General features: G+C 42.2%; 2 protein-coding genes across 2 annotated transcripts; both read right to left on the reverse strand.

The window, feature by feature from the left end:
- Nucleotides 1-105131: 105131 nt before the first annotated feature.
- Nucleotides 105132-220517, reverse strand: LOC134404565 (metallothionein-2-like). Its single transcript, XM_063135301.1, is given in 3 exon segments — nucleotides 105132-105337; nucleotides 105340-105443; nucleotides 220510-220517. Coding segments are annotated over 2 exon segments (192 nt in total). The 5' UTR covers nucleotides 105430-105443; nucleotides 220510-220517; the 3' UTR covers nucleotides 105132-105235.
- LOC134404730 (V-type proton ATPase subunit e 1-like) lies at nucleotides 217869-218130 on the reverse strand. Its single transcript, XM_063135594.1, has one exon. The coding sequence runs from the start codon at nucleotides 218128-218130 to the stop codon at nucleotides 217885-217887; it is 246 nt and encodes an 81-aa protein (XP_062991664.1). The 3' UTR covers nucleotides 217869-217884.
- Nucleotides 220518-288358: the final 67841 nt, after the last annotated feature.

The raw sequence follows: 288358 nt of genomic DNA on the forward strand, positions 1-288358 counted from the left end.
TATATATATATGGAATCTTAGCACATTTTCTAGAATTGTGTACGTCTATCAAGGAGCAGAATGGTTCTGTCATGGGTTTGTCAAAGTAAATAGAGGGATACCATTATTGTATCTGTCTCCCCTCCAGTACATCTCAACTGCCCATCAGGCAAAATGATGTACCTATTTTCTGAGACTTAATATTATTCTTGCATTGTTTTAAAGGTGTTGTCTGGTATTGGATATGTAAATAGAAATAGAGATCTTGTCATATCTTTCAGCTTCCTACAAAATAGAAACACTTCCTACACACGCTGTCCCTGCAGCCTTCTAGGTATCTTGTGGACTGTATAAAAGTCTCCTAAAAACAAAAACTTAACCCCTTCCCTCTTTTTCTAATCAGCAGTATAGAACTCAAACGTTTTCCAAGGAATAACTTGGCAGGTATATTATTTGCAAAGCAACATTCACGCATTACTTCCAGCAGAGGACTCTGCCAGATGTGCCTTTGATGAAATGGGATTAGGATTTTTTTTCTATTTTCAATTGTTTTTAAAGATGACCAGCTAATTGAAAAACAAAGTTATCTGATAATAGTCAGTCTCCCAAACTTTTCTGGTTATGGATCATTGCTTCAATGTCTTTGTTCGTTTTCACAAGCGTTCCACTTTCTAAGGCCTGGAGCCCAATGTTTGGCTGCTTTCTTCAAGCCAATATGGGAACATATTGTCTCAGTAAAATCTCCAATGGAGGGCCTTCTCTGTGGTGGCACCCATCCTCTGGAAAAACCTCCCCCATGCAGTTTGGGAGGCAGAAAATGTGGCATCTTTCAAACACTCCCTAAAAATGCACCTTTTCACCCAGGCCTTCCCTGTAAGTAAATTAATCATGTTGCCCCATTTTGCTGTTCCTTAAGCTGTTTTAACTGCAGCAGTTTTAATGCCATGCTTTTAATGTTGTGTTTGTAATATTATATCTAAATGTATTTTAATATTGTGAACTGCTGAGACATTTTAATACATTCAACATTATATAAATACCACAAATAAATAAATAAGCAAACATCAGCCTCTGTCATCCCTGCAGCTTTTCATTCATTTATCAATTCATTCACTTTTGAATAGGGGTGTGCACGGACCCCCCGCTCCGCTTCACTTGCAGATCCGCCATTTTTCGGATCGGGCCACTCCACCCCGCCCCCGCTCCACCCACTTCCGCTCCGCTCCGCTCGGAGCTCTGGATCCGGATCGGAGCTCCGTTATTTCCCCCCCATAGGCTTGCATTGAAAGCTAAAAAAGTAAACAACTTTTTTTCTGTTCAAGTTAGAAACCTCACGTTTGGCACCATGACACCTCATGGGGGTATACACACGCACGCCAAGTTTCAAATACACACGCACAACCAAGTTTCCCCTGATTTTTGGGGAATTTTTGAAAATCGGGCACCCCATTCACACCCCTTTCCATAGCTCCGTCAATTTGCACGTTAGAAACCTCAAACTTGCCACCATGACAGCTTATCCATGTGTCCACATGGACGCCCAGACTCAAGGCAGTCCCATCATCCCCTGATTTTTGGGGAATTTATGAAAATCCAACACCCCTTTCCATAGCTCCGTCAATTTTGCACGTTAAAAAAAAACCTCAACTCACCACCATGACAGCTTATCCAGGGATACATACGCACGCCAAGACTCAAGGCAGTCCCATCATCCCCTGTTTTTTGGCGGGGCTTAAACCTGCAAAATTTGGAACTTCCAAAACTCCAAGTGAGCGCAGGAAGGACTTCTCCCCTGAGTCAAAGCCACACACACACAACATCCCTGCGAGGTGGGCAGGGGAGGAGGGAGGGAAGGCAGGCAGGCATGCAGCTGGCATTTCTGGGGGCATAAGGAAGTGAGCCAAGGATAAGCCAGTAATGCATATAAAATCGAATAAATCAATAAATAAACAAAGGAGGGGTGGAATTAAAAGCAGCACTGTTGCTCAATAAACAGCAAGAAGAATTTTTTTAAAAAAGGCTATATCTGTCTTTTACCAGCAATAGGGGGACGTGCCCGGGGGAGGGGGAAGTAGCTGCCAGTTCAACTCAAGACAGCCATTGCTTCACCAACAGCTCTGAGCTTGAGAAGTAAACGCTCACTTCAACTCATAATAGGCATCGCTCCACCACTAAGAAGTAAACTCTCACTTCGACTCATGATAGGCATTGCTCCACCGTTTTATTCTCTTTGGAAGGCTCTAATGGCCTTCCAGTGCAGGAGAGAGTGGGGGCACGTCCACGATGAGATGCCCTAGGGGAGGTAATCCCCTTGCACCACATCTTTTCAGTTGTTCCCCAAAGTTAGGGTGGGTAGCAGTGCTGTGTTTCTATCTCTTATTCTTGGCTTAGTATATGATTTCAGGTTGTGTTTGTGCATTTGGTGGGGCTACTGTGTTAAAAAACACTGGGAAAAGTCCGTTCAGATGAAGAAAGAGAAGTTTCCCAGAATCCCAAGTTACCCGTTTTGCCTATGCCCTCCTCTAACTTTGGGATCATGTGATCATGACCGGGAGCTGACTCTGTCCCTCAGCCCTTTGAAAAAGGTATTTTTCCCGCCGATTTTTCCAAAAATTCTAGCGCGCGACCCGCACCACGCAGAGAGGTGAGAGTAGTCTCAAAATGACCCCCATCCACGACTCTCTGTGCACAAGAATTTTCAGAACGATAGCTTAAAAATCAACCCAGTTATCCCCGATTGTTTTCCGCAATGCAATCCTATGGGCGAAAACCTCCGTTTGACCCGCGCTGTCCCTGTTTGTAATGTTTGTTTACCCGATTTTTTAAAAAATATAGCACGCGAACCACATGACACAGAGAGGTGAGAGTAGTCTCAAAATGACCCCCATCCACGACTGTCTAAGCACAAGAATTTTCAGAACGATAGCTTAAACCCCCCCCCCCAGTTATCCCCGATTCTTTCCCGCAATGCAATCCTATGGGCGAAAAGCCGAAAATCGCCGTTTGAGCCGCGCTGTTGACCCGATTTTTTAAAAATTCTAGCGCGCGACCCGCACGACGCAGAGAGGTGAGAGTAGTCTCAAAATGACCCCCATCCACGACTCTCTGTGCAGAAGAATTTCCAGAATGATAGCTTCAAAAACAACGTAGTTATCCGCGATTATTTGCCGCAATGCAATCCTATGGGCGAAATGTTTTCAAGATGGTGACCGGAGTGCTCCGCCTGAACTAGGAGCTCCGAAAAATGGTCGCTTCTCTTCGCCTTGCTTCTAGGGGTCCGCGGTCCGCTCCTACTCCGCCTCTGGGTAAGGCGGAGCAGGCCAATCCGCTACTGCTTCTACGCTCTATGAGCGTAGCACATGCCTACTTTTGAATCCTAAGGATTGTCTTTCTATAGACAAAGTGCTCTGAGATCAGAGCCCTCTGTCTATCTTATTCCTTACCAGGCAGGTCAGGGCAGGTGAAAATGCTTCCCATTCCTCCACTTAGACTCTGAGCCTGTCCATATTGCTGCCTTAACTGGGGTCATGGCTGGAAGTGGAGAGGCTTGTGATTCCTCTGATCCCATGTCCTTTCCATTTCTTCAACCACCTTGCCCCTTTCCTTCCTTTCTTGATTGTCTTTTGAGACTGCAACAGTGATCAGGGAAGAAAAGTCACTGTGGAGCTTGCTATCATGGCTGCAAGTGGTGGGAGGGGTTGGGGCGGGGGAATTCCCACCCACATCCCACCTTCTGAGGTTGTAGCAGTGGGGGGTTATCTCCCAGGGACCATAAAATAACTCTGCACATGTTGCAATAAAATGAATTAATAAAACAGTAGAGTTCAGCTTAGGATGTCCATCACAGGAAAATCTAGTTCTTTATTTGGCTCAAAGGAGTTCTGTAGCATGTACAGCTCATGTTGCATCTGTGAGCTGAGCTGCAAGCTGCTCCCTGAACTCCAGGAATGTTTATGCACATTTTTGGAAGGTTCTGCAATTTCCACAAATTTGGCACAATTTGGCACTAACTTTGGCCATAATTAGTGCAAATTCAGCCAAAATTTGGGCAAATTGCTCAGAAATTTGTGCAAATTCAGAACCAACACCCCCCCCAATGTGCAAAATTCCTGGAAAATCCACAAATTGGCCTTATTCACTGCAGATCAAGTCCTGTGCTGCAGGGGGAATCAAGCTGATGTCCGGTGTGTGTGTGTGTGTGTGTGTGCTGAGCCTAGGAAAACTTGCCAGACTCCACCCACAAATGGATTTCTTTAACATTGCTAAGTTCATCTAAGATCAGCAAATGAACAGATAGCAGCAAAATAGCAGATACTCAAAAGATAGAGGCTAACATCTAGAGATGCTTCAGGAATTTATCTTTTCTCATTTCATTATGAACTGATACCATCTGCATCTCCCGGACTAACGTCCATAATTATTCTTTCTATTTTGCCATTCTCTGAATTTTGCGATGCAGTTCTAGCATTTAAAAGTCACATACTAAATGTAGGGCTGTGCATGGACCCCCTGATCCGCTCTGGATCCCGATCCACAACTTTTGGATTGGGTCTGCTCCACTTTGGGGTGATCCGCCTCTGGTCTGCTCTGCTACATGGCGGAGCTCCAGATCCGGATTGGAGCTCCTCTCCCCTACCCATAGACTTGCACTGAAAATGTCAAACACCTATAACTTTTTTAGTTTTCAAGTTAGAAACATCAAAAAAGGCACCATGAGAGCTTCTAAATGTATCCAGATTCATGCCCATTTTGAAGGAAATATGCCCTGATTTTTTGGGGAATATTTAAAAGATTCCCCCCATTTACAGAAATGCATGTATCTCCGTCATTTTTCCAGATACACACATCTAAGTGGCCACCATGAGAGCTTCCACATAGATCCTTATTCATGCCCAATTTGAAGGAAATCTGATCATGCCCTGATTTTGGGGGAATATTTAAAGATAAACCTAAAGAAGAATCTTCCTCTCAGGTTAAACACTTCAAAAATGAACACAGGGAGAAAAGTGTCTCTGTATGCCTCTGGCTTAGTCCCCCCCCTCCAACATTGGGATTGGAGGATGCTTCACATAGGCTGATCACTTATTACGATTGGGAGATGAACCTGTCAATCAAGGTTAAAAAAGATAGGTTCCCCCTCACTTTACCCATTCAATAAAAATTAATAGCAAGCAAACTGCAAGATGAAAAATTCTGAAAATCGACACAAATGACCCCCAGTCATCAATCTCTAAGCACAGTAAGATTCAGTGATGTAGCTTTAAAAACAAAAAGTTATAAGCGTTTCTTCACCCAATGCAATCCTATGGGGGGGAAAATTCCAAAATGGCGGGCGGAGCCCCAAAAACAAGCGGATTGATCTGCAAATGAGAGAACCGCTTTGCAATGCTCCGTTGGCCACCTGACCTGATTTGAATTCACCTTGGGCGGAGGTGAAGTAGGCCACTCCGTGACTGCTTCTCCGACCCGAAACAGAGCGGAGCACAGCCCTACTAAATGCATATTTAAATATTAACTAAATATGTATTCATACACTTAAAAAAAACCCTACACATTAATGTGAAAAAGGCATGGAATGGATTTATGAATGAACACATGTGAAATTGACACAGATTGGACATTGAAGGATACTAACATCCTGAAGTAGCTTTCTTTGTTTGGAAGGAGCCGAACACCCAGCTCATGCAATGGTGGTTCTAGAGCAGCAATAGAGATGGCCCTGCTTCTTGTGGAAAACCTAAATATACAGAAACACAAAGCAGAGTCACCTCATTTGATATCAAATTTGGGAGTAGTTTTCCTTCACTCTCTACTATTTGTCTGACCTTTCCTTCACCTTATTTCTCTATGGAAATAAGGTCTTGCCAGTTTTTTCTGCCTTGTTCTTGAGTGCCTGTGCAATGGCCTTGGTCTGCTTGATGCTGCTACTGGATTATATCCCGAGAGGACCAGCGGCCACATGATCTCGGCAGATGATGCAGAATATCCACGGGAATATCGGACCCTGGGCAACGGCACGCGCCGGTTCTCCAACGTAGGGCTGGTGCACACCTCAGAACGTCGCCACACTGTCATTGCTGCCCAGAGTCTGGAAGCCCTCACTGGGCTCCAGAAATCTGAGATGGAACGGAAGCGCGACGCCTTCATGGACCACTTGAAGAGCAAATACCCCCAGCATGCCTTGGCAATTCGAGGGCAGCAGGAGAGAATCAGGGACCAGGTAAAGCTGCAGCCGGCCAGAGGCAGCGCCTCGGCGCGCGCCTCGGCGACGCGCAGAGTGCGGCGCCGAGTGCGCACTTGGCGCCGCACTTTGCGTCGCACAGAGGAGCCACCCTGTTTTGAAGAACACCAGCCGACCAGCAACCAACAGCAATTTTTCAAAAAACTTTTAATCAATTTTTAAATAATTTTTAATATGTGCCTGGGGAGCTCTGGGGAATATGGGGGTGCCTGCATAACTGTGGTCACGGGTAGGGGGAGGTATGGTGCTGGGGGAGGAACAGGCCAGATGAGGAGAAGAGGGGACAGATTCCTTACAGCTGTCCCCTCTTCTAGTCCTTCCCCCAACCAGATGGTTCCTGGCGGCCTTATCAGCTTGCTCTCGGGTCTGGTGGTGCTGCTGCTGAATGCCAGGTCAGTCCAAAACAAAATCTCTCTCATCCATGATCTGATTGTGGATGAGGGGGCTGACCTGGTATGCATCACTGAGACCTGGGTGGGGGAACTGGGAGGGGTTGCTCTCACCCAGCTCTGCCCTCCTGGGTACTCGGTGCAGCACCAGCACAGACTCGAGGGCCGGGGAGGGGGGGTTGCCGTGATCTATAGGAATACAATCTCCCTCTCTGGGCTTCCTGTTCAGTCGAGTGCTGATCTTGAGTGTCTGTACTGTGTGTTGGGTACTCGAGACAGATTAGGGATTCTGCTGGTGTACCGTCCACCCCGCTGCCCCACAGTCTCCCTGCCTGAGCTGACGGAGGTTGTCTCGGACCTGGTGTTGAGAACCCCCAGGATGGTGGTTCTGGGGGATCTCAACTTCCATGCCGAGGCTGCTGTCTCTGGAGCGGCTCAGGACTTCATGGCTGCCATGACAACCATGGGGCTGTCTCAACATGTCATCGGCCCAACACACGCAAAGGGACACACGCTTGATCTGGTTTTCTCGACTGGGCAGGAGGATGGTGATCTGGAAGTGGGGGAACTAACATCTACCCCCTTGTCATGGTCAGATCACTTCCTACTGAGGTTTAGACTCTCGGCGGCCTTTCCCCTCTGCAAGGGTGGGGGGCCTATTAAAATGGTCCGCCCCCGGAGGCTAATGGACTCCGATGGATTCCAGAGGGCTCTGGGGGATTTTCCTGCTGGTATCGCCGGTGCTCCTGTCGAAGCCCAGGTCGCTCTGTGGAATGCAGAGATGACTCGGGCGGTTGACACGATCGCGCCCAAGCGTCCTCTCCCTCTGAGCAGAGCCCGGTCAGCTCCTTGGTATACACCTGAGCTGAGGGCGATGAAGCAAGAGGGGAGACGGCTAGAACGCAGGTGGAGGAAGACTCGTGCTGGGTCTGATCGAACACGGGTTAGAGCTCACTATCAAGCCTACTCTGTGGCGGTGAGGGTGGCAAAGAGGCAGTTCTTTTCCACCAGCATTGCGTCTTCTCAGTGTCGTCCGGCGGAGCTTTTCCGGGTGGTTCGCGGCCTGTTACACTCTGGGCCAGGGCGAGAGATGGTGGAACCCTCGGTAGCACGCTGTGACAAATTTGCACGGCACTTTGAAGATAAAGTCGCTCAGATTCGTCATGAATTGGACACCACACTTAATGCAGCTCCACTAGTAGAGGTGTTCGGAGCACCGTCCGGTTCAGTTTTATTGGATGAGTTTCAGTTAGTGAGGCCCGAGGATGTGGACAAGGTGCTTGGCCAAGTCCGGTCGACCACCTGTGTGCTTGACCCTTGCCCCTCATGGCTCATTACATCAAATAAGGAGGGGATCGCCGGCTGGGTCCAGGAGGTTGTAAATGCCTCCTTGAGAGAGGGAGTGGTGCCGGCCTCTTTAAAAGAGGGGGTAATTAGACCACTCCTGAAGAAGCCTAATCTGGACCCGGAGGATGTTAACAACTATAGGCCGGTGGCTAATATCCCTTTCCTGGGCAAGGTGCTTGAGCGGGTGGTTGCAGGACAACTCCAGGCACTCTTGAATGAAACGGATTATCTAGATCCATTTCAATCGGGCTTCAGGCCTGGTTTTGGAACGGAAACTGCCTTGGTCGCCCTGTGGGATGACCTCTGTCGGGAGAGAGACAGGGGGAGTGCGACCCTGTTGGTTCTCCTGGACCTCTCAGCGGCCTTCGATACCATCGACCATGGTATCCTTCTGGATAGGTTGTCTGAGCTGGGAGTTGGAGGTACTGCGTTGCAGTGGTTCCGCTCCTACTTGGATGGCCGATTCCAGAAGGTGGTGCTGGGGGATTATTGCTCTGTGCCGTGGCACCTAAGCCATGGGGTTCCACAGGGCTCTATCTTATCCCCTATGCTGTCTAACATATACATGAAGCCGCTGGGGGAGGTTATCCGGAGATGTGGACTGAGGTGTCATCAATATGCGGATGATACCCAGCTCTACCTTTCCTTTTCATCAAACCCAGGTGAGGCAGTGGCTGTTCTGAACCAGTGTCTGGGCACGGTAATGGACTGGATGAGGGCTAATAAACTGAGACTCAATCCAGACAAGACGGAGGTACTGTTAGCGGGTGGTTCTTCTGTCCGGCGAGGTGATGTTTGCCCTGTCCTGGATGGGGTTGCACTCCCCCTAAAGGATCGGGTCCGTAGTTTGGGGGTGCTCTTGGATCCAGAACTGTCACTTGAGGCACAGGTGAACTCAGTGGCAAAGAGCACCTTTTATCAGCTCAGGCTGATATACCAGCTGCGCCCTTATCTGGACAGAGATAGCTTAGCTACAGTTATCCATGCTCTGATAACCTCTCGTTTGGATTACTGCAATGCGTTATACGTGGGGCTGCCTTTGAAAACGGTCCGGAAACTTCAACTGGTGCAAAACAGGGCAGCAAGGTTATTAACAGGGACTGGCCGGCGAGATCACATTACGCCAGTCCTTTTACAACTTCACTGGCTGCCAGTCCAGGTCCGGGCCCAATTCAAAGTGCTGGTATTAACATTTAAAGCCCTAAACGGTTTGCGGCCAGGTTATCTGAAGGAACGCCTCCTCCCATATGTACCTACCCGGACCTTAAGATCATCTACAGGGGGCCTTCTCCATGAGCCCCTGCCAAAGGAAGTGAGGCAGGTGGCTACTAGGAGGAGGGCTTTCTCCGCTGTGGCACCCCGGTTGTGGAACGAGCTCCCCAGAGAGGTCCGCTTGGCGCCTACACTGTACTGCTTTCGTCGCCAGCTGAAGACCTTTTTATTCACTCAGTATTTTAACACTTAATTTTAACTTAAATTTAAATTTTACTGTTTTAACTCTGTATTTTAATCCTATATCAACTTTGCTGTGTGGTTTTATCCTGGTTGCGCTTTTTATACTGTATTTCGTAATTGTGTTTTAAACTGTTGGGTGTTTTACTGTGGTTTTAATTTTTGTGAACCGCCCAGAGAGCTTCGGCTATTGGGCGGTATAGAAATGTAATAAATAAATAAATAAATAAATAAATAGATCCTTCCATACTTTTCGAGGCTCCTGTGTCTCCTATCCTTCTCCTCCTAAGATCTTCTGCCTGCCCTACCCTTGTCTAGAAGGGAAAAACTCCCATCCCCCATTTCTGATCCACAATGCTTCCCACAGGGAAGAAAGAGGAAGCAAAAAATCACCACATGGCCCATTCAGTGGGCATTTTCCATTGTGCTGCTTTTCCTGCACACAGCAGGAAATTGTAACACATTTCACTCTTGCCCACAAAAAAGGATTTACTGTGGTCTTACTTTGTTGTGTAAAGAAGATCAGAAGAAGCAGGAGATGTGCAGGAGGTGGACAGCGTAGTCAAAAGGACCCGTGAAAAACCATGAGTGGCCAGTAATGAGAGTGTAATAAAATTTGCATCTGATGAGGCTCTTAGGCCTACCGTATTTCTTCGATTCTAAGACGTACATTCCCCCCAATATAAACATCTCAAAAAATGGGCTGCGTCTTAGAATCGATGGCGTCTTAGAATCGCCTGCAAAGTGTGCTGTTATCCCTCCACCCTGCTCATGATGCCCAGGCGCTCAAGGGCTTGTTGAGCACCTAAGTGGCTCTGCACTCACCATGTAGGCTGGGGAATGTGCTTGGCCTGATTGGGGGCCTCAGCGACGATCCGTGGCTGCCCTGGGCCTATTTATGCTCCCCAGAGCCAACTGGGCTCACACACACACCAACGGAGCTCCGAGCCCTAAGCAGGCCCCGCCCACCACACCACGAGCACAGCCGGCCGGGTTGGGCCTAGTGGGTATGGCTATGTGGCTTCGGCCGGGTTGGGCCTGGCACGCGCGTCGCCTTGCGCATGGGGCCAGGGTGGATGGGCGCCGCAGGGCTTGCAGAGGGTTGCGCGAGGTGGGCGGGCTCTGCCAGCTTCTTGCGGCTGCTGGTTCTGTGCGGAGGAGGAGGCGCAGCAGCGCTGGCTGGGAAGACAGACACAACGCCAGGGAGGTGAGTTGCTGGGCCAGGGTGCAGGCGGGACGTGCTCCGGGATTCACAGCTGCGCCTTCTCACGCAATGTGTGTTTGGGGAGGAGCCCAGGGCACCTGTGGGGCAGGGGGGTCTCTCCACCACCGCTAGGCCAGGGGCGGCAGTGCACGTGCTGCCGGCTCCTTTGCGCCTTGGGAAATTTCCACAGCCCATCTAGCCATGCCTGGAAGAGGCCCCTCAACACTGGCAGCTGGAGCTGGCCCAAAGGTGGGCGCCTCGTGAATGACCCCCTCCTGCTCCCCGCAAGAAGTGGTGGCAGCTGGTAAAGCCTCCGGGCCCTTGTACGTGCTCCTTGGTTGGCTCCCACCCCCAGCAGGTACCCTCTGCCCGGCAGGGTCCACCCCACCAGGCAACATGGGCCTGCAACATTAGGGGTAAGTACCTCATTTTTGGCTTACTTGTAACCTGTCCCAGCCCTGTGTTGCCAAAACCGTTGGCCCAATCAGAATTGGCCACATCTCTTCCCTTACCTGCCTGCAATCTGCTCCCCATGCATGGCAGAAAAATTACCGTCCCCCCATATAAACATCTCTAAAATGGGGTGCGTCTTAGAATCGATGGCATCTTAGAATCTAAGAAATACGGTAATCTTCGCCAAGCAGGATATTGCACTATAAAAGTGGTATGAAAGTGGTATAAAAAAGGCAGGAGCCACGCTACTACTTTATAACACTATTGAAGTGCACTGACACCCGTTGGGGCCCATTGACACATACCATATACTGCTTTCATACCACTTTCGTAATCCAATATCCTGCTTGGGGTAGATTAGGCCTTAGAGGGCTTCCACACACAGTCTTTGGGGCGCCCCGAAAGCGCTTCAGGGCGCCCCGAAACTCCTAGTGTAGCTACCTGGTCAGAAGAGACGGAGGAAGAGGCGGCGGCAGCAGCAGCAAAAAGTTCCCAGGGCTTGGCGGCTTCCTTGCCGCCAAGCCCAACTCCCCGCTGGTCTCCTCCTGCTGCCGGTGAAAGAGCCACCCAGGTTGGAGGGCAAGGAAGCCGCCGAGCCCTGGGAACTTTTCGCCGCCGCCTCTTCCTCTGTCTCTTCTGACCAGGTAGCTACACTAGGAGTTTCGGGGTGCCCTGAAGCGCTTTCGGGGCGCCCCGAAGACTGTGTGTGGAAGCCCTCTTAGTCAGAAGAACTCAGCCAATAATTTAATTTATTTATTTTAAACATTTGTATCCCGCCCTATATCATTAAGATCTCAGGGTGGTGTACAGAAATGTACATGATGTTCCCAGTGGTGTTGTGAAGGCAGGACTTTGGGGCAGAGCCCCAGGGGACCCACTCACCAGAATGAGTAGGAGGGCCCACAACCAAACAACAAAAAAAGGACAAGTAGGTGTCTCCTTAGAAGAAAGCCTTTGGGCTGGTATTATTTTACACTTGTCAATTGCTTCTGTTTTTTGAAAAAGGGAAGAACGGAACTGCATAACCTAGGGCAGATTTTATAACATTGGGACAATGACTGGAAAAATAAAAGCCAAATTGGAGAGAGAAGAAATATTTACGGTTTTTGCTTCCTATCACCATGATTACCATTTTGATCTTACCGAAGCAATAATAATTATAGTAATAAATAATATTTCATCCTTACAAGGACATGAAATTAATCAAATCTCCTTTAAATGATGGGAGATAGTGGAGAAGAGCTCTATTTTATATTAAAATAACCCCAATATATGAAATAAATCATGAGGCAAATTAGTTTTATTTACTAAAAAGGAAGGGCTTAACATATTTTAATGGCAATTCCAGATAACTTATTCATTTAGTTACCCATGGGCAAATTCTAATGTTGTTGACATTGAATTATATTCTTATGTTCTTTTAAAAGTAAAATCCAAGCAATCAGATGAGGCTGTAATATGCACATAACTTGAATCAAATATTACTCTGTGCAACTGAAATAAACATGACATTTTATCAAAAACTTGCATTTATCAAAATCTGAACGAGCCTTTGATTAGAGAGGTACAACCTAACAGATATTCTTAGAAAAATTAGCCATCAGTATACAAATTATATTTCAGCTTTCTGCATGCAACATTCTCTCTGTCTTAACATGAGCTAGCTTTGCAACTGTTTAAAATTAACATAGCCTGAATTAAGCCATACTGCTTCCAAACAAAGCCATACAATGATAAGTTGTGGCTGCAATCCCATACACAAAAGGGCTTACTTCTGAGTATTCATGTATAGTGTTGTAGTGCAAATGGCCTACATTTTATTTATACAAAGTCACATTCTCTGAATGTGTTTTGGTACTGAAAATACCTCTTTCTCTATATTCAGTCCCCACAGTGACTACTGTGGTTTCTATTGTACTTTTCTGGCTTGTTCTTTGTATTTTGTATTTCCGTTCTGTTTTAATTTTATGTAACCCATTCTGAAAACATGGTTGAAAACGTTGTTGTTGTTTTAACATGTGGTGTGGATAACAACAACAATGATGATGGCAATTAAACTGATGAGAAATGAAGTAATTTAATTTAGCTTAAAGTATTGTAATGTGTTCTACCTGGGGCAGCCTTTTAGGACAGTGTTTAGACACTTGAACTCATCCAGAAGGCAGCCTGGAGGATATTTGCAGGAGCCAAGCGTACCTATCATATTACCCTGGTACTGTGCCAGCTGCATTGGCTGCAGATCTGTTGCTGAACTCCACTTATAGCACTAGTTTTGAAATTTAAAGGCTTGGAAGGTTTGGGAGCAAGCTACCTGAAAGACTGCTTGCACCCCTATGAAATTCTACTGGCCCTGAGATTAGCTGTGGGCATCCCGCTCTCTCCCTTCTGCTGAGATAACCGGCCAACGCCCAACTATGTTTGGGTGGGAAGGCTGGCAATTGTGTTTGGGGAGGAGCGAAATAGACCCTTTGGTTGGAAGGTCACGTGGGGGCTGGGCTGGGGGCTGCTCTATATAAGCAGCCCTCACCGCCATTTTGGCCTCTTTCGGGTCACTGACCCCACCGTCCCTCCCTCTTCTAGTATGGGATTAGCCAGTCGCTCTCTTTGGAGAGGGGGCTAAGTAGGAATTTTTCCCACTGGGTTTTGCCGACTTCATACTGGAGGTATTACATGGAAGGGTGAATAAATAGGTGAATTTGTGGCATGGATGTGCAGGAATTGGATAAGTTTAGATAGGGATAGTAAGCACACTGGCACCCGTTTGGGTGATTGGTATATCCAGACGGCCTGTTCCGCGGGGCTCCGCGGCTCACATGTCAGGATATGGTGTGCCTTTGGAGACCCTCCTGCTTCACCTACTTGCTGTCATTATGGCAGCGAGCGGGGGTGAAATAGGGCAATCTCCCCACACTTACAAAGTGACAGATAAGTAGGGAGCCAGATTAATGGCCTCTCGCTTGGAGTGTGGCTTGCCCAAAAGACAGGCAAAGTTGCCTGAGTTAAAATTAATTCCCGCACTGTCACATGAATATCCTGGTAGGGATGCAGTTATGTAATTATAAATAAAGAGGCCCAAGTTTAACCCAAGCTCTATGTCTGTGTATTATTTACCACTTCCTCCTACAACACACAACCATCACACTGGCAAATACAAGAGACAGGGCCTTTTCAGTGATAGCTTCACATCTTTGGAACTTTCTCCCCTGGAAAATACACATGGCTCCCTCTAATTGGTGGCTTTTAAGTGGTTTTTTAAAACAACAACAACAACAACACCTTTCACATTCTGCTTAACTTCATGTTTTGGCAGTGGCTGATTTATTTAATTACTGGCTCGTTGTTTTTTTTTAAATATTTTAATGTATTTTGTATCCCTCTTTTCTACCCCCCCCCCAATCACTCAAAGCAGTTATGGTTTTATATACTGTATTTCTCCTCTCACCACAACGATGACATTGGTGAAAAAGCAACCTTACAAGAGGCTACAGGATTTTGGAAATGGCAGCTCTTCCACCATATAAACTCTCCACTGTCCCCTTTTTGGGATTGTTTTGCCTTGTCTGCATTTTGTTCCTTACATTTCTGGCAACTTGAATTAAATAACCTTTTTTGTGAAGTTTTGGGGATGTATTATACCACAGATAAATCATTCAAATGAATTTTTCACTAGATCTAACTCTAATGATGGCTTTGGTGCATCTGTGAAAATTTAGACCAATTTTTAAACGGTTATTCAAACTGGAATGCATCTTTTGTGCCTCTTGTCTTAACGTTAAAAAATAAATATCTCCTTTTTCAGGTATCTTTCTTCAGATTATGTTTTCAAAGGTTTATGCTGATCATACTGTTGTTGTTCTTCATTATTCCATGGTTGTTGTTTTTTCTTCTTCTGTTTTTAGTTCTCAGCTTTTCCCAACATGGTACCCAACTAACAAGTTCCCTTAGCCCCAGGAATAATTGGTATGATGGGAGTTGTCCAGAATGTCTGGACAAGTTACAGGAATATATAATCTGGCTGGACATCAGGAAAAACTTCCTGACTTCTAGAGCAGTATGACAATGGAACCAATTGCCTAGGGAGGTCGTTGGCTCTCCCACACTAGAAGCATTCAAGAGGCAGCTGGACAACCATCTGTCAGGGATGCTTTAAGGTAGATTCCTGCAATGACCAGGGGTTGGACTCGATGGCCTTATAGGCCCCTTCCAACTCTACTATTCTTTATTCTATGACAACATAGATTTTATGGTTTCAACTTTCATTTGTAAACTGCACAGAAAACTTCAGCTATTGGGCGGTAGAAAACTAGAGAAAATACAACTATTTGTACTTCTATTCAATTCTAATAAACAGGTTCTGATTAGCAAGTATGGAAAGATGAAAATTAAAAATCCTTCCAGTGCCAGGATTTTTGAAACATGAACATGAACTTTGATACATGAACTTTGTCATGAGTTTTGAGGGGCCTAGGGTGTTTCAGATTCCTGGACTGCACACTGACTTCAGACCCAGGAACCTGAGCTCCCCGTCCCCTCCCCCTCAAAGCTGATGTGAACAGCAACAGCTGCCTCTCTGAGGAAGTAAAGGAGGCACTTCAGTGGCTGGGAAGAGGAAGGACTGGAGAGGCTGGCTCATGTCACATCCTGATGTCTCTCCAGCCTCCTTCCCTCCCCCTCTGTGACACCTCAGTTAGATGGGCAAAAAAGCCCATCTAGTAAAAAGCAGAGTATGAGGCATAGTGCAGACAAAGATTGGCCCTGCTCTGCACTGGATACTCTTAACCCTTTGGGTTCAGAGGCTTAGGAGTATCAAGGGTGGATCACATAGGATTCCCCCCATAGTCAGTGTAAAGGTTGACCTAATGAGCCTTCAGTCAGCCAAACTGTTATTTAAGGTTCAGTCTTGATCTGCTCCTCGTTGAAACAACAAACTGGCAATCCTGTCTACCTCCAGCAGCACTACGTGGGGCTTTCCATGCTTCCTGCCTTGCTTCCCTGAGAAACTGGAATTAACCTGAGTTCTGCTAAAGATCTGACCCATATAATGGAACCCAGTATATAGGAACCAACTACTTTTGCTCATTTCCCTTCCCAGCACATACACATGAAGGACACCTACTTACATCACTGTCTAACTTTGTGTGTGTGTGTGTGTGTGTGTGTGTGTGTGTGTGTATTATATAACATTTTTGCAGGTATAATGTTTTCTGGTTGAATCTAAACACACAGTATGTGATCACCATTTCTCTTGTTGAAATTCATAGGGATATATACTGTATATCTGTTAAACTTCCTTTCAAATAACTTGACCTCATCTAAGATTTGCCCACCATTCTTTTTTTTTATGCTCTTTATTCTGACAGATGCCAGTCAAAAGGGTGTGATCTTGATGGGATTTGTTTAAGTATTTATAACCACATTTTTCCAATGTCATATGCAGAAGGTCCTTTTATCTTAGTGAGAATGCAAAGGTAAAGATGAGTCAAGTGCTTAAGATGTGATATGCTTTCTTTACTTTTGCAGCAGCCAGAATTCACAGCATCCATGGGCATTCAGTAAATGCTAGGGCTACTGAAAGAATATGACTCTTAACTCCCCTGTCCTTGGTCAGTAAGCGAGTTTATTTTGGCCTTGGGCTGGTTTATTTGAAAGATAGTTTTACTCCAAGGAGACATGCTTATGCAAGTTCTGAGGAGGTTCAGGATTATTGTTTTACGATTGTCAATGGACCCTTGATGGAAAATGGCACATAAGTAGGGTGTGATGATACAGCTATGTCAGTTTATGTCAGCAAACTAACACTATTACCCCTTCCTGATGACCAAGGATAAGATAATGCCTGGGACAAAGGTAGTTGCCTTTGCCCTTATTGCCACAATTTTCTAGCAGCCCCAGTATAGGAAGGGACATCTTTAATTTGGTAAAAAGTTCAATTACACAGCCTAATGGAGGTCTTGCCTACTGCTGCTGAGATGTTAGAGCAGTATCTAATAGTGCAAGTCCACTTACACTAGACATACTGCTAAGCACATGTCTAGCAGTATGCCAATAGTGTAAGTTGGTATAATCAGTTTCCACAGAAAGCCCATTACACTACTGGCGTTCAGCTAGAGGTTGTGTACACTAGTAATATATCAACAGCATAAGCGGACTGGCAGTGTTGAATACTGCCCTTGAAATGTTGAGCTTATAGTGGCCTCAATCCGTTCTATTGCTTGTTAACACTTCATTAAACTTTCTGAATTATACCCATTAATTGAGAAACCATTTTGGAAGTTCCTAGACCAATTCTCATATGCAAAAAATAATTCAATGTTTGTGAATGTCTCTTTAGAAGCCCTTTTTAAACTAAGCTTTCTCCACACAGCCTACATACACAGAAGAAATTACATGAAGAGAAAGGAAGGCACAGTTTGCATGTGTGCCTAGTCTCTCTGTCTCTCAATGATCAAGATTTGGACCAGTGTCCTTTGTTAGGGTCAATAAACTACAGTGGTGGTTAACTGCTACATAGGCAATGCAGTGCACATGACACATCACTCCAAAACAAAACAATCAACCAACAATAGCACATTTACTTTATAAATTTTACCCCTGAAACTTTTCAATGACATTCATATTTTTAAAATCTGTTTATAATTTTTAAAATCTATAAACCTATATACTGGGTGTGCTATTATGGGTTGTTTGTTTTGAATGTTGCTAGAAATCATGGCTGTATTTTTCTCTCTCCATTCAGTTAAAAATATTACTCATACTTCTCTAGATATCTGAATCGTGGATTTTCAATATAAGCAGTTCATCAGGTCTAATGATACACATCTTTGCCTCAGGGCACCAGGAATAAGAGGCTGCCTGCAGAAAACCAGTAACAAAGCACAGCTCTTATTCCTGTAATCAAAATCTGTAATTTGGTAGTGGGAAGGAAGCAAACCTCACCACAGTGTGATAACACATCCTACCAGTTTTGATATTACTATTACTAGGAATCTCTCGATTATGGTATTAGGACTATATATGGCAAGCTTAAAAATGTATTTGTAAAAGGACCTTAAATGTTTAGCAACAAAAGCTCAAATACATTGGCCTGGCTCATGCTATTTCAACAATTGATGGTTGGAAGAATGAGAGATAAAGGCTATTATCCTGCATCCTATGTGCATGTAGAAGGGTACAAGCAGCGCCAAAGATATTTTACTGCCTGAGGCAAATGACAAGAGATCCTTTTCCCATTCAATGTTCAAAAGCCAACTGGGCTGGCAGATGAATCTTTTTTCCAACTTGAATATCCGATAAAGTTAATTTGTGAGAGATCTAGGACAAATAAATGAAAGTACTTCTTCACACGACACATAGTTAAATTATGGAATTCACTTCCACAAGATATAGTGATAGGCACCAATTTGGGTGGCTGTAAAAGGGGATTGGACAAATTCTGCTCCTAGTCCTGATAGCTATATGCTACCTCCAGTGTCAGAGGCAATATGCCTACGTACACTAATTGCTGGGGAACATGGACAGGAGGGTGCTGTTGCACTTATGTCCTGCTTGTGGGTTTCCTGTGGGCAGCTAGTTGGCCACAGAATGCTGGAATATATGGATCCTTAGCCTGATCCAGCATCTACCTAGATTGCAATCCTATACACATTTGTCTGAAAGTATGTTCAATAGGACTTAGGATAGTATGTTCAATAGGATAGACATGCCTAGGAATGCAGCATTAATGATGTGTGAAAGAAAAGCATGCTTTATTCACTTATTTACTGCTCCACATCTAAACGGATTCCAGAGCGGTGAACAGTAAAAGACAGTAAAAGGCAATAAAAGACAAAACAGTACAATGACAAAAAGAATAAATCACTACAGCAAAGGAATTGCATGCTGAAAAGGGGCAGCTCCCCCAAACAGCTGAGCTACTGTAATCTGCACTAGCTAGCGTTAAGGGCAGCCCCATATAGAGTGCATTGCAGTAATCCAGTCTTGAGGTTACTGAAACCTGTAAAACTGAGGCAAAGGCAGCCCTGTCCAAGAGAGGCCAGAGCTGGCATACCAGTCACCATGAACACTTGGGCCTCCAGCAACAAAGATGGATCCAGGAGTATCCCCAGACTATGGACCTGTTCTTCCAGAGGGAGTTCAACTCCACCCAGAACAGGCAATAATCCTGCCTCCTAGGACCTAGATTAAAGTATGGCCATTTCTACACCTGCATTTTCCCCCAGGATTGTCCCGGGATCATCCCTGTGCATGCAAATGACACACAGGGGATCTCGGGAGCAAGAAGGGATGATCCCTCCATTTTCCAGGGATAATCCTTAGGTGCAGAAAGGGCCTATGAAGCATCGAGGCTGGGAAGAATAAAAAAGCATGCACCATCTTGTTCAACACACAGCCCTCAAGTAAATACCTCTGCATAGTCATCCACATGTACACCACATGTACACCCATAACATGCAAACCATAGTGAGGGAACAGGAGTGAACCAACCAAACACCTCTTTCGACCACCAGATACGTGATGTGTGATGAAATAACATTCGGTTAGATGGCTTTATAAATTCATGGACTTTTCCATTTATAACATACAATTACCAAATGCCATAGGTCCAGTTCTAAACTCTGTATCTCACTTGTTGAATAATTCCTGCATAGTTCACAGAATGTTTTGTTATTTTTCTCAGTTTTAGATAACCGAACACTGTAGATTGTGTCGGAGTAGTTTGAACTGAGCATATCCCCCCCACCCCGCCCGCCCCTATTGCTATGTAACATCGTCTATGTGGATCTCATAAAGGTTATAATGGTTTATGGATAGAAAGAAAAATGCTGGCTTTTATTGTTTTTTGGGGGTGGGGGAGGGAATGCAATACATCTGCCAAAGTGAACTCCAAATATAGGCTTTTAAAAAACACACTGATTAGGCTTTGAATGGAAAATATTTGTTGAACCGGCATATTGATGGCTTAAGAAATGTTTCTTTAAACCATGCGGGAAATAAAAATAGCACTCACAGAGATAAGAGCATACCTCATAATGAAAACGTATCTTAATGAAAAGTACCTCAACGTGCTGTGACAGAAAGACAACTTCTTGAAAAACAGTTTTCTTGAAATAATAATAATAATAATAATAATAATAATAATAATAATAATAATAATAATAATAATAATTTCTTACCTGCCTCTCCATTTTGATCGAGGTGGGGAACAACAATACATATAAAATACATAAAACTGAATTAAGAACATAATTTACATTGTTAAAACATCCTAAAAACATTCTAAAAACATCCTAAAATTCCACTGGATAGGCCTGCCGGAAGAGATCAGTCTTTATAGCTTTCTTGAATACCTCTCAAGAGGAATGGAGGTGAGTGATAGCTATACCAGTGTATCAGTTTTGTTTAACAACAACAACAACAGAAGGGACTGAGAAATGAGTCTAACTATCCTGTATAAGTAGGGCTAATGCATGAAGGCAAAGCAGGACTGTGCCTCCTGGCCTGACCCTAAACAGGGAACCCAATCATGTGGAGTGCTTTGCTCATTTGTAGATGCCCCTTTGCAGTCATCTATGCTCAACAAGCACACATGTCTGCTTGTTATCCTATTGAGCTGACTGGTGGGTGATTACAGATAGATAAAAGGAAATACTTCTTCACACAGCAGTTAGTTGAACTATGGAATTTTCTACCATAAGATGTAGTGATGATCACCAATGTGAATGGCTTTATAAGGGGGTTAGACAAATGTATGGAAGAGAAGGCTATCGACTAGTCCTGATGGCTATGTGCTATTTCCAATATCTGAGGTCGTATGCCTATGTACACCAGTTGCTGGGGAACATGGATGGCAGGGTGCTGTTGCACTTATTTCCTGTTTGTGAGTTTCCTGCAGGGAGTGGGTTGGCCATTGTATGGGCAGAATGCTGGGCAAGATGGAGATTTGGTCGGATCCAGTATGGCTCCTCTTATGTTCTTATGCTGGCCAGATCTACACCAAGAAGGAAAAAACACTATGAAAGCAATATGAAAGCAGTATATAAGAGGCAGGTGCCGCACTACTACTTTATAGCAGTATTGAAGTGCACTGACAACTGTTGGAGCCCATTGACACATACCATATAACGCTTTCATACCACTTTCATAGTGTTATATCCTGCTTGGTGTGGCTCCTGCCTCTTATATACTGCTTTCACGCCACTTTCATAGTGCTATATCCTGCTTGGTGTAGATCTGGCCGCTACGTTCAGATAGTGGGAGCAGTGGCAGGATGCGTGATGTCATGGGGCAGGTCTGATAATTCTGATCCTACTCTTATTTGAGCATAGTTCTAGTTTTAGCAAAACAAAAAAAATTGTGAATAAAATGTGAGTAGGCCATACTGGGTTGCACCCAATATTAATCTAACTTAAGTCCCATTCATTTAAATGGGTCTACTTTAAGTAGGACTGAATTGGATTCAATGTGGGGAGGAAACTTATATGGCTTTCCAGTATTCCTAACAGTCAGGAGTTCACAGGGTCCAGGACCTGGGGTGGAAGGATGCTAGTGATACTAAGAGTTTGGAAAAGCAGCAGCTGTAGGTTTCCCAACTGTTATTTGCGGGAAAGTGTAGTGCAGAAATAAAGAGGCGACACATCATAGCTGGGTTTAAACAAGGGCCAACATTTATTTGATGGATCTGCAAAGGGAAACCTAAGCAGGCATCTACCTATCATGGCGTAAGCCATTAATAATCAGGGCGAGAGATTCCGAGCCCCAGAGGCGGCGTGTAACCGTCGCCACTCCTTGGCTCCACCTTTTGGGGTGGTAGGCCTTCCAGTGTCACTCCTCCTCCTGCCGCCAGGCTGTGAGTGGGTGAGAAAGGTTGGCCTCAAGGATAAGCCTTATTTCAGCCGCTGGACCGCAGGGCTTGGAGCTGCTGAACCTCAGGCGTTATCCTTCACTGTTCGGTGCCATGGAATCCTCACCGACCTTAACGAACCGCAGATGCCCGCCTACCCACCGAATCTGAACAAATTAACCTATTTAATACTCACTGGGCTGTCTTACAGTATGAAGTAGGCGAAAAAACTCATAACCAATTCAGATTATGAGCAAAAAATTCCTACTTGGCTCCTGAAATAGGCAACCAGCGAACCCATACTGTCTACAGGGAGGGAGGGAGGGAGCCGCTTTGGGAAAGAGGAGGGGAAGAGGGGGACAAGCCCTTAAATAGGCTCATTTCCCCTTCCCCCTCTCTGAAAGGCACGTGTCGCCAGCCAATCACTGGCATCCGCGCGTCCTCTTTTCTGCCCCCACCTGCAATTAGTTTCCTCGTGCCCAGGCTGTGCCGGGCGCGGCAGATTAGCATTTTTGTCTATTTTTTCCACAGGAACTGACTGGTTTGTAGTCTTTCCTTATGACTGTGTGATAGCTCTATATAAATGTCTGCATTCCATGTTCTGAGACATCCAGGCTGGACTACTGTACTGAGTCCTACATAGGGTTGTCTTTAAAGATGGTTCAGAAACTTCATCTGGCAAGGAATATAGCCACCCAGATATTGGTGGGGTTGAGTGGTCAGCTTAGGTGACATATTGCACAAACTGCACTGGTGGCCAGTGTGTTTCTGAGCTAATTTTAAAACACTGTCTGGTCTTAACCTTTAGCACATTATACAGTTTGTGCCCAAGTTATAGGAAAGACCATCTGCACCCATAACACCCTGCCTACATTCAACAGAGGCCCTTTTTTTACTTATCTATTGCCAAGGGGGGCTTGAATACAAGGGAGAGGGCCTTTTCAGTGGTATCCGCCCTCTAGAATGAGCTTCCATTATGGGGTTGTCAGGCCCCTCGTTTGCAGGCCTTTAGAAAAGAACTGAAGATACACCTTTTCACTGTTTACTTTTTCTTTATTTCTTTTCTTTTCTTAAAACAATCATTGTTTTTATTAAATGCTATTGTTTTCTATTATTTGTCTTGTACACTGCCATGGGAGAGTTCCGCCCTTAATGGTGGCCTAAATAAACAAATGCATGTTCAGGTGTTAGGAATTAGTCTAGCAGCTTGCTGCAGTAATTCAAGACTTATTTGGACTTTTCTGCTCACCAGCTTATCCATTTTCACTTCTGCCTTCCTTTGCTTTTCTCCTCATCATAGGGCAACTGGATTGATGTTTAGCAGGGCAATCCTGTACATGAAGGAAGTCCATTGGGTTTAATGGGGCTGGCATCATGTATCAGATTGCAGCCCAAGGGTGAAACCTAAAGCAAATGTGTTTCCAAGGAAACATGTACAAGACTGTACTATAACCCACTTTCATCCATTTTTTTTTAGTATGGAAAGCTGGTGAAACTCCACCCCAGCCCCCTCCTGAGTAGCTCTGCCCTGTGATGTGTTACCTCCTTTACAACCCTTCCGACCCACCACCCTCTTACTTTAATCCACATAATCCAGATTGTTCCCGCAATGGGTATTCAGGGCTTTCCTCGATTAGTATTGACAGATAATTATTGGTATAAACCATGAGAGCTGCTGATTGAATTGCATTAGCTATGATTAATGCTTTTAGATATCATGAGTTATTAATCATGGTAAAAAGCCCCCAGAGTATGCATGGGTGCTTCTGCTGTTCCAAGAGAAATACACAGAAGTTTTTTTTCTAAAAAAAAAAATCATTCATAATGGGACTAGAACAATTTACCATGATGAAAAACAACAGTCTGAAAATGAAATCGCAAAAGCTGCTCATTGTCCAATACAAGTGTAGTATTAAATCCTTTCAACAAGGTACATTGAGAATGTTTACTTGTTGCAATTTGGGTTTAAAAAAACAACAAAGCAAAAACATAGGCTGAATGTCATCAAAGAACCATTTTTCTCTTTCTTTCTTTTTCTTTTTTTTACTGCCAAGGGATATTGTGTACAAGTTTATGTGGAATCCCATTCCCTTACCATTGAATACCCAGTTTCCAGAAAATATAGGCTATGGGAAATGGGAAAACCTGATAGAGATGTACAAAATAGTGCGTGGTGTGGAGAATGTGGGTAGGGAGACATTTTTCTCCCTCTCCCATTATACTAGAACCCATGGTCATCCCAGTAAGCTGATTGGTGGGAAGTACTTCTTCACACAGTGCATAGTTAAACCATGGAATTCACTACCACGAGATGTAGTGATGGCCACCAATTTGGATGGCTTTAAAAGGGGGTTGGATAAATTCCTGGAGGCTATGTGCTACCTTCAGTATCTGAGGCAGTAAGCCTGTATTCACTAGTTGTTGGAGAACATGGGTAGGAGGATGCTGTTGCACCATGTCATGCTTTGTTGGTCCCTGGTCGACAGCTGGTTGGCCACTGTGTGAACAGAGCGCTGCTCTAGATGGACTCTTGATCTGATCCAGCATGGCTCTTCTTATGTTCTTAAAACAGTTTTCTAACCGAAAATGGATATTATTTATACTGAGAGGAGGGACAAGACTATGCCAAAATCAACTGGCAAAATTTCCCCAAACCTCAAAATTTCCCATGAGCTCCAGTGAGTATGAGCAAAGGTCAGGAATGCTGGTTGTTGTAGTCTAAAACATCTGGAAGGCAGCCTGTTGGAGAAGGCTGACCTACATGAAGTATGTCAGTGGCTGTTAAAAGGTTTTAGCTTCTCAAGCTTAGTATGGATTTCTCAGAAACAAAATGATGATAGTCGATGAGCTTCCCTAAAAGATACTCATTATTACCAATGTTTCCTTATAATATGCAAAGTGAGTATTGAATAGGCGTGTCTACAGCTGAACACAGAGGAGACATTGCTTTTTCACAATTAGCTGGAATCAGTGGAGTAATGGAGCCAGGCCTCACAGGGTCAATGCACACGGACATTTGGATTAGCAGGGATGATGACATCATCTTCCACCCTTCTCTGACTTCCCTATTCCTTCTGAGTTTAGCTGCAATCTTCACTGTTGGGGGGTATAGAATGGAGCCATGCAAAGTACTTTGGAGTGGCTTGGTCTTGAATGAGTAATTAAGGTCCAGTAGCTTTACCAAAGACACACACACACACACACACACACACACACACACACACACACACAGAAAGAGAGAGACAGAGACAGAGGGCGTTACTAGACGAGGCTGAAGCGCACGTTACCTTCCGCAGTCATGTCGAGGCTTCCAGATGACGTTCACGAGGATCCTTCATTATCCTGCGGTGAAGCCTCTTTCTCCCGACTTTAAAAAAGTGAGTTCTAGTGCGCCTTTTCCTGCCGGCCCGTGCTAATTCGGAGTACGTGTGGGAGGATGTGAGGTCACTGCGGTCCGCACAGGTCAGGAAAAGGTGTGCTAAGGGGAGTGGCCAGTGGCTTCGGTCAAGCCGCCTCCGCCATTGGCGCCCACTCCGCCAGCTGGGGCAGCGCAGCTGAGCGGCTTTTTTTTTATTCCCACAGTGGCAGTTTGCACAGGAACGGAGGACCGGAAAAGTGGCTGGTGTGCTGCTGGGGGTGGGTGGGGGATGGGTGGGGGATGTGCACCTGTTTTTCCTATTTCAACCTCTGCGTGGGTCACTTTTTGGAAAGGCGGGCATCCCACAGTCATGGGAAGTTGGTGACTCCTCAGGTGGGCAGCCACAGCGGCCGCATAATGGCAGTGCTGTACGCTGCGCCGAAGATGTAAAGGCTAGCGGGGACTGAGGGGGTCACTCCAGGTATGAAGGGCTGTGTGCCTGTTGGTGTGGGTATGTGGCTGGAAGAGGGCACAGCTGTTTCTGGGCTGCTGCCATGCCTACGCCCAGATGTGGGTTGGCTCTGTGGGATGGGGGGAGGGCACAGAGGCGGTCATCGCCACTTCAGAGGCATGATGGGAGATGTAGGCACAGAGTGCCCATGCAGATGACTGACCTCGGGTCATATTACACCTGCCACGACCCCCATCAGGAAGTGACTGCATCAATGTTCACCCTCAACACCAGCACTCGCTGGTGCCTGAGGGGGCTGGTACGCAGCAACAGCACCAGCAGCAGCAGCAGCACTTCAGCTGGCACTGCCACTGCTGCCGCCGCTGCGCAAGCGATCTACACTGTTTGCGGTCTTTCGGACTTGCGCAAACCATGCGGCGAGTGAAAAAAAACCCTGCGGAAATTAGGCCGGTGTGGCTGCGCAGCTGTGCTCGAGGTGGCAGCAGCACAACCGGCGCAAACTTCTGCCACAAATCTAATGAAGGTGTGGATCATGAGGCGTCATGGCTGAACGGGGAAATCCACTTTCACCGCTCCTCAACGATGGAACACCCGGTAGGTCTAGCAAAGCCCAGAGACAGAAGCCAGATCTACAGCAAGCAGGATTCAACACTATGAAAGCAGTTTGAAAAGGGTATATGGAATGTGTCATGGGCCCCAAGAGTTGTCAGTGGACTTCAGTACCTTTATAAAGCAGTAATGTAGATCCTGCCAGAGAGAGAGAGACAGATCAAAACTCTCATATATAAAGAGAGAGAGAGAGATCAGCGCATGTGTGCGCATGTGCACACATAAACACAGATAAACACAGCTGCAACATCCAGCCATTTGGATTTTCTCTGCCTCTCTTGAACAGCTATAGCCAACACTACAAAATGTCTTGCTACATCATTCATACACAAAGCCTGGCACCAGGGGAGAGATAGTAGCTGCAACATCCAGCCACACATTTGGATTCCCAGTTGTCCTAGGACAGAACCCAATGCAACTGAGGTTGCTTCCCCATTTTTCCCCCTCCAGGAAAGCTTCCCAAGCATTTACCCACATGATCAGTTGTGTCTGTATTCTGGGGCCCTTTCTACCTAAGGATTATACTAATTTTCCTGGGCTAAACCTAAGGATTATCCCAGGAAAATGGAGGGATCATCCCTGCTGCTCCTGAGATCCCCTGTGTGGCATTTGGATGCACAGGAACGATCCTGGGACAATCCGGGGATATAGGGCTGGTGTACTGTGCAGACATGTCTTGGGAAAGACTGAATTTCTATTTGGCTGATGACTCTGAAAAGCACAGATGGCCTTTCTACCCTGATCCACATATAAAAGAGTAGGTAATTTCTAAAGCTGAGAAGAACATTTCCAGAAGATACTTTTCTGACAAAATTTCTGAGATTTTTATTTCCCTAACCTAGGGTGACCACACGAAAAGGAGGACAGGGCTCCTGTATCTTCAACAGTTGCATAGAAAAGGGAATTTCAGCAGGTGTCATTTGTATATACCGTATTTCTTTGATTCTAAGACGCCATCGATTCTAAGGCGCACCCCATTTTTAGAGATGTTTATTTGGGAAAAAAGGGCATCTTAGAATCGAAGAAATACAGTAAGGAGAACCTGGTGAAATTTCCTCTTCATCACAACAGTTAAACCTGCAGGTGCCCTGTCCTCTTTTAAATCTGGTCACTCTAGCTCCTGTACTTTAACTGTTGTGATGAAGAGGGAATTTCCCCAGGTTCTCCATATATACAAATGACACCTGCTGAAATTCCCTTTTCAATACAACTGTTAAAGATACAGGAGCCCTGTCCTCCTTTCCATATGGTCTCCCTACCTAACCTCACTAGAAAAAAAGAAGACAACTTTAAATACCCCCCAAATATTCTCAACCGTGTGTGTGTGTGTGTGTGTGTGTGTGTGTGTGTGGTGGCCACCATTCCCCTCCCATAATGCCTCAGAAGAACACCAGATCTTGTGGTGGATGCAAAATGGTGGCTAGGCTGTCGAAACAGTTGTTGCTGTTTCCACTTGCAACAGCAGAAAATCCACATGCCCACACATGCTCACGCACACACAGGGGGGAACCTGTGCTACTGCCACTGCAAATGGTGAGGCCCACCGCTAAGAAGTAGTGGGAGAATCTCTTCTCCCCATGTAGAAATTTGGTCAAAGGCCCTCCCTCATTTCTCTGCTTACAAATAGGGTAGGGAATTTTAGAAGGCTCACAGCTATAGTAAACTCATCACAGCTACAGAAAACTCATCAGGAAGGCAATGGGGAAAATACTGGGCTATTGTGCTTTCAGTGAGCAAAGGTTTCACCACTGCTTCTTTCCTAGAAAACTACTGTAAGAGATATACCCAGCACAGCACACTCTCTCTGCTCAGCAGCTTGAAAGTTAAGAAAACATACAGTTGTGAAACCAAGAAAGGGAGTTTTGATTTGCCCCTGGTTAAAGGATCTAAGAAGACAGGAATACAAGTCAGAGGGACAAACAGTGTTTCTCACCAGAAAATGGCTTCCTGCTTGTGGAGAGCCATACTTGCTTCATAAAACGCAATCATGGCTTGCAAACACATTACCATGGTACACTGAGTTCAGGATCCAGCTGACATTTCTAATGCTATTTAGACTGATGACAAATCTGATTTATTGGGGCCTCTTTCTCCTGGCGCCAGAGAGGAAGGCCTGATTTGGTGACATATTAGTCATTGCGGCACCTAGAAGAGTGGTTTTCTTCGCTGATAATGGTGACTGTTCACAGGACTGTAAATTATTCTTGGTCCCACAGGTTGATTTTGGTGTATTTTTTTGTTGAATGTCTCTATTAATTTGACTGAACTTCTCAGTTCTTGTCGAGGCCTTTCTAAGCTGTATGTTTCCCTAAGAATGTTTTACTTTTGTTTTTGAAAGTCTTGTCAGACAGCAATTTAGTTAATTGAGGAAAATACCTTACAAAATGCTGATTGAGTGCTTCCAAAGCAACTTGGCCACGAAGCGGCAGATCTTGCTGGTTTTATAATTTAAGCAAAATGGAATCGAAATGTATCATTAAGTATTAGTGTGCCCAATAACGTTTACAACCATTTGCTTTAAAACACAGCAAATATATAACAAATTACAACAATCAGTAGCAATGAAGCCTTCTTGGGTAAACAATTGTTTGGCATGCAAGGTTTTAAAGCCAACTGTTAATCTGAATGAGTTTGTTTGTATTGGAGCCTAAATAAAGCCCATTAAGGAAATGGCAGTATCTCCTGAGATAAAATTGATTGTTGATTAGCTATTGGGCTGCCTGATCCACAGATACTCCAGAAAGAGGAAGCTCTTACATCAGCCCACTTTGCTCAGGAGTGAGGTTGACCTGTATGCAATGCTCATCTTGGATTTGCTCCTGATTTATACACTTACCAGAATGAGGCTTCAAACCACCAGAAGTCCTAAAGGTGAACAAGGTGAACAGTTGGTGAGTAGCATGATGCATTTGGAGCTATGGTATTACTAAAGCTAGAACATCATCATTGGTGATGATGTGAAACAATATAACTAATGGACATGCCATGTTACCATTGGCCTGTGCATAGTGTGGGTTGTATCCAACCCTGGCATGAGTGAACATCTTTTCATGGGATGGGTCTTCCCGGTACTCTCCCCTCTCCTGCACCCTGTGCCCCAAATCTGCTCTGGAGAGTCCCCCAATCCTCTGAAGCAGATTTGAGGCATGCACAGGGGACTGCAGGCGCAAAGGGGAAATCCATGGCACCAGCAGGTCCCTTCCACTAGTGGAACAACACTATTGGATACAACTCACAGTGAGATGAATGAACACCCCCACACACTGATAATTATCCTCACAGTTGTCATGATTAGACAGTGCACTGATGTTGCAATTTGTACATGCAGCTTCATTGGTCATTTCCACAATGGGAGAGCCATGTATCACTGGGAAAGGTTCCTCAGAGAGAGGAATAATAATAATAATAATAATAATAATAATAATAATAATAATAATAATAATTAACAACAACAACAACCTGCCTCTCCCTCTGGATCAAGGCGGGGAACAACACCAAACATAATATAATACATAAAATTTAGGGGTGTGCACGGACCCCCCAATCCGCTTCTCTTCCAGATCCGCAATTTGCGGATCGGGCCGCTCCGCTCTGCCCCGCTCCGCCCCGCTCCGCCCCGCTCCGCCTATAGTCCGCTCCGCTCTGCTGCGGAGCTCCGGATCCGGATCGGAGCTCCGCTTCCCCCCCCCCATAGGCTTGCATTGAAATCCAAAAAAGACTACAACTTTTTTCTGTTAAAGTTAGAAATCTCAAGTTTGGCACCATGACACCACATGGACGTATACACATGCATGCCAAGACTCAAGCAAATCCAAGCATCCCCTAATTTTCAAGGAATTTTTGAAAATCAGACACCCCATTTTCAGACATGGACTGTTCTCCAACATTTTGACAGATGAAAACTTGGAAGCAGGCACCCTCACAGCTGCCATCTAGATCCACATTTATGACAAGTTTCAAGCAAATCCCATCATCCCCTGATTTTTGGCGGGGCTTTAACCTCTAACGCAGCACCCATAACCCCAATTCACACCCCTTTCAATATCTCAGTCAATTTTCACGTTAGAAACCTCAAACCTGGCACCATGATAGCTTATCCATGGATACACATGCATGCCAAGACTCAAGCCAATCCAAGCCTCCCCTGATCTTTGGGGAATTTTTGAAAATCGGACACCCCATTTTCAAACATGGGATTTGCTCTGACATTTTGACAGATACATTTTTTTGAAGTGGGCACCCTCACAGATGCCATCTAGATCCACAATCATGGCAAGTTTCAAGCAAATCCCATCATCCCCTGATTTTTGGCGGGGCTTTACCTTCTAATTCACCCCAAATCAAGTCCCATGCTAGAACTATGTCAATTTTCATGTTAGAAACCTCAAGTTCGGCACCATGACACCTCATGGACGTGTACACATGCATGCCAAGACTCAAGCCAATCCAAGCCTCCCCTGATTTTGGGGAATTTTTGAAAACTGGACACCCCAGTATCTCAAGGATTTAAAGCTGCAGACAGCTCAATGGGACCATTTCAAAGGAAATCCCAACATGCCATGAATTGGGGAGTAGATAAACCTATATGAATCTTCTTCCACACTTGAAAAATTGATTTGGAACTTCAAAAAGTCTAAGTGAGCGCAGGAAGGACTTATCCCCTGTAGTTTTAAACTTTTAAACCTGGCAAGGCATTGGATACCTGAAAGCCTCCGAGATCAAAGGCTTCCTTCTAAAGAAATAAAGTTAATGAAAGTACAGGCCTTGATTATCTTTTTATCATCCCGTTATTATTATTATTATTATTATTTTTGCTTTTGTTATCTCCTCCTCAACCAAATAATCTGTCACACTGGAATGAAGAAGTTTCTATTGTTCTCTCTGTCATACGTATAGATGAATGATTGCAAGAAAATGAGATGTTCAGCATGTCCTTCACAGTACTTGACCCAACCAAGGTCTGATCCTCATTTAGAAGGCATAACAAAATTTCACTTAACAGATGCTCAGAAGATGTATTTTCATGGCTTCCAAGTCTCCATGGTGCTAATTTGCTTATACTGCTGAAACAAGGGGGAATAGCTCCAAAAGGAAGCATAAGGAATGAAATGAAAAGACAAACATGCTCATTTTGAATTAATCAACTAGTAAGCCTATTAATTTCAATAGTCCATGGACACTCAACACTCCTTCGCCAATAATGTGTGCCAGGTGTTGTGAATGTCAAAAGAATATGAGCAAGGCTTACTTGTGCAGACAAATTTGGAGGTTAGGTCTATCAGCTGCTAATAACTATGAGACAGGACAGCTAAATGGATACTCCATGATCATGCTGTATAGAAGAACAGCTTCTGGAGACAAATAATGGGGATGACTGTCACTTTTCATTCTGTGCTTATGGTCTTCCTAGAGGTATCTTTATGAATGACTATTATCAGGCACAGGGTGCTGGGAAGAGGATGATGAACTTGATGCCTCCTTGATCTTATTCATCAGGGATCTTCTTATTTTCTCATGTACAAGAATGGAAAAGTAAGTGCCCTTATTTCTGAGGGAAGATCCAATGGTGTAATGTGGGACCAGGCTCCCTGAAAGACTGCCTTCTCCTATGCAAGCTTGCTTAAGATCATTGGATCTTAAGATAATTGGGAAAGGCCCTGCTTTGGAGACCACCACCATCAGAGGTGATGTGGGAGAGGGCATTTTCAGAGGCCACTGCCAAGCTGTGAAACTCCCTCCCAAAGGAGGCTAGATTTGATGTCTCTATTGTCGTTCCACCAGCAAGCAAAGTCTGCTTTATTCAGGAAGGCCTTTGGCCTGTAAGTGGGTCTGTTGGTTTGGATGCTGCTTTTATTTTGTAATAGATAGGTTTTAATCTATTTTAAATTGTTTTGTAAACTGCCTTGAGTGCCATATTTTGGTAGAAATGTGGGGCATAAATAAAGAAAATACATTAGTAAATATATAAGTGACATATGTAAGCAAGAGACAGAGGTGGATCAAGAGTTGCTTGCCTTTTTGGACTCTCCTTGGGGGCTATCTTGGTGAGTACCTGTCCTTCAAAATGTGCCACTATACCACTGGGTCAAACTGCATGTTACAAGACCAACATGGTCTTTGCAATAGTTTGCTTGTCTCACAATACTAATGTCAAAGCTGAAGGAGCATTTTCAGGAGAGAACTGGCTAGGCGGACTACATATCCCACCCAATGAGTCACCCCTACAACTTTTTTTCAGATTCACATTACTGCAGCTTATGTGATTTTCTGGGTGGGGTGGCAATCCATTTCTCTAATTGGGCAATGGGGGAAAATGTAACTTGGAGACTAATGTTCTCTGGGGTGTATGAGGATCCCACCCCAAAAGGCAAGCTGAAAATTATTTTAAATACCTACCTACATACATACGAAGCTAGAAAGCCAGTAGGCTTATCGTCTTAGACTGAGTACCACTATTTTCCCCGCAGAGCAGAAGTTGTCAGTGTGTGTTAGGTGCAATGAGTTACTGGTTCTTAAGCAACATATTTATTTTCTTGAAGCTTAGGTGGGTGACATGGAGAAGTTGAGAAACACAGAGGTACATTGGAGAAAATGTCAGGGCTTAGAAGGCATTCAAGGAGATTAGATATATGCATGGAAAATAAATATGCTAGTGGCTACTAGTAACAGTTCTGGGCTCCACAATTCAAGAAGGATGCAGACAAGCTGGAGCGTGTTCAGATGAGGGCAACCAGGATGATCAGGGGTCTGGAAACAAAGCCCTATGAAGTGAGACTGAAAGAACTGGGTATGTTTAGCCTGGAGAAGGGAAGGTTGAGGGGAGACATGATAGCACTCTTCAAATACTTAAAAGGTTGTCACACAGAGGAGGGCCAGGATCTCTTCTCGATCCTCCCAGAGTGCAGGACACGGAATAACGGGCTCAAGTTAAAGGAAGCCAGATTCCAGCTGGACATCAGGAAAAACTTCCTGACTGTTAGAGCAGTATGACAATGGAATCAGTTGCCTAGTGAGGTTGTGTAGAGTAGAGGCCTTCAAGAGGCAGCTGGACAACCATCTGTCAGGGATGCTTTAGGGTGGATTCCTGCATTGAGCAGGGGGTTGGACTCGATGGCCTTATAGGCCCCTTCGAACTCTGCTGGAAGAATCATCTTCTATGATTCTATGATTCTATGATAGTTAGGGCCATAAACGTAAATCACAGATCCACTGACTGAGAGGGGTTAGGATGGTGCAGAGATGCCAGGTGTTGGCAGAATAAAGCTGCCTGCAGGGCCCACTTTCACTTGTGCCTCATGCCTATCTAAAATGTATGAGGAATTTGGTTTTGCTCTCAAAACTTGTGGGCCTGCCCACAAGTTCAATGCTCCAAACACAAGTGTAAGCACATGCCTTCCCAAAATATTTGCAAATTGATGAACACATGCTTGCATTCGTCTTGTTCCCGATTACCAGTTCGATTTGCCCAAATTTTCATATTTGTGTAACCCTCCTCTGTAGAATGAATTAGCCCCGCTTTAGTCTATGGATAAAAATTGTGCAAATTACAAAATTTGCACAAAATTGGTGGAGAGTTGCAGAAACCTCCTGTTTGATTGCTGCTCGATTTGCATATGTTTCCCATTCACGGAAAGTAAGCAGCGGTTGCAAACACAACCTGGAGTCAGGCACAAGATGAGCAGCAAGATGATGTCCAGAGAATCCCAGCAATCTCTAACATTGTTTGTTCAGCCATCCCTACTCCATAGCTGCAGGGAGGAAAACTAAGAAAAAATTCAACAAAGTACCACCCTGACTCCTTGAGTTCCAGGCTCTAGACTCTGTGGTGTCTTCATGGTGGATCTTTCCATTTGGGCCAAATCTACACCAAGCAGGATACTGCACTATGAAAGTGGTATGAAAGCAGTATATAAGAGGCAGGAGCCACACCAAGCAGGATATAGTGGTATGAAAGCAGTATATGTTAAGTGTCAGTGCACTTCAATACCACTATAAAGCAGTAGTGTGGCTCCTGCCTTTTATATTCCACTTTCATGCAGCTTTCATAGTGCAATATCCTGCTTGGTGTAGATTAGGCCTTGGTGAACTTAGGATTGATCTGTAAATGGAACTATGTTCAGAAGCAATATTGCTCTCTAAATACCAGTTGCTGTGGAGCAAATAATGCGGTAGAGCTGTTGCCTTCAAGTCTGCTTGCAAGTTTCCTGGGAACATTTGGCTCCCTTGTGTTGAGAGCAATAGTTTGTATTAGAAGGACAATTGGTCTGACCAAGTAGGACACATCTTATATTCTTACATATTTCTGTTGCACCATTAAAATACAGAGCATTCTGTTGAAATGGAAGGAAAGCTTTTTGAAGACCCCCACAAATGTTAAATCGTTGAAATGTTCTTTCACAGCAGCCAAGGAAATCCTTGAAATATTGATTTAGCAGTATGCAAGATGTACCGAAGATTGGCAGTGCTAGTAGTCATTCAACTCCTCTTCCTAATCCTAAAGACATCATCTGAAGGAATTAGAATATATTGACAACCAGAGGACAAGAAATGAATGAGAAAGAAAAAGAGGGAGGATGAAGGAAAGCATTCTGGGATATTCAGTAGAATTTGTGGAGTTGCCTAAATACAGGGCCAAATGGTGGTGTGGTTTGACATCTAGCTGTCTTAGAATTCAAGCAGGCAGAATTGCTTTGGTGTCTCCTTCTGCTCCAAAACCCAGGCTTCAGTTTCTTTCTTTCTTTTATTCCCTGTTTCCCTTGCAGGAAGGAATAACTGTAACTTGTAGTGTCCTGGTTCGTTCCCTCCTTCCTAGGATTTTGTATTCTTTTTCTGTCTGCTTGGCAGATGAAGAAGTGCTTATCCACTAGGTTCCTCAACTTCAGCTGCAGTACTTGAAAAAGTGTATGCTAGCAACCTATTACAGCCACTTATGAATCACTCATTGATGTTAAGGGTTGGAAAAATAAGGGAACCCTCCTATGGGAATGGCTGTAAGCCTCCAGACTTGGAGGCTTATGGCCATTCGATTCAGAGTGAGAATTGTGGCAGAGCCAATATTTGCCTTTGTGCTCCAGCTGCTCTGCATGTCAACTAGATGGGCTTTTTTGCCCATGTAGTTGAGGCATCGGGGAAGATTGGAAGATTTCACATTTTCTGGCATCTCCAGTCCCTCCTCTGCCCAGAGGAACATCCTGTTTACCTTCCCTCTGTGGTTGCCTTTGTGACCTTAGAGATGCAGCCAGAGCAATTCTCTCTGCACTGGCTGTGAAGGGGAGGGGGCAGGATGCTCATACTCCTGGGTTTGAGGTTGGAGTCCTGACTCTGACCTCGAATCCAGGAATATGCATTATCCTCTGGCCTCTCAGATGCTGTCTAGGGGTCATAGGATTGCGCTCTCTCTCTGGGACCTACATGGAAAGAGGTGAAGTAACCTATCTATATTCATTACTTACTGGGCAACATTAGGAACTCTGTTGCTAGATATTCTTTCCATTAAAGGAAACATCCACTAAGGAAATGGAAGGAGGAACACACTTATGTGCTGCCTTCCCCAAGCTGGTGCCCTCCAGATGTTTTGGACTACAACTCCCAGCATTCCTGACAATTTGCCATACTGGCTATGGCTTAAGGGAGCTGAAGGCCAAACACCTGGAGGACATGAGGTTAGAGAAGGCTGCTCATGCAGGAGGACATCACTATAGTCTTGCTTACTACTCTTGCCTGTATAGTAATGTAGATGTCTCTCTCATTAACTGCATTGATACACCCCCACACCCCCACACCCACATCATTTATGACAGGGGAGGGCAATATACCCCTGCAGTGTACCCCCAAATTTGGGGGAGCCCTCAATTTTTTTAAAAAAAATAGTGGGGGGCAAGCAAAAGTGCATCTGAAGGTGCTATGGAGCACTCTAAGGGTCAGAATTAGCTTGCAAACAAAATTAGCTCGCTTTGACCAAACAAGCTAATTTTGACCTTTTGGGTGCTCCATAGCAGCTCCAGACAACATTCTTTCCTTTCCCCCCTCTGTCTTTGGCATGCATTGGCGGCTACAGAGCAGTCCATGGGACAAAAATGGCCTCTGAACCTTCCCAAAGTTGCCCACTCCTGATTTGTGATGGGGTGAAGGACTACCCACAGCAAACACAGATGCTGTGCAAAAAGCAACCTATCGGGTAGATCAGATTGGGTAGATTCCAGAACAGCAGCCATCTTAATGTGCTGCTGTAAAAGCATCAAAAGGTCTGCTATCCCTAGGCCTGCCACCAGGGGTTGGCATGGGCAGGCAGCTGCTGAGGCACAAGGCCCAGCAGTGGGTCCACTGAGTGATCATTTTCCTATAGGAAAGACATCAAGAGGCGGTATGGGGATTTCTATTGTTCCTATTTAGCTGTCTCACCCACCACGAAATGGAGTGGGGGATACCCCAAGGTATCACCCTAGTGGGTTGGGCACTGCAGGGCATCATTTTCTCCCCTGGCAGGAGTATCCTAATTGGTGGTGGTGCTGAGGATGGTGGTGGTGAAAGGATCTATGGGAGGATGCAGAGATTTCATGCTGGTGCATATGAATACCTGGACGTTGCCCTCCATGCAGTCTAACAAATCCATTGTGATATTAAAAAGAGCTGACATCATGCACCTGATGATTTAAGCTTTTGCTGCTTATGAAGGCTCATGTAGTAGTCATTTTGTACATTTTTACAGTATCTGAAGTTCAGCTTACCCCATGTAGGGATGAGTGATGTTCAAGATGGTTTCTCTGAACACCAGGATTCTCTGAACATTGTCTCACTGCTCGTCTCATGCCAGATTCTCATTCGTGATTGTTGCTCCCGCTGTACAAATGGGAAATGTGTGCAAATTGAGCGGCGATCAAACAAGAGATTTGCGCATATCTCCTCTATACAGTATGCATGAATTTTCTAATTTGAACATATTTTCTCCATAGACTGATTGAGTCTATGGAGGAAATGTGCACAAATTAGGAAATTTGCACAAATTGAACTGGGAATTGTGAATGAGATGATCATGAACATGTGTTTGACAATTTGTGGATATTTTTGGCGGACATGTGCTTGAATTTGGGGCTTCGAACAGGGCATGCTTGCATGCTTTGTGACCAAATCGAAATTTTCATGTCTCCCTAACCACTCAAGCAGCTTTAAACTAAAGAATCTGTTACAGAAAGAGGAGGAGAAACCCAAAGAAAGATATCAGAAGAAATGAAGGCTTATTAATGATGCCTTTTATGAAAGGAAAGTTAGAGCATCACTGCCAGTGTTAATTTCTTGCTTTAATGCTCTATAGAGTGTCAGGGTGAACTGCTTTGGATTAAAGTGGTATTACTTCGTATAGTTTTGGAAATTATACATTCAAAATCCAAGGATGGATGCTAATCATACACATGAGTCCACCATTATCTTATGGATGTCACTTTCACTCTTAATTTCTGCCATGTTCTCTGTTCATTTTTATGCTAAAAATATATCCTGTTTCCACAATAGCTCTATTAAAATTAATTTTCAACCCCAATAACTCCAAATTAATTGGCCGCAGATGGCAGGACTAGATCCAATGAGTCGATTACAAGAATTGATTTCAATTGAATATTTGGAGTAGGGGTGAGCAAACTCATGGAGCACTCTCCCCAAGAGAGTTCACCCTGCCACTGTTAACCACCTGCCCCCATGAACTGGGCTGTGCAAGTCCCCACAGAGAATGTGTGAGGCTCACGAACACTCAGCAGGCACTCACAAGGTACATGTCAATGAGGGCCATAAAGGCCCTATTAATGCAATTAAAAGGGCCTTTAAGGCCCCCATCAGAGCAGAGGAGAGGGAGTTGTGTGCTTTCTGGAGCGTCCAGAAAGTATGCATTTCCCCATTAATGCAGTGGGGGGGGGGGGGGAGAGGAAGGAAGGACCAGAATCCGGGGCAGACCCACACCAGAGTGCCCGTATGGGGCTCATGAGCACTAGGGCATGGGTCTACACTAAGGCGAGCATGCCCAACTTGGTCCATGAAGGCCAGAAGCGGTGGGTCTGCTGCCCTTGCAGACTGAGTCAGATGCACACACCAGCCCTAATTAGGAAAAGCATTTTGACTGTAACAGCAGTTTGACAATGGAAACAATGTCCTGGTTTGGAATGGTTGAGCTCACCATTGCTGGAGTTCTACAAATCGAGGCTGGTTAGCCAACTTTTGAGGAAGGTCTGGCTTTGGATTTCCTGCATCTCACCTGGGTTTGGGCTAGATGGCCTACAAGATCTCCACATGTTAGGGGAATGGAGTGTAAGGATATCAGAGGAATCCATCCAGGGTGTGGAGTTCTCTGAGCTTTTCATCAGCTCAGCTCTTGCTTTCCTATGAGCTGGTCTGACTCTATAAGCACTGAGTTGAGCCAGTTCACATATTTTCAAGGGTGGTTATTTGCATAAATAGCAATTTGTGCAAATTGCAGCTACAATGTGCATGATTTGAGCAAATTTTCTCTGTAATTTGCACAAATTTTGACTGAAATCTGAGCAAATTTTACCTTTATTTTGCACGAATTCCCACTGTAATTTGGGTAATTTGCTGAAACCGCAGCTGCAATTTGCACAAGTTACACAAATTACAGACAAATGTAAATGTTGTCCATAAATCAAATGAATTATGGACAACATTTGCACAAATTGCTATTTATGCAAATTAAAACAAAAACAAAAACCTAGATTCCAGCCATTTTTTGTGAAGCAATGTCATTGTCAGCTATACCATGGTAGGAGTATAAAGGATACACATCCTTTCTGGGTGGCAGCCAGAGAATGTTGACATAGTCGGTGATTCCTTCGTATTATATGGTACTCAAAGGTGGATTGATATCCTTGTGTATATTATTGGAAGAAGGAGACAGAAAATCAATAGTGTGCTACAGAAGGTTCAAATGAGAGAAAGAGAACTTGAGATGAAGCATGTGCTAAGAATGGATTGCATCACTTCATCCAAGTTGGTCCAGAAAAGAATAGAACTGATCTCTCTCCTATCTCTTCACCTGAAAAAAAACAAATCTATAACTCAGTGGGAACTTAACTGAAAGAGAGGATTTACCAGAAAGGTGTTAAAAAGAGAGGGTTAAAGCATCTTCTACTATGGGATCTTGGTTATGAGTTTCAGTCTCAGGAGGGAAAACTTTTGTGCAACTACACAAAAAAGCAAGTCTACTTCAGTCTTTGCAATAGTTCACAAAGTACAAGAAACTTTTAAAGTGGGCTATAGTTTTTCAAGGATTGAACAACAAAAAGAAGGTTGCACAGCTGCTATAATGATATGTCTTCTTAACATCCACAAGTTGGATTTATACTTGTGGGTATCATAGATTCAAAGTACAGAAGGAGTGAGAGGCTGAGCTTTGCACTGGAGCAAAAATAGACTTAAAAGTGTCACTATTTTTGTGAATGAGTGAAGAACATGACCCTAAATGTTCCTTATCATGAGACAAAGGAAAATAGAAATGACCCTAGAAAAGTCATGGTTTGTCTTTATGAAAGCATCTGTATATAGCATGAGATCAGGAAAACAGTGTGAATGCTAGTAGATTCTTCTAGGATCTTCCATTGCTAACTGTAGTGATACCCCAGGTGCCTGGGGTATCACTAGATACAGGGGTCCCACAGGGTCTTTAGGCTCAGCAGTGTCAGGGTCTTTGTTATCCTGGCCCAGATCTGTGTCAGGCATTACACCAAAATGTATTTAATTCTCCCATAAAATATCTTGCTACTGCTGGAAAATCCATTTCTGTGACTTCTATTGAAATTTGATAAAAAACATAAATGCCAAGTTTCAGTATTGCATTACTCCAGTTCACATAGATTATCTGAGAAGTTGTTATAGTGTGCAGAAGGGGAGCTTAGGCTGAAAGGAAGTAGTGTCTGTCTAAGACAACCTAATACATTCCAGACTTAAGTAAGATTTTAATTGGGTACTCTCCATCTCTTTACTTGGTCACTATGCTGCTAAGGATAGACAAATGCATGAATTTCACTTTCTTCCATATCATCCTCATCCTCATCTTATTATGTCAAATTCTGTTCATCCCATTTATGAAGAAATGTTCAAATTTGGGTAAATTCTTATAAAAAAACCTATGGAATGCAGTTTTCACCCACAGTATCGCAGCCAATATGGCCATGAGTAACTCAAGGAAGGAAATAATATTTCCAAACATCTGTAACAGTGCCACAGAGAAGCATGCCTTTCATCTGGTTGCACCACAAGACATGATCTCAGCTGTTGAGACATCTATGGTTAGGAATGGATTTCACCTCCATTTTGTTGTGCTTGTACAGAAAGAGGATCTTATTGTATTTATTGTTTCATTTTGCAGAGAGGTTACCTCTGAAATTCCACCCACATGAAATGTCTCCTCTCTCCCTCCCTGCTCCATCCATGCATTTAGACACACTTTAGTTTTGGGGAGGGTATATTGGCTTCAACAGAGTAGTCATTATATGCCCATTTTTGATATTTCTGAAATTATATAGGTGACCAAAAGAAAAGAAAAAGCATGTAATACATTCTGGGTACTTTAAAAGAGAAATAATCATGCATTTTCCTCATCATGGTAAGAGGGTCCAACACACAATTATCTTGGAGCTCAATGGTAATTGCATGCTTGGCAATAATGATACCATTTAAGTAAGTATGTATGCTATTGCAAAAGTTTTCCTCCTTTACTTTTTGATTTCCCCTATTTTTTTAGATATTCATTTAGATACCTTTGTTTAAAAAGTACCCATCACCCACCCACACCACAGTTGCAAGCCATTTTATATGATCCTGATGGTTACTGCTCCTGGCTACAAGATAAATAAGAGGTAATATAAAGCCATCCTACTCAAAATCTGGCACATGCCAGATCCATTGGACTAGAACCAGCAGGACGATCATCTTTGCTGGGTGGGAATAGTGTGGATTGTTGTCTTACCCACCAGGTTGGCGAAGAGTGATATAGGCTGCCTTGTGTTGGTGCCTGCCTGACCTCCAGGGGCAGAGAGTTCCACAGAGAACAGGCTACTACACTAAAGGCTCTTTTCCTGGTGGATTCCAATTGGGCTACAGGGCCACGTGGAACCACCAGGAACATGCCCTCCAATGACCTCAGTGATCAGTCAGGATGGTAAGGGAGAAGGCGCTCTCCTGGTCCCAAGTTGTTTAGGGCTTTGTACACGAGTACCAAAACCTTAAACCTGGGCTGGTAGCCAATTAATTCCCTCAGTAAAGGAGTTATATGCTGAAAAGAAGCAGCTCCTGACAACAGCCAAGCTGCTGCATTCCACACTAGCTCCAGTTTTTGGAGCAGTCTTAAGGGCAGCCCCACATAGATCACATTGCAGTAATCCAGTCTTCAGGTTACTAATGCCCATACCACTGTGGCTAAGCTATCTATGTCCAGAAGAGGTCATAGCTGGCGAGCCAGCTGAAGTTGGTAAAAGGCTCTCCAAGTCGCTGCGGCCACCTGGGCCTCCAGCGACAATGATGGATCTAAGAGTACCCCCAAACTACGAACCTGATCTTTCAGAGGAAATGCAATCCCATCCAGACCAGGCAATGCACCTATCTCCTGGACTCGGGAACCACTCAGCCACAGGGCTTCCATCTTGCCAGGATTCAGCTTCAGTTTATCTAGAGATGAAATACAGAGCACTCACAATTAGGATGTGTGAATCAGCAAATGCAAGCTCACAGAAATTCTCTGAAGTCTACCTTGAAGTGCATTCCTACTTGTAACATATTGCGAGCTGTGTTTTGATCTTTTTGCATGAAAATCCGTGGATACTTTTGTGGTTTCCAAATATACACATCTATTGTGCATAGCTTCTAAATGTATGCATTCTTCTCCCATAAATTAAAACATATTTGAATGCATTTTTTCAAAAGCAGCCTTTTTTATGCACATTTTTCAAATGTGCACATGTTGTTGAATGCATTTTTTAAATTATTTTTGGTCTGCGAATAACATTGCAAGGTTGAAAATGTGTGTACTTCGACCGCTTATTGCATCCGAATCCATGTTAGGTCTGGAAGGTGCGAACCAGGTAAATCCTGAATTTTTAAAAAATGTACAGAAATTAATTCCTCATACAACTCTACTCACAATGACTTACATGAACACGAACATCATTTTTTGGTTATTATTATTATTATTATTATTATTATTAATTTATTTATATAGCACCATCAATGTACATGGTGCTGTGAATGTACAAGAACTGATATGATTGGCACATTTTGTAGATTCCCCATCATGGTCATTACAACAGCTATCCTGTATCAACAGTTCTCAGATCCAAAGCTACAGCATTCCAGATTAAACCAGTTGCATGAGCAAATGAGTGAAAATGGCAAAATGTACCCTGAAAATCTGCCTCACTTTTGTATTCTTATTTAGGCCCACACAAGCAGAAGGATGAGGTGCTAGGATTCTTTTAAAATTGCAGGTGGAAAATCATAACATGAAACATTCCCTGCAATGTAGCATCTGCAATGCAGCCAATCAGGAAGAGGGTTGGGCTAGAATTTGGGGTTTGTTTGTTTGTTGACGTGCAGGGAATTCATCTTTTTTTAAACAAACAAACACCAGGGTGCATTCAAAATGGTATCCCCACATGCAGTTTAGAGTGGTACAATCTGTTTTACCACACCCAAACTCTGTATCACTTCATTCTGCTGCATGAGCAGACCAGATTTGAATCTTAACCTTTCAAGGGAGTAGTATTGTTTGTCAAATTAGAGGGTAAGTCATTCAAATAATCAATATTTTTTATTTTACTTTATATATGTACGTAGCCATGCATGTCTTGGATTTGTATACTGCCTTTCAACACAAATGTTTCCAGCTTGAGGGGAGTCGGTTAACAAAATATAACAATGAACTCATGAGGGAAAAGATGCAATGATTGGAGTGGCGGTGTATCTGTGCTTGCATGTGGGTCTCCAAACTAAATTTGTCTGGTGCTTCTCCTCTCCCAGGCATATAAAGCTTGCCAGGGTTGTGATTGTGAGCCTTTGGCCTATGCCAAAGGGCTCTTCTCCTGTGGCTCTTTGCCTGTGGCAAGAAGAAGCTGATGATGTTACACTTATATCAGCAGGTCTGAAAAGGGAGAGGAACAATAAAATCAAGCAAGTCCAAAGAGACATTCCAGGAGCTTTAGAGTTGCTTCCTCTCAGTGATAATTCTGTATGATTTCTCCTTCACTGAGCAGATGATATCATCTAGACTCTGAAAAGTAAATGATTAAATATATGCTTCACCATAGTGTTGAAAATGACTTTTCAGCATCTTCCTGTGCAATATGTAAGTGGACTGATTTGGAAAGCCAAGAAAGAATCCTGATTCAGCTGAATCTCAATCTCAATCTCAATCTCAATCTCAATCTCAATCTCTCTCTCTCTCTCTGGCCTTCGCTAGACCTACCTTCTATCCCATGATGGAGGAGGGAAGATCTCGCATTGTGATTAACGGGAGATCCCTCCTCCGTTTACACGTAAGGTGCAATGACCTAAGGAAGAGAGGCGTTGCACCCGCCATTTTTTTTAAAAAAGAAGATGGAGCACACGAACGGCTGTGCGCAAAGATAAGAGGTTTTTTTTTTAATTTTAACTTAATTTCCCCGCTTCCCCCACCCTATCCCCAATGAGTAATCGCATGGAGCTGGGTCAAACCGTGGCAATGGGCCACATGTTCCGCGGCAGGTCCAAAGTGGAGAGTGAGATCCTGGGGCAAGGGAGAGATCATCCCTCCCTGATCCTGGGATCCCCTGTGTGTCATGTGGACACACACACACACACACACACACACACACACACACACAGAGATTTGATTTGAAAATGTTACCCACTTGAAGCACAATGCCTAAGCATGTTTATTCAAAAGTATGTCCCATTAGTCCCGATGGCTCTGTGCTACCTCCAGTATCAGAGGCAGGAAGCATATACACACACTAGTTCCTGTGGAATATGAGTGGGAAGGTGCTGTTGCACTGTGTCCTGCTTGTGGGTCCCTGGTCAACAGCTGGTTGGCCACTGGACTAGATGGACCCTTGGTCTGATCCAGCATGGCTTTTCTTACATTCTTATATTCTGAGTTAAATGGGACTTAATCCCTTGTAAGTGTGTTTAGGATTGCATCAGCCTTTGAATTCCACATCATATAGATGTAAAGGCCAGCAATTTAGATTTGGTTTCAATTTTAAAGAACCCGCCCATGAAACCCCACCGCTCCACACACACAGAGGAATCTTGTCTTCCTAAAATGTGTCATGTCTTGAAATATATCATCAGTACCTAAGTGAGCTTTTCTAATGTTCAGTGATATAGTTTTTGAATTAAGATTTGAAAATTTGAAAATGCAGCAGAATTTTGAACTTGTGGGAAATTTAATTTCAGAACAGAACTAATGTTTAGTCATAGCCTAATTTACCATGGATATCACTCTTTTCACAAGTACATGAACTTCCCTTCAATCTGTGGATTGTGTCCAATGTTAGCCCTCCTTAGGAATGCACAAATAGTTCCATTTGGGTTTATCTCAAATTCTCATTTTTGTAAGCTGAAGTTTGGCTTACTCAAAACTGAGAATTTATCCAGTCTTTAGTTTGGTTCATCCCACACTCTAAGCATTATTATTTAAAAATGTTTTCATTAACATTCATAAACATTTTGTGTACATTTCTTAACACATGCACATGCTTCCCCACCCCCTCATATGCACTTTTGGGAAGCAATTTTCCTAATATATTAAGGAGTATTATTTTCTATAGCACACACATTTTGCAAAATTTAGAGAAAGGTGAATTTTAAAGGATAACAAGAGTTTTGATTCGCCTACTAGTTTGAAAGTGTGAAATTAGGTAAATTTGCAATACATTGTGAACTGAATGCATTATTCCCAATCCCTATTCCTACTTAGAGTAGACTCATTTTAATGAGTCTAACACTGAGTGGATCCAATCCTAAAAAAATGCTAAATTATTTGATGTTCAAATTTATACAATTCAGGCTTGGCTCAGCTGTGCTTTTCCCCTCCCTAATTTCTGTATTACCCCTGACAATCTTTAGGTGTTGTAAATCTATTATGAAGCTGATTTTTTTACCATGGAATCATAATGCAGAGTTAGCATTGTACAAATTACCTTCAGTCTTGGGTGAGCTGGCTTTGAAACTGCTATGCCATCAATACTGATATAATTTATTCACTAATTTATTTTTAAATAAGATAAGTGGACAAGTGGTATTGATGGATCACTAACACATCACCTGTTTTCACTATTATCATTAGGAAGTCTAGATGGATTGCTAAAATGATTCAATAATGAGATATGCTATAAAACCAATGCAGGAATAATTTTCTTGCTGCTGTATCTAGAGGTTTCATTAAAATAAGTATCTCAAACAATACTAGACTGCAGCATTTTCTTCTTACCTGGTAGTCCAACCTTCCTGGACTAATGCTAGCCATTGGCACTCATTTTCTAAAGTTCTTCCTTTACCAAAACGTATACAGTAAAACGAAGTTGGGGCAAGTCTTTTTGAGTTTAACACCAATGCTGGAATCACAACGCTCATTGTGTTGACAAGCATTTCCTACACTGTGTATATTTAATAGCATGCTAATAGAGGCTTAGAGCAGAGATTTTGTATAATCTGTAATAAATTGGATGGCTCATTTTCAAGGAATCATTTGCTGAGCTGGGGACCTGGGTGTTTCTTAGATTTCCTGTTTGCATTGCCATCTGCTCTTCAAAGCGTAATATACCTGCCTAGCCTGCAGCTATTTTGCCAGTGGCTCAGGAAATTGGATGTATGATCCAACAGCTTGACACAGAGAGTGCCACTTTCTGCCTTCACCATAAACACAAACTCATGCTTTTAAAATTACAAGGCAGGATGGTTTTCCCTCATGGGAGCCACCTGGTTAAACTGCTGTGGTCCACAGGGAGAGAATCAAGGGATATTGAACATAAGAGTAGCTTATGAGTCTTAGGCTCTTCAATCAAGCATGTCATATATTCAAGTATCGGCGATCTGGCTGGAAAGTCAGTGCAACGTAACTATAATTTATGCAGCGACCAGCAGTATCCTCCCTGTCGTTCAAAGTGAAGGATAGAAAGAACATGGCATTGTAAATCTTGGTGATGTGGAGGTAACCCTCTCCTTTAATTCCACTCAACAGAAACAAACAGCCCTCCCCAACCTGGTGCACTCCAAATGTCTTCAATTCCCATCAGCTCCTGCCAGCATGGTCAGTGGTGGGAAATGCTGCAAGTTGTAGTTCAAAATATCTGGAGGGAATCCAACTGGAGTCGGCTGCCATAACTTATTCCAGTTGTCCTAGTACAAATGTTTTTTTCTCAAAGTAGAGATGTCTGAACAAAGTTTTTTTGCATTCGCCCAGATGCTCCAAACACCAACTTGAAGCTCATTTCACCGTGTTTCCCATATTTGTTTCTGCACTTCTCTCATTATGGTTGAATAGAATGTGTCTCAAACAGAGAAAAATGCACATTTTCAAAAGAGCAGAATAAAACATAACTTGCATATTTAAAAACAACAACTTGTTTTCCTAGCCCAAAAACAATTTGTGAATTTGCAAGCATTTTTGGAGAATTTTCTCTCCTGCTCGCATTCAGGGTTGCAAACATAGCATGTTCACATGATCTGCAATCAGTAATGGAATTCTTTTACATCCCTATCTGAAAGGTGGCAGTCTTTGCATTGCAGTGGAGGCTGTGCATGCAGGACCCCTCTCCGCATTACATGACAGGTAGGTGTCCATGAACGAAAAAGGCCTGATTTGCATTTGTTTTGTTTTGTTGTTTTTGACTTTTAGGGACAAGATTTGCGATTTCAATTGTACAGAGAACCTACATCCAGATTATGTTATATGTGGTGATCAGGACTGAGTTGGGCAGTGGTAACCAACATGGTGCCCATGGGCACCAGTATACTGTCAGACGCCTTTCTTGGCGCCCACCAAAATACAGTGTCCCTCTTACTTATCATTTTTATTTTTTAAAAAAAATATCAAATGTTCTTACTGGCAGCTGGAATCACTTCAAAGTAAAGTATCAATGGGAATGGATTGAGGATGCATGCATGTATGTGTATGAGGAAGAGAGAGAGAAAGAAAGAGAGAGAGAGAGAGAGAGAGAGAGAGAGAGAGGGTTCACATGACCACAGAAGGAAAATAAGCTTTGTTGGTGTTGAGTGCCAAGCCTCCAGGCTTCTTTGTAATCACACATTGAAGACAATTTCTTAGTCAATAGCTTTTATTACAAGGTAGAGCCAGTCCCACAGTGCTTCAGGTTTCAGACATAATCTACATATAGCAACAGAGCCAAGTTTTCTACTCAGCTTTACATAATAATAATTCTACTATGGCCTAATCTAAACCAAGCATGATATTGCACTATGAAAGCAGTATGAAAGCGGTATATAAAAGGCAGGAGCCACACTACTGCTTTACAGCACTATTGAAGTGTACTGACAACTGTTGGGGCCCATTGACACATACCATATACTGCTTTCAGCAGCTATATCCTGCTTTTTATATACTGCTTTCATACTTTCATACCATTTTCATAGTGTAATAACCTACTTGGGCCTAATCTACACCAAGCACTATGAAAGAAGTATATAAAAGGCAGGAGCCACACCAAGCAGGATATAGTACTAGGAAAGCAGTATGAAAGGTATGTGTCAATGGGCTCCAACAATTGTCAGCGCACTTCAATACCACTATAAAGCGGTATTTTGGCTCCTGCTTTTTATATACCATTTTCATACCACTTTCCTAGTGAAATATCCTGCTTGGTGTACATTAGGCCTACGAGAAGCTACCTTTGATGAATATACTATGACGTTACAAAGTTGCAACAAAAACTGGTGCCAGCCGACAGTATGGAAGATGAATAGTTTTTGCTACCCCACCCTCAGGGAGGGACCTCTTTTGAGCAGTCTACCCTTTAGAACACTTCACATTCTGAAGTTGCTTCTCCCTCCTCACTCAACATCTGAGTGAATCTGTCAGTCCCACCTCCTGCTGCACTGTAAAGTCTTGTATTTCCGCACATGGAAAAGTCTATGGCTGGCTTTAGTCCAACTGATTAGCCAGCATCTGTAAAGACTCCATCTACTACCCTGCCCTGTCTCCAGCAACCTTGGTACCTCCACCACCCCTTCTTCTTCCTCCTCCTCCTCCTCCTCTGATCCCACTTGGGATGTTGGAGGAATCTGTTGGGGTGGGGTGGGGGTGGAGCTCAGTGAACTTTGCTGGCTTGACCCTGCATGGTTTCCAGTCCAACATCCAGCAGCAGCCTGGCTCAACTTGGCTCTCACCGACTCAGGCCATTTCGTGGGGTTTTCGACAGCACAACAGCAAAGGCAAGAGCAGCACTCCCCTCTCCTCCATTTTGTGCAAAGTGCAGCTGCTATGTACACAAGTTCTTTGAGTGGAGTTTTCACCCTGCATTGATGAACATGTTGTCTGAACTGAGCCGGAGAGAGGTTGTAATGAGCAATGGAGTGGTATTGGGAACAAACTATACCTCCATTCAATGTACAGGTAACCCCAGGGGACATGCTCTGAACCTATCTCAATAGTGGTACCATTTGTAGCTCCTGTGCTTTGTCCCATTATAATCATTGAAATCAATCCATGTTTAGGGGGAAAGTAAAATAAAAATAATTTTAAAAAATGTTCATTGTGCTGCCAGGCACTTCACTAGTTTCAACAATATTCATAAAATCTCATGAAACTACAGGGTGCTCAGTGTAAATATGGGAGAACAGACTTGTTGGAAAATGATGTTACAAAGTATGCCTTAGGCAAGATCACTGAGCATTCTGTTCTTCTACATGGATGCTGTATGAGGCACAATCACAGGGTGGTAAATGTCCAGGCCTTTCCCCCCATTAACTACAACCTCACCATGGGAAACCAGTCATTCACACTACACAATGCACAAGGGTCCTGTGGTGATCCCCTCCACAGGAATGAAGACAGGAAGCAATTCTTTAGATTAAGTATCAAAACCTTATGAATTAACAATAAGGATCTGCAATGGATAATAAACCTGGGATAAGGAATCCTTTAGCTCCAGGATAATTTGTTAATGTCCCCTAGTCTGGGCGATCTCATCCTGGCTACAGCACCACATGAGGTATGGCTCAACATGGGCTTTTCATCACATGAAAGCAGTCAGAAGTGATCCTGAGCTCTGCAGCCCATCTCCACTTGTCAGTGTTCTATGGATGAGAGGCCTACAGGATCCAAGGACTTCTCCCATCTCCCGTACTCTTGATCTAGCTGGCAATAAGAGGTAGGATGATCCAGTGACCTTTACCTTGTGGGTGCCTGGGCCCTTGGGTGCTTAGCAGGTTAGCTTGTTTCCTATGAAATCTTACTGCACTATTCACCAAAGTGTGACCAAGCAAGCAAGCAAACTAGCTGAAACAAACCATCCCAGGCAGCCAATAATCTGGAGTAGGTAAAAAAAGATGTGTCCCTTGTACACTCCCCTCAGCCCCACCCAAATCCTACTTAACCAGCTAATCCCACACTGCTGCCCCTAGTATGAGTGGGTGGATGGGAACTAGACAGAAAAAGGGCCATGGGGATGGGGCTTATAAAGTGGTGGTGGTGGCGGCATTCTTCATGTCAGCCTTGTAGACCAGTACAGGCCTCACTGTAAGTTGGGCTCTTGACTACAGGAATTCTCCTAAGTTATAGGTATCTATAATAGATAGGTTATATTGCTGCTTCAGCTCAGTCTCCTCCATTGACCATCCCACCGAGCCATTGTGTAATATGCAGCACAGTCCTATGCATCTTTATTCAGGTGTACATTCCACTGTGCTCAATGGAGCTTATTCTCAGGTAACTGCGCATAGGATTGCAGCCTTCTCTATGTAAGAGTATGAAGAGTTGGTATCAGAATTTGCAAATTTCCCCTCTCCTTCACCATTCTTATTTCCTACAATTCGGTTGAAAATCATTATTAAAACATGAAAACTGGCTTGACTGCTTTGGAGGAAAAGGACTATATCTCACACTATTGCCCCGCTCGTGCTCTTCGCTCCTCTGATGCCATGTTTCTCGCCTGCCCTAGGGTCTCTACTTCCCTTGCTCGGCTTCGTCCATTTTCCTCTGCTGCCCCTTACGCCTGGAACGCTCTTCCGGAACATCTGAGATCCACAAGTTCAATCGCAGCTTTTAAAGCTCAGCTAAAAACTTTTCTTTTTCCTAAAGCTTTTAAAACTTGATGTTGCTTGGACTTTATACTGTTAGTTTTACCCTACCCTGTGCCTGTTTATCCTACACAGTGCTTGTTTGCATTATCTTCCCCTCCTTATTGCTTTACTATGATTTTATTAGATTGTAAGCCTATGAGGCAGGGTCTTGCGATTTTCTGTTTTACTCTGTACAGCACCATGTACATTGATGGTGCTATATAAATAAATAAATAATAATAATAATAATAATAAAGTAAATATGGGAAATAAACATTGGAAGTAAATCAATCAATCAAGGGGCCACTTCACAAATTATATTTATTTAGAAGTACATAATGGAGAAAGCCAGGGAGTTCCAGAAAAACATCTATTTCTGTTTTATCGACTATTCTAAAGCCTTTGACTGTGTGGATCATAACAAACTGTGGCAAGTTCTTGGTGGTATGGGGATACCAAGTCATCTTGTCTGCCTCCTGAGGAATCTGTATAACGAACAAGTAGCAACGGTAAGAACAGGCCACGGAACAACAGACTGGTTTAAGATTGGGAAAGGAGTACGGCAGGGTTGTATACTCTCACCTTATCTATTTAACTTGTATGCAGAACACATCATGCGACGTGCTGGGCTTGACGAATCCAAGGCTGGAGTTAAAATTGCAGGAAGAAACATTAACAACCTCAGATATGCAGATGACACCGCTTTGATGGCTGAAAGCGAGGAGGAGCTGAGGAGCCTTATGACGAAGGTGAAAGAAGAAAGTGCAAAAGCCGGGTTGCAGTTAAACCTCAAAAAAACCAAGATTATGGCAACTAGCTTGATTGATAACTGGCAAATAGAGAGAGAAAACGTGGAGGCAGTGACAGACTTTGTATTTCTGGGTGCAAAGATTACTGCAGACGCTGACTGCAGCCAGGAAATCAGAAGACGTTTACTTCTTGGGAGGACAGCAATGACAAATCTTGATAAAATAGTTAAGAGCAGAGACACCACACTGACAACAAAGGTTCGCATAGCTAAAGCAATGGTATTCCCCGTAGTAACCTATGGCTGCCAGAGCTGGACCATAAGGAAGGCTGAGCGAAGGAAGATAGATGCTTTTGAACTGTGGTGTTGGAGGGAAATTCTGAGAGTGCCTTGGACTGCAAGAAGATCAAACCAGTCCATACTCCAGGAAATAAAGCCAGACTGCTCACTTGAGGGAATGGTAGTAAAGGCAAAACTGAAGTACTTTGGCCACATAATGAGAAGACAGGATACCCTGGAGAAGAGGCTGATGCTAGGGAAAGTGGAAGGCAAAAGGAAGAGGGGCCGACCGAGGGCAAGATGGATGGATGATATTCTGGAGGTGACGGACTTGACCTTGGGGGAGCTAGGAATGGCGACGGTCGACAGAAAGCTCTGGCGTGGGCTGGTCCATGAAGTCACAAAGAGTCGGAAGCGACTGAATAAACAACAAAAACAGTTAAAATATAACATGCAATTGCAAATATGTATATCTGCAATCATGGAGATTATAGAGATTCAGTCATCAGAGTTGACTTCTGCATATGGGTTGGTGGGTTTTCCCTTCCACAAAATATGTGAAAGAATCCTGGATGAACCATATCTCCAAAAAAGGTTCAGTGCCTTGGATAGCTCCTTTAGAGTACTAGGTGGTTCTGACTGCAGCCCCACCGAAAATGAAGCCACTATCCTCCACTGCCCTGGATGTATCTGGTTCTGGGTATATTTGTATGCAAGAGATGTAAGTGCCTAGTCATAGTTCTTCAACAGTGCAGCCTTTTGATTTCAAACGACTGAACTAGCAAAGCGGGCTTGCCTTTGCAAGCTTTCCAGTATAAACATTGCAGCAGAAAATATTGCATTTCCATCCTCTCTACCCCATCTCCCCTCCATTTCCTTTAGATAAATATTGCCATCTTTCAGCGTTGCTTTTGGTAACAATCACAATTCTTCAGCAGTCCAAAAGTCACAAATTGTACTTCAGAAGCAGAATGAGCTGGGTGTGACTGACATCGATTCTAATGGGGCTACATGCGTGACACTACAAATATTTGCTCTATTTTCATTCAGCATTCAAGGAGGAACCAAATTATATTTCTAAGCTCTCCTTGGTGTCCAGATGATGGGTTTCTCTGTTCCGTAATGCAGTCTCATGATGCCACTGCACAAATAAAATCAGTGCCCTCTGTACTCAGCATTCACAGCAGAAATATGTATATAAAAGAGAGCTCCTTCTCTATTTCTTTCAAGTTAGACAGATGATTCTTGGGGAAATATCATGGGGATTTGGACGGGAGACGTTTCCTTGGACTGTGATAAATTATTGGTCCCATTTTGTAGTCCTAGCTTGACTACAGGTAAATCATAGGATCTGTTAACTCTGTGAGAGCTAAATTGAACCTCTGTATTCAAAGGCAGTATACCTCTGAATAGCAGATACTGGCACTCAAGAGGAACAGAAAACACTAGTGTTCCTGTCTTACTTGTAAGCTTCTCAGAAGCATTTTGGTAACGATAATCAAAAATGATTGAGAGCTGATGTGGTATAGTGGCTAGAGTCTTGGACTGAGCCTCGGGGCTGAGTTCAATTCCCCACTCAGCTATGAAGCTCATTGGGTGACTTTGGGCCAGACATTGGTAGTCAACCTAACCTACCTCACAGGGGTGTTGTGAGAATACAAATGGAGATGAGGAGGAAGAGGATTATATAAGCCACTTCGGGTTCCTTGCAGGAAAAAAGGTAGGATATAATTTTAATAAAGTAAACAATATAAATAAATAAAACCGGGGTGGGGGAATGCTGGGCAAATGAATCTTTGGTATGATACAACAAATGCTTAACTTTCCTTGCACCACATAGGAAGTTGCCTTATATAGAATCAGACCATTGGTCCGTCTAGCCTACTACTGTCAATACTCCATATATTTCCTCTAACCAAACCCAATTCAAAGTGCTGGTTTTGACCTTTAAAGCTCTAAATAGTTTGGGACCAAGTTCTTTCAAGGACTGTCTGCCCACACTTTAAGATCACAAAGAGAGTCCCTTCTCATTTGTTTCTCATCAGAAAGAGAGGGCCTTCTCTGCAGTGCCTCCACACCTTTGGAACAATCTCCCATCAGAGTTCCTCCTTGAAGGCTTTTAAGAAGGCTGTGAAAATGTATTATTTTACTGTGCTCTTCTTGTGATATGAGTACTGTTGTTGCTGCTGCAATTTCCATTGATATTCTTGCTGTTTTTACTGTTGGCTTTTATTGTTTGATTGCTCTTTTACTGTGTTTATGTTTTTATTGCTTTTAATATTTTAATGGTTTATATAAATTTTATTGTTGTAAGCCACCTTGCAAGGGTTTCTGCCTTGAAAGGTGGCCAAAGAATGTTTCAAATAAATAAATAAATAAAGCGTGTGTGTGTGTGTGCATAGCCCATACCACACTGGTGCAGCCCTTGGGGCTGAACAGGTTGCACACCCCTGGTTAACCCAGATCTTGGTCCTCTAGCTTCACTTCAGCAATTCATAGTCCTCATTCAATCTCTCCATAAGGTGTAGATCCGCTGACTCCTGATCCAGCTAATTCCCAATGCCATAATTAAGTATATGTGTGTAATTACATGACACTCATATACATTATGATTGCATCATTAGTTATTGGGAAGTTTAGAAATGTAATAAATAAATAAATTAGAGAAGTGATATCGATGAAGCTGCTAAGGCATGGCTCTGTATTACAATATGCCATCCTCTCCATTGCGTTTGTAGAAATGAAACTGGGGCCATAGCTAGACCTAAGGTTTATCCCTGTATCATCCAGGGGTCAAACCTGTTCACCTAGGTGACACACAGGGGAACCAGTGCTCAGGCAGGGGTGAACCCTGGATGATCCCAGGATAAACCTTAGGTCTAGCTGTGGCCTGGGTTTTGGAAGAATCAGGGTCTAGCGGAGCCCGTGAAAGCTAAATCAGTGACAGATCCTCCATTTTTGAGGTTTGAAATAAGCACACTTCTTTAAGTAAGAGAGAGTAGCGTACACAACAGTGGGTATAAAGAATGCATAAGGTGGACATGTATTTAGGGTAAGGGACATGTTCAGATATCTGAAACTACATCATTCCAACATCCACCACAAAAGGCTTTCATTGTGAGAGAGAAACACACAAGATTAGACTGATATTCATACGAGGATATATCTGAGATTAGGAAGAGTAAGAGACTGAAAACTAAAGGCTGCTTTACAAACGCTGGCTGACTGCAGCAATCTGTCAAGAAGTATTTCCTTTGTGTTTTGGTTCTTATAAAATAGTTCTCATGGGAAACTGTGAGAACCAAGCAATTGCTGTTGAAGAAGATATTTTGTCAAAATACATCGTACTTTGTTAATTAAGTCTCCTTCAGCACTACATTCAGGCAGGGCCGGCGCTACCATTACTTAGGGCGTAGACCTCTGTTCTTAAAAATCAAAGTTGACATTTTTTGGGTGGTGGTGGTGCAAGTAGCTCGCCTTGCCTAGTGCACAAAATAGTCTGGCACCGGCCCTGCGTTCAGGTTCAGGTTTTTTTCACTTTCTTGGCTGTTTGGTTCTGTTTCACTTGAGATGAGATGAGGAAGCCATCATTACATGATTACTAACTTTAAAAAAAATTGTCGGGATTGAAGTATGTAGAATGTGAAGAATTTCATTCAGAATATGGCTCCTAAATTTCTGTAACTTTTCCAAAATCTTGATTTATTTTTTTAAATGTACATTATGAATGTTTAGACCGTGTGTGTGTGTGTGTGTGTGTGCAAAATTATTTTTCATAACTGAAAAAGTAGTTTGAAACTTAAGAAACAGATTGAGGATATTCTTCTCTTGTGGGCAAAGTGTCAAGAAGTATCCAAAGGATAATGCAGTAGTTATAGAACTGAGTAGCCTGGGGAAGAATATTTGGCTTTATAAAAAGTTAATTTTTGCAGGCATATGCTGTTGAGTAAACAAAATGCAACAATAAAACCATTTTTTTAAAGTGGGTAATAACTGAACACATACTGTGGTGCCACGTTCTTTGTCTTGCCTATGGATTCATTTTCTAGTTTTCGTTTATGTTTTCACATAAATTCATTTGCCTGGCATTTTATTAGAGAAGTAATAGAAATTCATAAAAACAGCACATCGAAAAGAATATTAGATCTATATTTCTTAATAAAATAAGAACATCGATAATAAAGAAACTGGGAAAGCAAACAAACACAGCAGACACATATAATCGAGAGCCAAATGGTTTCTACATTCTAATTCTAAATAGGGAACTTTCAATGTCAATACCAAGGGCAGACAGTATGCAAGTATTTTTTTCCCAGGGTGTGAGGAATCAATTCTAATTAGAGATGGACATTTAAATCCCCAAAGTTTGAATTCCTACTGTTAATTCATAAAGTACTTGAAATAACAAAGCAGTAATAAATATTTTAGGGTGACCATATGGAAAGGAGGGCAGGGCTCCTGTATCTTTAACAGTTGTATAGAAAAAGGAATTTCAGCAGGTGTCATTTTTATGCATGTAGCACCAGGTGAAATTCCCTCTTCATCACAACAGTTAAAGCTGCAGGAACAATACTAAAGTGACCAGATAGAAGAGAAGGCAGGGCTGCTGCAGCTTTAACTGTTGTGATGAAGAGGGAATTTCACCTGGTGCTACATGCATACAAATGACACCTGCTGAAATTCCCTTTTCTGTACAACAGTTAATGATACAGGAACCCTGTACTTCTTTCCATATGGTTATCCTAAAATACGTGAAAGCCGAAATACACCCCAATCAAAACAGATAAAAATGTTCCAGATTAGGCTGTTGGTGAAGTTCATGCAGCGGACATTCTTCTGAAAAATCTGGCAGTCATTCCCCCCACCACCACACACACACATAGGTTAGCCGCTAAGTCCTTTGGTCAACTAACAGAGTATAGGCCAGAGCTAGTCCAAGATGTTTTGCCTGATGCAAAGGACAAGATGACTGGCAGTTGAATTTTGCTTCAATGCTGGCAATGGAAAATGTCCTCTACTGCACTGGAGGTTAGCAGACTAGCTCAGTGGGTACAGGGGAATGTCTGGGAGCCTCAGAAGCAAGGCAAGTTAAGTCCCTGGACTTAATGGTCTTGAACGTGGCCTGTGATCAATGGCCATGTGTATCACTTCATTTGTGAAGCACAGAACAAACATTTCTCTTATCTCCCCACGTCCACCCCCTCCCCCATATAGCCATCCCATTGATTGTCAGTCATCTTTCATTCCGTCATCCGATCATTGATGGAATTGGATTCTTCTAATCAAAATTTCATTCTTTGTGCTAATTTGCATTAACTATTGCAGATTAACACATTTGCATTAGTGCTAACGAGCATTAGCACTAATGCGAATCAGTACAAGTAGAATGAAAATCAGGTAAAAATAAATCTGATTATATCAATGAGTGGATGACAGAACAAAAAGGAATGGATTTTTAAAAATCCATACATCCCTACTGACCAGCCAGCCTAATGGTAGGGCCAGCCCAGGCAAGGATTGATTACGGCGCCTATTTTAATACTTCCCCTCTTTGGAATCTTGCAGAAGCTCCAGCAAGCTCTTCTTTTACTATGTGCAGACAAGTGTATTCAGAGGCCAAATATATACTGTATATGAAGAAAAGCTCTCCAGGATAAGGAAAAACCTGATAGAAAAAATAGTTCATGTGGGACAAACTAAAACCTTGAGAAGGCTTTTTGATTTTGCAAATCCGAGGTTTTTGAAAAAAAAATCAAATAATGCACTGATTAATCAGCACAGCTGGGCAGTTAACTGGCTGGAGAGAAAAAATCTTTAACCACTGGAAATGAGTCTTATTAAAAATAACCAGGGACCTATCTCTAACTAGATCACTGGCTTTTCACTTTGACACCTGCCTCTCAAAACCATGTTGCTGAGGAAAGCTCCATTAGAGCGAATGCGGTTTGGGCTAGAAAGAGAGCCTACAGAATCAAAGCCAGAGTCAACCTAACAGAATTCTTCAACATCTAACCTTTGCTTTATACCTTACAGCATGCCAGTTTTTAGCAGAGCTTCCATGACAAGACCTTCAACAGAAACTGTTTTACAAAGGTATGATTCATATAAAGTAATACCAGCAAATAGGGGTATTGACTAGTCCTGTGCAGAAAATGTCAATGTTTCCATTTTCAGCATTTTGTGGGTCAGGGGAGAGCTAAAATGAAAAATCTGGCAAAAGAGGCTCGGAGAAGTGAGAATTTGGGGGGGGGTGTCCTTGGGGAAGGGATAGGGTTTCCACATGCCTTTTTAAGAGTAAGTGGTTGTTGAGGGGAGGGTGTCTTCTTCCTTTCTATTTATTTATTTATTTATTTATTTATTTTAAAAAACCAGCACTTGTAGGAGCCCAGAAGTTCTTCCTGAATGGCTATTAGAGAGGGTGAGGTCACAATAGGCCTTCAGGAAGAACTGCTGAGCTCCTGCAAGTGCAAGGGTTATTGTGTGAGTGTCTTTTTTAATATAGATAGATAGATAGATAGAATACCCCTCAACAACCAGCCACACATAAAAACGTATGTGGCAACCCTGTCCCCCTCCACAAGGAGAGAATTCTCCAAAATTCTCCCCCTCCCTGCAAAGCAGGCAGAAAAAACAATGCTTCTTTCACAGGTAGAGGATTTCCCCCAAAAAAATAAGGGGCAGGATTTGACACAGCACTAGTATTGACTCAGAAACCATTGATCAACTTGGGCCACTACAAATTTCAGGGAGAAGTTATGGTAAATGCACATGCTCGCTTCCCGCCCAGCTGGAATGGCTCGGGTGGGGGCAGCTTTTGCAGGTGGGAAGGAGGGTAAGAAAGATGCTGCATGTGTAAGACACTTGTGCGCAACATGAGGCATGAGTGGGGCAAAGCCTATAAAGGCTTGCCCTGCCAAAGCTCAGCCTCTTTCGCTTTCTGGCTCCCTCTCTCCAACTAGTATGGAATTAGCCAGTCACTCCCTTTGGAGGGGGGCTGAGTAGGAATTTTACCTGCCACGAATCTGCACTTGAGTACAGGTGTATTGCTTACTCCATACTGGAATTATGGAGTGAAGGATGAGTGAAGGATGAATCAATAGGTGGATTAGATTGGATTGACAGGGGCGTGTGGGAATTTGCACAATATTACAATAGGGACAGTGAGCACTCTGGTCCCTTTTGGTGACTGGCATATCCAGAGGACCTGCTTCTCGGGGGCTGTGCAGCTCTTGTGTCAGAATATGGTTTGTCTTTAGGGACCTTCCTGCCTCACCTATTTGGAGCTGTTCAGCACTGGGCAGGGGTGACGCAAGGTGGTTTCCCCACACTTACAAAGTGTCACGTAAGAGGGGGCTGGGTTTACCCAAATCCTGGCTTTGGAGAGTGGCTTACTCCCATAATGGCAGGCTAGGTGCCAGAAGAAAGGATCTAATAGATTCCTGTAATTTTACATGCAGATCCAGGGAAGGGTAAAGTTCCCTTACTGAAATAAAGAGGCCCTAGTTTATCCCAGTCTCTCCTGGCTGTGTCTTTATTCCATGCTTCCCTCTCCACTTGCAATAGAGTTTGCTTTAAAAACAACAATTTCATTTTATTTACAATGCAAGATGAATAATACAGTATAGTGATAATATCCCCTCATTTCAACACTGTCCATAGGTATATACGAATGACCATATCAGAGCAGACCAAATTCCGGTCTAGTCCAACATTTTGTTCACACAGTAGCCAACCAGGTGCCTGTGGGAAGCTAACAGCAGGACATGAGCTCAATTGTACCATTCTGCTCATATTCCCTAGGAACTCGTATTCAGGGGCATACTGCCTCCAATACTGGAGATAATATTGAGCCATCATGACTAATAGCCATAGATAAGATCATGAATTAATCTAAGCCCCTTTCAAAGCTATCAAAATTGGTGACTATCACTTCATCTAGTGGCAGGAAATTCTATAGTTCTATAATGGATGGTCAAATTTAGGGAAATAAAAGCTGAGCTCTGCAGAAACTCCACCCCAAGATGCCAAATCCCAGTGTTTCATTTGACACCCTTTTTTATGCACCCAACCCATTGATAGTCCTTCCTTATTTCCTTTGCCATTGGGTGCTACTAGTCAACAGGCATTATGCACCTGTTCCATCACTTTCTCCACCTCAACAGACATTTTTTTCTAATAAGAAAAAAAGATTGAAGCAGCAGGAGGAAAACACAGGAGGGTGACAAATTGAAGACAATGACATCTGGACTCCCTGTAAAATTCAGTGAATGAGGCAAGGTGATTGCACAATAAAAACCTCATCTGGAAGCAGTTATAGTTGTAAAGATATGACTAGGCCAAGAATAAGGATAGACATATCAGTCTATTTCTGCAGTCCTGCCAATTTTACATATTTTTATTCATAAGTGTGCTCTATCCAATTTCTGCATTAATCAGTCAACACTTTTTTCAAAAAAAAATATCTAAATTTAAATACATATGTGTGAATGTTTTTTCTCACAAAATGCTGATTCCTCTCTCTCTCTCTCTCTCTCTCTCTCTCTCTCTCTCTCTCTCTTTGTGTGTGTGTGTGTGTGTGTGTGTGTGTGATGTGAAGATAGTTCATAAGCTGCAGCTTGTGCAAAATACAGTGGCCAGATAGAAAACAGGGACCAGGAAGTTCAAACATATAAAACCGACTCTGGCCTGCTTGCATTGGCTGCCTGCATGTTTCCAAGCTCAATTCAAGGTGCACATTCTAACCCATAAAGCATTATATTGCTCAGGACCACAATTCTTGACAGAACGCCTCTGCCAACAGTAGGGTGACCAAATGAAAAGGAGGACAGGGCTCCTGTATCTTTAACAGTTGTATTGAAAAGGTAATTTCAGCAGGTGTCATTTTGTATATATGAAGAACCTGGTGAAATTTCCTCTTCATTACACCAGTTAAAGCTGCAGGAGCCCTGCCCTCTTTTAAATCTGGTCACTCTAGTATAGCTCTTGCAGCTTTAACTGTTTTGATGAAGAGGGAATTTCACCAGGTTCTCCATATATACAAATGATACCTGCTGAAATTCCCTTTTCTATGCAACTTCTAAAGATACAGGAGCCCTGTCCTCCTTTTCATATGGTCACCCTAGCCAACAGAAAACTTAACCATACACTATGCTCAACATCTAAGTCCTCTTCTGGGTGCATACTCCGAGGGAGGCCTGAAAGACAGCAACAAGAGAGATGGCCTTTTGGGCGGTGGCCCTCCAATTATGGAATGATATCCCCAGAGGCCCACCTGGCACCAACATTGCTATCTTTTCCACACCAGGTCAAGAATTTTCTCTTTTCCCAGGCATTTAGCAGCATGATGAGTTTTAATCGATCCCAGATCTGTTTTTAGGTTTGGCTGACTACTCAAAGTTGAGTTTAGATGTGTGTTGTATTTGACTATACTGTCTGTTTTATGTTTTTATATTTAGTTTTTAATGTTTTAATCTTTTGTAAACCACCCAGAGAGCTTCAGCTATGGGGTGGTATAGAAATGTAAATAATAATAATAATAACAACAACAACAACAACAACAACAATAACAACAATAATAATAGGTTGTATTCATTAAGGATCCTAGAAAAGAGGCTGATAGTTTTGCAAGAATCACATTTAGCAAAGTGTTTAGATTTATGGCTTTATTAAGGAACAACAAAAAATCAAGCCATTTGTATAGTCCACAAGACAAAGTTGTATTTATTACTTAGATAATTAAGTAAGAATTCTCAGATCCTATTTAGGATCTATTTAGTTCAACAGTCTATTTAGTTCAACAGTCTTGGCTTGAATGAAAATCAGAATCACACTGAAAGGGGGACAAGGCTGTAGTGTACATGTCTATCATTTTATTAAGGAAAGTAGTTGTTCTTCCTTTCCTTACAATTAAACTAATCTCATCTTTCATTGCTCCTGGTTGTATGAAATAGCATTACAGTTAAAAGAGAATTTGCATAATGCCTTAGAAGGACTTAATAGCTATAATAATTTTAATTTACTATGGGGTGTTTATAATGTATATGAAACTGAAACATGTTTCTTGTATAAAAGGATTATTAAAACATATCTCCTAATCATAAAAGTAATGGAAAATATTTGGAGGGATATATTTTGCCACTTTCTTGTTCGTCAGGCTTTCAACCAATTAGAGTATCTTTAAATGTATAAACACATGCCTTTTAACCAAGTAATTAGTTACTTAATTGATTAAATTTAAATACACTGATAACATGTTACAAAAACCTGAATTTTAGTTTATTTTTGACATACTGATGAAATTACAGTTTAATAAAGAAGTTATGGCTCATTTTTAAAAACCAATGCTATATTCAATTTTCTTTTTCATGCAGTTTACTTTTAACACACTGTAACCCCAAATTAGCTAAACAAGTATGCATTTAACTTGAGGACTTTGAGGAAATTTGGGGATAAAATTGCTCATGATGATCCTACCTCAATGTACCTACTTTTCTGGAAGTGAGCTGCATTAAACTCAGTGAACTTTATTTCACGTATCACATTGTCCTGTAAATTGCTTTGAAATTCATGGAACAAGTTTATTGTTCTTACCAAATAAGGCATTAACCAGTTTCCTGGGGATTTGTTCATTGAACTCAATTTGATTTTTCTTTTGAGTAAGTAAGTATTGTATGTCCCATTGTTTAGCCACGATGACTAACTTTACAATATGCATACCAATTGATTAATCAACCTACCAAAAGATCAATTCAGTGGGGTGGGGTGGGGGGAGCAGGGAAATGTATTTATTTTTTTTAAAAAACTTACTGTTTTGCAGACGGGTGTTCATGCACTCCTTCTCCTTTAAAAACTAAAACAAAATGGTGGTCGTGATGTCTTGTGCCACATGTAAACGAGGGTAATGATCTCGTGATCATAAAATTGCTTAATCATCGCCCTTTCACGCCCCTTGTCTAGCTGAGGCCCAAGTCAACCGACTAAAGCCTGCAATCCTAGCCTTTTCTTTTCATCTTTAAGGTATTTGTTTGAAACGCTTAGGGCCTTGCTAGACCATGCTGGATAAGCCGGCTGGGAGGCGGGGCGATGGCGCGCTAACTTTAGTGCACGCCGCCCCACCTCCTAGACGGCCGACGCACAGGTACTCTGGAAGCCCTGTGGCGTCGGCCATTTTTGTTTTCAATTTAAAGGGGCATTGTGCGCCCCGAAGCCGCCGGACAAGGTAAGGGCCTTTTTTTAAAAAATTAAGGCCCCCCGCTCCTGATCCCCCTGCCATCCCTGATGCCTCCCTGCCCACTCTTTCCCTGCCTGTCCTCCCTCTCCCCGATGCCCGTGTCACCTGTCCTCCCTCTCCCCGATGTCTGTGCCGCCCATCCTCCCTCTCCCCGATGTCTGTGCTGCCCATCCTCCCTCTCCCCGATGTCCGTGCCACCCATCCTCCCTCTCCCCGATGCCCGTGTCGCCTGTCCTCCCTCTCCCCGATGCCCGTGTCGCCCATCCTCCCTCTCCCCGATGTCCATGTCACCCGTCCTCCCTCTCCTGCCGGGTCCAGCCTCCCCCCCCCCGGGATCCCCCTGGCCCGATGGGCACAGCGCTCGTATGAGCGCTGTGCACAGTCCGTGGCTTTTCCTTGCTACTAAGCGAGTAGCCGCAAAAAGCCACGGACCTTGCTAGATGTTCCACAGCCCCGGCCTGAGGCCGGGGCTGCGGAAAAGGCGCGCCATAAGCGAATTCGCTTATGGCGTGTTAAGGGAGGCTTCAGTGTGGCCTGACCACGGATTCCCCTGTGCGTCACCTGGACGCACAGCAGGGAAACCGGGCCTCACAGCGCGCTAAGGCCTTGTCTAGCAAGTCCCTTAGTTGTACTAAAACATTCATGCTTTGCACAAGGAGATGAAGATGGTTTGGTGCATATGCACAAAGATTAAATACTATGAGAATAGTGGGACTGGCTTCAGATTGCAATAGATATGTGAGACTTAGTCCTGAATTTGTATTCCTGGAAACATTATATCAAGAGTACAAAAATGTTCTCTTTCTCAGACCATTCTTTTTGCTAGGAATGCAGCACATGGTCTGAAACTCAAGATTCTACTCAAGCAGGTAAAATGTACTGGATAAGTTAGACTTTATTGAATTTTATCTGGAATTCCTCCTAAACCCTTCTTCACATACATGAGTGAACAGTTGCTTAGCTACCCCTTATGTTCTTAGGATATTTCACAATGTTCTGCATTTTCTGGACATTGGACAAATAAATCCAATGTACATTGGTATTATTTTCCCCTGAGCTTAGGCTGAATGTGTGTGTGTGTGGGGGTCCTTGGCAGAGGGGCTTAGAAGATATCCAAGCAGCTGGACACACTGGGCTCTGTCAGGACATTTAACCTATCTGCTGGCAGCCTATCACAATTCAATTTCGTGTGTATGTGTGTGTGTGTGTGTGGGAAAGCTTGTATAGAAGGGGAACTCCCTGTAGGGAAAACCCTCCACCCACAATCCATAACACCCAGAGGGGTATTATAATTGATGGGTGCAAAAGCTTTCTCAACCTCAACCACAAATGATCCAGAAAGGAGTTTTGTCTCTTTTTCAGTGGCCTTCCCTATTAGAGGCCTGTAAACATCCCCCCTCCCCCAAATTCCACAGTAACCTGTATTTGTGTGCATGGCTGGAAAACTACAGAAAGCCATAGTACATGTACAAATTGAAAATACAGTCATGTGCAATAGCCATATATGATGCGCTCCTGAGATTTCCTCCCCCCCTTGCCCCGCCTATACACAAATGTTTTCTGAGTAGGAAAATGATAATGTCTGATGCTTCCTTCAGTTAAGCCATTTGTTAGGGAAAGCAATTTGAAATTTGCTTTCATTGCAAGTTTTTGGATATATATGGCAAAATGGAGAGTAGTTATATATATATGTAACTACTCTCCATTTTGCCAAGGAAATTTTTTCCTTGTCAGTAAATTAAAGCTGAATCTTTTGCAGATTATTTTCTGCATGTGCCTTGATGATATATATTTTGTATGCAAGTTCTAGGGTATCTGTTCGTTATCTGCTGTTCACATTTTATTAATGAAGCAACCCATCACCCCCCTACCAGCAGGCACTTAATTCCTTCCCAGAATGCATCTGCTCACCACGACACTCTCAAAACCAGCTTTTCTTGCAGAATCAGCTGTTTAACAAAGCCTCAGTTTCACGGGTCAATTAAATACCAAATATAGTTATTTCACAGTGGTGGATCCTTTTAACGTGATTTCTCTTTTAAAGCTGTGGTGATGTTTAAGATAATTTCCGGGGAGGGGATTAGGAACTCTAGATCTACCTTAACACACTTGTATTCTGGACCAGTTCCTTCCAAGTACTGTATGTTGGGAGGCTTCTGTAAAACTGATTTCATTATGCTTCAACTCATGCTTACTATTTTATTTAGTGTCTCTGCTGCCATGCATCTTTCCTTCAGGCACTGGCAGAACAGAAAGCAGAGTCATTTTTGCTTGTGGAGTGTTTCATATTGAAAGGAATAGGGTAGCAGGGACACAAACCATTTTTGCAAAATGAATGGCACTGCTTCATTGCCTTCCAGCAGCATTGGTCAGTAGGAATAGGAAGGCACACACCTTACGACGGTACACTTGTTGTGCACATCCATTTTCTGCCACCTTGGCCAGTCAATTTGTCAAATGGCTTCTTCACGCACATACATGCGCGCACACACACATGAATACAAGTACACATATAAAAAAATCTCTTCCTGATGATGTAATCAAATTGTGAATGGAGAAGGAACTGAGGAAATAATGACATGGCTTGGGATAAACTAGGGCCTTTTTATTTGAAGTGGGTAATTCACCCCACCCTGGATCTGCATATGAAAGTGCAGGAGTCAATTAAATCTTTTCTACAGGCCACTAGCCTATCTTATGGGTGAGCCACTCTGCCAAGTCAGCCCCTTTCTTAAGCTACACATCTTATAAGTGGAGGGAGACTACCCTGCATCACCCCCACCTGGTGCCGCACAACTCTGAACAGATAAGGCAGGAAGGTCCCCAAAGGCAAGCCATATCCTGGCAGGAGAGCCGCGTAACCCTTGAGGAGCACGCCTCCAAACTTGCCAATCACTGTAAAGATGCCCAGAATTCTCACCTACTTAAAACCAGGAGGAGGGCCTCCTCTTCTGTGGCACCCTGGCTGTGGAATGAGCTCCCTAGAGAGGTTCGCCTGGCACCTATGTTATACTCGTCTCGATGCCAGGTGAAGACCTTCTTATACTCCCCATATTTAAACAGTTCATCATCATAGTCTTTTAACCTTGCTGTTTTAAATCAGTATTTTAAATCAGTATTTTAAATCTGTATAAATCTTTCCATCGCTGCTCAGTTTTACCCTGGTTGTTCTTTCATATATCATTTTAATTGTGTTTTTATCCTGTTGTTTTAATACTTTGATTTGTGTCTGATGGTTTTAACTTTTGTGAACCACCCAGAGAGCCTTGGCTATTGGGCTGTATGAAAATGCAATAAATAAATAAATAAACCAAAATTCCCACACAACCCTGCCCCACCAATCAACCTATTTACTTACCCTCCACTAAGAAGTAATCCCACTATGAAGTAGGTGAAAAAAATGTACACAAAAGCCAATCTGTGGCAGGTAAAATTCCTACTCAGCCCTTCTAAAGGAAACAACGGGCAAATCCCATACTGGTTATACAAGGGAGGTGAAAGAGGATGGGTTGCTGGCCAGGCTTGCCTTTAGACATGTGTAGTGTCATCTCGTGCTCCCTGCCTGCAAATGTTAACCCCCAAGCCGTACTGTTGGGGCGGGAATCGGGCTTCCAGTGGAGACTGTGTGTAAACACTCCAAAGAAATAGATGGGGGCAATCACATGGCTCTGCCCTCTTGATGGGAATTGCAAACAGGAAATCATCCACATGGTTGGAATAGTCACACAAGCTTCCTAGTGGGATCAGATTGTTCCTATGCTGGTGGTGTTGTGCATGTATGTATGTATGTGGAGGGAGGGGGGATAAATATCAGGCTGTGCAACCTTTAGCAACTGCTTCATAGGGATAGGAGAGAGATTAATTTGGTTTGGATTTTAATGTGATCTTACCTCATTTTGCACTTTTGAAGCTACATGTCAACTGAAACTCAGCTGTCCTGCAATATTTGCGATTCTCTGAATTTGAGAATGGACTTCTCCAATCAAAACCTCACATGCACATGTGCACAGTAGTAAGTGTACACAAAAGTCCATATATAATTGAAAACTGCACACAAAATACATTATACTAAATAAATTACTTGCACAAAATGTGTGTTTTGGTCAAATTATGTTCAAAATGCATGTAATAGGAGAACATGTGCAGAAATCTTACGTGTGTTCAAATACCATCAAATGTTTGCTACTAAATAGCATGTGGTTGGACAACTTCACAGAAAAAAAAATGCTAGAAGATAGGGGGTCTCCCGCCCCCCCCCCAAAAAAAAACCTTGACAACATTTGAAGCTGTCTGTGTATTTTGGAAGAAAAGTGAGAAAAGGTTAGGGTTTCCCAGTATGTGTTTGTGTGCAGAGTACAATTAAACCATTCTGTGCATGTTATCTTTGATCTCTTAAAGACATTCATGCTGTGCACATGTTTTCTTGTTGCGAACACTATACTTTCCCAAACTAACAGGGCTTTGAAAAGACAGCAACTCACATTGATTCTCTTCATTATCAGCCAGGCAGGCCACATTACCTTTAGTGATAAAAGGTGATACTTCGATGGAATATTTTTTGTGTTTTACAAAATCCTGAGGTGGTTTAATATAAATGGGGGATATGGGGCATTATATCAGGATTCAGTGGAGTGGGGATATTTCGGTGGGGGAGGGTACAAGAATCACAACAAGACTCAAAAGCCTGCTGTTGGATATATTCAAGATTAAATTGCAAATAGTAGTGCCTTTTAGTTACCTTTTTATACCTCATATTAATCAGATTACAAGTGGGTAAAAATATGGGGGTGTCATCCTGCCCTGCCCACCTAAATAGTGGCTCTGATGGATGCAGATTGAGGAAAAATTTACATGTGCTAATTCATATGCAAATTTAGAAATAATTACTATAATCTAAATTAGAGGTAGGCAACACAGGCCTTTTGGTCTTTTGTGGGGGGGGGGTATCCCTTGCTGTACTGCTGAATTTGCCATCAAAGTTACCAGCAGGGCAAAAAAAGCACACAACTGATGTGTACATTTGGAAAAATGTACATGAAAATCCACACAAATTTTCATGAACCCCCTCCCCCTGAAAGCTTTTTTTTATTTTCTGATATGGATATGAGTTGGAACAAACTCCAATGTGGGAGTTCAGAGAAACGTGACAAGCTTGAGTTTTACTTATTCACACTGATTTGTCAGCTGATGAAATGAAACTTCCCCACCAGCATTAATGCCGCTCTCAGCATTAATTGGTTAACGTTTCTTCTGTTGAAACAAACAGATTGTTTGGCACAACTGCTGAAATTATTTCTCCTGTGTCACTTATTTAATCACATGCTTTCCATTAGACTTTGTGAACCTGCTTAATCCTGTGCCAGATGAATAAAAGTGTGCAAATGTTTTGACACTGGAAATGAAAAGGCATCCGTTCTCCATGTTCGCATCCTTTCAGATTTAACAAACATACCGCTGGTAGGCCTCTGAAAGCCAATACCCAACAGATTCAAGGGATTTTATTTTATTTTTAAAAGGGCAATTTCTCAATAACAAAAAAACCCCATTGGTTCATTATCTCTTCAATCTGTAACTAATTTGTACTGCATGAAGTCATTTAACTTATATGAGCATTGGCAGTCACAACGATTATTTATTTTTTTTTACTATGTGAGCCAAATTCAATTTCCTTGGGAAGTCTTGATTTGCATAGTCTGAGAAGAACTAGGAGTCACAGGGTCGAGTCTCCCTTTAGTTATCATGTTCACCGGTGCATACTAGATTACCCCCAATTTACCCACCCGGACTGCAATTAGGATTGGAAAATGGAAAAGTTTTCCCAAGCTGAATTTCAAAATGGTGGGGATTTGGTATGTGGGGGTAGGGAGGGTCACAATATAGGGGGTAAGAGGGTTAACCCTTCTCTGTCCAGCTAAATCACACACACACACACACACACACACACACACTTTATTTATTTATTTATTACATTTTTATACCACCCAATAGCCGAAGCTCTCTGGGGGGTTCACAAAAATTTAAATCATGAAGAGTATAAAAACAACCAACACTGCATTGTAATGAAGTTTTGAAAGTTAATGGAACTTTTCCTCCCAAGCACCTTTTTGCCAATGGAGGCTGGTAGCTCCATCATCAGTGGGATGGTGAATCTGCTCCAACTTCTGGAAATCTGCTCTTTTAGAGCTCTAACTGGTTCGGACTGAAAACTGGAGTGGATTCACCACCCCACTGACATTGGAGCCATGTCTGGGGGAAAGGGGAAGCTGTAGACCAGATTGGGGAGGGAGATCTGTGAGCCTGATGTCCCCCAACCATAATGTTCACATTGAAAAAAAAGGGTTCCATTTTTATCTTGGTTTCAATTTTATTTATTATTTTAAGAATAGACCTGCTTGATCAGACCAAAGGCCTATCTAGTACAGGATCCCATTTCCACAGTGGCCAACCAGTAGTACCTGGCAAGTCCAAAAGCAGGACATAGGGGTAACAGTCCTCTCCCACTATTGTTTTCCAGCAACTGGTATTTGGAGGCATGTTGCCTTGAACCATCATAACTATTAGCCACTGATAGCCATATACTCCATGGATTTGTCTAATCCCTAAATTGGTGGCAATCACCTTGAGGCAGTGAATGGAGGGGTGGGTTATCACTTTAAAAAACTTCTTTCTCTCTGACACTGTTGCAGACCATCCTCCCTGGCATTTAGTGCATGTATCTCTCAAGTAAGGCAGATGGAGAATACCCCTTGATGAGTTCTGTCTACTAGTAATAGATAGGACATCACCCCAATTCACATCCCTACCAGTTCCTCCATCTATATCAGCCTTTCTCATTCTGGTATCCTTCATATATATTGGACTACAGGCCCCATTGTCCCCAGCCAGCATGAGGAGCGAAGTTGATGAAAATTGGACATGTCCCAAGAGTCACATAAAACTTCCCATCCAAGACAGTCACACCTGATTGGAGGAGTCCTGTCCCCACATCAGTCCCTGACCCCCTCAGCCTGAGGGATAAAGATGAAGCTGTTCTCCTATGAAACTTGTTGTCACTCATCTTTTTTCACTGATTTCTCATCTTGGGCTGGCATGGCTGACACTTGCTTTGCACAAGGAAGTGGTGAAAACTCTTTATGGTGAAGATTTATTAGAGAACAGACCATATCTTATTTTGTTGATCAACCATTCTGCTTTTTCACTTATCCCTTATCCTTAACCTTAATGAAGTTTACTAAATTGGAAACTGTGGTTTGACTGTGTAGCCTGAAATTCCAAGAATTGTTCCCCTACATGACAGACCATTCAGCCATGCTACATGCTGGGACAGTTTGCTAAGAACCTGCTATCCCAGGTATTCGCCCTGCCCCCATTGCATGCAGTTCTAGTCTCCATAATGAATTCCCTAATTTAACTATGTACTGTGTGAAGAAGTGTTTCCTTCTATCTATTCTGAACCTCCCAGTGTTCAGCTTCATGGGATGTTCCCAGATGTTGGTATTGTGAGAAAGGGAGAAAAACTAACCAATTCCTTGAGACCATGTATAATTTCCTAAAACTCTATCACTTGTTTCCCCCCTCTTACTTTCTAAACTAAAAAGGCCCAAAGTCTGCAACCTTTCCACTTAGGAGAGTTGCTCCGGCCTTTTGTTCATTTGGATTGCCCTCTTATTTTATTGTGAAATACCCTGAAAACTCTTAGGCCTCAGCTAGACCTAGTGGTCTAGCACAATGGAGGGGTGAAGCTCCCACAATATTTTTATCGTGAGACCTCCCCCTCAGTTCACATGCGGTGCACGATGGCCTCAGAGGAAGAGGTGTCACACCTGCCATTTTGTTTTGTTTTTTAAAATAACAGGCGCACGAGCGCTCATAAACAAAAGGTAAGTCCTTTTTTAAAAAAAGGATTTTTCCCACTCCCCCCACCCCACCCCCAATTCACGCAGAGCTCCCGAGGAGCTCTGTGCCCCATGCGTGGGTCCTGGTTCCTCGCTCAGCCACATGTTCCACGGTCTCGGGCTCAGCCCAAGACCATGGAAAAAACAGGCCTAAAGTGGAGGGTGAGATCCTGGGGCAAGGTAGGGATCGTCCCTCCCTGATCCTGGGATTCCCTGTGCATCATGTGGATGCACAGGGATGATCCCGGGGATCACCCCGGGATAAAGCTCCATCTAGCTAAGGCCTTAGTTGATGGGCAGCATACAAATGCTTAGAATGAATGAATGAATGAATGAATGAATTGCATGATCTGTAAAGAAGTTCAAACCAATTAAGGGTGTGTATGTGTAGAACTAGTGAGTGAGTGACCCCCAAATACATTCATTCCTACATGTCACGACATCTGCACAAGCTACGGTTTGTATGGATATAGAAACAGCCTCCATTCCTTTTGAGTCAGTGAGCACATTTGGAATTTTGAGAGTCTTGTGGGTGATCTCATAAAATGGCTGCCTTGGGGGGGGGGGAGCTTGCCCACTTGGCTTCCATGCTGGGCATAGTCTGTCACAAAACATTCATTTCCCAGAAGGCAAAGTGGTGAGACTAAAAGTCAAGTAACTTGTCGAAGAACCTAAGTACAAGCAGAGGGGGTGTCCGATCTGAGCTCCAAAATGCAAAGCATATCACTTGATTCCAAACAAAGGTGGCACTGGAGGGCAGTCCTTCACTTTGCAGCATGCCAGCCTTCCAGTTTTAAAGAAAAGATTTTTTAAAAAAATCTAAAGAAATAAAATAAAGATCAGGAAGGGCAAGGAACTTGGAGAGAACCAAGTAAGATGTCCATGGGAACCATGCTGAAGACTCCATAGATAAAGAATGTGGCCCACACTCTCCATGCTTGGATATCCAAATGCCATGAAATGCCATTGTACCCCTTGCACCTCCACTGATGCAAATGGGAGGGGAAAGCAGACTTTATAGATAATCGTGATGAGTAATAAGATACTTCAGTCTCTGATTCCTATTTTTTTTTAAAAAAAACTTTGTAGAGGAAGGACAAGGACAAGAATAAAAGTCAATATTCTTTCATCAAAAGTTATGTTGCTGAAATGGCCCAAGAGCATGAGCAAGATTATTATTTTTAGTGTCTCATTGTCTGCTTGGTTTAAGAAGAGCTCTTTGTGAAGATACAGTCAGTTGGGGGGAAGTCAATGCTCTGACGATACATAACACCTTAGGGCTGATAAAGATATCTGGGAAATACATTATTGTTTCTTGGGGGGAGGGAAACATTAAGAAACATCAATGGCCATAGTGGGTCTAAGGTTGTCAACTTTTAGAACTGTAAAATGGCAAAGAAAAATTGATTCTCTCTGTGTCTGACTCTCCCTCTCTCTCCCTTTTCTCCTTGAATTGGCCTTTCTTATCCTTTTAGTATCCATTTCATGCCTAATTCAAGAAGTCTGTGATATCATGTTATTCTGTTTGCATTTTGTAATTTGTCTGCATATTTCAGTATTGAGCTTGAATACTAAACATATTGCATCACTTCTACTTTTCAGTCATCTTCACAAAAGCCCTGAAACGTAGGCCAGTATTAATGTCTTTGTTTTCAATTGGAACGGAGCAATTCAGATGGAGTATCTTGCTCAATGCCACATACTGCTTCTGCCCTGAAAGGTGGCCTAGAAATATTTTAAATAAAAATAAATATTGTCTTGTGAAACAGTGTTTTCCAAAGCTCCATCTGTCATATGGAGTAGTGCTGTATCAAGGCCCATTTCTCAGTGGCTTCACCTCCTTCACATCAACTGTTTTGTTTTGGTATATTTCAGGGGTGAGGTAAAACTTGTTCAGAGGGAAGAGAATAGAAGCAGCCACCATTTTGTTTTTCATTTTTTAAAAAAGGCTTTTCTGAAGAGCTTGTTGAATCTGAAGAAATTCAAAATGGCTATGGTTATAAAAAAAGATGGCTATCCTTTCCCACTGACTGGGGGCTGCGATTATAATGGAAAGCAATTTAATATCCACAGAAACCCACAACTTCTACCCAGTGGATGGATAATTCCAATGTGTCAGCTGGGGATGGACATTACAGTGTACAAACTCCCAGGAGGATTCCTCTAGCATAATAGCAAGAGTCAGATGTTTCATAATGCCATACAGGACCAGGAAAATTTGGAGCAGCTTTCTTGGTCCCATGCACTCCATCTTTCCCTTCTGGATCTGGGCCTGAAAGACCAAGGGAAATTGTAGGTGCATGGAGGGCAACTTGTAAGAAAACACAAATTGTGACATTGCACAACATTTTACTGATCATGCGGTAAGACTGTTAAGACATCAGCCTTAGTTTCCAATTTCTTGGTTTTGTAGAGTATAAGGCCTTAGCTAGACTAGGCTTCATCACGGGGTGAACCCCAGGATCATCACTGTGCATCCACATGATGCACAGGGGATCCCGGGATCAGGGAGGGATCATCCCCCCCTTGCCCTGGGGTATAGCCCTCCACTTTGGGCCCGCTTTTTCCGTGGTCTTGGGCTGAGCCCAAGACCACAGAACGTGTGGCCTGTTGCTGCGGTTTGACCAAGCTCTGTGCAATTCCTTGCACGGAGCCATGAGCCGCGCACAGGATGCAGCGCTCCTCAGGAGCACTGTGCCCATCGGGGGTAGGGTGAGGGGAGCGCATAAATGAAGTTAAATTAAAAAAAGACCTACCTTAAGTGCACGAGTGTTTGTGCGCTGCTTCTCCTTCAAAAATAAAATAAAAATGGTAGGCGCGACACCTCTCTTCCCGAGGTCGTCACACCTCATGTGTAAATGGAGGAGGGATCTCATGTTAATCACAACATGAGATTTTCCCTGGATTATCCTGGATTATCAGGTAGGTCTAGCTAAGGCCTAAGCCCACATAAAATAGCTATACTCTGATCTTGAACCAGCTGGTTTTTTTAAAACACACACACACACTGAATACTGTATTATTGATGGACAAAATATAGCCACTGAAATAAGTCATCCAACACTGCCCTTGGGAACAGACAAAAGACTAATTATTTGCTAATGTTGTGTGACTTCTTTGCTCAAAGGCTAGTTTTACCATGAAATCTTCCATACACTGAAAATGCTGCCTTTTTTTCTATAATTAGAGAGATGTTATTGAAGCATCTGTTCAAGGTTGTGAAACAGCCGAAGGAGAATATCTGAAGGGAAGATCTACTTTAATGTGTATAATATAAATTTAAAAGAAGAAGAAGAAGAAGAAGAAGAAGAAGAAGAAGAAGAAGAAGAAGAAGAAGAAGAGTAATAGTAGTAGGTGCTATCAGTTTGCTGGTTTCGGTGGCAAGGGTAAAATTGGAACTTTGGGATTTTTCTAAGTGCTGAACTAGAACCCAGCTCCTGGAGCCAAATCTCATCTGCTGGACAGACCCTCACAGACCCTCAGCACATGGCAGAACCCCATGATTTCTGCTGGGTGCTTTGGATCTAAGAAGACAAAATCTAGGCACCTGATATGATGGGACAAGAGGTGAACCAGAACTTAGTCATGCTTAGAATAGACTCCTGGACATCAATGGTGCTAGCTTAAGTCTCACTAGTTTCCATGGGTCCTCTCCAAGCATGACTAAGTTTGGGACCAACCATTAGTACTTCTGGAGCATCTTTAAATTTTGAATAGTTTGGTAGGGAATTTCTATTCTCATTCCTATATTCATGTGTGTTCCATTGTGATGGTAAAGCTGAATGCAGAAGAAGAGATGCCTTGGTTTAATATTAGCTACAGAGTCCCATCTGCCTGCAACATGGTAGAAGACCTTTTGTGTGCTGGCCCTCTCCCTCTGGAATGACCTCCCCTCAATGATACATCAGGCACCAACTATCATGTGCTTTGGGTGATTATTAAAAAAAACACCAAAATATTGCTTCTCCCCAACCATTAACTTGGCTATATTTTAACTAGTCTACTTTATTTATTTATTTATTTATTTATTTATTTATTTATTTATTACATTTATATACCGCTCCATAGCCGAAGCACTCTGGGCGGTTTACAAAAAATTTAAACAGTAAACATTTAAAAAGTATACAAAATTTAAAAACCATCAGAAACATAAAAACAGCAGTATAAAAACAACAGTATCCATTTAAAAACAACAGTTCTGGGATGTATTGTTTTATAATACAAAACATTGTAGAATGGGAAGTAGTACATTAAAATAAATGAATGGATAAATAAATCAGTCCATCTAAACTGTGGTGGTTAGTGGTGGGCAAGAACTTGTACTTTAAATTATGCATTTTTAAAGGTGTGCATTTCCACAATGTAATCAAACTAAGCACTTCTGAAAAATACACACTTTCCACCTTCAAATGTACTGGGGGGGAAAACTAATCATAAATGAGAACAGGAGAGAGTAAGAGAGCCAAACTGAGCTTTGATGTAAGGTTTGGAAAATTTCAGTGCGCTTGAGCATCCCTGGTTCTTCTATCCCCTAGCTCAGCAGTGGTATGAAGTGATAAGTCTGATATGTTCACATTGGAAATATGTATCGCTTTCACTTAAAAAGGTTGAAGAGGGTATGAAAAAGGCTGCCTGGGGGATGTCTACTAACCTCTGTACTCTGGTGATTAATCACCTTAGCTTAGACAGGGTTGACAATGTCTATAGGTCTCGTCCGTTAATGTGACAGCAGGGGTGGGTGAGCGGAGGGTGGGTGGGTGGGTGAGGGAACCTTTACAGCATTTGGTTATAGCATCTAATCATTATGCTCACATCAGATTCCCAGGTAACTTCCTCTTCCCTTCAATTTGATGCCTTGTGAGACTTCCGTGCAGAGAACAAGTTTGGAAGAGAGAATAATAAGTGGAGGATACAACTGTTTGTGATAAAAGACTGTGATGGATCAGTTCATTGGTCTTCCCCAATGGGTCATAGAATCACGGAGTTGGAAGGTTATGGAATGGCTTTCATTGGGTATGAAATGGCTCTCATGGAGCTTTTGACACAGTCCCTCCCTCCTCAACCAACTGTCTCCCCATGTGCTTTTCAGAAAGTGTAAGTGGGTGCCTTTCCTATGGCCCTACTGCAAAGATTAATCCCACCAGCAGCAGAAGGAGGAAGACTTGGGCCAAGGCCAAAACCAGGATGCTGCTAGTAAGGAGGTCTCTGGTGTTACTGGATGGTTGGATACACTCCAATGTGTGAAACTTAAATACCAACTTACACCTTGCAAGAATGCACGTAGCACATTAATTGGGACTATATACATATAAACATAGGAAGGGATGTTGCGGGCACCCGACTTGATCCAGAAGTCTGATGCACTTCCCTGCATTTTCCCCCATGGATCCAGCCCAGGAGCCATGTGTCCTCTTTCAGAAGGTCCATTGTTGCATATAATGGAGGCTCCAGAAATTACATATTTTCTACCTTGCACGAATGGCAGACATTGGCAGTATATTTGAATGGAAAAGAGGTTTAGGGAATTTGGCCGGAAGTAGAAGGTGTTATTAAGAGGTTTCTAACAGCAACACTGTATCTTGAATCCTTAAGGGAACAATTCTACGTCCTCTTAATAAATTATGTTGTCTCTAGTGGTGGAACCCATCTCATGTCTAAGCCACTTATAATAGCCTACTAGGAGGTTTTAAAGTATTCCAAGAGAATTGGTGGCAGCAGAAAATGGTCAGTTTGAGCTATAATGGCAGACAGATCCTTAAGTCCTGAAATATAAGCATTTACTGGAAATAAGAAACCCCAAACATTGGAATGCCCAGTGAAGGAGCAGCTTCCCCATAGGTATTAGCAGTGCTGGGAAGGAAAAATCCCCCATACTGATTAAGAAAGGAATTTGGGGTGATGGTAGACAGCGCAGTGAAAATGTCAACCCAGTGCGCAGCTGTTGTGAAAAAAGCACATCAGTGTTAATTAGGAAATAAAATAAAACTAAATCTAAAATGAAACTAGGAATATCACAATGCCCTTCTCTAGATCGATGGTGTACAGTTCTGATCACCACACTTAAAAATGATATTGTAGAGATGGAAAAAAGCAGAAAAGACAGGCTTTTGTTCTGACCAGCACAGCTCTTCTTATTTTCTTAAGCTGATACATAAAAAGTGAGGAGTAGAGGAGAAAGGAACAGGGAGTCCTACTCTAGGATATATTGCTGTGCTGTTTGTGCAATAAAGTTATGTTAGCGTTTAAAGTAACTAAAGGTGCCTGAGCAGTTATTCACAAGCAAAAGTGCACCGATGGGCACTGGAACATAATATATAATACAGAGGTCATCCAGATGGCATAGCCTATGCTGACCATTTCCCCCCAATGGCTCAGATAAGACACAACAGCAATTTGTTTGTGTACAGCTGTGTCAGACGATAACAGTGTTCTGGAAATGGTTGTAGCCTTGAATTTCCCCCTCGGCTTTTTTTCTTACCCACTCACTACCCATACCAGGCAATGTGTAAAGTATAAATTTATATCTGGCAAGAATGCACATGGCACATTCAGTGAGACTATACACATATCAACATGTAGGTTTGTCCTTTGCATCATCATCATCATCATCATCATCATCTTGACAATGACAATCATTTCGTTGATGGTTCTGGGCTCAGAGGAAGAGTCAGTCTTCAGAAAAAGCCATCATGGTGGACCACATTTGTTTCTAGCTTAGGCTCAGTTATTTCCTGGTAAAAGAGAACAATATTTAAAACTTGGCCTTAGTTACCTTAATCCTACTACCCAGGACTAGCCTAAATAAGTTAGTTTGGAAAAGCCATAGACTAATGTGACACACAAATCGTGTTGTTCAGAGGGGTCCCTTCACAAGAATATAGGGGACCATATTACTGTGGTAGAGTAAATGCAAAATATTCTTGGTTAAGTTCCTGGAATTTCCAGGGAGCAGATGATGGGCAGTACCTGATAGCCAGGTGGTGGACGATACCTGATTTTCAAGAGACCCTGGAAAGCGACTGCCAGTTTGAGTAGACAATACTAGGAATGGGCAAACAAGCAATGTTTGAGATGGCTAGGATTTTCTGAACATTGTCTCATCACTCATCTCATGGCTGATTCCCATTTGTGCTTGTGACCTCTAATCACTCTGCGTGAATGGGAAACTTCTGCAAATTCAGCAGCAATTGAATGGAAGATTTGTGCAGATCACCCCAAATTTGTGCAAATTTCATCTATCAACTAAAATCGGGCTGATTCAGTCTACGTAACAACATAAAAAGAGCCCTGCTGGATCAGTCCAAGGGTCCATCTAGTCCAGCATTCTGTTCACACAGTGACCAATCAGCTATCAGCCAGAGACCAACAAAGCAGGACATAGTGCAACAGCACCTTCCCACCCATGTTCCCCAGCAACTGGTGCACACTGCCTCGAATACTGGAGATAGCACACAACCATCAGGGCTAGTAGCCACTGATAGCCTTCTCCTCCAGAAATTTTTCCAATCCCCTTTTAAAGTCATCCAAATTGGTGGCCATCACTACATCTTGTGGTGACAAATTCCATAGTTTAACTATGCACTGTATTTATTTATTTGTTGCATTTCTATACCGCCAATAGCCGGAGCTTTCTGGGCGGTTCACAATAATTAAAACCATTCAAAGTATAAAACAACAGTATAAAACCATAATATAAAATACAATATAAAAGCTCAACCAGATAAAAACAGCAGCAATGCAAAATTACAAATTTAAAACACCAAGTTAAAATTTATTTATGGACTGTTTAAAATGCTGGGAGAATAAAAAGGTCTTCACCTGGCATCTAAAGGCATATAATGTAGGTGCTGACAAATGGCATGACCTGGTATAAATCAGCTTTGTATGGTGTTGATAGAGAAGAATATGACTACCCATATAATTATACAGTATTAAACATGCATAATGGACTTGATACTGCTCCTCACAGAATAAAAAAAGAAAATATTATTGCTACCTACAAATAAGTGGTGCTGTTTTTAAAATAATTTAATGGGGCAGTGTATGTAAAATGTTTTTTCATGGTGGCTTTTCCACACTATACAACCTCTACTTAACAAGGGCACTGGATTTCTGCAACTTATGTGATTGGAATATTTAGTTGCCCACTAACAGATTTGAAATAATTTCCAGCATGCAATAGGCCAATGCTGCCTTGAGGTCACATAAAAGGCCAAGAAGGACAGCAAGAACTGTGCTTTAGAAGCTTGCATTACATTGAACAACATTTTAAAAAAAGAGCAGGAGGAATTGTTTCCACAGCTTGCGAGACCCTCAGGAAAGAGACGCTGATTCCATCTCTCATCATGAAACTCCCTTTCAGTTCTTGCATTTGTCTACGCTATCAGTCCAACTGGTAGAAGAGGTCCTATAACTTGGTAGCATCCAAGTTAAAACACCCTGCAGCACTACCATCAAATTTTATTTTCCTTTTCCTTATGCATTGTTAAGGGAAAGAGAAAATAATACAGAAGTAGGAGAAAGAGGAAAGTTGCTAAACATTGGGCATGTGGAAATACAGTACAAACTTTACATGATTGAACCAAAATTAAGTATTTTAGAGTGCAACCCTATGCATGTTTAGATGGGAGGGGAAAAAAACCTACGACTCTTAGAAGGGGAATGCTGGGAGTTGTAGGACTTTTTTCTCTTTAAACATGCATAGGGTTGCACCCTTAAAGTAGGGCTGAGATCTGCTTCTCTTCTTGTTGGAGAAGCAATAGCGAGGCAGCCTGATTCGCCTCCAGAAAAGGTGGAGGCGAAGAGAGTCGGAGGGGGGATGTGGATCGAGGTGAAGAGGATCGCCTCAATACGGAGCTCCGGATGCAGGTAAGTGGGGGGAGGGGGACTCGTCTGGCACTGCCACCGCTGCTGCAGTCCCTGCGGTGACAGCGATGAAGCCAGGTAAGGGGGCAGGGAGGAGGGAGGCTTACCTGTGTCCATCGCGGTCTGTTGTGGGCTTCAATTGAGGCCCCAGCTTCAAGCAGAAGAGGCCACAGCCTTCTCTTCTGCTTGAAGCCGGTGCCTCAATTGAAGACTGCAATGGACTGCGACGGACACAGGTAAGGGGGCAGGGGGTTGGCCTACCTGGTGCTGCCGCCACCACCGTCCATGCGGTGATGGTGGCAGTGGAGCCAAGTAAGGGGGCAGGGAGGAGGGAGGCTTACCTGCGTCTATCGCGGTCCGTCGCGGGCTTCAATTGAGGTCCCGGTTGAAGCCAGAAGTGAAGGCTGAGGCCTCTTCCGGCTTCAAGCCGGGGCCTCAATTGAAGTCCACGATGGACCGCGATGGACGCAGGTAAGGGGGCGGGGGGATTGACTTACCTGGCGCTGCCGCCATCCACCATGGGGGACGGGCGGATTGGCCTGAAGCGGATCGGGAGGTTCCATGCACAGCTCTACCTTAAAGTATTATTCATTTTAGTGGAAGAGATTTAAGCGTGCACTTAATCCACTTATTTAAAACTTAAAAGAATTTAGTTTTAGCTTGATAGTTCTATGTTGCAGATCGGGATGAGAATCCTAATCTCAATTGAGGTTTTTAGTTTTCCACTCATTATGTCCCAGTTCAATACAAGGTAGATTCCCACCCCTGCACCTCCCCGGATAGAAATCCATATTCGTGTTTTTTTAATCTGCACGTTTGTGTAAGTGTTTTTCAAAACTACACATTTTTATATGCTTAGCTGGGGACATCGGGGTGGAGAGATCAGAGGCTGGGGAAGATTATGGGAGGAGGAAATGGGGGGAAGGTGGAGCAGGGGACCCATTTTTTTTAAAAAAAACCCTACCTTTTCCGGTGGCGTGCTTTAAGTTAAAAAAAAATGGTGGATGCGACGGGGCTTTCCTAGACCCCGTCGCATCTCACGTGTAGATGGGGCTGACAGGCCGCGCTACTTCTAGTGTGGCCTGGCCCCTCCTCACTGTTAAGTATATGAAAAGAAATACTTGCTTAGTCATTAAAATTGTGTGTGTATGGCTATCTCAGGGTTAAACAGAGAAAGTATCTGTGGGCAATTACCTTGAGATAGAGGCTGTTCTGGGAACCTTGCCAAGATTCTAAGTTAGCCTCATCACAGCTGTATGTAATGTAGATAAGAATTGTGTAGATCTGTATATAGTTTCTCACTTGTGTAAAATGGAACTGATTACTGCTCTCTGATCACTGCTTACTGATCACTGCTCTATGATCACTGCTCTCTGTGTATGCCTCAGTGTGCTGATCTGAACTGATCTGAATTGGACTGCACAGAAACCTGAAGGAAATAAACCAGCTCTGCTGTATAAGACCTGTGTGATGTGTGTTTGTTTCTGAGCACAAACAGAGTTCCAAAAGGAGAAAAGTTCTGGCAATAACCCAACAAAGGTTATGGGCCCAGTCTAGTCCAGTCCAGCCTACGCCAGCCTAATCCAGGCAAAAGAACCAGAACTTGATGGGAACGGTGCAGTATCAGAACCAGGAGTCTGCTAAAACAGAAAACTGTTGATGAAGGAAGACATCAAGCTAAAGCCAGTGCTGCAAAGTGAGGAAAAATCTCAGTCGGCTGACTCTGAGGAGGACTCTGAGCAGGAGGACGGTGAGATACCAATTCCTAAAGCAGAGGGAATGGCAGGAGCTAATATGTCTGGTTTGCATCAATTGTTAGAAAAGCTGAATGACTCTAACTATGCATTATGGTCTTACAAAATGCAAATGTATCTGATTCAGGCTGAACTGTGGTATGTAGTCACAGAGGATCCACCAGATAGAGCAGATCCACAGAATGCTAAATGGTTTAAGGACGATGCAAAAGCAATGGCAGTTATTGCATTAGCTGTGGAAGACTCTCAAATTTCCTTCATTCAGTTTTTGAATACATCAAAAGAGTGCTGGAATGCGCTACAAGCTGTATATCAAAGAGAAACAGCGGGCAGTAGAGTAATTCTAACCCGGAAACTGTATGGAATGAAGCTGAAACTAGGGGAGTCTATGTCAAACCATTTGAAAAGCATGAGAGAAATCTTCAATCAACTCAGGGCACGAGGGATGGAGTTTACAACTATACACCAAGTCTATGTGATTTTGTCAAGTCTTGATTCATCGTACGACGCGGTTGTCACCATGATGGAAAGTCAAGAGGAGAAAAATTTAACCCTCGAGTATGTAGCTGGAAAACTACTGGAAACCTATGAAAGAAGACAAGCTTCAAAACAACAGAGCTTTAAACATCCTGTGGCTGAATTTCAACAAAGCCATAAATCTTCTGACGTGGTGGCTGCATTAAAGGCAAGGAAATGCTTTAATTGTGGTTCCACGGAACATTTACGGCGGGATTGCAACAACAACAAGAAGAAAAAGCAGTTGACAGCAAAGTGGAGAGAAGAAAACAACATGAATGAAGCTGAATCAACAAAGAAGTGTCTTCTAGCAAGAGTCAAAGAGACAATGAATCCTTGGTTTTTGGACTCTGGGGCTTCAATAAGTATGGCAAAAGACAAACTTTCATTTGTAACCTTGGAAACTTCTACTTCAAAGCAAAAGTGTGTTACCCTTGCAAATGGAACAAAAATCCAGATTTGTGGTGTGGGTAATGTATATTTTGATTGTCTGGGAGTTGAACTACAAAGTGTTTTATATGTACCAGAATTAGAAACAAACCTTCTAAGTGTGTTTCAGTTAACAGAAATGGGGTATGAGGTTTGTTTTACTGAAGAAAATTGTACTATAAAACAGGGAAACAAGGTGTGTGTGCAGGGAATAATGAAAGAATCTTTGTATGTAATTAATACTTGTACAGAAAATGAAGTTGTAGCCAGCAAAGTCACAACAAAAACAATAGCCAATTGCAAACCACACCAAGAGTGTATCCATTTAACTCATAAAAGGTTTGGTCATGCTAACTATAAAACAATTTCTAAGATTCCAGAATTGTGTGAAGGGGTGAAAATCAAACCATGTTCTAACTATGTAGAATGTAATGTATGCAGTGAAACCAAGTGTCATAAGTCAAACATTCCAAAACATAGTGAGAGAACAACAAAAAGAATTTTTGAATTAATACATGCAGATCTTGCAGGTCCTTTTGAGACAAGTCAAGGAGGAAACAGATTTTTCTTGTCTATTGTTGATGATTACAGTAGATTTGGATTTGTGTATGTGTTAAAACAGAAGAGTGAAACTTTTGGAAAGTTCAAAGCGTTTGTTAAGTGGAGTAAAAATAGATTTAAAGAACCTATAGCTAATCTAAGAACGGACCGGGGAGGTGAATTTCTTAGCAACCAATTTAAAAAATTCCTCAGTGATGAGGGTATACAACATGACCTTACTGCTCCATATTCACCATTTCAAAATGGAGTTGCAGAAAGAAAAAACAGAACCTTGCAGAACATGTTAAGAGCTCTATTGAAAGAGTCAGGATTGTCTAACCTGTTCTGGGCAGAAGCTTTGTCCACCTCAAATTATTTGTTAAACAGGCTTTACCACTCTGTACATGAAAAAACTCCATATGAAATGTTTTACAAAAGAAAGCCTAGAGTGTCACATATAAGGGTTTTTGGAAGTAAATGTTTTGCTCATATTCAGAAAGAAAACAGACCAGGAAAGCTAGCTCAAAGAGGTTTGGAATGTAAACTGTTGGGATATGATACACAAACAAAAGGTCTCCATATCACAAAAGTCTAATTGTGAGCAGAGATGTAGTTTTTCATGAACAAATGCAGGAAACAAAACAGTATGTAAGTTTGCCTGTAGAACAGAAAGCTGTAGAAACAGAAGAAATTCCTGAACAATCTCAGCAAGAGAGGGAGGGGGAAGAAACTGTAGAGGAGGAAACTATGCCTGTAACTATGCCAAAGCGACCAGAAAGGGAACGCAAAGCTCTAATTCGTTATTCAGATGAATACCAAAGCAAACAGGTTTCTCATAGAGCTTTACTAATAGCCTATGAACCTACTTCATTTGAGGAAATTCAGGAGATGGAACCTACAGAAGCTCAGGGCTGGCATGAAGCAATGTCAGAGGAAATCAGAGCAATGGAAAAAAATGAAACGTGGGAGCTAGTACCTTTACCTGAAGGTCGTAAAGCCATTACCTGAAAATGGGTATTCAAAGTAAAACAAAATGAGAAAGGACAGGTGGAATGTTCAATGGTAAAACACAAAGAGATGCTTTAAAGCTAGGTCTCAGATTGTAACACAATTTAAACAACATGCGCAAGAGGAGGACTGTTAAGTATATGAAAAGAAATACTTGCTTAGTCATTAAAATTGTGTGTGTATGGCTATCTCAGGGTTAAACAGAGAAAGTATCTGTGGGCAATTACCTTGAGATAGAGGCTGTTCTGGGAACCTTGCCAAGATTCTAAGTTAGCCTCATCACAGCTGTATGTAATGTAGATAAGAATTGTGTAGATCTGTATATAGTTTCTCACTTGTGTAAAATGGAACTGATTACTGCTCTCTGATCACTGCTTACTGATCACTGCTCTATGATCACTGCTCTCTGTGTATGCCTCAGTGTGCTGATCTGAACTGATCTGAATTGGACTGCACAGAAACCTGAAGGAAATAAACCAGCTCTGCTGTATAAGACCTGTGTGATGTGTGTTTGTTTCTGAGCACAAACAGAGTTCCAGAAGGAGAAAAGTTCTGGCAATAACCCAACACTCACCACCAGATTTTATGGTAGGTCTAGCAAAGCCCACAGTTTCTTCATGCAATTTTCAACAGCATTCATATTGTTGAATGTTTTTCTTTCCTTTCATGCAGTGCATCACAAGCCTGGCAGATTTCTGTACAGATTTCTGACCCCAAATTGTGTTTGGTTTTGTGTCCAGTTCTAGGAGGTGCAGATCAGGTAAATCTGTAAAAACAAACAAAAAAACAGACAACTTAATGGAATGAATTTCTCATCAATTCTTAGGCTAGATCTAGTGTTATTTCATGCTCCCCCCCCCCCCCGATTTGTAATGATTTGACACAAGGTGTAGATCTGGCCTTATTTGCAGGTTTGGAATAAAAGTAAGCCTGATGCCTGAAAAAGATTAAAATGATCACTGTAAGTGTTCTGGTTCCATAATACCACAAGCGAGAGATACCTAAGTTGGTGTAGTTCTGAAAAAGGGTAAATGAAACTGACCCCCATTAAAAGATGTGAGCAGATGCAGAGTAAGTGGGAGAAGGTTGGCTCCAAGAAGCAATGCAGAGCAAGAGGTGCACTGTTTTACTGTGTTTTAGGTATAGTGCATGCATTGCTAAGACTAGGAAGCTACACTGTCATTGTATTTATACCCTTCTTGCTACATGTAGAACTATCTTTGTGTATGTGGGCAGTCAGTACTGCTTGGATTTGTGGATAGGATTATCTATGATGTGCCCAGAGATGTGCATTCATTGATCTTTACAGCCTTCCCATGGTCACATGATTTCTGTGATCACATTATAGAACTTGTCATGACCAAAATGACATCCTACCCCCCTTGACTGTCTTTTGGTAGTGTCTTCAGACTGCTGTAACAGGAGAGAAAAATTAGTTTGCCATGCTAATGGAACAGAGCTTAGATCTATACATTTATATCAAAGGTACCTAAAAAGTTCACAGATACTTCTTCTACAGTGACACAGTATAATGATGTCAAGGTCTAGAGAAAAAGACCACGACATTAACAAGATGGAAGGCTAACTTAATGGAAATTCCATTGATAAAATGCCATCCTCAGATAGCAAGTAATTGTTCTTTGGCTATTATACTCTTACCAAAGAAGCAATATATCAGGGGCTTGCTCATCTAAGCATAACTCTAAAAGATCCTGAAAAGCTGCAAGTTGTATATCACCAAACTATGGAACATTAAATGCAACTAACTTATTCATTAATTATTGTATTTCACCGGCTACAGCCGAGAATTATGACAGGCATATTAATCTAAAAACATTTTAAGTGTAAGTCAACTGAATGCATTATTTTCTTATAATACTGGCGTTGATTCGGGGGGGGGGGGGGGTTGGGATCACTGCAGATACTCACTAGATTTGATTAATCTAGCACACAGCACTACAATTGCTCACACAATAGTGGCATTAATTTGGATAAGACTTTGTGAAGTGTACAAGTTCAGAGTGCCACAGAATGGGATTAGATGGAGACTGCAGATGAATGGCTCTCTTCTGAGTAAAACTAATAGTGTCTATGGAGTTTCCCACATTTCAGCCAAGTATATGGTGTTTTGCATAATCTCTCGAAAGGACAATCCATTTAAAATAAAATAAAAGCAGCAGCACAGGTATTAAAGGAGCAGGCCTGTGCTCTTAATGGAGGTCACATAGTAATATAATGACATCCTTACCAGGGATAGATGAGAATTTCAGAAGGGTGGGTGAGTGGATGAGAGGGAGATTGAAAGAGAGAGAAATAACACTTCTCACAGTTTGGAAATCCCTGAACCTTTATGCACTTAACCATCCTCTGAATGTTGCCTCAGTGTAATGGCTTTTGTTTCCAGTTCCCCCTCCCCATTCCCACTTTCCTCACTTTGGCCATAGCTAGACCTAAGGTTTATCCCTGGATCGTCCAGGGGTCAAACCTGCACACAGGAGATCCAGTGCTCAGGCAGGAGTGAACCCTGGAGTACTTAGGTCTAGCTGTGGCCTTTGACAAACTAGGAACTTGTGAGGAATTGGGGCGGGGGGTTGAGAGAGAATTGAGGAAAAACAATAGCCAAAGCTGCTTCAGAGGTATTCCTGCCAATGTAGAACTGCTCGTTTCAATATAATTTTTTAGTCTGGATCCATTGGCCAGGAGGAATGTAAAAGCCTGTTGTTCTCAGAGTTCCTATAAAATGGCTGGTTTGAGCATGCTCAGGAGCCTTCATTTCAGAGAGCCAGACACTTAGGGAGAGCTAAGTATGGGGAAGGTGCAATAGAGAAGGAAAAGTGGAAGATGAGAGGTGGTTGAGATGCTGGAGAAGCTCCTCTTGGTTTCTCTAAGCTTTCAGCAGCTATTTGAAGATGTCTCAAAAGTCATATGAACTTTTGGACATACGAATTGACCCCCTGTCTTTTCTCTAAATCCTCATGAATTCACTTGCTTATCCAGTTGTTTCATTATGCTCATCCAAAATCCATGTTACTTAAAACTCATCCTTCCTTCTCATTTTGGATTCTTGTGGGATATTTACCATTTGACTCCACATACACATTGTCTTGCAATTTAAAATGGCTGTGAATGAAATTTCTCTCCCTCCCTCCCTCCCTCCCTCTCTCTTTTAATGGGATGCATGGTGTCCATATGGCCAAAAAGATGTTAAATGTCTGAAAGATTATCCAGAGTGGCAGTGCGGTTTGAGCGTTATGCTCACTCAAATGTCATTATTTTTTTCAGTATTGTAAAACCAAGGAGTACTAAGTAGGAAAAGATTAAAAGATGTTATTAAAATGAACCCTTAATTATTTAGCTGTTTTTGACCTTTGCACTTCACCAATAAACCATGTTTAAAAGATATTTTATTGTGCACATGCGTCATGAGAAATCAGAAGCTTGAAAAGTGCTGAATAAATCCTTAATTTTATTTTGGAGGGATGTAAATGTACTGTAACCCTTAGCCAACTGGCTAAGTACCCATCTGCTGGGTGGATGATTGCTCTGATTATGGGCAAATGCAGCAGGTTTCCATGGCAAGAGTCTCTTTTATTTTTAAAGGTTCTGTAGGTTAGTTTCTGTTCTGATTAGATTCAGCAAAATGGATTGCAAGATACAGTCTAACAAGTAATCAGGTTTAACCGATAGAAACATCCCATGGGGAGTATATAAACTGTGGCTTAATTTTCTGTTTGGTAATGGTTAAGAGGGGCATCACTACTACCTGGCATGGTGGGGCAAATGACAGAGCCCATCAGTGTGAGGGATTACATCTTTTGACACCAGTGTCCTTTTTTAATTTTTTAAATCCCTTCCTTTTTATAGCCTGATGCTCTAAAATGAGGTGTTGGGCAGGAGCCATTACTCCAGAGCCATTCTGGGGAAATTAAGATGTTGGCTGCTGCAGCCAGCTCACCCACCACTTCTTTTTGGGGTACCAGGATGAATATCATTGGCCATCATCATTGTTATGCACTGCTACACTGCCACTAACCCTGGCAAGCTTGTGGGGCATCAGAATGGCACTGCTGGGTGGGCGGGCAGAATGCATCCTGCCCAGACCCCCTTGGGCATGGTACCAGCCAATCTCTGGTGTGCATAATTCAGTGGTAGATCACATGCCCTGCATGCAAAATAACCCAGGCTCCATTTGCAGAATCTCCAGCTAAAAGGGTTTCAGGACGTAAGGCTGTGAAACATTTTTGCCTGAAATTCTTGCAAATCACTGCCAGTCGTATTAGAAAGACTGGCTAATCATGGAGAGGGGGGCATTACATTGCAGCTTTAAAAAAGCCACCCAGTACCTTCAACCTTGATGGCATGATCTGTCATATGCTAAAAGGAATCAGTTATTGCCTAGTGCTCTAATAACAGAAGAGGGCAGGAAGTTCCCCTTTCTGTTTTGTGACAGATAGAGATGGGTGAGAATTTTGTTTGATTCAATTCTTTGATGAGAACTTATCAAGATTCACAGGTTTCTTCATGAATAGACGGGTGCGATTTGGCAAAAATTGTGCAGGAGCAGCAGGGGTGTGTGTGCTCAGCAGGTCCTTCTGCTCATAATTCAGACGCTCGTCCCTTGGGAATGGGGCTCTACAAGAATTTTGTTTCTGTTTGCAAATCATGAGAACATGTCCTGTTCACGGTCCCAAATGTGACTGTGAGCAGGAGTGCTCTTTTCAGAATGAAATGCACATTTTATTTTATTTTAAAGATACACATTTCACGCTTTAGCCAATGGGAAAAAAGGTCACACTTTTGGAAAAAGACAGACAGAAATATGCACTTTCCCCATTCAAAATGTGACTTTCTTCATTCAACTGAGCCGAAAAGGAAAAGGAAAAAGCAGGTTAAAAAAATAAAAAGAGTTTCGAAATGGTTTTTGGAGAATTTAGGGGAGTTCTCCCTTCTTCACTTGGGAAGGTACTTTCTTAAAAGAAGTATGTCGCAATTAGCGATAGGGTGAGAATAGTTTCCAAAGCTGTGTCACAGAACAATCTGATATACAGCATTAGTGTGGCCAGGAAGGTACCAGAGTGCTCTAAATAGTTTTTTATTGGGGAAGCTCACCCCACCCCCAGTATTTTCATAAGTATTCCTCAAGAAGAAGTTGTGTTGGTATATTCAAGATAAAGTCTCTATTGAAGGCAAAATAGGAAAAGCATGATGGGAGTCATATATTTGACCAGATGTAGTGGGAGGGAGGGGGTAGGATCGTGGCCTTACCTGCTTTTGCGATCTTCCCCCAGCATCTAGATGGCCACGTGACATCCCAGAAGGGAAGAAGGATGTCTTGGCCACATCCTATTTTTTTAAAACAGGAGCTAGTAACACGGAAAAAGGTCAGGAAAAAACACACGCCCACCCTCCGCCTTCCTAGCAATGTATTTATTTATTACATTTATATACTGCCCCATAGCCGAAGCTAAAAACAGTGAACATTAAAAAAGTATACAAAATTTAAAACCATCAAAAGCATAAAAGCAGGAATATCCATTTAAAACCAACAATTCTGGTGTCCATTAAAAACAAGCAATTTTGCGATTGGTGCCCCCCCCCATGCGCACAGAGCCTCCCCGCACAGCTCTGTGCCTGGTTCTGCTACTCACAAGGAAGAAGGGATGACCTGGGAGTAGCAGCCACACTGCACACATTCCTTGGGTTGGTCCCAGAACCATGGAAATATTGGGAAATCTGAGGTCCCAGATATCCTGGGGAAAGTCCCTGGTCATCCCAGGTTGCCCCTGGGATCCCCTGTACATCATATGGATAAACAACAATGACCTGGAGATGACCCTGGGATATCTGGCAGGTGTAGACATGCCCAAAGAAAGGATTGGTGATATTCCAGGGAACTAGAATGAGTAAAACAGAAAATAGCCTTCCAAAGGTGACTTTATGCACATTTGAAATAAACTATTCAGTTTGTGATTATTCCTTTTGTTTTCAGGATGGCAAGATAAAGTCATAAAAAAGTGAGTGAGAGATGTATGGCTATTATTGGTATTCTTGTTCCAAAGCAAGGGGATAAGGACCTCCTTAACTCCCAGTTATACAGGCTTTAGCACTGATGTTTAGGTCAATTGATTTATTGGAATTTAGTTCATTTGTTAGGATATAATAGCATTTGTGGCACAGCTTAATCAGGGGTGAAGGAACAGAATACACCAAGAGTGCATCTCTTAACTTTCCTCCTGCATCAGATTTCAATGACTGCTCACCATTATTAAGCCTCCCAATGTGTTTCAGGAAGCGCACTGTGAACATGGTGTTTCCCACTGCATGTATTATCCAACAGGCAACATCGTTTAGGGTAAGACTCAATTAGACCCTAACTAGAAATAATTGAAATAGAATGCTGACATGTGGTTGTAGCAACACCAGCAGTAAACTTAGCATTTTTAGAGTGTCTCACTGTGCTCCACGTTCACTATGTCAGTAATTCTTAAAAGAAGAAAATATGAACTGGGGACAATCTAGTTCACACAAGCTCTGAAATGAAAGTCCATTATCCTTTTTGTGGCATTACACAATATGCTAGAAACTTGGTTTCATGACTTTGCATTTAGTTGTTTTTGCTTCAGATAAAGCAATTGGCATGTGTAATCTAAGAATGAAAGGGAATCATAAGCAATAATTATTTAAAACAAAACTTTGTGAAGTGTTGTGTAGGAGTATAAACTCAGAGAAAAGTCAATGAAAACCAGGTGTTGCTACTGATGCTGATCCCAAAGTAATTTTCTAGTATCTGTTTGCAATATTAAATGTCTGTTTGGAAAAATGAGTTTTCAGTAATGGTGTCTGAAGTGAGAGCTCCGTGATTTAGCAGTGCTATTCAATATTGTGTATAGTATGGATGTGCAAGCTACGGATTCAGAATTCCGAAGCATTGGCGGACATTCTGTGTACAATCTGCCATTTTCTGTACAGCCCTCATCTCTAGCCCCAGTTAGAGAACTACATTTCCCAGCATTTATTGCAACCAGTCAGAGAGCACCATTTTCTTCTCAGTGGCCATAATGGATTAAGTGATGCTGTGTCATGCGGAGAATAGAAAGGGGAAGTTAAGAAAATGACACAACACTTTTGATTAATGCATCATATAAACACAACCCACTTTATGCAAACTATACCAAAACACAACCCACTTCCATGGATTTTCATAAATTTATGGAATTCTAAAGAAAGGCAGGATATGGGAAGGAGACACCTATTTCCCCCCCCCCTCTCCTGCTCCTTTAATCTGCATTTCCCAGCTAGGTTCCATTTGTTGGTCATGCCCAAGAATGACAAAGAGCTAAAACTCAGTAAGCTGGCTTTTAAATTTAAAGAAGGCACAACACTTTTCAGGTGTAAAGTGCTTTGCAGTGTTCAATGAAATACTTACAACAATCCCTAAGCATATCTGGTCCTTTCTATTTTACATTTGGGAGCAAGCAATGGGATCTATACTACTTAGTAATGGACAAGACTGTCAAGACCGTTTCCTCCTTTTTCTAGCTACAATTCTGCTCCATGCTGGTTCTGTGTAGATATATATGTTGTTGTTGATGAATAGAAAGTCATGTGGATGCATATTTTAAAAATGTGTACAGTTTTTGTACACTACTAAAGTGTGATTGTAAGTATTTTTAAAATGTACGCCTTGTGAACCGCCCAGAGAGCTTCGGCTATTGGGCGGTATAAAAATGTAATAAATAAATAAATAAATAAATTGTTGTCTGCACCCTTTTCACATATGCACAGTTTATTTCAGTCTCCTTTCCCTGGTCCGTGAAACACATCTCAAGTCCAGAAATGTATGGATTTTGGCATTGTTTTCTGGTGGTGTTGATTGGAGAACACTGGGGAGAGAGGGAGGGAGAGAGAGAGAGAGAGAGAATCCAATGGAGCAGATTTCTTACAAATCTCCAATATTACTATAGGAAACAATTTCCTCTGAGTCCCAGTCTGATGCCCTATGAATTGTCTCTTGATATAATAGTGTTATTAGTTTAAGAGAATGCTGAGTTCATAAACAAAAGATACCAGAATCTTTCCAAGTTCTAAACGTATCTCAGAAAGCCCATATTTTTCTTTGCTTATTTCCCCCCCAGTGGTCTTGCTTAATTGTTCTTGTGAGAAATCAGTGGACAGCTTCAATTTATATGGACTCTCAGTGAACAAAACTCCATTTATATGGAGCAGCACCTCCGTCTTTACCCACTACCTTTGTCTCACATGAAAGTCTTTAGTCTTCTCAACCAGTACATCTCCACTTGTCTGATTTAATACTACTGCCATCAGAAACGAGGCAATTAGATGTCACAGTTGATATCCAACTGGCTTTTAATGTCAAGGGGAGAAAGTGAGGAAATTAAGAGAATAAGCAGTGGGGACTTCTTCAAAGAACAGAAAGGAGAGTCCTTTTTTGACAGATGATAGCCATTTTTAACCTCACTGGGTAAAAAAAAGAAAGGAAAAAAAGATCAGTTTGGCTTTCCATATTTCATTCATTGGTTTTAGCTATTACGAACATACAGGTGTGGAAATGTTCTAGAATACCAAATTATCCATCATTAGTTTCTTAACCTGTGCAGAACCTCCCAATAATGGTTAATTGTACCCTTTTGACTAATTAATATGCTCAAATAGTACTAAAATTGGTATTCCATTTCCCCCTTATACTAATTAGATGCAGTTAGGAAAGAGTAGTAAAATTGCACCACCACCCATTTTTATTTTTAAAAAATTAATTTCCCAAATATATAGCCAAATAAGTGAGAAAATAAACAAAAATGTATCACATTTAAATGTAGTTATTGACAGGCAGTAATACTTTATCTGAACAATTTGTGAAAATTCAGCTGTACCAGGAATTGCTCCATGTATTAGGAGGCTGTCAGTGAACGTCCTGCTGGTGGGGCCACTCCCTGCAAGCTACTCTGTAGATAGTCTTGATGGTGGTATCTCAGGTGCAATTCTATCCTTTCCCCCATCCTATTATTCCATCCCACAAAGTCCTATGATTTAGAACGTTACAGGTGATCACTCCTAGTTGCTTGGCCAAAAATAGTAAATAACACTATGGAGAAATTCAAGTATCACAGAGCTTCATAAAAAAACAAACAATCGATGGCCAAGTCAAGGCCAAAGGTGGTTAAAAAAAAAAAAGAATTGCCAAGCTTTTAAGTTTTGCATTCTTGAATCTTCCTGCAAGCCAAACTCAGAAGGCCTTTGAAACGTCCATCTGGCTGCCAACAAAAAAGTTGGTCCAGCTGTTCTAAATGGTGGATCCAATTAGAGGAGAAGCTGACCTCACCTTAATCTCTCGAGTATCATTAGCAGAGCTTTGATTTAATGGCATCAATAGTATTAATATCTTCTTTCCATCTTCACTTCCTAAGCAGGGAGACATAAAATTATGTAGTCAGCAATTACCTTGACCAAGCTTTTTTGTTTACACATTATATTTTATGTTGTAAGTTTCTCTCTCTCTCTGTGTGTGTGTGTGTGTTTAAAAAAATCTTCCTTATTTAATGAAAGCTGCTGGCACAGGCAGATAAAAGTGGTAGTTCAGAAGATATATTGCTGATAATATATGATGACCATATGTTTTTAATAGGTGTTTTATTTCTTGTCAAAGCTACATTTTTTTACACATTTCCATGCAAAGAAGCAGGACTGCCCCAAGAGATTTTAATACCTGGGGGAAAGAACAAAATGGTGCAGCTTTCAATTCCAAGTACAAAAGCCGACTGGTCTGGCAGATGAATTTGTCTTCAATGATGATGATAGGACCCCATCCTGCACTTGCACTTGAAGACAACAGGCTAACTTGGATAGTGAAGAGCAGACTGCATAGCACAGAGGTCTCTCCTCTAACACCTTGCTGTCTCCTCCCAGAATTTGCTGTCTAAGGTAACTGCTTCACTCTGCATGAGTTGTGCCATGAACTATCTCTGGAAATCATTGCATTTAGCTGCATGATAGAAATTTCTTTTACATATGGGAAGGGTTGAAAGTTAGTAATAGGTACATGCATTACATATAATGACAGAGATGGGCAAATTTCTGAGTTTCATTTCTCTTGCATTTGCATTTTTAAAATCTTAACTTCTTTCCATTCTGTATATGAAAAGAATGTGCAAATTTTGGTAAATTCTAAAATCCCCCAAACCAAAAAGAATTCTTACCTATTCTACACCAGCCAAATTCAATATGTATTCCAAGCACAGAGACGACCAGGGTCCAATCTACACAAAGCCAACTTCCAATATGGATGCAGTTTAAAAATGCATTTTCTGGAATTGACATGTGGCACATGTAGCCAGTCAATGCAGTGTAGACTTGATACAAAACTTGCTTTTATGAGGCAAACATAATTTTAAACCACATTAATTTGCCTGTATAGGTGGACACAGGACATCAACAAACTTCCTTCCTTTTTATTTTCTTTCTTCCTTTCTCTTTATCTCTCTTTTTTAACATCCATTAAGCTTATGCTCAGGTGAGATGGTGAGAAAGAATAGAGATTTTTTAAAAAGTTATCCCAAAAGCAATGTGGGGCCTTCCTCAGGAATAAGCATCATTGAAGGGAATGTGATTTACTTCTGAGTAGACATGTATATAACATGCTTTCAGCTAGAACAAAGGCAAGAATTGGGAAGGCTTAAAAGACATTCTATGCTTTTTTTCAAAGGCAGAGGGAAGGGAAGCAACATTGCATTCACTCCTCAGTTCCTTGTGAAGGGCAGAGAGAGAGAGCACAACAGAACTGTGTGTGTATGTATTATTCACAGAATCTCAGCTCTACAGGTATGCATTAACAAACAATTATGAAGACAAAACAAGCAAACCTAATCTTTGTCAGCAGAGGGCGAAGCTGACAGGAATGGGTTGGCACTTCTTCATGAGAAGAGTTAATACATTCCTACTGGTTCTACCCTTCGCTGACGCAACTTTCTGTTCCTCCTAGTAGCATCACTCCCCCAGCTGCTGCTGAAGCCAATCCATACACACCCTCCCCTAGAATAGTATAACACGTTTAGGATACCCAGAGGGCTCATCTACACCAAGCAAGATATTGCACTATGAAAGCAGTATATAAAAGGCAGGAGCCCCATACCAAGCAAGATATAGCAGTATGAAAGTGGTATATGGTATGTGTCAATGGGCCCCAACAGTTGTCAGTGCACTTCAATACCGTGACAAAGCTGTAGTGTGGCTCCTGCCTTTTATATACTGTTTTCATAGTGCAATATCCTGCTTGGTGTAGATGTGCCCTCAGTCCCAAAACTCAGGGAATTTGCAGTAAAGGGAAAATCCATCACAAATGGACTTTGCGAAACTGAGTTTTTATGGTAAGAAAGCCCAGGACTGGTACAGATTGGGGCTAACATCATGGGTCACATCCACATGTGAGGTGCAGTAGCACCACAGTAAGTTCCCCATGCAGATTGGGGCCATGGTGTACCTACCTGCCATGGAGCTGTTAAAGATGAGGAGCATGTTAGAAAGAAAAAAGAAGACGTGGCAGTCCTAATAAAATATTAACATGGTTGAATTCACAGGGATTCAAACTCAGACTTTTAAGAGCAAAGCACTCAAAGCTGTGGACTTGGAGAGACAAATCTGTCAGTTCTAGTTTCTCCCACATTTGGATTTCTAAATCTCCTGTTGTTTTTGTCCCAAACATAGAAAACAAAACAAGCAAACAAATTGGTGGAAAATATTGAGAGAATTTTGTGAAGTCAATGTGGCATCCTGCCCCCCTGCGTCTTCTCAACTTCACCTGAGACACCCACAAGCACCTGACAGGACTGTCCATGCCACTAGCACCCAGGACCACTTCAATCCCCCCTGTGCTAATGACGTGTTTGAGGGTTTAGGTCTACTGCTGCTGCTCCTGTCTCACCTTTATTCTTCAGGCCCCACTGCTCCACAGCCCAGCAACCTAGCCCTCAGTTTCCTATTCCACTGCCACCATTTGTTGTTTTCTCCTCACACTTCTCCACAGACCACACCAGTTGTTTGTAAATATAATTGGAATTTATTAACTCAAGTAAATGCGTATATAAGCTTAATGATTTCCTCAGTTCAAATGTGTATGGTTACAAGGTTCAAAGCGTATTGGTTTCAGTCACTTCTTTATTACTAGGGGTGTGCACGGACCCCCCGCTCCGCTTCACTTGCAGATCCGCCATTTTCCGGAGCGGGTCGCTCCGCTCCGCCCCCGCTCCGCCCACTTCCGCTCCGCTCCGCTCGGAGCTCCGGATCCGGAGCTCCGTTTCCCCCCCCCCATAGGGTTGCATTGAAAGCTAAAAAAGTAAACAACTTTTTTTCCGTTGAAGTTAGAAACCTCACGTTTGGCACCATGACACCTCATGGGCGTATACACACACACGCCAAGTTTCAAGGCAATCCCATCATCCCCTGATTTTTGGCGAATTTTTGAAAATTGGGCACCCCATTCACACCCCTTGGGATAGCTCCGTCAATTTGCATGTTAGAAACCTCAAACTTGGCACCAGGGCAGCTTATCCATGTGTCCACATGGACGCCCAGACTCAAGGCAGTCCCATCATCCCCTGATTTTTGGCGCGGCTCTACCCTCTAACGCACCACCCATAACCCTAATTCACACCCCTTTAGATAGCTCCGTCAATTTGCAAGTTAGAATCCTCAAACTCAGCACCATGATAGCTTATCCACGTGTCCACATGGACGCCAAGTTTCAAGGCAATCCCATCATCCCCTGATTTTTGGGGAATTTTTGAAAATCGGGCACCCCATTCACACCCCTTGGGATAGCTCCGTCAATTTGCATGTTAGAAACCTCAAACTCGGCACCAGGACAGCTTATCCATGTGTCCACAGGGACGCCCACACTCAAGGCAATCCCATCATCCCCTGATTTTTGGCATGGCTTAACTCACCCCAAATTGTCCCATTCTACAACTATGTCAATTTGCATATTAGAAACCTCAAAGTTGGCACCAGGATAGCTTATCCACTTGTCCACATGGACGCCAAGTTTCAAGGTAATCCCATCATCCCCTGATTTTTGGCAAATTTTTGAAAATCGGGCACCCCATTCACACCCCTTGGGATAGCTCCGTCAATTTGCATGTTAGAAACCTCAAACTCACCACCATGATAGCTTATCCATGTGTCCACAGGGACGCCCAGACTCAAGGCAATCCCATCATCCCCTGATTTTTGGCGCGGCTTAAACTTTTTAACTCACCCCAAATCAAGTCCCATTCTACAACTACATCAATTTGCACGTTAGAAACCTATCCTTTGGTCCCATGACAGCTTACCCATGTGTCCCCATGGACACCAAGTTTCAAGGCAATCCCATCATCCCCTGATGTTAGGGGAACTTTTGAAATTCGGACACTCCAGTATGTCAGGGATTTAAAGTTGCAATTGCAGACAGCTCAATGGGGCCAGTTCCAAGGCAATCCCAACATGCCACGAGATAACCCTAAATCTTCTGGCACATTTGAAAAAGGGATTATTGAACTTGATAAAGTCTAAGTGAGCGCAGGAAGGACTTCTCCCCTGAGTCAAAGCAAGACACATCCACCATCCCTGCAAGGCGGGAAGGGGAGAAGGGAGGGAAAGCAGGCAGGCAGGCAGGCAGGCAGCATGCATTGTAGTGCCGCAAGGATGGCTTGAGCACTAACGCATAGCAAACCAACCCGTAAGCGGGCGCAAGGAGCAAGTGAGGCAAAGATGGCTGGTTGTTTCTTTCTAAGCCAGCAGTTACGCCTTGAGGGGCACAGAGGAGGACAATTGGGAGCAAACCAGGCACCAGGCGGGCAGAGAGGCAGGCAGAGTAGGCGAGGAGTCAGTCCTGGCAGATGCCCCACCACAGCAGCACCCCGGGGGAGGCGGGCAGGCGGGCAGGCGGGCAGGCAGGCAGGCAGGCTGCGGGCATTTCTGGGGGCACAAGGAAGTGATGGCTGGTTTCTAAGCCAGCATTGCAGTTAGTCACGCATTGCAAACGCAAACCATCCCAGCGAGTCGGTCACCGAGGAGGACAGGCTAGCAGAGGGGCAGGCAGAGTGACATGTCATAGATCTAGTATTGGGGAGGAGTCAGTCCCGGCAGATGCCCCAACACAGTAGCACCCTAGGTGGGCATTGGAAAACGCCATCTTGTGGGTCAATACTTCCCCCACCCCATGTCCTGCAGGGTTGCCTGCCTAACCCTTGTGGGGATGGGAGATGGAGAGCTTAGAGTGGCAGTGCCAGCAGCAGCCTTTGGCTTTCCCCTGGAACCAGTCGCCTTGCCCGCCTCTTTCCCCAGCAAGATCGCCTGGTGCTGCCTATGAAGATGCATCTTCATGCTGCTGGTTCCATAATGCCCTGTCGATGAACCCCTGCTTAGGCTGAGTTTGCAGTGGCGACAGACAGCAAAGCGGGGATCCGCTCCCAACTCAAAGTGGTCCCACACGATGCTTGTCTTTCGTTTCCGTGGTGACACCACCAATTGCCCGCCTGAGCTCTCTGGTGTTGCCACAGAAACAGGGGTGTGGGATGAGACTGGGGAGAGAGCCTCGGCCTGCTGCTGCTCCTCCTCAGCCCCCACATCCTGGAGGCCCACCGCCTCCTCCTCCTCCCCCCCCCACTGTGCTGAGGACCTCGTCTAGGTCCATCAGCGGGCTCGTGGGCTGAAAGGAGAATGAAGGAGTTGGGGATACTCCTCCTCCTCTAATGGCACTGCTGCCACGTGCCTCTTGCAAACGGGCACTTTTCCCATTCCCACCCTCAAAAAGAGAACGCCGGGCACAAGTTGCAGAAGAGAGTGGCTCTGCCTGCTGCTTGTCCTGCTTCTGTTTTGGAGCAGTCAGCCAAGGAGTTGCCCGTTTGATTTTCACAGGAGGAGAGGCAGCCTGCTTACTGCTGCCAGCCTGAGCCTTGCTGCTTTCAGCACGCCTGCTTCCTCTTTTCATGATGACTAATAAAATATTAATACTACTAATACTATGTATAAGGTACTACTAAGAATATGTATAAGAAGAATATAATATGTTTAAATGTAGGGAAATGGGACAAGAAGAATAAAATATTATACTACTACTAATATGTATGAGAATATACTAATATATATATACTACTAAGAATATCTAAAAGAATATAATAATATGTTTAAGAATATTACTAATAAATGTAGGGAAATGGGACAAGAAGTGTGTGTATGCTTTCCCCAAAATGCTCAATCTGTGGCTGCCTGTTGAACTTCACAAAAGCAGCACACTCCGTCCAAGTTACACAGAGAAGAAAAAGAGAATCAATTTTTTTTGGTATATTTTGGTATATAGAAGATAGAAGGAAACACAATCAGGATTTAAGAGAGGGGAGGGGGGAAAAGAACCAACCACTACTATAAGAAGAACAAAATATGAATACTACTAATAATATGTATGAGAATATATACTAATAGACTACTAAGACTATGTAAAAGAATATAATAATAATATGTTTAAGAATAGGGAAATGGTGTGCGTATGCTTTCCCCAAAATGCTCAATCTGTGGCTGCCTGTTGAACTTCACAAAAGCAGCACACTCCGTCCAAGTTACACAGAGAAGAAAAAGAGAATCAATTTTTTTTGGTATATTTTGGTATATAGAAGATAGAAGGAAACACAATCAGGATTTAAGAGAGGGGAGGGGGGAAAAGAACCAACCACTACTATAAGAAGAACAAAATATGAATACTACTAATATAATATGTATGAGAATATATACTAATAGACTATGTAAAAGAATATAATAAAATATGTTTAAGAATATAAATGTAGGGAAATGGGACAAAAAGTGTGTGTATGCTTTCAAAAGAAAGCTTTCACAAAAGCAGAACAGTCAGGCTTTAATACAGGGAATGGGGGGGCAACCAACCCAACCAACCCAACCAACCCAAACACACACTCCAAAATTTAAAAATAAAGTTTATATTAAATCAAAGTAAGGGGAAAACACAGGGCAAACTAAGCTATAAGTCAGAAAGAAGCAAACAAACACACACACACGCCAAACTAAACCTATCCTAATCTATCTCCAAAGTCCAAAGCAGGAGCACTAACTAACTAAGTGTTCCCTCCACGAACGCCAACCCACAAAGAGACACAAAACAGAAAGTTCTCAGGGTGGGTCTGCCTTAGTCCCCCCTCCAACGCTGGGATTGGAGGAGGATGCTTTCTGAGGAGATCAATTCTCATCAGGATTGGGAGTTGAATGTGCCTGTCATCGCTTCCAAAAAAAAAAAAAAAAAAAAAAACAAAAACACAAACCCCGATTTTTAACAAAATATTGCACGTGAACCACAGCACGCAGAAAGTTGAGAGTAGTCTCAAAATGACCCCCATCCATGACTCTCTGTGCACAAGAATATTCAGAACGATAGCTTAACCCCCCCCAGTTATCCCCGATTCTTTTCCGCAATGCAATCCTATGGGCGAAAAGCCGAAAACGCCGTTTGAGCCGTGCGGTTGACCCGATTTTCAAAAAAATATAGCACGCGACCCGGACAACGCAGAGAGGTGAGAGTGGTCTCAAAATGACCCCCATCCACGACTCTCTGAGCACAAGAATTTCCAGAACGATAGCTTCAAAAACAACGTAGTTATGCGCGATTATTTGCCGCAATGCAATCCTATGGCGAAATGTTTTCAAGATGGCGATCGGAGCGCTCCGCCTGAACTCGGAGCTCCGAAAAATGGCCGCTTCTCTTCGCCTTGCTTCTAGGGGGTCCACGGTCCGCTCCTACTCCGCCTCTGGGTAAGGCGGAGCAGGCCAATCCGCTACTGCTTCTACGCTCCTAATCGGAGCGGATCACACCCCTATTTATTACTATGTTCCACTATATAACTTTAAAATCTTCTCACACTGACACTTCTACAGACTCATCTCAAACTCCCCGGCTCATACTACACAAACTCATCTCACACCATCTCATCCCTTCCCTCTCACTCACTTAACTATATATAGATACATTTCTCCAGCTCCTCCCACTCTTACTCATCCAATTTGCACTCCCCCCTCAACCATCCAATCAACACGCAGGCATTCAACTCCCCTCTACTACAGTAATTGTAAGTACCTTGAGGCCTACTTATTTCCTGAACTTTGTATATAAACAATATTCATTAACCTTGCAGATATTTACAGTTATGGCATATAAGGCACCTGAACATCACAGTCACCTTATTTTTTTCAGAGGGGTGAGGAAAAGAAAAATCTCAGAAATTTTCTCAGAAAAAAAAATGTTTTCTGAGAAATTTGGGCTCATCTGAAATTTTTCTACGGAGCTCCACTTCCACACAAGGAGCATGACTAGGAGAAGGGGAGGAACAAACACGTCATTTAGGCCCTGTTCAGAAGACACCTTAAACCACGGCTTTAACTACAGTGAATAAGGCTTTTTGCCTCATTCACCATGGTTAAAGCCTTGGTTTAAGGTGTCTTCTAAACAGGGCCTTAGTGAATGAGACTGCTGGTAATGCCATTGGAGCTGCAAATGCCTCCTCCTTCTCCTCCCACTACTATTCTGGTGGCCAGTTAGGGCAGGGCTAGCATCTTTGCAGTTGTGATGCACAATAAACAGGAGCTTAAGTGATTCACTACTTCTTACCCAGGTGTACGCTTCAGTTCCCATGGGAGTTGAATAACTATGCATGAGCCAAAACTTGATGAGTCAATTTAGAAACCTAGATGCAGGGGGTTCTAATTTTGTTGTTGTTCATTCATAGAGGAAGCTTGTAATTAATGGCCCAAATATAATTTGAACAGAGGAAGGTTCCCACATCACCAATTAAGTCTAAGAGTTCTGTGCTGTAGATTCTCAAGCTCTACCCAAACTGTGAATGCATGAATACCTGGCTTTGGGAAAACCATATATATGTATCTGCATTTTATATATACACTTGCACACTCACTTCCATTTCTGAATATATTTAGGTCACATCAAACATAAATATTAATCTTTTTCATTTGAATTTGATTAACTTCTGTTTGCATTTTAAGGGAGGGAGAGGATCACAATGGTTTATGTAAAATGTAAATCAAGTGACATGTTCTCACCTTTTCTGCTGGGTGATATTAGCAACATCAAGGAGGGGAAAAAGACTGATTTTTTTGAATCCTATTTCTGCTTCATTTCATTGCAAATTTCTTTTCTTCTATTTGTCTGCAATATCCTGCCTTAGTCATGGCTATCACAGACACTACAATACCGTTAAGTTATTAATGGATACAGGGACTTTTCCTGCATTCATATTGGTAGCAGCTCAAGCATTTCACAAGCATTCATGATTTAATTTTCTTTCAAATATCCCTTTAAGGTAATGAAGCCTCTCATTTTGAACAAAGTAGAAAATGAAGGCATCAATGTTTCAGTCAGTGGCTTCTCCTGCATCACATAGACTGTTATTGGCAGTAGAAGAGAAAAGGACCCAGTGCTTTTGTTTTTTCAATTGAGCACCAAAAATGTTAGAACATCCTTAGAACTCTTGACTTCAATTGTATCAGCCACCACAATTGTATCAGTTAATACCATAGAGTATTAACTCCCAGCACTGCAAATATTACAGTCATAATACTCTGGGAAGCAAACTCTTTTCACTGTATTTAATTGGCTAGTAATATTGGTTTTCAAGTTAACAGGGTTGACTTTGGTAGGGTGACCAACTGTCAGGATTTCCCCGGATTTGTCCTGGTTTTTGTTCTTTCCATGGTGTCAGGGGGGATTTTCTATAATTTTCAATAATGTCCTGGAATGACATACCTTCCTCTTTAAGGCTGCCATTAGCATGGCAGGAGGGAATGACATGCTTTCTTGAGGCACATCATTCCCCCACCCCGAGCTCCAATTGAGGTCTTAAAGGGGAAAGTGGGTCATTCGTGGACATTATAGAAAAGGCCCCAATTGGAGTGGATGGTGGTGGTGCAGAATGACATCCTTTCCCCTCCTCCACTCCAATCGGGTTCTTTAAGGTGGCGGGGGAATAACATACTTTCTGCAGGACTCAGAAAGCTGCTTCCCCACACACACACTAGGTGTCCTCTTTTTTGGTTTCCCAAATATGGTCACCCTAACTTTGGGCATGGCTACACCTAAGGGTGTAGAGGGAGCAAAGAGGATCGTGGACTTACCTGCTCCTGCAATTCTCCCTCAGCATCTTGACAGCCGCACAACCAAGGAAGGGGGACGTCGCAGCCATCATTTTTTAAAAATAAGGCAGACAGAGTGCAATTGCACTCCACTGCAAAAGTAAGTTTAAAAAATCGCTGAACCTGCTCCTCCCCACCCCCACCCCATGGGCATGGCGCCTCCCTGTACAGCTCCGTGCCCATTTTCAGAGCCCTGCTACTCACAGGGAGGAAAGGAAGAGGTAGGAGTGGTGGCCACACCACCCTCGGTTCATTGGATGCTCCCAGGACTGCAGGAAACATCAGGTTTTCCATGGTTCTTGATATCCTGGGGAAAGCCCATGGCCGTCCCTGCTTGCCCCGGGACTCCCTGTGCATCATATGGAAGCACAGGGACTGATACGAGACTAGCCCAGATTTAATGGCTGGTGTAGACATGCCCTTTGTTTATTCATTACCTCAGAGGAAGGAGTTGAGGCCTGAACCATATTATAGGCCCCTGTGCTAACTATTAGAAATCCATTTCCCTGTGGTTGGGCATCATGAGGGAAGCTCTAATAACCTAGTAACCTGCCATGCCAGTGTTGGCAACCCCATGGAATCCTAGGAAAGAAGTAAGAGGGCTGGGTGACTAGTGACTGGAATTTCCACATATCACTGTTGCAATGTCAAGCCAAAATAGGTTGAATCAGTTTTAAGGTACCTACCTACATCAATGATGCAATTATTAGGTCTAAGTGAACCAGCTTATATCTTAAAGCATTCATTTTCTTCCTGCTTCAGGAATGCTCTGACAATGTTAAAAATCTTCAACCTATGTGGTGTGGCCATAATATGTGATTGCATTTCTCCAGACCATTAAGAGTTGCAGTATTAACCACACTGGTAATGTAACTTTTAATTGGTCCACTCCTAAGTCAACACCTCTCCTATTATACGTTTCTCCTCTTTGTTGCAATGCACTGTCCCACCCTGTTAGCTCAGTAATTATCTATAGTTATGCTTGTTTTCTCTTGTTCAGTCACACGTTTTCTCATGTTCAGCCACAAATAACTCCCCTCTTTCCTTTCCAAGGCTGACAAGGCCTTTCTTCTGCCCATACTACTTTCATGTAAGGGCTTCGCCAGTCCTTTCTGCGATATAGCATTCCTCAGAGCCTTGGTTCTTTTTATCTGTATCCAGCAATGCAACCTGCCTTCTGTTTTCTCAGAAGAAGCAATTGGGCAAGGATGGGAGTAGGATCTGTCTGGGTAACTATTTTTTATCTAGAAATGTCTCCATTTTCATTTCTTTTAATTTTCACTGTAATGTTAAGATCAAGGATTTAAGATAAATTAACCAAACAGGAAAGCTTCTTCTATCTCAGACACTTGCAACAGCTTCCAAAAAACAAAGAAAAGGGGGGGAAAGCAAGAAGGGATATCTAATGATAACACTTGGCACCTCCTTAGCATTTTATATTGTTGTCAAAGGATGAAATAAACATCTTCATTGCATTCTTTTGAGGCATAAAAGCAAATCTCATTTGCTAGAAAGGAAACAGGTAAAAAATAATTGGATGCCTCCAAGAAAATAACTTGCAGCGGGATATACTATACAATATGTGCTATAAAAGTGAAGGATAAGGATGGGATCAAGGTTCAGAAAGTATCGGTGCCTTTGCTTGTCTGAAACCATCTCATCACAGTGATGCTGCTGCGATAGTCCTGGAGCAGGGAACCTCCAGCCCACAGGCCAACTGTGGTCCCTCAGGGTGTGAGGGATGAAGAAAGAGAGAGAGACAGAGAGCTTCATCCCACGTACCTGTTTCCCTCGAATTATCCCCTACAGCGCTAAGCTGTCGCGGTCGTTGTTGCTACTGGGTGGCTACATCCTTTGCATACCAGGAAATGGGTTTAAGGGGGGAAATGTAAAAAATCATAAAAAATCAACAGATGACCCAATCTGATTCAAATTTGGTAGGCAGAAAGCTCTCCTTAATATCTATTACTGTGCCAATTTTGATGTTTTTATCTCTCTCTTTTTTTGGACAAGTTTAAAGGCTTTATTTTTCTACAGTCACAACTTTTCATTTTCCTTTCATCTGCATGAAAAATACAGTTACAAAATATTCATTGTGTTCTGAAAATGGTCTTGCTCGTAGAGAATATTTACAGAGGACAGAAAACTGCATTTTTAGTGGCAACAGCTGCATTTATCAGATGACCGCTCTTTGCAGATGCAGCCCTTGGCACAGTTGCTGCAGCTCACTGGGCAACAGGAACAGCAGCTTTTTTTTTACATGAAGTACATTTGCAGTTTTTGCATTTGCAGGAACCAGCACAGGAGCAAGAGCCACCAGTGGTGCAGGTGCAATCCTGAGGATCCATCTCACTTGGAAGAGGTTGTCGGAGGCACGACCACGAGCTGCTGCTGCGAAGAAGATCGAGGGAGACGTTGTCTTTATCTTTAAAGCTTATGGAGATGTAAGTATTTGTTTAATTTTTCTTCAAATCCTGCTCCTGCATCCCAGTGGCCAATCGGAAAACAACTAATGGTACGCTCAAAAACTAGTAGCAAAATATTGCACTTCTTTTGGTTAAGAAGCGCAATTAAAGCGGGATGCGTGAGAGTACTTCAAAATAAAAGCAGATTATAAGATGGAACACTTCGGAGTCCTTTGCACGCAGTTTGCAGTGATTGCACAGTATAATGCTGGTGTGATAAAGCTCAGAGAGAGGGAGAGAGAAAGGAAGGAAGCAAGGAAGGAAGGAAGGAAGGAAGGAAGGAAGGGTGGGTCCAGGACCCAAACAGTTCAGAATATTACATCTCAGTCTTAAAAGGGTATGGTTTCCTCTACCTTTTCAAGAAACTATATGTACAACATACAGATCCAGACATTCACTGAATCACCAGATGTTTACAAATATCTGACTTAGATTCCTTCCCCCTTGCTTCCTGCAACTACTATGCAGTTGACCTAAAAACCCTTTTAGCTTCCTGCAAAGTAATATGAGCACACAAGAGTAATATGAACACAAAGACTAAAAATGTCATATTTATGCAAAATCCCTTCAGCTTTCCCCTTTAATTTTCCTCCCTGTGATTGCCTGCTCTGAAAGGTACGGAGTTGTTTGGAAAATCCTTCTCTCCATCTATCTTCTTGTCAAATGTGGATTTAGTTGCTTCATTGCACTGTGTTTCGGAACAAGATTTTAAATTGCGGTACTTTGTAGTAGCTGTTGTTTTTAAAATGCATTCTTTGAAATCCGAAGAGTGGAGAAATTAGTTTTTCATTAGCCTCATCTCCACTGAAAGGAAAATAACTAAGAATTAGTGGAAGTAGTATCACTATACCTATAAACTTAGCAAATGCATGATCCGCTTTATATGATGTCTCAGGCTCCTGCTCTGGTGGTAAGTAAGTGGTCCTTCATTATTCTTTCTTTTTCATGGATTACATCAGTCTAAGTTGTAATCTGTGAAATCACCAAAGCATCCCAATACTGTTAAGTATGGATTTTGTGATGACCTAGCAGTTTAACTTCCCAAAAAAGAAATTGTAGTTTTGCTGGTGTAGAAAATTATCTTGATCCCACGACATTGGAAAGCACATCCCACTGAAAGCAGTGGGCGGCATCTACATTGGGATACATGTTCCAATGCACATCAGATTCATTCTCACAGTTCCTAAAAGCAAAGATATCCAAGTCATTCTGTACAATTTCTGTGCATATCCAGGATGCATATCCAGGGTTATCTGGGACCAGAGGGAGCAGATGGGTGAACAGAGGTTTCATACTTCCCCTACTTTTAAGCATATTGGAAAGGATGTGCTACAACTGTGGGTCCACAACTGGGAAAGGTTCTCTTGGTTATTATCTAATGGAAGTCTGACATCCAGAGCAGAGCCTTCCTTGTAGATCTCAAAGGGCTGGATGGAGGTGTTCATAGGCAAGAAGGCACTCTCTGTACTGAACCCAGGTTTTGCAGGGCTAAGGTCAACCAAAATAATCAATAGGCTGGAGTAACTCCCTTTTGAGGAAAAGTTATTTTGTGCAAATGGCAACCACAAATAGGACTATTTATGCAAAATCACAGGCGTAAATGGCCTAATTAGCAACTCGCAGGGATCCACCAAGCAGCATATGGAGCGGAAAAATTGAGTTTGCTCATGCATACCTCAGTTTGGTTTTGTTACCAGTTCACCCAAATCCACCAACTTCTCCATACTTCGGAGCTAAAGAACTTCAGGTGTTTTTTTGGGGGGGGGGTCGTTAAATGTAAATGTGGGAGAAACCAAAACTGCCAGATTTGTCCATCCAGGCACAGGGCAGTGCTTAACCTTAAAAGTCTGGGTTTAAATCCATGTATCTTCAACCATGATAGTGCTTAATTAGGGTTGTCACCTCTCTTTTTTTTATGAAAGCCTCCTCTTCTTTAAGAGCTATAAGAAGGCAGGTACCTCACAGTCCTCTCCATGCTGTGAATAGAATCATAGAATAGCAGAGTTGGAAGGGGCCTACAAGGCCATCGAGTCCAACCCCCTGCTCAATGCAGGAATCCACCCTAAAGCATCCCTGACATATGGTAGTCCAGCTGCCTCTTGAATGCCTTTAGTGTGGGAGAGCCCACAACCTCCCTAGGTAACTGATTCCATTGTCGTACTGCTCTAACAGTCAGGAAGTTTTTCCTGATGTCCAGCTGGAATCTGGCTTCCTTTAACTTGAGCCCGTTATTCCGTGTCCTGCACTCTGGGAGGATCGAGAAGAGATCCTGGCCCTCCTCTGTGTGACAACCTTTTAAGTATTTGAAGAGTGCTATCATGTCTCCCCTCAATCTTCTCTTCTCCAGGCTAAACATGCCCAGTTCTTTCAGTCTCTCTTCATAGGGCTTTGTTTCCAGAACCCTGATCATCCTGGTTGCCCTCCTCTGAACACACTCCAGCTTGTCTGCGTCCTTCTTGAATTGTGGAGCCCAGAACTGGACGCAATACTCTAGATGAGGCCTAACCAGGGCCGAATAGAGAGGAACCAGTACCTCACATGATTTGGAAGCTATACTTCTATTAATGCAGCCCAAAATAGCATTGGCATTTCTTGCAGCCATATCGCACTTTTGGCTCATATACAGCTTGCAATCTACAACAATTCCAAGATCCTTCTCGTTTGTACCTGTTCAATTTAGCTAGGACAGATGGGTGAGTATTTTGTTTCAATTCAGGATTTGCTAAGCATTTACCAAAATTTTGCTTAGCTCTTGGTATTTGGGAAAGAAAGAACTTGAGATTTTAAAAATTCAAATGTGGGAAAAAGCAAAACTGATGCACAGCTTGCTTGCTGAGATGAGCTTGCAGGGCTACCCCTCTCTAGAGTTTAACATTCTTAGGAAAAACAGATCTTTTGCTTCCTCTGTGGTTACAGCATACGTGTACGTGTGTCTGTTCATTTGTTTGTTTGAATTTCATTGGTCTAATGGCCCAAGGTGAACAGAATTTGGGAACGTATTTTATGTGATGTATAATGATGGCAAAGAAGTAAAGGACAAGCGATGTTAAATTATGCTGTCCACCTTTTTAATTACATTCTCTTTGCACCACCGTAAATTCCTCAGAAAGATTTAGTTCTCAGAAGTGATCTTATGCAACAGGAACCGAAGAAGCTTGTGCTGAAACTGTTAACAGTATGACAAATCACTTCTTAATCTCTCATCTATGAAATCCATTCCTCCTTCAACAGATAAAGGGGTTGGATAATTTTATTTTGAAGGCAAGTGACTTATCTGTGAATAAATCTTTCATCCTCTTTTTATTGGTTTCAATCACAGCCTCTGCCACATCTGACCCCCAGTATCCATTCTGCACCTATTGCAGGATGTTATCTTAAATTGGATATCAGGAGATTATAGAATTATGACTTCAATGATTCAAATTTAAATTGTTTCTTTGAGCTGATCTGTTACAAGGGATTGGGGAGGGGGGAGCCTTCAAACATCCAAGAAACAACAACCCTGAGACAAGTATGAGTCACTGAGTTAAGCCAATATTATTGCTCTTGTTTCTTGTCATGCTAGCCCTAAATTTTGTCCATAAAGTGAATTTGATACTCAGTGTACAACGATAGAAAAAGACAGGACCTGGGTGATTCGATCAATAAAGAGGAAGCTATTCAATGTAATGCTAAAAATGATGCCAAAACGATGTCCTAAGAAGTACTGAAAAGAGACCAACACAAATGGTTTCCAACCCACTCATGCAGAACATGGATTGGATCCTTCCATTGCTATAAGGGCTCCACTTACTGATGGTGCCTCTTCCCAGTTTGGGGGGATTCCCTCTTCCCCCAACTCCACAGCTCACCCTATTCAACAGGGTCCCCCAACTTTCTGTGTCCTTTTTATAGGGAGCTGGAAGTAACACTGTGGGAACAGGGGTGGAGAAATCTGTTTACACCTAAGATAGTTTCTTTTCGGAATTGTTCAAGCTCATTTTCCAATTTATGTATGAACTAAAGTTAGTGTAGAGGCAAAACCTGGGCCAAAGACTAACTCTGGCCATAAATTGCCCTTCCCTTTATATACATTGTCTAGGCTCTGAAGCTCCAGGATTTCAGTATGCATACCAGTCTCAATCAAAGTTGCTCAGTCCAATTTCTTCACTTCTGCATTCTTTTGAAATGGACCAATGAGGACAAAAATGGGAAAGCCCTGATTACTTAAGGCAGTATCCAACTGTTAGTGCAAATGATGTCATACCAGTGGAAACTAAGGGCATGTCTACACCAGCTATTTATCCTGGGATCAACTCAGGAGTGTCCCTGTGACTCCATATGACACACAGGGAATCCCAGGGGCAACCAGGGATGGGCAGAGACTTTCCCTGAAATAACCAAGACCTCGGTTATCCTGATTTTTCCCATGGTCTCGAGAAGATCCTGAGCTCCACAGGGGTGTGGGATTCTTCCCACCTCCTCATGAGTAAATATGGCTTTCAAAATGGGCCCAGGCGGCCTCCATGCCCTTTGGGGTTGGGGGGCACCAATTTTGCCATCCCTGGGATGGCAGGGGAAAGTTGGGCATGGAGTTTGGTAGGGGGGTTACTTGCTTTTTTGCTGGATCAGGGCCACACAACCAGCTCCACTTATCTTCTAAAAAAAATGGCACCCTCAATATACGTCTTTCCCTTTGAGATGCTGCACGGGCATATATAAGCTGGGGGAGGATTGCAAAGCAGGTAAGTCTGGGATCCTCCCCCCTCCCTCCCACTACATCCTTAGGTGTAGATGAGCCTTAGGTTCCAAACTATGCACAAGAGGAGAATTAAACTGGTTACATTTTTTTACAAGCAGTTGTGTACTGCACTTGGACAACTGGCTGCACAAGCAGAATGCACAACCATTTGCACAAATAGAACTTTAGTTTGATTCCCCTCTTGTGCATCATTCGGAACCTAGTTTCCACTGGTGCAACATCATTTGCGCTAACACAATGCCGCAACCTGTTGTGCATAACTCTTGTGCAACCCCTTGAGCAACCCATTGTGCAACTCATTGCATGTTCCACTTGCACGACCCATCTTGTAGCCAGTTGCGCAACTGCTTGCACCATAATTTGCACAAGCACAATGGGCAACCGCTTGCACAATGTAAAGACTCAGTGGAGCGCTATTGGAGTTTGCAGAATGATTCCACTAGATAATGCTCCATGACTTCCATCCTTCCATATATACACTAGAACTGAATGAACTGAAGGACAACCGAGTAGGCAGTGTCAGAAAAATACAAACACGCATTAACAGCCATTGTTATGACAAGTCTGTTCATTTGACTGACAGCGTATTTCTCAAACTGTGAGTGAGAGCTGCCTAAGGAGGCTGAGGCAAGTTTGGGAAGGTGTAGGGTACAAAATGTTTCTTCTCTAGTAAAGTTGTTATATTTAATTTGAAAGACCTGAAATTGGGACACCAACATAATTCCTTGTTATCACTTCAGTGAAGGATAAAAGCTAAGGAGCCATCCTGCACTTTAAATGGGCCGAGTTCCCTCACGGTTTGAAATGACATTTAGCTCTGACCTCTGAGCCATGATTAGATGATATCTGCACAATGCTGCTGTTGCTCGTATTGTCCCATGTTTTCCTGTAAACCCTAAAATAGGTTCAGCACCTTGGATAGCTCATTTAGAGTTTGGCTGGTTCTGATTGAAACGCAGAGCAGATGCTCAGCCCCACTGACATTAGAGCCACCAGTCTCTGCTGTACACACTTCATACACATACAGCCGTACTCCACTCTCTTTCTGACCCCTTTCTGACACATGCACCCACGCTATCCTTCTCTCTCTCTCTTTCTCTGACACCACCCCCTCTTTCCCCGGGATCCCAATCTGCATCACAGGGATTCCCCAGATGCCCCAGCTCCTTCCTTGTCCCCACTCTCTTTCCCACAACCACTAGTTGGTTTCCTGGCATTTGTGCAATTTCCTCCCCATTCTAAAAGGTCAGAATGCCCCTCCGAAGGCTTAGATAATGGCAATACAAACAGAACTGCAAGCTACAATAGGTTAGTATTTTTAGTATTTGGACCTTACCACATTTTCCTTTGGCGCCACTGGAATAACACCCCCATGAGCTTCCTGGAAATGGAAGAGGTTCAGTACCCCCGTCTTAAAGACAAGGGGGCCAGCAGAGACTCCCCCCCATCCCCTCTAGCCTGAACCTATGACCATTCATGTTCTTAGCACTCTATTGGTCTTCTTATAGAGACCAGGGAATCATTGGTTCTATATGGATCTTCCAACTACCAATCAAATTTGTTTACCCCTTGACTAACCTAAACGGAATTTTCCTATTTGCCCAATATCTTTATAAACAAAGGCAATTTATCCCCCCAGCCATTTTCAAACTGTCAGCTTGAAGTGTCTCTCCCACAGCAACCTAGCACGTTGAAAGTGGTATGAAAGCGGTATATGGAATGTCTCATGGGCCCAACAGTTGTCAATACACATTAATATCACCATCAAGCAGTAGTGTAGATTCTGCCAAAGTCAGTCACAACTACCTTATGTCCCAGTAAAGTAGTAAAGCCAGGCTTCTGGCCTACTTGGTTACAATATAAACTCACTCAGAGGTTACTCAATCAAACAGATAAAAAAATAGAACTTGGATCTCCTCTGAATCCACTTCACTGTAAAGAAATACCCTGTGCATTGCATTAATATTTCATCATCTCTAATGGATAGCTTCTGGCCAAGCAGAATTGGTTCCCATGTGTTTTGCAATAGATAAAACAACAGATACAGCAAAATCAGGGTGTGTAACAGTCAAAGTTAAGCACTTCTGATTGCAGTGGAAGAAGAAACTATTGCGTTTAACTGTGGCTGGATTGTGCTTCTCATTCTCAATCCACAAATGCAAATCCATGCAGTCCTCATTTTCTTTCGGATAGTTCCTGATCTGTATCTGTATTGATAAAGCCACCATAGTTCAGATAATCAGAAATACATCCATTTTTTTTTATTTCCTCTTAAAAATGGCTATCAAAATAAGCAATAAAATGCATCTCACAACTGACAGACTAATAAAAAGAAGAGCATTTCATACCACAGGGCTGTCCTTCAGATTTATACTCAAGGACCATCAACATCTCCATATCTGCCCTTTTTGAGGCTTTGGTAAATCTCACTGAACAAATCTCAAATGCATCTGCTGGCAACTCATAAAGGCACCTCAAAAATATATGCACTGCCTATCAAATATAGAAGATAAATGCATATGCATTCAAGAGATCTGAAAAACACAATCCGTGTTTATTGAATTTATGAAGTATAATTTAAATATTATTTCATACAATTATTTTATTTGCTGTAACTTCATTGTTTTCCTTCCTTTCCTCTTTTGTTCTCTTTACAAATCTCCAAACTTTTTTTTTTTTAAAAAAAAACCCTCATTGCACCAATTTCAAATTCGGCTTAAGTTACTCATATAACATGCAAGTATAAAATGCAAAGCCTAAGAACATAAGAAGACACAATGGCCAACCAGCTGTCAACCAGGAACCCACCAGCAGGAACAATGTGACAGCCACCTTCCCATGCATTTTTCACCATTTTGCCATTTCAAATATCCATAGAAAGGAGCTAATCTGGACCCAGTAAAAGGAAATGAACTAAAGAATATACACATACCCCAATATAAGTGATGGGCTTGGATATACATCCGAAATACAAACACTCTAGTGAGAAGCAGCCCTTAAAGGTGTGAAAGCAAACCCAAAAGAAAACACTTTTTCCCAGTCTAGATGACCAATGGGTGGCAAAACAGCCAATGTACAACTGTCTGAACATGGGCTGGTGGCAGCAGACTAAAATCTCCTTTGCCAATATTACTGCAATTAGCCTATGAACCTGAATAGTCACCAGAGTTATTAGCTGAAATGGGAAAGTGAGGGTAAACAAAAACAAAACAAAACCCTTCCTATATATATATATATATATATATATATATATATATATACACACACACACACACACACTCAATGTCATTTTGTTTAAATAAACCCAGACCGCCTGATCTCTCCATTAAAAGTAGATCAGGCACATTCAAAATAGATTTCATAAACACAGAGGACCTTCTAGCTGAAAACAGCCATATGTAAGGGTCCATTTTTGTTTCAAACTCTTGCAAAACAGATTTGCTTTCAAGTTTCTATAAATCAATGAATATATTTGCTGTATTGAAAATGGCTTCTTTGCAAGATACCTCCAATGATAGTATAATACTCATGGGTAATACCCATACTCACTAAGGGCATCATCAGATGAGTGTTTTATTGCATACTCATTTGGATTTTTGATTTAAATCAGATTTTTTTATTTAAATTAGATTTCATCATTTAAAACAATTTGTAAAACAAAATATCATCGTGAATACTAATTACACTGATAATGCAACTAAGTAGTGAATACTAATTATACAACTTCTAATTATATTCTATGAATATGTTAGCAGCAGTTTATGGAGATGTGAGTTAACCTGATCAGTCCTATTCTGCACTGCAGATGGTGTACAGAAGTGTTCTCTCTCTCTCTCTTTCTCTCTCTCTCTCTCTCTCTCTCTCGGTTTCTTTCTCAAGGCCTTTTCTTTCTCTAAGTGCAAAGATAGAGAAGGTCAATGAATACCGAATTTGGGGAGATGGGGTAGATCTGAACAAGGAGGAGGAGTCTGGATATAAATGCAAAGGATCAGGGGAGAGGAAATAGAAAGTGAAACCAAACGTGAACAGTAGAGGTGGATGGACTTGCCCATGTATGACTCTCTTGCTCACCCCTGGTCAAGGCATTGTGCAAGATTCTTCACAGTGCAGCAAGCACCCAATGAAGCCACAGGACCACCCAATCTAGTGTGTACTTACTTTCTATATACCTATATCTCTGCATATGTATTAAGGTTATATTAAACAATAATGTACTTCTACTGAAAATGATTAAATAGGATCTTCCTCACTAGTGACTTGAACTGTGATATAAATTGTTAAAATTGAGTCCTTCAGAGAAGCAACTTAAATCATGATTTAAATCAATTTGATTTAAAACAAATCAACCCTACTTGTAAATTAAGCCCATTACCTCTAACTCTGCCCTATATCCCGGGGTAGTCATTGGATCATCCCTGTGTGTCCAAATAATGCACAGGAGATCCTGGGGGCAACCCAGGATGACCAAGGACTTTCCCTGGGATATAGGGAACCATGCAAAATCTGACTTTTCCATGGACCCAGGACCATCCCACAGAGCATGGGCCATATGGCCACTGCTCCTGGGTCCTCCTGTCCTCCCTGTGAGTAGCAGGGACCATAAAATGGGCACAGAGCTGCACGGGAGCAGTCTGTGCCCATCGAGGTTGAGGGTGGGAAGCGGGTTCATGTTTGGGGAGGTTACCTTTTTTGCAGAGGTGCACAGTTGTGCTCCTCCTCCCTCTTCAGAAAAAAAGTGGTGACCACAACATCCTTCTGGGATGTCATGCAACCATCAAGGCTCTGGGGGAGGATCGTGGAAGCCAGTAAGTCCACGATCCTCTCCCCTCCCTCCCTCTGCACCCTATGGTGTAGACATGCCCTGAGATAGCAAAGAACATGTCATTGCCCTTTTTATGTGGCAGCCCTTCAAATATCTGAATTCCTTGTGATTTCTTTCTCATTGTCTATACAATATGCTGCTCCTTTTTAGACTATGGTTGGATCTACACTAATTGCTGGGGCACATAGACACATACAATATACCACTTTCATACCACTTTCATAGTGCTATGTCCTGCTTGGTGCAGATCTGGTCTTTATCTGGCCTGCTCCAATCAGTGTAAAAATAAAGAAATGCATATTTTATGATAAAATAAATTTGGAAGAAAAACACATTTGCTTTCAAAGAATGTAGTTTAGTTTCACTGGCTTGTGGGCATGTTGATGGATGCTATCTTTTGGTATGATTTGTTTTTCAGTAGAACATAGTAATCCTTTGTATTTCCTTTTGGAAAGGTATGGGGGAAGAGTTTTTGTTTGCATGAGTATTTTAAAGATAATCTTGGTAGTACCCAGAGAGACTGTGTGGGAAATTGCTGTAGAATTTTAAACTTCTGAGGAAATTCATAGCTCCCTAAAAGAGAATTCCTCTGAAATTTCAGAGAACAGTTTTACCCATCTATTACTAAGGGACCCAAGCAAAATTAGCATGGCTCTGTAAGTAGAGAGGCACCATTTATGCAATGTGCAAAATATATTCAAGAGAAATCCTATACATACTGTGACAATGAAAGAAGGCCTAATGTATTTATCACAAGTGACTTTTTGAAAGAGCTAAAAACAGCTGCTAGATGGCTTTCCTTTGTACGGCTGAAAGATTGGATGAAAAGCCATTCTTTTACCTTGGTATTTGATAATGAAAAGGGTTTATATCTTGAATCCTACAGTGCTTTGAACAATTTACAAGAATTTAAGTAGTGAAAAAACTGGGTGTGGTGTTTTTTTTAAAAAAAAAGATTGATAGAATACTTTTTTAAGGTTACTAATTCATCGAAAAGACAAAAATGAATAGGCTACAGAGAACTAAACGTCATTCCATTAAGTATGGCAGAGTATAATCTGTGAACACTAATGTTCCAGACATGTCTGAAAATAACTACAAGTAATCTATAAAGAACTTTATCAGTTGTCCTGCATATGTGTGTGTGTGTGTGTGTGTGTGTGTGCGTGTGTGTGAATATCACATTCTTTGACCTCACATGTTGTATTTCAGCTTCACTCTACTAATAGCTGGTCCATCCTGCCATTTTTGAATTCCACTTTTATCCAATCTCTCTTTCGTATTTGTTAAGTTTACAGATGTACCAGTACCTATAAATTGGTTTTATTATGCCTCACACTGTTGTTCTTTCCCAGCTTTGTTTAGTCAACAACAGAGATTAGATGATTTCTCTCTCAGTTTTGAAAGATTTCGTAGAGGGTTGATCATATTTCACTTGCATGAGGTTTTTTTGGTATATATCTGGTTGTGTTTCACACATCTTGACTGTATAGGTTTCATAGGAGAAAATAGATTATATCTCCCCCTGCTTCCCTTGAGAGAGAAGTCCCCCATACTTAGTTAACATTTATAGAGAAGGGATACAGGTTATTCTGCCTGAAGGCTGTTTTAGGGGAGAGTCTCAAATGTCATCTGGAATCGGATTAGCACAGAACAAACTTTTTTGCAAAATAAAAGCGGAAAAGATGCCTTATAGCTGAGTTGGTAATTGTCTGATGAGGATAATTTTCAACTTAGTATAACAAGTATAATGACAATAACAACCAACAAGAACCAAATTTGGCAGAAGCCTAGAGAACAGTTCTTTCAGGATGTGTAAGAAGGAATATGGTATCTTCTATTCTTTTTTTCATCTATAGATCCTGTTCAGACGACATGCTAAACCACAGTGGTTAAGAATTTTGAGCTAAACATCATGGCTTAGCATGTCATGTGAACCACGACTTAATGTATCATGTGAAGCATTCCTAACCATGGTGGCTACATAACCATGGTTTAACACGCTCACTAACCACTTGTTGCAAAATGGTTAGCAGCTTAACCATAGCTTAGTGTCTGATTTGAAAAGTTGAAGACTGGTACCAGATTCTCCACACATACATTCTGGCCAAAGAAGATCTCACTGGATCTGATTCAATAACATCAAAACAGTTTATTATAAGCCAAAAGCCATACCCCCCTCCACCTGATCTAGGGTACAGGTGGGCAGAAAGTAGATCTCCAAATGTTTTGGACTCCCACTTCCTGCACTTCTGACCATTGGCCATGCTGGCAGGGAGTTCTGGGAGCTGAAGTCTGCCTGAAATCGGGGGCCTGGTCCATCCAGGACCCACACACTAAACAGATTCAAATATATCAATATGACTCAAGTCTACTTGTGTGAAAAAAGTTTATTGATGGGAAATGGATTCAGAGGATAAAAGCAAAAAAAAAAAAAAAAAGCTTATACACACTCCTTCAGCTCTCAGCTGCCATCACCCCAGTTCCCAAATAAGTGAAGGGCAACATCCCAAGGCTGGCTAACCACCTTCCCCCTCTCAGATGAGAACCAGTAACAAGCCAATCTCCTCAGGAATGATAGGGTGAGTCTTAACATCTAGTTCAAACTGTCAGAACACACACACACACTACCCTCCCTTCCAAGGCCATTCTCTCTTGGCAGCAAACAAAGTCATGTGATGTTTACTTGCCATCACTGATCACCAGTATGAAGAAGGACCCACAGAACCACCCTGTTCCTCCTCCTCCTTGGAGCCAGAGCAGCAACAAAACTGAAGGAAACAGATAATGATACTGCTTCAGGTATGCAAAGATCTGTATACTACTTCACTATGCATGGTTCAAAGTTTGCAATAACTTCTGAACTTCATTGTGAATTTGGGATACATTGATCCAAGCTCATTATAAAGATGAGCATTATGAATGGATGAGTTTTGAACCACAAGCCGACTAATTACAAAATTCAGTAGCATCACTACTTCTTTGTAAACCCAACAGTCCCAGAAATGGGGATTTACAGACAAAGACAAGCAACCGTTTTGTTCAGAATGGTGGCTGCCAAAGTCCCTGTTGCCAGGCACCTACCCCAGCAGGAGAGAATGAGGGCTTGATGGGTGGCACAGGACTCCTGCCCCGGCCACTGGACAATGCCTTGTGCTCTTTTTGCAAGCCGCCGTGAGAGCCTTTTTTGGCTGAATGGCGGCATAAAAATAAATAAATAAATAAATAAATAAATTCAGTGTGCAACAAGTCGGGAAAGACTGGGGATCTCAGGACTGATGTCTGGGCAGGCTGAGCCAATGATTCAAGCCCCAAATGGAAACCCCCACCATCCCTAAACTGAAGTGAATTTCTCACTCATCCCTAATAGTGGCTTACCAAGTCTTTCTCTCTTTTAGTAGTCCCAGTCAGCTGGTATCTTCCTACATATGTTCTTTTTGTGGCTACCAGGAGGAGGGGCCTTCCCGCTGTGGCACCCCGGCTGTGGAATGAGCTCCCTAAAGACGTTCACCTGGAACCTATACTATACTTTTAGACGCCAGGTAAAGACCTTTTATTATTTTCTCAGCAATTTAACAGTTAAACAATTTAATTTTAACTTTGCTGTTTAAAAATTGTATTTTAAATCTGTATTAATTTCTGCATTGCTGCTTGATTTTATCCTGGTTGTGTCTTTATGTTGTATTTTATATTATGCTTTTATACTGTTCGTTTTATAGTTTGAATGGTTTTAATTTTTGTAGACCACCCAGAGAGCTTTGGCTATTGGGCAGTATAAAAATGCAATAAATAAATAAATAATTTACTTTTGTGGCTCCAGAACAGCAGTGTTGAAAAGAGTAAATCCAAGGGAGGCAAAGGAGGGCCCAGCAGCAGTCACAGCATCCCAGCAGCAGCAGAGAGTGGGAGCATGTCTGGAATCTGGATTAGTGGCATGAATGGATAAATAATATCAAGCTCTTGGGGCCTGAGTGGACAAGATGAGAGGAGGAAATAAAAAAGTCGGAAGGGGTAAGAAAGCATTACCAATTCCAGAGCATTGGTTACCAAAATTCATAGCTCCAGCCATATGAGAGGCCATCAATGACAGGTCATAGAACATCTGAAGGTAGCCTTTCATACACGCAACCCTCCATAATAATAGTGATCCAACCATGATTCTGTCTTAGCAACAAAGCCCATAACAACAGTGGATCAGGCTTTTGGAATACAATATTTGGGGGCTGTGCAATGAAATTCTGTCTAGATAATGTCTTTATAGATTGAAATCACTGAATGTTTTTCCTTATCAGAAGAGATAGCTTTAGATGACCTCTTAAAAGAGACTTTGCTAAATTACACATTAGCATTTATTTTATTTCTCTCCCGAACTTTAAAATCACATGATATGAGGTGTCCTCTTTAAACTTAGAGTTTATGTGAGAAGATTTTATGTGCCCTTAAAAACTGGTCTGCATGGTAATGCTATGTTTTCTTGCTCATAAACAGGTTCATTTTAATCTCTGTCTTGAACCATCTCAGAATGCAATACCTTAAAATATGGGGTATTTTTTAACATAAAGAATGGACAATCATTTGCTGATGTCAATTGGAAGAATCCTCATGAATTTCAATAGTATTTGAAATTTATTTGTGAAGCTGTTGCCAAACGGAAGCTTTCAAGGTGTGGGAAACAAGGCTAGGAAGTGTATTGAGACTGCAATTCATAAGAGATAGCATCAGTTCAGACCTACATCAACCTATGACCTTCCAAAGAGGCTACCTGTTCAGACAAGCTGTACAGGCATATCGTGCTGGAATACCTTCTTTCTTTTTTTTTTTCATCGTCCATGCCAAAAAGAAAGCTATTTTTTACAGTTGCAGCTACCCACTCATGGCCCCTATCTTCCCAGCAAACTAGCTCTCTCTCTCTTTCTTTTTTAAAGCTAAGCATAAATGCTGCCCCAACTTGCCATCTTCTTGATGGGTTGTATGAGTGGGATAGGACTTCCCATGCTGGAGGCTGAATAAGGCAGACTGAATTCAGAAAGTGAAGAACTTGACAAACTTCACTGAATCATGAACACATAGGTGCCACGCTAAGCAGCCAAAAGTAGCAGAGCAAATCAGGCCAGGCTTCTAAGAGAATGAAATCTCTGGTGGTGCTGCTGTTACTCCTACTACTACTGCCGCCACTACTACTACAGAACATACTGAACACAGTAAAACTTACCTGAACATATTAGTGCTTCAATACATAAGAGATCCAGGCTAAAAGGAAACTGATCTGGTTGCATTTAGAAGACAGTGTCCCCCCTCCTAATGTCTCCCAGGGCTCTCTGATGAATCCAGAACTGCAGTAGAGGGAGAGGTGAGATGCAGTGCCACACAAATAGCTCTGCTGAGAGATCCACTTCATTCATGGTGCTTCCTGATGAAACCTTTACTCACCAGGGATGTTGGTTGATGATTCCTCAACGGAATCAAATGAGTTTGAATGTCTATGAATTTGAGCAAGTTCAGCCCTAGGAAAAATGTGTGAAATAAAAGAAAACACCAGCCAAAAATGCACAGTTTGAGCACAAAAAGGGAATTCATGCATTTTAGAGGGGGATTTTTTTGCATTTTGCAAGTGTGAATTTGCACAAAAGCGAATTTGCACAAAATCAAGAAATTTAAAAAATGTGATTCTGTCAATGAGTGGATGACAAAATGAAAGGCACCTGATAGACCGTGAAACACAGATGGAACAGAATTTACACAATCCTTGCATCCTTAGTCTAGATGCCAATACCATCCTCACTTCCCAACATGCCCATGTTTTCCCACCACTTCTTCCATCTTTTTTCTCTCCATAATTTTTTTTTAAGGAGGAAATGATGAATGCCTTTTGATTAGTAGTGCTAGGAGCTATCTGCCTGAAAGCACACATTGTTTTCATTCCAGATGGAATGTTGTAACTTTAGCAGCTGGTGTCTGAGTTTGCTTATTTTCCTCTCTCCCTGCACCCCCCCCTCTCGTGTTGCATCTTCTACATGGCATACCCTGTTGGCAGGGATTGTCAAGTGGTGGGGGAGAAATGTTGCACTTTCAAACCCCCCACCTCCTCCCTCCCAATCCCCTTTCCTTTTGTGTCATGTCTTTTAGATTGTAAGCCTGTGGGCAGGGACTGTCAAGAAATACTTTTGTAAGCCGCCATGAGAGCCTTTTTTGGCTGAATGGCGGCATAAAAATGCTTAAAAAAATAAATAAAAATAAATAAATCATGCAAACCAAAATCCTTCCAAATTTGCACGTTTCCAAATTTTCCAAATTTTCCAATGGAGTTCACCAATCAATCTGTATACAGATAATGTTTTTTAAAACACAATTATATCAGGAGGATTGCTTCCAAAAATGTTTGTATTGCAGGGAGGGGGGTACATGTATTAGGAGATATATGCCTGAACGTGCTTATGAAATTTTCTTTGCAAACTTTTAAAACAAAATTCTCAGCGTTTGGGACAAACTGGATTTAAGACTGGAAAATGAGGAATTGAGAGAAACTGAGATTGACAGATTTGGCCGTTGCTAAGACTGTCTTATTAATATTATGTGAACTCCTCTGGGAACTTCATCAGGTGAAAAGTGGGATAGAAAGGCTTTAAACAAACAAGCAAACAGAGACACCACAGCAGAAACACACAACACAACTAGCCATCTTTCACTATGGGAGGCACAGGAGCATAGGTAGACATTTTGTAGAAAGTAATGGCTGGGGATTTATATAGCTCCCCTTTAATTCCTCCTTCTGTATGTACAGGATATGAATTTTACTTTGAGTTTCTAGGGCAGTAGTTCAGAAAAACAGCATATATAAACTAGAAATGTTTCTGTGCCTCTGCATTTAAGTCCTTGGTATGGTAGTGGTTTAGAAAGAGCTGTGTGAATTGAAGCTGGTTCTTACCGAAAGGAAAGTGGCAATCTTTTATATGTCCCTCCACTTGCCCTCTCGCTCTCTATTCCCTGCACATTCACAATAGATGAGCTCGAGAAAAACAAGAGCAGCCGTGCCTTTTAACTGAGAAGTTGTAAGCGAGGATGATGACAATGTCATGACCTGTGCGTGCGATTCTGCTCTGAGCTGAAATGGAACGGTAACCCAAGATGGTGTTTATCTCTCCTACACCTCCCTCATGGTTATTGTGCAGATTGAAAAGCCAAAATGAGACAGAAAATGTGATGTCTTTGGCACGCCCCACCCCACCCCACCCCGCAAAAACAGCACTCCTCCCTTATTGTTTTCGCTAGACATCCTATAAATCTGTCTTTGAGGATTTACGGCACACTAAAGCCCTATACGTACAACTTATGTGTGGATTTGAATGTGTAAAGGGGATAGGGATTATGGATGGACTCAGTCGCGTCCGACTTGTTGGAGACTTGCCCCACCACCAGAACTGTCCACCCTGGCTTGCAGCTCTGGGTGAGCTTCTTTGAGACTCAGTGAGTGTCCAATGATGTTGTGAGCTCCAGAAATTTTATATACTGCTTTTGTACCACTTTCATAGTGCAATATCCTGCTTGGTGTAGATTAGGCCTAAGATTCATTTATTAAGATAAAAGGATGCTGGTAGTGTCTGAGAAGTATGGCATGCCTTTGGTGGGATCTCTGTAGGTAGATTTTGAGAAAAACACTTGACAGGCAAAATCCCTTCAGTTACTTTAAAGTGCCTGTAGTGTTGATCTATTTCCAAGACAGTTGTGAGAAAAACAGGCAGGCATTATCTACTTACTCCTAAAATTTTTTACAAGAATACCATGCCCTTTTTCATTTATGAGGGGCTGGATGGGAATACCTCCATAGGAACCTGCAGATTCTGCAGTTCCATAATTGCAAATGTTTTGGAGAGGGTGGGGTGGGGTGGGGGAATTACACTACTGCTTTAAAGTGCTTTAAAGTAGGGGTGTGCACGGACACCCCGCTCCGCTTGTCTTCCAGATCCGCGATTTGTGGATCGGGTTGCTTCGCTCCGCCCCTGCTCCGCCTATGTCCGCTCCGCTCCACTGCGGAGCTCCAGATCCGGATCGGAGCTCCGTTTCCCCCCCCCCATAGGCTTGCATTAAGCTAAAAAAGTATACAACTTTTTTTCTGTTAAAGTTAGAAACCTCAAGTTTGGCACCATGACACCTCACACACGCACACCAAGACTCAAGGCAATCCCATCATGCCCTTGGATGAATCGGGCACCCCATTCACACCCCTTTTGATAGCTCCGTCAATGTGCACATTAAAAACCTCAAACTCACCACCATGATAGCTTATCCAGGGATACACACGCACGCCGAGACTCAAGGCAGTCCCATCATCCCCTGATTTTTGGGAAATTTATGAAAATCGGGCACCCCATTTGCAGACGTGGACTGTTCTCTGACATTTGGACAGATAAAAAAAAGGGAAGTGAGCACACTCACAGATGCCATCTAGACCCACAATCATGCCAAGGTACAAGGCAATCCCATCATCCCCTGATTTTTGGCGGGGCTTAAACCTGCAGACAGCTCAATGGGGCCATTTCAAAGGAAATCCAACATGCCATGAATTGGGGAGTAGAGATAAACCTATGAATCTTCTTCCACACTTGAAAAATGGATTTGGAACTTCCAAAAGTCTAATTGAGCGCAGGAAGGACTTCTCCCCTGAGTCAAAGCCAGACACACACAACATCCCTGCGAGGCGGGCAGGGGAGGAGGGAGGGAAGGCAGGCAGGCAGCAGACATTTCTGGGGGCATAAGGAAGTGAGCCAAGGATAAGCCAGTAATGCATATAAAATGGAATAAATAAATAAATAAACAAAGGAGGGGTGGAATTAAAAGCAGCAGTGTTGCTGAATAAACAACAAGAAGAACTTTTTTAAAAGGCTATGTCTGTCTTTTACCAGTAATAGGGGGACGTGCCCAGGGGAGGGGGAAGCAGCTGCCAATTTGACTGGTCCTAGTGACCAGTCTTTTAAGAAGCAACGCTGTCAGTTCAACTCATGAAAGTCATTGCTTCACTACGAGAGCTCTACTAAGAAGTAAAACTCTCACTTCAACTCATGATAGGCATTGCTTTACTCTCTTTGGAGGGCTCTGATAGCCCTCCAAGTACAGGAGAGAGTGGGGGCACATCCACATGGCATGCCCTAGGGGAGCTCATCCCCTTGCACCACATCTTTTCAGTTGTTCCCCAAAGTTAGGGTGGGTAGCAGTGCTCTCTTATTATTGGCTTAGTATATGATTTCAGGTTGTGTTTTTGCATTTGGTGGGGCTACTGTTTTAAAAAACACTGGGAAAAGTCCGTTCAGACTAAGAAAGAGAAGTTCCCAGAATCCCAAGTTACCCATTTTGCCTATCCCCTCCTCCAACTTTGGGATCATGTGATCATGACCGGGAGTTGACTCTGCCCCTCAGCAATCGAAACAGGTAACCTTTTTCCTGCCTTTACCCTACTTTTTAAAAAATTCTAGCACGCGAACCACACCACGCAGAGAGCTGAGAGTAGGCTCAAAATGACCCCCATCCACGACTCTCTAAGCACAAGAATTTTCAGAAAGATAGCTTCAAAAACAACACAGTTATCCCCCTTTCTTTTCCACAATGCAATCCTATGGGCGAAATTTTTCAAGATGGCGATCGGACTGGAAAATGGGCGCTTCTCTTCGCCTTGCTTCTAGGGGTCTGCGGTCCGCTTCTACTCTGCCTCCGGGCAAGGCGGAGCAGGCCAATTCACTCCTGCTTCTACGCTTCGAATCGGAGCGGAGCACATGCCTACTTTAAAGCACTTTGAAAACATTTTGAAAACTGTATGTGGAGTGTGTCCTGGGCCTCAATAGTTGTCAAAACTTTTATAAAGCGCTTTAAAGCAGTAGTGTAGATCCTGCCTGCATGTGCTTTCATTAGGCACATCTACAAACTCACATACATTCCAACAAAGACCCACACACCTGCTTATAAGGAGTGTTTAGACATTGGCTAATAGAGCATTTATAGCTAAGAGGGCAATTCCCACCCAAAGAGATACACACAGAGACACTGTTGAAATGGATAACACCACAATGGCACATTTATTGAGGTTTACACAGAGATTCAAATGCACAAGCTGATTTCAGGGGAATTAGCTGAGCAAATGGAATTGTTAACACACCAATTGAGGATGTGCCAGCCTTCACTGAGAGTTATGTCTTGATGGGGAAATTAGCTTTCTTCTTAGTGAAGCTGAGCACCAGGGCTAAAAGTAGTTTTCAAAATCACAGGAAGGAGTCTCCCCAAGGCTTGAAGCACACACACACATACACACGGAGAAAGAGAGAGGCAGAAGGGGTGTAAGCCACAATTTGTACTAAGAACCTCAAAGAGCATAATAATAATAATAATGAATTTATTTATTACCTATTTATTTATTAATTTATTACTCTTTTAATTGAGGCAGGGAACAACTTTAAGTACAACAATAAAATATAAATCAAATGCATTAAACTGATTAAAAGAGCCGATATAATATAACTGATACAATATTAAAATAACAATCAGGGCATCTTAAAATTCTTTGGTTTAAAATTCCTCTTGGTAGATCTGCCAGAAAAGACTAGTCTTAATAGCTGTCTTAAACTCAGAGAGAGCATTAAGTCGATGAATCTGCTCTGGTAGGCAATTCCACAGTCTGGGGGCATCAGAAGAAAAAGTCCTCTGGGTAGCAGTTGTCAGCCTAATTTTGGCTGACTGGAGTAAATTCTCCCCAGAGGACCTGAATGTGTGGGGTGGATTGTATGGGAGAAGGCAATCCTGCAGGTAACCTAGACCCAAACCATGTAGGGCTTTAAAGGTAATAGCCAACATTATTGGCAGCCAGAGGAATGATTTTAATGTTGCTGTAATATGGTCACCCCTAGGCATGCTGGTGACCAACCTGGCTGCCATAGGTTGAACCAATTGAAGTTTCCGAACTAGGTACAATGGTAGCCCCATGTACAGCACATTGCAGAAGTCGAGTCTTGAGGTTACCAGCGCATGCACTACTGTCTTTAGATCTTCCAACTCTAGCAAACTTTTCCTGTGCAGCAACAGGAAGTAGTGAGCACTGCAAGGCCTGGCCTCAAGTGAAGAGGAAGGAAAACAGGAAGCCATGATTATGGGAGGCAAGGCACCTACCTTTTGCATAGGAATGCTCGTGCCCTCTTCTCCGATGAAAAACAAAACAAAATGGCGGGCGCAACATCCTCTTCCTCCCTGGAGGTCGCGTGCCATGTGTAGACAGAGGTGGGGACCTCACGATCACCATACTGCAAAATCCTCCCCCGTCCATCCCTCTACACCCTGCAGGTCTAGACATGCCCTTGGATTAATGTCAATTCCCATGAGCCAACTCATGATGGGAGGAAGGAAGGGGTGGGGAATGGGTCATCCTCTACAGCTTAATAAACCACAGTTTATGAAGCCATGAACAAATAGTCAAACATAGCCAATGTATGAGCTGTGAGTTCATGGCTGCTAGCTGCACCAACACCTGCATTCTTGGAGGCACTTAAAAATATATTTACCAAAGGCACAATTCTCAGCCATGGTTTGAAGGCACATGATGCCTTAATGAAGCTAAGCAGGTTTAGATCAGGTTAATGCATGGAGGAGAGACCATCTGGTAATTCCACGTAGCCATCTTGAGTTTCACAATAGAAAAAAGGTGGAATTGAAATAAATAAATAAATAAATAAATAAATAAATAAATAAATAAATAAAATTGTTCCCTCCTATCTGACACTTTACATTTATTTGCACGAACGCACTCCTAGGGATGGCAGAGGCAAGGGTGAAAAATGTATCACCCGATCTAAGTCTCAGTATATAAGCATGAACACATGATGCTTTTGAGTGGCCTGTGATCAGAGTGGTCCAGAAATATGAAGTCATTAGAAGGGATGAAAAATCCATTTCTTATTCTGATAAATGGAAAGTCATGTGGAGACGCACACTATTTGCTGGACTCTAGGAAATGGAGGCAAATCTTTATTAAATTCTTTGCAGATGGCTTCAGAGGCTTTTATCAAACCCTTTGATCTTCCTTGCGAAACAATACGAGCCTATAACAGGCTTATATGAAGGGGATTTTTGACCTTTTCAAGTATTAAATGGTAACCACCAAATGCTATATCATTGTTAACTAGGCCAGTTAATGGAGGTCTTATTTCAATTTCTGGAACTCTGAACAAGCATTTCTATTCTCACAATTGCATTTTATTAAACATAATGGCTTTTATGTAGATGAAAACAAAACACACTCCCAAGTTGCCAAGGTCTTTTAATACAAAATTCAAAAAAGAGATGCATTAAGAAACTATTTCTTTAAAAAAAAACTCTGATAATTCCCACATTGGATCATGCGTGGCCTAATGGAACTCTCTGTCCTTTGCCAAAAAAATTTTGTCTGTATGTGCCTCATAAATGGGATAGAAAATATGGCATAAGTACATCTTGCTGGGGCATTGGTGCATAGAGAATCTGGGTAGGACCCTACTGTTGGTGGCCAGTACCACCAGTTCCTGGTGCACATGTGGCTGGCCCAGCAGGCGGTGGTGCATGTGCAGCCCCTACCATCGGCAGCGGAGATGTAGCACTTCCTGGGGCAAGCCCCCAAACAAACAGAAATGCATGTTTCTGGAAGGCACAAGGTTGGGGGGCTTGCCCCTGGAAGCGCTACATCTCCGCTGCTGGCAGTAGGGACCATGCCTGGGGACTGAAGGTGCTAGCTGCTGGATCCTACCCACAGTCTTGATCATTCCATTTAAGTCCTTGGGTGTATATTTCGGCTGAAATATACAACTCATGCATCTAATGAAGTGGATAGTGTCCATGAAAGCTTAGCCCAGGATAAAATTGTTAGTCTTTATGGTGCCACAAGAACAGGCCTGATGGATCCTTGATGGAATTTGATTCCAGAGGTGTAGGGCCACCACAGATGGGTTAGACAAGCCTTTGGTCTGAGACAGCAGGACGTTTTTTACATTCTTCTATGGAGGTCAGAAGAAGGACAGGCCTGTCTAGCGGATGGGCCAGGAAAGTGGATCTCTCTCCCACCACACACAGGGACAAGAGAATATCATTCAATGTCAGACTTTTGGCTATCCGCTTTAGCATCAAACCTTTGATCAGATTTTTTACATTACCAACTTTCCTTTGATTCCCCCCTTTATTCCTTCCAGATTACATATGCTAAGAAGCTTGTTATAACTGTAGATAACAGCAATTGTTCGAATAACTACATTTGTTTTTCTCTCTTGGTTCAGAGAATTTGGGTTGAGGGTAATTTTACGTGGGCTTTTAGGAAAGGTAAAGTAACCAGCAGCACACAGAACATTCCATACAAATTCACTGTTGGACAACAGTTCGCTTTGACGCCAGCTGAGTAATTTGTACTGCACTGAACCTGAATTCTCAGTCAGTGGCAATAGAGAAAGGCCAGCAGTGTGTGTAAACATCATTATTTTATTTGCCTGCTGAGGGATACAATGGCAAATGCACATACACAATCCACCTCCTGTCCTGAACTTTTAAGGAAACAAAGAAGCCAGAGTTAAGGGGAACAGAAGATTAGAATTCAGGAATTGAGCTGCTGCTGCTGTATTCACATCTGTAGAACTAAAGATTGTCTCTTCACATGACACAAACAATGGTGGCTCCAAACATGCAGCCCTGGTCCAAACAAAATCCCACTGTAAACTAAAAACTATAAAAGATTATAGGATCACAGAGCTGGAGGGGAGCTTGTAGGCCACCTACCCCAGCTCTCTGCTTGATGCAGGAAACCCAGAGGTTGAGAGTCCCCAACATATGACTTTCCACCCTCTGCTTGAAGACTTCCAATGAGGGAACCCACCGACTCCCTACGTATTGGTTCCATTGCTCAACTACTCTTACTGTCAAGACTACCCTCCTGTAACTTAAGGCTATTAGATCTAGCCTTGGAACCTGGGAGAGAGAAGAGTCATGAAACCTGCCACTATCTGTCAGCCTAACCTACCTCATAGGATTGGTATCAGGATAATCACTTGAACTGTACAAGGAAAGACAAGATTTTAAGTGGGCAACTTATGATGTGGTGCCATGCAAGCTTCTTCATGGCCTGGTGAGTGCCCGATGAAACTGCAAGGCCATCCGCCCTCATCGCAAGCCTCCGATGTGTGTAACAATGGAGGTTCCAAGAATTGCGTATTCCCCAAGTTGTGTAAATGGTGGCCAGGCTCCTGAAGAGCAGGCCCACGAGCATGCCATGTCCAAGTGAGCTGGGTCTGGAGAGGTGGCCACGGGGGAGTCCATCAGCCTCCCAAACAAGGTTGGGCACCCATGACATCCATACTTCCGAGTTTAGCTGCATTTTAGCTTGTAAAAACATGGTGGAAGATTTGTATAAAAGCCTTTAAAATAGCAGAGGTTCCACTGAATAAGAAGTAAACCTTAGCCTCCCTTAATGTGTTGCAGACTTATTAATGGCAGAACTTCCTTTTCATTGTGTCAAAAACCACACAACCCCACATAATATATATTTGGATATAATCATTAGAACAAAATGAACTGGAAAGAAGCACTCTTTCATACTCAATAGATTTCAGTAGGTTTAAAATGGCTACACTGAGTCATCGTTGTCATTCAAGTACCATTTCTTGATATATTGACTATTTTGAGGGAGAAATAAAGGAACACGGGTGTAGTTCTTGTGATTTGTCTGTTGTCAGTCATTCTAGAGAAAACAGAGTCCTGTAAAGTGATGAATCTGTTGGCAGCATCCCAAATGACAATCTGAAGGACTGTCAGAGCATTAAATGCTCCATGTGATCTTCTAGGCCAAAATCAAGAGCAAATCAACATTAATCAAACAAACGCCAGAATAAAACCTGATTGGTGAATGCCACCAAAGCATCATTTCTTGGAAGTTTTTTTTTTAAACACACACACACACACACACACACACACTACATCATCCAAGAAATTATGAGAACTTCACTCCATTCTACAGCTTGGTCCAATCTTTACATTAAGTTGCTATCTTTTAGGATATGGTTGGAACTCATACACATCTTTTGTATGGCCTGTAGTTCAGTAGTGACAGAGCACACATTTGCATACAAGAGGTACTAGGTTCAATCTCTAGTTAAAAAGAGTTTTAGGAGGAGTAGGTAATGGGAATGTCCTTTGCCCAGGGCCCAAAAGAGCTGCTACAAGTTAAAGCAGATTGTTCTGGGCCAGATGACCAATGGTCATACCCAGTGACCACATGTAGGGCTCCTTTTTCATTAGTGAGAAAGGAGCCCTACATGGCAGAGAAGGGACATTGATGCTACACATGGTAGAGAGATTGTTTTATGGCCTTGTTTTCTCTCACCCACACATGACATTGGGTTATTTGGGGGGGGGATTCCCTGGTGGTTGTGGTTGTGGTGGTGATTTCCTGTATTTGTGCTGCCCCACCTACAGGGCTTCTTCCTTTCTTCCTCATGTGGTACTCATGATCAGTGGACACTAGAGTCTCTGATTTTGGTGGGGCTGTGAATCCATTCTGGCAGTCAGAACCAGCCAGAACTCTAAAGGGGCTATCCAAGGTGCTGAAACTATTTTGTGTATTGATTTCAAAACCTTGGATAACTCCTTTAGAGTTCTGGATGGGTCTGACTGAAACCCAGAATGGATTCACAGTCCCACTGAACTTGGAGCCATTAATCTCCACTGCTCGTGATGGCCCAGGATTGGTCCTGGTTGGATGATCTGATCATTGTATCATATTGGTACTCTAAAGTGGGAGTCCCCTCCTCAGATTCTCTCTCCCTCTCTCTCTCTCTCTCTCTCTCTCTCTCTCTCTCTCTCTCTCTCTCTCTCTCTCACACACACACACACACACACACACACACACACAATTTATTTTCCCCACTTCCCACCATCTTTGAGTCCACAGAATTCCAAAGCAAGAATACATAGTCAGAATCTCTAAAAACAAAGGAGTGACAATCCTATACCCATTTTCCTGGCACTAAGGCCATGGCTAGTTGAGCGGGGTGGAGGGCGACGATCTCACGATTTCATGATCACAAGATCATCACCCTCGTCTACATGTGGCGCACGACATCGCGGCTGCTATTTTGAATGTAGTTTTCTTAAAGGAGACGGAACGCACAGGCGCTCCACTGAAAAACACCTTGCACTTCCCCACCCTACCCCCGATGGGCACAGAGCTCCTGAGGAGCTCCATGCCTGGTTCCTGGCTCCTCGCATTACTCAAAAGGAGCCGGGGGAACACGACAGCAGGCCACATGTTCCACAGTCTCGGGGTCATCCCAACACTGCAGAAAAAAATCAAAATGAATGGGTAGGGCGATATCCCAGGGAAAGGATGCCCTGTGCGTCATGTGGACACACAGGGATGGTCCCTGGATGATCCCCGGGATATCACCCCATCTAGCCATGGCCTAAGTCACATTGAACTCAATGGCACTTACTTCTGAGTAGATATGTATAGGTTTACATTCTTACTGGATCAGGTTCATCTAGAAAAGCATTCTAGACCCAGTAAAACCAAGCATGTGCATTCTCCAGTGGTCTTCTGGTGGATTATGTTTTACCTTCTGTCCACTAGTGGCATAAAGTACCACAAACTAGTTACAAGGGGGTTGGACTCAATGGCCTTACAGGCCCCTTCCAACTCTACTATTCTATGATTCTAAGTGTATTTGAGGTAGCTAGTTTTCATCTGCAGGATCATGTGCAAGCCTCTTTTTCTTTTCTTTTTTCTTTTGCATCTTCACTTCTGTTTGCTACTAAAAGGAAAAGTACTGATTCATCAGCCATCTGAAAAATAATCTTCCTGTCACTGACACTAGCTTGATAAATTTCCATCTACCATCTTTTTTCTTTCCTTTTTTCTTATATTACATGCAGGTTGCTCCTGGCAAGTTTGATGCATCTATGGCTGGATTTTTATTTCTGATTATTACACAACACACACTGTATTTCCAGAAATGTCACTGAAGTTTGCTGATGTAATTTGACATATTAAAAGGCTTGGTACAGTTTGTTTTATGCCAAATACATTTTCCTTCAGAAGACTTATTGTGAAAGATTACAAAAGATGTATGTTTTAAAAGTAATAGTCTACAAACCAAAGGAATGAACACTATGATGGATCTCTCATGAGCTATAGAAGAAATCTCCCCTATCTTGTTTGTTTGGGCTATACTAGGTAGGGATGTATAAGAATTTTGCTCCTGTTCGTGAATCATGCGAACATGTCCATTCACAAGCCTGAATGTGAACATGAACAGGAGCATAATTCTTGGGGCTGTTTTCCATTCATGTTTGAAAGTGCAGAAAATGCTACTTCAGAAAATGCTATTTCCCACCCCAACCGCATTTTCATGCTTTAGCCTATCGGGGAGAAATGTGTATTTGGGTGCATGCTTGGAAAAGTGACCATTTTTATGTATTTATGTATTTATTTATTTATTACATTTATATACTGCCCCATAGCCGAAGCTCTCTGGGCAGTTTTCAAAAGTTAAAAACGATGAACATTAAAAACAAATATACAAAAATTTTAAAGCATAAAAACAGCAATATCCATTTTGAACAACTATTCTGGGGTCAGTTTAAAAACTCAGCATATGTTGTTAACTGCCTGGGTGAAGAGAAAAGTCTTAACCTGCTGCCAAAAAGATAACAATGTTGGTGCCAGGCGAGCCTCGTTGGGGAGATCATTCCATAATTGGGGGGGGGGGCACCACTGAAAAGGCCCTCTCCATTGTTGCCATCCTCCAAGTAGGCACTCAGAGGACGACCTTAGATGTTGAGCGCAATGTAGGGTGGGTTCATGTCGGGAGAGGCATTCCATCAGGTATTGTGGTCCCAAGCCGTGTAAGGCTTTGAAAATGCAGACTTACTAATTTTGGGTGGGAAGGGAAGCTCATATTTGGGAACAAGAACAAAGTGAGACAAGCATCAATTTGGAAGACACAACATCTTAATGAGGTCAGATATGATTCAGATATGGCTCATTCCTTGCTACTAGGAATGGGTTCTAGACTCTAGTGCAAACAGAGGAGGAGACAAAATTTTGAGAAGCTCAGCTTTTATTGAAACCCATGTTCCTAGCTCTCATGGTAAAATAGAGAGCTTCTTGTAACATTTCACTTGCATCACACTCCAGACTCCAACTGAAGAAGCAGCCCTACTGTTCTGGCTCCCTAGGGAGTCCTTCACAAGATTTACTTACAGCAGCTTAGATCATCCTGAGCATGCCCTAGACAGTCTTTTATTCACACAAGGCTACAAAACAGTAACTAGGAACTGTTTTTCCATGTGCCCAAATCACCTCACTGTGAAGTAACCATTATGGGCTGTTTGGAAAACACTCCAGATTAAAAGGACAAGGAATAACACAGCAAGGATGTTGCCAAAAGCATTCACTGAAATGCTGCGATATCCTGACTAGTTTGGGGGGTGGGGATGCTACTTACAAGTACATTTGATATCTCAGAAAGCATCATAAAACAAAAACAAAGTAAAGATGGTGAGGAGAACAGGGTGCTTCCCACTCCCTTTCTTCATTTTTTTGCATGTAGGAAAGTTTGTTTTGTCCATTTGCAGTTGTCCTCTCCAGTAAAGGGCTCATCACCTGATGGACCCATATCCAGTCAGGGATGTATAAGGAATTTGTTTGAGTTCATTTTTAACCAGAATTTACCCAATTCACACCTCCTGGAAGGCAGCATGGACCTGAATGCAATCTGTAGTCAAAGACTGTGCATTGCCATTCATGTTCATGGAACAACAACAACAAAAATGCATTGAAAATATGTATATGTTTGAGAAATGTGCCTGAAAAAATGCATGCTTTTGATAAATATGCACAAACATGTTGTTATCAATGGAAGAAAATCCAGAGTTTTAGACATATGCACGACTGATGCATACATTTGGAGAAATACGTATGAAAATGTGCAAGAAGGAATTGCACAAAAAGAAAAAAAGAAAAAGCTCATAAGGACACAAGACAGAAAGAGCCTGGAGGTGGGATTCTCCTAGAACCATCTCTGTCACTTGAGGCTCAGGTGGCCTCAGTGGCACGGAGTGCCTTCTACCAACTCCGTTTGGTGGCCCAGCTACGTCCCTATCTGGACAGGGATAACCTAGCTTCAGTTGTCCATACTCTGGTAACTTCCAAATTAGAATACTGCAATGCCCTCTACATGGGGCAGCCTTTGAAGACGGTTTGGAAGCTGCAGTTTGTGCAAAATGCAGCGGCCAGATTGATAGCTGGAACAGGGAGGTTTGAGCATATAACACCGATTCTGGCCTGCTTGCATTGGCTACCTATACGTTTCCGAGCCTAATTCAAGGTGCTGGTTTTAACCTATAAAGCCCTACATGGGTTGGGACCACAATACCTGAAGGAACACCTCTCCCGACACGAACCTACCCATACACTGTGCTCAACATCTAAGGTTAGATTGTAAGCCTATGCGGCAGGGTCTTGCTATTTACTGTTTTACTCTGTACAGCACCATGTACACTGATGGTGCTATATAAATAAATAATAATAATAATAATAATAATAATAATAATAATAATAATAATAATAATAATAAGGTCCTCCTCCAAATGCCTATTCCGGGGGAAGCTCAGAGGATGGCAACAAGGGAGAGGGCTTTCTCGGTGGTGGCCCCCTGACTGTGGAATGATCTCCCTGATGAGGCTCGCCTGGCGCCAACATTGTTATCTTTTCAGCGCCAGGTCAAGACCTTTCTCTTCTCCCAGGCATTTTAACATATTAACAGCATTTTAACAGCATTTAACAATGTTAAGTTTGTTTTTAATGGACCCCAGACTTGTTGTTTTTAAAATAGATACTGTTGTTTTTATACTGTTTTTATGTTTCTGATGGTTTTTTAAATCTTGTATACTTTTTAATGTTTACTATTTTTAACTTTTGTAAACTGCCCAGAGAGCTTCGGCTGTGGGCAGTATGTAAATGTAATAAAATAAAATAAAATAAATAAATAAATAAATAAATAAATAATCAGAAAGAGGAAGCAATGAGGGACTAAAGCAGGGGCGGAGAAGTGACGGTAAGGAAATGCGACCCCCCCCCCCATGTGATGACACTCACAGTCTGGAAGGAATGTTAAGGCCCTGAGACTTTGCAAATTACTGGGAGTCTGTGCACCTCTCACTGTATAATAATGTATGTGGGTAGTAATAAGTTAGAAGTAAAATATTGTCAGCTGTTGATGCACTGATCCTCGTGGTACAAGATAGATTTCCTTAAAGACCTCATTCCTGGTTGTTTGCGTGCATGATGATTTCTTGTCAAAAATGTCATTTCTAGCTTTAATAATTGCTTGGAGACATGGATCCAAGAAACTGAAGCTATCACAAGACAAATATGTATGTACTGTCATTTTTAGTATAACCTTCTAATCCAATTCAATCTTTTCTTTTTTAGGAGGGTGTTCCTGGCATAGGTTTGGAGCCAATTCACTTAAAATATGTAGAGGGAAATGTATTTATTATTCACCCAGCTCCAGTTGTTATCCAATTTTGCACATGAAGCAAAGCCCTAAACACAGGTCTTTGCAGGTATGTAAATCTCTTAGTCCTTCTGCATCACTTGTGCATCTATTACCATAACATCTAAGATTCAGAAAATAAATATAATGAATTGAATGTGATGCAGCTATGCAGAAGTACAATCCAAGGGGATGTTGTTTATCTGAACAATGTTTAGAGCTACCGAAATGTCTATATGTGAAGAAAGTATGGGTTTTTTCTTCTTTATGTTTTTATTATGTATGGATATATCATCATCATAATCTATTTGTATTGTGCATTCCCCTCCAAATGGAAGTCCAAAGCAGCTAACAACATACAAAACCAAATACAATAATAGCAAATACAGAATCAAAGAAAACAAAATGAACAATTGTCTGGCAATAAAGAAGTTACAATAAACTTAGAAACATGGAGGCATTTGATTAAATGAGAGAAATCACAAATCTACCCCAGAGCAAGCGTAAACCAAGGGAAAAACTAGGCACAGCCAATTAATAAATTAATAGTTCTAACGACAGGATCCAAAGAGCCACTGTTATTATTAATATTTATTTATATAGTGCCATCAATTTTCATGGTGCTGCACACTGTGCCCCAAAACCCTCTCATATCAAACCTGCCATCTGACCACAGGTTAATACAGAGGCAAGAAAAGTGGAGTCAAGCCACACAACTCTCATACCAAACACATGAACTGCCAGAGATCTCCAGTGGAGGTTGTGACATTATAGCCCAGACTGAAGCACGCTCACAAAGTGCTTCCTATGACACACTTCCTCCAGGTTGGAGGATGGACACAGTAGTTTCAGCCACTCACTTGGCATGATATTCCAGGCATGTCTACTTGGGAGTCTGATAGTCTCCTCAAATTTAAAGAGAAAGTCAAAGCAGGGGAAGACAAATAATACAATTTTCACTGGTACTGCTTTTCCTTCTTGAGGTCAAGAAGCATTCAAGTTTTCTCCCTCCTTCACACAACAATCCTGTGAGATAGCTGAGAGAACATGGCAGGTCCAAAGCCATACCATGTAAAGCTTGTGGCGTCATGTAAAGCTTGCGGGAAAACCAGTGACCAAACAATGATGATCGCATGAAAAAACACCTGTCTGAATACACTCTGGGAGGGAGAACTAGGTTGATTTCTGCAAATCCAAGGGTAGGCAATCTTTTGGCATCATGAGCTCATTTGGCAATTTGAAAAACTGTCCTGGGCAACACCACAAAATGGCTGCCATGGGAGGCATGGCAATGGACAAGTAACCTGTCCAAAAGACTGAGTATGAGGCAGAGTTAGAGGCCTTTGCTAGACAACAGGTTAGCCCGGGGTGAACCCCAGGCTTGCCCCTGTGCGTCCAGATGATGCACAGGGGATCCCGAGTTCAGGCAGGGGTCAACCCTCCCTGGCCCCGGGATAATGGGCACAACTTTTGGCCCGGTATTTCCTGCGGTCTCGGGCTCAGCCCGAGACTGCGAGCGTGTAGCCCGTTCTGCTGCTTTCCCTGGCTACCGCAATTATTTGTGAGGCAGCGGACGGGGCGCAGCACTCTGCAGGAGTTAAGGCCATCAGGGCATGGGGTAGATCGGGGCAGGGGGGAGAACGATTTTTTTTTTAAAAAAATACTTACCTAAGTGCACAAGCATTCGTGCCCATCCGGCCCTTTAATTGAAAAAAATGGCGGACGTGATGAGGCTTTCCTTTAGACCATCGCGTCTGACGTGTGGATTAGAGTGAGAGCCCGCGGTAGCTGCACCATGGGCTCACCCCTCCTCCTGCACGGATTACCAGGTAGGCTTAGCAAAGGTCAGAGTCTGAGCTGCAACGTTCTAAACAATTCCTTTGAACCCACAGTTTTCAGCACCAACAGAAACCTATTCACAGCAATACCAATTGCCTCTAAGAAAATTAGTTAATTAAAAATAAAGTGGGAAGGGGATCTAATAACGCCTCCCTGGGCTGGTACTGCGGGAAGAGTAACAAATTGCAGCTGTGCAATGTCTGGGAGCATTCCCCCCTCCCTTCGGGAGAGGTGTGGGTTGCTATGGGGTTTCTATTGGTCAGGGTGGGTCTGGTGACAAGGGGGTCCTAGAAAGGGATAAAAAGCTTGGGCACCCAAGGGTCCGCTCTCTTTCCTGTGGGTGTCAGGAGTCCAGTGTGTGCATGGTAAGTCAGAGCATCCAGGCTGGACCAGCTGGATGGCAGAAGCTCCATGCCGCTGAGGGAAAGAGTCTTAGTTTGAGTGGCATAAAGCCGAGTTGGAGTGAGCAACAAAGAGGTTGAGTTGCAGTGCTAAATGTTTGTTATGTTTTAGATTAGGTTTGGGTACAAGTGGGCAAGGGACCATGCCAGAGTTACAGCTGGTGTGTGGTTAAGTGGGGAGTGAGTGTGAATTCAATTGGCTTGAGCATTTAAAGGGTGAGGGTGAGGTATTAGTCCCTGCTGTCCTGAGTGTGTTATTCCTTTGTCCGTGTTTCCCCCCAAAAAACCCTCTTACGTGTTTACCTTAACGAGTGGACCCTTACGGAAGAGTGTGGTATGAAGAATAAAAATGTTTGGTCCCTATCTCCTGAGTGTGGTGCCGTTTCCTTGAGAACCTAGACTATAAAGGGTTAAAAGCTGCAGTGAAGGGGCGTGTGTCTTTTGTCTGGGCTGGCTGAGTCAGACCCCCTTTCTCCATCCAGGGAATCGCTGAGTCAAGCTGAGCGGTTCCACCACACATGCAATTTTCGAGATTAGGTATGTTTGCATTAAAATACAAACCAAACTAATTTCTCCACTAACGATAGTTTTCCCTTTCAGTTTTGGCCTATCTGTCATCCTTGCATTGCAGTATCAGTACTTGCAGCACCATCAACAGCCGAAATAATCTTTACTTCTGAAATGTTGGCCTATGAACCCAAGGTAAAGTTCTGCAATAAATCTTGGGTTCCTCTCTGATGCTCCTCATGAAGTGAGTGTTTACTAACACTCATAAAATCCCATAGCCTCAGTTTCGAAAGGTATTATTTGGGCTATAGAGAATGCAAAAAAGACAATAAATTAAGAGGGTTGGCAATATTGGACTGGTAAACACGCTCTTTTTAAATTTTTCATTTATATCCTTTTTGCTTGGAGATATATATATATATATATATATATATATATATATATATATATGTATGTGTTGGGTTTGAAGGAGTGCATTTTAACGTTAAGCTTTATCATTTTGAGGAAAATTGTAACCATAAATCCTTGTCAGCCAGAATATCAATGTTATCTCTTCAGTGAGATTGAATCTGTGGAAAGCTATTTTTAGTGCTCTTTCTCTAACGTTACGGTCCAGATCTTGCTGTCAGTTCATACAGCAGCGTTTCTTGCAGCCAGTGTGGCCAATGGAACCTATGTCAGGTCTGAGAGACTTGTTTTCAAATTCTGCTTCAGCCTTCAATTTGCTAGTTAGATTTGAGCATGTTAGTCTTTCTTTCAAACTTGACACTGAAAAGTAGGTCCCATTCAACTCAGTGGGTCTTGTGTCTGAGTCAGTTTAGGATGGTTCCTTTGGGTTCCTTTTGTGCTCTTTGTGTGAATATAGTTGATAAAGGAGAGAAAATGAACGATCTATTTTTAAATCAAATTTGCATGTCAACCAAAGTGGCTTCTCTGTTTATTTGTTTGATTTGCTTTTGCATTCCCAACAACAACAACAACAACAACAACAACAACAACAACAAAAATGCAAGTCATGCTTTTAGGGTTTTGGGGTGGTATCAAAAGCTGTCCTTGTTCTAGCAGGAATAAGCACCAATACAACAGAAAACAAGTGCTTCCTAGAGCAACTAGAAACTAGCTGAAACCAGCATTCATGGAATGGAACAATTCAGTGGAGCTCACAGAACTACTTATGTCTACTTTCTGTGATTCTTCTAGGAAGCTTTCACTTCCTGTTGCCATAGCAGTTCTTGGTGCTAGCACAATGGGCACTGGCAGACTCAGGTTTGGATACTCCCCTGTGAAAATAAACCAAGGTTGAATGGATCTGGACATAGCAACACCCTTACTAAACTGACAAGGAATGCTTAAATTATTTTTAAACTTTCCTACGTTTGTGTAATGCTGACAGAACATCTGTCCTATTTTGAAATCGACAAGTGCCCTGGTCAATGTTCTCATAGGCCCAGGTATAAACAAAGAGAGAAGCCAGTCCAGTCCAAGGTCATACACAGGAATCCAAATAATGTAGTAGGAGAAGGCAGGGGTGAGGTCAAAAGCAATCCAGAGGTCAATCCACAGAAGTCAGTTATGCCAAAGGTCAAAGCCAGTCAGGGAGTGTCCAAGAGGGTGGTCCAGGTGGATCATTGAGAGTCCAGGAGTCAGCAAGCTCTGAAGAAGCAAGGCAACATGCTGAGGTTAACTTGAGGTTGACTGCAGCAGAGATCTGGTTCTGAATGTGTTGATTTATGGCTGGTCATTAATCAGCACAGCTGGCTAATTAGGCCAGTGTGTTGTTTTTAAGGGACGCTCCATGCTGTGGACTCTTTTTGCTTCTCTACTGTTCATGTTTGAGCCTATGCCATTTGGAGGGATGAATCATCTCCCGGTCTGCCTCCTGCATTTGGGAAAGTCCATGAATGACACTGGAGGGACCAGGCTGCTCTTCTAATGGTTCTATGGGAATGTTGTTGGCCAGAGCCTCCAGCTCTCCACCTGGCTCCAGCTGGGGCCCTCTGTGCTGACTCTCCCCCTCCTCTTTCTCATCTGATGCATCCTCCTGCAGGTAAGGCATGACAGCATCCTGCATTGTGGCATTCCAGAAACTATTATGTGCTTTAAAAGTATGCTTTTATTAGGGAGTATGCATGCTTCTAGGAAGAGTGCCCATAGATTCCCTGATGCCTAGGGTGACCATATGAACGGATTCACCCAGATTTGTCTGGGTTTCAGGTGGCAAATCCGGGAGAGGGAGGGGAAATCCGGAATTTTTTCCCCAAAGAGCAACTCTAATGGGAATTAACAAAAATGCTTATAACTCCCTCATTTTTTTAAGATAAAGACATGAAACTTGGCACAATGGTAGCTTTTAGGAAGGGCTTTAGTCATACCAAATTTGAAACATATCCGTTCATCCATTGATTTTTTAGGAATTTTTTAAAAATTGAGGTTTTAAAATTATTATTTTTAAATCATCATTTTTAAAGATAAAGAGATGAAACTTTGCACCATGAAAGGATTTAGGCAGAGCTTTAGCCACACCAAATTTGAAACAGATCTGATCATCCATTGATTTTTTAGGAATTTTTTAAAAATTGAGGTTTTAAAATTATTATTTTTAAAATCGACATTTTTAAAGATAAAGAGATGAAACGTTGTACCATGATAGGATTTAGGTAGTGCTTTAACCACACAAAATTTGAAACATCCATTCATCCATTGAATTTTTAGGAATTTTTTAAAAATTGAGGTTTTAAAATTATTATTTTTAAATCATCATTTTTAAAGATAAAGAGATGAAACTTTGCACCATGAAAGGATTTCGGTAGCGCTTTAACCACACAAAATTTGAAACAGATCCGTTCATCCATTGATTTTTTAGATTTTTTTTTTAAAATGAGGTTTTAAAATTATTATTTTTAAATTGTCGTTTTTAAAGATAAAGAGCTGAAAGTTGGCAACATGATAGCTTTTAGGTAGAGCTTTAGCCATACCAAATTTGAAATAGATCTGGGGACAGTAGCAAACCCTGTTAACAACAACAGCAGCTTGCAATGAGTGAAGATACAGTCAAAAAAGATATTTGAGGGAAGGGGAGAATGTAACACACAGTGTATAGCAAAAGCTTCAAAGTACAGCAAAACCTACAAAAGTAGGAGTGAGTGAAGTTAATTTCAGATACATTGAATCTCTCACTTGTTCTTTATTTCAGTGATTTTAACATTAAGATGTTATGTAGAACAGATTTGTCTTAAATGTGTGCTGTAAAATCAGACATGTGACCAAGGCTATGTTTGGGTGGGCGCACCCCCTTGGTACTGGACACGCCCCCTTGGGGGCCGACCATGTTGTCCTCCTTTTTAGTTTCCAAAATATGGTCACCCTACTGATTTTATTTATTATTTATTTATTTATTACATTTCTATACCGCCCAATAGCCGGAGCTCTCTGGGCGGTTCACAAAAATTAAAACCATTCAAAGTATAAAACAACAGTATACAACAGTATAAAACCATAATATAAAATACAATATAAAAGCTCAACCAGATAAAAACAGCAGCAATGCAAACTTACAAATTTAAAACCATGTTATTTAAAATTTATAGATTGTTAAAATGTTGGGAGAATAAAAAGGTCTTCACCTGGCGTCTAAAAGCATATAATGTAGGTGCCAAGCGAACCTCCTTAGGGAGCTCATTCCACAGCTGGGGTGCCACAGCAGAGAAGGCCCTCCTCCTGGTAGCCACCTGCCTCACTTCCTTTGGTAGGGGCTCACGGAGAAGGACCCCTGAAGATGACCTTAGGGTCCGGGCAGGTACATATGGGAGGAGGCGTTCCTTCAGATAACCTGGCCCCAAGCCGTTTAGGGCTTTAAATGTTAATACCAGCACTTTGAATCGGGCCCGGACCTGTACTGGCAGCCAATGAAGCTGGAAAAGGACTGGCGTAATGTGGTCTCGTCGGCCAGTCCCTGTTAGTAAGCGTGCTGCCCTGTTTTGCACCAGTTGAAGTTTCTGGACCGTTTTCAAAGGCAGCCCCACGTATAACGCATTGCAGTAATCCAAACGAGAGGTTATCAGAGCATGGATAACTGTAGCTAAGCTATCTCTGTCCAGATAAGGGCGCAGCTGGTATATCAGCCTGAGCTGATAAAAGGTGCTCTTTGCCACTGAGTTCACCTGTGCCTGAAGTGACAGTTCTGGATCCAAGAGCACCCCCAAACTACGGACCCGATCCTTTAGGGGGAGTGCAACCCCGTCCAGGACAGGGCAAACATCTGATGCCCTACACATTACTGATGCCCTACACATTAGATTAGACTCCTTAATGTAACACAGAATGTTTCATGACTTTGGCGCTCTTGATGGCATATGTACCTGGGGAATCCATGTGGGCTCAAACTACCATCTTCCCTCTATTTTGTGTGTGTCTGTGTGAGTAAACGGAGATGGCTGTTGACTCCTAGCTGCCACTGCCCACTGGTGTCCCAGGGTCCAATGCTGCTATACTCTCTCACTTATCTCTGCAAGCTAGCTTTACATAGGTTTCTCTTCCCCTATCCTTCAGGGAATACTCCCACACTATGCCCCAGGTGCTAGCAAGCCTGGCTATGTGTCTATTTGTATTTAAGTAACAATATATAATGTTGTTTGCTAATGTTACGGGTCCATTAAACTAGACGACAGGAATGATGATTGGCATAAACATGCAACCTTATTCGGAAGAGTGACTCAGCAGTTTACACAGTGATGGCAAAGCCTTCCTCTCTTCTAATAGCCTTTGCTCACCTTAGGCATATCCACACATTGCCATTTCCTAAATATTGTTGATTAGTGTCCCATATAAGGCAATGCCTCTAAATTATGGACTCTGTCATTGTAGGCTCCACCAGATAATTCTAATTGAATGCACACACTGTGAGACATCCTCATTTGAATGAAAAACTAAGAGTATTAGCAGGTTTCTATGCTGCATCAGCTATATTCACAAGTTGAACAAGCTTCTCTGAGCATGCCTTGTAAATTAGCCAATAGAGAGTTTTTGAGGTGATGTATGTGTGGGTGGGGGTGGAGAGAGTAAAACCCCATGTATGCATTGAGACAAATGAAAAAAAAAAGAAAGAAATGGCAATAAATCTCTCATTTACAGTGGTCTGTCAAAAGACTGAAAATGATTCAAGTAAATAAATAAATAGAAGAATCAAAAGTCTGTAAATAATAAAAAAAAATATAGAGAAGGATCATAGATGGTTCATGCATCAGTACAACTTTGCAGACACACACACACATACACAGAGGCAGATAATTCAAAATCCCAAAATCTGGGGAGAAATTGAGCAGGGGAGGAAAAATTCATAATTATCCCCTAAGACTGATGTGCAGAAGTCAGGGACGTGATTCTCATTTTCTCTTCCCTGCTCTCACCAGCACCTTTGCCCACAATTTGTTATTTCCCTTTAGCCACAAGAATGCGGCAGCAATAAAAACAACGTGAGGTTTCCAGCCGAAGGAAACTGGCCGATCGTTTTGTTCCCGCTGACGTCGGGTTTCCAGCAATTCAGTAAGAAAGCTTGACGACAAGAAAATGTAAGTAGAAAAACCTTTCCCAAGCTTTCTTGTGCTGCCGAGATGATTTTTCTGTGCCTAAATGATATTGACTGTTGTTCTTATTGAAGAGGAAATAAATATGTGCTGGGAGCCACTCAGACAACCATTCATCATTGCACCATGCAAAAGATAGAACCTCCCCGCCCCACCTCCGTATGCCAGAATACAAAATCCAATGGCAGCTACTGTAGCACAAAATCAATAGGCTGTATTAGAAAACTCAAAAGCTAATCAGAGCCCAATCTCCAGGCATGATGTACTCCCACAGAATCATTGCTTCAGGACATAACTCAATTTTCTCAACACCACCAACTGCAGCTTAATTCAAGCATTTAGGGGAAAATGAGAGTCTTTAAAATATACATTTTCTTCTTTATTGCTTCCGAGTGAAGCTTCAGCGCAGTACTGTAATGAATAATGATAACATACATTCTTAAAAACCGAAGCTGGCTCCGTCATTATGCCAAAATAGGATGAGGAGTCCTGCTGTGTAAGGCAATGAGACACCATTAGTAAACATCATCTCTCCTTTTCTTAAAAAACAGGAAAAGAAAAGAAAAAGGGGGAATGAAAAGGGAAGATAGCTATTGTTACTTATTCAGCATTTTGCTCATAGCCGTAAAGGTAAAAGGACTACTGCCTGGCTGTATTAATTTGCAGAAAATATGGGGCATGTGATCTCGAAGCCAGAATGTCGATACTGTTTAAAAACATGTACAGAAACAACCCTCCGTAATTGGGAGTTGGTAGGAAAATCATGACATTTGGGCATATGGGAAGGTCATATTAATTGATCAAATTAGTCCTAGCATTCTCAAATTTCGCATTTGCATTAACTGGAATAAATGTCTTTTATGCCACTCTAACAGGAAGCACCATTGCAGCCGAGCAGATGGGGGATCTAACAATGTTGTGAGGCACATCATAACTTCTCTTCTAGTTCCATCATGCACTTGCATCACATGCATATGCACCTGCTGGGGATGTGTGACTTGGTGGTAGCCCAGAGAAGTCACAAATTCTTCCTATGGCCAGGAACAACAAGGGAAATTAAACCTAGTATACATTTAACCATGGTATACATTTGTCACAAAATTCCCTGGCAAAAGGACATCAAACCCTCCATAAATGACTGCAATAGGAACAGAGAACATTGCCTTATACTAAATCTCACCATTGGTCCATCTGGCCCAGTATAATCTGCACTGACTTGCAGCAGCTCTTCAGTATTTCAGGCAAGATCTACCTCAAAATGCCAGAAATTGATGCTGGGGCCATTTACATGTAACACATATGTTCTATGGCACTTCCATGGGCTCTATTGTGTGTTTCCTTAGCTAGCCAACAAGAGCATTACTGCCCCTTGGCCTCCCCCATTCTGGAGACTTCCTCTGCCTTGGTGAGGCAACAGAGAGAAATATTAGATGTGGAACAGCTGACATGGTTTGTAAAGAAAGCAGGGCCTTTGGTAAGAAATCTTGGTCCAATGGTAGGTTTGCTTCAGTTAGGACAATTTCTGTTGGCTACCAGCAAATTATCTTCCTACATGGTTGTGCCAAAGGCATGGAGCTCCCCTTGCCCCCCACAAATCCCCTCATTGGGGGCAAGCACTCACCCATTTGTCCTGTCCCAGCTTGCCAACATGTGTTTTTAAAAAGAAAAAGAAAGCTGTGTTCCTTCTATTCCTGTGGCTTTTATGCTTCTCTCCTCTCCTCTCCCATGTCCAACCCCATCCTTTGGAGAAGCATTTCTACCGTTTAGAATGGGAGAAATCTGCACAAAACCATCACATGATCAGTGGTTGGTAGAAAGTGTCAGGACAGGGAAAGGGCATTCTGGGGGACCCTGAAGGGCCAGGTTGAGACCCCAGGAGTGCTGGATTATTGCCCACATCCTGAAGTTCCACTCCCCTACTCTATGTGATGAGGGCACCCAAAGGGAGGGATGCATCTCCTTTGCCAAGGTACCTGGGGCAGTTCCTTTTTTCCAATTGGTCATTCTATTGCCTGCCAAACACTCATTCTTGGATTACAAGATACCTGTCCAATGATAGCAGATGCCTTGGGAAATTCCTAACATCTACAGGATTGCTGGTCAGTCATGATTAAACACGAATCCAGTGTCCATTGAGAATGGATGCCTTGATCACCGCGCATGAGGAACAAATGCCTTGGCTACTTCTTTGAGGAAGCCACATTACTTGGCTTAGCACCATCGGTTGTGGCTATGCTGTAAACCAATTCCCTGGTCACATGTAATGCTTTACATCTAAGCTATTTTTTCATCTTGCATCCTCCTCTCCTAACTCAAGCCTCCAAGAGACATTAAACATTACACTGAGTAAACAAAAGCTAATTAAGCAATGCTTAAAAATGCCCCAGAGAGGAAGTGAGAAAGAGATGTACAGATCGTAGGCACAGTCTGTTTTTGGCAAGTATGTCTAATGTGACAGCACATTCAACCCACTCTATGTCTGCACAATCCAGCATCTGGCATGGCAATAATTACTAGACTTCACAACATTTCTTGGAAATTGTCCATATATTACACTCTGTACAGTAGCAGGCCTTCTGGAACTATTGCAGTTTTTCAATATATCACTATTCGTCTCATTAATATTTACTTAACCTTCTAATTTCTGAAAACTGCCTCTTTTTACAAGATTTTAATGTTTTGTAATTTGCTTGGGAGAGAATAATTTAAAAGATTATTTTTCTTTTTCCTGAATACATATATAGTGTTCTCTGTATCTAAGGCCGGATGTGTATTGTAAATGCTTTACCAGATATTTATCCTGTTCACATATTCAAAAATTCAATAGGGCAGAGTTCTCTTATTCCCATGTTAAAAACACTAGGAATTGAGATTGAGAGACTATACCTTATTCATGGATACAAAAGGATTTGAACCCATATGGATTTGAACTCCAAGAGAGAAGTCTAGCGAACTGTTCACTGGATCGCAGTGTTTAGATTACTACAACTAATGACAACATCATGAATTGAGTTATTACCCTGGGTAATGTCTGGAGCAGAGCTGGGGGTTGACCAGAGGTTCTGATGTCAGTGGGGTAGTGAATCTGCTCCAGGTTTCAGAACTCTAAAGGAGCTGGTTCTGACCAAAACACAGAGAGGATTCACTGCTCCACTGACATCGGAGCCACCAGCCTCTACTGAGGGTCATCCATCATTAGCTTGGGGTGTTCCTGGATTCAGTTTTGATTCTTGATACTCTGGCCATACCCGTGACCATGAATGCTCTTTTTTCAGTTAGATGTGATAGGCCAGCTGTAGCATTTCCTTGAGGACAAAGGTTTGGCCACTGTCATCCATGCTTTTACAGCTTCTCAGCCTGATTACGATAATGGGCTCTACATTTGGAAGCTTCAGCTGTTGCAAAGATCTGCTGCCTGGCTGTTTGCTCAGGTCAAGCACAGAGAGCAAATTGCTCCCATGTGGCTTGTCTGCACTGGCTTCCTGTTAGCTTCTGGGCTTGATTTGAGATGTCTGTTATTTATTACTTTTAAGACCCTAAATGGCAGCATATGGGTAGATGTTCCTCCAGTTACAGTGGCCACTTGTGCATTGCCAAATATGAGGAAATGCAGCACCAAAAAATTTGAAAAAGGACAGAAGAGGACACATGTTTGCATAAATTTTACTTAGGTTAATTTATACAAATAGGGGTAAATTGAAAAAATAAATGTTTAAGTAGGGTGAACATATGAAAAAGAGGACAGGGCGCTTGTATCTTTAACAGTTGTATTGAAAAAGGAATTTGTATTGAAAAGGGAATTTGTATATATGGAGAACCTGGTGAAATTTCCTCTTCATCACAACAGTTAAAGCTGCAGGTGTCCTGCCCTCTTTTAAATCTGGTCACTCTAGTATAGCTCCTGCAGTTTTAACTGTTGTGATGAAGAGGGAATTTCACCAGGTTCTCTATATATACAAATGACACCTGCTGAAATTCCCTTTCCTATGCAACTGTTAAAGATAAAAGAGCCCTGTCCTCCCTTTCATATGGTCACCCTAGTTTAAGACTAGATTGGAATAGAGAATTGGATTGCCCTATCTTGCCTAACCAATGGACGATTGCTCTAGCATCTGTATCTGAAGCTTCTATGGATCTTAGGTTACATCTTATTCAGCAGAATTTTTTTGTTTCTGGTCTATTGGACTCCACAACACCTTTTCAATAAGGGTTTGTCTAACTTGCATAACTGTTGGAGATGTAATGCATCTAATGCTTCTTTAACTCATATGTTTTGGCAGTGCCCAGTAGTTGCCTCCTTTTGGGAGGAGGTTATAAGGATGAGCTTTGTACTGAAATAATCTGTAATATGGAATAATGTACATCTCCTCCTAAATTGCCTACCGGATTCTTGGAAGTTAACACATGGTCAGCACAGATGGATTTTCAGAGCCCTTATGATAGCCAAAATACTTATATTATCACATTGGAAGGACAAATCCACACCTCCCATAATTTATTTATTTATTTATTTATTTACTCCCCATTGAAAAATTTCGGAGCGGTATACAAGATAAAATGAAAATAAAAAACAGAATAAAACACTTAAAACAATTTTTAAAAGAAGCTAATACAGAGTCTCAAGGCTGCATATTAAGGAAAGGCTTCCTGGAATAAAGATGTTTTCAGGAGGCACTGAAAGGAGTACAAGTTTGGAGCCTGCCTGACCTCCAGAGGCAGGTAATTCCATAGGAGGGGAGCCACTATGCTGAAGGCTCTTCCCCTGGTGGACTCCAATCAGAGGATGGATCTATGTGGAACCACCAGGAGCAGACCCTTGGGTGACCTCAGTGACTGGGCAGGTTGGTAGGGGAGAAGGCGCTCTCTCAGGTATCCTGGTCCCAAGTTGTTTAGGGCTTTGTACACAAGTACAAGAACCTTAAACCTGGCCCGGTAGTGAATAGGCAGCCAATGCAATGGATTGAGTACCTAATAACCTTATCAACTTTTGAACGAGTGTTATATAGACACAACTTGCAAGTGGATAAATATATGGATATCTGGTCTGCTTTTCTTGAAACCTTTGTATAAGTTTCTCCCTTCCCCCCCTTTTTAATTGTTCATATGATGCTAATGATGATAACTCTATATACACAATGTATGCCCCCCCTTTTCACAATGTAGTTTCTGTTTTGTTCATTGATATTCACAATAAAAATGAAAAAAATGTTATACATCACACCATAGTGGGAAAGGCTGTGATCAGGTGACCGGTAGGTCTAACTCAAGCCTGATGGTCATGTGTTGATGAGCAACTTCTTATGGTTCTTTATCTTTAAATGGGACAGTCATTGAAACAGAGGACACTTTCAAGGAGAGGACTGTCCTCTAACACCCATCAGCCCAATCTACAACTGCCATTTATCCAAGGATAGCATCAAAGTCATCCTGACGGGGCCACGTGACGTACAACTGATCCTGAGGTGATGCGGGAATGACCACTCCGTTTTCCTGGGATATCGGTGACTGGATTTGTCATGATTTTTTCCACTGTCTCAGGACAATTCTGAGATCCGTGGGTGGTGTGGCCCCCCTCCTGAGTTCCTCACTGTTCCTCACAAATAGTGTGGCTCATTGAACAGGCAAGCAGCTGTGTGTGTGTGGAGACCATGGGTATCAGGTGTGAGGGGGAGAGCATTTTCGCCATGTTTTGGATGGGTCTTGGCATCTTCCAGAACCAGTGTGTTTGTTTAGGTATTTTTTAAAATAAATAAATAAACAAATCACCACTTCATGCACAATTGCAACTCTGCTCTTGCATAAATGTCAGGAGTAGTAAAAATAACAACAACACATCGTTGCCCCGGGATGGCTCTCCTTTAATCTCGGGACAACTCGCTGATGTTTGGCCCATGAGGGATAATCGCAGGTGCAGAAAACTCCGTGATCATCCCTGCCCACTCCCCAAAGGGCTGTAGGTGTAGACTAGGCCCTCAAATAGAAAGACAGTCGTCTGTAAAGTAGGATGCATTGTTCTCCTATTTCCTGGAGGTGTGCATCAAACCCCAGATGTAAACTTCCCAGAGAGCCTCGGCTATGGTGCGGTATACAAATGTAAATAATAATAATAATAATAATAATAATAATAATAATAATAATAATAAATACTCACTACTTCAGAAAATATCCTGCCTCAGCTCAGACTAATTTGGAAGCTGCCTGCTTTGACTCGCATACCAAACCTGAGCCAAGATTTGGAAACCTGACTATCACAAGAAATTTAAAATTTAACTAGAACTTATTCTTCTCTTTGTCAGAACTGGACTATACTTTCAGGCAAGATAGCTGCTTAACAGGGAAGTTTGCCTGCCAAATGTCAGAAAAATAGGTGCAGATGTTTTTGTGTTACGTGCTTTTATATTTTGAGTTATGTTTTAAACAGAACTGCTAATTTTTATTCTTATTAATATTTTGTGGCAGAATTGAGCCTGACAAGATTCAGATGAATAGGTACAGGGTTTTTTGTTTTGTTTTGCATGAGCAGCCTTTACATTTTGAAGATATCCAAATAATAATAATAATATTATACTACTACTACTACTACTACTACTACTACTAATAATAATAATAATGGGATTACCCCATCTTGTGTACCAAGCATTCAGAAAATGACAGACAGCCTAGTGTGCTTCTAGATAAGAAACCTGCAATTTTTTCAGATGCAGTTATAGAAGTGTAATTGTCGGGGTGGGGATGTTGGGTAAGGGAGGAAGTGATTTGCTGCTGCTTCCCTGGCTCTGTATTTGTGTGCGGGGGTGGGTGGGGTGGATTTCTATGAAAATGGCATATTTCAAAGAGGAAGCCCTAGGCAGGAAACCTGCAAAGTTCCAAAAAGTTAATTTGTACAGTCCAGGGGGTTACTTTGCTTAAAACCTGGTTTAATACTTTTTCATAGTGAGAGTAATATAAGAATGGCCATCCCTTGGCCCTTTACTTGTCATCCTCCAAAGAACAGTGATTGTAGTTCCTGGCAAAATGTGCCCCAGGATTGGAAGGTGGACCTGTCAGTCACTCAGGGCATGTCTACACTGGGCAGGGAAGGGGGAGGATGTCGTGATATGGTGATTGCGAGATCCTCCCCTTAGTCCTCATGTGGCGCATGACGTCTCGGGAGGGAGAAGGACATCACAGCCACCATTTTTTAAATTAAAGATGAGCGCACGAGCACTCCAATGATAAAGGTACATTTTATCCGCTCCCCCCTCCCACCCCAATGGGCACAGAGCTACTGAAGAGCTCCATGCCCCATGCCTGGTTCCCAGCTCCTTGCGTTTACTCATGAGAAGCCAGGACGAAGCCAGGAAAAGTCAGGATAAAAGCCGTCCCGGTAATCTCGGGGAAAGGGAGGGATAACCCTTGCCTGCTCCCAGGATCCCCTGTGTGTCATGTGGATGCACAGGAATGATCCCAGGGCGATCCCTGGGATAAGCCCTCATCTAGACATGCCCTCAGTTGCACTTCCTCCCTTTCCTCATCCTGTTCATCAGTGTTTTAGAGAAACGAAACCAAATGATGCTGTACATAGGAGTCATAAAGTCGGCACTTCTTCAAGCACACATCAGCAATTCTGGCTTGTCCTGGCTCAGCTTGGTTCTCCTTGGAAAGCATCAGAAATTGTCTAAATGGAACGAAATCTGATTAGGCTTTGGACTTTTGTGGACCTGCCAGAGAGCTTTGGCTATTGGACTGTATAGAAATGCAATAAATAAATAAATAAATAAATAAAGTAAGCCCATCCCTATTATCTGCAGTATAATCCTGAGACCACTTAAAGTTGCCTCCACTTGGGTTCTCTCTCTTCATGAGCAGTCCTAGGGTTATCCTTATCAAGTGTATTTTTTTTTAAAAAAAGATGTAAACGTTTCTGTACATTTCTGAATGCCTGACCCTCTCCAACCTTTGTTGATTGTATGATCACTTGCTGACCTGATGCATTCTTTCATTTCTTTGTTGTGATTCTTTGCTCTGCTTCGCTACACAGGACACTATGTAATAGAATTGCCTTTCTTTGTGCCTAGTCTAATTTGATAAGGGTGGGTGGGGGACCTTGTATTTTCTAAGAAAGCTATGTCACACAATTTATTTATTTTTTCCTACAGCATAAAGAACACAAGGAGACATGGGTCTGTTCTTTATTCTGAAGAAAGTGAAGTCTCTAAGATAGGGTTCAAAGAGATAGTGTATTTAGTGAAATCAGGCTCCAGTTGTGTGTGGTGGTCTTCATGGATTTCCAAGTAATTGGATGGTAAGTGATATAGGCCCTTTCTATACCTAAGGATTATCCCAGGAAAATGGAGGGATCGTCCCGCCTGCTCGCGGGATCCCCTGTGTGTCATTTACATGCACAGGGACGATTCCGGGATGATCGCGGGGGAAAAGGCAGGTGTAGAAACGGCCATAGAAGCCATAATACTGAAAACACCCACCACCTATCATTCTGTGGTCTGAAGATCTTACTGTTCTCGCTACATTTGAACATATATAGTACAGTTGATACTTTCGTTTGGATGCTTATTTAGATATTATGGCCTGCTTATATTAGGGCACAATTCTATGCACATTTAGACAAAAAAATCCTACAACTCCCAGCATTGCTACAGTTAGCCATGCCAGGAATGGTAGGACATTTTTCTATCTAAGAATGCATAGATTGTGCCCTTAAAGTGTGTGAGTGTGTGTGTGTGTGTGTGTGTGTGTGTGTGTGTGTGTAATAGAAGTGTTGATTGATTTTCTTTTTATTAATGGTTCAATTATCATAAACAATTATTGTGAATGGAGATGCTCTTATGTCATGTTCTTTATTTTCTCCCCTTTCTTTTTCTCTCTCACTTCCATTGATGGTTTTTCTCCTTTCTGGCATTTTTGTTTTCATAAAGGAAAACAGAGCTAAACCAGAGTACAGGAGACTCCAAGTCAATACAAAAACAAAGATAGCATACAGCTATTTCTTACCATGTGAATTAAACAAGCAGAAGGACACTCCAGATCGTGTTAAAAAACAAACCCAGAGGGTAGATTCAAGTGGACATCATGCCATGATAACATTCTAACATGGGAATTACATTCCACCAATTTTCACAGGAGAGGCACCATTGTGAAAAACGTGCTTAATCTCTGACATACTCAGTTGCTGGCATAAAAAGGGCAATATTCATTTCCTATGGAGGCATATCCATTCAAACATTTCCTCCAAAGAATCCTAATGTGTCACAGTCCCTGCTTAGGGATTTTACATTTCATAATGGAAGTTTGAAATGCTCCAAAAACATTGATGGAACTGGTCTCACCAGGCCTTCCCCAAATCCATTTGTCAGGGAGAAGTAAGCGCGCCACTAAGTGGAAGCAGAGAGCTCACCACAACATGAAACCTTTCCTTTACTGTGCAGAGGAGTGGTGGAGGTAGTTCTGTCATATTGGAGTAGGTATAAGCAGTGCGTAAGACTCCATGTTGCTTCTGCCTCCTCCAAAGCATTAAAGCCTCAGCTAGACCTACCGGTCTAGCACGACAGAGGGGTGAAGATCTCGTGATATTTTTATTGCGAGATCTCCCCCTCTGTTTAAACAGGGTGTGTGACTACCGCAGAGGAAAAGGATGTCGCGCCCGCCATTTTCTTTTTTTAAAGAACACAGAAGATGCGCATGAGCGCTCAAACGTAGTTTTTTTTTTAAAAAGATCCCTGCTTCCCCCACTTCATCCCTGATGGGCGCAGAGCTCCTGAGGAGTTTTGTGGCCCATGCATAGCTCCTGGATCCTCATAAGTAACCACGAGGAGCTGGGACAAACTGGGACGCCCGGCCACACGTTCTGCGGTCTCGGGATTAGCCCGGGACCATGGAAAAACCAGGCTCAAAGGGTAGGGCAAGATCACAGGGCATGGGATCCCAGGATCCCATGCATCATGTGAATGTACAGGGTCGATCCTGGGGATCGCCCTGGGATAAAGCCCTGTCTAGCTATAGCCAGAGTAATATGAGAGAGACACACACCTCTCACAGATCCTCTGGTACATTTGGGGAATGGATGGGGTTTGGGGAATGGATGGAGTGACAGTGAGTCTAATTTGGGGGGGTGATCAATGTACTGCCCATGGTCTCCAAGAACCCACTAGCCTTTTTTGTGTCCCCCTCACTGCTGCCCTGAATTTGGCAGAGCAGCAGTGGCAAAATTGTTCACCTTGTTTTAAATAGTGTGTTTCAGTGCACACCTTGTTTTAAAGCCACGTCGTGCTCCTAAAAACCCGAGGGGAGCATGATGTGGCTTTAAATCAAGACACATACACCCTGCATGCCTTGTTTTAAAGGGCAAACGACATTGCTACTGTGCTGCCAAACTTCAGTGGCAAATTTAGCAATGCAGCAGCAATTTTGGTGATGGAGCGGTGAGTGTGTGTGGGCCCCAGTAAGTTCTGGGGTGGGGAGATTGCCTTCCCTCCCCCAGAAGTGGCCCACTCCTAGTCTAAATAATGTCTCACCATTGAGCCAAGCCAGTCTTCGTGGATCTCTGGGTATCAGGAAGATGGTCCCAGTAGTTGTCAGAGTTGAAATATTAGAATTATTGAGACATTTCATTATGAATTCTTGGCCACCATAAGTTAGTTATTCATTGTACTATCACCCATCCTATATTATTAAGCGATGGCTTGTGCCTTCCCCAGCATTTATGAGCGTGATGCCTACCAGGTGGATATGGACTTATTAAGCATGAAGCCTACCAGGTGGATATGGACTTTGCTCAGCTCAGGACTCTACTCATCAAGAGAGGTGCCACCACCTGTGCTCAAATTAAAACTAGCTTGATCAAGGTTCCCCCCACTCCTGTTCAGGCTTTAGGAGTTTTGTTGTACTTTGCTTTTTCCCCCTCCCTTTCTTTTTCTTTTTACTTATTCAGCTTCGATTTTAGTTGAGGGGCATTTGTAAAGTCTGAACCTACTTAAATAAATTAGGGAATGCAAATGAGGAATGGCAGGCTTTGATGTAGCAAATCTCCTTATTCAAGGAGATTATATAACCAGTTTTTTTTTCCGTCTTCCACAGTTCCACAGAATTAGAGTGCCTGAAAATGATGTTTAAGTTTGCCAACTCCAGCATACACTATTGCTTTCTTAAGTATACAGTAATAAAGGGAAGTTACAAAACAAAACTGCACCTCCCTCAGACATTATGGTACCATCTAAATGCAGTGACAGTGTGGCAAGAGCATGCAAAGATATATTTAGCATGGATTTGTTTTACTTAAGTAAATGTTGCAACTTGGCATGTTGAACTACTTCTGAAGCTAGCTTAGCAGGGAGATCTGCACTCTGCTGCCGATAAAGAGATCTGCAGGTATAAATTGATCCATGGGCATAAATTGGACACAACAAGCTGATTTATATCCGTGTTCAGAGGTCCTCCATCTGCCCTGCATTACTTTCAGAGAAGTGTAATTTATATTTGAAGGCATGTCCACATTCATGTTCTGGCACCAACTAGTCACACATAAATAAATACACTGTGTGTGCGTGTGTGTTACTGGGATTGCCAAAAACACTGGTTATGATCCAGATTTATGCTTGATCCATTGTACTGATTAAAGTGGAATTCTTCATCCATTCCTTCCCATAGCAAACCCTCCAGCCCCCGGGAAATGCTTTGGAGAGAGTCAGGGGAACATGCTGAATGGTGTGAGCTGAGAGGGGGACCCCCAAAATAAGATGGAGGGGGCTTCTGTGAGCAGACCCCTTCCTCTTGCAGAGGGGAAGGCTGTGGCTCAGTGTGATAGAGCATATGTTTTTCATGCAGAAGGTCCCAGGTTTGATCCCCAGAATCTCCAGGTTGGGCTGGAAAACCTCCTGCCTGAACCCCTGGAGAGTCACTGCCAACCAGTGTTGACAATATTGGGCTAGATGTACCAAGGGTCTGAGTCAGTATAATGCAGCTTCCTGCATTCCTGTAAGACCGCTTACAATTATGGAAGAGAAAGATCCTGGACCCAACCCTAAGCTAACTTCAATAAAATTGAAAGTTGGGTTTTCATGAGATGGAGGGAAAGCCAAAGCACATGTGCATGGGTTATCCCAGCCTTCTCCACCCTGGTGCTCAACAGATATGATGGGATACAACTCCCATCATCCCCAGAGAACATGGTGGAATTGTAGACCAGTACATCTGGAGGACACCAGGTTAGGGGACAGTTGGGCTACACAGCCACGGAGTTCACTTACTAAGCACCTCACCTGGTATGAACTGATTCATTTACTGTGTTCATCCTCCTCCGAGCGAGGCTCAGAAGATGGCAGCAAGGGAGAGGGCTTTCTCTGTGGTGGCCTCTCGGTTATGGAACAATCTCCCTGACAAGGCCTGTCTGGTATCAACCAGGTATTTAGCAGCATCTGATGAGGTTTTAATTAGGTCCTGGATTTTTCTTATTGCTGGTGGATAGAAATTGTTTAGATATATGTGTGTCTCATTGTGGGCTGTCTGATTATGTGTTTGTATATAAAAGGGTTTGTGTGCTATGCATAATGCATTTTTAATGGTTTTTAATCTTTGTAAACCCCCAGAGACTTTTGGCTACTGGGTGGTATAGGAATGTAATAAATGAAATCATGCTTAATAAGGGGAAATGCTGCTGCTGACATTTATTCAGGGGAGAAAACATCTGGCACTACTGCAGGAAAAAACCCTGACAACCACCTGAGAAGGAAGTGTGCCTGGGATGGCAGACTTGATTACCTTTTCATAACCCACCCACCCTGGCAGCCTTTTGCTCATAACCTGGATAGTTTCTAAAGTAATCATATGCATTAAAGGCTCTAGCATTTAAATCTCAATGTTGTATTGTTACCAGAAGCATAATGCAGCTCACTAGCAGTTGGTGGTGGTCATGGTGATATCAGAATAAGGATAAAAATAGACTTGCAAAAACCCCAGAAATGGAGGACGTACATGACTCCTGTTCCTTAAATTTCTCAAAACGCATTTCTCTCTCTACCAAATCCTCCTTCAGCTATGTCTGGCAGTTACTGGATGAGATGTCCTTTGCAGCTCCTGTCAACGGCTATATACCCTCAGGGGTAATCTGTCAGGGTCTGCATGCTGGTAGTGGAGGAAGCTGAAATAGTGATGTACGAGAATTTCGTTTCCATTTGCAAATTACTCGAAAATGCTCTGTCTGCCATCTCAAAAGCAAACAGGAGCACATGTTCTCTGAAAAAGTTTGCAAATTCCTGAACTTGAGTTCGCAAAATGTGCATAGGTTGGAAAATGCAGAACTTTCCCCATTCGAACAAACTGAAAAACTTGTCACAAATGAGAACAGAAGTGAGCCCAACACAGCTTTGAAGTAAAGTTCAGAGAATTTCAGTGAGTTCAAGCATCTCGGGTTATCCCATCATCAGCTGAAACCAATGGCGGACGTGGTCAGTGTGTGTGTGTGTGTGTGTGTGTGTGTGTGTGTCTGTCTGTCTGTCTGTCTGTCTGTCTGTCTTTCCTCCTCCTTCCTTGCTCAGTGAGCTGCTGTGAAAAGGACAGAGTTTCAAAAGCACTCCAAATTGCTTGCTTGCTGTAGAGGATTATATTTAGGCTTAATTTCCCATTCTTGCCTTCCTGTGTCTTTCATACACCATCTGCATGGGCAACAGTGACAGAAACAAGTAAGAGCCAATATGAAAGCACATTTGTCTTTTTACCCCATTACGATTTTATGAAATGTGTGTGTAGAACATCTACTGCAGTATGGTTTAGGCTGGTAATAACACATTTTGCCTACAACAAAGATGCCACAAAACATCATGGAGCACGAGGCTCTCAATGGCTACTACTCCCGATGGCTATGTGTTGCCTCCAGTATCGGAGGCCATATTCCCATGTACACCAGTTGCTATTGTGTGAACAGAATCTTGGGCCTTAGCTAGACCAGGCTTTATCATGGGGCGATCCCTGGGATCATCCCTGTGCATCCACATGATGCACAGGGGATCCCGAGATCAGGGAGGGATCATCCCTCCCTTGCCCCAGGATAGAGCCCTTCCCTTTGGGCCCGCTTTTTCCATGGTCTTGTGCTGAGCCCGAGACTGCAGAATGTGTGGCCTGTTACCGTGGAGCAGGGAGCCACGCACGGGGCGCAGCGCTCCTCAGGAGTGCTGCGCCCATCCGGGTTAGGGTGGGGGAAGCAGGTAAAGTAGTTGATTTTTTTAAAAAAAACTTACCTTTAGCGCAAGAGCGTTCGTGTGCTCCATCCTCTTAAAAAAAAACAATGGCGGGCGCGATGCCTCTCTTTCTGAGGTTGTCGCACCTGATGTGTAAATGGAGGAAGGATCTCGCATTAATTGCAACGTGAGATCTTCCCTCCTCCATCCTGGATTATTAGGTAGGTCTAGCTAAGGCCTTGGTCTAGATTAACCTTGGTCTGATCCAGCATGGCTCTTTTTATGTTCTTAAAATGCACTCACATGCTGCGTTCTCTCTCTCTCTCTCTCTCTCTCTCTCTCTCTCTCTCTCCAAAACATTTTATGATATGAGGTCATAATGTTGTGTGTATCCCTATCCCTGCTTCATGATAGTTGTTGCTAACAGGGTTAGGGAAATATATCTGATATAAAGAACTTATAGCATACCTATTTAAAACAATAAGGCCAGTCAGTATGGAATACGGGTGAATAGAAGGTGAATCTCCAGATGTGTTGGACTTCAACTCCCAGCATTCCTGATCACTAACCATGCTAGCAGGGGCTTATGGGAATTGAATTCCAATCTGGTCTAGAAGACAACAAAAAGTAGTTTTATCTGGTGATAGAACCATCTTCCCCATGAAACAAGGTTTTAATCCAAATTTATGATGAACTACAGTGTGTGTTTTCAACAATGTTTTCCAGGCACTTGTAAAGTTCTGGGTCTCTCATTTCTTCTGTTATGTCTTCTCTTAAAATAACAACCGTGTAAGAGAGGGAAGTATGAAGGAACCCCTCGTGGTATCCAGCTCATCCCAAACGCAGTATTTGTAGGCCCAGCGGGATGCCAGGGATCTGGGACACCATCAGCCAACATCGCCTAAGAGACCTTTAATTGTTTTTTCTCATTTGCAAATGTGTGCAGATTTAATCAAGTAATTATTTGAGTGAGTAAAACTCAAATGGTTAATCAATTAAGACGCCTGTAATCTGATAATAGCCCTCGTAATCTGAGTGAATGTGAGCCAAAAACCAGTTACATATACCACAGTTTAAAATATACACATTTTGTGAGGATTAGAGAAGAAAAGTAGAAGTTTCATATAATTTCCATTGAAGAGGTGGAAATGAGGGAATAATTGAAGAAAAACGAGAGGAAGATTGCACCTAGTGTCCTCACTAGGGTTGTATGAGAAATTTGCTCAGTTGAAGTTTTTTTAAAAAATGGATTTACCCAATTTGCAACTCCCAAAATATGAAAACAAACTTGAACATAATTTGCAACCAGAAATGTGCACAGTTCCAAGCTTGAAATGCATAGAATCTAGTAGTTTGCTACGATACTCAATCAGACATTGAGTATATAGAGGTCTCAATCAGACCTCTATATTACGGATGAACTAGGTTTTCCAAAAGTTATGTGTTGTTTCCTCTTCTATCTCCTTTCATTATCAGTATCTTTTCTGCCTCTTCTTTCTCATTGCCATTGTTGACTTTCAGAACTTTTATGGCCACTACTCTCAGATAATAAGAAAAACTAATATTCAGTGTCCTTCAAGTATCCCATTTTAGTCAGAAGTGGTGAAAGAAGTACAAGTCATTTGTATATCCCCTTTAACACATTTCCACTACTGTAAGATTTTGCTAATGCCCAAATGAACCTTTTTTTTTCTTTCCTTTTTTTGCTAGGCTTTCATTTATTTAATAGTTTTCATTCTGCTTTGATTTTAACAGCTTTTCTTTGGGGTTACCTCACCCTATTCCTTCCTGACCTAGCAAACTTGCAATGTAAGTGGAAGACATTCCTGTAACATTGGAATACTTCTAAATTGATTGGGGGGATGAAGTTGTTTGCCTGGCAGTTTTGCACAATGAAGAGAAGCCGCATTAATATTAGGTAAAGGATGAATAAAATTTGAACCACTGATTTTTGCCAGATCAAAGACGTCATTCTAGCTGTCCATTCCCCTGTCCATTTTTGAATCAGATGAGCAAATTAACTGAATGAAAGGAAATAAAGAAATAACACACAGAAACACCATTGCTGATTGAAGTATTAAGTTGGGCAACGTCATACCACAGTTCACTAGTTAATCATTTTAACAGCCTTTCTTAAACCATCTCAGTCTCACTTTATATTGTCCTTCCATGACATCTACCCACCCCCAACTAATCATATTAAGTCTCTGGAGTCTTTCCATTCTCTGCCTTATACAGCAAGGCTGGACAACAGATTGATTTCCAGATTTTTGGACTTCATTTCCCATGAGCCCCTGCCAGCATAGTCAATGGTTAGGAATGCTGGGAGTTAAAGTCCAAAATAAATGGAGATTAACCTGGTACCCACCCCTACACCTAGAGCACTAAAGTCCTTTTTAAATAGTTTTCTATTGACCATTATAGATATGAATCACAAACGGCACTACACTAGGGTGACCATATTTGGGAAACCAAAAAAGAGGACACCTAGTGTGTGTGTGGGGAAGCAGCTTTCTGAGTCCTGCAGAAAGTACATTATTCCCCCGCCACCTTAAAGAACCCGATTGGAATGGAGGAGGGGAAAAGTTTTCATTCTGCACCACCACCATCCACTCCAATTGGGGCCTTTTCTATAATGTCCACGAATGACCCACTTTCCCCTTTAAGACCTCAATTGGAGCTCGGGGTGGGGGAATGATGTGCCTCAAGAAAGCATGTCACTCCCTCCTGCCATGCTAATGGCAGCCTTAAAGAGGAAGGTGTGTCATTCCAGGACATTATTGAAAATGATAGAAAATCCCCCCTGACACCATGGAAAGAACAAAAACCAGGACAAATCTGGGGAAATCCTGACAGTTGGTCACCCTACACTACACAAATGTTGTTGACCATAGATCTTCAGAGCACTCCTCTGCAGGTAGTAAGGGCTGTGCACCACCACCCTAAACCGCTTCGGATCCCAATCCAGACCTTCCGGATCAGGCCTGAACCGGTTCGGGTCGATCCGAACCTCCCCTGATCTGCTCTGGAACCAGATCCGGAGTGAGATCTGGAGGTCCGGATCAAGATTCGCCCCCCATTTTGCCCCTTCCCCACTTACTTGCCTCCGTGGTGGGCAGTGGAGGCAGGTAAGTGGGGAAGGGGGTACAAAATGGGGGCTGAATAAGCCCCTCCCCCTTACCTGGCTCCGCTGTCTGCCACCACACAGACCACAGCGGCGGCAGACGGCAGTGCCAGGTAAGCCCCCTCCCTCCCACTTACCTGGTTCCATCGCTGTCCGGGCAGCAGCTTCAACTGAGGCCCAGGCCTCAATCCAGAAGCAGGCCGCAGCCTGCTTCTGCCTTGAGGCCTGGGCCTCTGTTGAAGCCACCGTCTGGAACGCGACAGAGCCAGGTAAACCCCTGCCCTCCACCTACCTGGCTCGCCCCCTTCCCCCTTACCTGGCTCCATCGCCGTCATCACATGGACCATGGCGGCAGCGGACGGGGAGCCAGGTAAGCTCCCATCCCCCACTTACCTGGGTCTGGAGCTTTGGAATGGTCCGAATCGCTTTGGACTGTTCCGAACCACTCTGGACCTCCCCTGATCTGCTCCAGAACCGATCTTCGGAGGTCCGGATCGGCCTGCTCCGCTTCGGATTCGTATATCTGAAACAGAGCAGAGCACACCTCTAGCAGGTAGATATAGCTGTGACTGCTGTGAGTGATTTTTTCCTCCATTGTTGATGCGTGCTCAAGGTATGGTGGCTGCATTAGAGCAGGTTTTGTGGACCAGGCCTTATGTTAACCAGAGTTCCATGCTCAGCAGCCAATTCAAACATTCTCATTCTGCCATTCACTCTGAATGGCAGGCAAACAGATCACTGGCTTTTATCTTAAAATCTTGGAGGCTCTACTGGTGCCAACCCTGGCTTCATTTCAGCACCAAGTTAAAACATGTCTCTTTATCAAAGACTTTGAGGGCTAAATTCTCCATCATTACACATAGTTTAAATTGTTTTAATTGTTTTAAAGTGTTTTTATTGATTTTTAAAAAATCTACTGGTATTAATTTGTAAACAATTTAATACTTTTTAGTTGTGTATATTTATTCTGATTTTATCCTGAGATCCTAGTGATATAGGGCAGGATGCCCTATATTACTGTGCTTTTTATATTATATTTTGTATTTGTGTTTTTAGATAGTTGGTTGTTTTTATGCTCTTCATGGTTTTAATTTTTGTGAACCGCCCAGAGAGCTTCAGCTATTGGGTGGTATAAAAATGTAATAAATAAATAAATAAATATAAAATAAATAGAACTCAGGGTCATTCAACAAAATCAATTTGCGGTAGTTCCAGGATAGACAAGGTGGTACATCTTGTATGGAATTCATGTCATGGTGGCTTGAAAGGTGGATTAGTCAAATTCATGGAGGACAGTTCTATCAGCGGCTGTGAGGCATGAGAGCCAAATGGACCCACCAGATTCAGAAGAAGTCTAGCTATTGCTGGGAGGCAACAGTAGGTGTTCTTCTCACCCTGCTTGTGGGTTTCTGTTTGGCAATAGGGATGTGTGAATCAGTCTAAGTGCTCTGAATTCCACTTTGAAGCGTTTTCTGACGTCCATATCAGATTGCAAGTTTTGGGTAGCAAGGGTCCACTTGAAAACTTGTGTGTATTTCCATGTGCTTCCCCCCAAATGTATGCATTATTTGCACACATTTTCTCCCATTGTTTAAAGTGCACATGTGCACATTTTTCAAAAGCACACATTTTAATGTGCATTTTCCCAATGTATGCATTTTTTAAATGCATTTTTTTGTTCTGTGAAACTCAAGCTCAGAAACGTATGGACTTTGACTGCTGATTCTGTACGAGTCCATGTTTGGTTCCAGGAGGTGTGAATTGGGTAAATTCCGGTCAAAAATGAACTGAAACTAATTTCTCATACATCCTTAGACAGCAACTGTTGGAAGCTGGATGCTAGACTAGAAGGGCATTTAGTCTGATCCAGCAGGGCTCTTCCGATCTTCTTTTGCATCGTTGGTTTGATTGCCCATCCAAAAAGAGCTGTCATTGTCTTTCCGCTAAAAAGAAGCAAACCATCCAAAACAAAATCATGCCTGAATCCTTTGTGTCTCTTTACCAGTGTTTTCATCTTGCTCTTTCATATAGCACAATGGGTTCTCTTGTACTTTAAAGAAAAGGGCACACAGTGGATTTAGAATCGTAAGTGATATATTTCAGTTCTGCTGAAAGTATCCTTTTCACAAGCTCTGCAACACAAAACAAAGAAACAGCTATTTATCTCCAAGCATCTTGAAAACAGGTTCTGTGCCTATAGCACCACAAGCTCACCTTTCCTTTTGTGAGCTCTTCTACAACTGCCGCATAGGTAAGAAAAACACAGGGCGTTGTTATTCAGAATTTAACCAATGCCTGTAATCACTATGGCTCTAGTATCTGAGCCTTGTTTAACAATGCAGAAATAACCTTCAGTTACCTCCTGTAATGCTTTCATGGCAAGCCAATAGCGAGCACTTCTATAGCCCACCTCAGATGTTGTGGCTCCTGAATGCACATGTACTGAATGTGCGGCCAGTGGGTGGGGGCAGGTTCCACCCTGCAGTCCATGCATTGACAAGCACATATCCAGTGTGCGTTTGCACATACATTTGTACATGTGGTGGCAGAGCTCCATTCAGTTGAGAACCCTGCTTGTGTAAGATGCATGATGCAAAACGCTTTGTTTCAGTGCTTACAAGGTGGAGAGCAGATCTTTCATGATTCCAAACCCTCCCACTGAGATGTGAGACAATAAAGAGGTCTGCCGTGGAATCCACAAAAGCTTTATTCTCCTCACACCTGAAGGGAGTATGAGTGCTAGGAGCTATCCTCTAAGCTTAATTAGCCTAACAAAGCAAGGCCATTGCCTATCAACTAAATGGACAGTTTCCTGCAGTGCCCAACAGGCTTTCACTGAATCTTTCATTCAGGGAGGGTCTTCAAGTCAAAACCTCTGGTGAGTGGCTAACCTAGTGGACTGCCTCCCACCTCCTCTCAACTGTGGCCACATGCCACTGCAGCAGACTCTGGGATCTGTCAACTCTGATATTCCCTCCCCATCTGACAAACACTGAGTTCCCAGGGGTGGGGATGATGATCTCTGAGTATGGGTGTCCTGTTCAATAAGCTTCTGGGAAGATTCCTCCTTGACTCCTGGAGAGCCTTGGAGAATTTCCTCCCCTGCTTCCTGTCTCAGTTGGACTTCTTCTTCACCCTCTGGGTCTAATTCAGGATCCACACCATGGAGACCTGACAAGATCTTCCCGCCATTGCCTGCTATCTGAAGAATGCTTATATGAAAGGGGTAGGAAACCTAAGGCCCGAGGCCAAATCGGACTCTGCTGGGCATAAACTCCTGCCCCTCCTGGATTCCCCAGATGGTCATGCCCCTTCCCCCATCCACATCCCCTTTCCTCCAACCACAGATTATCCACTGGTTCGTAGTTTTCTGACATTTGCACAGTTTTCCCCCACATTCTAAAAGGTTGAAATGTCTATCCTAAGTGTTAGTTACCAGCAGTAAAAGCTTTATGCTAAAATGTGGTGGTGGTGGTGGTGGTGGTGTAATAATAATAATAATAATAATAATAATAATAATAATAATAATAATAATTAAATAAATAAATAATAATGGTGTGTGTGTTTGTCCCCATCCCTTTTCCCTTGCTCACCACTGGAATGTGGCCCCCAAGAGCTTTTCCGAATTTGGATTTGGCCCTCAGGCTGAAAAAGTTCCTCACCCCTGTCCCATGAGCTGATCTGCATGATAGCAGTTAAAGAAACCAAATCCTTGATACCTCTACCTCCATGCAGATGTTAAAAGCACTCCCCTTAGGACTGGGCTACTCATGAAATACAGAGAAGCTCCTACTTGGAGCATCACGTTGTGGGCTCATTAAACCCCCCACATATCAGTTAATTTATTGTGTTTCCACATTGATGCTTTCTGTCCCTCTATATCTCTTTTCAGACATTCCAAATCTATGTAGAATCAACCCATGGACTGGGGAACTGGATTGCAGTGATAGCCCCTCTCCACAGCCATCGCCCATTGGTTATCCATTTGGACAATCTGCATGTACATAGGCTCTGTGCACAAAGGGCCAATCAACACATTAAGGTGTTGTCGATTCCCACACAGGTTTGGGAGATTTGAAAAGAGCTTTGACGTCATCCAGACTGGATCTTTTATATTTCCCCTGCTCAGGATATGTTCAAGTTGATGCCAATGTCATCTCTGATATCACTCTTTGACAAGACTCTAGGCCATATGAATTTCATGTGGATGTTCTGTAGTACTTGAATATTAGGCTATTCTTGGAGGCATTTTTTTTTAAAAAAAATGTATCTCTATTATTTACTCCATTCTAAGTCAAACAACTGAAGGCCTACTGCAAAAAGTTTGTAAATCAATACGACAACTTCAGCCCCACTTCCAGGATTCCTTTACCCCATGTTCTATGGCCTCCTCAGTCCCTTTGCCACTAAATCTATGGATTCTAGTCAATGCACAATGTAAGGCTTTTCAATAACAATGGAACTTTCAGTAGTGTCCTATTAGCAACAAGTACAGGGAAAAAATGCTTTATCTAATGTTTATCAAAATCTTCCAGGAAATCTTCTAGGAAAGGGAGAACCAATATGTGGATGTTTCTTAATCTTTATTGGAAGAAGGACATAAGAATGAGCCTTGCTGGATCAGACCAAGAGTCCATATAGTCTATCATTCTGTTCACACAGTGGCCAACCAGCCATCCACAGGCAGGACGTCCCACCCATGTTCCCCAGCAACTGGTGTACATAGGCATATTTCTTCTGATACTGGAGGTAGCATATAGCCATCAGCAATAGTAGCCATTGACAGCTTTGTCTTCCATGAAGGTTTGTGGGTTCAGGTTCAAGACCTGAATCACCCTGTTTAGGTAATTGAACTGTAATTGAGTGAACAATCTCAGGGCCATATCCAGTCGTATTACTATGCAGCTGCTGTTTGTGGGACCCACTGCTAGCACAACAGGAAGCTAGGGCTTCCTAAAGCAACGCTGGAAATTAGCCCAAACATTCATTTCTGGAATGGGAGACAGGTCAGTGGATCTCCCTTCTGCTAGGTCCTTTGACCTAGGTCCCATTCTGGAAGTTTGTATTTTGGCTCATTTCCAAGGAAGCTTTAGAAAATGGTAGCTTCCCATTGCACCAGTGGTGGGTACGGCTGGTGTGTGGGCAGCATTAGATACTCCCCCTAGTAAATTTCATGGTTTCTGTTTATGCAAGTATTTCAAGTAACTGCAAGGAATGGGAAGGCGCTCGCACATGAGATAATGTGTATGCCTCAGTTCTTACTTCATCAGGAATATACGTCCAGCCTCCTTTGTTAATGGTTAATATTATATGATGCCTTGAAATATTAAGGACCACTATTAGCAAATATGTGGGTCTTTGATAAACTTGGAGTGATGGAAATTGATTCCAAATGTATTAATAAAGAAGAGTGAACACTATCAGAAATTAGAGAAATAAAGTGCAACAGTTTGGAATAGACCAAGTGGAGGCTGGTGGCTCTGATGTCAGTGGGGCAGTGAATACGCTTCGGGTTTCTATCAGAACCAGTCAGAATTGTAAAGGAGTTATCAAATGTGTTCTGTTTCCTTTATGCTGAGTTACAGTCTGAAATGGAACACAGAAAACAAAGGTGGATGAATTTATGCAGGGGTTGTAGGTTGTGTGTTGTTGTTGTTGTTTAAATGACAGTAGATGTTAATGAATCAGAAAAGCAAATGTTCCTCTAAGTGGTAGCCTAGCCATAATTGATAGACTCACAGTGTGAATGTTTGATTATATTTGCAAAATCATTTACACATCAAACAGTGCCATAATATTTAAGGCATTTTTATCCACGTTGTTCATGTTGTTATTTTCCTCATTTATTCCGCTTGCAATAAATCAACTCGAAGCAATTCATTTTCCAAAGAATTCCAAGAGAGACAACAGATCTTGAACCCAGTGGGTGACACATTAAATTCATAAATGTGTCAGTCACATTTAAGGCATGAGGCTAACACCTATAACAGTCCGCTACAGCAGGAAAAAACAAAAAACACAGCTCTGAAATAATTCTGCTCTCATGTCAATATGAAAGAGATTTCCCCTTTCCTTTCGATAAGGGCCGCTAATGAGTATCCCAAGCTTTGACATGTAACACTAATTAACAAAGCACTGAGTAGCAAATCCTCAATGAAGACAGCCCAGGCCTCTTAAGAACTGTTGATCCATATCCTTGAACACACGCAGTATAAATGTCCACTTTGTAAAATATGCTGCACATAAAACTCAATGTTTTCTCATAATCAATAACCCAATGTGCATTTCCTTCTATTAGGCATCCCCAGAATCCTCATAAAAGACTGCTGTAGGAAACAGAGTGAACAGGGATCGCCATGTGAAGAAATTCGGACACAAAGGGCTGATTTGTGGCAGCCGAGTGGGTGCTCCCTTTTTCTTAAAGGTTCTTAAAGAGTGACGTGAAGAGCATGAAGCAAGATAATTGCCCTGCTTGTTCCTCCAGAGAAATTAAAGCCATTTGGAAATAGAGAAGGACAAATCAGTCCATTTCTGGTCCGTATCACTTCACATGTGTTCATTCGTAAATCTGTTCTATCCCTTTCCTCCCATTAACCTGTCCCTAAAACACACACACACACACACACACACACACACACACACACACACACACTTAAATGTCCGTTTAAGTATGTGTTTTAAAGGGATCAATCTTATGTCCCTAGACTTGGGCCTAATCTACAATAAGCAGAATATTGCACTATGAAAACAGTATGAAAGCTGTATATACTGCTCTATAGCAGTATCGAAGAGCACTGACAACTGTTGAGGCCCATTGACACATACCATATACTGCTTTCATAGTGTTATATCCTGCTTGGTGTGGCTTCTGCCTTTTAGATACTGCTTTCATAGTGCAATATCTTGCTTGGTCAATGTCTAGGGGACGTAGGGTATTTCGGTTTCCTGGATATGAGGTCTGAGATTCGGCTCTGACCTCATTACCAAGAAACTGTGCTCCCTGCCCCTGCCCCCTCTGCTTCATAGCCAGCACAGAGAGGATCACATTAGCTACCTCTCCGCATTCAGAGCACTGAGACACTGAAAGGGGGTGTTCCTGGCGGCAGGGAGGGGAGGAGGCCGGGGTGCCTTTCCTATTGCTGCTCCAGCCTCCTTCACTCCCCATTCTTGAAGCCTCTGCTAGATGGGCAAAATCGCCCATCTAAGTAAGATGCAGAGAGGGAGGTGCCAGGTGCCTCCATCTGTAGGTAAGATATTCATAAGTCCTAAGTTTGGGGACTTATGACTACCCAGGGCATTGTTGTGGTTAGGTTTTTAACCACAGAAGGAAAAGGACTCTAAAGAGTTAAAAAAGATGTCCTTGGCCAGATTGTCTCTGCCAGGAGAAGTCCAGTATGAAGCAGATTCTTCCCTGGCCTACGTGCGGTACGAGATGTACAAGATGAAGAGACTATTGGTTAATTGGGCCAAGGAGAAAAGTGTATTTAAGAAGTCCATGTTGTATGGCTTCTTACTGCTGCTGGAACTTACTGCTGGTTCTTACTGCTGGTACTTACTGCTGGAACTTACTGCTGGAACTTACTGCTGGAACTTACTGCTGGAACTTACTGCTGATGTTATACTGCTACGTTGTTGCTGTACTGTGAAAGGACTGTATATATGACCATTTATTCTGTAAGTAATTTATTTAGTGTCAGTAAAGCTTCTTACTGACCAAAGACCGTGAGTGCTTCTTTTTGTTCCTAAATTCAAGCTGAAACCATTTCCAGACTCTACGCTGCTGCTATTTCGCACTCTGCTATATTTTTGGGTAAGCAATTACCCCGATAGGTTATGGGCCCAGAGAAAGTCTGGAAGGCATAATTTTTGGTTGCTGGAAAGCTTGAGAGCAAAGGAACGCTGGAGGGAAAGACGGAGTCGAGCTCAGGCAGTTCATCGAGCTCAGACGGGTCTGTTTCCAGTGTGAGTCGCGCTCCAGCCCAGCCGGTGAGGATGGCCCAGGTTCAGATGGCATCCAGTATTCCGGTGGAACGGCTGAATGAGAGAAATTACTTAACGTGGTCATTCAAGATGGAAATGTTTTTGAAGCGGGACAGATGTTGGAACGTCGTGAGTGTCCCGAGGCCGGTTGGTCAGACTGCTCAAGAAGCACAAGTGTGGGAAGAGCAGAATGAAAGGGCCAAAGCAAACATTGTCTTGAGTATGGAGGACTCGCAAATTGTCCATATCAACAGAGATGAGACGGCAAGAGACAGCTGGAATGCGCTGAGACAGATTTATGTGCGTGCGTCGGCAAGCACACGGCTGAGCCTCACCAGAGAGCTGTATCGGTTAAAGTTGGAGGAGGCTGGAAGTTTGGCAAATCATCTCCAACAGGTGAGATCTCTATTTGTCCAGTTGCAGGAGGTCGGAATCGTTTTTACGGAAGAGCATAAGTGCTACCTGATTTTGGGGTCGTTGCCTCAAAGCTGGGACATTCTGACAACCAGTCTGGAAAGTATGAAGACTGATGAACTCACTCTTCATTATTTGACGGGTCGTTTGCTCCAAGAAGAGAAACGGCGTCTTTCCAGGAAGGAGGAAAACTGCCAGGAAAGGGTTAAGCAGTCAGCCCTTGGCAGCAGAGAAAGAATGCAGAATGATAAGTGTTTCCAAGACAACAGTGTGGAGAGAACCGCAGTTGCAATAAGAAAGTGTTATTTTTGCAAACAGCCGGGTCATATCAAACGCTTCTGTAAAAAAAAGGAAGAATGGAGTTACACAGGCTGGAGAGGAGAAAGAATGCTCGAATGCATTTGTCTCAGCCACAGTGAGGTGTAACGAGGCCCAAGAGGTTTGGCTGATTGATTCTGCGTCGTCCAGAACAATTTCTAATAATCCAGAGGCGTTTCGGAAGTTGGAACCAAGCAAGGTGAAGTCAATCACGCTTGCAGATGGACGAACGTCGAGGGTGGAAGGAATTGGCTGTTGCTACGTTCCATGTCTGCAAAAGGAGTGTGAACAGGTTCTGTATGTTCCAGATTTAGATTTTTGTCTCCTTTCTGTTAGTGCTCTAACGTCTGAAGGATACGTTGTTACGTTTCAGAAGGATGAGTGCCAAGTGATTAAGGATGGACAAAATGTGGCACTGGGACATGTTAAAAATGGACTGTTTTACATGGGTGCAGGTAAAGAAAGGGTGGCACAAACTGGTAACGTGCCAGACCATAAAAATTGTGTTCATGAGTTGCACAGGCGTTTAGGTCATGCAAGTTTTAAAGTGTTAAGTCACATGCCTCAAGTGTGTACAGGGTTAAGCTTGCGAAACTGTAAAAATTTCTTGGATTGTTCAATCTGTCATCAGACCAAATCCCGGGTGCAGAACATCTGCAGGAAAAGTGACAGGGTGTCACAAAAGCCTTTTGAACTGGTGTTTATTGACTTGGTAGGGCCATTCACGCCTACACAAGGGGGATCCAGTTACGTGCTTGTAATTCTGGATGATTACACACGCTTTAGTTGGTGTTATTTACTGAAGCGAAAATCAGAAGCTTTTGAAACTTTTAGGGATTGGAAAACTTGGGCGGAAAAGTTCTTTAACAAGCCCATTATTTCTGTGCAGTCGGACCGTGGGGGTGAGTTTGTTTCTGGAAGGTTCTGTGAGTGGTTTAGGAAAACAGGAATCACACACAGGTTAATAGATCCCCAAACTCCTTTTCAAAATGGGTCAATTGAGAGAAGAATTGGAGTACTTCAAATGAAGAAAGATTCTCTAATGGCTGATGCAAACGCTGAGCAAGATTTGTGGGGAGAAGCATTTTTAACCGCAAACTATCTGTGTAATAGAACCTGGAGCAGGGTTACAGGCAGTTCGCCTTACTGTTTACTTTTTGGTTCAAAGCCAGATTTGTCTCACTTGAGAACATGGGGGTCTTGGGCATACGTGCATATCCCAAAGTCCAAAAGGTCTAAAGGTGAAACCAAGTCTGTGAAATTACGTTTTGTGGGTTATTCTGGCATGCAATCCAAATCTTGGCGTTTTTCCCTAAGTCATGGGAAGGTGGTTGTTTCTAGGTCTGCTACTTTTCAGGAAGCAGGTTGGGACAGGATTCAAGGTTCCCAAGTTCTGTTAGAAACTGTGAACAACCAGGAGAAAACAGTAACTCAGGGGTTAACTTCTCAGAGCCCTCACATCTCTGAGAAGAGTGTTTCCACTCCCAAAAGTGGAAGGGAGGAGGGAAATGAAAGGGAGGAAGAAATTTCCAGTGTACCTCGTCGTTCACAAAGAAAAAACAAAGGAATTCCACCTTTAAAGTATTCAGATGAATTCAGTGTGTGTTGTGTGAAGTCTGAACCTGAGAGTTACAGTGATGTGTTGAAATTGTCTGAACAAGAGCAAGAAAAGTGTTTTCAGGCAGCGAAAACTGAAAGGGGGTGTTTTCAAACACACGTGTCTGTATGCAAAGGGGCAAGCAAAAGAGTACATGATTGTGGAGCTAGTGGTTCGTCTACTGGTGGCAGGGAGTTCCCAAGACCACATTCAAGAAAACTCAGCCCAAAGCTGCAGGAAGGGTTGAAACTGAAGTCTCTGGGAAAGTTAGGTGTTACCTTGGTGTAGAGGTAGAAAAGTTTCCAAAGGAAATTACCTAAAAAGCCAGAAGCAGAAAGTTTTAAAAATTGCTGAAAGTTTGCAAGTTGGAAGATTGCAAAGTAATTCAACGCCCCAAAGCACAAAGTTTTTCAACAGTGCTTGGAAGAAGAAGAAAAGAAAAGCTTACATATAAATAAGTCTCTGGGAAATGTAAAACACAGAGAAATGTACACAATGTTGGGATTGTTGTAAACATGTAAAGTTGATTTCTTACAGGTGAAATGTAATGAAATGTAAATTGTATTTTTCTGTAGTTAAAAATGAAAGGGTGTTGTGGTTAGGTTTTTAACCACAGAAGGAAAAGGACTCTAAAGAGTTAAAAAAGATGTCCTTGGCCAGATTGTCTCTGCCAGGAGAAGTCCAGTATGAAGCAGATTCTTCCCTGGCCTACGTGCGGTACGAGATGTACAAGATGAAGAGACTATTGGTTAATTGGGCCAAGGAGAAAAGTGTATTTAAGAAGTCCATGTTGTATGGCTTCTTACTGCTGCTGGAACTTACTGCTGGTTCTTACTGCTGGTACTTACTGCTGGAACTTACTGCTGGAACTTACTGCTGGAACTTACTGCTGATGTTATACTGCTACGTTGTTGCTGTACTGTGAAAGGACTGTATATATGACCATTTATTCTGTAAGTAATTTATTTAGTGTCAGTAAAGCTTCTTACTGACCAAAGACCGTGAGTGCTTCTTTTTGTTCCTAAATTCAAGCTGAAACCATTTCCAGACTCTACGCTGCTGCTATTTCGCACTCTGCTATATTTTTGGGTAAGCAATTACCCCGATAGGCATATCCATAGGATTGCATCCTAAACTTGTTGAACTGGATCAAGACACACTGAATTAATTAAATCCTACTAGGTTTCCTCTGAGTAACATACAAGCCACCACCTCCCTCAAAATAAGCTCTCTTTTTTAAAAGTCTTCCTCTGAAAAATATTAATTTCGAGACACATTTGGTACTTCTTTTTTTTCCAGACTAGAACTTTTTCAGAATTTTGGGGACATGTGAAAGCTGGTAGAAACCAAGTTCTGATATACACAATTGCTGAGAGGTGCCTCATGGGTCAGTTCCTCCTACAATTCACAAAGACTGAATTTTTAAAGTATTCACATTAAAGAGGAATTTCATCTCATGGTGTGCAGGCTTATCTCACTTTCACCTCTGCTAAACAGTTTTTCCAGGTTTGGGGATTGTTTCAGAAAACCTGCAGAAAAATCAGAGATGGGCATCTTTTTATTTCTGACCTGTGACACTTTCACTTGTTTTCACCTATAGTTTAGTCCCATTCCTGCACTGATCTGCAAAATCAAATTGTCTCAAACTATGTATTTAAGTATGTCTTTTAGGGTTCCATCTTATGTTAGCCCTACTTAGAGCACACCCATTGGAATGAATGGGACATAAGTTATTCATAATTTCTATTAGGAATATAGGAAGTTGCCTTATACTGAGGCCCTTTCTACATTTAAGGGCCTTTGGGGAGGGAGGGAGACGATCCCAGACTTAGCTGCTTCTGGAATCATCCCCTAGCATACAAATGCCAGTGCGACATCCTGGAATCACATTGCTGGCACCAATTTAAAACAAACAAACAAACAGGAGCTGGGAGCACACTTTTGCTCCAGCGAAAAGGTAAGCTTTTAAAAAATATTTTTTTAAATGCACAACCCTGCTTCCTGCACCCTTATGTCCCTGGATTCCCCCTGAACTGGCACCTTCCCTCTTTGCTGACCCTGCTACTCACGGGGAGGAGGGAAGAAGCCGGGGAGGGCACCCACACCACCTGTGGTCCTTGGGATTGCCTGGGACCATGGGTAAAATCAGGATAACTGCAGAAGCAGTTATTCTAGGAAAATGGAGGGGTCATCCCTGCCTGCTCCTGGGATCACCTGTGCATCATTTGGATGCACAGGGAGGACCCAGGGGGAACCCAGGGGAAAAAGGCCAGTGTAGACATTGCCTGAGTCAGATCTTGGTCCATCCAGCCCAGCATTGTCGACACCGGCAGCAGCTCTCCAGAGTTCCAGGCAGGATTCCTTTCCTTGCCCTACCTGGAGAAGCCGGGGATCGAACCTGTGACCGTCTGTGTGCAAAGCATGTGCTCAGTCACACTGAGCTATGTCCCTTCCCATCTGAATGAGGACTAAACATTGGATAAAACTCCTGGTATGTATTTAAATTTTTTCTTAAGATTTTTTGTTTTTGTTTTTAAAAAGGTGCATTTGAATACATTTACATAGCTGTGAGAACAATCTCATGAAATTCAGAACCATCTGAAATCTGTTGGATAGTTGAGTGTCAATCTGTACATCAGTTCAGAAAAAGTGCATAAGGCCATTTTGTGTAGAGGTTTGCAAAGATTCAATTCCGCATGCAGCCCTAGCAAAAAAAATCTGCAAGAGGAGCGAGGGGGACCAAAGCAATATAAATGTATCCATCAGGGGAAACAAAGCCTCTAGCAAAGCAAACCACTTTCAACTCTTTTAAAAACTAGCGTCTGTCTCTAGCCTGCGACTCCCTGCTAAGCAGAAGTGATGTGCTTAGCATTGTTCTTCCACACCAAATTTATCTGAGCATCCAAGTGGGACCTGCTTGGTTTATTTTTCCATCCTGATTAGGTTATGCTTGTATTTGCAGGAGGAAACTTTTAAATAGTGGCTGTTCCAAGTGTGGGACTTAGAAAGTGAGATTGACTACATGGACGAAGGGATCTCAGGCATAATTAGTAAGATCAAGTAGTAGCATTTTCTCGGTATCTTTGTTTCCCTGGCTATGCCGGTATCACAGTAACACTCGCTGCATTTTGTTCCATTTGGGATTCTATTTAATCTTTAATGTAGTGTATCTTAATTCGTGTATAAAATCAATGTATTTTTACATGGTTCATTCTCAGGGGGGAGTCATTTTCCTACACAGAGCAGCGATATGGAGAGTTTAACTTTGTCAGTTATAATGCATATCACTTAATTTGTAGATGCTGAAACTGCATATCCATTTCAAATGGACAAATTATGTAAACTGCTACCATTATGAATTGGCCTCCTCTAAATGGTAGCCAATTCATTCATAGTACTTATTTTTGATTCATAGCAATTATTTTTTGGCACACATGCAAGTGCATAATTCTTTACAATTCTCATCCCCACAACAGCACAAAGAAGCCTCTTCTTATGCTCACTTCACACGAAGGTGCATGACAGTAAAAACTAGTGACTTGCCCAAAGTTTGCTAGTGAATCTATGATTCAGATGTAATTTGACCACACTCTACAGGTCCTATGGTTCACACTTGCATCGTCATTTCACAGTTTTCTCTGACATTGTGAGAATGAGCCATTAGAAGTATAACTCCATGGAAAGAACTTCCATATTTCCTCACATTGACACAAATGTAAGCTTTCTCAATGCTTTAAGACCACATATTCCATTGGCAATAATCAAGTATTTAGTAATTCATTGAACAAAAACCAGTTTTACATGTTGTGTTAAAGGCTTTCCATATTCACTCACCCTCCAATATGCCAGGAACTTACAATTTTAAAAGGCTACGCTCTTAAGTGATGTGTTATTTAGACAATATGCATGCGGTAAGGTGCCCTATGTTGTGGTCAATTCCAGCTTCACTTTAGAGCTGGATGGCTGTCAATGGCAGAGTGGTGTACCTAAGTCCCAGATTTGACTGTTTGTTGGGACAGACACATAGAGTCCGGCCTTAGCTAGGCCTACCTTTTGTTCCAGGGCAGTGGAGGGGAGATCTCACATTGGGATTAACATGAGATCTCTGCACCATTTACACGTAAGGCGCGACGACCTCAGGAAGAGATGCGTCACACGCCTTTTTTTTTAAAAAAAGAAGACGTAGCGCATGAACGCTTGTGCGCTAAAGGTAAGTCTTTTTAAAAAATTTAATTTGGTTTCCCCACTCCCCCCACCCTAACCCCGATGGGCGCAGTGCTCCGTGCGCAGCTCCCGGTGAGTAATCATGTGGAGTGGAGTCAAGCCGCGGAAACGGGCCAGACGTTCCGCAGTCTCGGGCTCAGCCCGAGACCACAGAAAAAGTGGGCCCAAAGGGGAGGGCTCTATCCCAGGGCAAGGGAGGGATGATCCCTCCCTGATCCTGGGATACCCTGTGCGTCATCTGGATGCACAGGGACGATCCCGGGGTTCGCCCCGGGATATAGCCTGGTCTAGCTAAGGCCTCCATGTAACTAAAGCTATCATGCAACTGAAGCAACCATTCCACATTACAAGTAACCACAGTAAGTGGCTGGTGCAGCTCTTCAGAGAGCTAGACAGGGCCAATGCTGTCTCTGAAGGGGTCTTTCCTCAGAGCCAGGCATTGTGGGAGGGGTATCCAGAGAAATTGCCTGTATCCCTCCCACAATGCTTGACTCAGTTTCCCCCTCTGGCAAGAAAAGAGGAGGCAAACTCCAGTGCTCAAAACAGAAAAGAAAATGTATTATGCTCAACGTGTTTTGGAGAGGTCTCCTTCAGCAGTTATATATCAAACAAATAAATTGAAAGGAAGAATACTATCTGATACACAACACCCTCATGCTTTTTTTTACAAAGTTCAAGAGGCTTTTCTACATTAGAATTCATCATCATTATTATTATTATTATTATTATTATTATTATTATTATTATTATAGCACCAACAATGTACTTGGTGCTGTACAAAATATACAAATAAAACAATGATACCCTGCCTAGAGGCTTACAATCTAAAATCACTTTAAAACATATGAAGGGGGGAGGGGTTCACAAAACAGAAATAAGAGAATAATCATAGTAATAAGTACAGTAAATCAAGCTAAAATGCCAAAAGCTATTGAAAACAAATGAGTTTTCAAACGCGTTTTAAAATCTACAATGGAACTCGTGGTACGTAGTTGCTCTGGAAGAGCATTCCAAGCAAACGGGGCAGCCAGAGAGAATGGGCGAAGCCGGGCAAGAGAGATGGAAACTCTTGGGCGGGAGAGCAACATAACATTTGAAGAACGGAGGGTACGAGGGGGATGGTAAAGTGAAATGAGAGAAGAAAGATAAGAAGGTGCAAGAGCATGACACGCTTCGAATGTCAGCAAAAGAAGCTTATACTGAAATCTATATGGGATCGGAAGCCAATGAAGAGATTTCAACAAAGGAGAAATATGGTCAAAACGACAAGCCAAGAAAATAATCTTGGCTGCAGAATGGTGAAGAGAGACCAAAGAGGAGAGATGAGCATAAGGAAGACCAGTCAAAAGAAGATTACAAAAGTCCAAACGGGAGATAACCAAAGCATGGACAAGGGTCTTAGCAGAAGATTCAGATAAGAACAGACAGATCCTAGTAATGTTATATAGGAAAAATATGTTATTATTTTTTAAAAAAACTTTAAAAGCAAATTCCCACTTTTCCAGAACATACAATATTCCTATGTTTTTTTTGTGGGGACTGAGAAGGAAATGATTTGTATAAGAAGTACATTTGTTAAAGGCTATGCAAATGAAAATGACCTTTTTTCATTACTGTCTTAATCAATTAAAAGAAAAATACCCATAGGTGCGGTATCCCTCGGGTATGTTATAGAAATGTGGGAATTTGCTTTTTTTTAAAGTTTTTTTTTAAAATAATGGGGAATTCTAAGGTAGAAAAGCTTCTTGAACTTTGTAAAAAGGATGAGGGAGTTGTCTATAATATATTATTCTTACTTTCAATTTATTTGTTTGATTTATAGCTCCTGAAGAAGGAGACATCTTCAAAATACGTTGAGCACAATACATTTTTCTTTTCTGTTTTGAGCACCGGAGTTTGCCTCCTCCTCCTTTTTTTATTGCCAGTTTATGGTGCCTTTCCCTCTTCATCCCTGTCAGTTTCTCCAGCTGACATGATCCGTCAGAGAGCTCACCCACCGCCTGGCTCATTCTGAGAGCATTCAGGTATCAGGAGAGTTTGGACAGGATCTACACTATTGCTTTAAAATGCTTTATAACAATAGTGAGAAGTATTGGTGCCCGGGACACACACCATCACATTTCAAAATGTTTTCAAAGTGTCATATCCTGCTTGGTGTAGATCTGGCCCTGGCCAACAATCTTGGCCACCTCAATGAGTGCAATCAATTTTCCCAAAGTTCTACCCACCCACCCCAACATTCATGCTTCCCCAATCTTCTATACACACATACATACCTCACCCCCCCCAAAATACCGGAAAAATTCCATACAGAACTTCAGCTTGTCCCTATATATTATTATTATTTTATTATTAGTTATTTTATTATTCTTATTAGCTTTTCTGACAAGCCCCATTTCAAATCCAGGGAGGTGTGTTCTACTAGCCATAGAGAAGTGGTTAGTGGAAAAGTCAAGTATTAGTTTCTTACACTACAACATCCTTTCACTTGTTGGCATATAATGATTATTTTGGCCATTCTGGTTCCAATCATGTTCAATGTTAACTATTATGCGGTTAACTGTAGATGTTAAATAAAAGCACTTACACATTCCTTTATATGACTTGGCAGCGTCTTTCCTTTTCTTCATACAGAGGGACGTTTTATAGAGGAGACTGATATATACATATATGTTACGTTGCAATAAGTTTGTATTTAAGTGCTGTCTCTGTGATTGACAGGAAATTACACCATCTTAATTCTGTCATAAGTATCATCTAAAGGAGATGGCTGAATAGGCAGAATAGCAATATTAACACATCAAAGGTTACATTTTGCAGTGATCAAAGAGAACAAAATTGTCGTTCTTTAATTTCTGAAGAAATAAAAAGCCGTTAGTTGTATTTCTAGACAAATTACTTTATATAAAGCAAATGGGAATCAAAATGTTTTCCTAAACTTGTTAATTTATTGAGGGGGAATATATGCATTTGTTTAGTTTATTTATTGCTTTTACTGGATGATGTAGTGGCTGGTATACCTGTTACAATGAGTGTGTGAATTTTTCTTAAAGTTGACTCTTGAAGATAACGTCAAGCTGCAAATAATGATTATGAATAATTTTCTCCTTATCTATCCTAAAGTGTTTAACATATGGTAGTGTTATGTAAGCTTCAGATGGTGAGATGGATAGGGAGAAGGTTCTGGCCAAGCAGCTTCTTCTGAATTGATAACACACTCTTCTTCTTCTTCTTCTTCTTCTTCTTCTTCTTCTTCTTCTTCTTCTTCTTCTTCTTCTTCTTCTTCTTCTTCTTCTTCTTCTTCTTCTTCTTCTTCTTCTTCTTCTCCTCCTCCTCCTCCTCCTCCTCCTCCTCCTCCTCCTCCTCCTCCTCCTCCTCCTCCTCCTCCTCCTCCTCCTCCTCCCATCTTTTATCCAATGCTGGGTCTCAAGGCAGCATTACAAAATCTAAAACATATACATTTAAAACCTATAAATAGAGTTATACAAAATGTAAAGCTATATTAAACATATTCCAATATTGAAACATTCAAACATTTAAAATGACAATTTTAAAAGTCCCTGGCGCAGACGGACGTCCCAATTATTCACCAAAGGCCTGCCGGAATAGAAAAGTCTTTGCCTGCCTCCTAAAGCACATCAGGGAGGGAGCTAATCTGGCTTCCTTGGGAAGAGAGTTCCAGAGCACTGGAGCAGCCACCAAGAAGGCCCTCCCCTGTGTTCCCACCAGGCATGCCTGTGATGGTGATGATGAGAGAAGGGCTTCCCCTGAAGTTCTTAAAGCATGGGCAGGCTTGTAAGGGAGAATACAGTCTTTCAGATAACCTGGACCAGAGCTGTATAGGGCTTTATAGGTCATAAACAGCACTTTGAATTGGGCCCGGAAACAATCTGGAAGCCAGTGGAGCTGTTTTACCAGGGGGATAGTATGCTCCCTGTAACCAGCCCCAGTCAGCAATCTGGCTGCAGCTCTTTGAACCAGCTGGAGTTTCTGAACACTCTTTAAAGGCAGCCCCACGTAGAGTGCATTACCGTAATCCAATCAGGATGTAACTAAGACATATGGCTGTGGCCTCATCATATGTTTTCCCAAACACAAAATTAACCCCTGAATTGATGTTCCATGGTTGGGACCAATGCAATCAGCTCACATGCCTGGTTGGTGCTTCATAAGTTACCGCTAGCACCAAGAAGCCAGTCATGGAAAAATAGCTTTCATTTAATTAGGAGAATGTTTACTGTAATCTCCCCAGGGAATGTTATTAAGCATTATTAAAAATACAATAAATAAATAAATAAAGTAATATTTTTGCTCAAGAGTGTCATGTGTCAAATGTAAATCAACAATCAATGCCTCCCTCCCTCCCTCCCTCTCTCTCTCTCTCTCTCTCTCTCACACACACACACACACTGATAATGCATGAATATGTAAACTTCTATTGCAGAACTATTCTGATGCACTGTGTTGTGTTGCTTACTCTGCAATTAGTATAAATAGTTCAGATGTGAAGAGTTTCCATGTTATTCTGCATCCTTATTGGGTAAGTTAACAAATAAGGGAGACACCTACATCTTGACCAGAAGAGAAAATCAAGTTGTCCATGATGCCTTAATTCTTTTTGATGTATGAGATGATAAAGAATACACTGCTGACAATAGGAATCATTGTCTCCTGACATAAAAGCCTCCCTGTAATTGAAACTTGACCTGAATCGGACTGATTGGAAAAGAGGGAGGTAGTTCACTGTTACCAAATTGTCCCATAAATTTCTTGAATGAGTTGACCTTTATCTGTTTTGAAACTGTGTTATATTTCCCAGTGCGCCACTGATTAAGCATAAATTTATGCTCCAGTTTCTGCATAGCAGGGCTTGAACACCAAATGCATTCAACAGAAATTTCCCAAGCTTGATCTCTTCCGGCATGCAGTGGTGGGAGAAAATATATATACAGATAGCTAAAGTTAAAGGCAAAAGTGGTGTAAGTGATTTAATGCCTTTCTCAACACCCTTGTGAACATGGTTTTTTTATTCATCTAAAACAGAATTTTGGGAGAGTTTTTGAAAAGTCCTGCTCAGACAAACATTATGCTGGAAAACAAGGGAAGAAAAAGAATGCTGATAAATTGCAACTGAGGCCCTTTCTACTACGGGTGTGATCCGCTTCTCCTTGGACCAGAGAAGCAACAGTGAATTGGCTTGATCCGCCTTGCCCAGAGGCGGAGGAGAAGCGAGTCGGGGGCCTGGAGGAGCATGGCGAAGAGAAGCGACCATAAGAGGAGCGCTCCTCTTTTCGCGGAGCGATCCGCCCGCCATTTTGGATTTTTTCGCCCATAGGATTGCATTGAGGAAAAGATTAGCGGATAACTTTTTTGTTTTTAAAGCTATCTTTCTGAAACTTCTTGTGCTTAGAGAGTCATGGATGGGGGTCATTTTGAGCCTACTCTCAGCACTCTGCGTGGTGCGGTTTGCTTGCTATAATTTTTGGAAAAATAGGGTAAAAAAAGTGGGAGAGGTACCTTTTTGAAGTGCTGACAGGCAGATTCAACTCCCAGTCATGATCACCTGATGAAGCATCCTCCAATCCCAAAGTTGGAGGAGGGGATAGGCAAAACAGGATACTTAGTAACTTGGGATACTTGGAAACTTCTCTTTCTTAGTCTGAACGGACTTTTACCAGTGTTTTTTTTAAAACAGTAGCCCCACCAAATGCACAAACACAACCTGAAATCATATACTAAGCAAATAAATAACAGATAGGAAACACAGCACTGCTACCCACCCTAACCTTGTTGAACAACTGAATAGATGTGGTGCAAGGGGATGAGGTCCCCTAGGGCATGTGGACGTGCCCAGTGCACACACTGTCCTGCCCTTGGAGGGTCATCAGAGCCCTCCAAAGAGTAACCAGTGGAGACTAATGCCTGTCATGAGTTGAAGTGACAGGTAGCTACTTAAAGACTGGTACTTACTTAGGGCCAGTCAAATTGGCATAATTCCCCCTCCCCCTGGGCACGTTCACTTTCCTCTTACTGGTAAAAGACAGACATAGCCTTTTTTTTAAAAAAAAAATCTTCTTGTTGTTTATTCAGCAATACTGTTGCTTTTAATTCCACCTCTCCTTTGTTTATTTATTTATTTATTACATTTTATAATACACCCCATAGCCCAAGCTCTCCTGGCTTTTCCTCTTCAGTGATGTCAGGCAGGCTTTCATTGTGGTTCAACTCCTTGTTGTTGTTGTTGTTGTTGTTGTTGCTATTAATATTAATTAGTACTGCTATTATTAACGTTACTATTGTTGTTGTTGTTGTTTAATAATGGCTGTGATCACAATGCAGTCAATCAGCTCTGAAGCAAGGAACACAAAGCTTTACTCTTATCCTCCTAGCCTCCTAGTTATGGGATGCAAAAGAAAAGGCATCTCTCTGTGCTGCTCCTGCCTCACAGGGATGGTTTGCATTACTGGCTTTGAAACAATCCTTGGCTCACTTCCTTGTGTCCCCAGAAATGTCTGCTGCCTGTCTGCCTTCCCCCCAGGGTGCTGTTGTGGTGGGGCATCTGCTTGGACTGACTCCCCCATAGATCTATGGCATATCTCTGCCTGCCCCTCTGCCCGCCTGGTGCCTGGGAGCTGTACTACATGATGGGCTTTGTGGTTCGTGCCCACCATCCTCCGGCACGGTTTCTGCCAGTCCTCCTCCTCTGTGCTCGCCTCGCAGGGTTGGTTTGCAATGCGTTACTGCTGGCTTAGAAAGAAACAAACAGTTCCTTGCCTCCTCCTCTGTGCCCGCCTTGCAGGGTTGGTTTGCAATGCGTTACTGCTGGCTTAGAAAGAAACAAGCAATTCTTGCCGCACTTCCTTGTGCCTGCCTCACAGGGTTGGTTTGCAATGCATTACTGCTGGCTTAGAAAGAAACAAGCAATCCTTGCCACACTTCCTTGTGCCTGCCTCGCAGGGTTGGTTTGCAATGCGTTACTGCTGGCTTAGAAAGAAACAAGCAATTCTTGCCGCACTTCCTTGTGCCTGCCTCACAGGGTTGGTTTGCAATGCATTACTGCTGGCTTAGAAAGAAACAAGCAATCCTTCCCTCCTCCTCTGTGCCTGCCTCGCAGGGATGGTTTGTGTGTGTCTTGCTTTTACTCAGGGGATAAGTCCTTCCTGCGCTCACTTAGACTTTTTGAAGTTTCAAATAAATTTTTCAAGTGTGGAAGAAGATTCATATTTAGGGTTATCTACTCCCCAATTCATGGCATGTTGGGATTCCTTTGAAATGGCCATGAATAAAGCCCATTGAGCTGTCTGCAGCTTTAAATCCCTGCGATACTGGGGTGTCTGATTTTCAAAAAATCCCCAAAAATCAGGGGATGATGGGATTTGCTTGAAACTTGCCATGAATGTGGATCTAGATGGCATCTGTGAGGGTGCCTGCTTCTAAGTTTTTTATCTGTCAAAATGTCGGAGAAAAGCCCATGTCCGAAAATGGGGTGTCCGATTTTCAAAAATTCCCCAAAAATCAGGGGAAGCTTGGATTAGCTTGAGGCTTGGCATGCATGTGTATACATATCATGGTGCCTAATTTGACATTTCTAATGTGAAAATTGACGGAGATATCGAAAGGGGTGTGAATTGGGGTTAGGGGTGATGCATTAGAGGTTAAAGCCCCTCCCAAAATCAGAGGATGATGGGATTTGCTTGAAACTTGCCATGAATGTGGATGTGCCTGCTTCCAAGTTTTTATCTGTCAAAATGTCGGAGAAAAGCCCATGTCTGAAAATGGGGTGTCCGATTTTCAAAAATTCCCCGAAAATCAGGGGATACTTAGATTTGCTTGAGGCTTGGCATGCATGTGTATACATGTATAAGCTATCATGGTGCTGTGTTTGAGGTTTCTAATGTTAACAGAAAAAAAGTTGTAGGCTTTTTTGGATTTCAATGCAAGCCTATGGGGGGAAAAGTGGAGCTCTGATCCGGATCCGGAGCTTTGCAGCGAACCGGAGTTGACTATAGGCAGATCGGAGCAGATCGGAGCGGAGCGGAAGTTGTGGATCTGGAAGAGAAGCGGATTGGGGGGTCCGTACACACCCCTACTTTCTACACCTAAGGATTATCCCAGGCAAATGGAGGGATCGTCTCTGCCTGCTCCTGGGATCCGCTGTGTGTCATTTGGATGCACAGGGATAATCCGAGGACAATCCTGGGATATAGGCATGGTGTAGACATGTCCCAAGTAACCATTTCGGAGAAAACTCCAGCACATGGCATGTGGAAGTCCTGCTTGTCCCAGACATCAAAGAAATTCTGAGGAAAGCAAAGAGAGTTTTGATAAGACCGATGAAATTTCTCACAGGGGGTTCTCCCGTGAGTTTCCTAATAGAGTACATGCATAAAGAACCAGTACCAGTGTTCAAAATATGTATTCTCAAGTACTATAATGTTTTAGCTTGTATCATTTATTTATTATTATAGGTTTTTTTTTATCATGCCCTTAAGCCAAAAAGAAACTCATAATGTAATATAATCCTGTGTAGGGATGTATGAGAAATTCACTTCAGTTCATTTTTGATCAGGATTTTAACCAGTTTGCACTATCTGGACCTAACATTGACATGGACACAATCTGCAAGTCGAATCCTGCACCCCCAATTTTCAGTGAGATCACACCCCTATTGGTTATCCTGTTCTGTCCAGATTATTGAAAGAGCTAATATAAAGCTAGAGACTGATTTACTAGTGGCAGCAAAAATTGAAATTGAAATTGCATCAGATGTTTGCCCTCTTTAAAATACTTCTTTTCCTTATTCTGGTATGGCACTGCTAAAAGTAACTGACTAGCCTAATGCAAATGTATGCAGGCAGTCAATAGGAAACACATTAATTGAAAAAATAGGGTACATTTATTATATATTATATATTTTTATTCATATAATATAATAAATAATATTATATATTGAAACTATAAGGGCTATGTTAATGTTGTATCATTATATTCTGTTTCCATCACTATAATGTGGGTTTACTTTATTTTGAATGAATTTACTTGAAGCACTCTTCAAGTCACGAAGAGTCAGAAGCAACTGAACGAATAAACAACACAACACCCTTGAATCAGGAACTGTACTCCATCAGTGCCCCATTGCTACTGAGGTCAACCGCCTAATGTATCTAATGAATAATTAGTTATTCCTTGCCTCAGAAAGTCCCAATAATCAGGGAGTTGACCAATGGAGGCTGGTGGCTCTGATGTCAGGGTAGTGATGATTCCATTCCAGGTTTCAATCTGAACTATAAAGGAGCTATCGAAGGTATGAAACCCAGGACAAATACACTGCCCTACTGACATTGGAGTAACCGGTCTCTACTGGATTAAAGCACTTCCCTTATGATGTATTTTAGAAGCTAAATATTGTGAACTGAGAAGAAATCTTGGTGCTTATGCTCTCCTTCTGAATAATTGCCTGTAAATCAAGGGCATATAGCTTGCTTAACTGATTCCTTACATAATTTAAAGAACAGAAAATAGTCCGCCTTTTATAGCTTTGTTCAAAGTGATTAATGGTTTGTTTCAAAGTTTATAGAGTTTTCAGAGCTTTCTAAAAACATGAATAATTGATGCATAAAATTATGACTATTTTTCCAGATAAAATTGTTTTACTAGAAATTTCCATATTTAAAATAAAATAAAATGAAGCAATAGATTTCTCTAGAAACATGCCTTTCCTAAACACATTTCTGCATAACACAATCTGTTTCAAGTGATTTACCTGGAAGCTGTCATTTTTGTCCAGTCTTCCATAACTCAGTGACAGATGATACATCCAAACCTATTACAGTGATCTGTTGAGCTTTCTCCCTTCTAGAAGAGAAAAAATATTATTATTCGATGCATTTAAAATAATGTTTGGTTTGGTTCTGCTCTAGTCCCTTTTAAAATCAGGGGAAATAGCCACTTTTGAGGAGGTGATTTTCAATGGAAATATCATATAGGGGAAAGTGTTAACCCCCACCCATATTATGGTCTCAGTGAGTATCAAGCCCTATACAGGTGTGATAGATAGATAGATAGATAGAGATCAAAGACAAGGCTAAATATGTTTTTTGATGCATATGCCAGTTCAACTCCAAGTTAAGAAGATTAGTGCCTCACATTTAAGAAAAAGGGGAAATCAGCCGTGGGATCATAGCATATTTATTTATTTATTTATTTATTTATTATTGCCTTTTTATACTGCCCAATAGCCAAAGCTGTCTAGGTGGTTTACAAAAATTAGAACTATGGAAACCATTCAAAATATAAAACAAACAATATAAAAGCATATAAAAACACAACCAGGATAAAAACAAGCAACAACGCAGAATTAGGGATACAGCACATATAAGCTTCGTATACAGGAAGGTCCAAAGATCCCTCCATTACACCTCCAGTTAAAAGGAACAGGGATCAAATTTATGGATGGATGAATCTGTCAGTTTCGGTATAGCTTGGTTTCTCTTTTTTCCAATCTTAAATTCGGTTTGTCTTGAACTTTGACAATTTCTCCAGTCTTAAATTCAGTTTGTCCTGAAATTTGATGGGGCTTTTTTTTTCTTTTTTTTTTTAAAGGATTGCATGAAGGTTCATAAATGCCCTCCCCCTATTTTTTTTCAAATACGTGAATTTTTGGATCTTTGCCTAATTTACACATTTTTTGCAAATAATTTTTCTAGTATAGCACATTTTAAAACATTATTTCCCCTTCTATATGCATTTTTGTATGCATTTTCTATTGGAGAACTGCATTGGTAAATGCAGAAGGTGCACATTTTGAAAGATAACTGAGTTCTGGTTTGCATAGTGGTTTGAAAGTGCAACACGAAGTACGTCCACATTTGAAATGCCAAATGAAGGGATTTCTCCCCCATTCTTACAAGTGATGATGGGAAAGGACTCAGCCTGAGAACCGGGAGAAACAACTGCTAGTTAGGAATGGAGAGTCTCAACTCCATTGGCACTGTCGAGTGCTCACCAAACCCCCCACTGGCTGCCATTTAATCTTGCATAAATGGCAGTTTTGTGGCCACTATTTGCATAAAAGACCTTTTATGCAGAATGAGCCACCATTTTTATGCAAAATGGTGGCTTGCTAAGGGGATGGGTGCCCATGTGGCTAGCCAGGCCTTCAGAGCTTGCAGGGCATGATGAACAGGTGCAGCCAGAAGAGCCTGTGGCAGTAACTGCTGGCAAAGTTATGTCAGGCATGCTCAGGTTCACTTGAAAGCAAGAATGCTGCCAGTACTCCCAAGGTTTTCAGAGGAATTCTATTACAGAGGACTTCTCTGTTTAATGCCTTTGCCTTAAGTTATGTAAAATGACCTTGTGTTACTACACAGATTGGGATCCTAGCTTTAGCAGGAAATTTTAATCCACCTGCCCCCTCCACAAACATCAGATACCCCATTTCTCCAATTGTAAAGTAAATTGCAGGCGTAGGATAAAGGATTAAAGCATCCTACCCATCACTCTCAGGTCCTGATCCATATGAGGTCCCATGAGCTTACTTTCAAGTAAAAAACAAAAACAAAACCAACCTAGCTACATCTTCAAAGTAACATGTAGTTTCACCCTTAGAGAATTTGAGATGGGTGGGATGGAATGCACAGGTAGGGGGAGTAGGCGGATTGGGGCCTCATGCCACCTTTCTGAAAGTAGAAATGCAGCTCTTACTTACCGTCTGATGGGGAAAGAACATGCAAGGATTGTGTCTCACCCAACAGGTATATTCATATGTTACACTGAAGATGTATTCACATTCTATGTAAGCTGATTGAAATGTTTGTGAAAATATAGCCCTATTTAGTCATTATCATTATGTGTAAGCTCTACATGTGAGGAAGGGAAGCAGTGATGAATAACTTCATAACTTTCAGTCATAATGTTTAAGGCATCTTTGAAGACATGGAAAGGAATTACATCAATCCACTAAGCACTTCACATTTGCAATCCTCATTATTTTTTATGTGGATCAGAAAAGGGCATATTATACTTCTTTTCTGTTAATCTGTTAATTCTGTTAAGAAGATGATGAAATTAGCTTCTTTCTCTTAAGTGAATTTAAGTGTGGGGGACTGGCAAGTCCTGTACCAATATTGTGCACGAGTAAAATATGCAAGACAGAAACAAATCCCAAGAATTAGGTTACAGTGGGTTGGATCCAGACTGAGTTCTGTGAGCAGAGTTCCATCAGTTCTGGGGTCTTGGCTCCCCATTCCTCCTACACTCCCTTGTGACTTCTTCAAATTTGCTCCATAGACTTGGTCTCTGGAACAACATGGAAGGAGGCACATGGGGTTGATGGGGAACAAATGGAAATCACCCTCCCCAACTTCAATTTGTGGAAGTGCTGTTGAATTCAAGTTCCTTCTATATTTGGAAGGGTTTCTTCTGTGAATGGATTGTATCCTTCTGTGCAGTGACATATACCTTTGGATCGTCTTCCATTTTGGAACCCTCTTGTAGAATCTCATTGTCTCCGCCACTTGCTCTTGGAAAATGTCATTGACTTCAGTGGAGTTTGAAAAATGTGGTGTCTCCTGATTTCTGTAACTGTGTGTTTATTTAGCCTCCTAATGGAAGGGAGCACACAACAGTAAACTATCCAAATGGTTTCACTTAGGTTTAATGAAAAACACTGAAATTTCCAGAGACAAGCTACTAGTTGAGGATAAATGCTCTAATTCGGCCAACCCTAATTATCTCAATTTGTGTTTCAGCTGCAGAAGGGTGAATTGTTCTCTTATACATACACATCACATGCTTTGTAAGCAGCTAAAGTCTATTTCCAAAATCTGCTAGCAGTGCAAAAAAGAGAGAGAAAGTAAGAAAGTTATTATTAATAAGCAGCCATTAAGACATTGAACACTCAACTATACATCCTGTATTTATTGCTGCACTATCCTTTTAAAATTTTACCAATTAGATCGAGAAGGTCAAAGGAAGACTCAAAGTGCATTTGGAGGGGTAATTGTAGCGAGCACAATCCAATTATGTTTAAAATGCTTCCGTGATGTTATTATTCTTTGTGGAAGCATCTGATTCGCAAGAGTCATTGAGAAAACAGTGTAGATCCTACTTCCCATGTTCTTCATCCTGTTACAGCAAGAAGCAAACTCATCCTGACATAGAATTAACTTGTCTTCACTGAAAACCATTTTTGACTGAAGGTCAAATGCTGTAAGTCCTGGGCCGGATTTATGTACAAGCTCAACAAGCCACAGCTTAGGGCCTCACATTACGAGGGGCCTCGCATTAGAAAGAAAAAGAAACATTTACAATATTTACAAAAACCAAAGAAAATGTGTGAAGAATAACTACTTATTGTGATTTACATCTAATTTATAACCTTATATTATATTGTTTAATTGTGTGATGTGTTTGAAAAATCATAAATAAAGAATGTGCGCACATATAACTTGCATTTGAAATACCTTATATTACACGACTATCAAATTACATTTAATTGTACAGCCTGTGTTTTGCATTTAAATGTTTTATTGTTTGTTGAAGAGGGAAGGGCCTTACTCATGTTATAGCTTATGGCCACAAAAAGTTTTAATCTGGCCCTGCGTAAGAGGTAAATAATAATAATAATAATAATAATAATAATAATAATAATAATAATAATAATAATTCTTACCCACCTCTCTCTCTGGATTGAGGCAGGGTACAACACAAATACAAAACACCATAAAATACATATATAATTGATTAAAAGCATATAAAACCAATACATTATTAAAGTACAGCATATTATTAAAAGGCATCTTAAAATTCAACTTGGTAGGTCTGCCTGAAAAGATCAGTCTTTATGATAGCCTAAGTGAATCTGATTATAACTGATTACTTATTCTGACATATGGCTGAAATGGGAGCAATGCAAAATGCTTAACAAAGGCGATCATCAGATGGGGAGAAAATCACAGTTCCCTATTGTTGTTTCACACACACCCTTCTGTCACACAGTACTTCCTCTTTCTTCACAGAGAAGAAAGAGAAAATAAACAAAGACCACGTGGCCCATTCAGTGGGCGTTTTTAATGTACCACTTTTCCTGCACACAACAGGAGATCGCAGCAAGGTTCACTTCTAAAAATAAATTGGATTTACCAGGGTCTTATTTTGTGATGGAAAAATGGCCAGAAGGAGTGGGAGACACATGGGAGGTGAACAACATTGTCAAGAGGACCCGCGAAAAACTGGGCAGTAACGGGCATGTGAGAAAAGGCTCTTCTGATGACACTTTAAGAATCTTTGGGGTAAGACTTAGTACTCCCTTCTCAATCTATGGCTGCTTTATGTATTGCATTAACACTTTCCTATACAGGTATCTGCCTCTAGGAGGTGTAGCCAGTCAAACATTCCTTGTGGCATATGCCCATATGAGCCACAAAAGGGAAGAGATGACAATAACAAGTCAAGCATAGATTGTAGACCCAGGTCACCTATAAAATACTGGAAAATGGTCCATGATACAGTATTATAGTACAAGCATTCAGTTCAACAGATGTAGAGGTGTACAGCAGTTACATTTATGTTTGCAAATCATGCGAACAGGCCCTGTTCCTACCACCGAAAAGGAGCAAGAGAATGTGTCCCCCCAAAGTGCTTGCAATTTCCTGAACTGGTATTCGTGCTCCAAAAAACTGAGATTTTTTTTAAAGTGCAGTTTTAAAAGTCTTTTTTTAAAAAAAATTAAAAATGCACATTTTAATGATTTACACTATGGAAAAAACTAAAGATTTTCAGTGCACCTTTTTGTAAAATGTACATTTTTCTCATTAGAAATTGGAGCTTTTTCCTTTTGTCTGAAATGAAAAAAGTGCACAGCTTAGCTGGGGAAATTGCTCAAGATCAACTTCAAATTGGTGTTCATAGAATCTGGCCCATTGTGAAAATTGTCTGTCGACCTATTCTTAAACAGATTACACAGAAACATATAGTTCTGAAACTATATATATTTTAGGTTCAGATATTTAGTCAACTTACCCATTTCAAGGAGTATTGATCAGATGCCAATTTCCATAAACCCTGGAAAAAATGTTATCTAAGGTTTCAAAGAACTGTATGTCAAGCTCCATATGTTGTTATTTACCAGTCACCTCACTGGTACAGCCTCAATATGTTTTATTCCTTGAGGAACAAAAAAAAGCCAACAATACCAAATGGTGACTTCCATGTGTGAGTGCAGGTGGGGTTTTTTTAGTGTGCAGTTGGACACAAAATGTGCAGTTGGGAAAAATGTGCAGTTGGAAATCTGATAATGTGCAGTTGAAAAAAGTGGTGAAAGAATAAGACATGTGTTATGAGTTTATTAAGAATGTAACAATAGACAAAGTCAGAGATGGCATGTAACACAAATTATATAAGGATGCAGGTGAAAGAGCCCTTGATAGTGTGACTGATGTTGTTGGGTCCTGTGACAGTGTTGCCTGAATAGACATGGGGGCAGTGTTGGCACTTGGGTCTATTGCATGGTCCGTTCCCTCTGTCTGTGTCTCTGTCCTGTGTAGCATCTGCTTCAGGTTGTAAGGTTGTCTGTAGTCCGGGACTTGTCTGCCTCTCAAGGCTTGTGGGAGAGAAGTGTCTGTGCTGATGATGGGTTGGAGTTCACTGATGATCCGTTGCAGTGGTTTCAATTGGGGAATGTAGGTGACAACCAGTGGTGTACTTCTCTTGGCCTGTCATCCTTCCTGGGTATCCGTACAGCCCTGTCAATCTGTCTTTAAGTTTAAGGTGCTACTAGTTTTGGTGATAATCTGTCCAGTCAAGAAAGAGAAATAATGTGTTTGGCTTGAGTGTGGTGTGTGTGTGTGTGACAGGGCATTTATGGAGTTGGAAAATTTGCTTTAACCCCCCCCCCCCTGTGAGTAGATCATCACATATATTTTACTGCAATTGAAAATTTTATATTTCTTGCCATCACCTCAATTGCAGTCCTCTGTACTGGAGGCAGGTGTCAGTTATCATGTCAGTAAGAGAAGTCAAATGATGCACACACATGTCGGAGTCTCACCCACCCACCCCATAATAAATCCAATACATTCAGTATTTACAATTATGTACATGTTTGGTATTCAGCTGATTCACTCTTGGCTCTCCACTAATCTCTGTGTTACAACAGAGCACCAAGAAGCTACAATATGAGCACCCAGAAAGAGCTCTGCTGACTGCATAACCTAGTGTGCAATGTTGGCATGAATTCTCCTATACACATCATCATTCATAATTGTTTTTTGGGGGGACTTCTTGCATGCTTTGGTTTAGGTGCTAAAGCACTGGCCTGGGAAGCAGGAGGATGTGAATTTGGCTGAACTTCTGTTCAGAGCCTGTTTAAATCCCAATGAAATGGATGCTTAGCTAACTGGCCTAATAGTTAGCAAGATTTTGCCCTTCCTCATCCAACTCCAAGCTTGGCTGTGCTTGTGCTGTGCTACAGATTTTCCACTTCTGACTTTCCACTGGCACCTTTAAATGATGGTTGGAATTTTAAAAACAAATCTTTAAAAATATTATTGGGGATGCTGGGTTCCTAGAAGAAAAGGTCATTTGATGCTTCCAGGCAAGTTCCACTAATCAGTTGTAACAAGGCTTTGTACAAGAGTGAAAAATAGTTAACGAGGTCTGCACCTCATTTGGTATTAAGTTACTTGGCAGCCCTGTAGATTAATACAGACAAAATAAAGCATACCGTCTGAAACAACACAAAAGAACTCATCTTACATCTTTACTTTTCATGTCTTTCCAGAGAGTTTAAAACTAAAGGAAATTTATAGCCAATACTTTAGGCACTACAAGTTTACTAGAAATCTCAGATTGTTCTACTTATTGCTTAGGGTGTAGATCTGTGATTCTTAAAATGTGGCTTAGGACCACTGGAGCTTAAGATGTATAGCAGTGATTCATAGACTGCGGTTCCTGGCCCAAGGCCCTGTAGGCCAAATTGGCTAAATTTGGCTCATGGACCACAGCTACCCATTCTTTCAGTATGATAAAGTTAATGCTGCTTGACTTAAGGACCATGGTCCAGAGCACTGTGTCTACAGTGTATCTTAAGAGGTCAAAGATTTGCATATGTAAGGGCAAGCACATTGGTTTAATGTGTTTTATATTCATTGTTGTTCCCCGCCTCGATCCAAGTGGAGAGGCGGGTAAGAAATAAATTATTATTATCATTATTATTATTATTATTATTATTATTATTGTTGTTGTTATTGGGTAAGGACCCTTTGAATATGTGACAGCAAGACTTGAGAGAACCTGGCATCAGGGTAGGCTCCTGCCAAGGCCCACTGCCAACCTCCCATGTCCTCCTCTCCTACTTCTCCTTGATGTCAGTGCCTGTTAATCTGGGTCTCTCTGGACATGGTCGCTATGAGAAGCCAGGGGTAGAAGGCCAATGAATGGGCAGTGAAAGCATTCAGGTGGAAATAGGCCAACTGAAGGAGTAGGGGACTGCTGATATACTGCCCAAACCCCTGAAACCTGTTCACTTATGTGTGAAACCTCCCCGAGGAATATGGCTAATTGGACTGAGCTTCTAGAGATATTTCACTGACCTGAGAGGGACTCTCCAAATACATTTTGAATATCAGCTCAGGAAAGATTCAGTGGCTGCTCTAATATATGAACCTCAACTAAGCATAAGTCATTTTATGCGTAATAGTAATCTCATGCCTTATGCCTTCTTTGAAAACTGAAAGATGTTTTGCTGTGTGGCTTCAAAAGAACTACTTGTGGCTTTTCTTCTGCACCAAAATGTGCGACATGCTCTGTACCAAAGAAACAAACAAGCCTTTCGTGAATCATTTTGCTGGACGTTTAAGAGAACTGGAGATTTACAATCCCATCGCTTCAACCACATCGCTGGCAGTTAAACACTTCAGCTACGAAAGGGCAGCAGCATAGCACAGCATAGCCTGCTGAATTTATTCCCATCATGGAACACATGCTGATACAAAAAGAAAAAAGCCCACAGAAAAATATACTAAATTATCTGCAAACTCAAGCCCCTTAGAGCTAGAATACAAAATCTAGACTAAAGGAAAAGCCTAACATTCCTGTAATTGTAAAATTGTCATAACTTTACTCTGGAATTCCTAGATAACACTAAAATCAGCAAATGAATTTCAAAGGTGGATACCCCCTACGGCCATCTAATGATTTTCTATGTAACTGAGAGTAATACCATCTTGCAATTGGCCATCTATTTCAATGGAGTGGTCAAGAGCATTCATGCACACAAATCTGCAATTGGTATTGCCCTATCCATCTGGCAGATTTTATACACTGGTTTAACTCTCTCCCTAAGAATGTTGAATTTCTTTAGAACCTTAACAGACATTCCTTGCTAATAAGGTGAGTGATTCCTAGCAAGCTTCCCTGAAAGACCACTTGTCTTTTATTTATCTTCTCTTGCATTCCTCACAAGGAAGTGTTGGACATCTCCTAGAGTTAGGGATGCATGAGAATTTCATTCCCCTTCACAAATCATGCAAACATGTCCCATTCACAATGACTAGTGCAAATGTGAGCAGGAACACAACATTTGGGAAATGTTCACAATTACTCAAATTTGCATTTATGTTTGAAAATGTGCACTTCTGCAATTGTGTACTCCTGAAAATGTGCACATAACCTCTGAAATTTTCATTTTCATGCTTTAGCCTATGGGGTAAATGCACATTTTCAATTGGAAACAATCTGCATTTAAAATTGTGCAATTTTTATAATTGGGGGGAAATGCACACTTTTGAAAATGCATTTTCCCACTCAAAAATATGCATTTTTGAAAGAAAGAAAGAAAGAAAGAAAGAAAGAAAGAAAGAAAGAAAGAAAAGGCACTCTTACCCGGGAACATGAATGATGTGAATCACTGTAGGGGGAAAAAAAGCTAGACCAGATGGGCCTCATTCTAATACCACAATGGTCTTACGTTCTGCCATTCCTCCATTTTTAAATTTCTGAATAATATTCAGACTGCTGTGTGGGGTGTGCACCACAATTTCATCATCTTTGACTTACAACTTACTGATAGAAAGGTCTGTGCAAGATTCAGATTCGGAATTTTGTGTGTAATCCGCCATGTTCTGCACAGCCCTAGTGTGAAGACAGAAAAAGCTCCTACAGCTCCCAGCATGCATTGCAGCCAATCAAATGGCAACATTGTCTTCTCCATGACAATAATGGGCTAAGCTTGTGAGTGAAGCTGAGGCATTTAGAGAATTATGGACTAAGTCTTTGGTCTCATTTAATAATACTTTGTTGTCATTTCAGAATAGAAAGGGAAAGTGATGCCAACTCTTACATTGTTCCTAAGATTGAGCAGCACCTGAACACCTCCCACTTTATGCAAACTACACGTGAACACCTCCCACTTTCATATTCCCTGCGAGGAAGGGATGTTCTGCTGTTGCAGGTTAAGAGGAGAGAAAGGGAGAAAGAGAGGCATTTTAGACATTCTCCAAGTTATACTAGAAGGCAGACTGCAGGGAACATAAGACAGAGCAACCCCCTGGAATAATAAGAGGAAAAAACAGGGGAGACGTGCTCATTCCTAATTTTCTTCTATACAGAATGATACTTTTCTAGCAAATGGGCAGGTCCCACTGTTACACAGGCTCTTTAATGGAGTACTGTCAAGCATTGTTACAATATAGCAAGAGAAAAATAGCAGTTTTAGGGGTGAGGCATAAAATACATCATCAAAACATCATTTCAAATACGTGGTATTCTGGCACACACGTTCCTGAAATGCCAACAGAAAAAGGGCCTTTAAAATGAAAAACTGCATATTTCTTGCAGTCAGTCCTGCAAAACAGTTCATGTTAACCATAGAAATATGTTCGCTATCATCGCCATATATTTTGGATCTGCTTGTTATACAGTGCCCTTAGCTAATGTTCATATCAAGTCCACATTTCCAAATTGTAGGATTGGTGTCCCCATTGTTTCATTTTAGTGATAAGTACCAGCTAGAGGATTTAATGCAGCAAATCATTACAATTCATTAAGATGCCATTAAACAGTTTCCTGTTTGAGTGCTAATTATGCTAAATATTAATTTAAGTCAATTGGATCTATTTGGAAAGGCGGGGGAAGGTGGCTGACAATTAGATACTTAGATGTATTTGTGGCAAATCACATTATTTGGTTCTGTCCTATAATTGCACAGGGTAGCAGGAATTTAACCAGTGGAGGCTTCCAGGGCCAATTTTGGTGGGCTGTGATTCCATTTAGTCAGACCCAGCCAGAACTCTAAATCAACGATCCAAAGTGCAGAACTCTATCCCCAAAATGGGTTCAGCACCTTAAAAAGATCATTTAGAGTTTTGACTAGTTTTGACTGAAACCCCAAATGGAGTCACAGTCCCACTGAAATCGGAACTACAAGCCTCACTGGATTTAACCCTTTGCTTCCACCAATGTCCTAATCCACATAAAGGCGCCTTTGCGAGATAGAGGTCAGTAAATAAAGAGATGACACAGAGAACATTGGGTTTAAATAGGGCTACATTTATTAAAGATCTGCAAAGGGGGAACCTAAAGGGGCATCCAGTCTGGCCTGGTTTTCAGACCTTTCTGAGTAGGGCAAGCCATTCATGGCCCATGGGTTGGCTCTGTACAATTAGCCCTCCCACAGGCCCCCCTTTTGGGGTAGGGAGACCTTCCGGTGTCACCCCCAACTCATGCCGCAGGGCTTTGGGTGGGTGAGAAAGGTTGGCCAGGCTGCGGGGTTCAAAGTTGGGAACCCTCAGGAATTACTAGTCACTGCAACAGTTCCTGTGAATGCTCACCATTAGAAAATCCTTCTGGATGCCTGTTCCTTCCTGCCTATCATCAAATGTGACCAAATTAACAAGCAAAGCCAAATCAACCTATTTATACCCCCAGGCTGTCTTACAGTGTGGAGTAGGTGAAAAAACCCATGAACAATTTAGAACATGAGCAAAAAATTCCTAATCGGCCCCAAATGGTGACCAGAGAACTCACACTGCCTACAGGGAGAGAGGGAGGGAGCCACGTGAACAAGAAGGAAACTGGGAGGGGTAAGAGCCTATTTATAGGCCAGCATGATACCCCTCCCCACACAGTGGCACCACCTGCTCTCAGCCAATAGCAAGAGGACACGTCTCCATTCTTCCCCTGCTTGCAAATGCTTCCCAACACCCAGGCTGTGCAGGGCATGGCAGAATGGTTCTTGGCTGCTCTTTTCCCTAGAAGGAAAGCTGATATAGGTGACAATGCCAGTTTTCCTCTGAGGGAAATAATGTAAGGAAGGACCAATCACATACTTAACGTCACATCACTGTAGGCTCATCCTGTGAAATGTGTTGAATAACTCTTAAATAACACTACTTCAAACAAAATATGGATTATCTCCTTATAAGAGCATCCTCGAGTATAGCATTGTTCAAATCCTTTGTAACACTGTAAATAATATTTTAAATAAAGGATTCCTCCTGAGGTCTCTAGATTATGGGCAGACATTCTCCTAAGACACATGAGTGAATAGACTGATGTAGTCATCACAGGAGGAAATTCAATAGCCCTTGTTTATGTATAGAAGATCAGCTGACTTGATCTCAATGACCTTAAAATCTATGAAGTCCCTAGAGGTAAAGGGAGGGCAATAAATGGTGACATTTATTTCTGGAGCCTTCCACTAGCAGTGGACTAAAACACATGCAATAAATTGAAAGTTAGTGTTGCTTTGAAATAATAATAAAATCAATTACAGTTAGGATCTGCACAGGCTTGCTAATATCTTTCCTGATTTTAAATACATTGAAGCTCAGCTCACAGGTTTTTCTAAATCTATTCTTTGACCTCAGAAAGGAGTATCTCCTGCTTTGTAATGTTTTATTACTTTTTCCATCCATAAACCAACATACTGCATTAGTTAACTGTTTTATGGATGCCCAGGAATATTTCCTTCTTGGGATATTTCTATGAAAGTGAAGAATATAGGCTTTTTGACGCCCAGTATTGGGCAAAAGGCGGGCTACAAATAACAACAACAACAACAACAACAACAACAACAACAACAACAACATAGTACTGAAGATGTGGAAGTTCCACAGAGGTTCTACATCCCTGCTTTACACCAAGGGAAAAGTTTATAGCAGGCACTAGGGCTGTGCTGAATGCTGAATTCTGAATTGGCATTAATTCAACTCTGGGTGCTTTGGGGCTGGGCCAATTCACTTAGACCTAGGAAACTCAGAGCTCCCAACTTGGTTGAAAATGGTGGCTCTCACTTAGGACAGGTGGTTTCTGGACTGCTCAGTTACTGTAAGTCCTGTGGCAGGAGGGCAGGCATGTGGGTGGTGGCAGTGAATCACCATCACACCAAGTTGGCCCAAACCACTTCAGACTGATCCAGACTTGATCCATATCCAGGCCTAGCAGGCACCAAAAACATTTTAAAACTGAATAATTAAATAGGTCAGAAATGTAATACCTTCTGAGTGTTCTTTTCATCTGGATGAGGTTTTCCCATGCTAAGCAGGACAGTTGAATCTAGTAATGATGTTCTGTCCTTTATATGTTATTGATATTCATGTCCAAAAATGCATTAAAGACTTACAATGCAAGGTCTTGGATCCTCCCGCCTCAAGTCTTCTCTGTGTGCCTCCTGTCATGCCTCCCCCAGAGTCCTGATCATAAGAGGATGAAGAGGAAGGGCAAGCTCCAGCAGATCATCGGGAAGGGACTAGAAGCAAAGTAGGACAAGACCCTTTACTTTCAGGGGATGGGCAAGACCTGGCAGAAGCCCCTTTAACAGAGACAGACTATGATGAAGGGGATCATGAGGCTCTCCCAACCCCAGCTGAGCGCATGACAGTGATGTTCAGAGCAGCCCAGGGAAGGTGCTGGAAACAACATGCAAACCCCAATGTTCAGCCCATCCAGTGTATTCAGACTCTCTGGTAAACCTTTCTCTGCCTGTGTCTAAAGCCCTACTCTCTGACTGCATGTTTCAACTCTTTTGACATCCCAGGTAACTGAGAAATTTCAACTGCAGGTTTTCTGGCTCAGCCTCGTTATTGATAAGGACAGTCATAAATCTTTGCTTTTAGGCAGCAAATGCTGACACCTCCCATGTTCCTTCTCTCTCTCTCTCTCTCTCTCTCTCTCTCTTTCTCCCCCCTCCCTCCCTCCCTCTCCCTCTCCCTCTCCCTCTAATTAAGCACTTCTCCTTCTCTACCTTTCCCCCCTCATGTTTCTGTCCTTAAGCACACTGTCCTCTTTCTTAATCAACCCTGCATTCTAGGATGTTGCAGGCACCTGGGGTGGAGTCCAATGGACTTCCCACAATTCGGACACCTGGACCCCCCCTTCACAGACTGCAGGGCACTCATTGGACCTGTCCATGAGTGCTGTGCAGTCTGTGAGCATCTGGCTGCTGGCTGCTCCTTCCCCAAGCTGCCATTTTGCATTAGAATCGCAGTTCAGGACTTTTCCAGAGCAGTAAAGTTGAAAGGGTAAAGGCACAAACAATGCTTACAATGGAGGCTCCCAAAATTGTATAATTCCCCCATTGCATTAATCAGGCCTTCATGGCCGCCATTGATGTAGTGGGGGAAGTGCACAATTTTGGCAGAGAGGGAGGATGGCTGCTGAGTGCTCATTGCGGCCTAGCGATCACTTGATCACAGGTCCATGCTCATGCTGCCTGCACCCAAATGGATCCTGAGGGGTGGGCGGATGCAGGAGAGTCCGTTGGACTCCCAGACTCAGTTGGGCACTTGTGACATCCCTAGCTTTACATTAGTTGTGCCTGTGTTCTGTATTTCTATTAAGAACACATGTGTTTTTTTCTTGTCTGTGAGAAAGATTATTCTCATCCAGAGAGTAGAAGGAAGTCTTTTACTTACCTCACAGAGTGTAAACTATTTACCAATACTTTTAAACAAGATGTCCACCGAAGAGTAGTGATGTAAATCAAAATATAGGACAGAAAAGTCATTGAAAAATAGTATAGTCGAGTATTCCCCACCCCTTACATTTTGGGTCAAGGCTCTGGAAGACATGCTTCTCCTTCCCCAAATTGTCAACCATCCATAAGTGGTGTGTTCAGTTCATCCCAAATCTTGATTTTTTAAATTATTTTTAAAGTTCACATTAAAATTTATACACATTTTTGTATGCAATTTTGCCCAGTGTACTCATTTTTGAAACTATAATGCTTTCCTAATATAATGCATTTTAACGTCATTTTCACCAATACACACTTTTTGTGTGTGAACCTTCCCCTACTATACGAATTTATATGCATATTTTAATTGGTTAACTCCATTGGAAAATTCAGAAAAGTGTGAATTTTGAAGGAAAGCTAAGTTTTGGTTCGTGCATTGGTTCAGAAGTGGGAAATTAGGGAAGTTCACATTACAATGTGAATTAAATGAATTTCTCCCCCATCTCTAATTTGAAATGGCCTCCAGCTAATACCCCTTTTACATTGTGAGCCATTCATGTGTATTAGGTTGCCATGAGTGCCCCCCCATCCCACTGTTTGGTTTCTTTCCACTCCATTGCAAACTGCCACCAGGTATGTTTGATGCCACTCTTGTGTGTCTTGGACAATCCATGGGGGAAGCCACTAAAGATATAAATAGCTCCCCTGTCCCCAGATACCATGGAGAGGCAGATTCAAGCCATTTATTTATTTATACCCAAACTTTGCATGGAATAAAAAGTGCCAAGTTAGGTTTCAGAGCCCCCAAAGCCAAGCAATTTGAAAACCTAAGTGGGGAAAAAAATAGGCCTCAAATCTGAACAGTGTTTGCCTCTTATAAAATGGATGTTCAATGTAGTGTCTGAATGCAAAGGAAAAGTGATTTGACATGCGAGTACTTGGAAATGCTGTAGTTGTTTTTATTTACCCCTGCTAATTCAAAATCAATAGTAATCATTATAAGATTCAAATCAGTGATTCCTCTCTTGAACAGAACATTGTCCCTCTATGTCGGGGATGATAGATAAAAGAATAACTCTGAAATGTTCAATAAGAATCCAACATGAATGCTGAAGGTCTGTGAAAATTATAGTGCAGTTACAGGAATAGCTGCTCTGGCTCTTTGCTTCACAGAGAAACACTTGTACTGAAAGAAGTGAGGGGAGAGACGTCAAATTGATATTTTGTCCTGTGTATCCATATAAACAGTCCCTTGCCATAGATTTTACATCTATGTTAAATAATATTCTGACACTTGGCAGAGCCAAAAGTAGTTTGCTGCTGTTGATCTATTCTTTAAAACTGTGCTTAGTCAAGTGGTTTGAAAAATAGGTGTCAATGGGGCATTTGTTAAAAATGATACCTCGACGTTGCTGCGATGGAAATCTAATGCATTCCCCTGGTAGGTTTATCCCTTTCCTCCTACAAAAGATTATATGGATGCACTGTTTAATGCTATACACTAGTAAGTGCATTTTATATGAGCTTGATATTCATTGTTTTTAATCTTTGTCATTAAAAATTAACTCGGTTCCCACCAAGATCAATAGGAAGTTTACTAGTGTTTCAAAGAAAGTCTATATTTTTCTGGGTTAGCTTCTTTTATGAAACTAAAAAACTAAAAAAAAACACCCTCAGCCAACATTTTTAATGTATAAAATAAAGCAGCGAACAGAAAAATAGATCTCAGTAAATTGAGGGTACAATTCTAAGGATACTAGACACTATCTAGAGGTCCATAGGATTTTGGGGTTTCTAGGAATCACACTCCCTCCCCCATCCTGCCTCCACACCCTCATTCCTGCCCCCTTGTAGCTAGCATGATTCTCTCCATGCTGGCTACATCTTCACACTCAGTAAGGAAGCATGTAGAGGCTAAAAATGGGGTGGTCTTGGGGGCAGGAAAGGGAAGAGGAAATGGAAGCTCCTTTATGCAGGTTCCTATGTGCTGCATGGCCTCCCACATCCTGCTCTAAACCTCTGTGGCTTCGACAGGGGAATCACCTGTCTACCCAAAAATGCAGGGAGGCTGGAGCAAGGAAGTGAGGATCACCTACAAACTCATGCCGCCCTGCATTGGATACTCAGCAACCTCTGACTTCAGAGGCTGCCGACTACCAAGATAGGATTACGCCCTAAAATCCTCTGCACATCTACTCAGAAATAAGACCCATTGAATTCAATGGGACTTACTCCCAAGTGTGTGTAAGATGGCAAAATTAAAATAGGAATAAGCAAATGGTAGATCAGTATCTGCTTGATGGTTTGCAGTAGATTAACAAGAGTTTCTGATTCTCTAATACCTAATAATAGTCACAATTAAAAAGCCTTTCTCCCCTATGTTACAGAAAAAGAACACTTGGGGGCAGTGGAAGCTGGTGGTTCCAATTTCAGTTGGGCTGTGAATCCATTCCGGGGTTCAGTCAGAACCTTCCAGAACTCTTAAAGAATATCCAAGGTGTTGAACCTATTTTGGTGATAATGTTCAACATCTTAGATAGCACCTTTAAAGTTTTGGCTGGCTCTGATTGAAACCCCCAAAATGGATTCATATCCCATTGAAATCAGTGCCTCCACCCTACACTACTTGTGGTGTGTGTGTGGCAGGAGTGGATTTTTGTGTGAAAGGACTTGTGAACTTGGTTGTGGTATTGATCACAAATTCCTGGGCTGAGCATGTGCTCAGAGACCCCGTTCCTGAATTTGTAGCCTATATCTCCCTGCCTATTTTGCATCTGGCTCTGCTTGATGGATCTCAGTATTCTAATGAAATACAAAGCATATCAGAAGCTGCCTTACACTGAGTCAGACTCTTGGTCCATCTAGCTCAGTGTCAACCCTGACTGGCAGAAGCCCTCTAGTGTGATGTAGTAGTTAGAATGTTGGATTAGGAGTTGGGAGATCTGGGTTCTGGTTCCCATTCATCCATGGAAGCTCATTGGGTGACTTTGGGCCAGTCACAGACTCTCAGCCCAACCTACCTCAGAGGGCTGTTGCTATGAGGATAAAAATGAAGAGGAGGAGGATTGTGTACTCTGCCTTGAGTTCCTTGGAGGAGAGAAAGGTAGGATATAATTGCAATAAATAAATAAATGAATAGCAGGATCGCTTCCTAGCCTTACCTGGAGATCCAGGGGATTGAATCTTGGACCATCTGTATGCAAAGCAGGTGCTCTACCACAGAGATACAGAACCTGAAGTGGAACAGCATGTCTTTATTGAAACTGGACATTTCTGCAGCAACCACTATCTACCACGTGAATGTTTTTGTGACAGGAAGTTTACTTTTTCAGAGTTGCCGTAGTGGAAATAGACGACATGTTTTTGAGTTGCTTAGTAACTCCGAGAATTTAATCTTTGATATGCATGGAAGTGGACCAGAAGTCTATTGCCTCAATCTGGAGAAGGGGAACTTTGCAAGAAAGCAGATTATCGTGTGCATACTATTTGCTGTATGTGCATGGAATCATAAATCTAGATGTGTGTCAGTCTACACATCTGAAAATCTATCTGAGTGTGGATCTTGTCTATCCTACTTCACTGCTTTCAACGGATGTTTGAATGCACATTTAAATGCACATTCCAAACCACATTCTGGCAGAATTCATCACGTCTAATACCATTTTCATACAAGAATAGAGCTAGATCAGGGCAAATGTGCTTTATCTTTTCATCTGCCAATCTCTGCTGCATAATGCCTTCGTATTGCTAACCCACCCACTTATACACATATTCAAGTGAGTAAATATATTTTCTTTCTTTCTTGTTTTGCTAGCATAAATATGTCTCTGAGTATCTTGCATCTTTGCTATGTTTTCCTTCTTTATTCCTTGGTCCATCTTTCACTTCCACATTTCCTTCCGGCAGCATTTTGCATGTAAACGTAAGGAATTGAGCAGAAGCTTTGATTTTGCCAGTAGGAGAACTTTGCTGATTTAACTGTTTAGCATGATTAACAACACTGAGAAGCTTCCATTTTACAATAGCTCAAAGGTCACACATTAATTACTGGCCTTAATTAGGCAATAAGTGGACTGAATGAGGAGGGGGGAAATCTGTCTCTTCTCTTAGTTGAAATATCCGTCTCATTAACAGAGTCCATTTGCTTGCCAAGATGTGAAAGGCCACGATGATCAAGCAGTCACATGACAATTTTACAGCAGTGTTTATGGTTGTGATGGATCCATTCCCTAAGCCTAGCCAGTATGCCAGAATATAGTGACTTAAGACCACCCAATGTTGTATAATGGACATCACATTTAGGGCATGTGTAGACCATGGATTTTTTCTAGGAGCATCCCAGAATTGTCCCTGTGTGTCTAAATGATGCACGTCCCGGGACCATCCCTAGGACCACAGCTGATGTGCCGCATGCTCCTGGGGCCTGAAATGGGGGGGGGCAGCAATTTTGCCATCCCAAAGATGGCAGTGTGTGTGTGTTTGGGCATGTGTTTTTTTTTAATGTATCTTTCATCCCACTTCTCCTCCTAAAGAAAAAAAAAGGCAGCTGCAACATCTCTCTTTCCTTCTGGGATGCTGTGCTGCTGTTTGGATGCTGGGGGAGGATCGCGGAAGCAGGTAAGTCCACGATCCTCCCCCCTCCCTCTACACCCTTAGGTGTAGACATGTCCTTAGACTACTGCAGTGTGCTCTATGTGGGACTACCCTGGAAACCATAATTAGTGCAAAAAGCCAGGCTGATAACTAATGCATGGAATCATGATTACATAACTCCTGTGCTGAAAGATCTGCACTGGTTGGCAATTGTTTCCTGGGCTCCATTCAGAGGTGTTAGATGAACCCAGAGTGGGCTAAGCTTTAAATGTCTTAGGGCCTGCCTATCTGAGTGACAGTTTGTCTCATGATGATCCTGTCCAGGTCTTAAGATCTGCAGGAGAGGCCTTTTTGAGGACATCTTCCACTCATGGAGGCCTTTTTGCCTGGCATGTGTGAAAGGAGGAAAGGGCTTTCTCCCAAATTGTGGAACGCTCTTTCGTCAGAGCTAAGATTGTTCCCCATGATTTTTCGACAGGGATTAAAACAGCTCTTTCGTTCAGCCTTTTAAAATTGTGTACCATGGTTTTAATGTTGTTTTCATGTTTTAATACGATTTTATTGTTTTTATGTTCTTATGTATTATCATTTTCATTTGAATGGAACACCACTTTTGTGGAAAGGTATAAAATATCAATATCAATATCAATAATAGTAATAATAATAATAATAATAATAATAATAATAATAATAATAATAGAATGGGGTAAATGACTTGGGCAGGTGTTCCATGTGATAAATAGAACATGGCACTGTATTGGGCTGCTTTCTTCAATTTAATAGATCCATTTAATAAGAATTGACCATTTCTTCCCAACTTTTCTTTTTTTTCTTTTTTTTCCCAAGTTCCTTTTCTCACTACCTTGAATTTGTTATGTGTCACCAGGCACACATGTCACCAATATACACATTCTATTAAAAAGAAACATATGAAAAAGTAATATCCACATGAAACAGACGTGAATGTCAATAGAAGAGAAAGCTGAAAAAAATTGACACTTGCTAGAAAGTGCTGAAGTTGGTGAGGGCAGCATCCAGGTCTGGCACTATGGATACTTTTTGTCCCTTTTTGTATGCTTGACCTGAAAAAGAAAGAAAAAATGGAGAAATGGAGAAGCGAGATTTTGCAGAGCGAGGTCATGTTTGCAAAATGCTCATCTGCCAATTTTAGCATAACATAGAAGCCATTCAAATTAAAGGCCTGCAACGGAAGTCCTGGCGCATCTTTAACTGTACCATCACTACTGGGCGCAGGTCTAAGTCTGCACATTTGTGTGTGTGTGTGAAAGGCTAGAAATGCAGTAATAAAGCCTAGTTTTATGGTATCAAAAACTCCCTGTGTTTTATCTCCCCACCCCCATCCCTTTCTGTCTCCAGGGAGAAAAACAATTAGAGAAAGACAATCTACCTAAATAGGATGGAAAACTGCAGCGCTGAAGCTATGCCTCATTACCCTCCTTCTTCTCATCTCCCATTTTCCACAAATAGCATGCTTATGGTTACCTGACGTCTTCAAGCTTTCCTGCTGAGCTGGCTGAGGAAGCTTTGAAAGACAGGATAGGAGACACTCTTGCGGAAGGAGCCTCTTTTACACTCTCAATGAGAGGGCCCGATTTGCAAGCCATTTCCACAAGTCATTCCCTACTCCAGCAAGGGGGCAAGTGTAGGTGTCTGGCAAACCATCAGAGAATGAACAAAGAGCACTCATAAAATAACAGCAGCAGCAGCAGCAACAACAACAACAACAACCTTTTGCAAGAACATGATCCTTTCCCCTAATTGGCCCATGATTCAAATATTTCTTGGGGGCTTGTCATTAGCTGTCTGAATGGGCCATTCGAAACTGGTAACATTTGGGGGGCAAAAATGCAATACGTGCCTTGCACCACAACAGATACATTTATCTGTATATCTTTTCATAGAATCATAGAATCGTAGAGTTGGAAGGGGCCTATAAGGCCATCGAGTCCAACCCCCAGCTCAATGCAGGAATCCACCTCAAAGCATCCTTGACAGATGTCTGTCCAGCTGCCTCTTGAATGCCTCTAGTGTGGGAGAGACCACAACCTCCCTATTTAAATCTTTTTAAATTGTCTTCTCTGGCTTCTCATCAAGGTGATCCCCCAACATGGCTTCCTGCTCATGCTAAACAATACAAAAATACGTACTAAGCATTAAAAAAGAAAGTAGCCTAAAATCTGAAAAATACAGAATAGTAGTAAGCAGCAGTTAAATAGGTATGTATGATAAATTCATTCCAATTCATTTTTGACCTGGACTTGAATGTAGATGTACTCTATGGTCGAAGACCATACATTTCTGAATTTGTGACGTGATCTGCAGATCAAAAATCATGTGTTCGACAACATGTATATATTTGAAAAATGTGCATGAAAAATGAACACAAATGCATTTAATCAAGGGGTGGAAAATGTACATTTCAAAAATGTGCACAGTTGAAGGCCCGAAATGAGTGGAAACCAACCTGCCTCCTTCCAGAAATGAGTGTTTCCACTCATTTTGGGTTATCCCAGAAGCACCAGATTGCCACTGCTCTAGCAGTGAGGGCTGCTTGCACAAGAGAATTGGTGGGGCAGAAAAGAATCGGCAGGTGCAGAAATGCCCAGTTGCATTCTGCCTTCTATACACATTTGCAATGGAGTTGCTCTATACTCCGGCTTCTAGAAATGTTACTGGTCTGTGATCTATATGGTTTACATTGATGTCACCAGCACCAATTATCCCTTTTACTGGAGACACTGCAAAGTAAAATACATCTGACGATGCTTTCGGTCACCTTGAAGCTCTGTCTGCTTTAGTCCAATCCCTGAAGGTGTTTTTTTTATTACTACTGTTCTAATGGGGGAAAATGTGCATCCTGGTTCACATTTTTTTTTAAAGCATGCACTTAAACGTGTGCTGCCCCCCATTGACTAAAATTTGAAATGCACATTTTTAAAGTGCACAACTTGCTAGTGAATTCATTCTGCAAATGCAATCACAAGCTTGGGAATATGCAAACTTTGCCCCCCACCCAAATGTGTTTGTGTTTGCATTCAGTGGTACGATGGGAACAAGTCTGAAAGTTCAGCAAAATGGAACAAAAAATTGTGTACATTTGTAGTCTAAGAACTGGATGGTCATTTTGAATCCATCTCTGAATTTCATGCTTCCCCCTTTTCTCTTTCCACCAGTAGGTTATAGCCCTTCCTATCTTATGTAAGGATTTCCCCCTATCTTTCTCCTGCCCTCCTTTCCAAGACCACTCTGGCCTTCTGCCTAAACACCCTGCCCCTCCTCTCCCTAGGGCTTATTTTGGATGCTCCCCAATGAACTCACTTGTAGCACCCTCTTGCTACCCTAACCTTCATAGCCACTGTCTCCTCATCCCCCTGTCTCCCCAATCCTACAGAGTGGTCCCCTTCCTGAACCTGTGAATTTTCTCCCCCAGGCAAATCAATCTCTCTTTGATTTTTAGCATCCTATTCCTGGTCATTGTTTCTAAGCAGTGAAAATGTGCTTGAATATTTTCTTGCACTCAGGGACTGAAAAAGGAGCTGGCACACATAATGGTGATTACAATTACGAAACTATTAAAGTCAGAGATAGTGCACATTAACCTTTTTAGTTCACTTCACTTCAATAATATTCCACCAACTAAGTCCCACTATGATTTCCTGAGTGGTTTAAAAATGGTCCTTACAGTGGATCACCTTCCCTTGTAGACCAGAATAGAGAGTTTATTGAATTGGTCCAAAGACCACAGCAAAAAGATAAAATACATCTAACATTCCACATAAAAGTAAACATAGGACAACATATTAAAAGAGAAGAACATAAAATATATTTGTATCCCTACATAAAATTATAGGACAAAATTTAGTATTGGGCTAGTAGCTAGGCTATTTCTTTGTAGCTAGGCCATGAGTCAGTCGCTGAATAGTGGTTAATCAAATTAGAAACCAACATTATGTGGGAGACTGAATGGCATTTCAATATGCATTACTAGCAACGTTAATAAACTGTGACCAAATTAGGCCAAGTCGGAATTGCCTGCGAGTCACCACTTTCAGTAATTCCAGAGGTCTTTCTCTAAATCTAATTTTAATCTGATGCTGTGTGAGCTGCAAATTAACTATAAATATATTGAAAAATTAATTTGAGAAAATCATACCTGTGGCATCTTATGCCACCCTATCACATCTTTCTGGCTGCCTTGGAATATTTGGTCTCAATAAATAAGTCTGGGAATTGCTACCTGAGATGCCAAGACATAGCTAGTGGGTAGCAAATAGCGTCACTCACTTCAAGAATGGATTAGACACATTCATGGAGGTTAATAGCAGTGGCCTTTGGCATGTCTAAACAGGTGAAACTACCATGTGGTGAGCAATCAGGTGCAATCAGGAGGACCCCTGCTCTTTCTTCAGTCCTTGACGGTGGACGTCGGGATGCTGCAGCAAGGGCACAGTTACACAGTGAACATAGGATCCTGCCATATACCATGTGAGAAGTAGTTAAGCAGAGATCAGATGGCCACCAGTCAGGGATGTAGGTATATCCTGCATTGGAGATCCTCCATTGAGCAGGGAGTTCAACTACATGACCATTGTGATTCCTTCCAGCTCTGTACTTCTATATTTCTATGTTGTTATGTATATTTGGTCCAATATTGTCTACTGTCGTGATTCCAAGCCCTCCCACCAAGATGCACGACAATAAAGAGGTCTGCTGTGCAATCCACAAAAACTTTATTCAGCAAATACACACTTCTTCACACCTGAAGTGGGTGTGAATGCTAGGAGCTATCCTCTATGCTTAATCAGCCCAACAAAGCAAGGTTTATAGGTGCATTTTGCCTAGAGACAGGCAAAAGGGAATGGACTCTCCATCATGGCTCACTCATGCTTTCTTCAAGGCATCTGACTGGTCAGTGTTGAAGTCAGAGTGCTAGATCTAATAGATCCATGATGTGCCTATCAACTAAATGGACTGTTTCCCGCAATGCCCAACAAGCTTTTACCAAAGTCGTCCTTCAGGGTGGGTCTTCAAGCTGTAACACCTGCCATGTGGCCAGTTCTGCAAACTGCCTCCCATCTCTTCTGAACTCTACCTGCTTCACCCTACAATGGACTCTGAGATCTGTTAATTCCAATGCTCCCTGTCCCTCTGACCAAGGCCTTAGCTAGACCTAAGGTTTATCCTGGAATTGTCCCGGCGTTATCCCTGTTCATGTAAATGACACACAGGATATCCCGGGAGCAGGCAGGGATGACCCAGGATGATCCTGGGATAAACCTTAGGTCTAGCTAAGGCCCAAGACTGAATTCCTGGGTGGGGGTGATGAGCCTGGGCCTCCTGTTCAATAAGCTCCTGGGAAGATTCCTCCTTGACTCCTTGAGAGTCTTGAAGCATTTTCTCCCCCACTTTCTTGGCTGGTTTTCTCCATCAGCCTCCAAGTCCAATTTGGAATCCACACGAGGGAAACCGGGACTCATCCTGATATGTACCCTGACAGACAATGGCTTTCCAAGGTTTCTGGAGCCCTACCTGGAGATGTTGGGGATTGGACCTGGGACCTTTGACATGCAAACTAGGTGTTCAGCACTGAGCTATGGTCCCTTCTCAAACAGATAGAGCTGGTCCCAAACATTTTGCTGATTATTAGATTGCCTTATACTAGATTAGATTAGTTCCCAACTAACCCAATACTGTTAACTCTGACTAGCAGTGTCTCTTCACATTCTTGGGCTGAGACATCAACAGTTGCTACCATTATGGTTCACTCATGCTTTTCTCAAGGCATCTGACTGGTCAGTGTTGAAGTCAGAGTGCTAGATCTAATAGATCCTTGATGTGCATAGGCAGTTCTTATGGCTTAGTAGCTCACAATGAGAAATCCACATTTCTTTGAGCAAGGATTTGTGAGTTTGCACTTTTCTAATTTTCAGTCTTAGACTGCGCATGTGGCTGACCCTACTATTCAAGTGAAAGGCATTACTACCAGACTTGGGACTTCTAAACTGAAACTTTGTTCCACAACATATCAAGCAACATCACACAGAAAGCATGGATTTAATAGGCATCTTTGCAATTCACCTCTCTCATTTGCACCTTCAAGCTTCAGTTGTTTATTATGGTTGGATGCACTTCATTGATGTGGTCTCAAAAAACAACAACAGCTCTCCACAGACATTTGCCCCCAAGTACACTGGATGTTAAATATCAGCCTGATATTTATTTGAAGAGAAAAGTTTTGGTCTGATCTCTAATGAGAGGAAAATAGAATTTAGAAATCATTTACAAGCTCCTTTTCTTCGCTGTAAATACAGAGAGATGCCCCATCATCAAAAAGTATTACACCTTAAGTTCTAGGAATGTGGGATCATTATCTGATGGTTGCACTTGAAATACTTCTCACTCTCAGAAGGTCATTACTTCAGTTTCATATTCAGATGACTTCAGCATTGTCCTAGTTGAATTTGTTGCTTGCTGTAGATCCAGGGCCAGGAATTCTCCTAAGCTGAGAGTCTCTTATTTATTTATTTATTTATTTATTTATTACATTTTTATACCGCCCAATAGCCAAAGCTCTCTGGGTGGTTCACAAAAATTAAAACCATAATAAAACAACCAACAGGTTAAAAGCACAAATACAAAATACAGTATAAAAAGCACAACTAGGATGAAAACCACACAGCAAAATTAATATAAAATTAAAATACAGAGTTAAAACAGTAAAATTTAAATTTAAGTTAAAATTAAGTGTTAAAATACTGAGAGAATAAAAAGGTCTTCAGCTGGCGACGAAAGGAGTACAGTGTAGGCCCCAAGCGGACCTATCTGGGGAGCTCATTCCACAACCGGGGTGCCACAGTGGAGAAAGCCCTCCTCCTAGTAGCCACCTGCCTCACTTCCTTTGGCAGGGGCTCATGGAGAAGGGCTCCTCTAGATGATCTTAATGTCCAGGCAGGTACATATGGGAGGAGGCGTTCCTTCAAATAACCTGGCCCCAAACCGTTTAGGGCTTTAAATGTCAATACCAGCACTTTGAATCGGGCCCGGACCTGGACTGGCAGCCAATGAAGTTGTAAAACGACTGGCGTAATGTGATCTCGCCGGCCAGTCCCTGTTAGTAAACGGGCTGCCCTGTTTTGTACCAGCTGAAGCTTCCGGACCATTTTTAAAGGCAGCCCCACGTATAACATTGCAGTAATCCAAACGAGAGGTTATCAGAGCGTGGATAACTGTAGCTAGGCTATCTCTGTCCAGATAAAGGCGTAGTTGGTATATCAACCTAAGCTGGTAAAAGGTGCGCTTTGCCACTGAGTTCACCTGTGCCTCAAGTGACAGTTCTGGATCCAAGAGCACCCCCAAACTACGGACCCGATCCTTTAGGGAAAGTGCAACTCCGTCCAGGACAGGGCAAACATCACCTCGCCGGACAGATGAACCACCCGCTAACAGTACCTCCGTCTTGTCTGGATTGAGTCTCAGTTTGTTAGCCCTCATCCAGTCCATTACCGTGCCCAGGCACTGGTTCAGAACAGTAACTACCTCACCTGGGTTTGATGAAAAGGAAAGGCAGAGCTGGGTATCATCCGCATATTGATGACACCTCAGTCCACATCTCCGGATAACCTCCGGAGGCGAAACACACAGAGACAGGATATTTCTTCGCAAGTTGCTTCTTTCACAGTGTAAGAAAAAATGAAGACTGCATTTTGATCCACTCTCCATGTTTCCTGTTAGAGCCACCATGTTGGATAGGACCACTCCCTCATTGTAATAGGCTTGGCCACTTACAAAATAGTAACATTTAATAGCCATTAAGGTGCAGCCATGCTGGAATTGGTTGTTTATTCATAGCATGGAAGCTTTGCCTTGCATTCTATTATTCTTTATGGACAAGTAAAATCTTTAATTATTTGCTTTGCTAAAAATTAGGAACCCACACAAAAGTATCACCATTTTTCAAGATGCTGTAAAAGTAAATATTTTATTCTAAGCAAAAAGTCTTTTAATTTTGGAAATAAAACCATCAGAAAACCCTGTAAGCATTTTAATACAATCCCTGAAGAAGGCTCCAAATTAAAACGGGCTGGAAAACATTGAGTTTGAAATAAAAATGATATTCCAGCATTCTGAGATTATTATTATTATTTATTTATTTATTTATTTATTTATTTATATAGCACCATCAGTGTACATGGTGCTGTACATGTGGTCTTGCTTTTTCTTAGTCTTGTACTAGATGCTTTATGGGGTTTTGTTGCTATTTGTTTTGTTTTTTTCCACTTATCCTAAAAAAGTGTTTTCTACTTATAGAAATTTAGCATAAGGAACATCAGATCAGAACGAAACACATTAGCCCCTAGTTTTCCCCATACTTCCGCTCTTTCATGGGAAACATTTAAGTGTGTGTATAGGTGAGAGGCTCCACGTCCCTGTGATTTAGTTATTGTGACAAAAAGAAAACTTTTCTAAAAATAGAGCTATTATTTAAATTATTCATTACATGAAGCAAGTGGGAATAAATGCAACACTTATCTTTTGAAATGGTTGCTTGGAAGTAACTGTGCTTCTTTCAAAAAATATTCAGAAGTTATAAAAGCGAGCAATATTTCAAGCTCCTGTTTATTTATGAGGTGTAGCTGGCACAGACCCACACATCGAAGCATTTACATCTACCAGGAGCAACCCAAATAAATGTAGCAACTTAGCAAATAAAACCACAGTTCATTCATTAAGTCAAGGAATACTTCTGTTCTCTTTACCATTCATTCCCATCTCAGCAATAATGGGGCAGTGTTGTTAAGGAGTTCAGCTCTCTTTAGCGTGTCAATAAAACAACAGTAAGGTTTTCAGACTGGATTGGGACTGCAAGTGTAGCATCTAAATATCAAGTAAGCCACACTCTTGCAAGATGGAAAGCAGCAAGCCACTGGGGTCACAAAGAAACCATACATGGATGCTGCAGAAGACATTTCGTACTGTCATGTAATATTTATTCAATAGGTGTGTGAGGGAGAATAAGACTAGCTTTAACACAAGGCAAGGTAAGATAGGGATGTCGCAGGCATCCAACGGAGTCCTCCATGTCTGCCCCCTGGACCCAGCTCTCTGGGCTGTGGCACGTTTGCAGGCCAATTGTTTGAATGCTCCGTGTCTCGGTGACCACTTGGCAGCCATCTGCCCTCATTCGGAGCCTACTTTGTTGCACATACAGGAGGATCCGGAAATTGTATATTCCCGAAATTGTGTAAATGGCAGCCATAAAGGCCCACTTTATGCAAGTCTGAAGGCATGGATGCTCCATCTGATCTCTAATGGGAGCTTAGAGATAACAGTGGTGGTTCCCCTGCTGGTGTGCACCAGCAGCAAACCCCCCACTTTTCTCTCTGATCTCAGGCCAGCAATAGATAGCAGTGAGGATGAGAGAGACGGTGGGTAAGTCCCAACACTCACAGCCTCTCATCCTTACTACTGTGTCCAATCTCGGCAGGACTCACTGGCACGGGACAACTTAGGCTTTCTCCATGCCTCCTTCCAGCGGAAAGAAAGAAAATGGAAAAGAAAAAAGTGGGTGACAACAGGGTGCGAGTGCAGAGCCACTGAGGTGACATCAGGGGTAGGGCCATACGCCATGATGTCATCCAGCCTGCAGGGGTGGAGTGGGGGCAATGTAGTTCTCCACCTCTAAAAGAGTTTCTCACCCCTGAATTATATAAAATGAGATTCATAGAATTTAATAGATTAAAATACTCTTGCAAAAGGGAACGTTAAATTTAAAGGGAGAGAGTGGAGGCGTCAAATCATTAATGACATTTAGATCATGGTTTAATAAAAGGCATCATCTTGCATTTGAGGGCTGGTATAGTTCAGCATGAGAATATAAACATCATACTTATTACATTTAGGCTTTATCCCTAAAGAGGCCATTTCATTCTAAGTTTCAAGCTTTTATCTAGCTCGTCACACCCTCAATAGTATCCTAATCAATAAACACATTTCTAACTTATTTTATCCTTTTCTGCACTCTTTCACTGGGTTCCCTAAGAATATACTCTACTGAGTGCTTTTGTGACCATAAGAAATGTAGGATTCATAAAACAACTTTTCTTTTAAAACCTAAAGAAAAAGGGGCCAGCAGTACATCTCTGAGATACCTAATGGACATTATTGCATCATGCTTTCCTGAACAGCTGCAAAGGAAGAATTTAATTTAGGCATGGATGGATCTATCAATTTCAGTTTCACATTTTTTCCCAGTCCTAAATTTGGTTTCTTCCAAACTTTGAAAATCTTTCCCACCCTATGTTAATTTTTTCCCCATAAAAATTTGAACCAAATGAATTTATTTTCCATCCCTTGTTTAATTCATGGTAAAACTAGGATGATGCTGAATCTCAAATTACTAGGTTTGTAGGTCAAATCTACTGGGTTCGTATTTCCAAGATGTGTAATGAGCCAAGACATCAAACCAATGAACTTTAATATCTTCATAATTGAAACCGAGATTGATTACGGGCCAATTTATATTTTTCACACTGTCATAGTGTGCATGACAAAGTGTCCAAATGCTGCCAGATGTTGGTTTCTATAACATTTTACTTTCCAAAGGAAATTAACAGGTCCCATTTGCATATTATTATATTATTATTATTATTATTATTATTATTATTATTATTATTTATATAGCACCATCAATGTACATGGTGCTGTACAGATTACACAGTAAATAGCAAGACCCTGCCGCATAGGCTTACAATCTAATAAAGTTGTAGTAAACAATAAGGAGGGAAAGAGAATGCAAACAGGCACAGGGAAATGTAAACAGGCACCGGGTAGGGTGAAGCTAACAGTATAGAGTCAGAACAAAATCAATATTATGGTTTTATACTGTTGTTTTATACTTTGAATGTTTTTAATTTTTGTGAACCGCCCAGAGAGCTCCGGCTATTGGGCGGTATAGAAATATAATAAATAAATAAATAGAGCGATTTTACTTTAAACACTTAGTTACTCTTTGCCAAAAGAAGAATCAATTTAAAATGTCTGCTTGTGCTGCAACTACTGCCTCCCCACCTTGCATGTTGCTCAACTACAGGAAACAAAGCACAGGTGAAAATAGCCAAAGAGAAGCACATCATGATGCAGAGGTTTGGAAAACAATCCCATCTTATGCACACCATGGGGAGTATCCAATGGTGCCAATCTGCAATCTCATATAACACTAGCAGAGCTCCAGCAAATCTTCCCATTGCACAAGTGGTTGTGCATAATGGGTTGCCCAATGGATTGTACAACAGGTTGCACAGTCATATGTGCAACAGGTTGCACAGCGGGTTCCGCAACCATAACATGCAACCACTTACACAATTATGCTTGTGCAAAGGTAACTTTAGTTGGATTCTCCTCTTGTGCATAGTTTGAACCTAGTTTCCAATAGGGCAGCATCATTTAGGCTAGCAGAATGACAAAGTTGGATACTACCCATTGTTCCCAGTTAGCCATAAGAATGTGGAAATTTGGAGATAATTTGAATTAAATACACACACACACACACGCACACTTCTCCAAATTTCTAATGTTGGATTTTTTCAGGTTAGTAATTATTATTTCTGATGGATTAAATTCTCTCATCGCCAAGTAAAACTAAATCAGAGGACCAATTTAATCCAAAGTGGCATATGATTAATGCATTATTATTATTATTATTAGCTTGGGGGCTATACTATTTTATAGCTCAACAACCCTGTGAAGTAATTAGGATCATATACTGTAGTAGGGCACAAAGTCACTTTCTGAGCTTCTTGGCTAAGCAGGGATATGCGCTCTCTCACAGTCCAAGCCCAATACTCAATCCAGTACATTAAAACGAATGTGTTCCATTCCTAATTCCTCTAAGAACAGGCATTGGCTGAGGTCGAAAGCTACTTGGAGATCTGGTGCAGCACAGAGGTCACTGTAAGTAGAGGCTCCCTCATTTATTTAATCTTAGATTGTTCTGGAAAACAAATTCTCAAGTATTTTATATTTTACACTTTTTTGTAATTTTCAGCTCCTTTGACATTTATACAAAATTGGTTGGATCCAGACTTAGAGCAGACTCAGTGAAATCGATGGTAGTTAAGTTAGTCATGATTACGGATGTTGGAAAAAATCTGCAAAAGAACCAAATTAGTTTCGATTTTTATGAAATTGCCCTGAAGATTCCACACCAGAGTGGCTTTTTCCCGTCAGGCAGATTCTGCGAACTTACAGACCATTTTTCTAACATTCAGGAATTTTGTGCAAATCTCATCATAGAAAAATATGCAAACCCACACCACCACCCAGGCAAAAATAAACATTTCTGCCTAGGCTAAAGTGTGAAAATGCACATTTTGGGGATATTTGGGTGGAATTTGCACATTTTTGCATATGCGAATTTTCACAAATTCAGAAACTAAAAGAAACTGATTCAGTCGATGGGTGGATGACAGAACGAAAGTTGCCTGTCAGTCCATAAAGCACAGAATGAATTTTACACAATCCGTACATCTCTAGTCATGACTAACTTGTCCCATTGATTTCAATCAGTGTACTCAAAGCATGACTAAGTTTGGATCAGTATTATAAAGTTTAGATGGATCTCTCACATAGAATTGGTCAGTGACTACTATTAAAAGAGGGATACTTTTCAGGGGGATAAAGAGAACTGGGCCAGAGCTCAACATTTCTAATGTGGGCAGACAACAAGTCCTCACAAGTCTCTTGTCTCTGGTTTGGCAGCTTAGAAGCATCTGATATTCCTTAAGGCAAGGGACAATACTCTGGTACTGCTGGGTGCATTGGTGCACCTGAGGGCCTGGTGGGCACCAATGCACCCTACAGTGCCAGATTATTGCCCCCTGCCTTAAGGAATATCAGTTGCTCCTAAACTGCCAAACTTGTGAGGACTTGTTGTCTGCCCACTTTGCCCACTTTGGGATTATTGGGCCCTGGCCCATTTCATAGAATCTATGATCTATAATTCTATGAAGTGGGCTAGGGGACAATAATCTGGCCCTTGCAGGTGCATTGGTGCCCACCAGGCCCCCAGGGTGCACCCACTAGAAGCCTTCCCCCTGCTGCCACTGCTAATCTCCATCCCCTGCCACCACTGCCAATGTGAGAGCCACTGTGGTGTAGTGGCTAGAGTGTCAGACTAGGAGTTGGGAGATCTGGGTTCTAGTTACCACTCAGCCATGGAAATCCACTGGGTGACTTTGGGCCCGTCACAGACTCTCAGCCCAACCCACCTCACAGGGTTGTTGTTGTGAGGATAAAGTGGAAAGGAAGAGGATTATGTATGCCGCCTTGGGTTCCTTGCAGGAAAAAAGGTGGGATATAAATGCAGTTGTTGTTGTTGTTATTATTATTATTATTTCCTCCCCCATCACAAGGAAGTAGGTGAATGCAGTGGCAGAAGGAAGTGTAAGAGATGGGGAGGTGAAGGAAATCTCAAACAGTGTGAGGAGGAAGAACTACAACAGAACAGGGCATCATTAAGGCCAGTGCTCCCTTAGATACAAGATTATATCGCTTTTTAGCTGTGGCCCAAAGAGAGGGTTCAGCTGAGCCAGGTTTGCAATCAGCCAGAAGAGATAGCAGCAGACTGCACATGTCACCAGCATTGTGTTGATAACACCCCGGTTAGGCCCCTTGGACACAAGCCATGGCAAGACGCCACCGACCACCCCCCAAAAAACACTCATGACAATAATAGGCACCACAAGGCCACCGTACACCATGGCCGGTCCTTTCTCCCTCTGCCAACCCGGGTTTGGAGAAAGAAGGTGAATACAGCAGTGAGGAGGGAGGGGTCAAGGAAGAAATCCAGGTGGCAGTGAGCAGCAGGGAGATCTAGAAGGCACAAATTGCCATCAGGAGGTGTGCCCCACCTCCCGACATCAATTTGTGTTGGTGCCCGCAGACACTTTTTCAAAATGTCAAATGTGCCTACAGCCTGAAAAGGTTGCCTCCTGCTGTCTTAAGAGGTCAGATCTTGTCCACTAGTATATGCTTACATTTCTTGGAAAGAAACAATCCCTTCTACAGATAAGGTTATTTCAACAAGGGACAATATGTTGAACAAAAGCTGCCTCTTATAAGCCAGCCTAAGCATGAGAAAATCCTTCACCACAGCCCAAAATGCGAGGCTTTTCATGTTTTTTCAGAACCATTTTCAAAATAGCCTGGAAACTTCTCTAGTAGCATGGTGTTGTCATAAATAGCAACAGTAACTGGTGGAAAGAGTGAAGCCGACATATTTCTGACAGTTTGACATTTCAGATAATAGAGGTCTTTCTGTTAAGTCACACATATACATGCCCGAACTTCCTCCTCTCTAGAGGAGAATAGAATCCTGAAGTTAATACTAAAATGGAATTGACTTCCTACCACACAGAAATCATGTAGTTCTTTATTGAAAGAGGACTACAATATTGTAAATAACACGGGCCAAATTCATTTCTCTCTCTGACAATCAAACCTTCTGTTTTCAAGTACAATTTCTCCAGTTCTTTATGCAGGCTTGACTAAATGTGTCAGGTTTTGAATTTCAGCAAAAAATAAATGAATCCATTTTAATGTATGAATTTTGTAGTACCATGTTTCCCTTTGTCTTTTGACTGCAAGTTTGAGATGGAAAGAATGAAGTATGAAGGACTGATATATAGATAGGGATAAATGGAAATGTTGCTAGCCTTGCCATTGGGCCTGTTCAGAAGACACATTAAACCCTGCTGGTTAAGACTTTTGGTTAAGCATCAGGGTTTAAGTTGTCTTGTGCGATGCATTTTGCTGAACCCTGCTCATTCACTAACCACAGCCGGACCGTCTGCAGCAGGGTTAGTGGCTCTAACCATGGTTTAAAGTGTTGTGTGTGGCAGCATGGCTTGTGGTTAGTGTTAACCCCAGAGAACCACAGTTTCACTAACAACAGACCTGAAGTGTCGTCTGAGCAGGCCCAATTTATTTATTGATTTTGCTTTTTTGGAAAATTATTTTAAATTATTATTTGAAAACAAGCAATTTTGATCCTTTTGATACTCCATACCTTCTCTGGATGCCACTTGTATTTTTTTATTATAATTTGTGCTGCTGCAGGAGGGAGGTGCAGTTATGGGAAGTGAAAATTGGCCCCAGAGCTCATGAAGTTGGTCATCCCTGATGTCTAGGATTGCAACCTTAGGCTTCAATCCTATACTTCCTTACCCTGAGCCCCACTGAACTCAATGAGTCTTACTTCTGAGTAGTCTATATAGGATTTCACTTTCAGGCTGCACCCCTGTGCACATGTACTTGAGAATAAACTGCACTGAATGGAACATAACTTCTGAGCAAACCAGGGCTCAGGCTGTACATTTTCTTTACGAGGAAGAGGCACACAGACATGGAGTTTAAGTTGATGATTGAGAAATCTTCCCCTCAACTGCTCCCAAGGGACGTTGGGGAAATATGGAGTAAAGAAGCAGAAAAACATAAAGTGTGTTTCCAAAAGAATGAAGAGGTGTCTTGAAAGTTACAAGAAGTGTTTGTCACTTCTATTATGTTGCACTGGGAAACATCAAAACCGTGCCTATTAGGAGACAGCCAGAGCACATCTAGTTCACCAGCTGATTCTGAGTAATGGTTTCCAGCATACATTTTGGAAAATAGGAATCAGAACGTACTGTTATGATACCCATGGCCATCAGGTACTTCAGATGCATATCCTGGAATAAAATAAAATAAAATAAAATAAAATAAAATAAAATAAAATAAAATAAAAAAGAAACACTTTCACAATGATTCCTGCAGGGGATGTCCAACCTAGTTATGAGATGAATCCTGCCCCCCTATTTTCAGGAATGTTCTCTCTCCCTGTAAAAGAGGGGAGAAGGCCAGCGTTTCCACATACCTTTTTTAAGTGTAGTTAGTTGCTGAGAGGGCTGCTTCTTCTTATTATTATTTTTAGTTTTTCAAAAAACAAATCCACACACACACACACCCCACACACACTTCCCTCACCATTTGGAGGAGCCCAGCATTTCTAAGTGAATGTTATTGGACACCATGTGAGCTCACCCTCTTCAATAAGCACTCAGGAAGAATTCCTGGGCTGCTGAAAATGCTGGGGGTGTTTTGAGGAGGAGGAGGAGGGGTCCCATCAACAACTGGCTACATTTTAAAAAGCTATGTGGAAACCCTGTCCCCTCCTGAAGAAGAAAATTCTCTGAAATACTACTGCTTTATAGTGGTATTGAAGTGCACTGACAACTGTTGGGGTACATGACACATGCCATACACTGCTTTCGTACTGCTTTCATAGGCCTAATCTACACCAAACAGTATATTGCATTATGAAAGTGGTATGAAAGCAGTATGTAGAAGGCAGGAACCACACCAAACTGCATATTGCACTATGAAAGTGATATGAAAGCGGTATCTCGTATGTGTCAATGGGAGGGCTGTTAAGATCTGGATTGGAGGCCCTTCACCCACTCTAAAGTAAAAATGAAAAGAAGGCATAGCTGCTAGAGCCACATTTAAAGTAATGCCCATTTTAGCCCTCTGTCGATATTTACAATGGTTAACTATATAAGAAGAAAAAGAACCATTGCATTAGACCAAATGCCTGCTGAGTCCTGTATCTTGTTACAGATGCCAGGCCAATCAGAGGCCTCTAGAAACCAACAAGCAGATAGCCTTTTCAGTCTGCCATTCCTGAATGACTGAACAGGATCCAGAGAACTATATTTTCACAGATACTGATGATTCAGAACTGGCTTGCCAATTATGAATATTTTTAGAGAACTATTGAGGAAGGGAGAATATCCATCCCAGTCTGTACATCCGCATATTGCTAACACAAAATCAATACTGAAACAACTGACCATTCAATTATATTAAATTATTTTTTGACTGTTTCTTTTCTCAATACACAGGAACATTCATTAAAAAAATCACAAAAAGAATATTGATGCAATCAAATGTACAATTACATCAAGGTGACTTCTTTTTTGTCAGCGCTTTATCTGCAAATTGACATGATTTATGTAGTCCAGGGGAGGGCAACCTGTGCCCTTCCAGATGTTTGGCCTACAGCTCCCATGATTCCTCACCATTGGATATGCTGGCTAGAGCTGATGGGAGTTGCAGATCAGAAAAATAATAATCTGGAGGGCCATAAGCTGCCCACATTTGATACATTATTTAGTTATTGTATTTATTTCAGGGAATTTCTATACTGCTTTTAATTTCTAAAATAAATAAATCCCAAAGCAATTTACAAGATTGAATCATGATAAAATACAATAAAACCAATTATTATTATTATTATTATTATTATTATTATTATTTATTTATAAAGCACCATCAATGTACATGGTGCTGTACAGAGTAAAACAGTAAATAGCAAGACCCTGCCGCATAGGCTTACATTCTAATAAATCATTACAACAAGGAAATGCCTGCACAAACAATGAATCCTTATCAAAATAACCAGGGGTAGCTGACATTGCCTGCACAAACAAGTGTGTTTTGAGTTGTTGTTGGAAGCACTCCACACTAGCAGCCCACCTGATCTCATTGGGGCGATCATTCCACATGGTGAGTACCACAATTGAGAAAGCCTTCCTCTGATACTTTAGGGCTATGGAATTGTCATCAAGCCCTTCATTTCAAAGAACAAAGAGACCAGGTGGGAAGAAGGTGGTTTCTCAGATATCCTGGTCGTGGGCAATTTAGGGCCTGATAAACTAGAAGTAACATGGCTCAGTAGTGAATTGTGGATGAGGGAGACGTGATGAAATTGAAGCCACTAAAACTAGTGACAAACCACACAGCACGCTGTACAGAATTTGGGAATAAAAACCAGGGCTGTGAAAGTTTCCTAACACATCCATTCCACTATGGAAATCAAACTATGGAATTTAGAACTTCAAAAATCTAGGGAGAAATTTGGATGGGGAGAGCATCAGTACAGGTAATACTTTTTAACACATTCATAATAAGCGGCTCATATCAGGAAAAGAGCACTCTACGAGTAACCTAGTGACTCTTCTGTGTAGCTTCTTACCAGTATGTCTACTTGAACGTCTGACTTTTAAAAGGCTGATTGAAACTTGTCTGGTGAATCCTCCAAAAGGAGAGGGTTTTGTGTGTTTTTTAACACTGAGAGGTGCTCTTTGGTATGCAGGATGGAAAATATAGCCTATCCAGTACAATAAGATTTCGAAAACCCTGTTAACAGCAGGTGTTTAATTCAGATCCTCTGAAATCTTCTGAGTAACCCATTTCCTCTCCTTTGGCCAGGCTACTAAATGAGGCATGCTCTGTAATTACTGAATTATCCCTTTCCAGCCAGGAAAGTGAAGCCTCAGCGAGAGACTTTTGTTATTTTACATTCGCCCCCATTAGCGCTACTGGGTGTACCTAATAGGCTGATAAATGGCGTATTGCTGCTGTCAGTGACTAAATGGCACTTAATGTTCCATTTTGAAGTTCAGGAAATCAGAAGTAGGTGGAGAGGCATTTGATGGCCATTTGTTCAGTGACACAGACTTATAATCAAGGAAATTGATGTTGAAGGTTCAGTTACATGAGAGTTCTTATCACAAAAAGGGTGGCTGTAAAATTGGACAGTATATGCAATAGCTTTGGGAGTAATAACCCTTAACCTTCTTATCACCAGTACTAAAAATAAAGCATCTTACCTTGGTTTCCCCCCTTCTCCTTCTTTTAAATTTTAATAAGTAAAGTCTTGTTGGCAGAATAGATTTTTTTCTTGAAATGCGGTGTGGTTTGAGAATTTTGTGTGGTGTGAATTTTTATTTTTTATTTTATATCATCTTTAGACTTTTTTACATTGGTGTTTAAACTGTATTATACATGTATTGTGTGTAAACATTTTAGAGATTTTAGGATATTAAGGGGTATAAAAGTAATAAGTATGGATGTATATATGTATAAATAAATAAATAAATAAATAGGGAGAGCATAATAAGCCTATGAGAGTGTTTTAAGATATTAGTATAGAGCAAGTGCGTGAGAGAAGGATTTTCCCTTCCATTTTCAAAATCCTTTGAAACAGAAGGAACGGGCTAATTATATTTAGGTGCAATCATATGCATGTTTAGACAGCAATGTTTAGCATTTTTAGGCAACATGACTAGCTAGGGAATGCTGGGAGTTGTAGGACCGTTTTCTGTCAGAACATGCCTAGGATTGTGCCCTTAATTTGGGAAACAAAACATTTGGAAAACAAAAGCCGAAATACTACACATACTGCCACAAAGTCAGGTTATGCTACATGAAGCTTTAGGAGCAGCCCCTAGTAGGAGAGATGGGTCTAGAAAGCCAAAGAGGGTTCTGGAAGTAAGTAGGCCTGCGTGTATAGGGAGTGGAGTTTCAAGAAGGAAGGCCTGGTTTTGTGTTCCAAAAGAAGAATCTGAATAAAGCATCTGTTGTGATCCTAAACTGGATCACTGTCCTCTCTGGGAAAATAACCTGACTGGCTCAGCTGCTGGAGTAGGCCAAAAATCTACATAACAACACTTACCTAGGAGTAAGTCCACTGAACACACTTAGACATCTGAGTAAGCATGCATAGGATTGCACTGAAAATGATCAATAAAAAGCCAAAAAAAAAATGTCAAAACAGGTAAATCTTTATTAGACCAATCCTAAGATCACAAAATATTGTACAAGTGTGTGAGTTCTCCAGGTACTCTTTATCTGGCAAGATAGTAAACAAAGCAAAAGGTGGTGGGGTGGGAGGTTGGGAAAAGGAGATGGCTAATGTTGAAGCCATGGAGTGAGCATTTAAGTCACAGTCCTAACATGAAATGTGGGTGGGAGGAGGCTGCAAACTGTCAAATTAGATACTACTAGATACTGTGATGGGCTAGAACAAAGAAACAAGTAATCTCCCAGATTTTAAAATCTAAAATCTACCGTAGCTACTACCTGGATCTGTCTCCATCCTTAGGCAGAACACACAGGCTTCACACTTAAACACCACCTAGAAATCATTTTAGATAGGGTTTTTTTGGTAGGTAGAGAATAGAAGTACAGACAAACTAGATGCTTTACAAATATATGTAGTCAGAAGTAGGGGTGTGCATGGACCCCCCGTTCCGCTTCTCTTCCAGATCTGCGATTTGCAGATCGGGCCACTTTGCTCCGCCCCCGCTCCGCCTATGTCCGTTCCGCTCCGCTGCGGAGCTCCAGATCTGGATCGGAGCTCTGTTTTTTCCACCCATAGGCTTGCAATGAAAGCTAAAAAAGTATACAACTTTTTTTCTGTTCAAGTTAGAAACCTCAAGTTTGGTACCATGACACCTCATGGAGGTTTACACACGCACGCCAAGTTTCAAGCCAATCCCATCATCCCCTGATTTTTGGGGAATTTTTGAAAATCGGGCACCCCATTCACACCCCTTTCCATAGCTCTGTCAATTTGCACGTTAGAAACCTCAAACTTGACACCATGATAGCTTATCCAGGGATACACATGCACCCCAAGACTCAAGGCAATCCCATCATCCCCTGATTTTTGGCGGGGCTCTAACCTTTTAACTCACCCCAAATCAAGTCCCATTTTACAACTACGTCAATTTGCATGTCAGAAACCTCACCTTCAGTCCCATGACAGCTTACCCATGTGTCCACATGAACGCCAAGTTTCAAACCAATCCCATCATCCCCGGATTTTGGGGGAATTTTTGAAAGTCGGACACCCCAGTATCTGCAGACAGCTCAATGGGCCCATTTCAAAGGAAATCCCAACATGCCATGAATTGGGGAGTAGAGATAAACCTAAATATGAATCTTCTTCCACACTTGAAAAATTGATTTGGAACTTGAACACAGGAAGGACTTCTCCCCTGAGTCAAAGCAAGACACACAAAAACCATCCCTGTGAGGTGGGCAGGGGAGGAGGGAGGGAGGGAAGGCAGGCAGGCAGCAGACATTTCTGGGGGCACAAGGAAGTGAGCCAAGGATAGTTTCAAAGCCAGTAATGCATATAAAATGGAATAAATAAATAAATAAATAAACAAAGGAGGGGTGGAATTAAAAGCAGCAGTGTTGCTGAATAAACAACAACAAGATTTTTTTTAAAAAAGGCTATATCTGTCTTTTACCAGTAAGAGGGGAGTGGATGCGCCCAAGAGGAGGGGGAATTATCTGCCAATTTGACTGGTCCTGTCTAGGTACAAGTCTTTAAGAAGCAAACTATCACTTCAACTCATGAAAGGCATTCTCTGATTTACCTTTGGAGGGCTCTGATGGCCCTCCAAGGACAGGAGAGTGCACAGGGCACGTCCATGCCCTAGGGGAGCTCATCCCCTTGCACCACATCTATTCAGTTGTTCCCCAAAGTTAGGGTGGGTAGCAGTGCTGTGCTTTTTCTATCTTTTATTATTGGCTTAGTATATGATTTCAGGTTGTGTTTGTGCATTTGGTGGGGCTACTGTTTTAAAAAACACTGGGAAAAGACCATTCAGACTAAGAAAGAGAAGTTCCCAGAATCCCAAGTTACCCGTTTTGCCTATCCCCTCCTCCAACTTTGGGATTGGAGGATGCTTCATCAGGTGATCATGACTGGGAGTTGAATCTGCCCCTCAGCCCTTCGAAAAAGGTACATTTTCCCGCTGTTTTACCCTATTTTTCCAAAAATTCTAGCAAGCGAACCGCAGCATGCAGAGAGCTGAGAGCAGGCTCAAAATGACCCCCAGCCACGACTCTCCAAGCACAAGAATTTTCAGAAAGATAGCTTTAAAAACAACACAGTTATCCCCTATTCTTTTCAGCAATGCAATCCTATGGGCGAAATTTTTCAAAATGGCGATCGGATCGGTCCACGAAAAGAGAAGCGCTCCGCGTATGGGCGCTTCTCTTCACCGTGCTTCTACGGGTCCCCGGTCTGCTTCTACTCCACCTCTGGGCAAGGCGGAGCAGGCCAAATCGCTTCTGATTCTCCGCTTCTAATCGGAGTGGAGCACATCCCTAGTCAGAAGTAAGTCCTACTGAGAACAATGGAACATGGTCATTTAGGGTGACCATATGAAAAGGAGGACAGGGCCCCTGTATCTTTAACAGTAATGTAGAAAAGGGAATTTCAACAGGTGTCAATTGAAGAGGGTGAAATTCCCTCTTCATCACAACAGTTAAAGCTGCAGAAGCCCCGCCCTCTTTTGTATCTGGCCACTCTACTATAGCTAGTGTAGCTTTAACTGTTATGATGAAGAGGGAATATCACCCTCTTCAATTGACACCTGCTGAACTTCCCTTTTTTACGTTACAGTTAAAGATACAGGAGCCCTGTCCTCCTTTTCATATGGTCACCCTAGGTTATTAATATAAATTAATTAATTTATATCCTGCCTTTTGTCCAATCCTGGGCCTCAAGGCAGCATTACAAAATTTAAAACATATACATTTAAAACCTATAAACAGAAATATACAAAGTTAAAATATATTGAATATATTCCAATATTAAAACACTTCAACATTTTAAATGACAGTTTTAAAAGTCCTTGGCACAGACAGAGGCCCCAATTATTCACCAAAGGCCTGCCGGAACAAAAAAGTCTTTGCCTGCCTCCTAAAGCACATCAAAGAGGGAGCCAGTCCAGCTTCCCTGGGAAGAGAGTTCCAGAACACTGGAGCAGCCACCAAGAAGGCCCTCTCCCGTGTTCCCACCAGGCATGCCTGTGATGGTGGTGGGACTGAGAGAAGGGCTTCCCCTGAAGATCTTAAAGCACAGGCAGGCTTGTAAGGGAGAAGACGATCTTTCAGATAACCTGGACCCGAGCCATATAGGGCTTTATAGGTCATAACCAGCACTTTGAATTGTGCCTGGAAACAAACTGGAAGCCAGTGGAACTGTTTACCAGGGGAGGCGTATGCTCCCTGTAACCAGCCCCAGTGAGCATCTCTTTGAACCAGCTGGAGTTTCCAAACTCTCCCAATTGTGTGGATCGGGTTGCTGTATGAGGCCCACTGTTGAAATTGAAACAGTCTCACCCTGGCCACCATCCAGAAGTGTTAGAAAAATATTTCGGTTTGGACAAGGGTTAGGTCATCAGAGATCAGTAAGCCTTATTTTTCTTAAAATAAGTGGGCTTCATATGCATTTTATGAGCTTCATATGCACTGATATTAGAGGAACGTTAAAGCTGCCTTATGCTGACTCAGACCATTAGTCCCATCTAGCCTAGTACTGTTGACACAGACTGGCAGTGGCTCCACAGTGTTTGAGGCAGGAATATTTCCAGCCCAACTGGAAATGGCAGAGGCTGAATCTGGGACCTTCTTCATGCAAAGTAGCTGCTGTGCGACCTTCCCCTTATTCTGTTTTTCTTATGACTGTTACTGAATTCAAGAAATGTTAATCAACTTATGGATTAAACCTGTATAGATTTGCATATGAGAAAAGCAGGAAAAATGGGTAAAGCATATTTTCGTTGTTTTTAGATGATACATGCTGCATCTTTCATCACCTTAGAAGAGGCCTTCCCTGTTCTCTCTCACACAGGAGGAGATGCTTTTTAAAGTGGTGCTTTGCCATCTGTAGTTTTGATAGCTACTTATAAATATATATTAAGCATCTGCTGAGGGATTAATTGGGGTACCTGCTTAGTCAATCAAAATGTCACATAATATTCATTTTATTTATTTATTTATTTATTTATTTATTTATTTATTTATTTATTTAATTTATATACCACCCCATAGCCGAAGCTCTATGGGTCCATTTATCTGAGCTGTCCGGGAGGGGGAGGGGGAGGGGGAAGGGAGGAGTCTGGGGATGTCAGAAGATTCATTGTCCCCTCCCCATCCACAGGAACACTGCCTTTACCTTCCATGCTGGCTGTGAGGGAGAAGGGGTGGAGAGCTCAGATCCAGGACTCTGAAGTATCCAATGCCACCCCAGCCACTATCTAGGGGCCATAGGATTGATCTCTTAGACAAGTTAATGGTTAGGAAAGACAACAAGTAAGTTTACTCAAGTCTGAGCATGATGTAACATTGAGGGAAGGTCATTCAAGAGGGAGGGGGCCACCACAGAGAAGGCCCATTGCCGTGTTGCTACCAGATGGGATTCTGCAGATTGTGGCATGTACAGCAAGTCCTCCCCTGAAGATCGTTGTGGTCTAATGGGTCTATTTGGAGGAAGACAATCTTTCAAAGATTTTCACTGCCTCTGTTTCATTAGTAGAGTACAGCATTCCTATCTTCCTACAATCTCTGTTGCAAACTTCAACTGTGTTTAACTGTCAGATTAGAAAATGTCTCTCTGTGTTCTCTTAATGATTATCCTGGCTCCAGCATGGGCCCAATGATTATCCTGGCACAATTAGATGTGTTGTGCTAATAATTGCACAAAAAGGCCAGATCAGTTAAATGAAGGTCCAACTGAGTTCATTTCAATCACATACATAGCCTATTTTTCATATGCATGGGAAGGAACTGTATGTTACTAATCAATAGAGCACTTTTTCTGTGTAAAGTGATGTTTATTGCTTCCCCCTGCCCCCCGGAAAACTGGAGTTACAAATTGTGCAAGCAACCTACAAAAGTCTGGCTTTGAATCTCTCTGTATTCAACCATGTTAGAATTTAAGATTGCCACCTCTCTTTTTTTCTGATGGGCAGGCAGGTACAACAAAGCTGTTCCTATTGAATTCGGCTGCTGCAGACTGGTGGGAATTATGGTTCCATTCATTTTTGTAATAACCATTTACCAACATTTGCAAAAACCTTCATACTCAGGAGAGAAAATACTTCAGATTATTTATTTATTTTTTTGAGTGAATGCAGGACAAAGCAAAACTGAAAGATTTGCATATCCCTACCTGTAGAAGAATTACCTGTAGAAGAATTTTTGGGATGGCTTACATCAAGGAATAAATAAAGACAGAAATAAAGCAGAACAACAAAAAGCCCTAGTGATGTATATTTGAGTAAACACGCATAGATTGCACAGTCAGCCTACTTGTCTATCACTTTGCTCTCTAGTCCACTGTTCTACCATATTTCTTTTTCTCATCTCACCAGTCCCATCAATGTTGTAGAGTGAACCTTCTCCTGTGCAGGTCTGACCATCTGGAACATCTTTCCCGTAGCTCTGCCTCATTGACTCTCCATCTCATTTCAAATCTCAACTGAACATTCATCTTTTCTACCTTGCCAATTCCTCTTAATTTCTCCCTCCATCTGTTTGCATTATTCAACAGCATAAATGCTTTCTCAATTACAAATTGTGTGATACAAGTCAAGAAGAAAATAGAGACATATCGGGTTTCAGGTGTGTGGGGTGGGGGGTTGTTGTGGTGGTGTTGCTGCTGTTGTTTTAAAGCAGGCTTCTTCCTAGGATTGGACGTGCGTGTTGCTGGCATTAGTTGAAAATGTGCCACTCTGTATTAAATTGTCTTCAGTAGTCAGTCTGTCAAAAGAGTTAGAGAATAGTTGGCCACCAAAAGGACAATGCAGATACCTTGCTAGTGTTTCAGCTCCTAGAACAGATGGTACATCTCCCCAGCCCCTCATCTGTCTTTCTTTCCCTTTCTCCCAGACGCTCTTCCCTCTTCTCTTCCACTTTACACCCTCGCCTTATCCTCTTCCATAAAGATAAGGCTAAACAGCCCTAGATCTGAATGATTTACAGCTTGTCTTGATATCACTTATCCTATTATCTCCTGCATTTGGCATATAACAATAATGGAAAAATCAGCATTCCATTCACTTCCTTATCCATTTCTCAGAACCGTCCAGGACGTTTTCCTTGGTGTATTAGCAAATCCTGTCGCTTACTGCATTCCAGACGCTTCTCATTTATTTCTTGTCTAAGAGCCCATGGATCCTGCCAGGTCCATAAAAGGAAGAAAAATAAATTTGCAGGAGACTCCAGATATCCATCAGGTGTTATCAAACATTGGCCACACCATACCACCCCTCTCTAAATCAAGGGGGGAAATGGGTTTACCCTTTATGTATAACTATGACAAAGCAAAGGCAATTCAAATGATGGCAGGGAAAGAAGCAGGGATGAAAGGAATGAGAAGAAAGCAAAAAGTGAAACATGTGCCTGTGTATCCTGGGAGAAAGAAGTCGGTTTTCGACATCAAGCCACCTAATGCTGCCAACCTATTTGACAAAAATAGGTGCTTTCCCCCCTTCTTTGTTCCCCAGTCCTTCCAAGTAATGCAACAATAGGGGAGTTACAAATTATGAGAAAGTAGATTGACAGTCTTCCCCTGACAAATTTTGGAAGAACTCTCCCTCCACACTCAAATAAGGAATATGTGTTTGTGCCTCAATTGGACAGCATTATATTTGATTAATGTGGAGAACCCCATAAAGATTTCCAAGCCCAAACCTGATGCTCGGGTGTCCAGATGTCCTACTTTACAGAGGAGAGTCCTCAGTTTTGGAGAGAACAGTTCTCTATTTGAAGGTGCCCTCTACTTATTGTTTGGGAATGAAATATATCTGTAAATAACTTTCTAAGTCCTGGGAAGGTATTTGTTTATTTATTATTGGTATTTTTATGTTACCCTTCAACCAAATTTCCTTAAAGTCACTGAAGTCTTTTCACATTATCATACTTCGTGTGCACCAAGCAATCCTGGACAAGATATTCTTCCATTAGTGCAAAGGCGCCAGACCCCTTGGGAGACCTACTATAAGTATAAGAACCAGAAAATAAGAAAATCAGTACTGGGCTTATGGAGAAGTTTGGCACTGCACCTCAGACTTTATGACCAGCCTGGTGGTGGTGGTGGTTTATTTATTTATTTATTTATTGCATTTTTATACCGCCCAATAGCCAAAGCTCTCTGGGCGGTTCACAAAAATTAAAACCATAATAAAACAACCAACAGGTTAAAAGTACAAATACAAAATACAGTATAAAAAGCACAACCAGGATAAAACCACGCAGCAAAATTGATATACGATTAAAATACAGAGTCAGAACAGTAAAATTTAAATTGTTGTATTTAAATAACAGTAAATTGTTATTTAAATTGTATTTAAATAACAGTAAATTAAAATTGTTGTTGTTGTTGTTGTTGTTGTTGTTGTTATACAGCTACAATGTTCTCCTTGTATCTTTATTATTGTTTCACATCAGAAGACATTGTGTGGCAAAGGTTGTGTGAACATTCTATGACTTGAAGAAGGTGCAATATTTATGCACATTCTATAGCATCAAAGATGCTGCTCAGTCAGTCTAGGGGGAAGGACTCACAGTGATGTGACGGCCATTCTTTAGCTTATTGTTATTGAATGGTCTTGCCTTTATTTGTGGAGTGTTATTATCACGAGTCACTGGAAGGTAACTATACAGTATTTGCATACTTCCTTCAGACAATCTAATTTCTTTAGGGGGGGGCATAGCTCAGTGGGATAGAGCACCTACTTTGCATGCAGAAGGACCCTAATTTGCTCCCCAGCTTCTCCAGGTAGAGCGAGGAAAATATCCTGACTGAAACCCTGGAGAGCTGCTGCCAGTCAGTGTCAACAATACTGGGCTAGACAGGCCAAGGTCTGATACAAGATAAGGCATCTCCCTATTTTCTTCTAACAGAAATAATAATACTTTATTAAGAAGTATTATTTCTTAATACTTAATACTTAATACTTAACATGCTGTACAGCACCATGTACATAGATGGTGCTATATAAATAAATAATAATAATAATAATAATAATAATAATAATAATAATAATAAAGAAACTACCCTATTTCTTCGATTCTAAGATGCACTTTTTTCCCCATATAAACATCTCTAAAAATGGGGTGCGTCTTAGAATCGCAGGTGTGTCTTAAGGGTTTTTTTCTGTTGGTGGTACTGAAATTAGTGTGCGTCTTACAATCGATGGCATCTTACAATCGAAGAAATATGGTATTTGGGGCTCCCCTTTCTTTAGAAATCATTTGAATGTTTCAGGCGGACAGAAGCAGATGGGGTGTTTTACTTGCAAGCAGCCTCTATATCTGTGCTCTTTGTTTCAGAACAGAACAGGTTGTTTAGCAAAGGAGGGAAATCATTATACCGACCTGAATGATATAAATTGGATTTGAAGAGAAAGATTAAGAAAAACACATCCACTGTGAAATCTTCAAATGGTACAGGGACACACTGTTGATTTAAAGCATTGACTGAATTGCCTGTGGGAGATCAGAGTTACACAAACATAACCCATTTCTCTCTTTAGGAACCCAAGAGGAAAATAGTGCATAGCAGGTATATGTATGTGTAAAGTAAGGTAGCAAATGAAGATAAGAAGAAGAAAAAACCCTGCTCTTCAATACTCTGCAAGTGGACATGTGGAATATAATTAATAACTGCAAAGACAGTGCACTGTTTAACTCAAGTTTCTTTAAAACACCATTTTGAATGTTATCAATTCTAGCTGTATGGTGCTTACATCAATAAGGATAAATAAAAGTGAAATTTCTGAGGCACCAATATTTTATAGGGGGGAGTTGGCATCAGGAGGCCACTGTGCTAAATGTTTCTTGCTCCATGTTTTGGTGAACCACTGCAAAAAAATTATTGACATTGCTCTGAGGTGGTGGAATTAAATTGTATCTTTCACTGTCAGAGACTCACTGAAGACAGGCCTGCATCCACCACCCGAAATAACAAGTACAGGGCCATGCTTTTCATTATACTCTCTTCAGCATCTTGGGGCTGAGTAGTGCAAAAAGAGGGTTTCGTCTGACTGTAGGAGGCCTACTGTGACATCTCTCTTCAGTGTATGGTCTTCAGCAAACTACAATTCATAAGGCTAACATACCTCATGAAATTGTTGGATAGAAGAATAGTCTCCTCTCTGATGGCCTTCTGCTGTCAGAAAAAGACATTTTTGTTAAAGAAGCCTTTGGTCTTATGGGCTGATTATGTACTGCTATTAGTCAGTAATTTTAGTTTTTACTAGTTTCTACTTTCAGTTGCTCTTTGTCTTTGTGTTGTTATTTTTTATCATAGTGTGATTTTATGTTGACAGGGTTAGCATGATCACTGCAGCCTTTAGGCTGCAGCATGTGCCAGCGGCCATTTTGAATATTCAGTCCCTGGCAGTGGGGTTGCCATAACTGCTCATGTCATCCAAACCCAGGCAGCAAGGGTTGTTTGTTATTTAATCCTCAAAGTATTGTTTGTTGTTTAACCCTGGGTTTGGATTACATGACAAATCATGCCAACTCCCTGCCAGGGATTGAATATTCAAACTGGCTGCCTACATGTACCGTAAACCACCATGGCTTAAATAAGCCATTATGGTCTGTGGTGATCTTGTGAACTGTCCTATTCTGTTGTTGTTAATCCTCTTGGATGCCTGGTGCAGAAAGTTGGGGTAGTAATTTCAACAAATAAAATATAGATAGGTAAACAGATAACGATGGATTGTTGAACTAGTGAGATTTGGCTTCAGATCTTCAGTCAATGATGAAGCTCAATCTGCAGCATTGGGTGACTGGGAAAATAAAAGAAGATAATAGCATGTGTATGTTCTGAACTTATTAAAGAAAGGTTGGGTTATAAATGTGGCAAAAAAACTCATATTTTTTTTAAAAAAATTGTGAATAGCAACAAACAAAACAGAAAATATATCATGAAAATGAAAAAAACCCATACATTGTGTATATAAAATTATCACCATTTCCATCATATGTACCATTCCCCCACCCCAAAAGGGAGAGACTTATACAAAGGTTTCAAGAAAAGCCGACCAGATATCCATATATTTATCCACTTGCAAGTTGCGTCTATACAACACTTGTTCAAAAGTTGTTAAGGTTTTTAGGTCCTCGGTCCATTGCATTATGAGAGGTGTGAATTTGTCCTTCCAATGTGATAGTATAAGTCTTTTGGCTGTCATAAGGGCTCTGAAGATCCATCTGTGCTGACCATGTGTTAACTTCCAAGAAGCTGGTAGGTAATTTAGGAGGACATGCACATTAATCCATATTATAGATTGTTTCAGTACAAAGTTCATCCTTATAACCTCCTCCCAAAAGGCGCAACTACTGGACATTGCCAAAACATATGAGTTAAAGACAAACCCTTATTGAAAAGGCATTTTGGAGTCTAATAGACCCAAAACAAACAAAAAAATGCTGAATAAGACATAACCTGAGATTCATAGAAGATTCAGATACAGATGCTAGAGCAACTGAACCTTGGTTAGGCAATTCTCTATTCCAAACTAGTCTTAAACTATGGGTATCATATTTACTCGCTGCTACTAAATACTTATGTATATGGGTCGTGGATCGACGTGTCAATGATAGATATAAGAATTATAAAATATTTTGTACACCCAAGCACTACATGAAACACTAACGATAATGTCATGCATGCACTCAGTGGCATTTGGATGTATTTGACTTGCCACTGATCCTCAAAATTCCATTTTAATAAATGCTGAGGAAGGCAAAAGGAAAAAAAAAACTACTGGCATTTAGCTTCCAGACCTCATAGGAGTAATATTTGGTTTGATTTTCTCAACAAAAGAAAGTAGAAGAGCAGGATTTTATGCAGCCATATGCTTGTTTCCTGAGAAAACAATACTCAGAAGTCACTGAAAAGTCTGACCACTCTTTTGGAGCCCAGCATCGTATCCTATAATAGGTATGTTCTTGAGTGGTTTCAAACTCATGATGGACAAAGCTGACAATTTTGATTTCTCTCAGTTTCTCATTTGTCCAATCTTAAATTCATTCCATCCTATTTACATATCAGTTTGCAACTTTTTTTAAAAAAAAAATCCACTCAAAAATGTGTATGCATTTTCATGTGTATTTCTCCTAATCTACACATGCTGTTTGAAATTTTGAAACATTTTCCACTTATAAGATGTGTTTTGTATATTTTCTTACAGCATTATACAAAATATTTGCATGATTCTTGAATATATGCATTTTTGTACATAGGGTTTTGGCGGGGAGGTTGTATGTTTTTTGTTTGGAGAATTGTATCAAAAAATTCTGAGAAGTGCGGCTACAAAGGATAACTGCATTCTGGCCTGCATGTTGATTTGGGAACTGAAAATTTGGTCACTTCTTTTCAAAAGGCGAACCTAAACAATTCTCTCCATGGGCTCATCTACACCAAGCAGGATATTCCATTATGAAAATGGTATGAAAGCAGTATATAAAAGGCAGGAGCCACACTAGTGCTTTATAGTGATATTGAAGTGCACTGCGGGATCTACTGCTTTATAGTGGTACTGAAGTGCACTGACAACTGCTTGGGCCCATGACAGATCTACACCAAGCAGGATATAACACTATGAAAGTAGTATATGGTATGTGTCAATGGGCCCCAACAGTTGTCAGTGCACTTCAATACCTCTGTAAAGCAACAGTGTGGCTCCTGCCTCTTATATTCCACTTCCATACCACTTTCATAGTGTAAGGTGACCATATGAAAAGGAGGACAGGGCTCCTGAATCTTTAGCAGTTGTATTGAAAAGGAAATTTCAGCAGGTGTCATTTGTATATATGGGGAACCTGGTGAAATTTCCTCTTCATCACAACAGTTAAAGCTGCAGGTGCCCTGCCCTCTTTTGTATCTAGTCACTCTAATATAGTTCCTGCAGCTTTAACTGTTGCGATGAAGAGGAAATTTCACCAGGTTCCCCACATATACAAATGACACCTGCTGAGATTTCCTTTTCAGTACAACTGCTAAAGATACAGGAGCCCTGTCTTCCTTTTCATATCGTCACCCTATCATAGTGGAATATCTGCTTGGTGAAGATGAGCCCCATGACATGATATAATAGGGCGATCTACAGAGTTCAAACCAAACCAGCTACAAAGTTAACTAAAGTAGGGCATCACATCTCACAGTAAGAGACTCCCTTGTGTTTCTCCCCTTTGTTATTCTTGATGATGGAAGTAGAAACATTTATTTTGCTGAGTAAAATCTATACAAGCAAATCCATGGCATAGAGATAGCATGAAAGGTGGGCTGGGTCTTTTCATTACACAAACCTTTCACTGAATGCATGGCAGAATCCCAATTGCCAAGGAAGGAAAGAAATGATTATTTGCTTCTTTTTAAGACTGTATGGTGATTCAGCGACTATTTTGTAAAGAACTGTTATGTTGATGCCACAGGAAGGAGTTTAAAACAGAACTGTTGTGAGGGAGCAAAACAAAGGTTTTGCTGTAGTCCACTCATAAATTTATTTATTTATTGCATTTCTATACTGCCCAATAGCTGAAGCTCATTGAGCGGTTCACAAAAGTTAAAACCATGGAGACAATTCAAAGTATAAAACAAACAACAGTATAAAAACACAGTATAAAGGTACAATATAAAAGCACAACCAGGATATAACCGAGCAGCAATGCAGAGATTAATACAAAATTAAAATACAGAATTAAAACAGCAAAGTTTTTTTTAAAAAACAACCAAAGATGATAAACTGTTAAAATACTGGGAAAATAAAAGAGGTCTTCACCTGGTGTCGAAAACAGTATAACGTAGGTGAGAGGCGAACCTCTCTATAGAGCTCATTTAGAATGATTCCATTCTAAACCAGGGCAAGATCTACAGTAAACAGGATATGACACTTTGAAAACATTTTGAAAACTGTATATGGAGTGTGTCCTGGGGCCCAACAGTTGTCACTACTGTTATAGACCATTTTAAAGCCATAATGTAGATCCTGCCTATGTCTTGGATGGTACCAGACACAGCAAAAAGGAAAAAGGGAAAAAGGAAGGAATGCCAATGCAGAAGATAAATCACTCATGGAAAGGCATGTGTTCTATCATATATGTGTGTGTTTCTATGTATCCTGATTGCCCAAGTATTTTATAAAATACTTCTGTCAAGGTAGGCACAAAAGGCAACATTTTGATGGAATGATGAGATCCAGTGTGGTGTCATTATTACAGGACTGGGGAGAACCAGGTTTAGATCCCTGCTCAGCCACAATTGTGACTGGGTGACTTGGACTAGTCACTGTCTCTCATGCTAATCTACCTCGCAGGGTTCTTCTGCAGGTGTTTAAGCCCCAATATGCCCATGGGTGAGGAAGCTAGACTTCCGAATGCCCATGAAATTAAATTATCTGTGGCCTGGCCATCTGGACAGCTAGGTTGCATACTGCCTTCGAGTTGGATTTAGCTCAAACCACGCTATGTGAAGAACTCAAAGGCATGTGAAAAGTACAATGCATCTGGAATTTGTAGGACTTGCTCTGATGAAAATGAATCTTTTAGAGGAAAATTATGGATGAATTCCAACAGCAGCATACTGATGAAATGTGTGTGTGTGTGTGTGTGTGTGTAGTCCAGATGCTACAATAGCTTTGCAAAGCCTGTTTGGATAAGTATATTGTAGACTTAGTAAGATTGGGTTAGCTGGGTTTTTTGTTTTTAATCAATTGTTTAGTGAGGAGAAGGGTTAATAGAAAAATCAATAATTTAAAGTCTTTCTATTTCTTAGGATGTCAGTTACCATTCGAAGAAATATTACTACTGCTTGCTTTTGTAAGCCATAAAAGCTTGTGGGATATTGGCAAAGCAAACACCTGCAATTTATGGACTGTAATCAAATCTTCCTTGCATTACCTTTAAACATTTGATTCTCCAGGCCACACCAGGGATTTCCAAATATCCCCCATCCAAGAGGGTCATATTGACATTTCTGGGAGCCTGAGAGCTCTGCCTGTAACTGGACTGAGCAGTCTCACTAATGCAGCAGTAAGAACTTTTAGATTAAAGGTTTGATCTTACAACTTATATACAGGAATTATCCATACATTTATTGATGTGCTAATGGTAAGTTGTGACGGATAGTATGATGGACTTGGCCGATGGAGGTCTGGGTTCCATTCACAGTTAAGTGTATTTGTTGGCCTTGAATATGTCACTGGAAGACATATACACACCATGTACTTGGTTAGTTCTAGCATTTCAGAATCTGAAGTGGTTGTATCTGAGGCTTGACTTATGACTCTTCACAGGGTATTCCTATTTAGACAGTTATGAAAGCTTCTGTAGATCTCACTCTAGATTCTCGTGGTAATAATGTTTTAATAAAACCAGACTTTGCTATGAATGCTTGTCTTTTTTTGCCATGAAAAAACTCATAGGAATATGGCAGACATTTTAGTGTTTGAATTATGGGGAAAACTGGGGCAAGGGGGCTTCATGAAATGCAAAGCTTCACCCAGTAAATCTCTGACATCCCTGAATGCAATCTAGACAGAAAAAAGTCCTACAACTCCCAGCATTCCCCAGCCAGCCTAGAGTGAAGCCTATAAAAACCTTTCATAACTGCCTGCCCAGGACCACCCACTTAAAACTTAAAACATAGCCTCGCTCTGCCCCAACCCCATTGAAATGTTGTTTTCTGGGTTGAATAACTGGCGGACTGTTTGTTTTCTTCCTTTAGCTTCTTTCATTTCCTTTGTTTAAGCTACTTACATTACTGTCTATCTGACTTGTATTTATAGCCAGATATGTCAGTATGACAGCAATTATATGTAATTACACTGACAAATGTTCTTTGCTGATGGTGGTTGCTAGGGATCCTCTTTCCTACCAAACTACCAGAGCTGCCCAGAAAAGTGATCGGTTCCACTATGTCTGGTACCTGACATACAAAGCGGTGGTGGCAACCAATGTCTTTGCTTCTTTTAAGTTAATTAAGACAGCCAAAAACAAGCTGGCACTGAAGTGTCTACCATGCACAGTACAATTTGAAACCTGAAATGCCTCTGGGTAGAAATGATGTCATTTCCTTTCCCAGCACAATGCAAGGACAGCTTTCTATGACCTGGACCCTCTGAGGAACTCCTTAAGGATGTTTTGCCTCCTTAAGACTACCACCCACCGTCCTTCCTTTACATTCCCCTTCTGAATAGCATGGTGTTTAGGATGTAGACATAGAGTGACACTCTTTTATTTATTTATTTAAAACATTTGTATCCTGCCCTATATCATAGAATCATAGAATAGCAGAGTTGGAAGGGGCCTACAAGGCCATCGAGTCCAACCCCCTGGTCAATGCAGGAATCCACCCTTAAGCATCCCTGACAGATGGTTGTCCAGCTGCCTCTTGAAGGCCTCTAGTGTGAGAGAGCCCATGACCTCCCTAGGTAACTGATTCCATTGTTGTACTGCTCTAACAGTCAGGAAGTTTTTCCTGATGTCCAGCTGGAATCTGGCTTCCTTTAACTTGAGCCCGTTATTCCGTGTCCTGCACTCTGGGAGGATCGAAATGAGACCCTGGCTAGGATCTCAGGGCGGCGTACAGATAAAATTATACAATATAAAGCAATACATATACACAGCTAAAAACAAATTAAACTCTTTATCAAAGAGGCCTAAGTCATTTACTCACGTAGCGTTGCACCTATAAAGTGTTAATTATACGCTCTTGCAAGAAACAGACACATGCTCCCATGGGCTTCAGAGACAACATGTTAAAATCCCATTCATTTGATGATAATTTCACTTCTTACTCTCCAATTCCATCCTTCCTCCAAGGTAAGGACACTTTGCATGATTCTTCCCACTCCCCCATTTTATCCTCACCACAATCCTGAGAGGTAGGATGGGGTAGGAGATAGTTACTGGACCAGGATTACCCAGTGAACTTCATGGTTGTGGATTTCAACCTGGATCTCCTAAGTCCTAGTCCGATACTACAACACAACTGGATCTCATATAATAATTAACTCAGCCTTATAGTCCAAAAGGTCAATACTTGTTCTCGTTAGCTATCTGGCAAACATATAACCAGGGCTTTGTGTGTGCTTGTGATTCTGCAGGAGCACAGAAACAACACAGGATATGGTATTGGGCACAGAATTTCCCAGGCCTAGTCCGACACTGTAACCACTTCACCACTCTTACTCTTCTGCTCTCTTCCCATCGACATACTGATTGTATGTGAACCAAAGACTACCACACAGTAAGTCATCATGTGACAAATGGCCAAGCTATCCTATGATAACTGCAACTATCATGTGAATTGCATAGTTGTCTAAATCCATCTTTGAAAGAGACCTAAGAAGTAATAGCATTTGTTGTTGTTGTTATTTCATTTATTATATTTCTATACAGCCCAGTAGCTAAAGCTCTCTGGGGTGATTTACAAAGTTTAATTTACATTTATGTGTCATTCCTTACCGTGAAAATAGTTTCAAAGTGTCTTACACACACAGGTACATCTTCACTTGGCATCAAAACAATTGACTGTGTTGGTACCAAGAGAGTTTCCTTAGAGAGAACATTCCATACAGGTGGGGCTATCACAGAAAAAGCCTGTTCCTGAACTATGAGCCCCCTGAGCTTATCTTGAAGGTGGACACAGAGAAGGATCTCTGAAGCCAATCTCAGGGACTGGTAAGTTTGTCCTTGAGGTTTTTGGCTCTTGAGCCCTGTAGGACTTCATAGGTTAGCAGGGCCAAGTCAAGAATGCTTCCTTGTGCTTCTCTGCATGTGAAACTGTAGAAAATGATGATCTGGCCAATGGTAAATGTGCCTGACCCGGTTTTTTCATTTGTTGGTAATATGAGCTGTTTAATATAATATGCAACCCTCTTCGAATTTAGGACACTGTGGAGCAGCAATTCATGCAAAACAAAACAGAAACACCAGTTGAGCTTTGTATGCAAAAGGTGTTTTTTAAAAATATATATATATTTGCTTTGGTGAACAGGAAAAGTAAATGGTTCTACTTGTCTTGATAGGACAGTGTACAGCTTTTGCATGAAGAACATGATGCTGGAAAATGGTTAAACATCAGTCGGATTTCATTTCACGCAGGCCTTGAAATCTGATAATGGTGCTTTCTCGAAGAGCGGCTGGATGCTGTAGTCCTGTTCTTTCTCCCAGCTGCATTGCTATTTCTGCTTTCTGCCAGTGGCCTGTGAATCTCTGGACTGAATGGTTCAATAAAACAGTAGATCAGCAGGTATCCTTTGTCCACATCTGAACAAACTGTTACAGGCAAACTGGGACATTGGCAGAAGGAATACAGCTAGGGAGAGAGCACACACAATGGGAACTCTGTGGCTTTAAATGGTGCTGATGAGTTTTCATTCAATATTAGATAGACAGGTAAATAGAAACCAACAGACAATTCATTCTGCAAACTGCCTGTCATTGCTTCTAGAAAAGCAAGTTATGCCTCTGTTGACAATTGATTTTTCCCCCCAGCATTATTTTCACCTCAAGAGAAACAACCACAACTTATATCTACTGGGAACAGGTCAGTAAACTTTACAGTGGTGGTTTGCTGATTCACTCCAAAGTTGTTCTCTAGTCTTTTCCTTTTAATGCCTCATCTGTTATCCACTCCAGAGGCAATGGCAGATAAACACCAATGCACTCTGCTCTCAGAGCTTAGTGCTTCTCTTTGTATGAAGCTGTTCCACTTTGCCGAAGTGCTCTTGGTGAGAGAGTGTGTGACAGGAACTTCAGCAGTCCGCAAGGATAAAGCGAGGAAAAACCACAGTGGGTCACAGGCTGTCATTAGCCCACTGCGGCTGCCACATAGAGCTAAAAAAAGAGAGCACAGGTCACACTACAATATTTCTTGTGTCCACCAGTGGAGATAACTGTTGAGACAAAGGGAGAGAGAAAAACATTCTGATGGTAAAGAGCCTTTTGGCTCCTGAGAATTCTACTGCTGCTTTTGCCAAGGTCTGTTCCAGATGTTAACAATGCAGCACAAGAGGACTTCATTAGTAGGGATGGGCGAATGAGCAATGTTCAAGAGCATTAGATCTTTGCAAACATAAGCTGGCCACTCATTTACTCATTTACGAGTGTTGGCCACTCTGTGCAAAAGGAAACTTGTGCAAATTGAGCATCAATCTAACGGGAGATTTGGGCAAATTCCCCCACATTTGTGCAACGCTCCTCCATAGATTAAAGTGTGTTGACTTAGTTGATGGCAGAAATTTATGCAAATTTGGAGGGAAAGGGGAAGAGATTAAAGTGAGCTGACTTTAATCCATAGATTAAAGTGGACTGATTTAGTTTTTGGCAGAACTTTGCACAAATTAGGGGGGAAAGGAAGGGGGCAGGGGAAAAACCCCTCAAGGCAATACTTCTTAGTTTCAAAGTTTTTATAGGTGTTCTTTCTGGCAGGGAAGGGCAAAATGACAAGCACCCTGTGAAGTGGTTCCTCCTCTAGATGATGCATGAGGCCAGGTTGATCTCCTGTTTGCCATGATGTTCTGCCTGGAAGGCAAAGGGTGCCCTTGGTTCTCTGGCCAATGGAAGATGCTGGAGTTTGCAGTTCCAGGGGATTGCCGGTTGGACCTGGGTCCTAAAAGTAACTCTCTTAATGCTTTAAAACTCCATATTTTAAGAAGGTACACATAAGAACATAAGATGAGCCATGCAGGATCAGACCAAGGGTCAATCTAGTCCAGCACCCTGTTCACACAGTGGCCAACCAGTTGTCGACCAGGAACCCATAAGAAGGACATGGGTGCAACAACACCTTCCTGCCCATTTCCCCCAGTAACTGGTGTATATATACTTACTGCCTCGGAAACTGGAGGTAGCACAGAACCATCAAGACTAGTAGCCATTGAAAGTCTTCTTCTACAGGTATTTATCCAACCCCCTTTTAAAGCCATCCAAACTGGTGGCCATTGCTACATCTTGTGGTAGTGAATTCCATAGTTTAACTATGCACTGTGTGAAGAAGTACTTCCTTTTATCTGTTCTGAATCTCCCACCAATCAGCTTCCTGGGATGATCATGGGTTCTAGTAATTTGAGAGAGGGAGAAATACACATATTTCTCTTATTGATTACAGCATGTTTATGCACCATTTTGAACACATCTTTTTCATTTCAGAAATTTACAAACTTTGACCACAGCTTGTGTTTGAAGTCTCATTTGGTTCTGAGAGGTGTAAACTGGATGAATTCTGTCAAAAGCAAACTCATCCATATAGCAGTTTAAATATATCAACATAGCATTTGCATATGCATCAAAATATGTGTTTAAAGATTATTTGGAGAGGATTTAAAATTTGTTTAAACAACAGGTTAATGCAGAAACAAAAGAGAATTATGGGTACAAACTTGTGAAAGTGGCACAGACAGAAAATGGAGAGTTTCACTATTGAAATAAATGCTACTTACTTCTGAATAACCATGCTTAGGATTACACTTTAAATATTAAATATATTTAAGAACTGGTTTTTAACCCTTGCTATCTTGTCCCCTATAGAAAGCATGGTAGCCCCAAATCTTTCTTTCAATAACAACAGACATATAAGCAATGAATTGTAAAACATGTCCTCATTTAACTTTTATTCTTGAGAACATCAGCTAAAGCTGTACTCTTTACAGCTTGTTTGAGATTTCAATCAGCTGGCTTTGCCCCGTAACTTTTGAACAACAGTTTCGCCACAAAGGAAAGCTTAAGAAACTTCATAACTATCTTATTTTTCCATCTGATCTTGAAGCATTTTTTTTTTAAAAAAAGAATCTCATTAGAAATATTTTGGTCTCTCTGTGTTCAAAGTTATCAAGATAATAGCAGATTTTGTGATTTCGTTTCATCTGCAACACACACACACACACAAAATGCCATCAAAGCCATTGCAAAGCATGATAACTTCCCTGTTCAAGAAAGTTCAATCTTTTATTAAAGTGTGTCTTTTAGGATGCTTTTAGGATTTTTTTAAGGAAGTTTTAACAATGTATACTATGTTTTTAATCAGTATTTTATGTATTTTATACTTACTGTTGTTCCCCGCCTCGATCAAAATGGAGAGGCAGGTAAGAAATAAATTGATGATGATGATGATGATGATGATGATGATGATGATTAACAAGGAAGCCAAAAATAAGGACACTATTTTTAAAAAGGATGCAAACTGTAAAATGCACACAGACACACACACACACACACACACAGAGAGAGAGAATCAGGAAAATACAAAGCTTATCCAGAGGGCATGAGGAGTGCGTTTGCTGATCTTAAACTAAGTATTGACTTGTTTCTTCCAACTAGCCAGAATGGCTGTGGGTGAAGACATTTTGGCAGACAAGGAGGAAGCAGTGGAGACATGGTGTGTATGCATGTGCAGATGTATACCACCAGGCCTGGCCCAAGGCAGGTCCGCATGTGAAGTGGGGACCTGCTGTGCCGCCCCCTCCTCCCCCCAATCTGCATGCCTACCTGCGACCAGGTAGCTTACTTTTCCTGACATGGACATGTGTGTCGGCCTCTCCTAACATGCTGCCCTTAAGCTGGACAGTGCCTACACATCCATAGAATAATAGAATATTAGAGTTGGAAGGGGCCAACAAGGCCATTGAGTCCAACCCAGTAAAGTATCAGGAGAGATTGTTCATCCCTGGCTGATGGCTGGTTGGCCACTGTGTTAACAGAGTGCTGGACTAGATGGACCCTTAGTCTGATCCAGCATGGCACTTCTTATGTTCTTATGAGATTCCAGATCTTCCAGGACTTCTCACATTTGCCTGACCTCACGCAGGTGCAGCACAGCTCCTGAAGGCAGAGAGACCTTACAGGCAGCACACTGGCAAGGTGGACACATGTGTTCCTGCCAGGAAAAGTAAGCTGTCTGGGTCAGCTGAATTGTGAGATGCACAGGCAAGTGAGCATCTGCTTCTTGGTCTGTCCTGCTGCCAACATGTCTGACCATGCAGGTGGCCAGTGGGACCAAGAAGCAGCAGACCCTTTGGAGAGGAAGAGCAACACTCTTCACATACTCCACCTCCTGCTGCACCAACTTCCTACCACTTCATGGCAGGGCCAGCCCTGATACCACGCTAACACAGCAAGAAGAGCTTGAACTCTGTAGACTCCTCTCCTCCAGACTCTTTTCAACTTTGGGACCCTCCCTCCATGAATTCAGTGGGATTAGCTGGTTGTCGATTTGGGGGATTTCTTTTTTTAAAAAATCTGTTTATGAATTGGCTATGCTGGCAGGTTTGCCCTGATGTTTTGGGTGTTAGGGGTGAGGCTGCATTAGTAGGTTAATAGGTCACTTTGGCAGGGATGTGTTATAGAGTAGCAAGTAAGGTCATCTTGGGGAGCACTGGCTGCTCAGGGATGTAGGGCCTGTGGGCAGAATACTAATGGCTTCTGAGACTAACCTAACCTGCTTACTCAGAGTTGTAGGGCACTGGCAGGGGTCACTCAAGAAAGCCCCCTCTCCATGTTAGGTGTGGCTTGATGGAAGCAATGGGGCTTTATACCTGCCTTTTATCCTGGGCAGGGTCTGGTTTGCCCAAATTACATGGGCATGCAGCCTGCTGGACCCTTACAGTTAGTTTCCCATACTGTCATCTGACAGGTTCCATTAGAGTACAACCATATGCATGATTAGACAGAAAGAAAGTCTTCCAACTCCCAAGATTGGTGGAGGGCTTTCTCCGCTGTGGCACCCCGGTTGTGGAATGAGCTCCCCAGAGAGGTCCACCTGGCGCCTACACTGTACTCCTTTCGTTGCCAGCTGAAGACCTTTTTATTCACTCAGTATTTTAACACTTAATTTTAACTTAAATTTAAATTATACTGTTTTAACTCTGTATTTTAACCTTATATCAATTTTGCTGTGTGGTTTTATCCTGGTTGTGCTTTTTATACTGTATTTTGTATTTGTGTTTTTAACCTGTTGGTTGTTTTATGATGGTTTTAATTTTTGTGAACCGCCCAGAGAGCTTCGGCTATTGGGCGGTATAAAAATGTAATAAATAAATAAATAAATAAATAAATAAATCTAGCCATGCTGTATGGGGAATACTGGAAGTTGTGGGGCTTTGTCTGGTAAAAATGCATAGGATTGTACCTTTAATGTGTTTAACGCAAATAAAAGTGGTCCTAGTTCATTCAAAGCTCTGGTGTCCAACTTGTTTTTCCATCTCTGGTTACAGTAGGTGACTTTCTAAACAGAAATAAGAAAAGGTCCCCCTTCCCCCGTTATTCTGCATCATCCTAACTTTCATTTCTATGGATCCATGTCTAACTAAAATTTATTTTCCCTTTATTATTGAAATATGACAACCATATTGCAGGAACTCACTGCTACCATTTTAACTGACAAATTAAATAGAAGCATCATTGAAATATCAACAGAAGTGTCATTGCAATTTCACCTAAGGTGGATACAGAGTTCCTGACCAGGAGAATTTGAAAAATAAGTATTTTTGATAGAACTAGCAAAAATAAAAATAAAAGATATGGGGAAGGGTGATGGTGTCGTATATGTGACTAGCCATGTGGAGTATGAGTGTACTGTGTTTTCCAGATTCAGCACATAGATAGTGCATATTCCAAAGCAGGAATGTGTGACTCAACAAAAGTTGAGCTGGTCAGGGTTCTCCATATCCCACCTTCAAGCTTGTTCTGATGCTGTGCAATTTTCTCCCATAGATTGAACAGTTTGGGGCATATTTTTCAAAAGTACATTTTTTCATGCAAACTTCTTCCAATGTACACAGTTTTAACACACACTCACCAATTTTGTTCCATGAATCACGTCACAAGTTTGCAAAGGTATAGACTTGGACTGCAGATTGCGTTTGGGTCTGCATTAGGCTCTGAAAGGAGAAAACTGAGTCGATCCTGATAAAAATGAGCTGAAACTAATTTCTCACACATCCCTCACAGGAAGGCCCACGATATTGCAATCTGCTGAACCTAAGCAGATCTGAATCTTGTCAGTATCTGGATAGGAGTTTTCCAGGGAATATTGTGTATGCTGCTTTGACTTCCATAATGGAAGAAAGCTGGGATATAAATAAATAAATAGGGGCTAAAGTCAGAGCCAGCCTTTCCATGAAGTGGAAGGAATCCCCACTTCAGATGGTGGATCAGGAAGGGTGGTAGATCCCACTCATGGGAGTCCTGATGTCACTGCCAACCTAGGCCTCTCAAAGTGGGCCATCAGATAGGGGCTCTGGAGAGCATCAGCCACTCTCCTACTATGGCAAATGCTGCCACCATTGCTGCCACCCATCCTATGCCTCACTCTGACTAAGGCATAGGTGGGTAACCTTTCTGCAGAGCCACACCATCTGAAGTCCTGCTGTGGCAAAGGACACAGCAAGAGAGCACCCTGGTGTGGCTCTCCATAAAGCCTTCCCAGCCCAAATACCTTGCTCCAAGGGGGTCATTTTTTGGAGCGAGACAGCAGCAAGAAGGAGGCCCTGGAGATCCAATGCCTCACTCTGAAAAAGGACCCTCAGTGTGAAATATTGAGGGAAGGTGGATGGAGGAGGAAGTGGCTAGCAGGGTGGCTCAGGTTACCTCCTAGTAATGGTTCATGGCAAGTGCTTGCCCTGCCCTGCCCTCCCCCCACGGCAGTGGCTCACACTCCCACTCCCGGCAGTGGCCACCCAGCATGGCAGCTTATGCTTCCCCCAGCACCGGCAGTGGGAGGTCTTACACCAGCCTTAACAAAGATACAAGCTAGAAGGGCTGAGAAGTCAGACACAATTGTGGCTGCAGATCTCTCGTTGTGGAGATATTAACAGTCCTTTATGCCTTTGGAAAGGTGTACAGTAGTGATTAAAAATGGGTGGCGCCCCAGTGGCCTTGATTATGTATGCATGTAGTTCAATTGTACTGGATTTCAAAGTCTCCTGTTGAAAGAAAATATATATAAATTTGATCTCTATTTTATAGAGATGATTTTCTTTACAGATAAACATGGCCGTATCTTTTCTACTGATCAAAACCTCTGTATAGGCGATCCCCCCCCCCCCTTGGAGACCCTCTGAGTTAAATCAATCACACTTTCTCACAGCCACTGCAACCTCCTGGGATTTTCTCACTAGTCAGGCATACTCTCCTCTTTTTCCCCCTGGAAACCCGTGGGCTACCATTTTCATTGACTTCGTACACAGCGGGTTCATTAAACTCTTTTACATTGCTTCCTCGTTGGAGGAACTTATCCAGTCACCTCTGCTCATGTTTTGGTCAACTTTATGGTGCAAGTTGCTCTCTTTTCTTCTTTTTTTATTTTTACAACTTTATTGTGTAGCTGCTCTGCAGTACAAAGGATCCTTGTAAAGGGTTTAACTATTCAATTACATTATTGAGCATTTCTCAAGTATACTCCTGAGCCAGTTGCCTCTTAGTGCATAAATTTTTATTGACCCCTGTGTATAGTAGTTTATACTGTTGTAGGGTGCTCTTTAATATGGCAGATCAATAAGGAAACCACAGCAAGTGGTTCATGTGGGCCTCTTTCCAGACACAATTACTGGGCTCAAGGAATCAATAGAGGTAGCATTTATTGTATAAAGTAAATATAACTTTTTGCTTAATCAATGATAAACTCAATAGAGTGGCTATAAAAATGCCCAATTCTGCTTTCTCTTAAACAAGTAAGGGTTCAGAACAACCCCATTACCTTCTATATTATTATTATTATTATTATTATTATTATTATTATTGCTACAGATTTACAGTAGTGTAAACGTAATCCAGAGTTTTACCGAGGCATGTTACCAATATAAATTTATGCTGATTGATTTCCCTTTTCTTCTTTGAACACATAAATGCAGCACTTTAAGACTTAATGTACTTTTAGTCAAGGCAACCTGTGGTTTCCTATTTTGCTACGGTATTATTATATTATTATGATTTTAATTAAATACAATGAGATAATGAGGGAAGTTTAAAGAGGGATGTGCAATGGTACTAGAGACATTACACGCCCCCGCTCAGGGTTAACCAGTGATACCTTCACATTCATTCCACACTTTTAACTAACTAAAAATATTTTCTGTCTACAAAGGTAACTACATCACAGAGTTTTATTTTCATTATGAAAGCCCATTAGAAGTTGAACTAGGATTTGGATGATCCAGGTTCTAATCCCCACTTGGCCATGAAGCTCACTGGGTGTCTTTGGGTCAGTCACTGACTCTCAACCTGACCTACCTCACAGGGTTCTTGTGAGGACAAAATTGAGAGGAGAAGGTTCATTTAAGCTGTTTTGGGTTCCTTGCCAGAAGAAAAAAAGATGGGATATAAATGTAATAAAAAAATTTCTATATTAAGAACATAGAAACATAAGAAGAGCCATGCTGAATCAGGTCAAGTCTACACCTGGAACCCAGAAGCAGGACATGAGTCCAGTAGCACCTTCCTGCCCATGTTCTCCAGCAACATCTGCACATAGGCTTCCTGCCAATGCTACTGAAGGTAGCACATAGCTATCAGGACTAATAGCCATTTATAGCTTCTCCTCCAGGAATTAATCTAACCCTGGAGGAATTTATCTGTATAGTTTCAAGCTTGCAATGTGATTCAACAACCCACTGAAATAAAGATTCGTGTAGAGTATGTGTACCTTGAGAAATGTGCAAGGAAAAAATGCTTACTTTTGAAAAATGCACACAAATGTGCTTTAATCGATGGGAGATGAATATGTACGTTTCAAAGATGAGCTCGACTGATGCATACATTTGGAAAGATATGCACAAAAATATGAAAGAATTTTCATGCGAAAAGAACACACTCCCACCCACACAGATTCCATTCTGATGTAGAACCAAGATGAAATGAACTTCAAGGGTAGATTCTTTTTTCTTTCTCTTTTTAAAACCCATTTAAATCAATGGAGAGGAAATTAGTTACCCCGGGTGCAGGCTGGAATAGCTGAGGGTCCCAAACTTGGAGCCCCTTAGAGGACTGGAGGGGCTTTGGGGCCAACCAGTAGCAGTAGGCTGGTGTATGTGGACCTCTGTATAGGTATAACTTTGGCTTGCAAGGGCGACATGGTTGCCCCTGCTAGTGGGAGTCCTCTCTGCTGGTGGTGGTACTTAATCCCCATGGATCTGATGGTTTTGATTGCTCTGTAAGGAAATGCATGATTTTTACAATTATTCAGTTTGCATTGCTTATTAATTCAAGTCCCAGCCTACTGCAAAACCTTTTAGGGAAAATCCAGCTCCAACCTTAAAATGAAAAGGAAACCTTAATAATTGTATTTATTTATTTTATGAAATGTATTACCCACTTTTCATGATCAAATAATCCAGGAGTGCATTACAATCAATATAACACAATCAAATCTTGGGGCGTTACTAGACGGGGCTCTAGCGCGCGTTACCTTCCGCAGTCACGTCGAGGCTTCCAGATGACGTTCACGAGGATCCGCCGTTATCCTGCGGTGAAGCCTCTTTCTCCCGACTTTAAAAAAGTGAGTTCTAGTGCGCCTTTTCCTGCCATCCCGCGGTAATTCGGAGTACGTGTGGGAGGATGTGAGGTCACTGCGGTCCGCACTGGGCAGGAAAAGGCATGCTAAGGGGGAGTGGTCAGCGGCTTCGGTCAAGCCGCCTCCGCCATTTGCGCGCAGTCCGCCAGCTGGGGCAGCGCGGCGGAGCGGCTTTTTTTTTTATATTCCCCCAGTGACAGTTTGCGCAGGAACGGAGGACCGGAAAAGTGGCTGGTGACTCCTTGCGGTGGGCAGCTACCGTGGCCGCATAATGGCGGTGCTGTACGCTGCCTGTTAGTGTGGGTACCAGGCTGGCAGAGGGCAGAGCTGTTTGTGGTCTGCTGCCATGGCTACGGCCAGATGTGGGTTGGCTCCTTGGGATGGGGCAGAGGGCACAGAGGCGGTCATCGCCGCCGACACCTCAGAGGTATGATGGGAGATGTAGGCACAGAGTGCCCATGCAGACGATTGACCTTGGGTCATATTACACCTGCCACGACCCCCATCAGGAAGTGAGCGCATCAATGTTCACCCTCAACAACACCAGCAGCACTTCAGCTGGCACTGCCACTGCTGCCGCCGCCACCGGGGCCGGCGGCGGCATCGCTGACAGCTGTGCAAGTTTGTGGTCTTTCGGACTTGCGCAAACCGTGCAGCGAGCGAAAAAAAAGCCGCAGCAATCAGGCCGGTGTGGCTGCGCAACCGTGCTCGCGGCGGCAGCAGCACAACCGGCACAAACTTCCGCCACAAATCGAAGGCAGGTGTGGATCATGAGGCGTCACGGCTGAACGGGAAAAGCCACTTTCACCGCTCCTCAACGGCAGAACACCCGGTAGGTCTAGCAAAGCCCATACAACATAGACCAAAAGAACCCACACCCCACAATCAAATAGGAAAGCAGTGATACAGATAAATAAACATTTACACAACGCAGCAAAATAAATTCATTGACTTTGGTTCACCCAGGTCTTTTGTAAGACTTGGTTCTGACTATGTATGAGGGAGGTATTATTGCCCATCCCAATTCACACCCACACCCACACCGAAGGGGCCTGTTCAAACAACACACTAAGTCATGGCTAGGCCACTAACTCTTTTGCAGCAAATGATTAGTGAGTGTGTTTAAACTGTGGTTACATAGCCACCATGGTTAGGAATGGGTCACATGACATGCTAAGCGATAATGTTTAGCTCAAAATGCTTAACCACCATAGCTTAGCATGTTGTCAGGACATGGTCAAAGTGAGAGAAATATCTAGTTTGCACCTTAAATATTGTTAAAATATCACTCAAAGGTGTTTCTTAGAAGCCTTAATGTTCTGTGGCAGAAGTCGTACATCCACAAAGTTTAGCAAATAATCCTGGCTAATGGAAGTGGCTGCATAAACAAGTAATTAAAAAAAACCCAGACGATTTCTTTTTTCCTCTCTTTCTCCCTCATTCTCTTTGGCTAATTATCAGCCCATGTCAGAGAAAAGAAGGCAATTATTATGTTGCTTAGATCAAAATAACAGAGTGTATAGGAAAGAAAATGGGTTTTCCCAGCTTGTGTTTTCATTATTCATTTGGCCTTTGGTATTAATAATACATGGAAATATAGTATACTGCAGCAAGACATTACATTGGGTGCCTTATTATCAAGTATCCCTAAGGTTATCTGAAAACAAAATCAAAAAGAAAACCAACGGGTAGAACTTACCCATAAAATAGAATTAACGATTTCCTTTTAATCTGCTGTGATGAGGTGAGGTCCCACCACATGAATACATTTCAATAATATTGCCTCCCTTTCCACCCTATGGCTTGGTACTTGTTTACTGCTAATATAATAGAAGAGAGAATGCCCATCTGGAGTATCTGCATTAGAAGAGCTATTGTTTTCAAAGTCTTGAAGACTTTCTATGAGCATGTGATTGTCATGGACCTGAATCTGGAGGCTCAGCATCACCTCATAGAGGGTTCTGAGCCCTGTGAGACGCTGATCACACCACACCAAGGAAGACCTTCAGGAACCCCTGTTACATGTGCCCTCCAAGAGTGGCTCTTCCAAAGCTTCTCAGGTCCCACAGCCATGTAGGACCTTAAGGTTATGGAAATACACATGGACATTTTAAGGCTGCACTCAGTATCTAGTGAGAGGTGGACCTTCTGAGAGGCCTGAGCTGACCGCTCTACTTAAACCCTCAGTTGCTGCTAGCTCTTTGCTGGAAGAACAGCTTCTTTCATGAGGAAGTACCCCAGCCTAACAGCTCCTATAGAGAATGGTCCAAAGTGCTAATAAACTCTGCCATGCTCAACTGCTGAATGTAGGTTACTCTTACCTTGCCAGTCATCATTTCCTTTGACCAGAGATTCTCTGAGTGCCTGACCAGCTACTTTCCACAAAAAACAGCAAAAAACAGTTCTATACTTGCCCAACAACAGCAAGTATAGAACAAATGCTGACATAGGAGTTGAATCAGGGCCCACTGTGTGGTCCAGTATGCCCCTCTTCTCCAATTCATCACTTTAAAAGAGGACAACTCCAATTCAGGTCTGGCTATATCAGATGGGGTGGTGGTGCATCCTGCTTATCCACAAAGGAATACTCCTGGTCTATCTCAACTAGTTGTCCAAACCCTCAGAAGGAAAGAAGTCGGTTGGCAACACCTGTATTCTTTGTCTCCAGACTTGTGAGAATATTCCTTTATTCTTGTTCAGGCTAGGGGAGTGTTTCAGATCTAGGAATGTATTGGAAATCTTTATTCATTTGTTTTTATTCAGGATTTACCCAGTCTGTGCCTTTCAGTGGAAACATGGACTCAGCTACAATTTGTGATCACAGTCCATACATTTCTGAGCTTGCAGTGTGATACTTAGACCAAAACAATTGTGCTTGGCAGTGTGTACATTTGGAAAATGTGCATTAAATGTGCATGTCCTACTGGTGGGTTTCCCATGGGCAGCTGGTTAGGCACTGTGTGAACAGAATACTGGACTAGATGGACCCTTGGTCTGACCTAGCATGGCTTTTCTCATGTCAGGAGTCCTTCTCCATGAGCCCCTGCCAAAGGAAGTGAGGCAGGTGGCTACCAGGAGGAGAGCGTTCTCTGCTGTGGCACCCCGGCTGTGGAATGAGCTCCCTAGACTTTACACTTTTAGACGCCAGGTGAAGACCTTTTTATTTTCTCAGTGTTTTAACAGTTAAGCAATGTAATCTTAACTTTGCTGTTTTAAATTGTATTTTAAATCTGTATTTCTGCATTTCTGCTTGATTTTATCCTGCTTGTGTCATTATATTGTATTTTATATTATGCTTTTATACTGTTTGTTTTATATTTTGAATGGTTTTTATGGTCTTAATTTTTGGAAACTTCCCAGAGAGCTTCAACTATTGAGCAGTATAAAAATGCAATAAATAAATAAATAAATAAATAAATCCCACCTTCTAGTCACAATCTTGGACAGGTCCCAGTAGACAAGTGGACAACATCATTACGTACCTTCACATTGGTTTAAAATTCTACATTGGTCAATGCATTATTTAATTTCAAATTTAAAGATTTATGTCTTAAACCACTATTTCCTGAGGGGAGAGATTGTTTTTTTTAAAAAATCCATCAGAAATATAAAGATTTCTTTTCTTCTTTTAGATTTTATGAATTCCTTTCAATATGTGGCAATTAATATTAACACCTGCATCATGGTGTATAACAGGATAGGTTGGGAATCCTGTAGGAAATCACAGAGATGCCATGAGACCTGCATTTTAGAATGAATAAAAATTAACATAGACAAAATTTGGAATGTCTCTCTGTGTGTTTTTAATGGATGTGACAAATAAAGCTGAAATGAAGGTCATAGTTTCAGCTCAAACATTTACACAGGATATTGGCATCTCTATCTCCTTTTAGTATAAACTCCTCTGAGCTTTGTCAGTCACCAGTATAAAAATATTTTAATAAAATAAAATAACTTGAATATTGAAAGTGATGTGAAAATAACATTTTCTTGGTTATTAGGAAATTATTTCAAGCATTTTCCAAATAAACTCACTCACACATGAACACAGCTTCATAAGTGGGGGTGTCACTGCATGATCAATCTCATTTGCTATTTTATATTGTTGAGCCTGAATATGAACAGTGACACCGGAATTAGTTGATTAATGGGGCGATTATAATGACAAGTGTGAAGGCTGAGGCTGTCAATCCCTGGATTCTACTTGATGCATTTGCCCACCCTGAATTTCCAATGCTGATGAGCTATCAAGAGAGGACACACTGTGTAACTGAATATAAAATGGAACAATGAATTAACCAGGATGGAAAGACAGAGGGAGACAAGGGAATTTTACTATTATATTCACACTTTCCAGTGCTTTTATGTTTAAGGGTCTGTCAGTCACATTTATTACTAACTTTTTTTTTATGGGGAGGAAGATGATGACAATGATAATAATGATGATAATAATATTAACAACAACAATAATATTGCTGTTAGGGAACATTTGTTTACTCTAACTTTTTTGAATGGAACCTACCTTAATGTTTGATTTAAAGTATGATGCTATGGTTCTACTTCAACTACAAAGCAAGTGCAGAAAAAATGTGAATAATATCAATAATATCAATCCGTATTGCATAAAAGACAAAGCTAAAGCTAAATCATTCACACCTCATCATACAGACTGGACTGGCCCAGTCCAAGCTGTGGCTACTGGGGAATGAATAAGACATATTACACACTTGCAAAGTCCCTTCTTCTTATGACGAGGAAATCTTTTCTAATTCTTGTCTCAGGAATCAAGGTTTATATTATGCGTGTGCACAGACCCCCCGATCCTCTTCGTGGCCAATCCGCAAATTGCGGATCAGGCCCGCTCTGCCCTGCCTCGATCCGCACAGGGGCCACTCCGCTCCACTGTGGAGCTCCGGCTCCGAATCGGAGCTCCGCAGTGGTGGGGAGTGGCGTCAGGTAAGGCCCCCCTCCCTCCTTCCCCTTACCTGTGTCTGTTGCAGCCCATCCCAGCTTCACTAGAGCCCGCGGATCAACCAGGAAGTGTGGGCCCCAATTATGGCCTACACTTCCTGGTTGAGCCGCGGGCTCTAGTGAAGCTGGGATGGGCCGCGACGGACTCAGGTAAGACCCCCCTCCCCCTTGGTCCCTTACCTGGCTCTGCCGCCATAGCCACACGGGCGGCGGCGGCGGCAGGGCCAGGTAAACCCCCCTCCTCTCCCTTACCTGCGTCCGTCCGCGGTCCTGCGGCTGCTTCAACTGAGCCCGAGGCCTCAACCAGGAAGACTAGGCTGCAGTTGCGGCCTAGTCTTCCTGCTTGAGGCCTCGGGCTCAGTTGAAGCAGCCACGGGACTGCAAAACGGACGCAGGTAAGGGAGAGGAGGGAGGGGGGTTTACCTGGCCCTGCCGCCGTCGCGGCAGAGCCAAGTAAACCCCACTTACCTTTTTGGCAGAGCTCCGGATCGAGGTGAAGGATCCGCCTTCACCTCGATCCACTCCGCAACGCTCCGCGGGTCCCCCAATCCTCTTCACCTCCGCCTTAAGGGTAAGCGAAGCCCTCCGCTCCGCTCCTGCTTCTCCGGTTCGAGGAGAAGCGGAGCACATCCCTAGTTTATATAGACTAAGGCCTTAGCTAGACCTAAGGTTTATCCCAGGATCATCCCGGGGTCGTCCCTGCCTGCTCCCGGGATATCCTGCGTGTCATTTACATGAAAAGGGATGACCCTGGGATGATCCCTGGATAAACCATAGGTCTAGCTAAGGCCTAAGAGTCCAAGGATTCAGCTAGACCTCTTCCTTTTGGGCCTTCCTTCTTATAGCTTTATTATCAATCTTACTTGGGATCATGAAGACAGTTCCAGCAGGTCATGGTGCCCCTGGTTCAAGCCCTCATTTGTCCCAAAGACAGTTCCAAAAGATTGTTATGCTCTTGGCTCGAATCCTCATCCATCCTTATTGGCTCCTTTGGTACACTTTGCCATGTTCATGACCATGTAAAGACTCCCTTTTGATTACAGAACTCAGATCTCTTGGCTGGCGATGACCTCTTGACAGGCAACTCTGTTGTTCCCTTCTCCTATTATGAATTCCCCATCGTCCTGGAAATCACCCGTCTTCTTTGACATTCAACTTTAACTATTCAACTAGATACAAAATAGACTTAATATCTACACTTTACTGAACTTTATTTTAACTTTTAATATAACAGTATCACAGTGTGAATACTATTGATGTTGTGCTAGCATAAACCAATGCTGGTGTAACATCAATAGCGCTTGCTAACATGACAGATTTCCTGGAAAATGCATTGCACTAGCAAGCACTCTTGAGGGTGTGCAAATATTGGTTTATGCTAGTGGTAAATTTTGAACTGCCAGCACTCAACTTCTCAGTCTTCATCACCACACCCCCAAGTAGAGTCCAAAAATCCAGTCAGCTGTGTTGATCTGTATCTATGAACCAGTTCTAGCAGTTTTCATCTCCACCAGCACCAAGTATTTTGTAAAGATGATGGGTCTTAATTGCCCATTAAAAATCAAGCCACCCCAAAATGCTTTGCATAACAATAAGGAACAATATATTTTTGCTGGAAAAATATGTTCCCCACCCCCCAGCTACAGTGAGAATTGCAGCTAAGCTCAGAGGGTATTCTATGAGGTGTGGCAGGTGACATCAGCTAATAAAAAGTCCTGGCACTGTGCCACTGTGAACTTTGGCTCCACTACACCGCTGACTGGTGCATAATCAAATGTCAGGATGCCCACCCAACTCTGTTGCTCTGGTTGATTTCACTGCTCCAGAAATCCCTCTGCAGATGAAGGCCACTCTCAAATCAATCAATGATTGCTGCATACTGGAAGATTTATTTACAATCATAGTATCATAGAATAGTAGAGTTGGAAGGGGCCTACAAGGCCATCGAGTCCAACCCCCTGTTCAATGCAGGAATCCACCCTAAAGCATACCTGACAGATGGTTGTCCAGCTGCCTTTTGAATGCCTCTAGTGTGGGAGAGCCCACAACTCCCTAGGTAACTGATTCCATTGTCGTACTGCTCTAACAGTCAGGAAGTTTTTCCTGATGTCCAGCTGGAATCTGGCTTCCTTTAACTTGAGCCCGTTATTCCATGTCCTGCACTCTGGGAGGATCGAGAAGAGATCCTGGCCCTCCTCTGTGTGACAACCTTTTAAGTATTTGAAGAGTGCTCTCATGTCTCCCCTCAATCTTCTCTTCTCCAGGCTAAACATGCCCAGTTCTTTCAGTCTCTCTTCATAGGGCTTTGTTTCCAGAACCCTGATCAATGGCTTGTAAAACTTGTAGTTGGTCCATTATAGCATTATCATTCTAGCATTATATGAGCAAACCTTTATACCTTTGTGTCTCAAAAGCATCCTTGGAACACTGGGAGAGTAGAGATGGGTGAACAGCCAATATTTGATATTGTTATCTTTGAAATCTGGGGGTCAGTTTATGGTTGCTGCAGGCGCTAGGTCAAGTTGCCCCTTCTTATGTATGGAGATGGTGGCTTATGGCAAAGTGTCCTCAGATCACACAGGGCAATCACACAGGGATGGCTTATGGAGGATGGCTTATTGAGGGTCTGCTGTGGCACAATGCCCTGCCTGATATTTGATGACAAGACTGCCTGGTGACAGCACAATCGTCATTAACCCCTCACTTAGATTGGCTCATGGACCTGCAAGGAACCAGGGAATGGGGAAGGTAAGTGTATCCTGAACTTCCACTGTGAACCCATGTGATCAAACAGTCCCTGGTCACGATCTGGTGGGAGTCACAGGGAAGTCAGGGTAGCTATGCACAGCTTTCGCTCAAGATGTAATTCACACAGGGAACATTCAGACTGGTTTCTCCAAACATCACTTTGCTGTCCAAACATCATCTCATGTCCAATTCCTGTTCTCATTGGCAATGATTGCTCACTTTGCACGGATAGGAGATTTGTACTAATCAAGCAGCAATTGAATGGGAGATGCATGCAAATCTCCCAAAATTTGCACAAAACTCCTAATTTACACAAGTGTCCTCCATAGACTAACAAAGGGTGATTTAGCCTACAGAGGAAATATGTGCAAATTAGGAAATGTGTGCAAGTCAAACTTGGAACCAGGAGTGAGACGGAAGTGAGCATGCGTTAGAGGATTGGCAAATATTTTCAGCAGACAGATGCTTGCACTTCCATTCAGGGCTTTGACTGGGACATGCTTGCACGTTTTGCAAGCTAAAATGAAATTCTCATAGATCCCTAGGGGAGAAAAATGTAGAGAGAAAGGTGCAGTAAATAGAAGCATCTGAAACAGAAGCTGAAATGTCAACTAAACATACTAACTGTACATATTTTTCAGCAGTTCAGATCTTGCCTTGACAGCGAGCCATTACCATATCAAAAAAGTGTCAAAGAATGAAAGCACTTGCCATCTCTGTGAAGTCCCAGTGGACCTTAGACAGGTAGGCCTGCACAGAGCTCAGTCACCAGTCTTCTACTTGAGAGAGACTGTGTTTTGGATTTCAGCCACAGACTGAAATTGGTGTGGCTCAAGTCAGAATTAAAGTGCTTAGAATAGCAACTGTGACATCTTGAATGTCTACGGTCTTTTCCTTGTGGACAGGTTTTTCAAAGCACACAGAGAAGGGTTGCAGCAGAGTGAGGAGAGATTCTCTAATGTCTTCCTTGAATTGTTGCTGAGGCAGAAGAAAAGGCAGGAACAGAGGAACAGAAGAGAACAATTTACACAGCGGGCTGGAGTGGGGGGGGGGGAGACTAACATCGGAGTACAGAGCCATGGAAGCCCATGAGAGACAAGCAAGTTTTAGCACAAATGTGTTTATTGTTAAACTCATGCAAGGATGTCCCACAAATGTTATCTTTAGAGCTCACCCATAGGACCAAGAGGCAGCACATGGATTCCTAAGCTTGAGGTTGAATCTATGGAGAACTAATGATATTATGGCTTTGCCACATGTCCAGACTGCAAGTCATCCTGCTGATGTTCAATTTACTCAACTGTTAGCCATCTGGTCATGATGTAATCCCTATGTGTATTGAAGCAATCTGCTGAACATTGCATGTTTTCCACAATTACCATGAGCCCTGGGATCAACATCTACTTAGTGAATCTCCAAATGTCATGAGTAAATCAAATCTCCTTGACTGGATGTTGGTTGTTCCTTTAAAAAAGACTGAGCGTCCTCAAGCTCTATACCTTGGCCTATTTTTCTGGGGGTTTACAAAGCAACTAATTCTACAAAGTATGGCTTCAATTTGCAGAAATTATGCAAATTTCTGCAAATTACAGCCCAATTTGTGCAAATCTCGACACATAAAAACTTGCAGACAGTCCCCAGAGTTTGGGGGAAACCTGTGGCTTGGCCTGCAAATGGTACGTGGTGGAACTCTGTTGGGCCCGAAAAGGACTGGATTTCACAGTGACAAACATCTCTATGTTGGTTTCCTAGCTTTTGTGTTGTTTCCCCCCTATTCAAAATGCCTCTTGTGATGTTCTTGCCCAGGTTCCACCTTTCTCCAGTTTCTACCTCAGAATGGAGACACAGCCCCCCAGGACTTCCTCCTTTCACCTGAATCAGTTGTCTCCACTGATACCCAAACTTCAGCCCCCCCCCCTCTCTCAGTGTTCCAGAAACACCCAATGTGAACCGCCCAGAGAGCTCCGGCTATTGGGCAGTATAAAAATGTAATAAATAATTATATATAAATAAATAAAATATGCTTATTGGTTTCCCCAACTCATTACAGGAGAAGTAACAAGGAAATAGATTTAATAATGGTAGGTAATAAGCCAGTCAACATGGCGTTTGTATTTTTTTAAAAAATAATCAAATAAAGATTTATTTAAAATTAATGTGTGGTCCTAAATTCCCTACCTACTCTACCCCTTCTAAAATCCTATAAACCACCCCCACTAGCTAGATGTTGCTTCTTCAATCCCTAAACCCTATATCCATTCAACTAAATGTCAGCTCTCCCTTTATATAATCTTAGAATACCCTGTACATTGATGGTGCTATATAAATAAATAATAATAATAATAATAATAATAATAATAATAATAATCAAGCATAAGCCCCGCCCACCTTTCACTCACTTGCTAGCATAGTATTAACTCTATCTTACCTGGGTTGGAGCATTTCTGTTAAATGCTCCAACCCAAAGAATAAGACATAATCTGTGTAAATGGACCAAAGCTTCCCGTAACTATTAGACAGGGAGGCCCTAGTACCGAACCCAAGAGCATGTCAAAATGAAGTCCTTTGTTTTTCATTAGGATTCATAAGAAAGCCCATGAGCTCAGGATTTAAGGAAATACCATAGAGAATTTGTCATCAAATATAGAGGTTGCATGAATCTGAAAAATTCAGATTTTTGTCTAAGCTATTTTTAATTCGAAAGCTTAAGGCTTAAGATCCAAGATCCAAGAAAGAGTTTACTACTAAGCAGGGTAAGACAATGGCTTTATACTAATGACTGTCAATCACAGAGGTTTCATGTTATTCTCTGCCTTTTTTATTCTGTACACAACTGTTACCTAGATATAGGTTTGCTGGTAGAACTGGTATGCTGCACAGGATGAGGATGTATGGGAATAACTCTCCTTCTTCACTCTCTTCTCCAGTGAAATCCATCTCCCGAAAGTCCACCAAGTGCCTGTTTGGCAGAAGTGTGATTGTGCCAGGGATTGCTCACAAAATATGCACGCATGCCTTGCCCAACACTCCAAATGTGAGTGCAACGGCAAGCACATCTCCGCCTACAATTTTCATAGATTGTGAAACATGTACATCTCATTCCCAATTCCAAGTTTGATTTGTGCAAATTTCCTAATTTGTGCAAATGTTCTCCATAGACTCAATCAGCCCTGCGTTAGTCTATAGAGGAAAGTTGCAGCCATTAGAAAATTCCACAACTTTGGGGAAACTTGAGTGAATCTCCCATAGATCGCTGCTTCATTTGTGCCAGTTTCCCAATCACACAGAAATCGCAAATGGGAATTGGACATGAGATGAGCGGTGACACATCACTCGTCCACCCCTCCCTAGATTGTGCTGGTGTCAGGATTAGGGCCAGCATCTCTCCTGAATAAGATGAAGAAGAGTTTGAAATAGTGGAGGAGGGACCATAGCTTCAGGGACACAGATAATGCTCTGTCCAGGTGCAGGCTAATTAGTTGGATCAAAGCCTAAGTATAACCTCTTCCTCTTTGGGAACACAGCAATTAATGGGGGGAGGGGAGCATGACAGATGCAAAAACCAGACGTCAGGTCAAGAGGGAGGAGAAGTTTCAAGAAGTAAGGCATTCTGCAAGTGTGGCCCATCACAAGAGGGGAAGGCCCTCCATGACGGCAGGAATGGGAAACCCTCTCAGGTTCTGTACTCCAGACTGGCACCTGATTTGCAGCCACTTCTAACACTACTGCATCCATCAAAGTAGTCCATTCAGGATTGTGTCAGGGATGGTAGCATTAGGTTACAGACAGAAGTCTGTAACCTGAACCGCTGCTGGACTGATTGATTTGCATAATAAAGGCTATTTACTTACAGATCGACTTCTTCATTTGGCAACTAACATGCCAGGAGGGCTCATCACTTAAGAGCTGGGGAAGAGAGTGCATGCCAAGAGTTGTCCGCATGTGCCTTCTTATCCAGCACAATTGGGTTACTGACAACCTGCCTATCAGCTGTTTGTTGGGTTGTTAGCACAATTTAAATTGAGAGCATGGAACTTCACCTTGACTTCTCCATTTGGTTAACACACCTCCCCCAACCCAGCTGATAGGTAGGGCACAGGGGTTTAACCCCCCCTCCCCATTCCTATCCCTGTCTGCTGAGATGGGAAGGAAGGAATGTATGTATGAATGTGTTGTGAATGTATCCTGGACCATCACAGAATGCAACCCTCAGGGGCCAAAAGGTTGCCTAGTCCTGCTATAAGCAGTGGCTGTATTTGGGGGTGAATATGTGTTAAGTAATGTTTATACTTTCAAAGACAGTTTCTCCACTTCTGAGTGGCATAACATCTAAACCCCATTTTTACCAATTATCCTCTTTTCCCTCCAGTCATGAAATAGTTAAAATAATCCACTGGCACGCAACCACTTTACATTAAGTGGCACTAATTACACTATGACGACAAATTAATTGAGAGGCCCCGTGATATCTTTGCACAATTGCCTGCATTTATACATTATCTCACAGAGCTTTTTCCACGTGACCAGCGTTTTGCTCTTGAGTCCTCGCCTTCCAAGACCTAATATGAACAAATGTATGTGTAATTTTCCAATGTGACACCACGGATGTGATTGTGTAATTTGGTGTAACCGCATAAAAAGACAATATAGTGTCTGCCCAATTACATAAAGGGTGTAGGTTACTCAGTGTATTTTGTGTGTGTGTGTGTGTGTGTGTGTGTGTGCGTGCATGTGTGCGTGTGTAAAATTTAATTGATTCCGAATTTGAGAGATAGGCTACAGTCCAAAGCTTCATTAAAGTGATATTAAATCGAACCGATTCTGCAGTATGTCTCTATTTCCATTGTGTTGAAGCTCCTGGTTGCCTGAAAATAAATGATTTCTCAGAGGAGGATTGAACAGTAGATGGGAACCTGTAGCTCTCCAGTTGGACTATAACTCCCATAATTCCCAATAGTTGGATATGCTGGCTGGTACTGATGGGAAGTGAAGTCCAATGGTATCTGGTGGTTCACAAGCAGAAATGTTCAGATTCAATGAGCCCACACACATACAAATAGGAGTGCTACTAAGCAGAGACAGAAAAGAAATCGGAGATGTATAAAACGTATGCATTGGTGTGTTTTAAAATGGGATGTGTATGAGCGTGTTTTCTAGCAACTTTAGTATTTTCATATGGGTAAATTTGCAGACAATTCCAGAAAGAACGAAAAAAAGTAGGGATGAACAAACTCACCTGGGTCCTAGATGTCGGATAATGGCCCTGCCACTTCCACGATTTGTCCCTGCTCACACACTGACTGAGAGTCCGGCAGCTGTCTGCCCTTGTCTGGAGCCTCCATTCTGCATGACAATGGAGGATCCAGAAACTACATAACCCTCCCCTCCCACCTGCTGCATAAATGGCAGCCGTAGAGTCACCATTTATGCAAGAGTAAAGGCACAAACAGAGCACTCATGCCTTTACTCATGTAAATGGAGCCTTTTCGGCTGCCATTTATGCAATTGGGGGGGGGGCGCTCATTTACACCAAACAAGATATTCCACTATGAAAGTGGTATGAAAGCAGTATATAAAAGGCAGGAGTCATATTACTGCTTGATAGCAGTATTGAAGTGCACTGCAGGATCTACGCTACTGCTTTAAAGTGGTACTGAAGTGCACTGACAACTGTCGGGGCCCATGAGACATCTACACCAAGCAGGATATAAGACTATAAACATGGTATGAAAGCAGTATATGGTATGCGTGTGTCATGGGCCCCAACAGTTGTCAGTGCACTTCAATACCACTATAAAGCAGTAGTGTGAAGACCTTTTTATTCTCCCAGTATTTTAAGTCTATAAATTAATTTTAACTTTGCTTTTTTAAATTTGTGTTTTTTGCATTGCTGCTGATTTTATCTTGGTTGTGCTTTTATATTGTATTTTATATTATGGTTTTATACTGTTGTTTTATACTTTGAATGGTCTTAATTTTGTGTACTGCCCAGAGAGCTTCGGCTATTGGGCGGTATAGAAATGCAATAAATAAATAAAATAAATAGTGTGTCTCCTGTCTTTTATATACCGCTTTCATAGTGCTATATCCAGCTTTGTGTAGATGAGCCTTATAGGCCCCTTCCAACTCTTCCTTTCTGTGATTTACACTTAAGGTACTACATGTTTTCCTCCCTTAAAATATGGAATGGGCATGAATGGTCCACATGCAAAAAGCCACTGTATTAGTGTGAGATAGCCAGGATGCTGCCATGCACATCATTCAGTGGAACTCAGAAGAAAATTGACTGTGAAGGAAACCTTGGTTTCAGCAACATTGAAGTGTGAAGGGGCCTTTCATTGACTCTTTCTACCCAAATGTGCCCTGTGGAAAGACAGAGAAAGAGGTTCTTCTAGGTCCAGGTCCTGGAACTATCCTACTCTGTGACCTACTCAGGATAGCTGGCTGACTCAGCATCCTGCCGTCTCTCCTCTTTTGTCACTGTGTGTGACTGACAGGGCTGGGAGACGCAGGGAGTGAGCTTCATACAAGCACAGCAGGAGGATTGCCTGCTTTGGGTCCATGGGGACTTGGTAGTGATAGCAACTAAAAATACCTTCCCTAAACACAGTGCTTCCTTGCTTCTTTTCCTTAGGCTGTAGCAAGCAAGGATGTCAGGTGTCAAAACAATAGATGGGAAAAGGAGAAAGGCAGCACTGGATAGAAAATGGCTCTTGAATAGGAGCTCTTAACAAACGGAGAAATCCGTGCTTATTAAAAAGTCTGTAGAAAGTCTTTCTTGCTCTGTGATTCAGGGAATGCTGAAAAGAAAACACTCAATATATATAAATAATACGAGTGAAATCCACTAAAAACCTCCAATCAAATCAAGCCAAAGAAAAAAACAGGATTATGGACCAAAGGATTTCCTTTAAAGGAAGATATATGCTGACCTTTTATATTCCAAAATGACATAGCTTTGTTTGTTTTGGTGCTCCAGGAAATGTATGTCTCATATTAAACACTTCCTGTTCAGGAGGTTGGACTTTGCTTGAGCAATGACAGTATACTTTACTTCTTACAGCTTGTTCTCTGGGTCCCAGCTCCCAGTTGATGGCTGCCTAGGTGTCAGATCTGATTATATAGCTTGGGGCCAGGCTATCTGAAGGAACACCTCCTCCCATATGTACCTGCCCAGACCCTAAGGTCATCCTCAGGGGTCCTTCTCCATGAGCCCCTGCCAAAGGAAGTGAGCCAAGTGGCTACGAGGAGGAGGGCCTTCTGTGCCGTGGCACCCCGGCTGTGGAATGAGCTCCCTAACGAGTTTTGCCTGGCACCTACACTATATTCTTTCAGATGCCAGGTGAAGACCTTTTATTCTATAAATTTAATTTTAACTAGGCTGTTTTATATCATGTTTTTTATTCTGTTTGTTTTATACTTTGAAGGGTTTTAATTTTTGTGAACCACCCAGAGAGCTTCAGCTATTGGGTGTTATAGAAATGCAATAAATAAATATAGGGAAGGGTGAACTCACCTGTGCTTACCTCACACCCCTCTCACCAGCTCCCTGCTGCCTGCCTGACCCTGCTTGGCATGTGGGGTGAGCTGCTGGACAGTCAACAGATGCCCAGCAAGTGGCTTCCCACTAGAGGTGTGCACGGACACCCACCCGCTCCGCCCCGTGGGCCAATCCAAAAATTTCGGATCGGCCCACTCCGCACCGCTCTGCCCATAGTCCGCTCCTCTTCGCCGTGGAGCTCCGGTGGCCTAGACTTCCTGGTTGAGCTGCGGGCTCAATTGAAGAAGCCGAGGAACCGCGGATGGACGCAGGTAAGGGAGAGGACGGAGGGGGGTTTACCGGGCCCTGCCGCTGTCACCGCATGGGCGACAGTGACAGCGGCAGGGCCCGGTAAACTCCACTTACCTTTCTTGCGGAGCTCCGGATCGAGGCGAAGGATCCGCCTTCACCTTGATCCTCTTCGCAACTCTCCGCAGGTCCCCCAATCCTCTTCGCCTCTGCTTTAAGGGGAGGTGAAGCACCCCACTCTGCTTCTAATTCGCCAGTCCGATTAGAAGCGGAGCACATCCCTACTTCCCACTTACCCCTTTTTAATGAAAATCACAGGTAAGCAATTTACAGAAACCACCCTTTTGCGCAAAGCATTGGCTATAAATATTGCCATTTACATAAAATTCCCAACTAAATTGTAGGCATTTCTGCAAAATGGCAGCTCGTGAGTTAGTGGTATCCCCAGGCTTGCCTGAGTCAGCATGCACCAAGTCAAGCAAGCACAGGGGTGCACAGACTAGCATCCAGGGGGCTAAGCTGCTGCTAACTCAGAGAGCTCAAGTCCCACCCCAAATTTCCACGACATCCCTATTGAAAACTGGGGGTTATGAGCATTTTGGTTTTGTCCACAAAATATCAGGCAGGCTAGTGAGGAGAGCAGCCCACCACTGGCCCGAATCAGCCTGAGGCACCCTAAAGCACTTCGGAACCCACTTCGTTGGAGACCTGGTGCTGCCTCTTATTCGGCCGTGGCAGGCTGAATCAGCCCATCTTGTCTTGGATTCTAAGGTTTGCCCCTAGGAGTTGGATAGCCCTAGCATTTTTTTCTAAATGCCAAATGTATACTCCCAAATGTATACTTCCCCTCCACGGACGAAAGTGTGAAACTGCATTTTGTTTTCCGAAATGCACATTTTTCTGTTGAACACATTTTACAAACATGATCACAACTTCAGACGTATGTGAACATTGACTGAAAAATGTGTTTGGGTTTGCATTCGGGAGTGTGAATAAGGCAACTTAGCAAACTGAACCTAAACCATGTGAATACATAATGATAGCTTTTTGCATTGTGTTCTAAGAAACGCTTCTGAAAAGTGCTCTTATTTTATCCACTGACTCCGCGTATCTCCTGTATTGCAGTGAACACAGGAGCAGCTAAGTCAATATTTAAACATGAAAATGTAGGAAGTGGATCCTACTTAAAAATGCCCAAAGAAGCTCAGGTCACATATGTGATAAAGTCATTTTTCACACTGTACATTTCCATATTGTGGGGAACTTTTCAAGTCTTATTTGACTCTAATGAGACTTTCTTACTCTGCTGTCGGCTGTTCCACTACTCCAGTTTTCCTCCACTGGCAGCTGAAAAGCCCTCTCTCAAAGCCTTCACATCTGCTCTACAAGCTGTACTATCTTTATGTCAGACGAGGCATGAGATGTAGGCCATGCTCAGCAGCCCTTTAAAGCACTCTGCCAATTCAATGCCTTTGATAGTTGAAGCTGGAAGGATTTTTGTGCAGACAGTGAGTTTGGTAGAATTCACACAATCGAGGGGATTTCTACAGAAGTCATGGCCTGTTGTTTTAGCTTACAATCTTTCCAACCTTTCCCTTAGGAAATGGTGAAAGAACCATGAAATTGCTGGGTTTGGGGATAAGAACATAAGAAGAGCCATGCTGGATCAGACCAAGGGTCCATCTAGTCCAGCACTCTGTTCACACAGTGGCCAACCAGCCATCAGCCAGGGATGAACAAGCAGGACATGGTGCAACAGCACCCTCCCACCATGTTCCCCAGCAACTGGTCACACAGGCTTATTGCCTTGACTACTGGAGATAGCACATAACCATCAGGGCTAGTAGCCATTGATAGCCTTTGCCTCCAGGAACTTATCCAACCCCCTTTTAAAGCCATCCAGATTGGTGGCCATCACCACATCCTGTGGTAGTGAGTTCCATAACTTAACTACGCACTGTGTGAAGAAGTACTTCCTTTTATTTGTCCTGGATCACCCACCAATCAGTTTCATGGGATGACTCCGGGTTCTAGTATTTTGAGAGAGGAAGAAAAATGTCTCCCTATCAAAATTCAACATACCATGCATAATTTTGTACACCTCTATCATGTCTCCCCTGGTTTGCAGCCATGTTTGCGGTTATGTGATAGTATATATCTTAGGATGGCCATGTGATCTCTTTCATAAAGGACAGTCCTCTATTTGAAGGTCTGCCAGAGGAGTGTCCTCTAATTTGAAGGTGTCCTGTACTTGAAGTGTCCAGTTCAAGTCTGGTATAAAGATAAAGAACTATCAAAACAGAGAGCTAGGCAGCCCATCAAAAGCACCTGGACGAGAAACTGAGCAAGGCACACAGTTCACCTACTTAGTTTTCCACACTAAGGTTCTGCATTTCTATTTAAATAGTAATAATTACCTCTACATTTGCATGTTGCATCTATACATATAAATAAGCAACTGCAAATTTTATGCAGATTGGTGTCCTCTTTTGTTTTCTTCTTTACTGATGTGTTTTCTCCTTTTGAGGGGTGATTCATAAGCTATCTTTAACATATTTGAAAGGAGGTACTTTGGAAGAATTTGACCACAACTTACAGTGCACATGAACACAGGCAGATGGCATGCAGTATATGGAGTGTACCTTTCATATAGACCTGTGTTGTTGCTACCTTGTTAATATCTATATTGTTAACAAACATTCAACAGGCAAAACTTTTCATGGGGGAGCAGCCAGGCCCACTGAGAAAGCCAGGCCTCAAATAATTCCATTGCGTAACACTGGGCAGTATGATTGAAGTGACCCCCAATCGCCCTATTTGCCCTATTTGCATGTTTCCATTCCTTTTCCCAATGATGTCAACTGCACACACTGTGTGTGGGGGGCGGCGGAATTTGTTGTTGTTGAGGGTAAATTGTGCACACACACATTTGCACCAATTGTGGCCTTAAAGCCCATTGACATCAGGGTTAAGGGAGAAGTTCAACACACATGCAGGTGGCTACTAAGCTGTCACTGGGCCAAGCCAAGACTCAGAAGAGCCTGACATGACACTGTGGGGGGGGGGGGGGCGGATGACAGCAGCAATGGGGCAAGCACCCCCTTAGCCTGGCACGGGTGAGTTCTGACACCCCTTATAAGTGCATTTAAACATAACTGGGCTTACATAGAAATCATACAGGGATAAGCGCTTTCCTTGCGGCCCACAGCCTGTATCAGTCAGGCCTTAATTTGACCCATAGAAACAGGGAATCAATTCTGAAGCATAGCCTGAAGATATATTAACACTCCAACCTTCTCTATGTCTACTCAGAAGTAAGTCCTATTAGGTTCAATGGTATTTACTCCAGATAAGTGTGCATTACCTGAGAGTAAGTCCAATCTTTTTTTTTTTAAAAAAAAATTTCCCTTTGGATGATAATAATGGAGCACCCTTTCTCCAAGAGTTTCCAACATGCGATTGAATAACATAATTCTTCTCCTGGCAGTTCAAAAAAGAATCAGTGAGGAAGTAACGTTAAGTATCCATTTTTCTTTTCCTGTTCTGCTTTTCCTCCCTGTTTCCATGATGCAATATTGTTAGCCTTCATCATGTTCCAGTGGTGCTGAATGTCAAAGAGGTTGTACTTGGCATGCAATCAGCAAATAATTTCCAGGTAATTAATTTGTGTTCCATACATTCGATTTGGATTTTGTGCGGGTAATTGGCAGGTCAGGTTACTCATCAGAATCATGTTTTTTTATGGGGAAAGCAGGAGTACATGGCTGATAGCAATTTTTAATCTGGTTTTGCTCTCTTTCCTGACATTAGTTTTTCATTGCTATTAGTGCATCACATACAATTACCAACAGCTTCAGGATATAATTATATCATCGTTTAGTTCATTTGTAATGGGTGTGGAGGGGGGCAGATGAGCAGAGCAATGAAATAAATGTGCATTGACTATTGGCATTTGATGCTTTCCCCTTTTTTAACACCAGTACAATCTGACAGCAACAGACAAAAGAAACTGATTGCAGAATAAGCCCCCAGACCCAGTGACCTATTTGATTCTCCTGGCCATTTGACTCTCCTGGCACATTGTGAGGAGGGGGGTTAGGGATGTTGAAGGAATCCAGTTTGGGGGTAGGACTCAATGAGCTATTGCCAACTCAGCCCCCACCCCCCCGGACTCCAGTTTGCACATCCCTGAGCTTGCCTGATTTGTTGTGTGACAAGCTGGGCTCCCTAGCTGTTTTCCACCTCCTGTCAACTCCTCACAATCCCCTTGCAAGGAGAGTGTGAGGGGTTGTCAGGCAGCTGCAGACACTCCTGCTGCTACTGCCTGAGAATGCTTCCTACTCTCCTTCCTTGCAAGGAGAGATCAAGAAGTTGGCAGGTGGCAACAGGGGACATGCTGGAGCTCCCATTTTGTGTAAAAATTGCTGCCTGAACATTTTCATGAAGGGCTCCTTTAAACAAACAGTGGCTATAATAGGACCATTTATGCAACATTACAGGAGTAGATAGTTGCATAAATGGGCCTATATACAGTTGACATTTCCGCAAAAGGGCCTTTTACATAAAAGGATGAGCCACCATTTCCCACAAAATGGCAGCTTGGCAGAGAAGCAGGATGTCGTGTGCCACTTGCCAGGCACCTGCAGACCATCTGGCAGCTTGCCGCATGCAGTGAACAGGGTCAGGTATCCACAGCATGTGGGGCGGGAAAACATGGTGGGGGCCAAACATGAAAGCTAAAAAAAATGTGGGGAGTGGGACATTCTGGGTTCAGATCACACCTAAGACATTAGTTCATTAGGCAAACCACTCTTCTTTCAACTCTGACCCCCACAAACTGCAATGTAATAGCACTACCCTATAGAATAGGGGTTACAATAAGGCATTCCCGTGATAATGTATATGAAGCACTGTAAACATTGGAAACGTGCTGTAGAAATATGAAGTCTTGTTCATCTTTTTATCTCTCTTTTGAAAACTATTTTAAACTATTGTTGTTGCTTCTCATTGCTTTTAAATTCTTTGTGAGTGCTTTACCATTGGTTTTTATTGTACTTGCTTTTATAATGCATGTTAGTCTGGCATCTTTTGCTATAGGCTAATTAATAAATTCTAATCATCATCATCATTATCATCATCAAATCCACATTAAGTGGTATCAGTTATGTTACTTTGTGCGTCTCAGAGAAGGGGGGGGAAAGAAAATGTCACTTTGTCTTGGATCTCAAAAAACAGCATCACAAGAGAACAAGTTTTGTCACTCTGTAAGCTGAAATCTTGTCAACTCTGTTGTGGGTTTATGAGCTAGTGTAGTAATCCCTCATGATTATCTGTCCTGTTGTCCTCCATTACCGCTTCTTTGAGGGGGAGGCTGTGCTGTCTGCTCTCTCTGTCATGCTTAGCTGAAGTATAATTGACTAGAAGCCCACCTACACTTATGGCACATCCATACACAAAATGAATGAGCACCAGTGAAGTTGCAACATCCATTAAGCAGAATATTAACTTTGATGCTATTCATTCATCTGCCAATGATGCTTCATGCACCTGGGTTTTCCAAAAGAAAACTCCATTTACAAAGCTGAACACTAGAGAATTGGGGGTGGGAGGAAGACGTTGGTAGCAGCATAGATCACCTAGTTGAGTACCATTGTACAAATTCCACCACCAGTTATTCTTCTTCCTCCTACACAGCTCTATAAAGCTTTCAGTCATTTTGCCAAACATTTACCCACACTGTTTCTCACTTCCTTGTACCTTAGCAGAATAGTAGTAATCTACTCTTCTGGCTTTGTCCCTTCAGAGACCAAACTATTGTCTATCATATCATCACACTTCACCCCCTTCCTTGATGTGGCATAAGTGAGGGGTACGTCAGGGTGATTTCCCATACAACTCTGAATGGTAAAACACACAAATCTAGAGCACGTCTAGATGATGCCTTATCCCGGGGATCGCCCCGGGATCATCCCTGTGCATCCACATGATGCACAGGGGATCCCGGGGGCAGGGAGGGATGATCCCTCCATTTCCCTGGGATAGCCAGGACAGCTTTTAGTCTGATTTTTCCCATGGTCTTGGGATTGTTCCAAGACCATGGGAGTTGTGGGCAGCCGTCCTGGTTTTGTTCCAGCTCCTTGTGAGTAAACACAAGGGATTGGGAACCAGGCATGGGGCACTGAGCTCTTCAGGCAGTGGTGGAGAGGGGAGCAGGGGCGGGGGTTCTTTTTTAATTTATTTTTAAGCTTCAGGGCCAGTCGTTCTTTTCTGAACACTCCAAGATTCAGGGTTAGCTTGGTCTTGAACCTTCTGGCAATAAACGTTTCTTGCCATGAGCCATTTAAAACTGTTGAGTAAAGGGAAAGAGGGGAACTGATATCACCAGCAGCCCATTGGTTCTTCTTGCCTGGCTATAAATGCTAGGCTATCGATGACAGCCAATCCTGGATTTGCTATGGGTGCCTATTTGAATTTCAGTGGGACAGGGAAAATTTACAGCAAGGGGAAATGTGTGCATCCTTTACCCGGCAAGTTCATAGGTGAGCCCAATGCATTTGAAATAGGTGCATCTTGCTATTGGGAGGATGTGCAAGTTTTTATTTCAAACAATAACTAGAAATCAGCAGGAATTACTTTTAGGTCCACTTTTTGTTGTTTCTTTGAAATTGTGTGAATCAGCTCTCATGGAGAATGCCCATGTGCTGCAAAACATTTTGTCTCCCTGCAAAACAAGGATATATGAAAAAGTAATTTCAGTTTGTTCATACCCGCTGGATCAAACATGGCCTCTGCAAAACCTGTGGTTGAATTCCATACATTTACAAGCTTGCAAAATGATTTGCAGAACCCCATCCCACCCCAAAAAATGCATTCGACCAACATGGGTACATTTTAAAAAATATGCATGGAAATAATCAGTGGGAGAAGAATACATACAAAGAGCAGAAGTTTCTGTGGGTCTGTAAGTTGAAAGATGTGTCCCTAAGGATGGCAGAGAGATCCACAACACATTCAAATGAGTTCAGACTCCTATTAACCTGGTCCATGGATTCTTCAGTGGAGCAGCTTTTCCCAAGTTGCATGGATTCTGCACACTTGTGAATGAGTGTGGGTTTTTTTTTACTTTCCAGAATTTTATGCAAATTTAGTTATACAAAAAAAATTTTTTTTTAAAAAAAAAAACACCAACTGAAAATGCACATTTTCCCCATACGCTAAAGCCTGAAAATGTGATGGGGGGTGTGTGCATTTTCAGGAGTGCACATTTGCACAACTGCACATTTGCACAACAAGCTCAGGTAATTGAGAAAAATCTGATTCTGTCAATGATGAAACAAAAGGCACCTGACAATCCACGAAATGCAGATGGAACAGATTTAACAAAATCTGTACACTCCTATGTGTCTCTCAACTAAATTACAAGGGTGACCCTTCGCTGAGCAATCAGTTGATACATTAAGGCACTCACTCTTTGTGCTGAAGGCAGATCCAGAGTAATGGTTTGCACAAACTGCTGGCGGGGTGGTGTGGTGATAAGGATGATTGTGAAAACAACTTAGTAAGTTTGCCTTGGGTGTATAGTGTGTGTAAAGCTAATGGGTGTTGTTTTGTGGACCAAGTACAGGTTGCTGAGACCTGTAAATGCCTAGATTCTCCACTTCTCATTTATTGCTCCCTTTTGCCTGTGCTGGGATGAGACGATCTTGCAAGGAGTCTGGGAAGTTGGACAGCTCCGTTGTCACAGTGCAATTCCATTTCTGTTACATTTGCATACAAATTGATCTAGAAATCCATCAGCTGACTCCCTTAATGAGGTCAAGAAAAAAAAAACATGCAGACTTAATCAAGTCCAGCTCTTGCTTTTGTTGGTTACCATCTCCAGGGAAGGAAACTTAGTAACACATTTTCCTCCTCTCTTTCCTTTCTCGTCTGTTTAGGGAAACACCTCCCAGTTCCAAAAGTTATCAGTCTTGTATTTCATTGATGAGCCCTCCCTCTTTTCCGTTTCCACCCAAAAGTTATCCATGCATGTCACTCTTGTCATTTTAATTGAATGCAGATCCTTGAGTGACACATGAGGGAATTGAGTCTGGCAGTATAACAATAATAATTTATTGCTGAAGATCTGGGACAGAAACTGGAAACTTTTTTTAAAAAAAGGAAGGAAGAAACAGAAGACAGGAAGGAGTTCCATAAATGAAGTACTACTACTATATCAATTCATTTTTTGACTTAGCTATCGTGGCTTAATTTTTCAAGACATTATGCCCATTACATTCCGAGCTATAGCTATTAATCAAATATCTCAGTCTCTTTTTCTTTTTAAAGAAATAGACCAATGTTTTCTACTACCCTAGTTTTAATCACTGGGTTGGTGCAGATTTGGTTCTAGTGACTTCCTAGCCTTGCCAATTGAGTTATATTTGACCTACAATAGAGAAAGCTAATTAACAAAGACATTAACACACTCTTTTTGTCTTCCTCTGTAACATGTTTTCTTGTTTTGTTTTGTAGGTGTTAGTAGATGTACGTGGGTGTGGATAGAGCTGGCTTTTTAATACTAATTACATTCAATGGGTCACTTTGATTTACTTAACATATTATCAGCATCTTACAATACTCATGGCTACACCATGTCCAAATATTATATTCTACATTTGTTCCAAGGTGTTAAGGTGGTGTACCTGGTCCCTATTTAATTTTAGCCTCACAACAACCTTGTGAGGTAGTTTAGGTTGCTGATCATAGATTTGAAACGAAGCCTTTCCAGTTGAAAGTCTGACACTCTTCTGCTCAGCTGTGGTATTAAATCAATAAGGCATCCAGTGTCAGTTCTACATGCCAGGTCAATAGCCCAGGTTGTGTTTCCTGGTCCTTGTTTTCCACTCCAATGTATATTTCCTGGAGCTGCATGTCAGAGGATCAGGACAGCCAGTTCTTTTAGACCCCTTGCAAATAAAAATAAAAAAATCATATGCTAAAAGAATTCAATATGATCCTAAACATGTTTACTCAGCAGTAAGTCCCTTTAAATTCTATGAGCCTACATCCATCTGTCTGGTCACCTGGAAGGAGATACTGGTATGCATAGTCATGTGGACTGAACTAAAAATAAAACTCCAGCTTAGGAGAAAGCTTATGTTTAAAACAGAGCTGGCCCAGGACATTTTGTTACCTGAGATGGAGGACAAGATGCCCCCCCTCACATTCCATGTTCAGAAGCTGACTGGACTGGAAATGGAATCTTATTTCAGCATTAGCAACAGGGCATCCTCCTCCACTGCACCCAGGAGGGATGTGGTAGGAATCCATCTGGAGATTAATTTTGCTGACCTTTCACTGGCCCCCTGGACTTCATCTCACTTCTCTATGAATGGGACTGACTCGATGCAGATCAAGTCAGTCCAACTCGTTGGTTTATGGCTGTTTCCCCCCCCCCCCAAATCAACATTTACACAAATTGCAGATCCAATTTGCACACTTTAAGCATATTATGGCTGAAATTAAGCAAAATAAGAATGAAAATTGAGCCAATTATGCAAATTGTAGCTGCAGATTGGGTAAATGTCAAATTTGGGTGGGTGGGGGAACCATGAGAGGAGTTCTCAGATCTCAGTAAAAAGCCTATGGCTAGGCTCGCAACTGCAAGCCCATCTCCAGGGAAATCTGGTGAGCCTAAAAATGGCTGAATTTCCCCACGACGGCCATCATCCCTACACCTGAATGGCTTAGGGGCTGCAGGGAAAGCTGTGTGACACATACAGAACCCTCCTCCAACCTTACTCCCTGCCTGTCTCCATCATCTACCACCTGATATGGATGCCTCATACTGCCTTATGGTAGGGCCAACCCTGCTATACAATTCGAATAAATGTTTAGCATAAGAAACCCACCATCACCTGAGGGGAGAGTTTTGCTACCTGCTGTTTACCACCTAGGCCAGAGAGTGTTTTATTCTGTTCCTGCTAATACTTGGGACTGGTTCAGCCTCCCTCTACAGCTCATTCTACTGCCACCACTGCTATAACTACCATCACCAGAAAGGAGAGCTTTGCTGCCTGCTGTTTATGAGCTTGGAGGGATAACCGCAAGCACCCAACTGGATCTGGAAGTCCAGTGGACCTCCCTACACACATCCACCACCACCCCTGGACCCAGTTGGGCACTTTCGGCACAAGCACAGATCCCCCTCTGAGCACTCATGAGGCATTGGTGAGCACTCGGTAGGGGAAGTGAACACCAATATTGCACACTTTCCCTTCCTGCATCAGAAGAGCTGGTGCGGTTTGGCAAGAGAAGGCCAGTTTGCCCACCCTATTAACTGGGTTAGAGGGTGTGTTTCATTCTGTTCCTGCTAGCATTTGGAAGTGAGGACTGGTCCTGCCTCCCTTTGCAGGTCTTTAAAAAGGCCAATTGTGTCATTGCTGTCATCACCTATACCACTAAGCTGCTATAGCACAGTGGTAGAAAACATGCCTTACATGCAGAGGGTCCCAGGTTCAATCCCGGATGCTGTTTGTGCTTGGAGGTAATTGAATTATTAATTAAATTATGATATTTTTCATATCAATGTTATTTTATTATATATTTCTGTTGTTATGGAAACCACTATTGTTGTCAACCAAAGTCCGAATGCAATATATGTGGAAATGTGATATACAAAGAAAGTGACCATGAACATATGACCCATGTAAAATACTTTTCTGCATGTGCATCCAATATTAATATGCCCATCAAGAGCCTTTGAACTGGTTAAATATTTCTTTCTGTTTTATATCCATGCTGTTTTATATCCAGACCTATCAGGGACCACTAGTTGTAGGCGCAATTAAAGCTGAACCAGGGATCTGCAAAACAACAGAACACTCCTGAACAATAAAGGTCAAATTTCTACAGTGTATCTTCTATATCTGACAAAGTAAGGATGCCATTTCTTTTCTACTTTGGTTAAAAAGACATGACTCTCCTTGTTATATTCAGTAGTTTCAGGATGGCCTGGAGATTTCCAGAGGCTTAAGGGAATCCCTTAGGCTCAGACTCAATAAAATTATGCATGAAAATCAAGATACTGCATATTGTCAGATAAATACAAAAAAAAACCTGCAAATGATAATCGTGCAGGGTGGCTACTTACACATCATGCAAAATGAGGACATATATTTGCATGAAATTTGCATTGGGTGATCTAAATACATAGAAACAACTTTGGAAATAATTACTATTTTTAAATAGAAGTTATACATCTCGTCATAGTAGAAAAGACTGTGACCAAGTGACCTCTGTAAGCTTGCCCAGTTTGCTGTCCAAGGGCTAAGTCTGGATGGGCACCTCCAAGGCCCGTATTCTCCCTTCTTAGGATTCTTTATCTTAAAACTGGAGTTAGACTGGCTTAGACTCTGTCAGACCTTCAAAGAGAAGACTGTCCTCTGTAAAGTAGGACATACAGAAACCCGATAATATTATGGCAATGTGCAAGATAAAAGCATGAGGAAATCATGCAGACCTGAAATGCAAATGTTGGCACGTAAGTAGGATAGAATAACCCCGTAAAGTGATGACGTCCATTTTTTTCAAGTTGCCAGCAAAAATAGTCCTTCTCTGTAACTGATATATACCTCTTTCATCTGATAATATCGCAGTGTGTGTAAGACTGGGCTCTGCAAAGAGTGTAACATATGCACAGCGCTTTGAATTTAAGCACCAGTAATTGGGTGCAGAAGTACTTCCTATGTCTGTCTAAATAGCCACTTTATAATTAAAACACATACACTGATACACCAAAGAATGAAGCACCTGCATTATTCAGGTCTGTGGAGCAGATGTGCCCCTATTAATAGACACAAGTTGCCTGTTAAAACTCTGCTGGTGATGCTGTAATATGAAGGGCTGCCCTCACCAACCTTGAGCTCCTGTGTAATTATCATCAAGAAATCTACAGAAGTGCCATTATTCTACAAGCTGGATCCCTGATAATTGTTCTTAAAACATTTTGAACATCCTCCCTCCCTCCCTCTCTCTCTCTCTCTCTCTCTCTCTCTCTCTCTCTCTCTCTCTCTCTGTGTGTGTGTGTGTGTGTGTGTGTGTTTGTGCATACCCATTCCTGAGGGGAAAACATTCTTAATATATTATTTCTTAGGAAGATCATTGAAGGAGAATATTATTGCTATTATTATTTTTGTCCACTAATAAAAGGCATCCTCAATTTTCAAGTATTCGAGATGCATTACAAAGATCACAGAGTTGCATTATGCAGATAATTATGGATGTAATAAAACAATATGAAGTGAGAGATTCTGTTAGGATACCAAATGCAATCTTAGCTTGATGCAACTCTGCCAATAGAAATGTAGTTTAGAAATGTACCACAGGGAACAGCAAATTAATGCATTTATTCATGAAGATAATACTCCAGAAATTAATAACAGCTTTCAAGCCCCAGCATCTCTCCTGGTAACCAAACAGTAGGGATTCAGTACTATATACGATATAGATTTAGGCTCTACTTACATGTTCAAGTGTTTCGTCTTGTTGAACAAAAGGCAAATATCTTCATGACGCAGACCAATCAATAGGAGAAATCCCAGAGGTTTGCATAAGCTTTTGCACACACTGGGAATTTTCAAGCACAGTAAGTTTGTCTAAGATTACATTCTCAGGTGAACAACAATACATTGGTGGGGGTGGACATGTATTCCTTCTAGTAACACAGAACTCTCAAACAGGCAGAATGGATATGTAACTAATGCTAGTTATATACAGCAGTATGGGAAACCAAGATTGGGTGGGGGTCCTCCTCCTCTCATCTCTGAATCTTCCTCCTAGCTCTGTGGACTGAAGGATTAGAGACACACTCGGCCAAAGATGCTCAGCCTGGTTTCACTCATCCTTCACCCTCCCCATGGGAAACTCCTGCAAGCAGCAGATGAGCAACTCCCCAAATCCTCTTCTTATCTCCAATCTGTCATCAGAGTTAAGAAGGGGATTCTCCATTATGTCATGTGGTGTCCATTGGGTGGGGGAGTGGCACAAAGAGAATACCCTTGTTATCTCTGATCTGAGATCAGAGAAAGCAGTGGGATTCCTCCTACCTCTTTCCAAAGCCCATAGTAGCATCCAGGTCAGGGGTGGGGCTTGGGGAGGGGGAAGGCCTGTAGGAGATCTATGGCCTTAGCTAGACCTAAGGATTATCCCAGGCAAGTGGAGGGGTCATCCCTGCCTGCTCCCAGGATCCCTTGTGTCATTTGGATGCACAGGGATGATCCCAGGACAATCCCAGGATATAGGCCTGGTCTAGCTATGGCCCAAGTCTCTGCAGGCTACAGAGGCAACTTCCGCAGTCTGGATTAGGGAGATCCTGAAGAAATAATTCCCAACTGGCTTCTTACTCCTCCAACCTTCACTCCAAAAGAGAAGCCAATGTCTACAGAAAAAAGTGACCAGCCCTTTAACAACCAGATACAGCGCCTGATGGGGTGGAACTTCCAGAAGGACTCTCGTGGACTTCCTAAACATTTCTGCCATTTGTTCTGAGCCAGCACTGGGGTAACTTCTCAGAACTGTAGCTGCAAGACTGCTTTCTGTGGTCCTGAGATTATGCCAATTACTGGGCTGGTACTTGCTATACTGTCTGTGATACTAAAACTGCCCCTGCTCCAGTGCTCTGACCCACATTGTGCCTCTTCATCTGTGCTGTTGACTAGAGAAGATTAAGGAATGCCAGATGTAACAGGAGAGCATGATATGGGAGTCTTCTCTCCATTCTGAGATGGTCACATCATCACGTCCGTCCCCCATATGAACAGAAGGGAGTTGGAACACAATTTTCATCTCCCCCACCCCCATTTTACTGATGAAAAAAAATCATATTTCTTTAGGGATGTATGTGAATTTCCTTTTGCTCGCAAAACATGTGATCAGCTTCAGGGAATGGATGTTGTGGGAGTCTAAGGAGGTGGAGTGGAGTCCAGTCGACTCCCTCCTGCTCGGTCTCCCATATCCCATTAGCTGAATCAATGCAGTCTATGATCACCCAGCAGCCATCCATTCCCTTGCCAAGTTTCCATTTTGTGGGGAGGGGGGAAGATAGCAGCTCAGGTTTTTCTGTAAAAGTGTTGTTGTGTAAATGTCAGCTGTAAAGGAGCCACTTATACAACATTATAAGCTTATATTTAGGCCTGTAATGTTGTGTAAATGGCTCCTCTATGGCTGCCATTTATGTAACATTACTTTTATAGAAAAACTCAAGCTGCCATTTTTTCACAAAATGGTGGTTTGCTGAGGGGTTGGACCATTGCTGGAAGCTCATTGGGTGCCTGCAGATCCTGGAGCAGCTTGTCCACAGAACTGAACAAGAGTGGATGGATGGCAGCGACTTGAGCACCCAGCAGCAAGAATGGAGGTGAGTCCATTCATCCCTATTTCAGGGTTGAATTTTTATTTTATTTTATTTACTGCATTTCTGTACCGCCCCATTGCTGAGTAGGAATTTGAAATCAAATCATCCCAGCTCCAAAGCCTCTGTACTCTACCAAAGTGGTCTCAAGTTTCACCTTTTCACTATATCTTGTATTTTGGGGGGAGGGGTGTCAAACGTTTTGATTGTTTTAATTCATTTTTAATGCTTGCTCTTACTAACTTGCTCTTACTTTCACACCTCTGCCCAGTCTCACTCATCATTCATTCCTCTTCATCAAAGGAAGTGGGATGATTACACCTTTAAAGGACACGCTCTGGAAATTTGGAAGTATAACCTTGATATATACAAAGAATGATGGCTTGAACACAGCTCTAAGCTTCTAGGGTCATTACAACTCTTTGCAGCCACTTCAGATTTTGGAGTTCTTTTCAAGCAGCAGGTTATGACCATTTATGCCTGTATTTATTTGATGACTGCCACAGCATTTCTTTGAGTTCAACTCTATGAAGCAATGACGAGTTTCAAATATAAACAGAAAACAAGTAAACTGTTATCCAGGGAGACCAATGGAAATGTTTTTTTCGTGCAAACCCTTCACCCCAATCTCATTATAAAATAGGCTCAACATTATTGCTTCACTCCGGCCATAAATCCCAAAGACAGCTGGTGTTTAGACCTTTTCCTTATTTAAAACATCTACATTGTGATAAGTGAAAAATTATTTAAAAGGTCAGGCTGAGTTTTGTGCTAAGAGATGTCGTAAATGTTACATAAAAAGCTTATTGCCATATAAATGTATATAACAAGAAATAGAACTAGTTTAGTTTTTTACGTAAAACAAAAAGATGCATGCATATTTCCCCCACCTAACACCACCACCACCCCTGGGACAATGTAAGTGTCAACATTTGCTATGGCTGACATATGAGAGTATGCTACTCCATCTTGTACTTATCGGAGGTGGGTGGGATAGGATGAGATTTTAATTGTTCATGCTGAAGCTACAGTATGGATAACTATCAAAGCAATATTGCATAACTGGTTCTACTGTCACACGTACCTGTTGCACCATGTCCTGCTTGTTCATCCCTGACCAATGGCTGGTTGGCCACTGTGTGAACAGTGCAGGACTAGATGGACCTTTGGTCTGATCCACATGGCACTTCTTATGTTCTTATGTTCAAACCTCTTCCATTGGTTAGTCCATCCTCTGCCCCTAAGGAAGCTAACGCCTCTCCTACGGGCAGGAGATGGCATAGCAATAGGGCTCCAGCAATAGCAGGGCACATCCAAACACTCCCTCCTCCAGTGGGAAATGGCACACTCAGTATGTATCCCTTCCAGAAATCATGAGGCTGAACTACAAACCCCAGAGGGCCTCCAGCAACCTGGGGAGATCTTCTCTCCCATCCAGTGGAGTACTCAGCAGCTTTTCCCATCAGAAATCATAGAGGGACTACAGAACCCATGCTTGCCCATGGGAAATGACATGCTGAGAATCATTTCCAACCAGGCAGAAGCAGATGCCCGCTCACCACGTAAGTTCTGCGGGGATCATGGGGTTTGTAGTTCAGTTCCAACGTTTGTGGAAGCTGCACAAAAGTGAATATTAGAGGAATGCATTATGTAAGAAGAAAACCACTTGAAGAAAACTGCACACACTGGGAACAGTGCATAGAGAATTGTGTATAATAGAGAATATGCATAAAAATGCATAAAATATTTGAGTGGAATTTCTCAAATATGCAGGAAAATACATAAAAATATCTGAGTGGATTTGATTGGGGAGGTTGTTTTTGTTTTCTGTTTTGTTGATTTGTTTGTTTGCTTTACAAATTCACAAACTGACATAGAAATGGGCAAAAGTAAACTGAAAGTTGGGAAAATGCGAAGCTGAGCAAAACTGAAGTTGACAGTGATATCCCCAATTACTGCTATCATGGAATGGTCACTGTGCTTAGCCCAGGTATTCTCTCCTCTTCCATCACAGATTCCATCTTCCCTAAAAGGTGACGGCCCAAGCAAGGGGGCACAGAATAAGGCGTTTTGCTCATCTGGGTCAGAGCAGGTTCAGAACTCCAGACAGAACTGCAGAGACTGGACCACTTAAGGATGCATTGATTTTGTAATGCAAACTCTATTCCATTGGCATTTTGTGAACTGTCAGGTGCTTTTCCTTCCATCATCCACTCCTTGATGGCATTGGGCCTTTTCAGTTTCCTGAACTTGGACAAATTCACACTTGTAAATTCGCACCTCAAAAGCACATTTTCATGCTGGGAGCAATCCTGGAGATAAGTCAGGTTAGTCTAACCCTAAACTACAGCAACTAGTTTATATACCAAGGGTTATATACCAAGCCAGGCCAAAAGAGTCTTTCTGTGAGGCCCACCACCTTAAATGCTGGACCTGGCTTTTAAGGGGCCAGTAGTCTTTCCCATAGTTGCTGGTTTCTTCTGGGGAGGGGGTGAGGATCTAGTTGCAATATGCTTTTCAGGGTCTCCCTGTTCACTGGAGCAGTGCAAAGCCCTCAGAGTCAGAGGGCAACAGCATCTCCCGAGGATTGAATGGACAGGCTGCAAAATCCAAGGTGGAGGGCCTCACTCATGCAGGGCTGGGAATCTTCCTTGGAGCTGCTACCACTGGAAACCTCAGTTTCTGAGCACTCTTGGTCCACAGTCACCTGCTAAACACACTGGCCCCACCCTGATGTTCAGCAGGTTGTCTGCAAAGGAGCACTAAGGTGTGCCCCTTTTCAAATATCCCATTACATGTGGGCGAGTAGAATGCAGGGACATTTGGACCAGTGGCCACAGTCATGCTCCCCCTCCATGTGTTTTGCCCACATGTGAATCGAATGCCTGGCCAGAACTAAAAGTCTATATACATTTTGGGTGACCATCTGAAAAGGAAGACAGGGCTCCTGTATCTTTAACAGTTGTATTGAAAAGGGAATTTCAGCAGGAGTCATTTGTATATATGTGGAACCTGGTGAAATTTCCTCTTCATCACCACAGTTAAAGCTGCAGGTGCCCTGCCCTCTTTTAAATCTGGTCACTCTAGTATAGCTCCTGCAGCTTTTACTGTGGTGATGAAGAGGGAATTTCAGCAGATTCTCCATATATACAAATGACAACTGCTGAAATTCCCTTTTCTATGCAACTGTTAAAGATACAGGAACCCTGTCCTCATTTTCAGATGGTCACCCTATATACATTTAATCTTTGCTTAGAAATGTGGCAGACTGTACTTCTTGCTTTTCCTGACCTGTGTTTGCAAAAATAACACATACTCCTTTCTTCCTTCCTCTCTCTCTCTCTCTCTCTCTCTCTGTGTGTGTGTTTATACATGCATGCACACACACACACACACGAATGACAACTGCAGATAATGCTTCATGAATCTGGTGAAGTGAGCTCTTGTCTATGAAAAGGTACTCCACAATTTATCTATTAGTTTCCACGGTTCCACAAGACTTTCTTTTGTATTGGCTTACAACAGGATGGGCAACTTATAAAAAAGTAAATATAAGCCACTGCTACATGTACTTGCATCGCTGCAACAACAACAACAAAAAGATGGGAAAAAGTAGTTTTTGCTTCTGGGCATGATGCTTTGCTCTGGATATGGCTCTCTTGGTACTCCTAATGCATTACCCTTTGGGGTCAGTGCAATTACAGAAATTCTCCATGGAACGAATGTTTTTCTTCACTTTATCATTTCAGTATTGATGTATTTAAACTTCTACAGCATCCTCATCTGTGCAAAAAGGAAGAAGACTTTGCACTTCACCTGAAGGCCCTAGAGTTAATTCCCAGGATGATTCTCTGATGGCTGTGGTTGTTGTAACACGCTCACATGCATTTGATCCTAGTAATGTTCTCCTACAGGTGTAGCTATTGTCTATCATCCTCTAGAGAAAGAGAAAATGAGTGGAGTTAATGCAAAACTATCGCTGCCAAATGCTGTGTTTTATAGAAAATGATATACATATTGGGTTCATAATATGCTATTAACTCAAAATGGTTGGATAATGCCTACTTATCCATCATCACAGTGGATTACTATTCATTACTAGTTAATTAGATATCTACAGTCATACTGTACTCTCAGGTGGAAATGCAAGGATGTAAATCACACAATGTGAGTTCTTCAACATAGCATTGTTCAAATCTGCACCACAGGTATGTGGTTTAAAAAACACGCCCTGCCAGTTGCTTTAAGATGTCTCTTTGTTTGTTTTACAGGCTTTAAGGTATAATCATGAATCAGAATAGATTCACTTTTTAATTATAATTAGCAACTATTTATTTTTAAACATTTTTTAAAAAGAAAAGAGGAAGACAAAGAAATGTTTCCATTCACATAGAGAAAATCTCATGAGGCCCACTTAATAAATGAGCCATATATCAGAAACCCTTACCCTAATCCCAGATAAGCATTGGCTGTAGTTACTTAGGGCCAAACTAAATGTTCATTAAAACATGCCTAGTGGAGCTATAAATGCTAGATTCCTCTACTTTCCTGTAAGCATGTACAGCTCCAGTTCAGATCAGGACCATAGTGCTCCAGGAAAAGAGGGTTTTAGCTTCCCCTGATCCTTTTTTCATGAAATTCCAGCAGGGGTGTTAAAAAAAGCGCAATCAACAACAACAACCTAGTGGTGTGCATCGCTTTTGGGTCAAACCCTGAATCTGAGCCCACCTTGGCCTGAATCCAGATTGGGATGAAGTTGTCTGAAACACTTCCAGCCATCTTGGCCCAACTCCAGTTGATGGTGAGCCTCTACCCCTGCCCACCCACCTGTGGGGCTTACCTGAGCCGACAGCCACCCATCATCAATGAGAGTTGCCATTTTCAAAGGAGATGGGGACTCTGGCATTTCCTAAGTCTAACATCTAAAACTACTGTGGCCATAAAGAAGAATATCATGTCTGCCAACTGGGTCCGTTGATCAGACAGACACCCCCACATCTCCCCAACCCTGGACATCATCGGACCCTCGCAAGCTGCAAAAGAAACTCATGTGGTACCACGAGTGGGGGTGAATGGTGGTGGTGGTGGGTGAGTGGCCATTGAATCAGACCCAGGTGAGTTCATTAATCCCTAGCCATAAAGGGCCATTTCAATTTAAATTCATAGCTTTCCCCAATGAATCCTCGGAATTGTAGTTTTGTGAGGATGTTGAATTGGGAATTCTTAACCCCAGGATTCCCCAGTTGCCAGGATTCCCTATACAGAGGAAATAACAGACAACCCAGTTGAAATGCAGATATGGCCAACTCTCTGAAAATCTCCTGCTGGTGCTCAGCCCCTGTGGGCAAAGTTTCAAGAAAGTGGCTTGGAGGTTGCATCTCATGCACGTTGGATATCAGGATAAAGCCATGTTATTCTGTCCTCTGGTTCATTTCTTCAGGGAAGGGATAATAAATGAAAACATGACGGCATAACAGATTCGTGTTTGCAATCAAAATAGACTGATAGTCTCATCTGCTAAGTTTTAAGAAAGATGAAAAAGTAAAGTGTGTGTTTAACGGGGGGATGAAATGCTTTAATCTTTGGTGTTGTTGAGCAGAGCTCTGCTTGTGAAAGGCTTAAGTGCCCATTATTCCTTTAGTCAGTGCGTTCTCTGCTTCCCCACCTGCTGAGTGTTTTCTCTGGCACTTTTTAATTAAGCAATGCCTTACAGTCAGCTGCAGCGCATTTTTAAGTGCACTTTGAAAACATAATTAGTCAGGAATTTTTTCTCAAGGTATGCCACATCTGTTATCATACAGTGTACATAGAAAGACAGACAAATAGTGCTGGGTGTTGCTGTAGTGAAACGTCAGTAGCTGTTGCTGCTAAGCAGATAGACCTCTGCTCCACAAATTTGTCTAATCCTAGGGAAGCTGGAACAGAGAAGATGCATCACCAAGAAAAGGGCAAGATTTGCATAACGTTTGAATTGGCTAATTTGTATGTATAGATGCAAATTTAGGTGGCATTCCTATAAATTAAACCGAAATACAATACATCTCACCATAGCGGCCAGGGGATCTGCATGCCTGCTCAACCTGCTGTCCATGTGTTTCGTGTTGATGGGAAACTTTAAAGGACCTGTTGTCCCATTTTATGCTCCTTTATATTAAACTGGATTTAGACCCCACAGTTCTTCAAACAGAGGATGCCTTCCAATAACAGAGTGTCTTTTGACAGCCTTACTTGGACATCTCTGACTTTACAAAGGATAGAGGACTATCCTTTGTAAAGTAAAAGATATGGAGATCCTTTCTAATCTCCTTGGGAAGCCCTTACCATGTCTTGTGACAATGAAATGCATAAATTAAACGTGTTGTATGAAATAGTACTTTAATTTGCCTATCCTAAATCTACTGCCAATCAGCTTTATTGGTAGACTCTGACTTAGCTCCTCCATGTGTAATACAGCCCTTGGCTTGGCTTGCTATTTTCTTAAAAAAATAAAAATATTCCTTCTGTCTGGGGAAATTGGAGTAGTCCGAAGCTCCAGGATGTTTAGCTTCTGACAATATGCAAAAGGATTTTAGATTCCCCCCTCCCCAATAACAACATCAGTCAATGCAGTTGGATAAAATAATAACTTGTTAGTGTGCAAAGTACTCTTCATTTAGGAGTAGTTAGTAATGTGATGGATCCTAGGGAACCTCAATTAAAGATGAGTGAGGAATTCATATGTTAGCTCCCTATAAACTTCATCCCTATCATCCTAGGAGGATTCTACAGAGTTATTTTGAAACGTTCCCACTGTTTTAATCCTGTTTCTCCAAGATCCATATAAGATAAACCTTGCATTTGCTTCCATTTTTAAATTGGCTGGTACTGCATATTCTGATTTCATAGAACCCTAGTCCACATGATTTTCTATTCATTCATTTCATACAAACTACTTGTGTAGTTTGTATGAAATGAAACTTGTGTAGTGCTTGTGTAGGAGAGTTGTCCTGGCAGCCTGCTCTTGATTTCCGTCATGATAGGGTATCTTGTCAGTTATTATTTGTAGAGCTGATGACATTTCATGGAATGATTAAGGCGAGTTTGTGTAGGGGAGTGAAAGGGGAAGTCATTCTGCCTCCCATTTCCCTTATTCAATACAAACCTTCCTTGTTTGAAAATTCCAGCTAGGCACTCTCACATTTGGGATATTAGGGGAAGGTAATATGTGTTTGTTTGTTCGTTTGTTTCAATATGGCCCTTGCCTGTTTCTCCTCCAATCATAGCCATTTGTTTCCTTCTTTCGTTCTCCTCGAAGCCTCAGCACATTGATTAAAAATAATTTGCTACTGACTAAAAGCATAGGAGCATCATGGAAATGTGAACTGTTTTGATAAGACCAGAAACATTTCTCAAGGGAGGTGTGCACACATATGCCATCAAATATAGCTGAAAGCAAAGCTGAGGAGAAATTTGAAGGGTGCTGCTCAGGCAGACCATCTGTAGGAACTGGAGGGGGTGCTGTCAGAAGTTTTTAAAAGAATCAGGGGGTTCTTTACCACTGCTGGAGCCTTGTGGGCAGGTCCAAGTTCAAATCCCCCACTCATTCATGAAGATAATTGGAGAAACCTTCAGTCAGTCCATTAGTTTCCTCTCTCCTCTCTCAGCCAAACCTGCCTGATGGGGTTGTAGTGGGGATAAAATGGGGAAAGTTCATGTATGCTGCTTGTGGGCTTCCTACAGGCATCTGGTTGGCCCAGTGGTAGTACAAGATGTCATTCTGCCTAAAGCAGGAGGACATACACACTTCCTTTGCCTCCTGCTCCCCCTCTCCCTCCTATTCCATCCTACTGACTTCTCCCCTCTCAATACCTAATGCTGGAAGGTCCTTCCTCAGAGCTGTGA

Source organism: Elgaria multicarinata, chromosome 10 (assembly GCF_023053635.1).
Source record: "Elgaria multicarinata webbii isolate HBS135686 ecotype San Diego chromosome 10, rElgMul1.1.pri, whole genome shotgun sequence".
Classification (NCBI taxonomy): domain Eukaryota; kingdom Metazoa; phylum Chordata; class Lepidosauria; order Squamata; family Anguidae; genus Elgaria; species Elgaria multicarinata.

Bases quoted from the DNA above. Each gene is read 5' to 3' on its own strand.
- LOC134404730 (XM_063135594.1), bottom strand. From the start codon at position 218,130: ATGGTGTACGGTGGCCTTGTGGTGCCTATTATTGTCATGAGTGTTTTT.